At 42.7% G+C, this 224,140-nt stretch overlaps 2 protein-coding genes across 2 annotated transcripts; one reads left to right on the top strand and one right to left on the bottom strand.

Annotated features, from left to right (window-relative positions):
- Positions 1-59,965: 59,965 nt before the first annotated feature.
- Gtf2f2 (general transcription factor IIF subunit 2) lies at positions 59,966-188,119 on the top strand. Its single transcript, XM_041676801.1, has 8 exons — positions 59,966-60,186; positions 64,164-64,237; positions 78,736-78,754; positions 79,921-80,065; positions 136,682-136,763; positions 171,049-171,148; positions 177,316-177,459; positions 187,402-188,119. Exons 1-8 carry the CDS (start codon positions 60,121-60,123, stop codon positions 187,519-187,521), a joined length of 750 nt encoding a protein of 249 aa, XP_041532735.1. The 5' UTR covers positions 59,966-60,120; the 3' UTR covers positions 187,522-188,119.
- Positions 123,923-125,390, bottom strand: Kctd4 (potassium channel tetramerization domain containing 4). The gene has a single exon (XM_041676787.1). The coding sequence runs from the start codon at positions 125,295-125,297 to the stop codon at positions 124,518-124,520; it is 780 nt and encodes a 259-aa protein (XP_041532721.1). The 5' UTR covers positions 125,298-125,390; the 3' UTR covers positions 123,923-124,517.
- Positions 188,120-224,140: the final 36,021 nt, after the last annotated feature.

The following is a 224,140-nucleotide window of genomic DNA, read 5'->3' as shown; positions in this document are numbered from 1 at the left end:
AACCCAGGATACTACTGTTGCTATGGGTATTGGACCTGGGATACTACCGTTGCTATGGGTACTGATCCAGGGTTCTATCATCTAGACTCTGAATGTGGCCACAGCCAATGTCATCCCAAACACCAGAACAGGCTCAGCATGGTCCTTGGTTCTTCCAAGCACTTGCTTGCTTCTTACAGCCATGATGCGTGTGTGAGGATCCTGTATGCCCTTGCTCTGGTTCAAAGGCAGCCGTGAAAGCAAGGATCTGGCCCTTTGTGTCTAGATGATGGCAGAGACTGTGCTCAGATAGAGAAGGTTCAAAGGTCGCATGGTTAGTGTGAAGCGCATGCTCTCCTCTGCCCTGTGCCTGGATTGTTATCTTGCTAGAGTTGTCCCTCTGTGTCAGTCAGGCATTGGATCCAGGATCCTCTGGGGTTTTCCATATCGAGTGTTCATGTCATTTATATAAAATGGTGTGTTATTCCCCAGCAGCACAGACACTGAGAGAAACAATTAAAGTGGGACCTCTTGAAACTGAAAAGCTTCTGTAAAGCAAAGGACATGGTCAACAAGACAAAACAGCAGCCTACAGAATGGGAAAAGATCTTCATCAACCCCACATCAGAGAGCTGATCTCCAAAATGTACAAAGAACTCGAGAAATTGGTCATCAAAAGAACACATAATCCAATAAAAAAATGGAGTACAGATCTAAACAGAGAACTCTCAACAGAGGAATCTAAAATGGCTGAAAGACACTTAAAAAAATGTTCAACATCCTTAATCAGAGAAATGCAAATTAAAACAACTCTGAGATTCCATCTTACACCTGGAAAAATGGCCAAGATCAAAAACACTGATGACAACTTATGCTGGAAAGGTTGTGGGGTAAAGGGAACACTTCTGCATTGCTGGTGGGAGTGCAAGCTAGTACAGCCCCTTTGAATGTCAGTGTGGCGATTTCTCAGAAAATTAGAAAACAACCTTCCTCAAGACCCTGCAATACCACTTTTGGGTATATATCCAAAGGATGCTCAATCGTGCCACAAAGACATGTGCTCAACCATGTTCATAGCAGCATTGTTTGCCATATCCAGAACCTGGAAACAACCTAAATGCCCCTCGACTGAAGAATGGATAAGGAAAATGTGGTACACTTACACAATGGAATACTACACATCAGAAAAAAATAATGACAGCTTGAATTTTTCAGGAAAATGGATGGAGCTATAAAACATCAATTTGAATGAGGTAACCCAGACACAGAAAGATAGTTATCACATGTACTCACTCATAAGTTGTTTTTAAACATAAAGCAAAGAAAACCGCTCACAAATCACAATCCCAGAGAATTTAGACAACCATGAGAACCCTAAGAGAGACATACATAGATCTAATTTACATGTGAAGTAGAAAAAGACAAGATCTCCTGAGTAAATTGGGAGCATGGGGACCTTGGGAGAGAGTTGAAGGAGAGGGAGAGGCAAGGAAGGAAGTAGAAAAAACATACAAAAAAGGAAAAAAATGGTGTTATTTACATATAAACTACATACAGTTTCCCATATACCTGAAATCATCTTTATTTTACTTGTAACACCTAGTGCCAGGTAAATGCTATGTAAATAAATATATGTCATACTGTACTGCTAAGAGAATATTGACACCGTAATTATCATGTTTGGTACAGATGTGATTTTTTTTTTCCTGAGCAATTTCTGCCTCTCTACCAATTGAGCTCCAACCCAGACTCTTTTTCTTTTTGGTTTTCCAAGACACGGTTTCTCTGTAGCTTTTGGAGCCTATCCTGAACTAGCTCTTGTAGACCAGGTTGGCCTCAGACTCACAGAGATCCTCCTGCCTCTGCCTCCTGAGTGTTGTGGTTAAAGGTGTGTGCCACTACCGCCTGGCTCCAAACCAGACTCTTAAGGGCATTTTTCTATTCTGTTCTTCGCCAGGATCCCTTGTCGCAGGCCCCGTTTCCAAGCGTGTTAGAGATGCTGGCATGCAAGTTCTACATTCCTGATAGCGGCTGGACCCCCTGGTCCTGGGTTTGAGTGCCCTGCCCTAATGCTTATTCAGCCTTTCTCTCTGTTTTCTCCCACACCAAGTTTCCATCCCCATCACTCTGGTGCATGCCTAGAGCCATCCAAGGTGAAAGTTGTGCCCTTGAAAAGCCAAGGAGAGCAGCACATTAAAATTTAAAAACCGACTATCCAGATGTGATAGGAAAAGGGAGAATAGGCAGCACCTAAAGATCTGATGAATTTTTTATACCAGGCTCTCCAAATTCTAAGACCTCAAGTTTGCGATGACTCACACTTGCCAAGTGCCCTCACGGGAGGTGACACGGTAAAGTAATGAGACTGATTTTCACGTGCCTTGTATGGAAACGAGGCTCCATGACTCAGCGGTTTCTGCTGCTGTCGGCTCCCACGGCCCAGGTCAGGTCCATTACCTAATTGATTGTTGGTCTGCTCTTTCCATGCAAAACAGCAAACTGTTTGCAAAGCCACCCATCTCGATGTATTATTGGCAAAAAGTGACAGGACTGTTTCCTCAAGTCTTCTTATGACCACAAATGAGACAAAGGAGACACACAGTTTTGCCAAATTCTCATTACGCGACACACACACAAAGACTTATTCAAGCCTGGTCGGTCTTATGTGAGAAATCATTAGGCCTTCCCAAACCAGACCCAGCTTTCTCTGGGCTGCCAGAGAAATCACAGTGGGAGATTTCCAAGCCATAAAAAATAATTGGTGTCTTTCAGAGTTAGTGCACATGGTGGAAAGGGTTTCATTAGTCGGCCCCGAGTCTTTGGGAAGACTATTGATTTATGTTTCTAACTTTTAAGGAGATTCCCCAGGCATGCCTTTGTTCCTCCCCTCTCGGGTACTTTGTGCATTGCTTTTCTTCCTTGCCTTTGCTTCATCTTGTCAATTCCCTCTGCTCAAAACTGTGCCCTCTGGAAAAAGTTAACTCCGTGAACCTTGGTCTGGGTACACAACCAATCAGAGATCACATTTCCCAGCTTTCCTTGCAACTAAACAATCCAGAGGAACCCGCACCCCTAGCCAGAAGGGAGGTCTCTGACGTTCTGTGACCTTTGCTCTTGAAGTAGTGAAGAGAGGCTCATGGTGTTGAAAAGCCATGGTTATGGTGGTTCAGAGCTGGGTAGCGAGGAGAGCCTGGGGGCCAATCTGCATTCCTGAAATATGACTTCTTTGCTCAGCACAGATTCAGCACAATGACTTAAACAAAAGTGGTATAATTTCTATAGAAATATGCAGTGTGGATAATGAATAAGGGCTGGTTTGGTGGCTGGATGGTGTTAGATACCCAAGTTCCCTTTTTCTCCTTGGCCCTACCATCCATTCAGGAGTTTCACCATCACGTTCACTTTCCAGGATGCTGGGGCGGGGGAAATAGAAAAGGAGAAGATACTTTCCTTTTGTGTGTGTCTCTGTGTGTGTGTGTGTGTGGCAGAATTTATCCATGTATCCCTGGCTCTCAGAGAAATCACTCTCTTGACTAGGCTGGTCTGAACTCATAAAGATCTGCCTGCTTCCACCTCCTGAGTGTTAGAACTAAAGGTGTGAGCCACCACTGCCAGGTTCCTTTTGGTTTAAGGACTACTCTCAGGGGTTAAATCCCATTGTCCAGATTCCAATCATATGGCATTATTTAGCTGCAAAGAAGGCTGAGGAATATGGTCTCTGATTGTTGTGCACCCAGCTTAAAACTGCACTGTTAGAAAACAAAGACAGATAGACATTGATAGACCACGACCGAGAACCTTGATCGTTTTTAGAGATCAATATTGCTTAAGTCTGTTCCGAATGTCTCCTTTCTTCTACCAAGAATATGTGTCTAAGAAAGTACAAACAACAGAGCCTTGATCTGAAGAAGCAAGCCGGGTTTTGTTTTTGTTTTTTGGAGGATTATTTTCCATTTTAAAAATAGTTTATTTTTATTTTAAAGTGTGTGTGTGTGTGTGTAATGTGGAATTGTGTGTGTATGTGTAATTCACGTGGAATGTCTGTGATAGTGGAGACCAGGAGAGGGTATTGGATGCTCTGGAGCTAGTGCTACCTGATGTGAACCAAATTCTGGTCTTCTGCAAGAGCAGTATGCACCCTTAAGCATGGCATCATCTCTCCAGCCATTGTTTTTGTTTTTAACATAGCGTTTTAGCATTGTTTTGGGGGCTGAGTAATAGACCCCAGTAGACTCACATCTTTATGCAATGGCGCAGACGGAGCGCGGGGCTTCAGGCATGCTAGGCAAGCACTAACTAGCTGAGCAGCCTGGGATCGTGACATTTTACACGGGTGCATGCCTTATGCGCTTGCTGCTTGGGTTCAGTGCTTCGCTTTCCCCTTTTCCTTTCTTCTTTCTCCTGCCAGCAGCAGCCATCTCCTCACTGACACCCAAGGAGTGGCGCCAGCCCAGGGCTCTTTCTCTCATGGTTTTCTCCACGCTCACAAAGCTATGTAAGGGATTGGAAAGGTGATTTAGTGATTTTGGTCTTGGTTGGCTGTTTTTGGCCTTTACGATAGTGGCACATTGTACACATTTGCATACATGTTCTCGTGTCTTGCCTTCCTCACTTAACAACACCTCATGGGATTCTCTCCAAGTCAATTGGTTTCGATTTAATCTGTGCTTTTAAATGGATGGGTAATAATTCATGGTGTTGATATATCATAAAGTATTCAGCCAGGGGCTTTGTTTCACAGTGAATACTGTCTTAAAAGCATCTCTGTGCGTGTGTCTGTGCTAATTAATGGCTTTATTTCCTTGGGACAGACTCCCAAGAGTGAGCTTGCTGGGGCAGAAGCCACATGAATTTTTAATTTTAATAAATATTATCCCTGGAGTCATCCGTTTCTCTCTCCTTCCTACTACATCTTTTCCCTATTTTCCCAGTTTCTATAATTAAAAGGCTAAAAAGTTTTAAGTAAAATTTCATGAGCTTGTGTTGATCTGTAAAAGTATGATAAATGATAACACAAAGAAGTTGACATTGTCTTCAAAGGCTCACCTGGAGGAAGCCCTTTCTGTGAGTGACCAAAGGAAGACAGGGACCACAGGTGGGACAGACAATCCCGACTTTCCCAGTTTCTGTATTTAATCAAGATGCATGTTCAGAAACACCCCAGCACTATGGCAACTGAATATTATCACCAGCAAATTACAGAACCCTCTGCCAGTGCTTCCCAGGCAATTCATTACATGAGAACCGGCGTTCCTCGGGCATACTCTGTCCCCAAGCCCCACGCCAATGACCTTACCCATTTCACATTGTCTATAAGGCCACTGCCCTTGGTAGATACTGGACTGGATGGTGACCAGAAGGGCAGTGAATACGATCTACAAGGTCCCTCTCACTGAGCCGACCTTCTGGATGAAGGGTAAAATATTAAAGAACCAATTACACGTGTGTTTGCATATTTGTTTGTTTGCTGTGCTGAAAATCGAACTCGGAGTCTTGGGCACATGTTCTTCCATTATGGTACACCTCCATCCTCTATTTATATATTTTTGTTGTGCTAGACTATGTATGACATAACAGTTGCTTTCTTTGCCATTTTGTGTACTTAGCTCTAATAAACCCTATGGGCACTGCGCTAAGTGAAGTAAGCTAGTTACAACAACAAATGTAAGATTCCATTTATATGTTACCCAGAGGGTTTGGATTCAGAGATAGGAAGCAAAATGGTACTTGCCAAGAAGTAACTGAGGAGAGGGATTGGAGGGCTATATCATGGGTATAGACGGTCTCTTTTGTAGACCAGAAAAGTCTGGAGATGATTTCACATGTTGGTGGTTTCCCAATGAGCTGGATAGTTTTATTCAACTTGACAGGAGCTGAAGTCATCAGAGAGGAAGGAACCTCAATTGAGAAAATGCCTCCGTAAGACTGGGTTTTAGACAAGCCTGTGGGGCGTTTTCTTAATTCGTAACTGTTGTGAGAGGGCCTAGACATTGGGGGAGGGCACCTCTAGGGTGATGGTCCTGGGTAAACCAAGCTGAGCAAGCCATGCTCACGAAGAAAGCAGGCTGAGCAAACGGAGCAATGAGAAGCAAGCCAGTAATCAGCACCATCCATGGCCTCTGCATCAGCTCCTGCCTCCAGGATCCTGCCCTGTGGGAGTTCCTGTCTGACTTCCTTCGGTGATGAGCAGTGATGTGGAAGTATAGGTTGAATAAACCCTTTCCTCCCCAAATTGCTTTTGATCATGGTGTCTCATCACAGCAATAGGAACCCTAAGATGCACAATAATATGAATGTGCCGAATGCCATTAAACTTTACACATAAAAATAATGAAGAAGAGGCTGGGGAGATAGTTCAGTGGTCAGGAGCACTTGTTGCTCTTCCAGAGGACCTGGGTTCAATCCCCAGAACCCAAATGTCACCCCCAACCATCTGTAACTCCTGTTCCAGGATATCCGATGCCCTCTTCTGACCTCTGTGGGGGTCTCACAGATGTACATGCATGCAAAACACCCATGCACATAAAATAAAAATAAATAAATCTTTTTAACCTTTTAAAAATATAAAGGAACAAAGCAGCCATGCCTCATCTCTAATATTTCTAGCTCCCGATAACTCCATGTCTTCTCCTTCCCCAAATTTTTCTTACCATTGCTTCCTCACTTGAAACACTTGCCTATCCGATATTGTTGCAGGAATCCCAGGTTCCCAATTATTAGCATTGTTGAGATGCCCAAAGGTCCTGGCGGACATCACATTTTCCTTGGCACTTTGTCCTGAGAATTCCTGGAGTGCTTTAAGAGATGACCTCGTCTGCAGCGTATCTGCTAGCCCTCTGGGCATTCTCCACAGACACAACGACTTAGAAGCTTTTATCTCTCACCATGATCGTAATCAGCCCGAACCCTCCTTCTTTCTCTGTGAAGATCTATCGTGTTTCAAAGAAAACAAAGGGAAAATGTTTCTCCACCGCACTGATCGCTCCATTTTAAAGTGCAACAAGCACTTTCCCTGTTTTTTTTTTTTTTTTTTCCCCACTTGGACCAGCGACTTGCTTCCAGATGGGACTCCTGGGGGTTTGAGGAGCATTTGTTACCAGAATGGGCTTTGTTCTTTTACAAGAAAAATAAGTCTCAATTAAAGGCACACATTTCCACCAGTTACAACAGGCAAGAAACTTAGTGATTAATTTTTCAATTCGCACTAATGATTTTTTCAGTCATTGTAATTATAGTAAATTTTTATTGAAGTATGAGTAAATTCTAATTTAACTATTTAGAATCTAGTTTCTGAGCCTCAGACTCATGTGTTTGAGCTCCTACTGATGTTGCCTGTAAAAAAGCTTGTTATGGGTGTCTTAAAGTTACCTAAAACTGAATTCTTGGTGCATATGTTCCTAGAAACTGAATCTCTTGGACTTGGAAATTCTGTTGTTGTTGTTGTTGTATGAAATACGGTCTCACTCTGTAGACAACGATAGCCTCAGACTCATGGCTCAGCCTCTGAAGTGCTGGGATTGTAGGTCTGAGGCATCTTACCTGGCTCCAAAACAGAATTCATGATCTTTCTCTTCAAATCTGCTTTACCGCCTCCCAGATAAATACCCACCCAAACACATGTGCCACAGATGAACACATATGAACACACACACATACATAAAACTAACATCCTGACTCTCTTTCGTCTTTTTTTCATTACAATTATTGTGCTACCATTTGCGGATTATTGTCTCTCCCGTCATTGTGGACAGAAAACGAACAATCATTCAACACTGCCAAATACTCAGTGTTCAGATTTTATCAACAGAATCTGAGTCATAAAAGTTTAGATTTTAAAATCTTTAAAAGGATCGACTCCCCATCACACTCTCCTTATTACTCAATACTATTCATTGATTAAAAATCTGAATTATTTATCCGTTAACATTCCCCATATTATGCCTTTGCGTGATTGTATTCTTTTCTTAAAAACATGGCTTAGCCTGTTGGAGCAGACAACGTGATCCTCAGATTCTGGTTATTTACATGGTATTTCAGGACCTTGGATCCGCAAATAACAAGAGCAAACAAACCAGCTGTCTTAGTTTGAGTTTCTATAAAAACAAATTACTATAGTCTGGATGCTTTAAATAAGACACAACTATTCTCACAGTTTTGGAGTCTTAGAAGTGCAGAACCACAGATCTGACGGATTCCCAGCTGGTGAGGCCATGTCCTGCTTTGTAGAGGAGAGAAAGCCAGCCTTGCCCGGCCTCTTTTCATGAGGGCACTAATCCCAGAGTAAAACTGCACCCCGTGATCCCTCCAAAGGCTCCTGAAACTTGGTTTTAAATTCCATTATGACGGTTAAAATGTCACTAGATTTTTCAGTTCTGTTCCAGTTTTTATTCTTTGATTTCTGAGACAGAGTCCTAAGTAGCCCAGGCTGGCCTCAAATTCACTATTGTAGCCAAGGATGACTTTGAGTTCCTGTCCTGCCTCTATCTTCCAACTGCTAGGATTACAGGGACATGCCATGACACCCAGTTTCAGTTTTATTATAATCTTGTGGAGATGTGGTATAGGCAGTCCTTGTGCAGCACATGACCATATAGAAGGTTGCAAGATGAGTCAATTTCTGCAATGTGTGTATGTGCTTGTATGTGTATATGTGCGTGTTGTGTGTGTGGTATGTGTATTTTGTGTATGGTGTGTATGTGTTGTGTATATATGGTATATATGTGCTGTGTGTGTGTTGTGTGAATACAAGTGTGTTGTGTGTGTATATGAGTGTGTTGTGTCTGTTTGGTGTGTGTGCTCTGTGTGTATGGTATGTGTTGTGTGTGTTGTATGTATGGTGTATGTGTTGTGTCTGTATGGTGTGTGTGCATGCTGTGTTGTGTGTATTGTGTGTGTATGTGTGTGTTGAGTATATATGGGTGTGTGTGCTGTGTGTGTTGATGTGTGTTACGGGAGGTCCTCCCACTCCTCCAGCCTATCGCTGCTGAGAAACCAGCCCATTGGGGCGTGGTCTCTCTCCCTTTAAAAAAGCGGCCACTTCCCTCTCCTCTCTCTCTCCACTTCCTGCTCCGCCGGCAACTAGACTCCCTTCCTGGTTGCGCAGAGGGCTGACGGTGATCTGTAAGTTTTTTCCCCTTTAAATAAATACCACCCTATTAATCATAATTCCAAACTGGTGTGGCATTGTTTATGACTTACGCCTTCAGATGTGTGTGTATGGTATGTGTGCTGTGTATTTATGGCATGTTTATTGTTTGTGTATGTGTGTGCATATGTGTGTGTATAGTGTGTGTACATGTTTGTGGTGTATGTGTATATGTGTGTATTGTATTGTATGGTGTGTGTGTGGTGTGTGTATGGTGTGCATTGTGTATTGCTGTGTGTGTATGTGTTGTGTGTGTGGTAGGTGTATACGGTGTGTGTGTTTTGTGTGTGTTCTGTGTATATGGTGTGTATGGTGTGTGTGAGCTGTGTCTGTACGTGGCATGCTGTGTGTGTTGTGTGGGCTGTGTGTGTATGTGTTGTGTGTGTGTGTATCGTGTGTGTGACTGTGTGTATTGTATTGTGTTGTGTGTGCTGTGTATATGGTGTGTGTGTTGTGTGCAGTAATCCAACCCAAGGCTTCATGTATGCCAAACAAGCACACTACCACTTAACGACATTCCCAGCCCTATTTTTGGTTATTTTAAAGACATCCCTAGAAACAGATAAAATGCATAAGCAAAAAAAAAAAAAAAGAGTAAGACTATTTTAAAATGTATTGGTTTCATGTTGTGTGTAGATCTTTCTAGACATTCAGCACATAGCAGTGAATGGAATAGTTAAGATCCCTAGTGGGAGCCAGGTGGTGGTGGCACACACCTTTAATGTCAACACTCAGGAGGCAGAGGCAGGCAGATCTCTGTGAGTTCGAGGTCAGCCTGGTCTACAAGAGCTAGTTCCAGAAACCCTGTCTCAAAAAACAAAAACCAAACAAACAAAAATCCCTAGTGAGAACTAAGGTTACACTGTGGTAAAATGCTCACGCTCATATATGAAGTCTCGGGCTTGACTCCCAACCCCGGAAGAAGACCCCTTATTTTCCAAATGTGTAGAGACAGAAGCAGATTTGTGGTTTCGTAGGAGTGGAGTATAACAGAAATTAATGGTGCGGAGGCACAGGGGACGTGTTCTAAATATGATCAAAATGGAACAATCCGTCTCCTTTGCCAAAATTAAAGAGCTCACATTTTAATGGGGAAATAAGCAATTAGCATCAAGTAAAATGTATGTTATGTTTAATGGCGAATAATGTTACAGAGGAAACTAATCAGGGAGGCGACACAGGAGAGGGTGTGGCAGGTTTTAGTGGAGCAGAAAGGAAGGCAGGGCTGAGTAGGTGTCATTTAAAGGACATTTGGAAGCTACAGAGTGAGCTTCAGTGAGCTGTCCGTGGGAGAGCATTCCGAGCAGAAAAATACAAAAACAAACAGGCTAAAACCTAGCACTGGAAACAAATGAGCCTAGAACATCACAAAACTAATAGGCCACACTCCGAGGACTAGAAGAGAGAAACTGATAAAAAAATAAAGGCAGAAATTAAACAGAACACTGACAATAATTACGCACTAGGGACTATCAGAGAAACCACAGCTTTTCAAAAAACTTTTCATTTTAAAGAGTTGGCCAAACAAATCAAGAACACAATAGACCAAGAGGGAAGAGGGCAAGAAGCAAGGGAACTGCAGAGCAGACGGGAAAGCAAAGGGACAGCTCACAGCAGGGCTTCAAAGCGTGAACTAAGCAATGGTTTGACAACCGACATAAACACACATGCATACGTGAGGGGGCACACACGCGCGCGCACACACACACATATACACATATACACTCACACTTGTGGTATAGTTGTACACTGTGAAGATCTACTGCTGTGACTGGTTTAATAAAAGGCTGAATGGCCAATAGCTAGGCAGGAGAGATAGGAGGGACTTCCGGGCACAGAAAGAATGCTGGGAAGGAGGTGGGGTGGCCAGAAAGATGGAGAGGAAGCAGAATAGGCAGTACAGAGCAGAGGTAGCTGAGTCACAGGAAAAAATGGAGATGAAGAGATATGAAAACTTAAGTTATAAGAACTAGTTAGGAACAAGCCTAAACTTGTAGTTTTCTGTGAGCTGGCGGTCCAAAGAAAAATCCGTCTACGTGCACACATTTCTGGGAAAATATAAAAAACAAACTTAGTATAAAAAACGAAAAGACACTTGAAACTGATGATCTCTTTTTGTAATTGACAGGATTAGCAACTTTGACACCAACGAAAATGGCTCCAATGGTTTTGTTGTTGGGTTTTGACAAATATCAGAGACTAATAGATAAATTCCAGAAAAAAGAGGAAAATGGAATAGCCTCATTTTTTTAAGCCTTAATTTTCATTTTATGTTTATGTTTGCTTTGTCTGCTTGTATGTCTGTGCACTGTGTGAGTACAGTGTCTGCACTGGGCAGAAGAGGGTGTTGGATCGCCTGGAACTGGAGTTATCAATGGTCATGAACCATGTGGGTGCTGGGAATTGAACCTGGATCCTCTGGAAGAGTAGCCAATGCTCTTAATTACTTAGCCATCTCTACAACTCCTTCCCTTGTTTTTTGGAAGGTGGTACAACGTTGTTTTCAAATCCATTGTAAGGGTATGGAAAGAAAGCCATGGCCCTTTGCAGTTATGAGTACTGATGCATAAACCTTGAGAACTCAAGAACAATCGCAGTGGGTTTTTGATCCTACTGCACGTACTGGCTTTGGGGGAGCCTAGGCAGTTTGGATAGAGGTGGGCGGTCCTTGGGCTCCCCACAGGGCAGGGAACCCTGATTGCTCCTCGAGCAGATGAGGGAGGGGGACTTGATTGGGGGAGGGGGAGGGAAATGGGAAGCGGTTGCGGGGAGGAGGCAGAAATCCTTAATAAATAAATAAATAAATATTAAAAAAATAAACCTAGATAAAATATCAACCGTCTATTTGCATCTGATTATGAAATGTACTCCTCATGCTCACGTGTTAGGGACTTGGCTGCTGGGTGCTGGACTGTTGGTCAGAGAATGGAACCCAAGGATTCTGCCATAATAAACTGACTAATCCCTTGATGGATCTATAATACGATGGTTTTACCCAAACAGAGTGAGAGGTAGGAGCTGTTGGAGGAAGTGGGAGGCTGGAGGAGGGTCCTCGGTATCCCTGTTCCTCCTCCCATATCGTCTTTGCTTTGCATCCCCGCCACCATGAAGTAACTTACGCCACATGCTCCTGTCACCATGGTGTTTTGCTTCAATGAAGGCTCAGAAACAACCAATGGAGCCACAGACTACAGGCAGAGATCTCTAAAATCACAGCAACAAAACTAACACCCTATCTGAATCAAACACACGCACAGACACATTGCAAATAAAGAGCACCATGAGCAAGTAGTGTTTCCCCTAACATCTAAGGAGCCGCCAGCATAAGACTCCACCGGTGGGCGATGGCCTCGCTTGCTGTCAAGCGCTCAGTAAACACTGGCTGTTATTACTGATTACAAATGATGACCGTGGTAAAGCCACTGAAGACAGCTTTCACAGACAATGTGACACTAGCTCATTAAGCTGCCCCTTGCATCGTCTCCAAATCATCTGTGCTCCTGGAGGTGCGCCCTAAAATTATATGTTTATATGTAATAACTGTAGACATAGACAAAGATGTTCTCAGCAATTTTCCTTGAAAGATTGAAGCGAAGAAGTCCAAACATCCATCTTCAAGAACGTGGACATCTGACTTGCATTAGATCCACGCAGTCAGATGCTTTGCGGGGGAGTGGCAGGTAAGAAAACTGGGGTTGAGGAGCAAAGGAGAAAAATCATTAAAACCAAGAGGTAATTTGTATGATCCTATGAGCACAGTGTTCTGTAAACTACAAAAAAATTAAGGTCGAAGATTTATCAGAAGGGTACAATATTTTATAGACTCCAAAGATAGAGATGTAACCACGGAATTGAAATGAAGGCCTGGAAGCCCCATCTCTCATCTCAATTCGGCAGGGCTTTATTTGTTTATCCTCTCGCTGTGGGATTATTTCCTCGGCATCTCCTAAAGGTTCACAGCGAAAATGGATGCTTCACAGTTACTCAGTTTGTAAGCTGAAGTTCTAGCCATATAATGAGTATTACTTCATCTTTTCCTAAGCCCTGATAGAATACTTGAAAAGGGACTATCTCACTCAGGGATAGCCTCCAGAGTGTATGCCACAGAGCGTAGGCGGAGTTAGAGACACCATGTAGCCGCCGCCGGGAACAGACATGCCATAACCTTGCCAATAAGCCACGTGGCCATACACAGGTTAATAGAAATGGGTTAAATTAAGATCTAAGAGATATCCAATAAGAAGCTAGAGTTACTAGGCCAAGCAATGATTTAATACAGTTTCCATTTTTATGTGATTATTTCATGGTCTGAGCAGCCAGGAATGAATGAGTGGCCCTCCTTATAACACATGAGAAACAGAGTTCCATCTTGCAGAACATGTACACACACACATATACATACACACCTGAGTTAAGACATATAAGCAATGACAGCTGAGGTTGTACAACCTCCACACACATTTGCACACACATTCATATGAATATTGTGTCTACACACATGTTCACACATGAAGACTCTGGGGTTATCCAGGAGAGTTGACAGGGCAGTCTACATAGGAACAGCGACAGGACTAGGAGAAAGGATAAAATCGAACATCGTAAGTGAGGAGGCTGCAGCCTCGCTGTAGCCACTGCCCTGTGCAAATCCCAAATGCAGGGGTTAAAGGGTCAGAGTGGGAAAGGATTTATATGCCAGGCATCTGAACTTCATCTTGAAAATGAGGTTTAAAAACTGGGCATTCTGGAGCCAGGAAGTGTCACAAAAACACGTATGGTTTAGACATCTCAGCCCTTCAGCAATGTGGAGAAAACTTCGGTGCTGTCAATCACGGCAAACTCCCGAACCAGCCGCCCTTGGTGGTGGAAATTGTTTTTGAATTTATCATGGTCTCCGATTTCATTTGGATTTATTGACAAGCACTTCTTGAAGAAATAAATGAAAGAAGTTGTTGAGAAGTCATTGCCTCTGGCTGGTAAATGTGCAGCTGATTCCCAGAATCCTCCTCACCACCTGCAGCAAGATGGTAAACAGTACCCCTGTACCCCAGTGTTTTATAGCGCTCACAGAGAAGGCTCATTGGACCTCCTGGGGAAGTCAGCACATTGCCAGTCCAAAGACATTGACTCACCCATTGTGAATGGATGTGAACAAGCCAAGCTCTAAGCAAGAAGGTCTAAGGAAGCTGCGCTTACCTGTGAATGCCAGGATTTCATGCTGATCGGCTTATCAAAGTCCTGTTCAAAGACCTATCAAAGACCTGTTCGTCTCTATGCGCTTACAGAATCTACCAACATCTGCCTTCAGGAACCGACTTCTGACCAGCCGCTGACACACACTCAGGATGATAGTGCTTACTGTGCTTATGAGAACGCCTCTTAAGCCCTGATTCCACTCTAGCTACTGCAACAACGCACTGCAGACCGTGGTGGGAACAGAATTTGATACGTAAATGAAGCGCAGTGAAATGAAGCTCGCCAAGGAAAACGTAGCCAGAGTGAGGAGAGCACGTTCACGGTCAGTATTGAGAATTAAGTAATGCCGAAGAAAGTTCACAAGGCCTCAACCCTAGACAAAGAACTACAGGCAACGAAGGAAACACTGAGAGCAAGAGAAACAGTCTTCGCAAGGGAAGAGTACTCTGATTTGGTTATCCAACACAAAATGGTCAGACCTCAAACCATACATATAAGTAACATTATAAAGACTGAACAGGTTGTATTTAGGAATATACATCTGGCAAACAGATGTATTTTGAAAGATATATATATATATATATATACACACACACACATATATATGTAACAAATATATATATGCATATACACGTGTGTGTGTGTAAAAACAATTAATGAAAAAAGAAGCCAGGAATTTGAAGGGAGGTACATGGGAGGGTTTGGGTGGAGGAAAGGGAAGAGGGAAATGACGTAATTATAATCTCAAAAACTAAAAACATTATTTTAAAAAACAATTGCGCAGTTATCTGGCTGGGGGTGTAGCTCAGTGGTACAAAGCTTCCCAATGTGTTAGGGTTCGATCCCTAGTATCGTCCTCCTCCCTAACGATAATTAGGCAATTAGGATCCATTATGTCGGGCTTTGTCTCTCCTGAACACGGAAGACCAGAGCGCACGCTTCTGCTCTCTGTCCTCTGCTGTCTGTCCTGTCATAGGCGGAAGGACAGGTCATGTCCCTTTATACAGTGATGAGGGAAGAAAACAGAACAATATAATAAATCGCACCCACTCTGCTTTCCTGACTGTTTGAAGATCCAGTGAGAAGCATTTGGAATCCACTTCTAAACAGCAGAGAGAAGGCTGCTTCTGCCACAGCCTTGCCTAAAACCCACTCTCCTTAGGTGAAAGTCCAGACTTTATGGATACCTTACAGATGTGTCCTGATGTGCCCCACCCTGAGATGCGTCTGTCTCTCAGCCACTTCTCCTTGGGCTCCAGCAGCATCCCATGTTCTAGATTACCCACAACCACCAGCTTTCACTCACGCTTGCCCCTCCACTTACCCCTGACTTCCCTAATCTTCCTGTCACTCTCATCTCACACAACACCCTCGAAGCCCCCCCGGGCAACTCCTGCTTCACCTAGAACAGTATTCTTCATCAGCCGCATCGTGGACGTTCTGGAAAGGATAGTCCTGTCGTGACCAGCTGTTGTATTAGTTACGTTTGCACCGCTGGCCGAAGTAACTTCCGGAAAGCTGACGTCAGCTGGGAGTCTCAGAGGGCGTTCAGTCCATCTCGTCAGGAAAGGCGGGCTGAGGGCTAGGACCAGGGCATGAGCAACCTTCAAAGCCTGCTCCTAGTGACCCAGTTCCTCTAACCAGACCAGTTTCACCTGCTGTAAGGGCTTCTCAGCCTTCCAAATAGTACCACAAGCCCAACGGACATTTCTAAATAAAACCATTGTTGCCCTGGACATTGTATAGTGTCTACTAGTAGACATTAGCTGCCACGGACCACTAGATACCAATAGCAGGACTCAACTGTCTAAAGTATCTCCCATCATTGCCGTCTGCCCCCCTGGAAGCAAACCTGTACCACCTGAGAGATGCTATTTAAGGTACCATTCCCAGTGGGGCTGATTGTGTTCCATCAGCGGTCAGGTGCTCACAAAACCACAGACTAATAAAGTAAAGCACAGTTGTATTTGCTAATATTGGGGCTGATCTTGCTTTTAAACCACCAATCGCGTCACAAGAGAAAATGCTTCATTTGGCCCCTTAGAAGTATCTCACTCTCTGTTCTCAAATCATTTGTTGCATGAAATCTGAGGGATTCCCTCTAAAATTTGATGTCATGTTCGTTCCTGACTTGCACCGGCTCTTGAATGCTGTACCCTTTTGAGTAAATACAGGTTTGCTTCTGAGCACGTATGTATCCTCAAGGGCTATTCTGGCTTGTGTCTCAGCGGAAGTGGGGACTTAATAAGCTGTGTGTTTATAAGGTTACAGATTCAAATCTGGGCAGTGGGCCAGGAGGAGGACATATTTCTGACCATCTCGATTCTTTTGTAGTTTACTGTCAAGTAGTGGGTATTGTCTGTGTATTGTTTTTTGATTCAATACCTTTCAAAGGGCATTTGAAAAATTTCCCCAATGTTTATCCAAAGAACCCAGCAACAATAACGTCCGGACAAGAGCTTTGCAAAACTTTTCTGGCTTTCCTTTGGGGGTGAGGTTCAAGACAGGGTTACACTGTACAGATTTAGCTGTCCTAAAACTCTCTCTAATGGCCAGGCTGACTTCGAATTTACAGAGATCTGTCTGCCTCTGCCTCCCAAGTGTTGGGATTAAACGTGTGTGTCACCACCACCACCCCCTTTTATGGCTTTTCAAATCTCTCTTTGCCCAGATTTGAAGCTGAAAAGAGTTGGGGAGACAAGCAGGTTTTACTTCACTTCCTTCTCTACTCTCGTGAGACCCGCATGGCCTTGGTTTTCCTTTTTCTTGCTTTCCTGGAAGGGACTCCCCTGTATTTGACCTCTGAACCCTCCAGAGTGCAATCTGTTTCCCTTCCTGAAGCCACTGGGCAAGGAGGCTTCAGGGAAGGATCTAGGCTTGCTGTTGTAATGTCATTTTTATCACATAGTATGTAGTCAATTTTTGACTTGTCTGAGTCTCTGGTCTTCTAGATCCTCACACCCACAGCACTCGGCATGATGAGGCATCCCAAATTACCAGGAGTGCAGCAGCTTGGAAGGACAGACACCTACTATGTTACCGTTTCCATGAAGTCCAGGGTACGGACAACACAGGGTCCTCTGCTCAAACCTCACAGATCTGTAATCAAGGTGACACGCCAAAGAATGGGTTCTCACTTGAGACCCACATGGCTTACAAGGCAGTTGAAAGAATTCTTTTTTTAATTTTTTTCTCCTCTAGATAAGAGAACTTGCTACAAACTTTCATTGGCCAGGCATGTTCAATCTGCATTCTAGGATAGCTGTAACAACACATTTGTAGACCACAACGACATACCACAATGTCAACAACATGTCACTTCTACCTAGTAGATTTCAACCTAGCATGGTTTCTCTTAAATTCACTTGGTTAAAGCAGCTGTACCTTTCCGGTAATATCCAACTGAATCACAGAAATGGCAATCACCATTTTATAATTCCTGCCCACATCCAAAGGGCCATAGGTGAGCATACAAAGGTCCTAAGTCACTGGGGGTCAGTTTAGAGCTCTGCCTACTCCTAGTATGGTACACTCACTGAATGCACACACACACCTTTGTTCAAAGTATCTGTGAACTGGGGCACAAGTATCATATCCTCTACCACCAGGCTTAGGGAACATCACAGAAGAGGGTGTCAAAAAGTTGTAAGAGTCAAGGAGAATTGGGGTGAAACAGCGTCTCATAGACTGGACAGGACAATGCACTCATGAATCGACAGCAGCTGTAGCTGCCTGCACAGACCCACACGAGACCAAATCAGCCAACATTCCAGCATGGAAGGAGCACATCAGCCCTCACCCTTGGCTAAGGAGCTGTTCAGTTGGTGGGTGTTAGAGGAAAGAGCATGGAATTTCTTTAGGGCTCTTTTCTGGTAGGTTGGCTGTATTCCACACCCATAAGTGTATGAATAGCACTGATTGGACTCAGGGGATTATTTTTTTTTTTTAAAAAAAAGGACATAAAGTTGGGAAAGGGTTGGGTAGAATCCAGGAGAACTTGGAGGGTACAAGCTGGGAGTAAATGTGATCAAAATAAAACATTGTATGCACGTATAAAATTATCGAAGAATAAATTAAAATAAAGCATTGTATGCATGTATAAAATGATCAAAGACTAAATTAAAATAAAACATTGTATGTGTGTATAAAATGATTGAAGAATAAATTACAATATTTTATGCATATATAAAATGATCCAAGAATAAATTAAAACGTTGCATGCATGTATAAAATGGTTGAAGAATAAATTAAAACATTGCATGCATGTATAAAATGATCGAAGAATAATTAAAATACTCAGCTGTGTTTTGCTCAGTGATTAGATGAGAACCAAGATGAAAGGTGTGCAGCTCACGCGTCTCCACATGGCCTCTGAGGCATAAGAGGTCTTGTTTTAATGAGCAGAGAGAGAGACATTCCATCTCAGAACAGAAAATAATTTGCCTTTGTTCAAAGAGGTAGAGATTGTAGGAGGATGCTCCAGATGGAGTCCTCAGCCCTTTATCCGGGAAGATGCCCCTTCCTGGAACTCAGCCCACCATGCAGCCTCTAAGTGCCCTGATAGCTTCTACCACTCTGCTTCCCAGCCAAGGAAGGAATCTGGGGGAGAAAAAGCAACAGACTAGGCCTCTTCTGTCTGTTTCCCCCATGCCCCAAAAGTTATTCTCCATCTTCATTGTGTCTGACACTCAATGGCTACTTTGGCCTCCCTGCCTCCTAATCTCTCCTAGTTAATCCTAATCTTTAAAAAGCAAGACTCCTCTCATTTGCCTTTGTGTTGACACTTGCATTTCTTTTTTACTTATTTATTTTATTTTATTGGTGCTTTGCCTGTCTGTATATCTGTGTGAGAGTGCTGGATCCTGGTGTTAACAGACAGTGTGAGCTGCCATGTACTGGGAATTGAACCTGGGTCCTCTGGAAGAGCAGCCAGTGCTCTTAACCACTGAGCCATCTCTCCAGCCCTGACACTTTGATCTTTATCACTCCAAATTACCTATTCAAGTCCCCCTCCCTTATAGCATAACATGCATATTTCAGTCATATCCCCCACAACTTCACAGCAGGCCAGGCATAAATCCAAGGTGGGAGATAATTGTTTGTCTCTGTTCATAATCCACTTTAGGCCTTAATTGCAGCGAAGCAATAAAAGAAAATATAAAGACATTCATCTTGCGGCAGGCGCCCTTGTCATCTGCTCCATGTCGACTTTCCCCATTGAAATGAAGTCATTTCTCTCATCCCCTGCTGTTCCTCTGTCTTCTGAGAGAATCCGAAATAAGTTATCTGGAACCTTATGAATATCCAGCTCATTGTGTCCCGCTCCCATCTCCTGAACCGTGAAACAACAAAATCATCGGGCTATTTTTGCACCAGAGACACAACCTTTAGGACCAACAGCGTGTCGTGAGTAAAGATGACATAAAATTTTCAGAGGAACCTTTGATACATCCTACAAGGAAACATAACTGCTTCTGGCATAAGATCAGGTAGAATAGCAGAGTTCTCCAGGGTTTATCTAAATTGCCCCCAAAGAAGCTTTTATTCACTAACTGAACATTTGGCAAAGGAACATGTGTTTTCAAACACTAGCCACCCCAACAATCCCTGCATCCCATCACCCTCCCTTCCAGGACCTAACTTCATTAATACTGAAGATGGGGAGGAGCCAGTGGAATGAATCAGTGGTTAAAGATGCTTGCGGCCAAGCCAAAGATCTGAATCTGATTCCTGAGACCTAACTCCCACAAGCTGTCCTCTGACCTCCATGCTTGTGCCCTTTTATGCATATATCTGTTCGCCACACAAATAAATATGATAATATTGTTTAAAAATAATAAACCAGCCGGGCGGTGGTGGCACACGCCTTTAATCCCAGCACTTGGGAGGCAGAGGCAGGCGGATCTCTGTGAGTTCGAGGCCAGCCTGGTCTACAAGAGCTAGTTCCAGGACAGGCTCCAAAACCACAGAGAAACCCTGTCTCAAAAAAAAAATAATAATAATAAACCAAAAGGTACAACTAAAATCATAACACCAGCCCTCACATTCAAATCTCTTCCAGCCCCTGAATCTTGCTTACATGGTGATGTGAGGTTAAAAGAAGACTTGGGTTTGTTCCTTACCCGGGATCTAGAGCAGCACTTCTGATGCGTCTTCTTGCTCATTAGTGGCGGCCCCTCCCCCTCCCTGGCTCTCCAGGCTCGCCCTCACCCTGTGGAATCAGCTGCCTTCCTGGGAGGAAGGCCAGGCTCATCATCTCATGGACTCTCTAATAGGAGGTTAAGTTTAAATACACACGGGAGGCGTAGCTGACACAAACGGAGAATTCCAGACTGTAGAAAACTGCGTTCCATTGCAGATCCTTTTCCTTTCCCCGCGACCAGGGTCCCTCTAGGCTCGGTGGCATCAGCTTCCAGAACTCTCCTTCTTGAGTCCCCACGCCACCTGCCAACTCCTACTTTTCCCTTCTGCCATTCTGTCCCAGGACTTACCCCGAAGTGTAAGTGCAGGGAAGTGAGAATCCTGTCTTTCCTGGGCTATTCTGGTTTGGATGATCACAAACACACTGGCTGGTCAGTGATCTCCCAAAGACTTGTGTGCTGAGGGCTTAGTCCAGGTTTTGCACTATTGTGAGGTGTTGGACCTTTAGGGAGTGAGGACGACTTTGTGGGAAGTTAAACATCATTGGATGTCATGTCCTTGAAGGGACTAGCAGGACCCTGTCCATGTCCTCTTCTTCCCTTTGTTCCCAGCTAACCTCCTCCACCACGTGGCACTCACTTTCCCCTCGACCAGAGCAACGTATCTTCACTAAAGTCCCCAAAGCAACAGACCAAACCGACTCAGGACTTAAATTTCTCAAACTGCAATATGCCCCTAGACCTTAACACAACTGGTGCCATGATGGAGGTACCATTCCTCCCTAAAACTCAATGCGTACATAGCACCAACCGCCGAAACAAGAACAAAGACCTAATCCAGCAATGTCTGTGCTTCTGGAAAAGTCTCTAAACATACTAACCTTGCTTTTCGGTTTTGTTCCTTTTCATGATATAGACTTTGGCTTAAAACTCATCCTGAGGAAGCTGTGAGCTGCGCTGGGATCCAGAAGGCCCCGGTGTAGTCCCAGATCAGCTAATAAGAACTTTTTATTGGTTTAAAGCCATGTCTGAGTAGTCTTCTCTGGTGGATACCCCACAACAAAACTGTAAGCCAAAAGAAACCTTTCCTGTTTTGTTTTGTTTGTAAACATATGAGTGTTCTCTCTGCACAGGATGCCTGCATACCAGAAGAGGGCATTAGATCCCATTATAGATGGTTGTGAGCCACTATGTGGTTGCTGGGAATTTAACTCAGGTCCTCTGGAAGAGCAGCCAGTGCTCTTAACTGCTGAGCCATCTCTCCAGGCCCACCTTTCCTGTTTTTAAGTTGGTTGACTCCAGTATTTTGTCCCAGCAATGACAGGCTAACATGTCTAACCCTTTCCAGGTGATAATGACCCCTAGCCCAAGCTGCTCACACATGTATTGCACTGAAAAAAATAGTTCTTGCCTTGATAAGCCAAGGGAAAACACGTTTGTCCATCAGCTGAAATAAATTAGAAATTCTATTTAAAAAGTTTAAAAAATCTTGTTTTTTGAGATAGAGTCTTTTTATCTAGCTCTGACTGGCCTGGAATTCACACTATATAAACCAGGCTGTCTTGGAACTCACAGAGATCTGCCTGGCTCTGCCTCCCAAGTGCTGAGACTAAAGATATATGCCACCCTGCCCTGATATAAACATTTTTAAAACCAGACAGAAATACTTGAGGCTGCGATGTTGCCTAACTGCTGGTAGACATGTGTGTCCGAATGATCTTCTAAGAAGCGGGGTTTGTGAGTTTCTGTCTGCATTTAAAGATGTTTTCTCTTAGACCTGGAATTCAGTCTAGGGAAACAGTTCCTAGAAAGCTCTTTCCCAAGTGCTCGCAGATAAACACACAAGGTGCTGGCGTGGTAACAAGAGACCACTAGGTGACTGGCAATCAGTCAGCAAAGGGTGAACTTATAGCACACAAGAAACAGTGCAGGCATTGCAAAGCCTGCTCAGAGAACACACTGCCTGGCAGGACAAATGCTTACGACAGACTCTTGAATGTTACCTGTATCAGAATTGTAAGTTCTCTCACCCCACATTCAAACATATAATAGCATGATACTCTACTGGAAGCCAGTAGACCTTACCTGATGTACTCCCGTCACTTGAGATGGTAGGGACAGAACTTTACCCCCAAACCACGATCTCAACAGAATCCCATGATCTCAATAACCATTTTAATTACTGAAGTAGAAGAAGAGAAAAAACCAACGATTAGATACTGATTTATTGGTTTACTTAGTGATTTACTTAAAGCACTGCTTGTACTGCGGGTAGCCAAGCATGACTTCACTTTACTCCCTCGAGCAGCAAGACCTGGAGAAAAAGCTGAAACGGTAAGTCGTTGCCCATGGCAACCTGATCACAAAAGCTCCCACCTAACAACTGCAATATATACCTCAGAAAACAACAGCCCCCAAGCTAACTGCCAGGTATGCTTCTGGAAAAATTCCACTTGCTGGTTGTTCTCCCACCTAGTGGTTTTAAAGTCTAGGAGGAGAAAGCAAAGTGGACTGAAATCTTTCAGGAGCTGTCCTGGCTCCGGTCCACCTTTCCTATCTGTCACTGTCATTAGTGTCTGGGTAACTGGGAAGATATTCTAATCTCTCTCCAGAAAGGGTGTTGGATCCATGGGAAGGGGTGTGGTTTGGGAGACAGCCTGGTACTGGGGAAGAGGAGTTTGGACTCCTGACTGGACCTTACGTGCAGGCTGGAGAGTTTTAGAGTGTGGGGCATGCAGACCTAATCTCTGAGCCTCCGTTGTTATCAAGCCCTAACCCACTTCATCATACACACGGCACTCTGAATCCAGTCCAAGTGATCTTTCCAAAAGTGCAAATCTAAGCACATTTTTCCATTTGTCTAGCAAACATCCAGGGTGCTTTGCATGTACGTCGTCCATCATCACATCCCTACAACTGCTCCGCAGCCGGCGCTCGGTCCGTCCCCATCCCCCTTGCCCCAGCCTCCGCCCCGTTCCACAACCCCCCCCCTCCCTGTCCCATCCTGTATAACTACCTCACAGCCAGCGCTCGGACCCTTCCTGGGCTCCATGCGAGGATAAGTCTTTTAGACCCAACACACATCTGTGTGCTCCTCCCTTTATTAATTTCTATTATCTCTTCAGATCCAGCCCCAGGGTCCCCTTGTCTTATATTCTCGATGGTCTCAGGTCTCCCCATTGTGTACCACAATACTCTCTGCAAAGCCCTTACTCGAGGTGGGCAAGATGGCTCAGGAGGTGAAAACTCTCAATACGAAGTCTCACAGCTTTCGTGTATGATCCTCGGCACCCGCATGGTTATCTGTGTTACCCTCAGATGTCATACGTGTTCCAGGGCACACACATGGGGATACACAATACAATCTAAAATAAACAAATGCGTGTAAAAAGGCTGGGAAGATGACGCAGTCATTGAAAGTCCTTGCCGCTATTGCAGAGAACCCAGGTTCCAGTCCCAGCACCTACAAGGCAGCTCACACTCGCCTGTAACTCCATTCCAGAAGATCCACTTCCCCCTTCTAACCTCCATGGGCTTCTACATGCATGTAATGCCTATTCATACATACAGACACACACATATGTAAAATAAATTATATCGATTTAAATATAATAAATTATGTGATCATTTCCACTTTAATTATTTAAATCACTTAATTATAATTTAAATTATTTATAAATAAATATAAAATAATTTAAATATGCATTTGATAATTTATTAATAAAGCCCTTATCCAATTGTGGGTTTAAGTGTCTTTGTGACATATATAATAGAGAAATAGATGCTTGGTAAATATTAGTTTCTTTCTCCTTTTTGGCTTACCATTTAAGTCTAGATATCAGGCTTGTGCTCCCTCAGAGAATGCTTCTTATCTTGCGAGTTATTTTCCACAGTGCAGTAATAACAATAATTTAAAATTCAAGTTGATAAAGCAGTTAGAAAATGTTGGCTAAAATGAGTTAGCTCATTTTAGTCGCATGAGATTATGATGCAGTGTATTGGTTTCTGGGGGCTGCCAGAACAAATTGCCATGGTCAAAATAGATTATCATATGGTCAAAAATAAATTATCCTCTTTCAGTTTCAGAGGCCAGAAAATGTCTGGAACAATGGAAGAAACTGAATGTGGCCTGAGTTTGGATCTAGAATGTCCCCAGAGGCCGTGTGTTAAAAGCTTGGTCCCTGTGGTGGCATTTCTTGGTTGTCAACTTGACTGCATCTGGAATTAACTAAAACCATTTGAAACGGAAAGACCTAGTTTTAATCTGGATCTTTTGCATTAGGAAGATCCATCTTTAATCTGGGCCACCTCTTCTGGCGACAGAATATGCAAAGGACATGGAAGAAGGAATCTCTCTCTCTCTCTCTCTCTCTCTCTCATTGCTCTCACTCTACAGCTTTGGGATTCCTGCTTACACTGATGACCAGCTGGACAGCCATTGTTGGACTAGCTGGACCACCACCTGTAAGCCATTCTAATAAATTTCCTTTCTATATCTATACATAGATTCATTCTATCAGTTCTGCTTCTCTAGAGACCCTGACTGATACAGTCCCTAAGGGTTGTCACTACTGTGAGGTGGTAAGACCTTTAGGAATGATGCTTCCTGGGCGGTGTTCAGGTCACTGGGGACATGCCCTTGAGAGGGTTGTGAAACCCTGGTCCTCTCCACTTCTGTTTCTCGGCTCTTCAGAGAATGACTTAGCTCCTCCACCTTGCGCTCCCACCGCAGGCTCAAAGTCACACAGCCACCAACCACAGGCTGGAATCTCTAAAGCAATACACCCAAATAAACATTTTCTCAGTATCAATTGACTGAGCTTATTTGTTATAATGACAGAAAACTAATGCATACAGCATTAGAGAATGATTAACTTTAAGGTGATTATTTTAACCATGCAGGAAAAAGATTTAAAAATTTATCAGGGCAAATTAAAATAAAAACAAGATTTTTGAAAAGTGTTTTGCAGTTCTAAAGATTCAAATTGTTAGCAATCTTTTTATGGTGAAGGCGGTTGTAAGACACAATGTTTACCTGTCAGATGCCCGCTTCTCTATTGGGATTCTTCACAAAAGAAGTCAAAGTCGCATGCTTCTGTTTTTAATTTATCATGTTTTCATTTATGTGTAAGTGTGTGCATGTGTGCATGTATGTGCATACAGGTGTCAGTGGAGGCCAGAAAGGGTGTCGGATCCCCAGGAGCTGGAATTACAGGTAGTTGTAAGCCTGGGCAATGGGAACTAAACCTCTGCAAGAGCAGCAAGAAGTGCTCTTAAACTCTGTGTCATCTCTCCAGCCTGAAACATGCTCCTTTTGTCCTATTAGATTTGATTATGTATCTACATAAAAACATACTATATATATATGCATATGTGTATTTACATGGGTGCTTGGAATGATTATTGTCAGATAATTATAGGTAGGTGGATAGATAGATACATGGAGAGAGAGATAATAGAGAAATAGATAAATGACAGAGAATAAAGCAAGTGTGGTAAGATGTTTGCATTTGGAAACTATGGGCAAATAGCACCTAATAGTTCCTTGTACTATTACTGTAACTTTCCATTTAAAAAGCAGTTTCCATGCTGGTCAGTGGCCGTACATGCCCAGCAATTGGGGGGCAGAGAAATGTGGATCTCTGTGAGTTCTAGGCCAACTTGGCCTACAGAGTGAGTTTCAGGACAGACTTCAAAGCTACAGAGGCCCTGTCTTGAAAAACAAAACAAAACAAACAAACAAAACAAAACAACAGACACACAACACCCAGCAGTTTCCTCTGATCCCAGAGCTCTTCCCATCTTCTGAAGAGGTTATGAAAGTGGTTTCCTCAGTTTACTAAATGGAAATAAATAAAATGCCTGTCTCTAGGCCCTGCAGTGATTAAATCAGATAATGCAGGCAAGGGCTCACCATGTTACAAGATAAAAAAAACTATATTGGTCAGGTTGTAAATTACTGAAACTTACTAGTTTAAATAGGAGGTCACCTATTAAAGACCCATAAAGAATTCGCAGACGTTCAGAGAGTGCAAAGGCATGCAACAAAATCTAGGCTCACAAACAAAACCAAACTGTGCCAGCTAAAGAAAGGGCCTGCAAAACAGCAGCTGTCTCTGCCTGGGCTGCTGTGGCCAGGCTGCTCTCCCCGCCCCTGCAGAGACCTCATGTCAAATCAAAGTTCCACATGAGTTCATCTAAGAAGGGAAGCTTAAGGCCCCTCTCACCCCAATCAGGGGGAATAGGTTTTGGTAAGGGGCAGCCATGCCGGCGGGTGGTTGGATGGGGGTGGAGGGGCCCTACAGCTTCAACCGTCATAGCTCAGCTTCTAAGCTGCTTCTCGGACTTAAATCCCAAACCGAAAAACCCCATTCTTGCAATAAAACAAGCATCTTCTGTAGCAACAAAAACTTTCCCCATCTCCCTAAAATGGAAAGCCCAAAGTCACAGGAGTCCCCGGGTCCTTGCCTGCATCTGGTGACTGTTTACTCCTAGATTAGTCATATCTTATCTTGACATCTTGAAACCTGTGGCCTAAATTAAAAATCTAACCAAAAAACCACCACATAAAAAACTGTGGGGGTGGGAGTGGGAGGAAAGAAGAGGAGAGAGAGGGGAGAAATGTGTACCCAACAGATGGAAGCGACAGATGAAGATATTGGTGGAATGTTTATCAGCCAAGAGTTAAAACAACACTTTACAGGGGCAAGGTCAGAGCTAAACATTACCAGCATAGACTTTCGAGACTGTTAAGATGAATCAGAAGCACTACAAAATGCTTCAATTATAATCAACTTTGGCTGTGGATTTAACAGTTCTGAATAGTCTTGGCCCTCGAGTTGCCCCTGTGGTCATCCAAACTGCAAGTTAATGTTACTAAATTACTCAGCTGTCACCGTTCCACACAAAGGAGCAACGAGGGCCAGTGGCGGGGCTGTCCCCACCGAAGCACAGAGTTTTTCTCCCCCAGCTACTGCGGACCGAAGGAAAGGCTTGTTTCCAGTTCCCGGTCTTGAAAGCCAGTAGATCATGATAATGCAGTTTCACCAAAGCAATCTCACAAATGGAAGCACTGTGAACTGCTTGTAAGTGTGTTCTGCATATTTCCGAGACGTCAACTCCGGGCTGCTACAGTGATTTGTGCTCCTCCGTTCCTAACGTCTTCCCAGGCACTGGCAGCTTCACATACTCAGTTCACAAAATGCTGTCCTTACATCTGAGAGGTATAAATCTTGGGGCAGTCTGCTTGATTAGTAAGAGGGAAGATGTTTTGGATATTCGTGTTTTCCCTTCCAAGTTCTGTTCCTCATATATTTCTTATCCTTCATAACATATGGGTCATAAATGATGGCTGTGCTCCATGTGATTTGGGAGGGTCCCCCCCACCCTCTTGTAAAGATTTGAGTATCCATGTGGGAAGCACAGTCTTCTGTGGGGCCTGCTGTGGCAGGGCAATGTGACCTTGTAGCAAAGACTGGAGAGAGAGAGAGAGAAAGAGAGAGGGAGAGAGAGAGAGAGAGAGAGAGAGAGAGCACCTTGTGAGTTGGGCCTTCCTAGAGACTCAGGAATCTGCAAAGAATGAACAGGAGCAGAAAACAGGCCAAAGCCCTCCCCCGCCCCCATACCATTTGCTCTTGAATTCTTCCCCCTAGTTGCCTTTCATCCTGTTTCAAAATAAATCATTCTATAACCCGCCAATGCTGTCATCATTTTCTGGTGTTTTTTCTTTTGAGTGTGTGTATGGGGGGTGGGGGGCAAGGGTGGGGAAAGGAGGTGGGGGTGTCTCTATTTTCTGAGCCATGTTTTCCTCTTATATGCTTGTTACTAGACAATTTTGGAGCAAATTCTCCAAAACCTTCCTGGGAAAGTGTGCATATAAGGTTGATTTTGAGAATCTTATATGGTTGAAGGATAATTTCATCACTGAATCATGGTTGATAGTTAGGGTGGGGCTAGATCTCCAGGTTGGAAACTGCGTCTACAGAATGTCAAAAGCAATGGTCTGTTATCTCCTGCCCCCAATAGGTTGTTACAAATTAAAGGAACATTTTCCCCCTCATCCTTTTTTTATGGCCTGTTCCTCGACTGTGTCCTTCCCCAGAATGTTAGCATTTACTCGAGGTATATTTCTTTCTTTATTCATGGTGCTCTGTAAACTGACAAGAGTAATAAAGATACCCAAAGTTGTCTCTTGAATCCCCTCTGTTCTATTTATTTAGGTCTTTATCTTCATGCAGGAAGTTTGAGCAAACTACACAGCGACCCTCAGTTGTCCCTGCACATTACAGAGTGAGTGACTAAAGGTCTCTGTGGCTTCTTCCGACGGCATTTCAAAGATGGAACAGTGATCATACTTTCCCGTCTACCAAAACAAACACAACCCAAAGAAACAAAACAAGTGGAGGCAGCTCTGAGATAACGGTGTGTAGACCTTCATTCAGCACGGAAGCGCTAGGCAACCATCCCTGAGCACAGGGACAAGGGGGAGATGATGCACTACCAATGGTCCAGCTTGCTGGGGTCAGCAGTGGCTGCAGGGTACATGCTCAATGCTTTAAAAAATCATTTTATTCATACCAGCTGTGACCTGAATAAGAAATAAGTGTCAAAGTACAGTCAAGACTTGTATATCAAAAAATTGAAAGAAAGACATAAGTGAAAGGGTACATTCTGTTCATTGGCTGGAAGGCTCGGTATTATCAGGAAAGCAATTCCTTAAAAATTAATGCACAGAGTCAATGTAACTCTAAAATCTATGCAGGGTAGGGTTGTTTGGTTTGTTTGTTTTGAATTTTTTTTTGCAGAAATTAGCAAGTTGCTTCTAAAAGTCATATGAACTACAAAGAAGCTGAAGTGTCCAAAACCAATTTTACAAAAGAGCACAGTTGGAAGACATTTTTGATCTTAAACCTTATACTAGTTATCATAAAGTGAGGGAAAAAACATGTTTGTCCATGAAGCAGGTAGGTGTATTGGCTATCTATGTCATATGTGAGTCTTCATGTTAAGCAGTTCCTCTAACACTTGGTTTGGACACTCAACATTTTAAGCTTTTTTTTAAAATATTTATTTAAAATGTATACAATATTCTGTCTGTGTGCATGCCTGCAGGCCAGAAGAGGGCACCAGACCCCATTACAGATGGTTGTAAGCCACCATGTGGTTGCTGGGAATTGAACTCAGGACCTTAGGAAGAGCAGGCAATGCTTTTAACCTCTGAGCCATCTCTCCAGCCCCCCATTTTAAGCTTTTCCTGTAGGTGTGAAAGATACATCATTGTTTCTTCTTTGTTATGTTAGGATTTTGCTCCACAGCCCAGGCAGGCCTTGAATTCCTAATCCCCCTGCTTCTGCCTCCTGAGTGCTGGGTTGAAAGGCATGAACAACCACACCCAGATCATAGAAAATCTTAATGACCCTTGGTAGACACACAGTTAAGAGACAAAGTACAGGGTATAAGGTAAAGCTTGGGTAAAATTGATTTCACACAAATTAAAGACGCTTGGGTCTTCAGGCTTTTATTATATTTATTTATTTATTTTGTATATGGAGACGCAGCTTCAGGAATTGAGTCTCACAGTGAATTCAGGAAGTCAAAGGATTCAAACTCAGATTGCCAAGCATGGCAGCAAGCAGCTCTACACACTGAGCCATCTCACTGACCCAAGGACTTTTGATTCTCAAAAAGACCCTGGTAAGAAAATGAAAAGCAAGCTACAGACAGAAATAATATTCTTAGAGCCCATATCTGATAAGGATTTGTACCTAGACTGTATCAAAACAACGAAATTCTATACGAGGCAATCTAATGAAAAAGGGGGCAAAAGACTTGAAAAAGTGCTTCGTAAAACAAGAAATGTAAGTGGCAAATGAGACCTGAAAGCTTATTTAGCATTATTAGTTATTAGGAAAATGAACATTTATGTCAGTATACACTAGGAGTGGTGGCATAACTATAATTTCAGTTCTCAAGAGACCGAGATAGGAAAATCAGGAATTTGAGGCTCTCCTGGGCTACATAGCAAGATCTTGTCATAACAAGTGACAGACAAACAAATACAAACACTTATAAGAATACCTTAAAATGTTAGAGTCACCATATCCAGTATTAGAGGTATTGCTCATTGTAAAACAGGGTCTGTCTTGGCTTGCTCAAAACACAAGCCTTTGGCCAAGTTATTTCACCAAAACAAGTTTCCTTAAGACATAAAAATGACAGTGACCAACAGTGAGTCACTTGAATGTTCTCTTTTTTCCTGAAGGGAACCTTTCAGTCTCCTATCTGGATGGTATGCATGACTACCAATGAACTGAGGGATCCACACGGAGGAGTACCATTGTTCCCACAGGGAGTACCACTGTTCCCACAGGGAGTACCACTGTTCCCACAGGGAGTACCACTGTTCTCACAGGGAGTACCACTGTTCCCACAGGGAGTACCACTGTTCCCACAGGGAGTACCACTGTTCCCACAGGGAGTACCACTGTTCTCACAGGGAGTATCACTGTTCCCACAGGGAGTACCACTGTTCCCACATGGAACATCACTGTTCCAGAAGCAAGCTCCTGCATTCCAATCTGGATACTCGCTCCTGTCCTTTGTAGAATCTGATGTCCTCCATAGAGGGAGACAAGGCTAAGCTGGCGGGGTGGATTGGGAGACAAGGTAGTTAGTTAGCTACCTAGTGTAGTCACCAGGTGATTTGGTGACAGATTTGTATATATATACACATGCGCACACACACATACACCACACACACACACACACACATATATCCAACAGGCCTGTGGGGATGACTTTGTTGGTAAATTGTTCACCTTGAAAGCATAAGGACTAGAATTCAGTTTCCAGAATCCATGTTAAAAAAAAAAACAGACTTGTGTGGTTGTAATTCTAGCATTGGGGAGGCAGACACAGGTAGATGCTGAGACTCAGCGACTAGCTTGAGTCTCCTACTTGGAAAGCTCCAAGTTCAATGAGAGGCCCTGTCTCAAATAAGGGGAGGGGGCGGTGGCAGGATGATCAACACATAAGGACACACAAGGTTATCCTCTGGCCACCACGTACATGTTGACAATGCACACATACTCCACAAACATGCAAACACACACACACTTGAGCTGGGGTAGAGCTCAGTTAGTCGAGCACTTGTCTAATATGCTCGGTTGGGTTTGCTCTCCAGCACTGCCTGCATTGGACATAATAGTGCATGCTTGAAATTCCAGTTCCTAAGAAGTGGAGACAGAAGGACTGCAAGGTCAAGAACATGCTTGGCTGAGTAGCAAGTTCATGGCTGGCTTTGAGTCCTAAGACCCCGTCTCAAAAAGGAGACAGCCATAAGCTTCCCTTTTACTCATTGTTTCCTTGATGCAGATGAAATGGATGGTACACAGATCCACTTGTGACCACAAGACAGACAAAAGTCGCTAACACAAAGGTTCTTTACCTTCCTAATGCTGTGACCCTTTAATACGTTTCCTCAGGTCATGGTGACCCCCACCATAAAATTGGTTCGTTACTACTTCCTAACTGTAACTTTTCTACTGTTATGAATCATAACGTAAATATCCGATATACAGGATATCTGATATGAGACCCTAAAGGGGTAATGACTTCTGAGTAGAAAGGCAATCTTCTGCAATCTTCTGCAGAAGATGTCAGCAATCATGTTCTATTGCAATCAAAGCAGTGCATACGAGAGCCTCTGCTTGCTCCATTGCATTACTTGCTGATGAAGACATCTCTAATTGATGCATGCCTCCTTGTGCATGCACTGAAACTGTCCCCATCCTTTCCCCACTCTGTGCTTCTCATCCACCACCACAGGCTTTTGCTACCATAGCCCAAGGTCTTAGAAGCCAGGAACTCTGGACTGAGAGTTCTGAAACTGTGAACCAAAAAAAAAATCCCTCTAAGTTGGCTCTTGTTGGTTTTTCTTTCACTTCAGCCCCACATTGGAACACCAAAATATTTGTGGTGGCTGTTTTTCACTTTTCACTCTTTTAGGGGAGCCCGCCACCCAACTCCCAAATAAGAGACTTATTTTTACTTACAAATGCTAGCTTATTGCTAGCCTGCTTTTCTTAATTTAAATTATCCCATCTACCTTTTGCCTCCTGGTTTTTTCCTTTTTTTATTTCTGTACATCTTTCACTCTAACTTCATGGCTGGCCATGTGACTGGGCGGCTGGCCCCTAGCATCCTCCTCTCCTTGTTCTCTCTGACTCCTTCCTCTATCTTGCCCCTTCCTCCCAGATTTCTCCTTATGTTTATACTCTGCCTGTCAGCCCTGTCTATCCTTTGTCCTGCCTTGCTATTGGCCATTCAGTTCTTTATTAGACCATCAGGTGTTTTAGGCAGGCAAAGAATCACACAGCTGCACAGAGTTAAACAAATGCAACATAAAGGAATGCAACACATCTTTGCATCATTACAACAAATGTTCCACAGCATAAACAAATGTAACACACCTTAAAACAATACTCCAAAACAGTTATGTCAGATATCCTGTTCCAGTGACGAGAAAAGTCAGACAATATCCCAGGCAATACAGTGAGACTGGGTTTCAGAAGAAAGAAAGCCACAGAGAGAAAGCAGAGGAATGGACTTGGACTCTGCAGTTTCCGGTGCAATTTCAAAGGCATGACCCCTGTGACCTACTTCTTCCTGCTAAGCCTCCCTTCCTGATATTTTTACCACCTCAAAAAGTAGCATCAATAGCCGGGGAGCAAAGATTCAACCTAGCAGCCAAGGAGAGCATTTTGTGTTCAAACCATAACACTTAGGATGGTTTCAGACTCATGGGCAAGATTACGACTCAAGACACTGGAGTTCTGAGAACTCTGGACATGTGCCCACTCCCCAGGCTTCTGCTCTTCCATTACCAGATTCTAAAAGGACCCTGGACTCTTTCTTCACGTGCCGCCTCCTCTACTTTTCTCTTTGTGTTTCTCTGTATATGTGGAATCCTTCTGGTGGGGATTTGGAAGAGGAGGAAATAAGTACATAACAAATCTACCAGGCTTAACTGCCAATCCTTCCGTTGTCGCCCTGGGCTACACAGTCCCCTTTGAAGTGTATAAAAAGCTTATAAATTGCATACCATCGTAGTGCTCCTCGCCTGAAATGTGGTTTTGCTACAAAAGGGAAACAGGGCTCTCTAGGACTTGAAAGGAATCATCTTTCCATGGAATGGATGTGATCAAGGAAGCGCCCATTATTACCTTACCCCTTGCCGTTTCCCTGGGAACTCTGAGGGGCAGAGGTCATAAAGGCTGGTACAGCTGTACTGTAGTTCTGTGCATCTTGCACGTGAAAAGAGAATTAACCATTGTTTGAGGCTGGAGAGAAGGCTCAGTAAGAGCTGGGTTCAGATCCTTAGTAAATGCCAGCCATGGTGGCATGGATCTACGACCCCAGCACTAGGCAGAGAACAGAAACCAATGGATCCTAGGAGCTTGCTGGCTGGGCAGCTTAGACAAAAAAGGGTTCAGTGAGAGACTCTGTCTCAAAAAATCAGATGAAGCCGGGCGGTGGTGGCGCACGCCTTTAATCCCAGCACCCGGGAGGCAGAGGCAGGCGGATCTCTGAGTTCAAGACCAGCCTGGTCTACAAGAGCTAGTTCCAGGACAGGCTCCAAAGCCACAGAGAAACCCTGCCTCGAAAAACCAAAAAAAAAAAAAAAAATCAGATGAAGTTGTTGAGAAATCCATCCAGATATCAACCTCTGGCCTCTCATGCATCTGCATAGGTACACACACACACACACACACACACACACACACACACCACGGGCAGGAGACTGTTTGTAGGGGTTTGTGCAAAGAAGTGGGAAGAGGGATGGAATAAGTCAATAATGAGTGTGTTGAATAAGATGGACAGTTTTGTTTTATTGTTTGAGCTGGCAAAGATTCTGATCAACCCTGTGATATGTTACCCACCCATCGCCTTCAACCTACCAGGCTTTCCTGAGATAAAGATCACGTCCTTTCCTAGAGCAATACACACCTATTATTGGTGGGAGGGTTGTATCTTAGATCAGGGGCTGTGATAAAATACCACCAGGCCAGCTCTTTATACAACACTTACTTTCTCGTCGCTCTGGAAGATGAATTCCGAGGCCAGCATGCCAATGTGGTCAGCTTCTTTTCTTTAAAATGTGTCTGTGTGTTTGACCTTCACGTCTGTCTGTTCGTCAAGGTGTATGCAGCACCTGCGGAGGCCAGAGAGTGATGGATCCCCTGGAACTGAATGTTGGTGTTACAGATGTTCATGAGCCGCCATGTGTGTACTGGGAACAAAGCCCGGGTCCTCTGAAAGAGCAGCCATTGCTACAGTGCATGGTCAGAGTCTCAGTGTGGCTCTCTAGGAAAAACCTAAAAGGGTCCTTCCTCTCCTTGCGAGAACACTAGTCTCATCTTTCCTCATGGCCTCACCCTCATGACCTCATCATCTAAATCTACTTCCCAAAGTCTCATCTCCAAACACATTCTACTGGCATATAAGGAACCTCAATGGTGAATTATGGGGTTTGTTGAACCCCAATATTCAGTTGTAACAGCTAGAAAGGTCTGACCTACTCAAGACAACAGAAGGGACATTCTGACTTCAGAGTTCACCAGGAGGTTGCTTGAGGTCCTTGTATCCATTCACAGATCCATCTCTCCCTCTACTCCTCCAGCTTCCTTCTCTAGCCTTCCAGGAGGGCTGATCCTTGGAGACCCTTTAACAAATGTACCAGTTGCTATATTCCTTAAAGTCTGTCCCCTGGGGGAGCCAGATCAGAGACAATGCTGATTACCACCTTGCAGCTTAGAAGTTGCTTCTGACAGCTGTTTTCGTGATTTTATTCAATCCCGTGAACAACACTGTGAGGCATGCCTAGTTTTCTGCTTTCAGGATAAGAAAACCGGATTTGAGAGGATGTTTGCCCAGGGCCATACAGCTTGTTAGATGTAGTGACGTCATGCTATAAAAGTATCTCTTGCATTCAAAGAGACCGAAACTTTTGCTGGACCTCACAGGCAGTGTTATTAATACCTTGAGGTCACTTAAGACCGCTAGCCTACTGTGTACTCTGCCTTGAAGAGAATAATATGACAATGTTGCTTGCCTAGGTTTTCCCATGTAGCCAACATCTATAATCTAAGCTAATGCATATTGTGAGGTATCCAACCGAGAAGCCTATTCAGACATGGGTTTAAGCCAATAGAAAGCCTTTATTGGTTGGTTGGCAGCTACTTCGGATATTTGGGATCCCAATGTAACTCCAAATTTTTCTCAGGGTGAGGTTTTAAGCATGAAGACAATATCCTGGGGTGACATATTTCAATTAGCAAGAACAGTTAGCCAAAATCAGAACTACACAAGCCCCAAAGTAAGGTTAGTACATTTCGGGACTTTCCTATGGACTTTGATGAATTAGGTCTTTGTTCTTGTTTTGGCAGGAGGTGTTGTCTACATGCTGCATTTTATGGCTGAAATGGTACTTCCATCATGGCACCAATTGTGCTAAGTTCTGGATCCTACTAGTTACCATGCACAGCAGTAATCTGAAGTCAAATACTTTTCTATGCCTCTGATCTATGAGCAACATATGTGTGTTTGTGTGTTGTGATAATCAGTTATGGAAAACAGAACATCAGACAAAAACAACCTTATAAAAACAGCATCTTCTAGCCGTGTGATGGCACACCCCTTTATATTTTATTTTTTGGATTTTCGAGACAGGGTTTCTCTGTAGTTTTTGGTGCTTGTCCTGGAACTAGCTCTTGTAGACCAAGCTGTCCTCAAACTCACAGAGATCCGCCTGCCTCTGCCTCCCAAGTGCTGGGATTAAAGGCATGAGCCACCACCACCCGGCAGCACACCCCTTTAATCCATTCACCGGAGAGATGGTGATAGGCAGATCTCTGAGTTTGGGGCTACACTTGTCTACAGAGCAAGTTCCAGGACAGCCAGGGCTACACAGAGAAATTTTGTCTCAAAAAAAGAAATGTGAGCTGCACCATATGGCTTTTGCTTGATAGCATTATATTGTTTGTTATCTGGGTCAGTTGGAGTCAATGACTTCATCCCTTGTAAAGCACTATTCAAGATTCCTATAAAGTATTTCCCATTACTTCCCCCATGTGATGCTTCTATATTGTTCAGCAAAAGAGAGGGCAAAGCCCTTTGTTAGAGACACAGACACAGAGACACATTTCAGGCAGTCACAGGTTTAGAATCATACAACAGACAGGCAGGGGCAACAGAAGACAGAGGGGCAGGAGTAGAGAATTCAGATCGGGGCTCATTCTTGGTTAATGACATCAAGGAGAAGTGTTTTTTAATTTATTTTCTTAACTTGATACCAGCACACCATTGTTGGCTCTGAAAGAGAGAAGGCTGAGGGTTGAATCTTGGTCTGGATTCTGGATGTTAGGAGGTAGGGTTCCCTGACCAAAATAAAATAAAAAGAAGCGAATAACACAGCAGACCTGTGCCAAAAACTCCAGGTCAGAGAATCGGGTCCCCAGAGCTGGGTCCACTATGTTTTTCCTTTCTCTAACAAAGCTATGCTCCCTGTCAGTTCCAAAGGCACGCCAGCTTAGATGTCAATACACTCTAGAGTTACACCCCAAGGCCAGAAGCACTCGAAACAATAAAGAGACCAGCAGAATTTCAAAATGTTGGCTTCCCTAATGAGTTTCCAGGTTTTTCTTTCTGGGAGAGTAACGGGCAAAGCTGCTGCAAGTCTTTCTAAGCAATAGGGCACACAGGACACAGAGATGCCAATAGTCTCCTTAGCAACCATCCGAAATCGAGTTGCTCTAAGATGAAATCCTGATCTCTATTCATGCAGCAGATGACATGGGGTCAGGTACTGTTTATCTCGCTGGCAGAAACCACCAGGCACTGGGATTTTAATTGCATCCTTATCATCAGAAGGGGGAGGGAAAAAAAAACGGAGAGGGGAAGTGGGGGGAGAGGAGACAAACAGGAGAAAAGAGAGCAATTACTAATAAGCATGGGGGAACATAAAACATTTAGCTAGGTTCTTTGAAGCCTGGACTTTCGTATCGTAGGCTTCAGAAGTCATCACACACACACACACACACACACACACACACACACACACCCTTCAGGGCTTCAGACGCTGGCTGCTCTTCATTATAATTCAAAACTCACTAACCAAGCTCATTATGTGAGCATTGGTTTGGTTCGGAAGACTTTTAAGCCACGCAGTCATTTGACAATTACAGGTTTGCTGCCCTCGGCATTGCTCTTGGAGCGATCTTGTCTCAGAACGAATAATACTGAGCAGTCCGGGAAGCAAACTGGAAAGAAGGGCTGTAAACCATTGCTTGCCCTTTCCATTAAACAGCCTTGCTGGGGAAGCAGGTGGTGCCCGGCCATAGAACCAACTCCGGAGCCCTCAACAGATGGGGGCGGCTGGATGATGCTTTCTGAACATTATTTCGTTTATTAATTTGACAAACAGTTATTGATATGTTTGTGATATTTATTTGTAGCAGGCACTCATTAGGACTTAAAAGCACTGATACACGGTGGTGTATAATTCATGAATAAAATTTCTCTACCAACAAATAGTCTGACTATATTGTTGAACCACATCTATGGGCATTTACAAGATTTCAGAGGTTATTGGTAGAATAGCACCCCCCCCACCCTTTCTCATATGCATGAAGAGCAACATATTCTCAGTGGTCAATAAAGGAATAATTTTATAAAATTGATGAAGTTTCTTGTCTTATGAATCAATTTTTCCTCCAGTCTTTCTAAAGAGTTGTTTTGAAAATCTGCCCTCTGAGAGAGGAAACATTTTGACATTTTTTTAAGCAATAGCTTGGGCCGGGGAGATGACTTAGTGGGTAAGGGTGCTTGCTCTCTAAGCATGAGGACCTGAGAGGGAATCCTCAACACCCTTGTAAAATTGGAGCCTGTCCACATGTGCCTGTAAACCCAGCACTAGGGGGCAGAAGACGGAGGAATCGCCTGAGCTCACTAGCCAGTCAGCCAGCCTGGCCAAAATGGCAAACTTGTGGTTCAGTGAGAGACCCCGTCTTAAGGAAATAAGGTGGAGAGCAATAAAGGAAGATGCTTGATATCCTTTGCTGCGGTCTCCATATTCACATATGCCCTTATTGAACATTCGTAGGCATGCATCACACATGTATCACACACACACACACACACACACACACACACACACAATAACAAAAGCTTTAGCTTCTCCTTTCCTGCTTGCTAAATGAAGCTCTCCACCGAGACAGGCATCCAGAGGTAACGAGCCTCACCAACAAAGGACGGGGTCAGCCATGATGGCAATGCACTGTGTTCCATCTTCCCTCTTGCCTTAGCCTCCTGTCATTTTCTTCCCATTTTTCTCCCTTCATGCCCAAGGGCCTATTAGTGAAACTTTAAAAGATTAAAAGATTCTAGCTCCACGGCTGGTGGCAATCGGCAGTGAGTTTTGACTTCATCGTCGTGACTGGACGGCTGCCATCTTCCCCAGCGTGCCCCAAAGGTGACTGTCAGAGACATAACTGGGAAGATGCACAGTCTGTGCTTGACAAGCTGTCATCAGAGCTCTGTTTCTAAAGCGGTGTGAAATTTCCCGGTGCTTTGCGGAGTGTTTTGGAAAGAGAGCGGTGGCATCATCACGGAGGGGACGTGCGGCAGGGCTGTCAGCGGCAGCAGTGGGGGTTTGAGAAATGTGGACATCCTGCTACTCCGGTTTTAAGTAAATAGACTCCTGATGGGGAGATGACGTTCCCCCAGTTCTCCCTGGCATCTGTTTTTCTGAGCAAAGTTGCAGGATACTGTACTGGTGATTGTGAGAAGGTGCAGAAACCGTCAGTGGAAAACAACTCTACCTGTTGAGAAATCGGTTTAAAGAAATGTAAACCATTAGAATAGGGAGAAGGTAAAACATGATTTGCTTGTTTCCCTGCTCTGCCACCAGGGCAAAGAATGTCGACTCAAAATGAACCGGGCAAATGAATGTGTGAACCGACTCTCCCGCTTTGTCCCGTGTTATAGATGGGAAACTGAACCTGAAGGACGAATGTCAACCTCAAGTGTCACAGAAGTGGAGTTTAGGAAAGAGATTGACCTCTCCATGGGCAGAGGATTCATCTGGAGGTGGTACTTAGGTGTAGATTCTGATTCAGAAGCCAGGCTAGGCTCTAAATTCCACATTTCGAGCAAATCGCTGAGGTAACGTTACCATGTTAGTCCAACTCCGGTTTGTTTGGGGCTTTATTGTTATTATCATTATTATCATCATACTTTGATTCCTATTACTGTGACCATGACCAAGTGCGACTTGGAGATGAAAGAGTTTCTTTGGCTTATATGTCCAAATGACTGTCAATCTCTGGGAGAAGTCACAGCAGGAACAGTGGCAAAACCCAATGGTGTGGGAGGTCCTTTGGTCTAGTGTTGCTTTTATTGGTTAATGAATAAAGAAACTGCCTTGGCCTGTTGATAGGGAAGAGCTTAAGTAGACAGGAAAGATTGGACTGAATGCTGGGAGAAGATGGAGAGAGAGACACCATGGAGCTGCCTCCGGGGATAGATGTGCTGAAACTTTGCTAGTAGGCCACAGCTGTGTAGTGATGTACAGATTAATAGAAATGGGTTAAATTCAGATGTAAGAGTTAGTCAGTAAGAAGCTAGAGCTAATGGGCCAAGCAGTGATTTAATTAATACAGTTTCTGTGTGATTACTTCGGGGCTGAGCAGCCAGGAACTAACTAGTGCCCTCCTGCAACAACCTAAGGAAAACACTGCTTAATATCTTGCTCCTGTCTACTTTCTTAAATACAATTCAAGATCAACTGTCCAGGGTTGGTGCTGCCCACAGTTGCTGGGCCCTTCCGACATCATCAATAGAGAGAAAGCCCCAAAGATACGTCTGATGGCCAATCTAAGGGAGGCAGCTCTTCAATTAAGGTTCTCTCTTTCCAGGCATGTCAAGCTGACAACCAAGTTTAGCCACCAAAATCAATGTTTATTCATCATACAGAAGAATGGGTTTCATTATGACATCTACAGGCATGTATACAGCATTCTGGTCATACTCTCTGCCATCCCCTCTCTGATCTCCCTCTCACCTCAGCTGCTCCCCTTGTTCCCATATAGTCTTCCTCGTACTGTCCCTTCCTCCTCCTCTTCTTAATAGATTTTTGTTTTGTTTTGTTCTGTTTTTCTTTTTTTTTTTTTTCAGGACAGGGTTTCCCTGTGTGGCCTAGCTGTCCTGAAACTTTCTCTGTAGACTAGGCTGGCCTCAAACACACAAGATTGGTCTACCTCTGCCTCCTGAGTTCTGGGATTTAAGGTGCTACCATGACTGCCTGGCAATTTATTTTATTTGTGTGTGTGTGTGTGTGTGTGTGTGTGTTTCTGTGTTTCTGTGTTTGTGTGCATCTGAGTACAATGCACACAGTGGCCAATAGAGGGCATCAGATGGTTGTGAGGATCTGAACTCTGGTCTTCATAGAGCATAGCAAACACTGCTTATCTCTGAGTCAGCTCTCCAGCTCAGTTATGTTATGTTACGTTGTTTTGTTTTGTTTTTTTGAGACAGCGTTTCTCTGTCCTGACTGTCCTGGAACTCACTCTGTAGACCACGCTGGCCTCAAACTCACAGTGATCCGACTGCCTCTGCCTCTCAAGTGCTGGGATTAAAGGTGTGCACCACCCTTGTCCTGCTCATTTCTAACATAGCCTCAGTGCCTGATAATGTATATAGGAACAGAAAATGTGACTTATATAGAAGATGGAGTTTTATTCAGCCATAAAGACGAACAAAATTATACCTTTTTCAGGAAAATAGGTGAAACTGGAGATCATCAGATAAACAAATATTTTATGTTTTCCCTCATGTGTGGAATCTTGATTCCAAAAGAAGAAGGCCAGAGGGGCAGCTAAGTGGCCAAGAGCACGTACTGCTCTCACAGAGAACATGGGAGTCAGCGCCATGTAACAAGCTGGGTGTTCTGCACAACCCTGTAACCCCAGCCCTGAAGAGGCTGGAGAGAGGGGCATCATGGGGGATTATTGACTTCTATCTTAGCTAAAAAAAATTAATGGCATAGGTTCAAGGAGAAACCCTTCCATAAAGGAGTAAGTGGAGTGTGGTAGAGGACACCTGATGCCCTTCTCTGGCCCCCACACAGATGCATACACGTACATACATGTGCACATGTATGTACACACACACATGCACACACAGATTCTTAAAATAAAACCTAACAGAATGTTCCTATGGTAATAGCATATTTCATTTTATTACAGCAGGGATTATTGCATTACAATGATTGTTTGAGGACTTTATACTAAATGATCTGACTTATTTAGTTACTAAAATGCATTGTTAAAAGGAGTCTTAATCTGTTTGCATTTATCAATATGTCATTTTTTCCAAGCTCAGCCAAGTTTTGACTGAATAAGGTTCCTCTGGCCAGATAATCCTAAGGAGTGAGAATGTTTATTTTCTTACATGCAGCTGTTTTATGGGGGCCCAGAGTTTGAGGGGGAGGGGTGAAATTGTGGTGCCATATTTTAAATAAAAAAAATTTAAAAAACTTTTAAAAAGAGATTTTTGCAGTCAGAGGTGACGATAGGGACTCATAGCTGGTCAAACACAGAGGAGGAGGGACTGATGAATGCCCATCAACAAATGGGGGACATCTATGTCACCACCTCCAAAGCACAGGGAACATTGTGGTCAAAAGAGGAAGGAGCCAGGTGGTGGTGGCACACACCTTTATCCCCAGCACTCAGGAGGCAGAGGCAGGCTGATTTCTGAGTTCAAAGCCAGCCTGGTCTACATGAGAAGGAATGTAAGAGCCTAAGGAAGGTGCTGGGGGAGGGAGCGCTGTAAAATGCTGACTTCCACGCTGGGTGGATATGGCTGCCATTTTCTTGAACTCAAGTAGCTATAACTACCTACACAAGATCTCTACAAGTTTGGACCTGCCAAAACCCTACGACAGATGTGAAAAGGGATCCTGAGGTACCACTCCCCTAGGATTTATTTACAGGTCATGGTTGGAAGAGGGAGAGGTTTTCTACACTGGGGTAGACATTGGTGCCCCATGCTTCTGTAAGTAATCCTAATGAAACACAGCAGACTCCACACTCACAAACAGACATGAGAGTAGAATGTCAAGGTGGGTAAAGGAAAGGGATCTGCAGGAGTTTCAGGGGGAACAGGGTGGTGAAGGGGACCCTGCAGATCTCTAAGCAGGGAAGCAAACCTCAAAGAGGTGAGGATAAAAACTGAGCTCAGAATGACTTCATCAACCTGGATCGGGTTTGGGGAGTCTGATACCAGGTGGTTTCACTGTCAGCATTTTTAAAGCACAGTACAACTTGGGGAAAAGTTTCCAGGCAACCATCATTCCCAGTTCCAGGTTTCCAGGCAACAGTCATTCCAGTTCCAGGTTTCCAGGCAACAATCAGTCCAGCTCCAGGTGCCCAATAAAATCTAAAATACGACTACTCAGAAGCTTCTCTACAAAGTACAAGTGACCATGAGGGTTTGCCGAAAGGCCTAGAATCTAGTGTGGTCTCTGAGTTAGCAATAGAAAATTCAGCAAGCTATAAAGTATATGTCACCCCCCCCCCAAAGATGAGTTCTGTTAAATGGGAGCTGAAGATAACAGTCCAGGGAGGAAGAATCTAAGAAAAACAGTATGGGGAATTGGGGTGAGATCTTCCATATAGATAGTAAAAAGGTCATCATCAGGCCATTAGCAATATCCAGGCCCAGCCTTCTGGGAGGAAACCAGGTAATTCCTTATTCTAGGAGAGGACCCTGACTGTTTTAACATTCCTGATTTCCTAGTGCTCTGTGGGCACAAGGACCTCTGTGCCCCCAACAGGGAAGGTAAAGGAGGGGTGACTAGGGTAAAATACACACATAAATAAAAATGCCATCATGATACCCATATTATTATCTCTGATACATGTAAAAAAATCACTCAGGAATAACATTCTAGATGTCATGATATTCTCGAAACTCTGATATTCTGATATGAGAAACTATTTCTGATACATTAAGTGGAAATGGCGAATTATAAAATAGTGCTAACCCAATTTGAAAATGGAAATGTATTTATGTGGAAGACAGAAAAATGAGAAGTGATTCTGTGGGAGTGCAAGGAGGTGTTTCTACACACAGCAGTGCAGCCGCCACACTCATCGTGTGAGCTTACACAAGTGCAAGCAGGCTCCCGAGCAGCTAGGTGGGCTAATGGTTCAAAATTGAGCCCGACAGCCACTTGCTCAACGTCACATATATTCTTTGCACATACTAAACTTTGTGACGTCCCTGTCAGCCTCAGTTTGCTGCTTGGAATCTGACCACTCTGAACCATTATCTATAGTCCTAGGTCAGTGTCAACCCATCAGGAATGGGCACACTTGCATCTCACATTGGTGCAGGAGACAGATGGCAGGAGCATCCTCTATTACAGCTTTTAAAACTGGAGTTCATGATCCCATATGGCATCACATAACTCAATGTTCAGGTCACAGAGAAGCGGCAATAGCAAAGCTTCTGAACTTGCAACCAATCACGAAGCATTCGCAAGCTCAGACATGTAATGAACCTAGGGCGCGCATGCTCAGCAGTGCTGCACGGTTCAACTTCGCTGCAGCCTTGGTTCTGAGTACACAATGGACACACACTGTACGCGCCGTCACACCACAGTGCTGGCAAACGCTGCTGAAACACTTCGGCTCGGGGTCAAGGCTCCTGTGTGTTAACAAGTCCGATGGTTTTTCAAATTTTTTTTTTTACCACCCGTACAAGTTTCTGTTCTTAGAGAAATATAACGGTTTAATAACAAAAGCCAAAGTCTTAATATCTCCCTACCATCATTCCTCAGGATGTAAATATTAAAATAGTGTTGCTTTGGGTTGTATTGTGTTAGCATGTTTGGTTAGAAAAGTTGTTGTTTCAATTTCTGACTTGAGTTTCATTAAAAAAAAAAAATAGAACCATTGAATGAACTTGGTCTTGGGGTTAGGACAGTTTCCAAGCTTCAGAGATAGCCCTAAACATACTCCTGTTATTTCACGCTATATATTTGTGTGAAGTTGTGTTCCTCTGTCTTGATGGTTATAAAAATCAAACGTTGATCAACTCGGAAAAATTCTTGACGTATTCTACATCTTGCAGTATCAAATATTCAGCCAAGATGCGATCCTTCATGTAAAAATAAACAGGTTCATTTATCTCAGTGTGAAGATTCCCTTTCCACTTTGACACATGGTGAAATCATTTGCATATCGAAGAATTGTCTCAAACTAAGCGTCTTACAATTTACTATCGGTGACCGCTTGCTCTGTGCACCTGTATCATGCGTCTATAGATCTGGGGTCACAAGAAAATTTCTTAGGCTTGGCTCAGCGGGGTGAACACCTGCTGCACCTTTAGAGGACCCCAGGTTGGTCCCCATGAAGGCATTGCAGCTAGGATAGACAGGGATCCTGGCAGTCGGGAGCCAAGGAGTACCATAAAGTCCCTGTAGACGTAGCAGCATACACCCCTGCTTCAGGGAAAGGTTTCCTCAATGCAACACCTCTGCTCCACTAGGGGAAGGGTTTCCTCAGCGAACATGGTACAACTCTGCTGTGCTCTGCTCCTGTTCTTCCAGTGAAAGTTGCTAATTCTCTGCTCCAACGCTGGCGAAAGAAGGTTGTTGTACAAACCTCATCCAAGAGATTGGGAAGGAGGAATCCAGAAGGGTGACTGCCTCTGCCGGGGTAGAAAAAGGCAGTGCCCAACTGATTTTCAGGAAGCGAATTGGTCGAATTTCAATCCCCGAGTTTGGACAAATTCAGAGATTGGCTGGATTTCTTGGTCAGGGATTGGTTGGATTTCTTGGTCAGGGATTGGTTGGCCTTTCTACTCAGAGATTAGTTGGTTTTGGTACTAAGTTGTTCAGGGGCAGAGTATGTTTCATTGGCTCTGGTTTCAGGGTCAGGGTGTGTTTCTTTCACTGGCCCTTTTTAACCTTTTGACTCTGGTCTCAGTGCCAGGATATGTTTCTTTGGCCGTGGTTTCTGGACCAAAGTGTGTTTCTTTGCTCTGCTTTTAGGGTCAGGGTGTGTTTCTTTCATTGGCCCTTTTATCCTACACCAATTACCCTTGTGAGTTGTTCATAACGGCCCATAACTCCAGCCCTGGAGGATCTGACACTCTCTTCTGGCCTCCACAGATCCCCAAATACATACACATACTATACTTAGTAAAAATAAAAAATACATTAAAACAAAAATATTGAGAATAAGAAAAGTTTAAGAAGGCATGTCCTAAAGGCAGGACTTGTAATTTCAGCACTTGAGGGGCTGAGGTGAGAGGATTGCCATGAATTCAATGTCAACCTGGGCTACATGGTCAGTTCCAGGTCGGTCTGGGGTAAAGTTTGAAACTCTGTCTCATGAAACCAAACCAAATCTCAAAAAGCCTTGCTTTATCTGAGCTAGCCTTTCTCTTGGCTCCTACAAATGGTGCATTTTCACTTAGTACTGAAGGCTGTCTGCATCTCTCTGCTGCTGTACTGAATGTTTTATGGCTGTTTTTAAATAAAGGCTCCCTATGTCATACTTTTTTTTTCTGGTGAATTTTTGTTGACAGTTGCTGATTGCTGCTGGCTTCTGCTCTGGGCTTCAGTGGGAGGATACTAAGCCTGGTGGATGAACTCTGAGGTCTTGACTTGAGGTACAAGGAGCTACTTCCAAAGATGCTTACTCACCTAGCTGACTCCTGAGAGGTAAACAGTAAACTCCTTTCTGCTGGATCTTTTTTTTTTCCTTTTTGATTTTTCTAGATAGGGTTTCTCTGTGTAGCCCTGGACATTGTGGAACTCGCTCTGTAGACCAGGCTGCCCTCAAACTCAGTTCTGCCTGCCTGTGCCTCCCGAGTGCTGGGATTAGAGATGTGAGCCACAGCTGCCTGGCTTTCCACCTTGGTTTCTTAAACAAGTAGCCTCCAAGTAAGGATGTGTCGGGCTGTGGGAGTGCCGGAATGGTGGTTGGCTTCTCTGATAAACAGACCTTTCTCCTTTACTCAAGCTGCTGACAGGGCAGACCTCACCAACAGAGTCCTCCAACTCCATGATTTTCATCTGGTTAGTACTGTCTGTCCTCTTGGAATAAGCCATCCACAGAGACAAACCTTTTATCCTCAGAGCTGACAAACACACATATAACCTCAAACCCTAAATCTTTCAATCTGCAATCTATTTATCCACCAAGAAGAGTTCCAAGATCAAATCACCGTACTGGGACACCCATCTTCAGAGCTGGGGTCTTCCTCCCACTGTAAGAGGACCCTCCCCCCAAAAAAATGACCTGAGAGAGAATCTGGCAGAAAGCCACCCTTTTATGACCTAGTCGTGGAAGTCACATGACATCACTTTCACTGCATTCTGTTTGAAGGGAATCGCTAGGCAGAGGGAATCTGCCCCTTCATATTTTGAAGAAAGAGCTTAAGACATATTTTAAGACTACCTGATAACCTGCAGCTGTAACTCAGTTGGCAGAGGGCTTGCCGAGCTTGCACCACGTGAAGCAGACTCATGGGCATGCCTGTAATTGCAGCATCCAGGATGCAGGGAGAAGGGAATCAGGGGAGTTCAAAGTCAACCTGAGTTCCACATTGAGTTGGAGGTCAACCTGGGCTACTCTGTCAATGAATAAAAGGTGATCAATCAAGGCACCCAGAGCATCAGGAGTCACCTGCAAAATTCATAATAATGGGAGGATCTAACTGTGTGTGTCCATTCTCCCGGCACAAATGCAGTTTTGTAGTCTTCAGTTTGTCGTGCTTGGTGGAATTAAAAATAACATCGGGAGAGGTTCATCTCATTCGAACAGTGCTATGGCAGGTGCAATCTATTTGCTCTGTCTGCCTCCTCCCCCCAAGAGATCCTACATAAATCCATCCGGATAGAAAAGGGAATTTTAATCTTCACAGCTGTCTCTCTAGCGCCTGCCAACCTCTGCACAGAAGTTGGGACCATCAGGCGACCTTGGAAAAGCCTCGGTGATTTACCCTTTATGTTCAAAGGTGGCAGGGATTTGTGTTTTCACTTCTACGAGATTCCGGGAAGGACGCTTCAAGCCCACGATGATAATGAATACGTTGCGCCAAGATATTCACAGCCATTATTTCCTTCAGGACATGTTAAGAGATGAGAAAAAAAATCGATTGAAAACAAATTTGCATTAGAGTTAAATGTTTCAGAAGCTCAATTATACCTCTTGTAAGACCGACTGTCAATTCTTCCTCTGGGCTTTCAGTGGCTCCTGGATGCGTGGTTTACGAGGAAGATGCTTGACCCCAGGGAAAGCAATTAGCATTGCTTTCACAGCACAGTGTTGGTTGCTCAAGGTCCGAGGAGACTGGGAAGGATTGGAAAAGACTCACTAAAACAAAACCGATTTTTCAGGTATGGTGTATGTATGCTCTCTAGACTTAGGTAACTTCTGAGTATCTTAGAGAGGAGAACAGAAGAATATAAAGTGATAACTGCTAAGGGCTTTCGCTCCTGCCATAGTTGAATCTCAGCCTCGAAACCAGAAAAAAAAAATTGCAGTGGACAGAAATATTGCTAATGGCTGTCTCTTCCTGGGAGTCCTTCCATCCAGATCACTTCAGTTCTCCCAAGAGTAATGTGCATGTCCTGGTCCTGAGAGATTGCAAGGATGCGTCCAGATGGGCAATGAACTAAAGAACAGAGACTTTTTAGCCCAGCCCCGCTAGTGACTGGCCACCAGTGAGCTGTCTGTGTCTGCAGAATTAAATGTATAGTCTGACTACAAGAATCTGGCATTCGATGGTCTCTGTTTACAATCCCAGAAGAAAGATGACTCCTTTCCGTCCAGAGACTTGCCAGGCGAACACCACAGAAATCCATTGTCTCTCAGCATAGAGAGAGTTTGACAATCAATCAAATGAGGTTTCTGGGGCTTCAATTGAGAAGGGGTTGGGAGGCTTTTCCTCATGGATGATCAAGAAATGTTGTGGGGGCGGGGAAGAAACTAAATAAAACAAAATAAAATAAAATAAAATAAAAAGACTGACCTTGTGATGGAGAGAAAGAAAGAAGGTCCAGGGAGTCAGAGATTCAGACTGGACCTCTTGTGGTTCTCTCTAGCATTCAGTATGCCGTGTGTGTGTGTGTGTGTGTGTGTGTGTGTGTGTGTATGTGTGTGTGTGTATGTGTGTGTGTGTGTGATGTGGTATACTTTAAACATATTTTTGCATACATTAATCACTCATATTTATGGTTTTTATTATGCCATTCACAAAAATATTTCAATCAGTTGTTCCCATCCACATTACCCTCTCCTGACCCTTCCCCCTCCCACTAATCAAGATAAATTTTAAAAATATTTGTTTTGGGCTGGAGAGATAGCTTAGAGTTAAGAGCACTGACTGTTCTTCCAGAAGACCCAGGTTCAATTCCCAGCACCCACATGGCGACTCACAACCGACTGTAACTCCAGTTCTAGGGGACCCAACACCTTCACACAGACATACATGAAGGCAAAACACTAATGCACATAAAAATTGAAAAATGTTTACATTGCATGTATAGATGTATGTACACTAGAAAGGGTACTGGAACCAGTGACTGCATGTATATATGTATGTATACTAGAAAGGGTCCTGGAACCAGTGACTGCATGTATATATGTATGTACACTAGAAAGGGTCCTGGAACCAGTGACTGCATGTATATATGTATGTACACTAGAAAGGGTACTGGAACCAGTGACTGCATGTATATATGTATGTACACTAGAAAGGGTCCTGGAACCAGTGACCTATATTCACCAGCTAAGCCCCACTCGCTAAAGGTCCCACAGCATCCCAAACAGCATTCAAAAGATGAGAGTAGAGGACATTTCTGATTCAAGCCATTACAGCTACCACATTGCAAAGGAATGAAACCCAAAGGTTATGTTCCTCGTGCTGGGAGTGCTGAGGACCACAAGTGAAGTACATTGTCTTTCTATCCCAGTCCACCAAAGTCAAAGCTGAACCCGATCACACTTGGAGATGTAGTGATCATTTCCCCAGAAACACAAGAAACAGGATGCCCTAGAGATACAATTGGAAAAATCCAGAATATAGACAAATGCACGATACAAGTAAACCAGACAAGAGCAATGGGCATAAAGAAGACGGGGAGTGGGTTAGAGGGGGTAAGGGAAGAAAGGGAAGAGGAATGGAGGTGAGGAAGATGGGAAAGGAAGAGATTCAATGTCTGGAATTTGTTTAAAACACAGTCCAACATCCTGTAAAAACAATTGTTTTTAGGGATGGAGAGATTGCTCGGTGGTTAAGAGCATTTGCTGCACAATCACAAAGGCTGCAGTTCAGATCCCGGGATGCACACACCAGGTGTCCCAGACACACCTACGGCCACAGTCCCCAGTAGGAAGAGAAAGGAGGATTGCTGGAGCTTTCTGGCCTCCAGCCTAGCTCAGGAACTATGAAGTCCAAGTTTAGGAAGAGATGCCACCTCAAAGAAATAACAGAGTATGGGAAAGGATACCGGATGCCTCTCCTGGCTTCCCCGGGCACATATGTATGCGTATCTGTACTCACGTGAGGTGAGCGGGCACACGTGCACCAATACACAGATAAGGAAACATGTCTCCTAAAAGAGAGCCTTAACCAAGGTGTCGAATGACCTTTTCTCTTTTACCTTTTCCTGCTGGCTGGAAAATGCACACATCAGTGATCTACCATGCAGCCACAACAACACACTGGGGCTGGTATACCAGGAAGCTGGAAGTTCCCCAGGTCCCCAACAGCCTCTGTGGCAGTCACCGTGACAGCTCAGTTGTTTACACCAGAGAGGTGCGTACGCTATGCCTGTACAGTGAAGGCAAGGGCTCTTCCCACAAGGGCGGAGCAGAGCAGACGTCACTCATTCATCTCTGCCCTTCACCTGGATGAGACACCCTCCTGCCCCGCCCCTGCGTTTGTGTATTTGGTAGGAAGTTGGGTAGGAAGCCTGGGTTTTAAAAATGGGAAGTCCTCATTTTTTGCTCTTAGGGAAATGTGGACATGATTCCTCATTGATATTCAGCACGCACGGCTTCCCTGGCTGGGAAAACTGAACGTCAATGAGGCTCCATCTGTTTAATATGGTATTTTAGGACTTACTGTTATTTGTAATTTCTATCTGGGCACTTTGATCAAGTGTTTCAGGACTGTTTCCTAACTCTAATTTCATTTTACGTAGAAAGTATGATTTAAATGTTTTGATAAATTATATATAGAAATAAATCGTATTTTATTACAGCAGTGACAAATTAAATTTTCTCATGCTTTATTTAACACTGTATTCCCACAGTAATCCCTAGCGGACAATTAAATTGACTTGCTGAGAAGGAAGGCTTCTTGCAGGCCACAGTGGCCATATGTTACCTCAGACGCAGGCATTTACCAGGAGTAATTCAATGGACTCCTGTCATACATCAGGCAAAATACATGCAGGGTCCTGTTTGATCTTCCAGAAGAAGTGTGTTTCAATTTGTTTTTTGTACTGAGTTATCACTTGGTAGATGGTCTTATTTGGTACACAACTAAGAATCACAAAGACTTAATCCACTTTACCCCTAGTCTATCCCCACTTTGTTTCGGACTCATCTATTTCTTAATCCAAGTTATTATCTTTTCCCACTTATACCAGGACAATAATGTCCCTCAGGCTGGTCGGATAGCCTAGTGGGTAACGACATTTGCTGTCAACTCTGAAGACCACATGGTGAAGGGCAGAACCCACCTGCTAGTTGTCCTCTGACGTCCACATATGTTCCATGGCACTAGTAACCACACATGCACACACACAGAGACACAGAGACATACACACACACACACACACACAGAGACACACACACACACCATAAACAGATGCACAAAACATAAACCCGGAACTAGGCATGGTGGCACATTCCTTTAATACCAGTACAATGGAGGCTGAGGCAGGAAATTGTGAGTTTGAGGCCAGCTTAGGCAATACAGGAAGACCCTGTTTCAAAAACCAAATCTTTAAAAAAAAAAGTAAATCTAATTATTTAATACTCAAACTTTAAATTCTCCTTCCTGTTAACCTGTTCTTTGAACAAGACCTCCGAGGGCTTGCCTGTTTTGGCTGCCCCTTCCTCTCCTGCCAGTGGTCTGTTCTGACTTCACCTCCAGCTCCTCATGTCCTTCCAATGACATTTGCTGTGTGCCACAGACACAAACACACAGGGATTTGCAGGATGCTCCTTTCCCCCAGAATATTCACCATTAAATAAATCATGTTAAACACAAACTCAACCCATCAGTCCCTAATTATTGTTCTCTATCTTACTATTATCTATGCACTGGATATCTAAAATATCTATGTAAAAACACTATACTGTGTACACCAGTGTTGCAAAAGTATACAATGTATGCGCTATCTGGGGCATAATGCTTCTCTTCCATCCTTACTTTCAGTAATGTCTTCAGGTAGCTTGGCATCAAGTATACTAGAAGTATTAGCATCATGGATACCGGCAAGCACTACAAATCAGTCTTTCTGTTTTGGAGGGGATGAAGAAGCCCTATTCTCATAGGTATTAAATACAGAACACACACACATTGGTTATATATCAATTAATGCAGTTACCAAATAGTTTGTACATCATACTATTAAGTTTTTAATGTTTTCTCATTTAATCGTGCAATGATAATAGTCCTGGATTGTTATTCGTTTTTTGTGGGTTTTTCTTTTCTTTTTTTTTTTTTTTTTGAGACAGAGTTTCTTTGTGTAACTTTGGAGCCTGTCCTGAAACTCATTCTGTAGTCTAGGCTGCAGCCTGTGGCCATGTGGTTGTGACTGCGCTGCCCCTGGGACCATGGTGTTATCTGGGCCAGGCAGTTCTGTTGCCGAGGGCCATGTTTGGGTCCATGGCCCTACTGCAGTTAAGACCTGTGTTGACATCTGTGGCTCCTGATAACATCGAAGGCAATGCCAATGCCAGGGATCTGAGCTGTCACCTGTGACCATCTTGGTGTCCGAGGGCTTCGCTACCACATGGATGAGGCCAATATGAGTGACCTGTGTAGCCACAGGGGGCTGGGCCCAGGCTGCTGCCTTAGACCATGTCTGGGTCCATGGTCCATCAGCAGTCAGGGATGGGGCTGATGTTCACGGCTCGTGTTGCCACAGGGGGTCATAGGAACAAAGCATAGAAACCCAAGGGCCATGCTGAGCCAGCCCTGTACTTCACTGATCCAGGGGTAGCTGGCCACTCTAATGGGAGATTTGGCATCCCCTCCGGCACCATAGGAGAGTTGACCCCAGCGCTTGGGAGAGATGGCCCCACCCTGCTCCACAGGCTTAGGAGAGTTGGCTCTGTCCCTCACCTGAGGTGGTAATCCCAAGAACCTAAACTCACCAGTTCAACTATCACCCAGACCCACATTCTGGGCCTTGGGTTGGCTCACCATAACTGCTGCCCCATCTATGTATGACCTGCTGGAGTTTGCAAAGGAACTGGTCCAGCAGACTGATAATCGCAGAATTTCCATGACTCAGGTCAACAGCAAGGTGTCTGAGAGCAGTTTGGATAAGGGCCTGGCCCAGTGATGATGGCGTACCAGAAACCAGAGGCCTGGAACCAGACTGATGACTCATTGCAACGAACATTTTACAAGGGGACAGATTGGACAATAGGGGTACACTCTGTGTGACACACGGCAGCTCCCAACGCCACTGTGATGAATGAAGAGGTGATGGAAAGATGGAGGAGCTAGGTTGTTTTTTGGGGGGTTATTTTAGTTAATTGGGGGATGTACTGCATGGAAGAGGAGCAGATATGGAAGTACTGGGAGGTGAGCAGGATTGGGGTGCATGATGTGAAATTTCCAAAGAATCATTAAGAATTATGTTTAAAATGAGAGAGAGAGACACAGAGAGAGAAGGGTTTAGCAGGGCAAACCTTTAATCCCAGCCTTCAGGAGGTAGAGCCAAGCAGATCTCTGTGAGTTTTAGGCCAGCCAGGGTTACATGGTAAGACTCTGTCTCAAAAAAGTCTAATTAAAAAAAAAACCTTATAATGGACTTTGGGAAGGAGGGAGGGAAGGAGGGAAATTCAGAGATGTGAGTTTCTCTCTAAGTGATGATCCTTTAGCTAGAGTGTGCTTGAGAGAGTGTGAACAAAGAACACGTCCCTCCTGAAAAGGCATCAGGACTGTGGGTGACAGCCAAGCACATAATTTGAGAGTGGGCTCAGCCACCTGTTAATGGCATTCTGATTTCCTCAACTCACTTATAAAGTCTTTATTAAAGGCTCTGCTGCATGCGCTGCAACGGCTACCTGTAGACCTGCGCCAGTCTGAATTTACAAGGCACAGGGGATCTCGGTTGTATGTCAAACACGGAAAGAAAAGCTCCTGGTGGCTTTCTGTCACGCTTCAGACCTTGCACCCGGCCCCAGCTCTAATGAATCCTCGCCGTGTGGGATTAGAAGAATTATTCTCAGTAATGCAAGCTTGCTTAAAATGTCAGCTCCCAGACTCGTCCCCGGAATTTCGGGATTTGCTCACCTCAGTTGTAGTCCAGCTGTTGGCATGTTCAGAATGTGGTTCTTCAGGGAACCACACTGCAGCAGTGTGTCTGAGCACTAGATACTGAGAGCCCTGCTCTAGAATGAAGCTTGTTTGAGAGTGGGTGCGGCGGTTGAGATTTTTTTCCTGCTCCATCCCATCTGCAAGAATCAGGAAGATCGGAATCCCCCTTGTAAGCAGGGTTGACTAAAGGCCTGACCCAGAATCTAAGCCCTATCAGGTATGCCCAGCACTCAGACCTTCTTCACTTTAGGAACTATAAATCTGCTCTGATACGAAATTGTAAATATAAGTAAAACATCGTGAGGATTTTTGTGTGTGTGATTTTCCCCCCTATAAATTGATTGTGATGTCCTGAAGTGTGAACTTTGTAGATGACAACGTCATGTTTCAATGTCAAAGACTGGACATGCTTGATGGGGGTCACAGTTTAGTGGAAATACTCTTAAGAGTTCTTGGAAGAATTGCAGCCAGAGTGTGTCTTGGGCTTCCCTCCTGTAATCATATTTTCATCTTAAAAGATTTGATAAGAATTTCACTGATTAATTATCTGGTGAAAGAAAGAATTTTGGAGTTACCTATTTTTGTTAATTGACCTTTGTATTGGAATGCTTCTTTGGCGTGGGGGCAGGTCACAACTGGGACATGGTCTCAGCTCTGAGTTAGACTTTAATGATTATGGAATCATAGCAAAGAATAAAGCACTTACTTGTGAGCCGGGCGATGGTGGCGCACGCCTTTAATCCCAGCACTCGGGAGGCAGAGGTAGGCGGATCTCTGTGAGTTCGAGACCAGCCTGGTCTACAGAGCTAGTTCCAGGAAGGACAGGCTCCAAAGCCACAGAGAAACCCTGTCTCGAAAAACCAAAAAAAAAAAAAAAAAAGGACTTACTTGTGGGATCCTCACCCCTTATTCTCTAAGGAACAAGAAGAAATTTCCTAGTAGAATGTTTTTCCAGGAAGATAGTGGCCTTCCCCTCTCCCACCCAGGAGATTCCGAGCACAAGCTCACTTAGCTCAGCCCAGCCAGGCACCTGGTACAGGCTGATAAAGATGGCCTAACTCAAGAACAGTGGCCTTGCTCTAAAAACAAGGAAAAAGCTGACTTAACAGAATGGGAGGGAGCAAAAGTACTGGTACTCATGCTAAAACATCTTTAAAGATTCTCTTTGTCGTTATGCCTTTAAAAGCTCACCCCACAGAGGAGATACAACTCCTCTCTACTTTGTTGTAACAGAGATGGAGATGAGTTCCAAACGTTTGTATTATGCTGATTAAACCTTGCTTATTACAGTCTGGGCCTCTCTGGTGGTCTCTGTCTGGGGGTCGTAATCTGATGCAGATTCTCATGAGGATTCAGTAGGACGACACACACGTACCCAGCCAAGCATTGAGCTGCAATGTCTATCATTTTGTGATCTCCAGGGAAGATCTGTAAGAAAGAGGTGCTGGATAATTTGTTCCACTTTCCCCTATACAATCATTTTCAAATATTTATTTTCTCCTTTTTCTGTAGCCTTTTCTTTAGCCATTTGTAATCTCCTACTATGTAAATCCCCCCCTCAGTTTTTCCCCTCTTTCTTTCCAAAACCTACAAATCAATGCTAAATTCCTATTTTTCAACTTTTTTTTTTTTTTTTTTTTTTTTTTTTTTTTTTGGTTTTTCGAGACAGGGTTTCTCTGTGGTTTTTGGAGCCTGTCCTGGAACTAGCTCTTGTAGACCAGGCTGGTCTCGAACTCACAGAGATCCGCCTGCCTCTGCCTCCCGAGTGCTGGGATTAAAGGCGTGCGCCACCACCGCCCGGCCCTATTTTTCAACTTTTTAAAAATTTTTATTGATTTTTTTTATTGAGCTCTACATTAAATTTGAATTGCCAGTACTTTATTTAGTATTTTTGCATCAATGTTCATGAGTGAGATTGGTCTGGATTTCTCTTAGTAATGTCTTTATGTGGTTTGGGTATCAGGGTAATTGTAGCCTCATAAAAAGGGTTTGGCAATGTTCCCTCTGTTTTTATTGTGTGGAATAATTTGAGGAGTATTGGTATTAGTTCTTCTTTGAAAATCTTGTTGTTCTAAAGTTTTCAAATGTTCTGTTAATTCACTAGTGTGAAAAATTTCCAGCTTCTTTATGTAGGCATTTAGTGCTATAAACTTAACACTGCTTTCATTGTGTCCCATAATTTGGGTATGTTGTGTGGTCATTTTCGTTGATTTGTAGGAAGTCTTTAATTTCTCCCTTTATTTCTTCCTTGACCCATCGATGATTCAGGTGAGCATTGTTTAATTGCCATGTGTTTGTGGGCTTTCTGGAATTAGTATTGCTGTTGAATTCTAGTTTTAAGCCATAATGATCTGATAAGATACATGGGTTATTCCATTTTTTTTGTATTTGTTGAGGTTTGTTTTGTTACCAAGTATGTAGTCAATTTTTGAGAAGGTTCCATGAGGTGTAGAGAAGAAGGCATATTCTTTTCTGTTTGGATGGAATACTCTATAGATGTCTGTTAAGTTCATTTGAATCATAACATCTGTTAGTCCCCTTATTTCTCTGTTAGTTTTTTGTCAGACTCACCTACCTGTCCAGTGGTGAGAGTGGAGTGTTGAAGTCTCCCACTATTAGTGTGTGGGGTTTAATGTCTGATTTAAGCTTTAGAAGTGTTTCTTTTACATATGAGGATACCCTTGTATTGGGAGCATAGATGTTCAGTATTGAGATTTCCTCTTGATGATTTTTTTTTCTGTGACTAATATGAAATGTCCTTCTTTGTCTCTTTTGTTTGATTCTAGTTTGAAGTCTATTTTGCTAGATATTAAGATAGCTACACTAGCTTGTTTCTTAGGTCCATTTGATTGGAATTTTTTCCCAACCCTTTTCTCTGAAATGATGTCTGTCTTTGAGGTTGAGATGTGTTTCTTGTATGCAGCAGAAAGATGGATTCTGTTTTAGTATCAAGTCTGCTAGCCTGTGTCTTTTTATAAGTGAGTTAAGCTCATTTATATTAAGGGATATTAATAATCAGTGATTGCTATCTCCTGTTAATTTAGTTTTCTTTCTTGGTTATGTTAATTTGTGCATATTTCCCTCTTTGGGATTTGCTGCCATGAGACCATCAATTGTCTGTGTTTTTGTTGATGTAGCCAACTTTCTTGGGTTGGAGTTTTCCTTCTGGTATTTTGTGTAGGGCTGAGTTTGTGGCTAAGTATTGGTTAAATCTCATGGAATATCTTGTTTTGTCCTCCTATGGTGATTGAAAGTTTTGCTGGGTATAGTAGTATGGGCTGGCATCTGTGGTCTCTTAATGTCTGCATAAAACTTGACCAGGACCTTTTGGCTTTCATTGTTTCCATTGAGAAGTCAGGTGTAATTCTGATAGGTTTACCTTATATGTTACTTGGTCTTTTTCCTTTGCAGCTCTTAATATTCTTTCTTTATTCTGTATGTTTAGTGTTTTGATTATTATGTGGAGAGGGGACTTTTCTTTTTGATCCAGTCTGTTTGATGTTCTCTAAGCTTTTTGTATCTTCATAGGCATATCTTTCTTTAGGTTGGAAAAGTTTTTCTCTAAGATTTTGTTAAATATATTTTCTGTGCTTTTGAGTTGAACTTCTTCTATACCTATTATTCTTAGGTTTGGTCTTTTCATGGTGTCCCATATTTCTTGGATATTTTGGGTTAAGCTTTTGTTAGACTTAATGTTTTCTTTAATTGATGAGTCTATTTCCTCTATTGTATCTTTAGCGCTTGAGATTCTCTCTTCCATCTTTTGTATTCTGCTGTTAATGCTTGCATTTGTGGTTCTTGATTGTTTTCTCAAGATTTCTGCTTTTATAATCCCCTCAGCTTGTGTTTTATTTATTGTCTCTATTTCAGTTTTCAAATCTTGAATAATATGTTTGATTGTTTTTTTCTTGGTTTTCTTTAAGGGATTTGCTGATGTCTTCCAATTTTTTGTTTGTCTTTTCCTCCATTTCTTTGAGGAAGTTTCTCATTTCCTCTTTAAGAGTTTCAAACATTCTCCTGAAGTTATTTTTTAGGTCATTTCTTCTGCTTCATCTATATTTGGTTTTACAGTTCTAGAAGGTTAGAATCCATAATGGTGGGGACAGCAGGTGGCAGACATTGTGTCTGGAGCTGGAAGTTGAGAGCTGAGGGCTCACATCTCAAACTGCAAGCAGGAAGTTGAAAAGGTACACTCAAAATGCTGTGAGTCTTTTGAAACCTCAACATCTGTCCCAAGTGACATACTTACTCCAGCAATGGCACTCTTTCTAAGCCTCTCCAAACAGCCCCCAACTGGGGACCAAGCATTCAAATGCCTGGTCTGTGACATCTTAGTCATCTTATTCGAAGCACCATACCTAGCTGTGAGCTCTGTAAGTTGGGCAGTGCATTAGTGCTTCGTTCACCTGGGTCAATGCAAGTGCCTACACCTAATCTTTAAACCCATCCCTGGGGCATGCCAGAGTCCTTTATTTTCTTTCTTTTACAGTCTCCTATTTGTATTTATTCCTTCTACTTGCACCAAGCCTAAAGCAGTTCTCATATGCTTGCCTTTTATACACTTTAGGCCTGTTCCCAAGCTGTTATAAGAGAAGGCAACCTCCCTTTTCAGTGCGTGCCTGGTCTTTCCCATCACATTAGTTTTGCCAGCAGATCTCAGAAACCTGACAGTTTCCCCGGACCTTATGCTGCACAGATATAGACTTTCTGCAATTTTGCACATCGTTCTGGTGTGTGATTCAATAAATCACTTGCCATTCTCCCAGTACCTTACTGTTTGCTTCTCTTCAGCAAATGTTCATTCAACCAAAGCCTGCTGACAGCCCACAGGATGTCAAACACTGCGCTGGCTGTTGTGCATAGAAAATGGATAAGGCACCATTTCGTATTCACCCATTATGCTTCAGTAAATCTGGGGGGAAAGCATATTTTTGTGTAGGAGCGGTGTCGTTAGCAGTCTAGGAAACAAAGGCAGGCATGGAAGCATGCATCTCATGGAACAGTGTTTAAGTATCACACACTGCGGAATTGAGAAACAGAGCTTCGGGGGGGGGGCTCTCTCAGGAAGTAACATTTCCATTAGTTTTTGTTCATAAGAAGTTTGCCAACCAGAGGACAGGGGCAGAGCAAAGTAAAGGGAAAATAGGGTATCCAAGGCAACAGAACTGGCTTCAAAGAGGCTCTGAAATGGGACGGGGAAGGTCCTAGAGTCTTCAAGCAGGTAGACGGGAGTGGTGTGGTAGGTGTATGGAATACTGAGTTGCAGAATGATCAAAATTCAACTGGGAGAGAGCCTGTTGAAGCAGGCAGCAAAATTTCATTCCAAAGGCAAGCGGGAGAGGAAAACTGTGGAAGCAGGGCAATTAAATAATCACATTTCTTTCTTATGTGTTGGGTCTTACGAATCCACTTGGCTGGCATTTTGGTTTTGGCGTCTGAAAGAGGGTATTCTGTTTGCACAATGAGAAGATTTTGATTTTCTGGTCTCGACATGACATGTGTCCGGTATATTCATTTCTACTTTAGTGCCCACTTGTGCCAACGATGTTGGGCCAAGAACGTGACTTTACATTCCTGAGCCTGTCCTTAAAACCTGTTGCCTCTTCAGTTGGGTAAATACATACAGCTTTTGTCTGTCTAAACCATAGTTTTTCCAATTCTGTACTTTTTCTTCAGTTATTTGAGGCTCGTCCTTTAATGCCCTGCTCGGGATTTAAGTCTTCCTTTCCCGCACTTCCATCACTAGGATACACCCGGCCAGAAGTCACGCCCACCTAAGAAGTTGCCGAAGCAGGGAATTTGTCCCTTGCGGCGCGCCGTCCTGACGTTGCCGTGCGCAGGCGCAGTTCCGGGCTCAGCGGCGTGCTCCTTTCCTCAAGTTCCTGGTATCCCAGCCGGTGAGTGACGCCGGCTCTTCCCGGTCCGCCTGCTACTGTCGTCGGCTCTGCTCCGTCGCTCTCCGCCCTGCTGCTCGGGGACCACCGCTCGTGCGCGCACGCCCCCGCACGCGACGAACTCATGGCTGAGCGCGGGGAACTCGATCTGACCGGCGCCAAGCAGAACACCGGCGTGTGGCTGGTGAAGGTAAGCAGCCCCGCTGGGCGCTTCCGCCCTCCGCTCCCCCGTCTCCGAAAGTTCTGGGTCCGCCCCGAGAAGACGGTCGCTGTCGCGTCCGTTTCCAGGTTAGAAAAGTTACTTTAGGGACGCGGGGCGTCTTTCCGCCAGTGTCTTAATTCCATCCGCCCGGCGCGGAGTTCTCCTTTACCGCCCAGATGCTCCCAGAGAGGGAGGTCCACTGAACCCCAGGCCGGAGGCGTCTTCTTTTGGGTAAAGTTGACTTTAGTCACGGGGCTGTATAAATTAGTTGAGTAGATGTTCGTACAGTTTTCTGGGTCACAAAGTGGAATTGGACCCTGGGTACTTTGTTTTTTGAAAGAGAATCCCACTATGTAGCCCTAGCTGGCCTGGAACTCGCGAGTAGACCCCTGCCCTGGTACTCGGTGATAGTGTTCCCTGGGCTGGTAATACAGATGGAGCTCTTGTAAATCCTGGAAGCTCTGAATTTAGGAAGGCGCAGCGGTTGGACTTAGTCTTTTTTGTTTTTTGGTTTGCTTTTTGTTTGTTCATTTTGGTTTTTAGAGACAGGGTTTCTCTGTGTAACAGCCTTGGCTGCCCTGGAACTGTAGACCAGGCTGGCCCCGAACTCACAGAGATCCGCCTGTTTCTGCCTCTGAGTGCTGGGATTAAAGGCGTGGCCACCACCGCTATTCAGACTTAGTATTTTTAAAGAGCAAGTTTAGGCCTCATGAAGCTAAACATCAGAAAATATTTTTTTTATGGTCATGATAGGCTTTGTTTGCCCTAGTGGGCATCATTTCTTTGGGTTACTTTTGCACACGGGGAGGGAGGTACTCTTTGGGGGAATTCATTTTAAAAAGCTGTATCTAAATAATCATGAAAGTTTCCCAAATTCAAAGGAACTTTTGGGTTGTAAATGTTGTATCTTTATAATGAATGTCAATGTTTTAATTACATGGCTGAGTTCTCATTAAGTCAGAAGTGTTCCTTTCTGTCCACATCTCTGAAACAACTCATTATTTGCCAGAGCATCAGACTGTTAAATTCTTCAAAGCACTTAGCACAGTTTCTCGTGATTCTTTGTACCTGTGTTCAGTGTTGATTGCCACTTCCAGAAAGTCACTTTCTTTACACTCGGATTGGTTTTTGGCTTTTCCAGTATGTCATACTGAATACAAGATCTCTCGTTCTTCAGCCTTCATTTTCGCTCTCATTTGTTCTATGTTCCCGCTGTGAAGACATAACTTCAACACTCGGAGAGAATGGGCTTTTCTCTCTCCAGCTGTTTGTTAAGACGAGAGACTGTCATTACGGAGATCTCCCTGGTACACAGAAGGGAAGAGCTTGCAAAGATGATGGGACTTGAGGCGGTGCCTTTGTATCTGGAGTATGGCAAATACTCAATAAAGGTTTGCCTTACAGGGTTTGGATGGGTGTGCAGTAGTGTGACAGCAGGAACAGAAATGGCAATTTGAAAATGCATGCCCCGTCGTGAGTCCTGGAAAGTGAACGGGAGATTGTAGAGCAGAGGGTGGTATAAGTAAAGATTGAAGTCAGAGTTTGAGATTGTCATTTCATGAAATGAAGATGTCCTGGTTTTGTTTAAGGTAGGGTTGCAAAACTATCCAGAAAATAGTAGGCTTGACCTCCTGCAGAATGACTTAGAGGAAGTGGTATCTGGAAACAGAAACGGGACGATCATAGGTATGTGCTGATGAAGCCTGCAGAATTAGGGAAACCTGTTCTGTAAAAGTGGCCAGAATTTTGGTGAGAGACACCCCTCTCCCCGCCCGCCACCTTCCCCTGTAAATGTGTGCCTGCTCTCTGTTAGAGGAGGTGGGAATCATCCTCCGTGCATGGTTGTCCTTCGTTCAGCTGCACCAAGTGAGCCATGAGCAAGGACCTGGGCACTGATAGCCACAATATAAAAAATCAAAAAGACTGTCAGAAAGACACACACTAAAATGAGTGGGTGGTAGTCTCGTCAGTTTCATTGGATTAAGAACCTGAGAAGTTAGCGAAGCACACCTCTGGGTGTGTTTGTAGAGATAAGTAGGTCATGAGGGCTGTGATCTAATTAATGGGTTAATTACTCCTTTGATGGATTCATAGTTTGACTCCTCTGGAAGTGGTGAAACGTAGTAAAGTGGTGGCCTAGCTGGAAGAAGAAGATACTGGCGGTCTGTTCTCTGGGCTGTTCTCTGTCCTGGCCCTTCCAAGATCCTTGGCCATCATGGTGTGAGTGGCATTGCTTTTCCTTGCTTTTCCCACCACGATAGCACAAAAAATCACTTTAAAATTTTATCTGTCAGGTATTTGGTCACAGAACCCAAAAATCTGATTAATGCAGGTACTAGAGCAAAGTATTGTTAAGTAACAGGAGAAAAGAACCTATTCTTTTCCTTCCTCCTTTTCTCCTTCCCTCCCTTCACCTCTCCTTCGCTCCCTCTCTTTCCTTTCTGTAGTCCAGACTGGTCTGGAACTCAGTGTGTAGCCCAAGCTGGCCTTAAAGGCATGGTAACGCTCCCACCTCAGTGTGAGCTGGAATAGCGCAAAGCTACCAGAACGCTGTGGTGGTGCACACCTTTAATCTGAGACCTTGAGAGGCCAGCCTCATTTACATAATGAGTTCCAGGCTGGCCAGGATCATAGTAAGACCCAGAAAGAGGCCAGGCGAGGTATTGGATCCCCTGGGACTCCAGTTGTAGTCGGTCGTGAGCCACCATGTAGGTGCTGAGAATTGAACCTAGGACATCTGGAAGAGCAGCCAGTGCTTTTAATGCTGAGCCATCTCTCCAGCCCCTGACAAACTTTAAAAATCCATATGGTTTTTGAGATACAGTGTACACAGTCTCACCTAGTTTTATTGCTGAGTTGTCTCACTAACCCTAGTGAATCACTTGGGTCAGTTTTCACGTCTCTCGACTAGGGAGAGTGCTTGTGAGTTTGCAGAGTGATTGAGAAGATGAATGGATGATGGGTATAGAATTTCTTTCTTTCTTTTTTTTTTTTTTTCTTTTGGTTTTTCAAGACAGGGTTTATCTGTGTAGCTTTGAAAGCTGTCCTGGAACTCTCTCTGTAGACCAGGCTGGCCTCAAACTCACAGAGATCCACCTGTCTCTGTCACCAGAGTGCTGGCATTAAAGGCGTGTGCCCTCACTGCCAGCTGGCTGTAGAATTTCTAGCATGGTGTCTTAGAGTTGTCTTCTCGCCTAGGCATACTGTCTGGTGCATATTTGTAGTTCAGTAAGTTATTAATGTGATGAACATACACAGAATTGAATAAGCACAGTCAGTCTTTTTGCCCCTTTGATTTTTTTTTTTTTTTTTTTTTTTGGTTTTTCGAGACAGGGTTTCTCTGTGGTTTTGGAGCCTGTCCTGGAACTAGCTCTTGTAGACCAGGCTGGTCTCGAACTCACAGAGATCCGCCTGCCTCTGCCTCCCGAGTGCTGGGATTAAAGGCGTGCACCACCACCGCCCGGCCGCCCCTTTGATTTTTAACCTTAACTGTAGCCAAGGTATTGTCCCCAATAATGAAATCTTGCTAGATTTTTTTCCTCCCTTTCCAGCCCTGACACCTATATCTTAGTTGTGATTTGTTCATGATATTATTCCAAGATTGCTATGAGAAATAGTGACGGCAGCTGGTGCTCCTTGAGTGTTTACTCCACACAGCACGTTAGCCTTTCCTTTGCCTCTCAGAGGAGGAGAGCCTTAAAGGTGTGTACTGAGAGTCAAATTATATAGTAGATAATTAATATATCATTCTACTCTTCCTTCTTAGAATTTAACCTCTGGTGACTTCTTTATCTAGCTTTAGACACAGTATTTGTATAGTTGAGAACACGATGCTTGGTATGTAGTCTCTGGAAATGGCTTGACCTTGAATCCTATCTCTATCATTTCCTAAGTATGTAACCTATGGGAAGGTGTATGAGCCTTGGGTGCCCTAGTCAGCTGTGAAATGTTTTGCTTTATTTCAGGTTCCTAAATATTTGTCGCAGCAATGGGCTAAAGCCCCTGGAAGAGGTGAAGTTGGGAAACTGAGGATCGCTAAGTAAGTTATTTATATTCATACATAGTGCATATACTGTCAAAGTTTAAAAGTCGTTGTTTTTGAAAATGTTTATGATTGCTTTTGAATGTGATGACATTAGAGAATTTATTTAGAGGGTGAGAGTTACTGGGCTTGTTAAAGCAGGTCATGGGATAGTTATATGTTCTGTGAGGACATAGGCTACACGTGTGTGTGACTATGAAGTCAAGGTTATTGGTGAAACTTGCTGGCAGTGAAGGAGCAAGTAGCGCTATCTTCCCAGCTCCATCTGTTCCTGGTGTGCAGGGGTGTGCTCGTGTTAGGGATCCTCAGGAAGTACTCTGATGGGAGGACTTCACTATTGAAATCGTGCCTGAGTATAGGGCTCTAGAAGGAGATCGAGAGCATCTAGTAAACACCGTCCCAGACAAGTCCCAGAAGCTGAGTTGGTGTCTCCTGAGCTTTGTGTTCCATTTTCTCCATTTGTTCATATTTGTCACCCTCTTCTGTGAGGTGGTTGAATCCAGGTCCTTCATGTTAGGAAACATTTTGTCACTGAGCTTCATGCCCAGCCTGTCCATTCACTTTATTTATCTATCTGTCTGTGTATCTGTTTTTTTTTTTTTTTTTAAAGACAGGGTTTCTCTGTGTAGCTCTGGCTGTCCTGGAACTCCCTCTGTAGACCAAGTTGGCCCTGAACTCAAGAGATCTGCCTGTCTCTGCCTCCCGAGTGCTGGGATTAAAGGTGTGCACTATGGTGCCTGACTTCATCCATTCATTAAATAAATATTATCTTATAAATGTGTGGGTTTTGCCTGTATGTATGTCTGTGTACTGCATTCTTGCCTGATGCTTGAAGAGGCCAGAAGAGGGCATCAGATCCCTTGGAACTGGAGGTACAGTCTGTTGTAAACCACCATGAGGATGCTGGGAATTGAGTCCTTTCCTCTGGAAGAGTAGACTGCTCTTGACTGTTAAACCATCTCTCCAGCCGCTCTTCCATTCACTTTTAATCCAACTCCAGTGAGATCCCATGCCTACTGTTTCATCGAAACAAATTCCAGAAGAAAGCTAACAAATCTAACCCCAGAGCAATGTGGCTTTCTTGAGGAAACTTTAAAATGGCCCCTGAAAAATTAAATTTTCACAAATACTGGGTATTTGGGGAATAGGAGACATAAACTCCATACTTCAGGAGAACAAGCAGGAAGAATTTAAGCCCTAAAATGTTTATTCTTATTTACTAGCTATCAGCTCTGGAGTTAGATTTGCTAGCTTTCTTCTGGGATTTGCTCTTTGGTATGACTTGTTTTGAAGAAACAACACTTTGTCGTACTTGTTTTGTTTCTTAGTTCCTTGTTTTTTGTGTGTGCTTGTGCACATGTATGTTTAAGTGTGTTCAGGTAAGAGTGTGTGTGTGCGCGTGCGTGTATGGTGTGTGTGTGTGTGTGTGTGTGTGTGTGTGTGTGTGTGTGTAGGCCAGAGGTAAATCTCAGGTGTTCCCTAGGAGCTGTCTACTATTTTTGTTTTGAGACAGGGTCTGTTACTGAGGCTTAGGGTTCACCAGTTTTGCTAGGCTGGCTTGCCAGAGAGCACCAGGTGTCTATCTCCCTGTGACTCCCCAGCAAGCTACCATGCCTGGCTTTTTATCTAGACTCTTGGGTCAGGTTCTCATGCTTTGGTGGCAGCCACTTTACTGACCGCTCTATTGCCCAGTCTTAAGTTCTTCCTATTATAAAACAATATTTTGCTTGAAAACAGGTCAGAGATCTAAAGCTAGATAGGAACAAACATGATCGCCTCTTTGTCTCAGGGAATGCTCACGTCTGATAATTTTTATATATGTTATGCTGGGGAACCCAGGACATCACATATGCTGACATACCTTACCACCAGCTCCCTTGCCTTACTCCAGATATTTAGTTAATGAGCCAGCTTTGAATTCAGGCCGTTGCGTGGTAAGAAAATTCCAACTGGTTCCAGTTCCATTTGGATTTCTAGACTGTGCAAAGGTCACTGAAACTTTCTAAAGTTATCTTGAAGTTGTCTGTTCAGGGCTGGTGTGGTTGCTGAGGAAAGGCCTTTTTGCCAAGCCTGACAGCTTGAACTCAGTTCCTGGGACCTACTATTTGGAAGACATGTCAGAAGACAACCCCCACAGGTTATCCTCTGAGCTCTACAGGCTCTCCCACCATAAACTATAAATATATTAATTTAAAAAATTAAGTTGCCTGTTTTATGGTGCTGTCGTAGGAATCTAGTGAGATAATGTGGAAATAGTTGCTTATATAAATACGCATAGCACAAGCATATTCCTTGAAAGCTGTAAATAATATTTTCCTGAATCATCATACATTGATTGGTTTTGGGGTGCTGAGGGTGGGCCTTGTGGATGGTAGGAAGCCTATTACCACTGAAACACTGCAGTACCAGCCACACTTGCTGACAGAAGAAAGAATGCACACCTTCAGTTAAACTTGCAGTGACTCTTTCCTTCTCAAGTGGGATACTTTGTAATGTAAACAATTATCTTTTTTTTTTTTTGGAGGACTCAAAGAAGTGTCAGAAGGGCTTAATTTTTTATGTTAGCCATGTATGTCATTGAAGAAAGTCAAGGCACATGCAGAAGGCTTCATTTATACACTGAGCCCCTTGTCATATGGTGTGTATGACTTCACTGGACTCAGGATCTGGCGTCTCCTCAATCGTACATAGTTGTTGGCTTTGGGAATTACTCTTCTAAGCATTAGCATCCTTGTTTGTGAAGTGTAAATCTTAATATTAATGCTTCCCAACCCACATGTCAATGTTACAAGACAGAAGCTTGGAGTTGGTTAGATGGCTTTGTAAGCTCAGATATGTCCTTACCATGGACATTTCTAACCCTGTACAAAGACCGTGCCTAGTGGAGGAATGTCAGATCTCTCTTGATGTGAGAGACTGAGACATAGAGGAACAAGCTTCAGAGAAGTCATGCAAGCCCCAAGTACTGCAGTAAGATGATATTAAAGGCAAAAGCAGGGATGGCTGTGCTTCTATTCTTTTTCATTGGCGTAAGCACCAGTGCTTACTTATAAATAAAGCCAGGGTTATGACTGGTTTAAGGGGATGTCAATCAGGCTGGGTCAGAGGGTTCTCATCAAGACTGAGGCTGAGAAGTTTATTTCAAGCAGTCAAACTTTTTACACACTTACTGAAACAAAATATACTGGTGGTTGACAGGATACAATGATGGTTGCAAGCTAGGTGTGGTACACAAGATTTCTGTCTAAGACTAATTGTTCAGCCAAGCTTCTATATCATAGGTTCTACCCTTTGGGTTGAATTACCCTTTCACAGGAGTCACTTAAGACCATCGGAAAACACCGATACTTACATTATGGTTCATAACAGTAGTAAAATTAGTTATGAAGTAGCAACGAAAATAATTAAATTTTATGGTTGGGGGTCACCACAACAGGAACTGTATTAAAGGGTCACAGTATTAGGAAGATTGGGAACCACTGTTCTGAATGCTTCACTGACTGCTAGGGAATTAAGGATATACTAGCGATCTGAATCCTTCATTGCCCGAGGGAATGCCTTGTCTCTCAGGAACTGAAAGGCACACAGTGCCCCAGGAGCCATGGACTCTACCTTGAAAGACTTATGATGCATGCTTCTCAAGACAGCTAGGCCATGCCAACTCAGTGATTCCCAGCACAAGTTCCCTTTCCCCCTTATTGTAAAGACCTATGATGCATGCTTCTCAAGACAGCTAGGCCATGCCAACTCAGTGATTCCCAGCACAAGTTCCCTTTCCCCCTTATTGTAAAGCAGATGGCTTTCATAGTTGCATCTAGTAGTCCAGGTTTGCTTGGATTTGTCCTAGTTGACAGGTTTCCCTGGGTAGTTATTAAAGTGTCCAGTTTCATTCCCCTGAATATCCTAGCTTTGACTATAAACTGGTTTCCCAAATGTTAATTATGTGCATGTGTGTGGTATGGGAGAATTGTCTGTATTCTGTCAATCATGTTTTAAATAAACGCTGATTGGTCAATAGCCAGGCAGGAAGTATAGGTGGGGAAAATTAGACAGAAAGTAGAGGCAGGTCAAGGAGAACAGGAGAATTCTGGGAAGCAGAAAGCTCCCTCGCGAGTCCTGTCGCAATCTCCTAAGAAGCAAGATGTGACCTGCCCCACTGAAAAAAGTACTGAGCCGTGTGGCTAACATAGATAAGAATAATGGGCTATGTAAGTTATAAAAGTTAACAAGAAGCCTGAGCTAATGGGCCAATCAGTTTATATTTAATGCAGATTCTCTCTGTGATTATTTCAGGGCTAAGCTAGCTGGGTGGCTGGGACAGAATAAAGGGCCACCCTCCTCATGCTACGTGTGTGTGTGCGCTGTGCATTTATAAAATGGTATCATAGACCCCTGATCACCCTAAGTCCTGTAGAAATAATGTGTCTATGTGTTTTCTTACATAAGGAATATAGTCCCTTTAAATTTTTTTCTTTATTTTTTTTTTAAATCACCTTTATACAAATTAAGAAGTCATCTGTATTTCCCATTCACTCCTTGGAGGTGATGACAGTTTGGTGTGTAAGCCTCTAGATTGCATCTTGATTATTTTGGATGTGCAGCATATGGATGCAGTTTTAAAGCATCTTTGTTTATTCCACTGAATTGTCAGACTCCTTTAGGCTCAGTGTTGCTATTTCAGAACTTAGCACAGAGAACTCTGGTTGTGTTCTTGTCATTCACTGTTCTATGGGGGCTTACGGGTTTGGTTTATATATTGCTCTGTTTTCTTTTTTCTCCTTTGGGAGTGCGTGGCTAGTACCCCCATTCCTTGGGTCTTTTTAGGAAGAAAATTTTTAGGAGAAGCGACTTGAAATTACTTTAATCAGTTACAGTGAAGAAAAAGTAAACATGCCAGAATTCCCTTTAAAAGAATGTGATCTTGTGGTTGGTGAGGAGTAGTTTCTGTGCCAGTATACAATACAGAGAGCAGGTGTGTGTGTGTCTACCCAAAATGACACAGTCTTGCCTCTTTAATAATAGCACGCCTTTAGTAATTAGTTCACTGAGACTGCAAGAGATGCTTGAAAACAGCTTGTCCCTAGGAGGTCTTTGGCCGCATCTCCTCATTGACTGGGTTTTTATTGCTGTGGCTGAAGTACTAAGCTCACTGTTGGTAACGTAGAATGGGTGAGGAGTGGCTTAGCCGTGCTGTGACTAAGTTATCAGAATTTGAGTTGATACCTTACATAATGGAGTCATCAGACTTTATGGCTGTAAACTGAAGTCTCCATTAATAGATGTTTGTTTAGAATGAAATGCAATGATGGTCTCATTCCCTCCCCCCCCCCCCCTTTTTTTTTTTTTGCCAGTTAGCTCACAATGCAGACATATGTTCCATTCTTAATGTTGCTCTTAGAGAGGAGTGGATGGGGACAAGGAATGGTGAGGAGAGCTTCAGTCAATGCCTTATGAGGAGCATGGAACATTTGAAGGATTTGGGACTATTAAGAGACTTAGGGCACTACAAGTAAACTACTCTTCAAATATTTTTGTAACTAGAAGATGCATGATCACTTAACTGATTCTAAGGGGAAAAGTAGCTGGTTTATAATTAGTTTTCTGTGTGTTTGTGTTGTAGAGGGGACTGTGGTGTTGAGTTTAAAAAAGAATAAAGGGTTTAGGAAGACAGTGTGGTACACTAATTAGATGCATGAATCCAGAAGTCAGGTTGAAGGTGTCACAAACTAGCTGTGTACTTGTGGTAAGTTCTCTACCCTCTGTCTTCTCATCTGTTAAAAGGGCACGTGTCAATGCCTCATGTTGACGGTATGTGTATAAAGTGCATAGCTGGTTACTCATGGCACAAATCACATACATACATCACATACAGCAGGCACCGTGAGATGTAGGTAGACTTCCCTCCCTATACCAGATCTCCCAAGGTCAAGGAGCAGGCTGCACAGCATAGACCATAAGCCAGGAAGGTCTGCACAGTGTGCTGGTTCATCTCTGCACGGGGAGGGCTGTGGGCTGGAGAGACAGAGGACAGGAAAGAACATGCAGCTGGGGAAGCAGCTCTCCTCAAATTTTGGCTCCCATTTAGTACCTGAGAAATGGAGAGTCTGGCTGTGAGCGTGCTAAGAGTGACGCCCTATTTAGACAGTTGGAAATGAGATGTCCTGATCCTCTGTACTTTTTATTTTGTGCCTTTGAGCATCCCGCATGTATCCTACCTGAATTTATACTGCTTTAACTTCTTTAATTCTACATTGCTGCTGAGTCTCAGTGTTCAGTGTTCTGTGTTTGGTTTTTGCTGCGTTTTGCCTATAATCCTGAGTACTATACTTATATATCTTTTTCAGAGACACTTAATTTCTAGCTTTTTTGTTTAATAGATTTAACATCCTAGGTCATTTGGGGGTTCATCTGCAAATAAGAAATCAATGAAATAAAACTGGATGAATCCAGAACAAATATACACTGCCAACAAGCATTTATATTAGCACAAACTGTTTGAAAGACAGTGTATATATGTATCTATACATTACATGCAGTATACGTATGTGTATCTATACATTACATTATATAGTATTGCTGGTCACAACAAAATGGAGTTGGAAACCACTATTCCTGCTAGGTACTTTCCATCTTGGGCATTGTTATTCTTGTTGCTGCCATCACAGACACAGGCACACAGAAAGAGACAGAGACAAACCTTGACTCGGCCAAAAGAGAATTGGGATGAGGAGAATGAAAGGTAAATAATCCAATAGACTTGTCTTGTTCCCAGCAGTCTCATCAGCTTTTAGGAATATATACCATGGACCAACTTAGTGATGCAAAAATTGTTAAACAAGAATAAGTTTTATTCCTTAGTAAGGATTACTTAAATATGCTGAGTACAATTTTTAATTATTGGATGACTTTATTTTAAAACAGTCTTAAGGTTGGGGGTGTAGCTCAATTGTTAGAATGTTTGCCTAGCCTGTACAAATCCCTGGTTCAGTCTCCAGCACTAGATATGGTGGTGCATGCCTCAATCCTAGCACTCAGGAGGTAGAGGCCAGATCAGAAGTTCAGGGTTATTCTCAACTATGTAGTGAATTTATGGCCAGCCTGGGCTATAGAAGACTGTCTCAAGTTTTCTTAAGCCACAGGACAGTTAGAGAAGAATTCTAAAAAGTATTTTTCCCTTGAACCATTTAAGACCACAGTGCTGAAATATGCCTGGTCACTCTGAAATACTCTTCGTGTGTGTTTCCTACAAAGATGTCCTCTACATAGTCACATAGACCGCCACATCAGCAGGTTACAGTGATGTGGGATGCCCTTCTGTATATAAATGAATGGGGTCTTGCTTTTATTGGTTGATGAATAAAGCTGCTTTGGCCTATGGCAGGGCAGAATATACCTAGGTGGGAAAGCCAAACTGAATGCTGGGAGAAAGAAGGTGAGGTCAAGAGCTGCTGGAGAAGAAAGATATCAGAGCATCTATGGTAAGCCATGGGCCTTGTGGCAGTGCATAGGTTAATAGAAATGGGTTAATTTATATGTAAGAGCTGTTTAGTAATAAGCCTGAGCCATCAGCCAAACAATATAATTAATCCTCTGAGTGATTATTTTATAAGCGACTACAGAACCGGGTGGGATGCAGAAAAGCCTCGGGCTACAGTTCAGCACTAGGTTGGGCACCAGGTGAAGTGAGAACCCCCAAAAGTCTATTTAATAATTTCTTAAGAAGTGCAGTGCTGATCTGGCTGCCGTCATCCTGCTGTTCTACCCAAGGGTGAAAAGGACCAACCGCAAGCTGCTTCTGTGTCGCCTGCTCTGGCTCTGCTGACCCAAGGGAGAGAGCAAGAGACCTCTTCCTCAGTTTTATCTGGTTGTATATTCAGAGAAAACCACACCAATAGGGCTCGTCACCCAAAATGCCATTGCCTAAGCGGATTGAACTCCTACAATATTACTGTCCATAGTACTACCCGTTTTGCGTAGATTTCATTCAGGTTTTCTAGTCATGTCAGTATTATTTTATAAAAATGATCCAGTTTAGAATCTCAGATTGCATTCGGTTGTATATTTTTAAAATGTCCTTTATTTGATCTAGAGCATTCTGAACTCTTCCCTGGACCTTCCTAATGTGTAAGCTTCGACATTGCTGATATTTACAAGGCAGTGATTTTACTGGATGTGCATCTCTGATGGTTCTTCATGATGATTAGATTTAAGTTATGTCTTTTTGGCAAGAATATAACAAATTACAGCCAGGTATTTTCTGACCCTCTAGAGGGATTTGCATGCTTGCACTTTGTCCTGTTTCATGTGATAGTGACTTGATCATTTGATTACAGGTTATCTTCTTTCTAGTTTCTTGATTCTAAAGTTACCCTTTAATTTTTTGTAGTAACATATCCTGTGGGGTGGTACTATGTAAATTAGCTGTACTTCATCAACATTTTAGTTGATTCATTTATTTTAGGGATTCTAGTTTGTTCACTGAATCACAGCTTACTGCTCTGCCCTTATTCTGATGTGGGAATTCCTTCTCACCCTTTGTTGGCTTCTTCCCTGCAGCAGGCTCCATTTGCTCTGCTCACAAGGATGCTGTCCTCATTCTGCTAGGTTTCCTCCAGAGAGATGCTTTCTTGCACTGCGAGGAGTGTAGCAGAATGTTTCAGGTGCCTTCCTATATAGATGTCCTTACTTGTGCACACACTCCCTGCCAAGCTGTTCCTTAAAGGAAAAAGCCCCTCTTTATCCAGCTTTGCTTTAACAACTTGCCCCAGGCTGTCGCTCAACCCTAAGCGCGTCTTTGTCACTCCATTTGGACTATGACTTTGATATCCAGCCTACCTCATATTCTCTCTTACTTGGTATTACCTAATGGCTTTTGAGCTTTAATTCTTCAGGCAGCAGAGACCCTCCAGTGTAGTTGATGATTTTATATTATTTGGTTGCTTTTTCTTAACTGGAAAAAGAAAGAAGTTTATTGTCCATCAGTGGTAATAAGAACTTGTGGCTTTTTGGTGTCAGATCCAAGAAATACTAAAAAGTGAAGAACAAAGACTTGATTTTTATTTTTATTATAGAGAAGAGGAATGAGTGGAGCTTGAAGAAGTGCCGTGGGTGTTGAGAAATGGCTCAGAGTAGTGAGTGAGTGAGAAGATACATAGTGTTTTGATGAACTCTGAAGGATGGGCCAGATACTTGGCCTCATTGCTTTCTAGAGATATTGTTTACAGAACTAATTGATGTTGGCCATTTTGGCCACAGATCATTAGGCAAAAGATATGTGATAGTTTTAATGTGGAACAGTAAAGTCTTGTGTACTTCATACACTGATACACACCAAGGCAAAGGTGGATAGATGTATCCGCATTTTTTAAAAGGTTACTATTTTTCAAAGATGAGCTTTTGTTTCCTATGAAGTTAACCTGTCAGAGCTCATTAATCTGTCCTCATTCCAGCTAAGTTGCTGCTGTAATTATGTAAAAAGGAAGCTATCCTCCCCTCCTGTGTTCCCTAATTGCATCTGGGTGATTTTCTAGTTATCCAGACTGGAAATGTCAATGTGATCTTTAATTCATCCTTTTTCGTTTGCTGCCCACTTGCAGCCATTTCCTCTCCTGTCGGTTCTGACAGCTCAGCAGCCCACTGTGAACTTCTTCCTGCATCGCACCACCACCTGGTTCAATCCTTCGTTCCCTCTTCTGTGACTCGTGTTCACCTCCATTGGATCCAGTAAACAGGGTGGGCTTCTGCAGCTCTGCCCTTCTCTGTCTGCATCCCTGTATCTTAAAGGTAGCTAAACCATACGCCTCAAGAAGTAAGTTCGGAAGTGATGGAAAGGGACCATGGCCAGTTCAGTGTGGGTTGTTGTCAGGTGGAATTTGAGGCCATTGATGCCAGATCTTCAGGTCTTGTAAAAGAAGATGGAAATTCTTTTACTTTCTGTGAAATCTTAAGTTTTTCCTGTTTTTCTGTAATATTTTCTCTATGTAAAGAGAAACTGAGAAATTGGTAATAATTAGTTTTAAGGATTTAGACTACTAGGGGCTGGAGAGATAACTCAGCAGTTAAGAACACTGACTGCTCTGCTGTAGAACCCAGGTTCAATTCCCAGAACCTATATGGCAATTCACAATTGTCTGTAACTTCTATTCCAGGTGATCCAACACCCTCTCTGGTCTCTAAGGATCCTGCACACATGTGGTACATTTATATGCACATGGCAAAACACCCATACATGTAAAATAAAATAATTTAGACTCCCTACTTTGATCAAATCCCTTTACTACTTAATTCCAGGCTGTTCTTCTTGTGTTAGAGGATGTGCTACTTTCTCATTTTGATGTTTAATTGGGATAGTCTATTAGCCTGAAATTCTTCGATTTTTTTCATTCACATCTTTTATCGATTTTCTCTCTTCCTGGCTGTCTAATCTGCACTTCTTGACAATATATTGTATTGTGTGTGTGGGGGGGGGGGGGATCCTCTGTAAACAGAGACCAGCAGAGTAACAATCCACATGAGGCAAGAAGAAAATTTGGTTCAGCATAACTCAGTAGCTGGTGTTGCCTCAAACTTCTAGAGTCTGACACTGGGCATTTATTTTAGGCATTTTTTTAAGTACAGCACAATTTTTGAAAAACAGTTTCCTGATAACGACTCAGTGCTGTGTACATTGATAGCACTTAAAGTGTGACTACATTGAAACCCTTTTGCAAAGTACATGTGACCTCTTTAATAAACATGGGTTCTGTAGCTTAAGGGCTTAGGGAAGGATCTGGTGTGGTCTCAGTCATACAGATAGTGCAGAGTGCACCAAGCACATGTGACATCTCCCATAAAGATTGTGTCTTTGTCAGTATTCTATTGCTGTGAAGAGATACCGTATGTTGTAAAATGGCGGGAGAGAGATCTTGGTTGGCCAAGGGAACACGCAATGAGCAAGAGCCCATGCTAGGTGAGGTACAGGCACACATGCAGGCAGAGTTTATGTGGGAGTTTTATTGAGATAAAAGGAGTGGGGGAGGGAAGAGAGGAAGAGGAAGAAGAGGCAAGGACCAACTTGTCTCTTCAGAAGAGCTGGGAGGAGGGGGAGAAGAGCAGGAATGGCAGAGCATGTCTCTTAAAGGAACCTTTTGCACTTGCGTACATGCATAGTGATGTAGCAGCTGTAGGACTCTGGGCTGGCCAGGGTACTGACTGTGTTCTTCCTGCCAGATGACATGGGCCGGTTTAATGCCTGAATTCTAATACTGTAACCATGGCAACTCTTAACAGGAAAACATTTAGTTGGGACTGTCTTACAGTTTCATAGGTTTAGTCCATTGTCATCGTGGTGGGGAGCATGGTAGCATGGTGTTGAAGAAGTAGCTGGGAGTTCTACATTTGTATCTGCAGGCAACAGGAGAGAGACTCTGGACTTAGAATGGGTTTTTTGAAACCTCATAGTGGTGACAACTTCCTCCGAGGCCACACCTACTCATCCTTTCAAATAGTGCTACTCCTTGGTGACCCAAGTATTCAAATCTATGAACCTATGCGGGCCGTGCTCATTCCAGTCCCCGCAGCTGGGTTCTAGTGACTGAGAAACAGTGCTCAGGGTAAAGGGCCCGGGGCCTTCTATATGCACCTCTGTTGGGTTGGTTTGACAAGATACCAGTTACTTGTTTGTGCTTCTTTTCAGCTCTTTTCATTAGCCTGTGTCTTAAAAAAAAAACTATAGAAATCTTTGATAATTTCATATATGTATAACATGCATTCTGGTCATTGGTCCCTCACCTTTGTAATCACCCACCCATAATACTCCTCCCTTCCCACATTCATGATTTTGTTATTGTTTTGTTCTTTGAGAGCCACTGAGTTGAACCAGGATCATCTGTGTGACCATGGGTGTTAACTGTCCCCAGGAGCCTCGCAGCTCCTCAGTGAATATACAACTCAAGAGTGCCTCTCCCCTAGAATGTGTCAGGAGTGTTCATCAGGGAAGGGAGTGGCCCTGGCGTGACCTACTGTAGACAGCCACAGTTGCTCTGAGGGCATGACTGCATTGGTTGCGCCGTATCAGAAAATAGCATTTCACCACCCTCTGTCTTCCTGCCTCCTCTTTCTCCCAGTTTCCTCTGTCTCAGAGGCAGTGATAACAAATGTTCTGTTCCAGGATGAGCACTCAGCCATCACTTTTCTCGGTGCTTCCCCACCCCCAGCTGTGGCCCTCTGCCCTCACCACTGTTTACTGCAAAGAGAAGCTTCTTTGATTGAGGCTGGGAGTATCTTTATGAATATAAACATATAAAAATATAAACACACCATAGCGTTTTAGCCAAATAATAGTACTAAGTTTACTACTCTGCTATGGTTATTTTTTATTTTTTATTTTGTGTGTATGATTTTTTTTTTTTTTGGCCTGCATGTAATTTAAACAGAAGAGGGTTTGGATCACCTGAACTAGAGATAGGATATTTGTGAGCCAGTGCTAGGATATAGACGTGAGTCCTCTGCAAGAACAAGTAGCCGGGCGGTGGTGGCGCACGCCTTTAATCCCAGCACTCGGGAGGCAGAGGCAGGCGGATCTCTGTGAGTTCGAGACCAGCCTGGTCTACAGAGCTAGTTCCAGGACAGGCTCCAAAACCACAGAGAAACCCTGTTTCGAAAAACCAAAAAAAAAAAAAAAAAAAAAAAAAGAACAAGTAGTCTTTACCCTGGAGCCATCTCTCCAGCTCCCATCAGCCATGTTTTTGGATTTTTGAGACAGGGTTTCTCTGTAGGTTTTGGAGCCTGTCCTGAAACTTGCTTTGTAGACCAGGCTGGCCTCAAACTCAAAGAGATCTGCCTGTCTCTGCCTCCCGGAGACTGGGATTAAAGGCGTCCGCCACCACCGCCCAATTTAGCCACAGGTTTTTTGACCGGGTTTACAGTATTAGGTATGAATTCCGCTCTTGTGGAGCAGGCCTCAATCCAATCAAAGAGCAGTTGCTATCCATGAAACAGACAAGCCACTGTTAAACCAGTGGGCACATCTTTCCTGGCGGGTTGATGTTGTATACTGCTCTGTGACTTTTTAGGACAAGGGCTGGTGCTTCTTCTCAGTGCCTAATGGATATAGAAGACTATGTGTTGAGGGAGCGGCGGGGCTGCGTCCCCGGCACCTGGCCGCCCACATGGCTTATGCCCCGAAATAATTACACAGAAACTGTATTCTTTTAAACACTGCCTGGCCCATTAGTTCCAGCCTCTTATTGGCTAGCTCTTACATATTGATCTAACCCATTTCTAATAATCTGTGTAGCCCACTAGGTGACTTACCAGGGAAGAGCTTAACCTGCGTCTGTCTGGAGTGGGAGAATCATGGCGACTCACTGACTCAGCTTTCTTTCTCCCAGCATTCTGTTCTGTTTACTCCACCCACCTAAGGGTTGGCCTATCAAATGGGCCTAGGCAGTTTCTTTATTAATTAACCAATGAAAGCAACAGATTAGAAAGAAATCACTCCCACATCAGTAATGATAGAATGAATGAGGGATTTAATGAAGGCGGGTTAGAACCAAGCTGAGTGTTGAGGAGAAACAGTGGTTTCTACTTGGTCTTTGCACCTCGATCTTCTAATCCATTTATATAGTTTGTGGTACAAGTCAGGTATGCTGGATCATCTTTGAATTTGTTTTTGTTATTTCTTTTATTCAAATAATATCTGCAGATATTTGTCGCCTAAAGAATAAAGTCTACATTTTGAGCTGTGATATTTGAGGTCTTCCACAGTTGAGCCTTAACTCTCCTTTTTATTTATTTCCTCTCTTCTTCCTCCCTACTCCCTCCCTCCATCTTTTTATTCTTCCCCTTTTGTTTTGGAGTAGGAGGTCCTAGGATTAAACCCAGTGCTCTTACACTAGCTATACCTTAGCCTGACTCTTCCCACTATAGCTGATCACTCATTTGTGATGATTTTAAGATTTTCTTAGCTAGAAAGATGACTCAGCAGTCCAGAGTGCTTGACCCAGGTTTGGTTCCCAACACTCATATGGGGATTCACAGTCATCTTTAACTCCATTTCCAAGGGATTTTTGACAACCTGTTTGTTCTCTGGGCACTAGGTATGTGTATGGCAGTATACATACTTACATGCAGGCAAGATACTCATCTACCTGAGTTCAGTCTTTAAAAAACAAGACTTGGTTAGATAAATGAAATCTTTACAGACAGACAAAGGAAATAGTGAGATACCTATTCATTCTCTGCTAAAGGCTAAAAGTTCTTACCAATAATAATTAGAAGATCATTATTTAGTTAATATAGTTAGGAGAGGTTATAGTAGTGTTATAAACTAAACATGTGGGGTTCCTCTGACAATCTTTTCTTACAGGATTACAAATAGGAGCAAAAGATAAGCAGTTGAATGAATTTAATGTTTTATGCAACAAAAATGGGCATGTCTTTAGATTTTTACTTTAGATTTTTATCTGAAAGTAATATGCAATCTAAGTAATTTTAAATATTTTTTTCTCTCTTAGGAATCAAGGAAGGACTGAGGTGAGATTATTTATATGAAAATTTTATTGAAATTGTGAGCTGGGCATGGTGGTACACTTGGAAGGAAGGGGTGGGTGGATCAGGAGTTCAGGGACATCCTCTGCTACTTAGCAAGCTCCAGGCCAACCTGAACTACCTGGGATCCTTTTTCACAAAGAATCAGCAGCAACAACAAACCACAGTGAAAATATTTAATCACCAGTAATAGTCATTTGCATTCTGGAAAATTCTATTTAAAATGGATGTCTGGTGATCAGGAATACATAAAGGTATAAATGCTACTTGGATGAATGAATAGACTCTTCTAATTCAGTCTGAGCATTTTTCTTCTTTGACCTAACTATCCCTCTTAGCATTGTAAAACAGAATATGGTTTTACTAATACTTTAGCATTACTTCTGTGGGACAAAGACATTTGATGTGGATTTTTCAGGATGTTAGATTTGAAACTGTTGAGTCTAGTTTGTACTGTGTATATGACACCTATTATAATAGTAGCTTTATAGCTAATAATTCTTGATCATCCTGTCTAGTTAAAAAAAATCAGTGATTTTATAAATATTTTTAATATAAAATTTGTTCTTTCAGGAGAGATGGCATATAGTATAAATCATTTGGAAAGAATACTTTTCTATACATATGACTAATTATTCTTCAAAATAGCATATTTTAAGTATTTAAAAAATAAGATAGTACTATATATTTATGCAATTAGTTGTTAAGCCTATAAATGACATTTATGCTGTGCATAGAGAGTTTAAGCTTTTTCGAGTAACTATTTCTTCTTTACCCTTTTTAGATACAGTTGATTTTTCAGTATTAAAATACTCATTCAGCAAACGTTGTTTTTCTTCTGTTGCCAAGCACATCTAGGTCTTAGGGAATGCGTCAGTAAAAGAGTAACTTCAGTCTTGTTCTGAAAAGACTGCATCAGCCACAAACCAGAGAAGACATTGGTAGACAAACTCCATCATTCTGCCACATGGGGATAGTCTTTTGTTTATGACTCCAGAGTTAAGGATTTCATGGTGACATTTAAGAAATAAATGTTTAAGAGACTCACATCTTTAAAAAGTTTTAAAAAGTAATTTGCAAGCAAAATGTTTATATAGATAGTTTGAATATGAATGTCTATTTTAATAAACTTTGGTTAACTTGTCCACTAGGTATCATTTACTTTGAATGAGGATCTTGCAAATATTCACGATATTGGTGGAAAACCAGCTTCAGTCAGTGCTCCTAGAGAGCACCCATTTGTCTTGCAAAGTGTTGGAGGACAGACGCTAACAGTGTTTACTGAGAGCTCCTCAGGTAAGGGGGAACAGAATTCTGTACAATGGGCTTTCTGTCTCATCCTGCATCCAGTTGTTTTGTGTAAGGTCCATCACCACCTATTGTTTTGTCTACTTGTCTGTCTCATTCTGCTCTTGTATTTTTCTTGTGATGAATGAAATTTTGGCCATTACCCAGGAAGAGTGTGATGTTGAGCTGCTCTCAAGATTCTGAATTTTGCCGAGCTAAGGCAGCCCTGGCTTGCTTTGTTGAATTTATATAAAGCAAATATAAATTACGCTTTATACAGTGCTTACAATTAGGAAAAGGGTTAGTTTGTATTTGTGTGCTTTGTGCTTTGAGAAGCCTTTATATTTTATAAAGATTAACTTTTAGTGGTATTAGCTTCCAGAATGAATGAAGTATATTTTTAAATTGTGTGTGATAGCAATGTGACATTTAAGCATTTGTTTCAGTTTGTGAATTAAATGTGGGGGGAAAACTTGCTGGCTTGTTTTTTATCTTTCTCTTTCACTGAATTTAGGCCATTGCTGTTAAAGCAGCACTTGCTCTCCGTTCAATAGAATTTTATCCTAATTCAAAAAGTTACTGGTTATGTAAAAGAAGAAAATGAATTTTGTTGTATTTCAAGCATTTTAAAGCAGACTGTAAGATATGTATGTCAAGAATGTTGTTGCTTTAAGAAGCCTCATGAATCATTTTTGTCATAGCTTGAATTTTCGTAACAGTGTGAACTGATTAGCTTTCTAGTATCTGCAACTTGTCTGCTGGGTTTCCAGTAATTGTTTAAACTGATCGAGTCTTTTCTTTTTCCCCTTGATAGAGAATCTAAAACAGTGATGAGTATAACTTTAGGGATATGAAACCAGGGCTAAAGGATTGATTTTACTTTTTACTATTTTGATACTGCATTAATTTGTTGTGTAGTGCTCAGGGAGGTAGAAGATACGCTGTTATGTTAGGGAAGATTCAGCCAGTCAATAGTCATTTATGTGTTCCCTTGTTCAGAGCGCAGTGCAGGTACAAACAAGTTAGTCCTTAGAATGATAGGATTGAAGACTGTTGACCCTGTGAGACTTCTCTATTGAGCAAGACTTGCTCGGGAGAGGCTCAAACTTGCCTAGCAGAAAAAGTATCTTTTTTCTTTTTTTTTTTTTTTAAATAACTATGTGACTAGTCTTTCCAAAGAATGCTTCAGCTCTGATTGTGATTCAGAAAACTAACATGTGTTGTTCTCAAAAATTGTTCTTTAGTTTTCATCTCTAAAATTCTTCAATGTACTCTGTGAACATTTTGTGTTCCCGTTTCTGGTAACAAGCGTGCTCCCAGTGATGTGGCTTCAGGCTTCTCTTGGCAGTTTTAGAAAGAACGCAGATTGTCCTCCTACTGTTGGGTCTGCTTGTGTGTCTCATGTCATGCAGTCTTTCTGCTCTTGTATTTTTCTCGTGGTGAATGAAAATTTGACCATTACCTAAGAAGAACTTAATTCCCATTTGGTTATGAACGTATAGAACAAAAAGAGTGTTTGGACTAGAGTCGGTACAGTGTGTTCTCGCTTTGTAGAATTGAAGGAACTTTTTGTAGCACATCAACTACTTTGTACATGAGAATTTTTTTTGCTTCCTTTCCTGGTTATTTTCTTTTACAAGTCATTGCCCTTGACTTTGTACGTTTCTGTCCTTCAAGTTCTTCCGTTGTGAAATCTGGATAATTATCTACACTTGCATTTTGAATTTATTCAAAATAAATAGAATGGTGCTTGTCGCCACTGGAAAGGAGAGACAGGCGGACCCTTGGAGCTTGTTGACCGGCCAGGTTAGCTGACTGTGAGCTCCAGCTTTGGTGAGACCTGTCTCAAAAAACAAACTGTAGGATGATTAAGTAAGATGCTTCACATCAACCTCCAGTCTCCACACGGTGGAAAAGTAATTGTGGAAGATAACCCGTGTTGACCTCTACCTTCTGAACAACCTACATATATGCAAACACATGGACAGATAAATGCTTAAAAGTAAATATTTAAACTCTGTTTTAGATAATATACCACTTTATAAAATGTTGACTTTTATAAAAAAAAATTAGTGTTAAGTTCGAGATGTATAGAGTTTTAGTTTTAATAACTTTACTCCTTCTGTTAATGTAATTTTGTTGGTTTTTGAGAGACTTTCTTTGAGCCATCTTTGAGTTTTATATATTTGAATGTCTGGGAGATGGAATTAGAGGGGACTAATAGTGTACTTTATAATGATGTTGTTTAATCAGTCAAAACTACCTTCATAGCATTAGTATTTTATCAACCAAAATAATTTGTTCCTGGTTGATTGTTTGACCTTTTTTTGGCTTAGCTCCTCTACCTCTGAATTTCTATGGGAACTTCTAGAAGATTCATTTCCCAATTCAGTGTTTTGTGGGGGTCTCTATCTTTTATCTATGTCTTTTATCTCTCTCTGGAAATGCCTCATATACTTTCCCTTTATAACCCTGCATTTTGGGTGTTCAGTTTACTAGTTTTCCATAAATTTTAAATTATATTTATGTTTTGTATCTATGTGTGTAGGCATGCAAAAATGCATGTACTATAGTGTGTGTGTGTGTGTGTGTGTGTGTGTGTGTGTGTGTGTCTAGGTCAGAGGACAGCTTGTGGGAGTTGGCTCTCTGTTTCTACCATGTGAGTCCCAGATTGAAGCTGAGGTGGCCATGATTGGAGCGAGTGCCCTCACCCACTGAACCATCCTTTGCCTAAGTTTTCTTTATAACTACCAATTCTGGACAAAGTCTTCGTTTATCTGTTGCACAGATTTTCCAGTGCCAGGTCCTGTGCTAGTACAGGACGAAATTCCTGTCCACTGGGGCAGCTAATGTTGGGAACAATTGCTACAGTTAGTTCTTGAATGATTCAGTACCGAAAGAAGAGTGTGTACTTTGCCAGAAGGTATTGGGAAGGTCTTCAGAAGTGCTGAGATTTGGACTAGACCTTGGAATATATGAGCAGTTGCATGAATAGGAGAAAAGGAAACAAAGATAACATTCATTTTTTTGAATGTTGAGTTGTTGCTGACTGGTCTTCATTTTGCCTTCATTTTACCTGTTTACCATTTTGCTCTACCTGAACAATCCAGAAGAGTGTTCCAGTTAAAGTAAAGCAGAAAAGCTCAGTTGTAAGATGTTTGAGTTGGGGTGCAGTGGGAATAGAAAGGGGGATCATGTTCTAGAGATAGCAGAGATCATGCTGACAGCCTCTGGTGATGTGAGGGGATTGGAGCCTAAGAGGTTAAAGTGGTTTCCAGGTCTTGGGTATGAGCATCCGGATAGGTGAAAACTGAAGGAGATACTAAAAGTGACAGGCAGGACTTCTTTGCTCTGATTTACTTCTCTCTCTCTCTCTCTCTCTCTCTCTCCCCCCCCCCTCCCTCTCCCTCTCTCTCCCCCCCCTCCCTCCCTCTCCCTCTCTCTCTCCCCCTCCCTCCCTCCCTCTCTCTCCCTCTCTCTCTCTCTTTGTATCTCTTGGTAGCAGTTCATTAATTCAGCAGGTTGATGTTTCTGCCTACTTTGTGCATGTCCTCTTTTAATCGTCGAAAACCTAAGTGAGCAAAGTCTCACCCTTTGTAGTGCTTGCTCCTCCTGTAGAGGAGACAGCAATGAATAGTGAACAAGTGAACTATGTCTCAGACTGCAGGTTGTCTGGGGACATGAGATGAGGTGTATACACTGGATGTTTTTTGTCAACTTGACATAAACTACAGTTCCCAGGCAAGAGGGAACTTCAGTTGTGGGATTGTCTTCATCAGATTGGCCTCTGGGCATGCCTATGGGGCATTTTCTTGATTACTGTTTAATGTATGCAGGCTCAGTCCACTGGGCGGTGCCACCCCTGTGCAGGTGTTCCTTGACTGCAGAAAGAAGCAAGCTGAGCAGAACTAGGAAGCCAGTATGGAGTGTGCCTTCATGGATCCTTCCCTGACTTTTCTCAGTGATGGACTGGTGGTGTAGGAGGTCCTTCTTTCTATGTGTTGCTTGTATTGGTTAGTGAATAAAGAAACTGCCTTGGCCTGATAGGGCAGAACTTAGGTAGGCAGGGAAGACAGAACTGAATGCTGGGAGAAAGAAGAGCAAAGGCAGAGAGATGCCATGGATCCGCCAGAGACAGACACTGGGAATTTTACCTGGCAAGCCACTGCCACATGGCAATACACAGATTAATAGAAATGGGTTAAGTTAAGATGTAAGAGTTAGCCTATAAGAAGTTAGAGCTAATGGGCCAAGCAGTGATTTAATACAGTTTCTGTGTGGTTATTTCGGGGCTAAGCTAGCCGGGTGGCCAGGATGAACAAGCAGCCCCTCCTTGCAACAGACTGGGATTGTGAAGTGTAAGCCAGATAAGCCCTTTCCTCCCTAACTTGCTTTCTGGTTATGGTGTTTATCATAGAAACAAAGCAAACTAGAACCAGAGAGTGGGACATGGCTGTGACAGACAAGATCATATTCTTTTGGGAGAATTGTGGAGGCTTTAGGAACTTTGGGCTGGAAAAGCTGTTGAGTGCTTAGACTTTAAAGCGCAGTTTGGGGAGCTTTGAAGGAAGAACGTTGAGAGTAGTGCGTGTGAGGGAGGCCTAGCTTGGGAAGTTTCAGAGGGAAGCCGCACTCTATCAGACAGACTCTTTTTGTGTGGTATTTTGCATTAAGAATCTGGAAATGAAGCCTTTGCTTAACTGGGGCTGAAGAATCAGCTGTGATTAATAAGGGACTCACATCACTCATCACTGAGTGGAATCTTCTGGGATGTGTCTCCTCAGGGTCAGCACAGAGAGACTGTGAGAGGGCCAAGCTGCACATCAAGCAGGCAGCAGAACTTGGTAATTAATGTGCGAGAGTCTTCCATGTGGTGCTAGTTTTAGTGACGTGAAAGCTGCAAAATCGAAGCAGTCATGAGAGAAGCTGGAGGCAGCTCTGCCAGTCTGCTGTTAGCCTGCCTAATGCTTCCAGGTCAGGGAAGAACATTTACCCCAAATGTCCTAGGGTGAGAGCAGTGGGAAGGAGGACCAGGAGTGGATGAGGCTAAGGGAAGAGTCTGAGAGGGTTCTTCATCTGCTGAGCAGGGGTTCAGAAGCCGTTATGAAGATTTGGGGTGTACTTGGAGAGAGATGCTGTAGGATGCATCAGGTGAGCCTTGTAAAGGCTCATTCTGACTGGTGGCTTGAGCAGAGGCCATGACAGGTATGATACAGTGTGGCGGCAGTGGCAGAGGTCTAGTCTCGTACCTAATGTCCAGCCCTGTGGCAGTAAATCATGCGATCATGTAAATCATCTAAGATCCAGAAGAAATTGAATCAATGAATGAATGAAATTTATGTCATGTGGTTGCTGTGAATTGAACTCAGGACCTTTGGAAGAGCAGGCAGTGATCTTAACTGCTGAGCCATCTCTCCAGACAGGAAACAAATTCCCTTTTTCCATTCCATATTGTCTATCAAGTCAAGCTCTTTATTCTCTTGGCTATAATAGTTATTAGATTGTTTCTCTTGTGCTTAGCCACAATTCTCACCTGGTTATTTCTTGTAGAAATCACATAGGAACATTTGTGACAATTACTTAACTCACTCAGCCTCTGGAGACTTTGCTATCTCTCCTCTCTGAACTAGTCCCAGTTGCTGCATCCCTTCTCTCTGTGACAGCTTTCTGCAGAGCAGTGTCTGCTTTTCACTCTTGCACATTCTGTCAGGTTTGTAGCTGTAACCTTTGTGGAGCTAGCTTTTTTATTGAACCTTTATGTCATGGTGTGAATGAGAATGACTCCCAGAGGCTCTTAGATTTGCATACTGGGTCTCCAGTTGATGGAATTGTTTGGGAAGGATTCGGTGTGGCCTTGTTGGAGGAGTTGTGTCACTGAGGGTGGGCTTTGAGGTTTCAAAAGATCCTCAGCATTTTTAGTGTGTCTTTCTGCCATCTATCTGTGGATCAAGATGTGAGCTCTCATCTTTTATGCCTTTGCTCCACCACCATGGACTCTAACCTCTGCAATTGTAAGCCAAATTAAATTATAAGTCATTTTGGTTGGGTGTTTTGTCAAAGCAATTGAAAAGGAATTAAGATACTTACCTCACTTAGATTCACCTGGCAGTAAGATTTCTGTGATTTATTTTGTTCCTTAATTAAACATTTTGGTCTGAGGATAGGTCTCAGGGTTATGCCTACAATACCCAGAAGAAAAGAATTGAGCAGATTGAATGCTGTGAAATCTTTGTTACCTGCTAAGAATCACACATACTACAGAGATACTTTTCAGAACTTTAAAATGAAACAGCTTATTAGCAACTTGCATAGACAGCCTTTCTGCTCTGGAAGTTAACAGCTTTTTGTCTGTAGACACTTGAGGTTCAGAATTGAATACAAAGTTCTGCTTTTGCTTATTACAGTTTTGGATAGACTTTTTTCTTTGCTAATCAACCTAGTTTAGCAACGTGTGCAGTGAGGCTTGGTTAGCTCTCTACACATTTTCAAAAACCTATTCCCTAGATAAAGAGCAGCCAAGATAATTGGTCCTGCAACATTTACTTTGATACTGTACAGCAGCCCAATATGGCTTAGAATACAAGTTTGAAGAAAATACTTAAAAATTCTCCTCAAGAATGCTCATTTGAAATTTGTACTGAGAGGAACTTTGAATCTAGTATGAATGGATCTGCCTTACAAGGGAGGGAGCGAAGCTTGAAGTAAGGTGTGCTTTCATTTTAAGTTGAGGTTTTGAGTGCTTGTGGGGCAACATAACTGCTGCATTTTACCCTGTTGTGGGGAATGGAATATCTGATACTTGATTTTGAGAGGTTTGAATTTCAGCTCTTTGTGTGTGCCTATTAGCACTCAGAACACATTCTCATTAGGTTGTTTTTCCATTGGTTCGGAGCATGGTCTCTCCTGTTACTAAAGTTCTGGATGTGCGTCACTACTCTCCTAGGGCAGGGCTCCTGGAGGTTTTTTACTTAGCCTCGTTCTAAAAAGTTAGCAGAAGCTGGGAAACAGCCATATTGTTGACCCAGTTTTGTTTGTGTGTGTGTTTTAGTTTTGTTTTGTATTTGGAGACAGGGTTTCTCTGTATAACAGCCCTGGCTGTCTTGGAACTCATTCTGTAGACCAGTCCCACCTCGAATTCAGGGATCCACCTGCCTCTGCCTCCTCCAGAGTCATGGGATTTTGCTGTGTGCCATCACTGCCCACCTCTGGCCCGAATTTGTGACAGATTAAAATCCTTATCAAAGGCCCAGCAGAAGGAGTAGGATCTTTGTGAGTTCAAGGCCAACCTGGTCTTCTTGGACAGCCAGAGCTACATCGAGACCCTGACTCACCTCTCCTTCCCTCAAAAAACCATATCCACAAATCCAAACAAACAAATGCGGTGCTCTTCATTTCTCTTGGGGTAAATCTTTCGCTCCAAGCTGGAAACTTCGTTCCTGGACTTGAACTGAACTGTTTTTTGCAGTGCTACCTGTTTGGTTAAGTTCACGGGAATGTTTGTGTTCATTAGTAGCATTGCTGATTTTCTCAGATGAGAATTTTAGTATTGGATATTGCTGAGCTTAAAATACTGGGCACAAGCTCTTCAGACTAAAATTCTAGAGAAGCTGTTGGTGAAGTGTGGTTGAGGTGTCATCTTGAAAAGATGAGTGTTTCTCGTTCTGTTTTGAAGAAGAGTACTGTCCATATACTGAATGTTAATAACCAGCTCTCTGTCAATTGATGTTTTTTTAAAGTTAATGATTTTTCCCTGAAGAAAAGTAGGCAGACTTACTCGCACCCAGTATGTCCATTTGCTAAGGCAGACATATCACCCAGTAGCAGCAGAAGAGCTCTGTGTGTCTTACATTAGCCTTTACAGAATGTTCAAGTGTGTATACTTGAGGGAGACATTCTCAAGTGAAACCAACTTTACAAAAAGCCTTTAGTATGAGGTAGTGAAGCAGTTGACATTCAGTTTGTTGTCACTGCTTAATCTGTGGTGGCACCACCGGTTTATCCATTGTTGCTTTAGAATCTCTTGATTGCAGAATCAAAAAGAGCAGTAGAAAGGCAATTACATATTTTAATAAAAGTAGTTTGGGCCTTGTGAATACCCAGAAGATCTTGAGGATCCCCTAGAGGCCGTTGGTCCCAGTTCTGGGGAATGCTAACTTAGTGTGCTTTGATTTGATGAGCAGAGGTATTGCTCCTCCCTGCACTGGTGCAGCTCATCTGCAGCAGTCTTACAGCAACAACATGTGTGTGAGGTTGCTGCGGATGGTGGTGGTACACACCTTAATCCCAGCACTCAGAAGGCAGAGGCAAGTGGATCTCTGTAAATTTGAGGCCGGCATGGTCTACAGAGTGAGTTCCAGGACAGCCAGGGCTACACAAAGAAACCTTGTCTCAATGAATGAATGAATGAATGACAGTGCATATGTTTAAACTGGACTTGACTCATAGTCTGTTTCTTTGAAGTGTTGTATTTCTCCTGACAATTGACTTGCCTTTCCATGTACTGTCGATTTAATTCTCCCTAAAACCCCTGTGGGCAGGAACCCCAGAGGACTCCACCATGCTGATGAAAAACTAAAGTTTTTAAACATTCTGTGATTAGCCTTCTTAATTGCTTCTGTTGAAATATCATTTTAAAGTTTACCCAGTGATGAAGAGATGACTCTTTTGGTAAATTGCTTTCCAATCATTAGGACCTGAGTTCAGATCCCCAGTGCTCTTGTAAAAAGTCAGTCATGGTGGCATGTCTATAATCCCAGTAATGGGTTGGCAGACCCAGGTAGATCCCTGAAGCTTAATGGCTGTCTTAGTGAGGGTTTCCTTTTTTCTTTTCTTTTCTCCTCCCCCCACCCCCACCCCAAGACAGGGTTTCTCTCTGTAGCCCTGACTGTTCTAGAACTTGCTCTGTAGACGAGGCTGGCCTTGAACTCACAGAGATGCACCTGTCTCCCAAGTGCTAGGATTAAAAGGCATGAGCCACCATCACCTGGCTTAATTTCTATTACTATGAAGAGACACCATGACCACAGCAACTCTTATAAAGGAAAACATTTAATTGGGGCTGACTTAAAATTTAGAGGTTAGTCCATTATCATGGAGGGAAGCATGGCAGTTTGAGGCCGACGTGGTGCTGGAGAGGAGCTGAGAGTTCTGTGTCCTGATTGGCAGACAGCAGGAGAAGACTGGCTTGAGCTTTTGAAACCTCAGAGCTCACCCCTTAGTGACACGCTTCCTCTAGTAAAGCCACACCTTCTAATATTGCCACTCCCTATGGACCAAGTATTCACACAGGAGTCTGTGGTGGTCATGCCTGCTCAAGTCACCGTGGCTAATCAACTTAGTCTGTCAGGTGAGCTCCTGGTTTGGTGCAAGACCCTGTCAAGTAAGATGGATCCTTTTGAAGTAGGTAATGGAAATGCTGCTACAGTGACCTATGTTCATGCTTGCTTCTGAGCTCCGTGGACATTCTCACTTGTCTCTTTGCTGTGTCCTTGCACAGCCCAGGGATTGACCAGCCTGGGACAGTGAAAGAATGAAGAAAAGACAAACACTAAGTCACATGAAAAAGCTGGGATTGGGTAGCCAGGGCTCTGGTGGAGAGGCCTCAGCACCTAGGAAGCTCAGCATGCTTCATCTATAGTTGAACAGAGAGACAGGGTTATTACATACAGGTGAATCAAGGATGCAGGGTTTATGGTATACAGCTGAATGAGGAGGAAGGTTTAGCTAATCTTGGTGGTATAGCACAGTCTTCATAGAGAAGTAGCCTTCGGGGACTATGGTGGACATTTTCTACACACAGTATCATCATCTGCAATGGTCTAGAGGGAGGCTTTGCCATCTCCCTGAGCCTCCTCCTGGTGGGGGGTCTGTGGATCTAAGGTTTATGGTCCTTAACATGGCCGTGCCCCTGTCAACAACATACACCACTCAGACCTTCCTCCGCTCCCCACATCCCTTCTTCCTACATGCCACTTCTCAGTCGTCTCCAAGCCCTATCTACCTTAGCAACTGTATTGGGCTTTCTTGTCTCCCAGGTGATTAAGTGACAAAGGCTCCCACAGGAGGAGGGAAGCGCCCACTGCCTCCTTCATCGGCTGACTCCTTCCCAGTGGGGAGAACAAAGTGGGATGGAAACGATGTGTTGGTGGTGTGTGGACTTCCTGAGCTGCCACCGAGGTTTGTGGTTGGCCTCACTGTCTGATGTGGTTTCCAACTGCCTGAACTGTGTCTGCTCTGGAACACTGAGCCTAATAGTAGAAATGTTCCTTTATTCAGTGGTTGGAAGAGAGGAAAAGGGTAAAAGGGGTGTCTGTGCAGTTCATATTCAAGTTTGTGGTTGGAAATTCCGGAGCTGGTTTATGTGGTACCTGTTTACCAAGGGCAGGGTGAGAGGGATTAAAAGAAACTGGGGTATAAATAATGCTAAGAAATAATATTGGAAATGACAAATTCACTAAAATTTAATGGCTTACTCTTGTTTTTTTTTTTATTTATTGAAAATAGTTTTGTCATGCAATATATTCTGATATGGTTTCCCTCCCTCACCTCCTCCCAGATCTTCCCACCTCCCTAGCCACCCAACTCCATGCCTTCTTTCTTTCACTTTTTAGAAAACAAATAAGAAAAAAGAAAAAAAAATAGACCAAAATAAACAAAAAAAGAAAACAACAGCAAAAACGCATATATACACACACAGAAAACTCATAAAAACACAGATTGAAAAGCATAATATATAATACATGTCTTTACAGTTTAACCAGAGAAAACCAATACAGTTTTAGGAGCTGCATTAAGTAGTTCTTTATATATCTAGCAATGATGGAAGTTCAGTGCTTAGATGCTAGAGCTATTTTAGAAGTATAAAGTATACACTCACAAGATTAGTTTTTCAGAACTTAGTGTGATTTGGATAGGCATTTGTGATATAAGTTACACCACTGAGAAACTAACAGTCCAGTGTTTCCAGTGAAACTGGGACTGCTCAGCAGAGTAGGGTGGAAGATGGCTTGCATTCTATTTAGCCAGGACACCCATGCATTTTTGTAATTTGGTAATGTAGCCTCCTCTTCATCATCTGTATTGTCATAATCATACTGACAATGTTTTCTTTGTGAATCAGTTAACATTTAGAATATTGTTCCTCAGAAGGCTCCATCTATAATTTCTGGCCCATTTTTATTTTCCTAGTTAGATAAAAAGATTGCTTTTTTTACTTTTATGTGTATGGATATTTTGCCTCCCTGTATGTCTTTGCACTGTGCATATGCCGTGCGTGCTCTTAACCACTGAGCCGTCTCTCCAGCCCCACTTTTCCTATATTTTCATCATTGCTGTAAATTTGTTAATGTGCCTGAATGTTCCATTCTAATGTTGATGAATTTCGCTTATACTTGAACCAGTGTTTTCTGGATATGATTTCTATTAAATAAGTAACTTCATTGTGGATCTCTATTTTCTGTATGTCCTTGATATGTTTTTGTTAAAGTCAAATAGCATTAACACGTTTCTACATTTTATTGTATGTCATACTCCTATTTTTTTAATTTATTTTTATTATGTATAGGTGGGTTCTGGTGCCCATCAGGAGCTTGAGACATTGGATTCCCCAGAGCTGGATAGTTGAGCCATCCAACAAGGTGCTGGGAACTGAACTGGGGTCCTCTGGAAGAGCAGCAAGTGCTCTTAAATGCTGAATCATCTCTCCCACCTCATACTACCTTTTCTTGAAGTCTTTGATACCTACCTTTGACCAAACATGGCCATTTCCAGTTTGGTAAAAGAGTTCTGAGAAACTTGAGAATTTGCCACACCCAGAGAGACAGGCAGGGGATACAGAGATGCTTGTCTTCTCTCCTGTCGTTTTGCTGTGGCTTCCAGTTCAAGCAGTGATTTCTCTGCTTAGACCCTGAATATCCAAGTTCTTAGGGAGAACGCAGCGTCTTTACAAACCAAGTCATCATGGAAAAACTAGTTTCAAAATATAAGTTATTTCTTTGAGGTTTTGAAACTAAGTCATTGGCAGAATTTAATTTTAAAGCATTTAATTTTTTAAAACATTATTCTATCTTGATTCTTTGAGAATTTCACACCATGTACCCCAATTCTGCTCACCCCAGTTCCTCCATAATCACCCCTCACCTTGCAGCATACCTCTTGAAAGAACCTCCAAATTAATTAAAAACTAAACAAAAAAATCCAATTTTCTCCTCGTTTTTCCAACACCTCTTTATTCATCCTAGTTGCATCAGGAACTGTAGTGTTTGAAACATTTAATTTTTCTTTTTTTACAGTTGTCTTTTTACTTTTTAGATTTAATTTTACATTATCTGTATGGGTTTTGTTTTTGTTTTGGTGCATGTATGTACAGTGTGTGTACAGTGCTGGAGGAAGCCAGAGAAGGCCTCACATCTCCTGGGACTGGAGTACACGTGGTGTGAGCTGCCAAGTGTGTGTTGGGGATTCAACCCAGGTCTTCTGCAAAGAGCAGCCAGTGCTCTTAACTATTGAGCCATCTCTCCAGCCCCTGTTTATTTTTAAAGCCTCCCTTAGGGGTGGTATTAAAATGTTATTATTGGTATTATTTTTCAAACATCAAGGTTTTTGTTACAGGCAGGGCTAGGGCTCTTCCCCAGTTCTTCGAATAGCTGTGGTCTCTTTTATTGCTTTTCTTCTGCTTTTTGAGGCAGCGTCTCACTCCATAACAGGCTGTTCTGGAACTCTCTACATAGTTCAGGCTGGCCTCAGACTTGTGGCAGTCTTCCTGCTTGAGCCCGCTTAGTGCCGCTATTACGGATTTGAGCTAGTATACCTAGCTTTCTGTGCCTTAGCATCTTTATTGTTTGTTGGAGAAGGGGCCTCGTGCAGTTCAGACTGTCTTCCGGCTGTGTGGTAGAAAGTGTTCTTCATCTTCTGATGGCCTTCCTTTCTCTTCCATGTGCTGGGTTACAGGTCTGTGCTATCACCGCTACTTTCCCCGTGCATCCTTATATTAGAATCTAGACAGAAAAATACCACTTGGCTAGCTTTGTATTTGTATTACAAAAAGAAAAGATGGTTTATTTGGTTACTTCATATTGTTACCATTTAGAGCTGTCTTCTGATGGTGTTAGTATAGTAATTCCTTTGAAAGAGAAGTTTGGCTTATATTTAATTGAAAAGTCTGCCTAAAATGTTGAGAGCTTTCAAGTAGATAAATAAAAATTTAAAAAGTAGCAGCTCTTTGTGGCCTAACCACACTGGTCCCACGTTTATGTGCCCAGTGCTGGTCAGAGGTGGTGTGGTTAAGAAAGTCACAGCACAGCAGGGTTGGAAAAGGCTGTGCTTTCCTGTTCTTGACTTCAGTGGCTGTGCATTTCATCTTTTCTTCACTGTTCGGTTTGAAAATAACAGAAGGGGTGGTATTGTTTTATTTACTCTTTTGACTTCTTTACTCTTTGCTCATTTGGCTCTTTTGAGGGGCCCACCCCCAGCTCCTAAATAATCAATCAATCTCTCTCTCTCTCTCTCTCTCTCTCTCTCACACACACACACACACACAGAGAGAGAGAGAGAGAGAGAGAGAGAGAGAGAGAGAGAGAGAGAGACCTTACTTAAAAACACCTAATGTCTGGCTTTAACTTGGCTTGTTTATAACCATCTTTAAAAAAAAAAAGATTTATTTATTATTTATACAGTGTTCTGGCATGTATGCCTGCAGGCCAGAAGAGGGCGCCAGATCTCATTACAGATGGTTGTGAGCCACCATGTGGTTGCTGGGAATTGAACTCAGGACCTCTGGAAGAGCAGTCAAATGCTCTTAACCTCTGAGCCATCTATTCTTAAATAATCCAGTCTACCTTCTGTCTCTGGGCTTTCTCTTTGTCTCACTTCTGTAGATCTTACTTTCACTCTGACTCCATGGCTGGCTGGGTGGCTGGGTGGCTGACCCCTAGCCTCTTCTCAGTTGCCTTGTTCTCTTGCTTCTTCCCCCCCCCCCTTTTCCAGATTTCTCCTGTTTATCCTCTCTGCCTGCCAGCCCCACCTATCCTTGCTCCTGCCTCACTGCTGGCCGTTCAGCTCTTTATTAGACCATCAGGTGTTTTAGACAGACAAAGAATCACAGCTTCACAGAGTTAAACAAATACAGCATAAGCAAAAGCAACACATTTTTACATCATTAAACACATGTTTTACAGCATAAAAGTAACACACTTTAAAATAATATTCTACAACAAAGGGGTTTTTATTGTGCTATATAATTAAGTACTTAATTTATTATTAAACAACCTTATGAATAGAAAAAATGCATAACTTGTTAAAGTCTTATTTTGTTCACTGCAGTGGATATACATGAATGGCTTTATTTACTCTGTTCAGTAAACCTACCACCATGCAGTGGTAGTATGTTATTTTATCGATGAGAGAGATGATTCTACATGGTCCAAATCATGCAGCCTATAGGCCTGAATAATGTAAGTAGATTTTAGGGTAGATGTAAAGTCAGTTTTGTGAAAAATAGGCAGCATTTTAAAAAAGAGAAATACATGGGAAGTATTTAACTTTTGTTTTAGACCATTTTATATACATACTAAAGCAAACAAGCCAACCGTGATATCCGTACCCAGCTCCACGATTTAATGGTAGATTTTTTTTAATGTGGCATAGGTAATTATAAACCAATTAATTTGGCTTGGTTTTCTTGTCTTTTTTTTATTTTTTTTCACAAATAGATTCTTACTCTATTGCCCTAGACACCCTCAGCCTTGCTATTCTTCTACCTTGACTTTATTTTATTGGGTTTTCTTTTTTTTATTTATATTTTTTTATGTACCCTGCATGTATACCTGCAGGCCAGAAGAGGTCATCAGATCCTAATACAGATGGTTGTAGCCACCATGTGGTTGCTGGGACTTGAACAGGGCTCTTAATCTCTAAGCCATCTCTCCAGCCCTTATTTTTTTATTTTTTATTTTTTGGATTTTCGAGACAGGGTTTCTCTGTAGTTTTTGGTGCCTGTCTTGGAACTAGCTCTCATAGACCAGGCTGGCCTCGAACTCATAGAGATCCGCCTGCCTCTGCCTCCTGAGTGCTGGGATTAAAGGTGTGTGCCACCGCTAAGTCCAGTTGGGCAAATCAATTTTGAGAAGACGTATAATTATACCTTTTATATTTTGCCATTTCCTCCTCATTTCTGGTAAATTGTACTGCCTAGACCGTATGGGGCTGTATGTATCACTTTGATGTATAATATAGTTTCTTTTCTTCCTATAAACTTCAGTTCTTGCAGAAACTACCCATGTAGTTTGCAAGGAAGCAGACATGATGGATCTAACCATTGTCTGCAGATTATGAAATTTGCACTTGGTATAAATTATATTACTCATTAGTGCCTTGGGTGACTTCTGGCAATGCCTGGAGCTGGTTTTGATTGCTGCAGCTAGATGTATACTACTGATATCTAGAGCACTCTCCTTGATGGCCAGGGAGGCTCTTAAACAGCTCATACTGTATAGGACATATCCATGATGAAGAATTATCCAGTTAAAATCATCATAGCGTTAAGGTAAAAAAAAAAATCCTTAATCTAATGGAGGCACATCAGGGTGTTTGATGGATAAGCTGTTGGTTGTAACACCTTGAGGGCAGTAATTATATATAGTAGGTAATGTGTTAAAGGAGCCAAGAGAAGTGATTGAACCCATTCACTTTCTTGGCAGTTCTTTCTCCTAGTGTTTCTATTACTATGAAGAGACACCATGACTATGGCAACCTTTATAAAGGAAAAGATTTAATTATGGTGGCTTGTTTAACAGTTTGAGAGGTTTAGTCCTACGTCTGGATGGGCAGGTAGCAGGAACTGAATGTCACGATGCACCTGGCTTGAGCATTTGAGAAGAACTTCACCAGGCTCGGTACGGTACAGCAAAGGGAAGCATGCAAACACATTGAAATGTGCTAGCTTCTCACTTGTGTATTTCGGAGGATTATTTTATAGGATTTTTCAAGGAAAGAAAATAAGCTTGGGTTTTTCCACCCTCTAACCCTACTTTTTGAGTGCTTTGGGGAGCGTCTGTCTCCTTTTCGTGGAGTGTCAGGTCCTATTTAGTATACCAAAGTGTCTTCTTGGTCTCAGAGTCTCAGTACCTGTGGTCCTTCACAGCATTTCTCACCCCACCCCAACCTAAACCTCTGCTTCCCTCCCCCCAGCTTCTGCTGCCTATGTGATCCAGGCACTTCAGCCCCATGCTCTCTTGGTTCCCTCTCTCACTCTCCTCTTCCGACTCACTTCTCATGGCCCGGTTCAGTCTGGACCCTTCCAGATGCCTCCGGCTGTTCTCACTCATAGCTACAATAAAAACTTCTCTTCAACCATACCATGCAGTGGTCATGTCCTTATTTTCATCCAAGGAGACCAGGTCTTGCTAGTGTTGTGATGGTATAGCAAAGCAGAATTATGTTAATTAACTTCAGTATATCATTCTACCCTTAAGTTTCTCTGTATGGATTCCTTTTTTTTTTTTTTTTTTTAATACATAACTATCAGACAGCGGTGGCACATGCCTTTAATGCCATCACTTGGGAGGCAGAAGCAGGTAAAGCTCTGTGAGTTTGAGGCCAGCCTGGTTTACAGAGCAAGTTCCAGGACAGGCTTCAAAGCTAAACAAAAGAAATCCTGTCTTTAAACAAGTAAGCAAGTAAGTAAGTAAGTAAATAGATAAATAAATATTTATGTGAATAATATTATATACTTAATGTCTTGTATATGCTATTTATATTATAAATATAGAAATAATATTTGTATGGATGATATAATATAAATTATATATCTAAAACCACAAACTACTGTGATAGGTGCAAGAATACATAAATCCCAAAATGTGTTCATAAGTATAGTTAGTGGGAGCTGTTAATGCTCAAATTCCACTGGTTTCTTTAATCTTTAATTTTCTCTTTTTAAATACATTTCATTTTCTTTTCTTTTCTTTTTTTTTTTTTTTTGAAGTAGCCATGGTTCATATTGCGGCATCACTTGGAAAGATGCAGTTCATGCTTTGGTGGCATGATCTTTTGACAGACTAAAGAATTTGTGTGATGGGCTGGAGAGATGGCTCAGAGGTTAAGAGCACTGCCTGCTCTTCCAAAGGTCCTGAGTTCAATCCCCAGCAACCACATGGTGGCTCACAACCATCTGTAATGAAGTCTGGTGCCCTCTTCTGGCCTGCAGGCATACACACAACAGAATATTGTATACATAATAAATAAATAAATATTAAAAAAAAGAATTTGTGTGATGAAAACACTTAAGAGTAGAAAATTGTTTTCTAGAGCAGATCCAAGGCACTGGTGTCACACTTGAGATCATGCTGAAGGAGATGCTGTTCACTGAACACTGGGTTATTTTTACTTTGTTAAAGTCAGCAACAGATATGTTTTGAAATGCTAAGTATTGCTAATCTAGTATGACCACAATCTCAGAAGCAGAGGACTTTCAAAGTAGAGGTTAACAACCAAATATTCTGTGAGACTTTATATAATGAGTAGAATAAAAAGTATTAATTTTCAAGTGTGTCTCAAGGAGGGACATTGTTTATAACTTATGTAAACTCCAGTTTACAGTGTCAGTTTATTACTTGGGATATGAAAGATTGATCAAAAGAAGAGAGAGACCAGTTTCCCTAGCTTAAATTTAAAATAAATTTCTTTTGGTCATTTTATACATCATTATACAAAAATCACTCAGTAAGCAACTTCAAGTTCTGAAATGAAACCACAGTCCTGTGTTTGGCTACTATCTAGTAGGTTGGAGAGCTGTGTGTGGCCTGGCCAGGGAGGAATGTTGATGGGGAGCCAGTGTGTTCTGAAAGACTGCTGTGTTTGAAGAGAAATTAATGCGGCTGAGGTCTGTTCTGGTTGCTGTTTAAAAGCACATGTGTATTAGTGCTGGGATTGTTTCTTACAGATATTCTCACTAGCTGTTCCAAAAGACGCCTGCTGGCGTGTGCCCCCCCCATACTGCTCTCCCACCCCCACCCTCACCCCTTCATTCTGAAGAGCCTTTCTTGAGAATGTTTTAGGTGTGGAAGTAGTTGTCTCTCTTGATGTAGAAGAAAACCTTTCCTACCCAGGGTTGTTTACTGCTTTAGTAGCTTACATAGAACTGTAGAAGTCAATTATTGTGGTGATGTAATAGATTTTTTCCTTATTGTGAACTTGTTACATACTGTAATTTGAACGTTTATTCAGATGAATACCTATACTGTTGAACAAAGGAAAAACGTGGTTTAAAGCAGTTCTCCTGCTTTCTCTGCTATGTCTTGGTGAACACTGAGTTTGTTGTATGCACAAATGAAAGGCTCCTGTTGTTTGGGACTGGCATAAATGATGTCTGTGCCCACCCATGCATGTCCTTTGGTTCTAATATTTCTGTATACCTAGACCAACTTCTACAGTGTGGCATCTCTGTCTCTGTCTAAGAGCTGTTTCTTGTGCCAGCTAGAGCGCCCACAGGGAGGCAGGGACAGAATGCCAGACTAGTAACCCCTAATCCTCTGGACAGCCTGTCTAACCTGCCAAGTGCCATTCCACTAACATTTAGTTGGGATTTACTGAGGGTATGTTCACTGCTGCCTTCCAGAGTTCTGCAGCTGGATTAAGCTACAGTTTCCTACAGTGGGTTAGCTATCCCTGGTTTTCTAGACTAGTCTCTCCATTGACTTCTTTTCCTGCTCCCCAGTCTCTCCAGTGTTTCCTGACAGTCACCTTTCTCACAAGTACTGTGTCTCACAGTTGGCTTCTGCAGGGATAAAGACTTGGAGCATGTGTTTATCCATTAGCTGGTTCTCTCTCTCTCTCTCTCTCTCTCTCTCTCTCTCTCCCCCTCTCTCTCCCCCTCTCTCTCCTCCTTTTCTCTTCCCTTCCACCTTCTTCCCTTTGTGTCTATGAGGGGGCAGGTCAGAAGATAGCTCTCAAGAGAGCCATCTCTCTCCTTCTTCATGTGGGTCCTTAGGATGGAGCCATTTCCAGTACTGTGTTGATGATGTTTTGTTTCTTTTTTGACCCAGAGTCTTACTCTGTAGCCTTAGCTGGCTTGGCACTTATTATATTAGACCTGGCTGGCCTCAAGCCCACAGGGATATATCTTCCTCTGCCTCCCAAATGCTGGGACTAAAGGTGTAGGCCACCACACCTAGCTCCTACTTTGATTTTTTAATTCATAGATCTACCATTGAATTTTCTAGACTAGTACTTTACACATATTCAGCAACTTTGTCTCCTTTCTAATATACATTACTTTTTACATTTTCAAGCATAGGTTTTACATGGATACAAATATTGTCTAGAAATAGTATAATACTTTAAAATGCCAAGCTTCAGAAGCACTGTGTGTTAAGGCAGACCAGAGAGTTGTGCTACCAACATATATTTTCCTTTTCTTTTTAAGTAAATAAGAAATGAGTTAGCTCTTTGAGACACATAGACTGGTAAATTTATCATTCAATTTGAGGCTCCAATTAATGTTTCTTTCTCTAACTTTACAACTTTTAATTTTTTTCTTCTGACATGCATGACTTAGAAGCAAGTGAAAGCATTTGTGGAAAGTGAATGTCAGTTGAATCAGTGATGCAGGTAATTTATTTGAATACTTTTGAGGTTTTTTTTCCTTGAAATGAAATTATTTCCACCAAATGACATTTTTCTAAGCTAATGAGGTGCTTTGTACATGGAGTATTTCCCCCTTGCAACTGCCTTTTTGCGTGAATTATATTCTAATAGATTCTGTAGCTTTGAAGTTGTTATTTCTGGAAGCAGAAGATAACGTCTAAGTACATGAAAGCCTGGGAGTTGGTATTCCAGAACTTATCCAAGATGACATCTAAGACTCATTGAGATTAGAGTGACAGCTTACGGAAGAAGAGTTAAGAGGGTGGGAATAAAAGGACGTGGCTAGCACTGAAAGAAACCATGAAGAGACATGGTTTCTGTTTCAAGGGTTTGAATGTAGGAGATGGGTGGGAAAGGAAGGAGTTTTGTGGAAGCAAAAGTGAAGGGGGAAAAAAGACAAAAACCAAGCAGAATTATATTGGATGAGTGAGAAAAGTTTCTGTGAGCATCTAGCATCTCAGTTAAGTACTGCACACCAGCAAGTAAAGCCTCTTGCCCACTGAAGTGGTATTTACAACGTGTGAGAGACAGTGAAGAACTTGGAACCTGCCAGAGTGAACGGGCTGGTGCGTGGAGGATGAGACCTAGGGCTAGAGGTCATACGGGTCATTCGCAGGAATGAGTCCAGCTGCTCTGCTTCCTGCTCTCCCTTCTGAAAAGTCTGTGAATTTCCTGAAAATGCATGGGAGTGTAGACTGTTGGCACTTCTCGCAGATTAGGAGGTTGGTGCTATGGTGTCAGCATCTTTGAATATGGGGAAGTGCTACTGTAGTAAAGGTTTGCGGAAAAGAAAAATAGCATTCAGCACTTGATTCCAACCATAATTTAGGGCTACCACTTTCTTATAAAAGACCAGCCCAGTGTGTTACACAGCTGCAGATACCATCCTGTGTAATATAGTTCCTGTTGTTATTCCTTCTGGAGATCGAGGAGTGTTTCTCTCATCTGTGGGCATATTGTGCAAGAGTCAACCATTGTCTGGACAGTGGAGAATCTGTTTACAAGATTATATCTTAGCTTCTATTCAGGCAGTGCACAGTACCTTAGTTATGTTAGCTCAGGATTTTGTGATTCTAAAATTACTTTAAATTCTTTTGTAAGAACATTTGCATTTATGATAATTGTTCATAGTTATTCTCCAGTGGGAATAATAGCTTTAAGTATTTATAATTTAGTTTAGGTCTTTTCAGTTATAATTGCTAGCCTTCATTTTAGTTGGTATATTGGTATATTGTCTGACTGCTGTTTAGGGTTACTTGGCTATAGTGACATTTTATAAGTAGTAACAGTCCCACTCAATCAGCTTTATACATGAAACAGATCATGTATAAGTGGTGAAACTTTGATTTTTAAAGAACTCTGCTTTGTTTTGGTGTCTACTTAAATGCTATGTAAGCTTTTCAGCCACTCAGATTTATTTGAAAATCATTGACTGTATCATTTTTGTAGGAACACAGGTAGCTTTGTAAAACTAATTTCATAATACTATTAATATTTTGTAAGTTTGCTGTGAATGGTTTTATTTTCCTTTTTACATAGAAAATTTAAATATGGTGTAGAGAATATTTATAAACTCCATGTTCTGACATTACTCACTTTCACACACTAGTAATAATGGCTCACCATTTAACAACGGGTTACCTCTTTCATTCTGCCTTACCTGGATTATGTGAAGGAAATCCAGGTTCTGTCAGCTTGTAGTAATCTCTTTAGTTTTGGGTTCTCCCTCTGGGATTCTCCTCCTCGAGCCATTCCAAATAGTGATATTTAGGGATAATTAGCTCTAGAGTGAAAGTCTCCTTGTTTTTGAATTTCTCAGTTCTTCATAATTCCAATCTTATCTATAAGTAAGTTTGACATTAGTGGGTTTTGTTGTTGTTGTTGTTGTTTTGTTTTTGTTTTTGTATTTCAAGACAGGGTTTCTCTGTAGCTTTGGAGCCTGTCCTGGAACTAGCTCAGGTAGACCAGGCTGGCCTTGAACTCAAAGAGATCTGCCTACCTCTGCCTCCTGAGTGCTGGGATTAAAGGCCTGTGCCACCAATGCCCAGCTGACATTAGTGGTTTTATAAAGAAAAGGTATATTTATTTTATGTTACTTTTTATAGTATAGTTTTATTCGACTATAATTCACATTTTACTCTTTTACTGGGTACAATTACTAGTTTTAGTATATTTATAGTGGGATACATCTATCACAACATCCCATTTTGGACCATTTTCATTTTATTAAAAACAATCTTATTAGCAGTCACCTATTAATCCCATTCCAACCTCTACTGATGCTGTCTGTATACTGTAGTTATCCATTCTGGAAGCTTCGTATAGATAGAATCGAAGTGTTTGGTCTTTTGTAATTGACAGTTGTCTTAGTTATTCTTCTGATTCTCTGATAGAATACCATGACTAGAAGCAATTTAAGGATGAGTTCATGTTGGTTTATGGTTTCAGATGGACGGAGTCCTTCACCAGCTCCAGAATAGGGACGGTTCTTAACATAGAATGCATTTTTTAAAAGAAGGCTCTTGGGATTTATCTTTGATATTTTGATAATTTGATTTTTATAATTTGATAAATTTAATCTTTGATATTTGTGTGTGTGAGTGAGTGAGTGAGTGGGTGGGTGGGTGGGGGAAGGTTACATCTTTAAGTTGCTGCCCCTTAGGATTCATTGAGCTTTGTGCGTATTGGTTGCTGTTTTTCTTCGATCATAGGACACTTTCAGACATTCCTTCAAGTGTTGTCTCTGCTGTCTACTTTTCTTCCTCCCTCTGAAATCCTGACTTTACAAGTTTTTGAACATATGCTTAGTTGTTTCATTATGTCTTCTGCATATCTATTCTGCTTTTTTCTTTCCCCATGCCATGTACCCTGCAAATTTTATTTTCCATGTTCCAGTTTACTGGTTTTTTTACTTATGTCTAGTCAGATACTAAACATATCCAGTAACATTTAAATTCTATCTATTGTATTTTTAGGGTTTCTAGATGTCCTAGATGATTATTACTGTGTTCCTCACAGCATAGTTGTTTCATAGTCTATATTACAGAATTCTGATCTCTGACGTCAGAGTTCTTCCCTTCAGATAGGACTTGCCTTGTTCCACCAGGTACTTGGGATCATTACCAGTTCTTGTCACCATTTCAGCAGTTTATTGCTGGATCAAAAACACACCAAAATGGAGCTTAAAATAAATGAGGCAGCGTTCCTATGGATGTGTGGGCATCTGAGTTAGGCTGGGAGGTCTTTTGTACAGCTGATAGCAGTGGGCTGTTCACACATCTGCATTCAGCCGTGAGTTGGCTACCATGCTGCTTCTGATTTCCTCCCCTAGAGTCGGATGCAGTGTTACAGAGGTGCCTCGGTCCTCCTCCCTCCTGCCTGCAGTACTCTCTGTGTTTAGTGTCTAACTCAGCATCAGTACCTGGTATTATAGCACAGGTAGGACTCTTTAGCTGCAGTTGATTAGCCACATCTAGTCACAAGGCCAGCTCAGTTCAAGAAGGAAATAACCACCCACTGCTTCCCCCTTCTTCCTTTCTGTTTTTCCCCTTTTTGCGTGTGGCTACAGAATATTTATTGTAATCCCCTCTCATTTTTATTATTCAAAATTCAGCAGTTAATTATCCTATTGTCTTAATGCCTTTGAATTTGGGGAGTGGAGCAGGTAGGTCTGTTGTACTTTGAATTGGTAGGCAGCTTCCTGGAAAATTGCATCAGAAGTAGAATGTGTTAAATTTAATCCACTACAGTTTTGGTGCACATAAGTGTTTATTATTCTTAGTGTTTTTCTGAAGTTTAAATTTTAAAACTAAAAGAGGGGGAAATGCTCAAGGGGATTCGTTAAATTATTTTGTTTAGCAAATAATTATTTTCTAAATTCATGCCAAAATGATTTTTTAATACAGGCCCTTCAAGAAACAGACATTATTAAGCAAGATGAGATTCACTGTACAGGGAAATCCTGTACAGTCGTACAGTCCACTTTCTTAGGAAAGTGAATTGATCCTACTTTTTTCTTGTTTATTTGGTGTGTTTGTTTGCATGTAGAGGTGGAGCTGTGTATGTGTGCATGTGGAGACCAGAGGTCAGTACTGGCTGTCCTCCTTATATCTGTCCTCAGTTTTTGAAGACAAGAACTGAGCTACCCAGTTTCAAAGGATATCTGCCTTGCCATCCCTGGCTTTACATTTGCATGCTGCTGGGTGTGGCTTTGTACACGTGTCCTGCAGATTTGAACTTGGGTTCTGTGGCTTGCTGTGCCCATTGAGCATCCGTCTAGCCCTGGAAGGGATTATTATTATTGACCATAATCTTCAGAGACAGCCTACCACAGTCACCTGCATCACACATGAAGCTTAATGGTTTTTTGATAAGAGCCATAAAGAGCCATTGAAGCTAGGTAATCATTCATATTACTGTGTAACTTGACATCCAGTCTGAAGTATTTTTAGTCTATACTTTAAACTTGTTTCTGTTTTCTGCTGTATTAGATAGATAGTTAAACACACACACACCTTTTGCTGTGCAAGCAGAATTACATCTGGTCACAAATGTTTATTTTTCCAAACTGTCAGTGTACTCTAGACACTTTGTTGAAAAATCGACTGGCTTACTGAACTATACTGATCTTTTTCTTTTCTCATATTTACTGTTTTTATTTCCTTTGATGTTAAAATCCAATTTTTAATGTGTACATTTTTTCTTAATTATGAGCTCTGTAATATTTGGTCTGTATTATTTAGAACATATGTAATGATTGCTTTTATTTTTTTCAAGTTTTGTTTCAAATGTATTGTGCTGTTAATTATTTCTATAGGGTTCTTATACTTGGTAACTGTCATATAAATTAATCTATTGCATTAATTAATTTTATCTGTTTAGTGTTTTTTTTAGAAGGTGATTTGAAGAAGCCATGTTTTTGTGGGTTTTTTTTTTTTTTTTTTTTTTTTTTTTTTTGCTGTTACACTACATTGAGAGAGAGCATATGAATGAATGAGTAAATTGAGTTGCCAGACACCTTGCATTGTCACACATAGCCGTCAGACCCCATGTCATAAACCATGGCATCAGCTGTGGTCACATGTAGGGATAAGAACACGCCTTAGGGGGCGTGTTCGCCTCGGGCTAATGTCTGCCTATAAATTTGGCGAGCAAGCTCCGAGCGCTTGCTTCTGCTTTCCTGGTCTCCGCGGGAACGGTGGTTCTGTAAGTCTATTTCTACATTAAAGCTATATATATATTTTTACACTCTGTCTGCATTCATTTACGCCGTTACATTTTGGCGTCCAACGTCGGGCTATTTTGCCCCCGACTCAAGCGGGTAGCCCGCTAGCTAACACAGTACCCTCCCGGGTGCTGTTTTTCAGTTCGTGACTCCGGCCCCAGTGCCGAGTCCGAGACACACTCGGTGACACAGGCCCATTCTGCCTGCCTTGGCTAAGTTTTGCAGCGGAACCCCACTGCCTGAATTAGCAGAAGCTCAAGTAATTGCGGTTTTGCAACAAAAGCTGCCACAGCGTCAGATTTGGTCTGTTACAAAGTTACTTGGCCGGTTGTGGTGGCCCACGCCGGTAGGATTTGCTGAAGGAGGCAGAGGCAGGAGGATCACAAGTTTGAGGCCGGCCAGGCAGTGGTAGAGCACGCCTTTAATCCCAGCACTTGGGAAGCAGAGGCAGGCAGATCTCTGTGAGTTTGAGGCCTGGAAGGCCTTGGTAGTGCACGCCTTCAATCCCGGCACTTGGGAGGCAGAGACAGGCGGATCTCTGTGAGTTCAAGGCCAGCCTGGTCTACAAGAGCTAGTTCTAGGACAGGCTCCAAAAACACAGAGACCACCACAGGCAGGAACCGATCATTGCAGGTAAAAAAATTTTCTTTTATAAATAAAATGTCTGAACACATTACTGTTCAAGAATTTAATGATTTTTTTAATTGTACCATGTGGGAGATTTTACAAGAGGTGTCTATCACCCCACATATATGGATCCTTCTGGGATTCGTAGTTTTCATTGGCACCAAATGGTTTGATAATAGAAATATGATAAAGTCTTTACGAGACGAATCCAGGATTCTTAAGGTAGAGATTGAACGCTTAAAAACCATTGAGAATGACAACAATCTTCTCAAGAATCAGTTTGAAGTTCTCCAGGCTGATAACGATCTTCTCAAGAATCAGGTTGAAGTTCTCCAGACTGATAACAATCTTTTCGAGAATCGGTTTGAAGTTCTCCAGGCTGATAACAATATTCTCAAGAATCAGGTTGAAGTTCTTCAGGCTGATGTTAAGGAGAAATTCATTACTATGGAAGAGGGAACAGCTGATCTGGACCATAAGATTCAGTCCCTTTCTGTAGGAAATGAAACATTAACTGAGAGAATCAAAACTGCTGAATGTGACAATCGGATTTTGTCTAAAGCTTATGACAGATTGACGGAAAGATTGTCAATACAAGAAGGCACGGTTTATGCCATAAAAATTATGTCCAAAGATGAGATGTTATCTCTAACGGACAAACTTCATAATTTAGAATCCTCAATGAAGGCTTTGGAACATAATTCTGGACAGGAGATTCAGACATTGCAGAAGGCAATGGTGAATAGAATTGAAAAGATTGAGGAATTTCTAAATTCTGATGAGGAAGAGCAAAGGGTAGAAAGGAAAATTTTAACTACATCTGTGGGTAAGTCTCTCCGGGACAATTTCCACAAAGCTCTACCTACAGCTCTACCTGCCTTTCCAGTAATAACAACAGAGAAGGTGATTGGTTCCAAAAACCCTAGGGTCATCAAGGAGGATACATGGGAACCTGTGCGTATGAATGATCTCAAGGAAATAAAACAGGCTGTCATGACTTTTGGGATGCAAGCCTCTTTTGTTAAAGAGATGCTAAGATCTTGGGCCACGACAAGCAGAGCAACCCCCTCAGACTGGCTCCAGCTGAGCTCTGCGGTACTCGAGAGTGGACCGCAATTGAAATGGAAATGCTTATTCAGGCAAGAGGCTAGACTCTTAGAACAGCAGGAAAAAGCGAAGGGAATTGACATTTCCCTAGATCAAATTCTAGGTGAAGGGCTCTTTTCTGATCCTCAGGAACAAGCTAATTTGGATGAAAACACACTCTCCATGTGTACTACAGCAGCCTTAAGGGCTTGGGACAGGGTACAAGACCCAGGACAGAGAATGGAATCATTTGTCAGAGTTAAACAGGGTCAGAGAGAACCCTTTAGTGACTTTTTACAAAGATTAACTAAGGCTGTACAAATAGGAATATCTGACCCAGAAGCAAGACGTATAATGATTGAGTCTTTGGCTTATGAAAATGCAAATGTGGAATGCAAAAGGATTTTGGGTCCTTTAAAGCTCAGATCAGCACCGTTGGAAGAATGGGTCTTGCATACACTCAATGTTGATACATTTGATTATGGCACTGAAGCATGGGTAGAAGAAGCAATTTCCAATGGTAAAAGGAGACACCAGAATACCAAATGTTTTAATTGTGGAAAAATGGGTCATATTAAAAGGAATTGTAAACAACGGATTTTCAGAAATAATAATAATAATAATAATAATAATAATAATGCATCTTTCAGAAATAATAATAATAATGCATCTTCTAGAAATAACAGAAATAGGAGGACTCAGCCTTCAGGTTTATGTAGAAGATGTGGAAAGGGCAGACATTGGACGAATGAATGCAGGTCTACAAGAGATAGACAAGGCAACCTGATACAGCCGGGAAACGTGAGAGGGGGGGCCTCACAGGCCCCCATGGCAAACATGGTTCAGTCATATCCAGTTTCTGCAGAGAACGTGCCTCATCAGGACAATTAGGAAGCCCCATGCCTACTGTTACAAGCAATAATGATCAGAAAGATAAGTTACGTGTGTTTTGGCAAACTTCTATAAATGATCAAAGACCTAAACTGAGAGTGTGTGTAAATGGCATTTTTATTACTGGCCTGCTGGACACAGGTGCTGATGTAAGTATCATTACCCCAGAATCTTGGCATCCGTATTGGCCTCTTCAGAATGTAAATGTTCAGCTCTTGGGAATTGGAACCCTATCTCGAGTAAGGCAGAGCACGAGATGGGTTGAATGTATAGGGCCAGAGGGACAAATAGGAAAATTAAAGCCATATGTAGCCAATATCGCAATGAATTTATGGGGTCGTGACCTATTACAACAATGGAATACTGAAATTAACATTCCTGCTAAATCTAGAGCCTATATTTCTGAGAATAATATTAAAAGATATTACAAACGGAGAAAACCAGCCATTCGGGCTGTACAAGAACAAGCAATTGATGTCCCTTCAGAGATACCAACAGCCTTGCCTCTAAAATGGTTGACTGAGAAACCAATATGGACAAAGCAATGGCCTTTAGCTGAGGAAAAGTTACAGGCTTTAGAACAGCTGGTACAAGAACAATTAGATGCTGGACATATAGAAGAATCTACCAGCCCTTGGAATTCTCCTGTATTTGTGGTTAAGAAAAAATCAGGTAAATGGAGAATGGTGACAGATCTCAGGGCCATCAACAAGGTTATTCAACCTATGGGCCCTCTGCAATCTGGAATTCCTTTGCCCTCTTTATTACCAAAAGGATGGCCTCTCATAGTTATTGATTTAAAGGATTGTTTTTTCACTATACCTTTGCAAAAAGAAGATAGAGAAAAATTTGCCTTCACAGTGCCTAGTTATAACAATTCTCAACCTTCGAGGAGGTACCACTGGACCGTTCTCCCCCAGGGTATGTTAAATAGCCCCTCCCTGTGCCAATATTTTGTGAACCAACCATTGCAAATAATACGCAAGAAATTTCCCAAATCTATAGTATACCATTACATGGACGACATCTTGTTATCCGATTCAAACATGGATACCTTGAACAGACTGTTTGAAGAAATAAAGATACTTTTACCTAAATGGGGATTGCAAATAGCTCCTGAAAAGATTCAGAAGGGAGATTCTGTTAATTATTTAGGTTATAAAATAGGTTTGCAAAAAATTAAGACACAAAAAGCACAAATTAGGAGAGATCGCCTACGGACTCTTAATGACTTTCAAAGACTGTTAGGAGACATTTCCAGTCTACGACCAGCTATTGGAATAACACCTGATCTAATAATTCATTTGAACAAAACCTTGGATGGTGATAAGGATTTAAACAGTCCCAGAGAATTAACAGCTGAAGCAGAAAAGGAACTGACAATGATTGAGGAAAAATTACAACAGGCACATGTGGACAGGGTGAATCCAGAGCTCGATTGTATTCTCGTCATACTACCATCAAAAATTTCTCCTACAGGAATTTTAATGCAGAGAGATGATATTATTTTGGAATGGATCTTTTTACCACATAAACCAAGTAAGAAACTGAAAACTTATGTGGAAAAAGTCTCTGAGTTAATTATAAAAGGCAAGCTGAGACTTCGTCAACTAGCAGGCATAGACCCAGCAGAAATTATAGTGCCTTTCACTGCTGATGAACTAAAGAAATTATGGGAAGATAATGAACCATGGCAAAGAGCTTGTGCTAATTTTTTGGGAGACATTAATAACAACTATCCAAAAAGCAAGCGGCTTAACTTCATAAAGAGAACCTCTTGGATTCTTCCTCGAATCGTCCGTGATGCTCCAATAACTGGAGCCCGTACATTCTATACTGATGCCAATAAATCAGGGAAGGCAGGTTACAAATCAGAAGACTTGGATAAGGTGGAACAAAGTCCGTATAATTCTGTCCAGAAGGCGGAATTATATGCCATTCTTATGGTGCTAAGGGATTTTAAAGAACCTATTAATATAGTTACAGATTCACAATACGCAGAAAGAGTTATTTTACATATTGAAACTGCTGAATTTATACCTGATGATACTGAACTAACCTCATTGTTCCTCCAGGTTCAAGATTTGATCAGGAACAGGCTTTGCCCTATGTACATAACACACATCCGATCCCATACGGGTCTGCCAGGTCCTCTAGCACAAGGTAATGCAGAAATTGATCAATTATTGATTGGTAGTGTGCTACAAGCCTCTGAATTTCATAAAAAACATCATGTTAATAGCAAAGGTTTGAAGAAAGAGTTTTCAATTACATGGCAACAAGCTAAGGAGATTGTAAAGAAATGCCCTACTTGCTCTTTCTATAACCAAACGCCACTGCCTGCAGGGGCTAATCCAAAGGGCACCCAAAGGAATGAAATCTGGCAGATGGATGTGTTCCACTTTGCAGAATTTGGCAAATTAAAATATGTACACCACACCATAGACACGTATTCAGGTTTTCAATGGGCTACTGCCCTGAGCTCAGAAAAGGCTGATTCAGTAATCACACATTTATTGGAAGTTATGGCCATCATGGGTATACCTGCGCAAATAAAGACAGATAATGGTCCAGCATATGTATCTAAGAAAATGAAATGCTTTTTTGAATATTATAATATAAAACACATTACAGGTATACCAAATAATCCTACAGGTCAGGCAGTTATAGAAAGATCAAATCGTACTATAAAGGATATGCTGAACAAACAGAAAGGGACCGAAAATACCCCCAGAAATAGATTACATAATGCTTTATTAACCTTGAATTTTCTTAACGCTAATGAGAAAGGAACGACAGCAGCAGAAAGACATTGGATAATGGAAAAGTCTGCTGAACTAAATCAACCGATTTATTTCAAAGATGTGCTGACCTCTCAGTGGAAGCCAGGAGATGTGCTACGTTGGGGAAGGGGTTTTGCTCTTGTTTCCACAGGAGAAGAAAAATTGTGGATACCATCAAAATTAATAAAGTTTCGATTTGAAGAGGAGAAACCTCTTGGAAAGGAGAAATGACAACTCATCCACAACGATGATATTCATACAGGTGGTAAGAAAAACATATAGAATGGGGGCAGGGTTCTGTTCTTATCTCCACAGGAAAACACTCATCTTTGAGAAATTCAAGGGACCCTGGATGTTTGGATACTGACAGATGGAAAAATACCTGCCCAATAGGAAATATCAAGACAACTGAATGGGTTGTGTAAGTAATATTAAACCATATTTCTAAATTTATAAAGCTGGTTTTGAAGTTGGACTCTGGCTCAGTCCCTCTCCAATTCCAAGCCTGTTAGTAAGAGAAATACCCAGAGTTTCTGGAGTTTCTGTCTCATGTCAAGAGCCATGATATGGGACAGAAAGAAATACGAGTTTAGAAAACATCTTTGCTTTTCTTCATATCTATCATACTTTTCATTGAATATATCTATCATGTCTTTCATTGAATATATATATATGTCTATATATGTCTATATGATTAATGTTTAAGTTTTTCACAATGAACAATGAGTTTTTCCTGAAGTGACATTTGAAGTTTCCAGGAAGAAGATGGGGCCCCATAACAACAACTCCACCTGGTTGATATGACGTCATGATACTGATAGCGCTACTACAAGACCTGCTTTGGGTACCAGCTGCACAAGACAGTTCCAACTTGGTTAGCTGAAATGGTGCACATCTTATACAACAGTTTGGCCAGACCTTCACGAAAATACTCAGAGACTATTTGCAATTTTAAAAGACATCTTGAAATTTAACCATCATTTTACTTTCACAGGATCCCCCAGAAAGAACGTCGCCCCTATGACAGCAGGAAGTAATTCTAGAGAACGACGTCCCCTCTCCCAGTAAAGTTTGCCCTTGGGTTTAGGGACATCATTTAGGGGTTGATTATAATTAGTATATGATTGAGGGTTGGGAGAGGAATTTTATAAGCTCAAGGATCATTTTGAAAAAAAAAAAAAAAAAAGAGGGAATGATGGGATAATAGATTTATAATTGTGAGTTACTGCTTTTAGACAAATATATTGGTATCAATTCTTGTATAATGAAACAAAGTTAAATTATATGGACTATTGTACGCATGCATGTTTCTACCTCTGTTTAAAACATTTTTATGTATTGACATATATTGTATTGATATATATATTGTATATATTTACCATATTGCAGTGTACATTTCTACTTCTGATTAAGATACTTATATAATATTTGTGTATTGATATATATTTACCTACTGCAATGTATATTTGTACATTGTTTATATTTGGAGGTCATTGTCCTCATTTGTTTCACAGTCGTTTATTGTCTTAGTCTTTAAGTTAGATAGATATTGAGAATTATATAGACTAATTGTCATCTAAGTTTGTCATTTATAATTAGACTAATCAGGTTCTTTAGATATATAGAGATTATACTCAGTATAGATAGATAATCTTCAACCTCTTCAAAGAGCTGTAGAATATGGCCTTTAATCTAACTCAGAGTTTCGTGATAGTGAGACACAATTGCTCCTGGCAACACCGCTCTATTCCCGAGAGAATGTTGAGCACCAAAATCACTCCACCTGGAGCCTTTCTATTTTGGCAGAACTGGCCTTTGGGCAAAGAAATGCCCATACCTCAACCACTGACACAGATACAGAGCGTGCATCAATGGATAAAACAGGACTGTCATATCCTGCCAAGACAGGGTAAGATAGTTTTGAAAAGTTCCTTGCCTTTAATAATGGTATGTCAGTTATGTTAGGCCTTAGCCAAAATTGGTTGACTCAACGTTGCAAACGAGACTTTGGGTGACTGCCCAGGTAGTCAGTTGTCTCTGTCAATTGTTGCACATTTTGGATATATCTCGTTTGTTGAGTAGTGTTTATTCCCTTCTCAGATCTTTGACTGAGTTGAAGATTATATAATTGTAGTTACTCTTTACATTATTTGGATTCCTTGAGATAGAATGTTTAGCAAAGCTTTTGTTCTCAATATTGTTTGTTATATTTATTATTTGTTGTTATTGTATGTAGTTGTATTTGGTTTAGTTCTGTCTTATTTAGACAAAAAGGGGAGATGTAGGGATAAGAACACGCCTTAGGGGGCGTGTTCGCCTCGGGCTAATGTCTGCCTATAAATTTGGCGAGCAAGCTCCGAGCGCTTGCTTCTGCTTTCCTGGTCTCCGCGGGAACGGTGGTTCTGTAAGTCTATTTCTACATTAAAGCTATATATATATTTTTACACTCTGTCTGCATTCATTTACGCCGTTACAGTCACACGCCTCCTTTTCTCCTCACTGGCCGCCATAAGCGCAGGACTGGGGGTTACTTGTATCAACTCATGGAGCTCGAGCTACTCAGCCTCTTCACAGTAGCTTTCTTGCTTTCTTTTCCTATCTTTGTGACAAAATACTCTCAACAAAATCGACTTGAAGAAGAAAGGATTTATTTTAGGTGATAGTTCACTGTGGATACTCCATCGTGGTGAAGAAGTCAAGCCAGCATCAAATCTGCAATCAGGAACCAGAGAGTGATAAATGCATGCCGCTGTTCTGTTGCCTTTCTCCATTTACACAGTCTGGGATCCCAGCCAAGGAATGGTGCCACCTACAGTGGGCAGTTCTCCCCGCCTCAGTATAATGAAAATAATGCTCTGCAGGTACAGCCAGGGGCCCGTCTCCCAGGTGATTTTAAATTCTGTCAAGTTGATAACCCTGACCATCAGACAGTAAATCAGAGTGAAAAAAAAAAAAAACTTAAGAATTTTTGACTTGGGAATTCTCTGAATGAATAATAATGCTTTAAATGTGTCTACTACTCATGTGACCTTCTTTTCCTCTTAAAAAACAATTATTAGGTGGACTGCTTTAGTTCTGACTTATATTACTGATAAATACTGCTTCAGAAGTGGAGTTGGGGTGGGGGTGAGAAACAACTTTCCACTTTTAAAAGTGGGGGGAGAGACTGTAGGTGGGGAGAATGTATTGTAGTAGATAGTACACTTGAACACTGCTGAGTCAGAGCTGCCTTACTCATGGATCTGCAGTGAAACTTGAGTTTCGCCATCTGTAAACTGAAGGTAGAATTTAGCAAGTGTTTACCAAAGTGCATGGTAGGAGTTCATGAAGAGTAGATGTCAGTGGCATTTTTCTCCTGCTTTCAAAAATTCTTTTATTTCAAAAATCCTTATATTCTTATGTCATTCTTCTACATATGTAATAGTAGCCCATGGTGATGTGGGCTAGAGTTTTGGACAGGCAAGAGTCTTGGGCTGTGAAAACCATTTTAAATAAGTGTCTATTATAGCTGATTTTAAAACATGGATCTAAAAATGAGTTTCTTTGGAATGTATTAAATGACAACAAAACATGGTAGTGATCTACTGTTACTTGTAATGGAAGGCAGCACTGGAGGCTTTGTGTGTGGCTAGTTGGTGCTTCCATTGTCTTAAGATTGATAAGTATTAGGCTGCTAAGCCTCTTCCTTGAGCCCTTCAGAATGACAGCATTGTTCAGTTTTTATTGTGACTTGTTCATTTAATAAACTCAAGGTGGTTAGAAAATAAAGGGTGTCTGGGTTGGAGGCCGTACCCCAGCTTTTATTGGTCTTTGCTCATATCTTCCATTTCTTAGTTTCCCTAATTTCAAAATGCTTTCTGTTTCTAGTGGTCTCTTTTCATGCATCTTTCTGTTTGGGCCTTCAAATAATTTTTAGTTACTTTTCTTTTGGGTGGCTTTAAAATAAGGTTTTTAAAATAGCAAGTTTTATATTTTATTTTATAATTAATTAGTATATATTTAGAACTTAAAAGAGAATCCACTACCCTATAGATGTGACTCCTTTTGGTGCATTGTGCTAAGTCCTAAACACATTCCAACCATTTTTTCTACACCCCCTCTGCTCCCACCCTCTGCTCCTTTCCCCTTACTCTCTTCCCTTTCCTCCTCCACTCTCTTTCTTTCCTTTGCCTACATTTTGAAAAGCACTACCTGTTTCTTCTGTAAAATCAGAGTGCTGACTGTACTAGCCAACATCTCGAGGCATCAGAGACTTAGATACATTTGCCCACACTGGTGGAAATTCTAATATGATAAGTACTTTCTGTCCTGGTTCTGTCATCAGCTACCCCTTACCGTTGTAACTTCCGTCCTCATGGCTTCTAGTCCGAGTGCAGTACTTAACCATCATGTCTGCATCTTGTTAGTAAAATAAGGCGAGAGGCAAAAGACTCAGCCACCTTTCTCCTCTGTAAGGAGCATATTACAAGTCACATATGCCTATATGTTGTTGGTCAAAACATGAGACTGTGGCCATAACTCCCAGCCCTAGAACAGCAGGGAATACAGGTTTAACCTGGTACAGTTAAACCAAAGGAAGAGAAGATGGTTCTAGGAAGTAATGAACAGTCTCTTCCTTAGGAACTCCAGAGACTGTCATGTTCAGTGCTTTGAAAAAGACAATGCTTTTATGAAAAAATGGAAAAGGGAGTTTGGTTGTCTGGGACAGGAAGTTGCAGCATGTTTAATACACTTTAAAACCTTTTGTGCATGGTGACTCTGTTGGGAGTTGTTTTAATTTTTGACAGTATGCATATTTTAGGAAGAATATTAAAACATATTTATTAGTTTTTGTAAGATATATGTATGTGTATGAGTGCTCTATTTGCATGACAGAAAAGGGTATCAGATTCCATAATAGGTTGTTGTGAGCCACCATGTGGGTGCTGAGAATTGAACTTTGGAAGAGCTCTTATTTCCTGAGCTTTCTTTCCAGCCCCATATTTGTCATTTTTAAGGAATGAAAGCTTATACTATTAAGTGATTATAAATATTTTGTCTTTCAAAGAAAGTTGGTATTTGCTGTCTTGCTTCTATAAAGAATCAAATTACGACATATATTGCAAAGGAGTATATGAAAAATTATTCGATTCCAGTGGAATTGGAAGGTTGCACCTCTTTTGAATTAAAATTTCTTGTATTATATATTTTAAAATAAAAAATTAGCACAAATATTAACAATTTTTGTGACATTAGTAAACTAAATATTTTTCTAAAATTGTTTTGTCTGTAAAATGACACTTTAGCCTCTTTTTCTTAGTTTTCTTTTTTTTTTCTTTTTAAAAGTATAATTTGTTACCCACTTGCCAAAGAATAAAAAAAAAAGCATTTGCCTTGTGGACAAGAAAGACAATGCTTATAAATATTTACTGGTTTGCGTTATACTGCACTCAGTGATATCATGCCTTTCAATGCCCCTCTCTTAGGGAGTCACATTCCCAGCGCTTCCTGCTTTTTCTGACCTGTTTGTATTAATTCACGTGCGTTCTTGTAATGTACCCGGTACCACATGCTGCTGTACTGCCGTGACACTGGAGACAACCAGGCATGATCTCTGCAGGAGAGAGTGAGGTGGTCATGGTTCTCCTGCTGGAAATCCACTAGCTTCTGAGAGGGTTTTAGCTTTTGGCATGATTGGTAGTTCCTACTTGGATTTTGAAATCCTCAACTTCCTTCTGTTTCTACCTTGAACTTATCATAAAAAAAATACTGCCTTTTAATATACATACTTTAAAAAACAAAATGAAGAGGCTGGAAAGGTTATGCAGGAGTTAAGAACACTTGTAGTTGTTTTGTTTGTTCTCTCTCTCTCTCTCTCTCTCTCTCTCTCTCTCTCTCTCTCTCTGCTTTTTGAGAGCCTGACATGCAGTTTCCAAATAAATCACAGGGAAGCTTATTCTTTCTTATGGAAATGTCCAGCCTTAGCTTGGCTTCTTTCCAGCCAGCTTTTCTTAAATTATCCCATCTACCTTTTGCCTCTAGACTTTTACCTTTCTTTTTTTCTGCATATCTTTTCTTTTTTTTCCCTTTTCAATTTTTTATTTAAAAGTTTTTTTTTTCATTTTACATACCAACCACAGTTCCCCCTCCCTCCCCTATTCCTGCTCTCCCCTTACAACCCTCCCCAACCCCCCATCCACTCCTCTGAAAGGGTAAGGCCTCCCTTGGGGAGTCAACAAAGACTGGCTTATTAACTTGAGACAGGACCAAGCCCATCCTCCATGTATCAAGGCTAAGCAGGGTATCCCACCATAGGGAATGGGCTCCAAAAAGCCATTTCATGCACTGGGGATAAATCCTGGTCCCACTGCTGGTGACCCCCACAGACTACCCAAGCCACAGAATTGTCACCCACATTTAGAGGGCCTAGTTCTGTCCTATACAGGTCCCTCAGCTATCAGTTCCGAGCCAGTGAGCTCCCACTAAGCTCTGGTCAGCTGTCTCTGTGGATTTTCCCATCAGGATCTTGACCCCTTTGCTCTTATAATCCCTCCTTCCTCTCTTTGACTACAAGCTTGGCCCAGTACTTAGCCGCATCTGCTTCCATCAGTTAGTGGATGAAGGTTCTGTGAGGACAATTAGGGTAATCATCGGTCTGATTACAGGGGATGGCTAGTTCAGGCACCCTCTCCACTATTATTAGGAGTCTTAGCTGGGGTCATCCTTGTGGATTCCTGGGAGTTTCCCTAGCACTAGCTTTCTTCCTAACCCCCGTAACAGCTCCCTCTATCAAAATACCTCTTCTCTCTCTCTTTCCTTCCCCCCTTCTCTCCCTACCCCCAACTCAATCATCCATTCCCCCTTGTTCTCTTCCTCTTCTCCTTTCCCTCCCAATTTACTCAGGAGATCTTTTCTATTTCCCCTCCCCAAACGACAGCCTACAGAATGGAAAGATCTTCACCAACCCCACATCTGACAGAGAGCTAATCTCCAAAATATATAAAGAACTCGAGAAACTAGGCATCAAAATACCAAATAATCCAATTTAAAAATGGGGTACAGATCTAAACAGAGAAATCAGTATGGTGGTTTATTAGGAAATTGGGGAATCAATCTACACTCTTGGGCATATACCCAAAGGATGAACATTCACACCACAAGGACATTTGCTCAGCTATGTTCATAGCAGCACTATTCATAATATCCAGAACCTGGAAACAACCTAGATGTCCCTCATGCAAAGAATGGATAAAGAAAATGGTAGGTTTACACAAGGGAGTATTACATAGCAGTAAAAAAAAAAATGACATCTTGAAATTTGTGGGCTAAAGGATGGAACTAGGGATAAAAAAAAAAAAACATCCTGAGTGAGGTAACCCAGACCTAGAAAGACAAACACAATATGTACTCACTCATAAGTGAATATTAGATGTAAAGAAAAGGATAACCAGGATACAATCCACAATCCCTGAGAAGCTAGGTAACAAGGAGAACCCTAAGAGAGACGGGCATGTATATCTTTTCATTCCTTCTTATTCCGTGTCTGGTTGTCCGACCCCTTCTCTTCTCTGATCTCCTGCTTCGCGATCCTCCTCCCATTTATACTCTCTGCCTGCTAGCCCCGCTTGTTCTTTTTCTGCCCAGCTGTCGGCCTTTCAGTTCTTCATTAGACCAATCCGGTGTTTTAAGACAGGCAGAGTTATCACAGCTTCACAGAGTTAAACAAATGTAACATAAAAGAATGCAACACATCTTTGCATCATTAAAACAAATGTTCCATAGCAAAACAATTGTAACACATCTTAAAATAATATTCTACAACAAATACTTCTTGCTCTTCAGAGGATCCAAGTCAGAGTTCACAACCACCTGTGACTGCAGCTCCAGAGGATTTGACACTCTTTTCTGGCTTCTATGTGCGTGCGTGCATGCGTGCGCGCGTGCATGCGTGCGCGCGTGCACGCACACACACACACACGTAAAAATATAAACTACTTTTTAAAATAAAATGAATTAAAAATAATTATGCTTGAATTTTTTAAAATTATATCCTGTGATTAAAAAAGACAGTATGGTGCCAAACCATTAGCGTGGATGGTGCAGTCTTGAATGTACATGTCTTCCAGAATGAACATTAGGAGTGGTTTTATTTCATATATAGATAGTCTTTGAGTTCACCAAACATCTCATTGTCTACTGCCAAAGCCGTACATAGCAATTTGTTATTTCAATGTCCACTGTTAGTGACTTTACTTCTCATATACACACTAACGCTTTTGTTCGCAAAAGTTAGAACCTCCTTTTTCTTACTCTTAATGAGTAAGAAAGTGTATTTAATGTACATTCTGCCAGCAATCAGGCCATCTTATACTCGGAGACCAAAATGATGTTTTAAGTGTACCCTCATAGTTCTCAGTGTAACTGAATTTTATATACTAATCTCAGCGTGGTGTTTTCTGATTGTATTATAATAAGCACACATATGTCATAAATTCCTGTGGTTGTGTTTTTTCTGATTTGTAAACTAACCCTACTATTTTTAAACTATTTTGCAACTATGTTTACTATGTTTGTTTGTTTGTTTTTGTTTTTTTGAGACGGGTTTCTCTGTGGCTTTGGAGCCTGTCCTGGAACTAGCTCTTGTAGACCAGGCCGGCTTCAAACTCACAGAGATCCACCTGCCTCTGCCTCCTGAGTGCTGGAGTTAAAGGCGTGCGCCACCACCACCCTTACTATGTTAAGTGTAATTAATAATGTACACTTTAAAATGTTTTCACAGCAAAAAGATTGGTGAGGTAATACATACATTAATTAATTCTGTTGGCCATTCAACAGTGCCCACATACTCATAGTGCTCAAAACACCATGTCATATACCATATATATTTTTATCCACTAAAAATAGAAGAATTTGTTTTGAAATATTCACATGTATATGGAAAAATACACAAAAATCAAAATGTAAGATCACAGTGTATTCAGTCATACTTAATTTTTAAAAATTAATTAAACGGTATACCTAAAGTGAATGCAAAAATCATTTAGTTATTGGTAAAACTAAATTAAATGATGAAAGATTCAAATTCAAGGAAATATTGAGATTAAAATTAGTTATTCAGCATTTCTTAAGAATTCTAACAGGAGAGTTAATGAACATCTGTTATAAGGAAGTAAAATCAATGGGTGTAATTAAGACTAAATCAATAGGCTAGCTCAGTTTCACATCTTCAGTTTCACACAGGGTAGAAGAATTTGTGCTTAGTGTCCTAAAGGATATTAATCAAAATTACTTGTATAAAGTTGAGCCTAGCATCAAAAAGGAATTTATAAAAATCAAGTAGGTCTTTGTAGATAATTATTAAAAACTGTTTTGAGATGTGACCAGATGCTGGGATCCTGCACTTGGAAGTCTGTCATAGTGTTGTAAAGGAATATAGTAGAGTTGCCTCCTTCTTTGATATCTAATAGACTTCCTTTTTTACTTTTGTCATTCTTTAATGTCTTAATTCAGTATTTCACATACATAATGCCTAAGTCTGTCTGTCTGTCTCTCTCTCTCTCTCTCTCTCTCTCTCTCTCTCTCTCACACACACACACACACACACACACACACACACACACACTATGCCCAGTGCTAGAGGTCAAACCCAGGGCCTTGCCAAGATAAACACATTTAACATTGGTAGAGGAGTTTAGTTAAATATAGTTAGCATAATAGTATGCAAGATACATTTAAGTGACTTACTTTATAGAAAAACTTTAACCAATTATGTGTTTTTGTCAAGAAAAGATAAATGTTGTTACCTCTTTACAAATTATTTCAGGTAAATTTAGATCTTAGATATATCAGTGCCCAAAAATGTGCTTATTTAATACTTCCCCTTCTGTTTGTTGACAGAGCAAATGAATTTTAATAGTAGCTTATACAAAATATGATTAAGAAGCCAGCTATAGAAGTCATGTGTTTCGGGGCTGTACACATACATTCTCTGAGTTACAAGCTGTGTGGATGTCCATGTTACGTCTCTGCTTACGAGCAGTGCTATGACTCAGACACTAATTTTAACCTCAACTAATACCTTTGCGTTGTGAGGTATTTACTCATAACTCATTAAATAGGCATAGCTTTTAGATTGCTTTATCATCTACATTGTTCCCACTGAATTTAAAAATTCTAGTAAGATATTTATTTATATAGGGGTAGAAAGTCAGTCTGAAGAAAAAAATTTTAATTCATCTTTTTGTTGTTGTTGTTTTTTGTTTTAACCTCCTGACCTCAGCCTCCCCTCCCATCTTCCCCTCCCAGTTCCTCTTCCCCATTACCCCTTTCCTTCAACTTTGTCGTCTTCTGTTTCCATCCAAGAATCGTGTTTTTAATAATAAAATGAAGTCTCTTTCCTATGTTTTTGTCTTAAAATTTCACTTCTTTGAGCAAGCAAGCATATGTTCATTGAAAGTTCTGTGTTCCATTTATGTCTGATAGAAAGCCTAACTTAACGACCTTTCTGTCTCCATGGCTGATATTTGTGATTAGAAAGACTCCCCTGCACTGGCTAAGATTATAAATGCTTTGCCTGGAAGCATTTGAAACTTCACAGTTGAAACTTCACTGTGTGGACATTAAAAGTTTGAAAGAATTAAGTGTTGACTTAACTGTCCTCTATGTTAGTTTGTAGAAGTTAATACGGTATGATTCTAGAACTCATGAGAATTTCATTTGAGCATATTTTTCTCATAATAAAAATATTTTCATAATACAGTTAATGTGGGTTCTAAAAGACTTAACCTTTTCAGCAAACTTGATCTGCAAAAAATTCAAATTCATAAATAGACAAATTTGGGATATTCTTTAGTCTTGTGAGATGGATGATTCACCTCATGTTCTTTAAACGACACGAAATGACATTAAAAATGCTATTCCAAAAATTCAGTTTTTCACTTAACATTTTTAGAATACTTGTATTGTGAACTTGTACAAGTAAGACAGACTGTATCTGATATTCTTTATTCACATGGAGTTCATAAATCTGTTTTGTGCTGGGTTCTAGGTTAGGTCCTGGGGCCCTGAGTGGCCTGGTTCACATGTGCGTTCTCTGCTGCATCTGGAACCACTAACCCTGGGCTCTGGACATCAGTTCTTGATGGCTGTGTGTGAAATAGGAGGAGATTCTTAACCCTTCTTTCTCATCTGTGAGGAAATGAATGTGTGGGAGTAATTGAAATGCATAGCATGATATTTACATACCAGCAAAACACTTAAAGGCAACCCTGATTACTCACACCTGTAACCCAGCACTAACAAGCTTACTTAATACAGGAGGGTCAGCAAGAGCCCTGTCTCAAAACAAAAGACTGACAGCAAGAACTTAATGAATGTTACCTTTTTGTTAGTAGTCCTTCAAAAGTGGTGCTTAATACTACACCAGAAACACGGGAACAGGTTCATTCGGTATTTTCATCTTTAGGCTGGGACAATAAGTCAGCTTGTGTTTCATTTATTCTTCATGCTGCACAGGCACATTTTAAAATACAGCAGAAAGCCGTAAGTACAGTTTTGTTTGCCATAATTTAAAGTTGGGTGCTAGAATCAATATGTGGGCTAGCTTCAAATACAGGAGAATGCGTGCTTGGAACCTGGGAACTGCAGTAAACACCCTTTGCCACCTTTTTAAAAAAGACATAGATGCTGATCAGTTCTGTATAAGCTTTGCTTCGAGAGAGAAATTACACATTCACTGAAACAGATCTGCCAGAGAAGCTTTGCTCTTGGCATCAACATTTTGTAAGGTACCTTGAGTGAAGATCCTTGTAAATGTCGCTAGAAAATTAAAGTGTAAAACTAGATACTTTGTATACCCACAGTTCAATCTGTAAATACAGTTGTTGGATTTGCAAAGGTACATTTCTAAAGAGGTGTACATCATGTTCTCTTGTAGACTGTTGATTGATGCAATTACTGTTAGGCCTCAGAGTTCGAGGAGTTCACTCCAGCTATGCATATTCACCTAAAGAGCTACACAACTATGCGTCTGATTCCTTTGGTTCATAACAACAGCAGGAACGTCGTTGTGAAAGCTAAATTCTCTCGTGAAGTCATGGGGAGCCTTTGCGTTTCTGAGATTTATTCAGCTGCATCTCCTCTAACAGATTATGTCAGTGTCTTTATTATCTGGAGTGAGATCTTGATAGAGAAAACCTGACTCAGACATGAAATCACTACCAGTTTTTTTCATTACCAATCCAAATGGCAAGGAAAAGTCAGCTCATATTCTGAGGAGGTAAAAATACAGCTGAGTAGCAGCTGCTGACCAATCATACAGTTTTGGGTTTTTTTCTCCTTTACTGTTTTAATAGTCCCTTTATGTCCTGATTAAGCCATTTGTAGTTCATTAAGAAAATTTGATACTTTTAAGAAAAGCCTTTTTTCCTTAGTGTATCATCAGAGAAAATGATGTAGTTTACATTGAGTATTCTAGTGTGAATCTTTGAAGGACTTTGTTTGCACAGTTCCTCTCAAAAGGTTTCTTTTATAGTCTGTAAGGCAATTTTATATTATCTTAGATCTTGTAAGTCAAAGTTAGTTATAGTTGATAATGATTAATTAATATTGAGGTTTATTCTAAACTATATATGTAATCAAAATGTTGGGATGTCTGCTTAACTATTTAAGCTCAGCCAGGATAATCAGCAGTTTTTGTTGGTTTATTATAATTAAGGCAGAATTATAGTTGTTACTTTAATGATTGCTTCCCCACCCCCTTTTTCTTTTCTTTTTCTTTTTTTCCTTCATCTTTTTTGAGAATCTCACCTAGTAACCCTGGCTGGCCTCAAACTTGTGGTAATCCTCCTGCCTCAGCTTCTCAACTACTGGGATTCAAGCATGAGTTACCACTCCCAGCTTGTTTATTTTAAATGTAAGAGTTTATTCTTAGACACCATAGGAGTGAAACCACAGGAGTGAAGAAGGTGCTTTCTGTAGAGTAAGTGAACAAGGCGCTTTCTGTAGAGTAAGTGAACAAGGCACGCACACTCACATTCAGAGTTCAGCTGAAAGATTAGTTCTTAAAACATTCATAAACTAATGTTTAAAATTTCTTTAGAAATGAACATGAAATAGAAAAAAATAGCACAACTCTGTGACTTTGATTTTAGCATAGATTTTTTTTTTTAGTATAATATAACAGAAATTGGGTAGTAGTTGGTGTTGACCTTGTTGGATTTTAGTACGAGTTTCTGAAGGACTATTTTAGATAGTTGATTTTTTTAAAGGACCAATAAAGTTGTTTTGTAATAGTGTTGTTGAGTAATGTTCATTTAATATTTTGAACTTGAAAAATGAGAAGCTAGAGTGATTGTGGAAATGGATTCCTCAATTCTAACACCATGTACTCAGCTGGGAGCAAGCTACCCATGCCGTGCTGGAGCTCAGTGTGCCGGGAAGTGCAGTTGTTAATTTCTGCCGCGCTGGACCTGTAAGGTGTTAGAGCCTGACAGTTGCTCGCATCGGTGCAGAGTGTTGTGCATAATCATCAAGTAGCACTATTTATTTTTAAAGTGACATACGTAACTTTTATTACAATCATTAATACAAGCAAAGAAGCTAGCAGCGATTTTATTTATCTTTTATTGTTATCAAGCAGTTAGTTTCCTAGGAATTTTCAGCGAAGTATCAGTTTATTTGTAAATCTGGTTTGAAATACAGGAACTGTAATAAAGGTTTTGGTGCCTGCTATTTAAAGTCAAATCAGTAGCTCGAATATGTTTACAATCCCATTTTGATTCACTGTCACTCTGCTTTAAGTAGCTCTGTACATTTATTTTGCTCTCCATGTTTATTTTACCAGTTCAGCGTCTTTGTAGATTTTTGCTATAAGTAAAAGGATTTTTGAACCTTATGTTGCTAACATTTGCTATAGTGAATGATAGATGCAAGTACCCAAGACATTCTCATTGAAAGACAGCTTAAGGGAAAAAAATAAATAGCAAAAGCATTGTCTTTATTTACAGTGTAGAAGGACCACAGCTTCACCGTAGGTAGAAGTGTGATGGCAGAACACCCCAGAGAAGGACATCTTTAGTGATAGATTTACATACCGTTAGCTCACAGTACTTGATTAGCAGCCGGGCTCTGGGACAAGCTAGCTGGGCACATTGTTTGGGTCGCCTTTGATTCTGTGGCTTCCGAAGCTTGCTGGCTGCATGCTTGTTGCCTTTGTTCGTGAGACAGGTAATTACTTGATAAAATGAAGTGCATCACTGTGAACAATTGACCCTTTGGAGCAGTCCAGGCTGGTCAGCAGTCTAAAACCACACTTTAAAGCCATCATTATGGCCTCAAACTTAAGAGTTTCCAAGGTACAGACAAAGGTGTTGTCTTCCTTTAGTACGAGTCGAGTGCCGTTCTCAGACTTGATGAAGTATTTAAATTGGATGATATTTGACGACACAGAAAACTCTTCCGGAAACCCATCCAGCCTGCTTTTGGACACCAGGACAATGCGAGATTTTATTTTTGATATGAAATCAGGAGCATTACAGAAGATTCTCAGTCCTTGAGAGCGATCGTGGTTATCTGTTATTTCCAAGAAAGTAGTCTCTCGGGGTGTCAGCTGTTCTTTTTCCCACCTGGATTTCACTTCTTCTGCCAGCCCCTTGAGCTGAAAGAATTCTGCTTCTTGAGCAAGAAGTTGATTTTCTCGAAACCCTTCAGGCAATAGGAGTTCTCCATTTCGTAGGAAGTTTAGTACATGCCTGAAGAGGAGCCCGTCCCTGTCTATGAAGTAATGGCCATCAGCATCAAAAGGACAGAGGATTTTCCCATTTACGATACCTTCAAGGAAAGTGTCTGGGTACTTGGTCAGGGTTTGCTTTTGAGTAATGTATAAATATCCACCAACGTTGAGAGTCATCAGTGTGGATTTGCAGTTCTTGCCTTGCTCGGCGTCTTCCAGGCTGTTGTGCCTCCCTTCATACTCCCTTTCTTTTTCTCTTCTGATTATTTTACGCTCCATTTTCAAGATGCTATTTCAGCTTGTTCTTCTTGGCTTGGAGATTTTTTTCTTTCCTTTTAAAAAAGAAACACTACCACACACAAGCACGCCTTTATTCCGTCCCAGCCTAGCGATGCAATGAAATGCTGGCAGCACCGCCTGCGCTGGCAGCTGGGTTTTGCAGTAGGTGGCGTGTCAGCTATGCATGCAGGAGCTTTCTGGAGTAAGAGGAAAAGAGAATTTGCATTTAACTGTATCAGGGAAGGCATTTGTTGCAAAAGGATTTCTGTGTCTATTCTTAAAGGAAGTGAGACTTACTCAGGGTAAATTTTCTTTCCTTTGCCAGTTAATTGCCTTTCTGCTGTAATTCCCAGGTGAATGAGAATTGCTGTCCATTTCTAAAGTTCTAAGTCATAGCTTAGTCAGGAAAGGCTAATACTGAGTTATATTGTCACCATTTGGAAAGTGCCATGTGTTGAGACCTAAGGTAAAAGAAACTAGGCATATAGAATTTTCTCCTATAAAAGTCCTGTGTTGGCGGTGATGTAGACCCAGACAAAAATATTTAGGCTTACTGTTGTGACATTGCATTTGAATTTAGTTGAATTTGTATGTGTTTTGGATTTGGGTCTCTTTGTTGAATGAAAAGAAATTTGCATAGCTTTTCACAAAAGGATTTTTTTTATTTTTTTACTTCAAGGTTTAAAAAATCACATAGGCTGTCTTTGTCACATTTTGTTGGTTATGGTCTCCAATGCAAATCCATGAGCTTGCTTCACCCTAAGCCTGCTTCAGTGTTGACTAGTCTTGGGCTACTCCAGAAGATACTATAGCCTTAGCGTGTGCATGTGCTGGGAACACGGGGGAAGGTGACTGTATGCCTGCTCAATAGTAGTAGTGCTGTGGACAAGCTAGGCTTGTGTCTTTCACACAGAGCGATAGGTAGTGTAGTGCAATGCCTCCCTGTCCCGCTGTCCCTGAAATTGCCTTCCAAAGCATTTCAGAATTCTGAGCTTACAGTACTAGAATCAAGGGGCTGGTGATAAGAAATCTAGATGCATTTCCCAGTGTGTATTGTGAGCAGCTTGTCCACTTAAAATTACCCTGAGGAGCTCTGTTCTTAGAGTAAGACTTAGGCTTTTATATGAAAGTCACTTATTTTCATTGCATTGATGATTATTTTTAAATTATCTGTGTCTTGTTACAGGTATTAGAATAGGTTGTCATTTGAAAATGCTCAACTTTTACTTTCTATAAACAGGGTTAATTTTTATTAGATATGTTTAAAAATTATATATCCTTATAGCAGGTAATGAATTTAGCATTTAATACTAAGGTTATCAAAAGCTAATTGAAATTGGACTAGAAATCTAAGGCATAATCATTTTTTGGCTGAATATTGAAATTTAGCTTCTCTGCTTTACCAAAGATGAAATTGCTTTCCAGAGAGCTTTTAGTTTTTTCCTGGGATTTTGCACCTTGTTTTGTGGAAAGCTGTAAACTAATACGTCCTTCTTAGCCCTGCAACATTTAGAAAGAGTGCTCCTACTGTCTGACAGAGGAAGAGGGTGTGTGTGTTTGTGTTTTAGAACCAAATCTTTTCTATGGTATTACTTATTTTAAAAACTGAGTAGTTGGGTGTGGGTACAAGTTTGGAAACCATGGGTTTTTGTTATTATAAGTGTATAACGTCAGCAAGAGTATACTAGTTTCATTAGATAGGTGCAGTTCTTTTTTATGAGCTAACAGAGCACCAGAATCGATACAGTATGGTCATACTTCAGGGATAGGTTTCCTGGTGTAACTGTGCTTCCTTAGCCCGGCTGTAGATGCCTTTACTGGGCAGGCTTGATTCTGTTGCTGCTAGGAAATGGGTTTCTGTAGGGTGGTGAGCAGGTAGGAGCACAGGCAGGTCTGCTGTCTTCTGCCTGAAAGTTCACTTAATAGTTTCTGCTGCCATAATTTCAACAGCACTGATGAACACTGCTTCTTCATCTTGCCTTCTGTGTTGTGTTATTTTATTGGTTTGTTTTTGAGACAGAGTCTCACTTTAACCCACCCAGTCCTCAGAGTCTTAGTAGTCCCCTTCTTCAGCCTCTGCAGTGTTGGGGTTGCAGGTGTGAGGCACCATACCTAGCTTACAGGTTTGCTGTGATAGCACAGTCCAAGGACTCATCCGCCATGTGCCTCTTAACTTCACTGTGGTATACTTTGCTTCTGCAAACCTGCCTTGCATGATGTCTTTGCCAGCATGGCTGCTTGTGATTGAAGCCTTCTCCTGAGATATAAATCAACAGGACTTTGATTTGTGTCTTGTCTGCCATCTTGATATTTTAAAAAAGGAAACTGGTATTCAGTAGATGCCACCTCATTCATATTACCACCATTTCAGCCAGATGATTATATTCATGGAATTACAGCGTTCCTTTGATCATTACTGCCTGTTGTGGTACACTTGGCTGCTTGGCTTCTTGTAGACTCTTCTAACTGTATTATTTGTGATCGATGCTCATAGTAGGTAGTCAGTCAGTAATAGACTATAAAATAATTCTTGTGTAACAATAGCAGAGATAGCCCCTATTTATGTAGCTCTTTCTCTGCCTCACTACAGTCCAGCAATTCTAACACAAGAGCCTAAACCATACATCAAAGATTGGCTCCTAGGTGCCTTTGATGACCACCTTAGAGGATTTCATATAACTTTGTAGGCAGGAAGACATCTTTGTGAAGAGTAGAGGCCTGCCTGCCTTTTGTTACAACCTGAATTTTTTTATAAGAGTTGGATTGGATCAATATGGTAGTACCTGCCCTTATTTATCTCTAGCACTCAGAAGATCCTGAGTTCAAGGCCAATCAGGGCTACATAGTAAGGTAAGAGAGAGAGAGAGACAGAGACAGAGAGAGAGACAGAGAGAGAGAGAACAATATAGAGAGATAACCTCTTAAACACTGTGATCACAAATCTTACAAAAAGAACCCTTCAGCAACTTCGAGACTGTTAAATGGGTTGTTGGTTTAAGCATTTCCTGTGGTTAAATAGGCCCAGTGCTTAAACAGATTCTGGCATGACTTTCCATTTGAAGTAATACTCATCTACTGTCTGTAGAGAGCAGAATTTATTCTAGGTTAATAATGGGGGGAATTCACATCTTTTCTACTAACTTTTAATGGGAGTGATTAACACAGGACATGATTGTAATATGTTGCTTGACAGATATAAGGAGAGACCAGTTTCCCCAGACTCAGCAGCTCCCTCTTCTGTGAGATCCAGACACTGCCTTTAAGGAAGCAGGATTGTCTTAGGACCTTCTATTAATAGAAAGACACCCTGCCCCCACAGATCTCTGCCAGATCTTTTGGCTGTTTTTACACATTTGCTTGTATTCCTTATTCTTTGGAATGGTTGGTTCCTGTGACCTTAGAAAGAAAAGTGAAAACAGCCACCGCTGTCAGTTTGTACTCGATCTACTTGGTACTCTCTGCCTGGACTCCCACTCTGTTTCCACTTCATTGATCTGCGCTTTCACTTCACTCTGCTGTCAGAAGCTGAGTTTCTCTTTCTGACACGTGGCTTGTTTCTTCATAGCCTCCTGTTAAAGCATTGCCTGTGAGAGGCATTCATATTGCTATTCCCTATGAATATTTTATGTTAGCCTCTCTTGTATTAAAAAATGAAACACCACTAAATCAAGGGGTTTTTTTCCATGTGAGTCTAGTTCTGTTTGCATGTCAAAGTTTAGCTGCGTTTGAAATAAAAAATTCATCTGAATTGTGTATTTCTGGAATTCGACTCTTACTGACACAAGTACAGAGTCAGCTAACTGGCCACAGCATCACACAAGCTATGCGAAGACCAGAACCTTCCTAAAACTCGCTGGACATCACTCTGGCCAGAAGAGCACATGAATGTACCATACATGTCGCTTGAACATGTGCACATGCCTTTGCAGTGTTTCTGCTCCACGGAAGGCAAGGGTGCGGTTGCTTTGGCACATTTTTTTAACCGCCTTTTAAGAGTACAGAAAACAGAAATGTTTTACCAAAGAACAAATAAAAATAACAGACTAGCTAAGAAGTTCAGGTAAAATTCTGTTCCACATTTTTGCTTTTTGCTTACAGAAACAATCATGACAACTTTTAAATCCTGTTTATTCCTACTGTGTATACTTTGTAGATGAATTGTTCAATAACATTTATGTCTTATAAGTAGAAGTTGAGCTTTAAAATTATTTTTAATGAAGATTTTGCTTGTTTGTTTGGTGTGTGATATGTGCGGACATACTGGCCATAGCACCCTTCCAGATCAGGGGACAAGTTGAGAGTTGGTTCTCTCTATCCTGTAGATTCTGGGAACTGAACTCAGCTCATCAAGCTTAGTGGCAAACACTGTTGCCGATGAGCCAACTTAAGTGTGGCCACTTGAAATTTTGTTCTACCAAGAACAGCAAAGCCTCTCTGTTAGCCTTCAGGTCGGTATAGAGTTAGAACATTGTACAAAACTCATCTTTGTGGTTTTCTGTGGCAAAGTCAAGTCTCCATGTGTCTTTGAAAAGTAGTTATTTTATGTTAATAACCACATCTACAATTTCTAAATGAATGGTGTGATTTTGAACACTTTCATAAAGTCTGTGTGTAGTGGATTAGGGATGGAGAAGTCTCACTTTTTTTCACACTTAACATTTCTAAAATTGTCATAAAGTCATTGACTTGCCAAAATTTCCAGCATTTTGTTTCCATAGTGGTACATTACATAATGATGACTATTAAAAATGATGTCATTTTTTAAGCAACTCTGAGATACTCCCTTCATATCTCAGGAAAATAAAGGAGGAGAAAGAATGTTTGGGGATGGGAATGAGAGTGAAAGAGGAGAGGGATACTGGAAGACTCGGAAAGAGGCTGCTAAATACTGAACAGCAAGCTCTGTGAGAGCACCTCTCCCTCCACACACCACAGCCTGAGCACCCCGCCCTTCCACACACCAGAGCCAGAGCGCCCCCTCCCTCCCACACACCACAGCCTGAACACCCCTCCCTTCCACACACCACAGCCAGAGCGCCCCCTGCCTCCCACACACCACAGCCTGAACAGTCACTTGGGAGTGAGTCCAACAGGCTTTCAAAACTCTCCAGGGCGGAGGGGACTGATGATCAGCCAGAAGAGCCAGCAGTTAAAGAATTGTGCCCTGAGGAGGGTCTTAAACTCAGGGGTCTGCTGGGGTTAAAGGCATGTGCCACCACTCCCTGCCTAAGAAGGGCTTCTAACTTAAAGGAGCTTTGCTTTTTGTTTGCATAGTTGTTTAAGAAAGGGGAGAGTTTTTTTTGCTCATAGTTGCAGGGGTTTCAGCCTGTGTTTGGTTAGCTCTGCTGCTTTGGGCCAGTGTGAGGTGGAGAGCATGTGGTGGATGGTGCTTACCTCATGGTGACCGAGAGCCAGGGCTCTCTCTCATAGGAGGTCTAACCCCTGTAGTTGGAAGAACTCTAAATACTATCTTGAAAAGCATAAAGAACTCCACTACTGTTGCTAATTGCACATGGTAAGGAGAACAGGAGTTATTTGGGGCTAGTGAGATGGCTCAGCAGTTAGAGCTCTGGCTACTCGCTACTCTTCCAGAGGAACCAAGTTCGATTTTCAGCAACCACACGATGAGTAACAACTCCAGTCCCAGGGAATTCAGTTCCCTCTTTGGTCCTCTGAGGGCACTGCATGTATGTGGTTCACAAATCTAGACACAGACTAAACATAAAGAAATACAATTTCTTAAAAAGAGAGAGAATAAGAGTTTAAAAAGGTGAAATTAACAGGACCTGAATCCGATTTTGCTGAGTTAATCTCTAACTTCAAATATAGTTGCTACAGCTAGATAGCTTCCTTTAATCAGGCCTAATACAAACCAGAGGTTGAATGTTCATGAAACTTGGATCTGAAATCCAAAGTGGATTTTAAAGTTTGCATTATGGACTTTAAATTAGGAATTATGTGGAGCACAGGACCACCTCAGATGTCAGAGCCCTTGCTTTCTACCTTGTTTTAAATAGTTTGTTGTTGTTGTTTGCCACTGTGTACAGAAGCTAGTGATGGGATCCTCCTATCACTGCCTCCCATCCTGCATAGGACCTTTGGGATCATAGATGTGCACTACCTCATCCAGCTTTACAGAGGCCTCTGCGTTTAAACTTGGCTCTTTGTGCTCACATGGGGCAAGTGCTTCCCCACTGAGCCATCTCCCCAGCCTGTTTTCCTTTCTTGAAAGCAACTATGGGAGTAGAAATTGTGCTAGCGTAGCTTTATAGAAGAAGTTAAATAATACAACTATGGGAGTAGAAATTGTGCTAGCTTAGCTTTATAGAAGAAGTTAAATGATACAAATGTGGGAGTGTACAACATTGGTGCACTGTTATTCTTTGACCAAAAAAAAGAAAAATAAAAATCTGTTTAGTGGCTATAGAATGACAGGGTTGTCCAAACTTCTTCACACATTTGATATTGTCTTTCATACCCTTAACCAGCCACTTTCCTTTCTGCTGCTAGACACCAGCTTGTCACCAGCAGGGGCTTTTAGGCGGGGTCCCAGCATCTGCGTGCTTGCCTGTCTCCCTACCCCTCTTTCTTCCCATCCATGAGGAAAAGGAGCAGTACATAGGACTGAGGAAGTGAGTTCTTCTCTAGATCCTGGGCCTAGTTCTCAGTTACAGTTTTAGATTTTTATTTTAAATTGGGAATTCTCAACACATGATTTGAATGACATTATAAGAAAGCATGTATCATCTCAAATTCTGAAGGTCAGGTAAGATCAAAATACCAACTCACAAATTAATGATGATTACCTCTCACCTTTTAATAAAAAGGGAATACTGATTTCACTTAACTGATTTGTTAAGGTGCCAAGTAGTCACACTCAGATGTCTCTAGGGAGGGAAGCTGCTGGGAAACTTTACCAAATGTGGAGAAAGGAGACTACTGGGAATATTAAAAATTATTTACCTTTTTACCCTGTCTCGAAAAACCAAAAAAAAAAAATTATTTACCTTTTAGATGAGCAGGATTGGTAGAAGTACTTCTGTTCTCTCCGAAGATGATAGGCACAGGAGTGATTGGTGAGAGTCACTTTAAAAGTCTAGAAGATCGGCTTGAAGTCTTAGTAACTCGCTACTGATCTGTGTAGCTGGAGTTGGAAGTGTTCTCAAGGATGTCCACACACAGATGGATCCTGAGTAGTCTTGTGGAAATGAATAGCTAACTTCTGGATGCCTGAGGACTTCCTGACCTAGGTGATCTCATTGCTCACCTCATCGCCAGCCCTAGCACGAACCCTTCCTGCTTACTTACTAATCTAACTTGCTGAAGCTCGAGGTGACTTTAACTATTCACTTCCCTTCCATTCTTCAAAATGGCACTGGGAGCCTGCAAATCTGTATTTAGGGTATGTTTTGTTTATTTACTGTTAATTTTTTCTCTCTGCTCTCATTATACTTATTAGAGGGTTTTTTGGTTGTTGGTTTTTTGGTTTTTTTTTTTTTTTTTTACTATAAAACAAGAACAGAAATGAATAAGGCAATCTGACTAAAGAATTGGGTAGGTTAGAAAAGATCTTAAGTGTTGAGACAGGATTTCTCGGTGTAACCACCCTGGCTGTCCTTGAACTCACTTTGTAGACAAGGCTGGTCTTGAACTCAGAGCTCCACCCACTTCTGCCTCCCTGAGTTTTGGATTAAAGGTGTGCACCACCACACCAGTTAAGTGCTTTACTCCCATCAACCATAGAAAAGTTGAACAAATGCCCAGACCTAGCAAAGGGAAGGGAGGAACTGAGTGTCTCAAGACTCTCAGTAGAATGAGCTTGTGTGTCTTCTTTGCAGATTGCAGTCATAACCATATGGTCTTAGGTCTCAGTGGTTGGAGTTCCTGAGCTGAAAATTCCCAGTACAAGAGAGTGTCTGGGCTGTTCCCTTATCATCCCCACTCCTACCTTTTCATCTTCCCAGTTGTCAGGGTTTCTAGCGAAGCTGTTATTGACCCCCAGTTGGACATAATTTCTCTCTGGGTTTAACTCTGTGTGTGTCTGCGTGTCCGCTGTGTAGCACTTGTAGTCCTAGTACAGGAGAATCCCATGGGTGATATAGAAGGGCCATGTTCAGTTCATTAGATGGTAGGAAATGATTTCATTAGCAAGTTTCAGGGTCTGCAAACAAACAAATGTGATGCATATGTATTCCTGTGGTTTATCTTAGTACTTTAAAAAATGTCTAGCTGCTTATTAATAGTGTAAGATAAGCTTTGCTTTGAGTATGGGATGGGTGTCGTTTGGTCATCTGCTTTTTCTTTCTTGTGGAAGCTAAACCTGTAATCAGTTTTCATTTCTTCAGTCACAAAGTAAGAACTTAGATACAGCAGTAACATTAGTCAAATCCGTATAGATATACACTTATCTTCTGTCTCCAGATTCACAACAAATTTTAAAGTGTGTTTTAAAAGCAATTTACACTCGCAAGTCTTTGACATAAGACTTACATAGAAACAGCCCATGTGCCACATCTCTTCTCTTAATAAGCTTATCTGATCCATAATCAAATTATATAATTACTTAAACTAGCATCAACAAGTTTGAACAGAAGTATGTGGGAGTGCTTGAGATTAACCTACTACCCACCAGTGTGTATGGCGCGCTGTAGGCATCTGTCACTGTATTTAATAGTGGGTAAAGGAGTGCCTGTGGAAATGTATAAATAAATTAAAGAGGTGTGTCCAGTGCTTCCATTATATTGACTTTGCTTGTGTAACTTTTTCCCATCCTAGTAGACCTGAATATGAGGAGAGTCATGTGAGCTCAGTTCTTTTCCCTAACGTTGTCCAAAAATGTCTTGTTTCCAGTGCTTTCCTTACCTATAAGTAAGTCACATCAGGGCCTGGAGTGCTGGCCTGGCAGGACAGAGCACTGATGTTCATCTCTCGGCACCATATCTAGTTCTCATGACCACCTAGAACTCCAGTTTGCAGGCATTAAATACCCCTCCAACCCCCCGGCCTGTCTGGGCACTGCACACATGTTTCATGTACATATGTATGCATGTTTTTCTAGTTACTCTCCCAGAAGACCATCATTCTGTTCCCACTTACAGTGTCAGGTGGCTCACAACCGCCTGTAGCTCCTGCCCCAGAGGATCTGAGGCCTCCAATCACCAGCAATGGCATGCACGTGGGTGCTTTAAGCTAGGATTTCATGTTTCATTTGCTTCCCTTGAACTATATGTAAGAAAAGATGCATGGTTCAGTGGGGAAAATACAAGTGCATGTTCCCATGAGGCTTTGAGAAGTATGTTAGCTATAAACAAGGCGCAGGCAAATCATGCTTGGGGAGGAGGGGGCATACCCAAAGTAAGTTGGTGTCTAAATTTAAGAGAGGGAATAAGGGAAGCAGAACACTCACTAATACCAGCCGGTAGATGGGAAAATTCATTGTTATTATTAAGGCTTTCCCTTTAACTTTAGAAGCATTTAAGAGCAGTTTTAGGTCTGAAAGGATGGTATGGTAAGAAGAGAATGTTACTGCTCTGCCTGAGTAACCTTGACTGAAGAATTGAAAGTGTTGGTCAAGTTAAAATGAGCATGGGCCTTGAACTTGCTCCCACCCTTTAAGAATTAAGTGCAGTGTATCCTTTTGAAGTAGGTAGTGCTAAATAGGTGGGGAGCATTGACAAATAGTGGTAAAGGTAGCCTTTTTTTTAGCATTCAGTGTTAGTAAGTACTTGGATTTGTGGTTGACTTACTATCAGAAGTCTCATCTAGACTTACTTTGTTTCAGAAAAAGTATCTTTTACTATGCAGTGTTGGACTTTTCGTCATATACTTAGGATACAAATACATCAGAATTTTCCAGATTTTATTACTGTGAGGCTGGAACACATTCTGGTTTTGAACTCTTAGTTTCATCTGAGAGATCAGCCGTGATATAAGACTTGTGTTTACTTTGAGAAAATTTAAAGTTTAGTCTTACTAACTTCACTTGCAACAGGGACTTCAGGTTTAAAATGTAAATAATTGATTATATAGTATTTCTTTCCTTGCACACTGTAGTGTGAAGTCAGTATGGGTCTTGTCATTTTGCTTTCTAGGTACTTCTTAGCCTCTGCTGAAAATTTTTTTGTATTGAGGTATTCTGGGAATATTTAATTCAGATGGTGTGTTTCATAATTGGTATTTAGGACCCCAGGATATAACTCCTTGAATCTTGGAGACAAAAATCTAGGAAAGTCACTAGAAGATTTTCTAGTATAAATGTGGTATAAATAAATTTGTATAAATGGGGTTCCGTGTGAGTCCGCCCACACACGTACGGTGTGTCACTCACTGTTTGCATAGCTTACGTGTGCTGCTTGAAGACAGTGCTGTATCGTAATCGTCTTTGATTCTACATGCTGCCTTTACACGGTAGTCACTTACATTAGTGGAATGAGCGGAGTAAGTCATCCTTCAGAGACGAATCAGCATATTTCTCCTTAGTCAGAGGATTTTCTTACTCTCTGCTCAGGGGTCAGGTGAATTCTCATGGAAATAACTGACCAGGAGCTGTTCCTAACCATAGTCTTAGATTTTCAAGTTGTCATAAAGCCGCTGTCTGTGAGAGGCTTACGTCATAGGCCGCGCCTATCAATTGCACTCTGCCACAGTGCCTGATGCCAGGGAGCTTGCAAGGCCCACGTTTATTTGCTCTTTCTGTTCCTCTTGGTTTTAAGTCAGGGCACTATACGAAAGAAAATTGCATTTCTATTTAGACAAATATTCATAGTAGATTCACTGTTTACTTATAATAGTCTTGTTGTGTAGCCCAGGCTGACCCTAAATATGTATTCGTCCTTATCTTCCTCCCCAGTTTTATGACCGCAGACATGTGCCTTCCTCCGTTTACAGATTCATGTTGACACACTGTTTATCATTTATGATTCAGAGTACATAGTATAACCAGATAATGAGTTGCCGAGTTTCACAGTATTTTCTTAGCTGACTGTTCTCCCCACAGGGTGTTCTAGAACCTCATTTGTGTTTTTATATAGGGATCTTTGATTTAGTGCTTTAGTCTTACTGTATATTTAGAAGTTACTTATGTTACAGATGAAATCCACCTTTTTATTTGATTGTATGCCCTTTAGGCTGGTTTAGTCTGAGTGTGTTCTTAAAGTTGCTGTTGACAAGGGGCGGTGCAGCTCAAGAAACAAGCCAGAAAGTCTCCAGTTTGCAGCTCACCAAGAATGAGTTTTCTGTATTCTGATAAGTGAAGTTGCTATCAACTTAATAGTGTCCTTTTGTTTCCTTGGATTCTATGAATCATGTTTTAGTTATGTGTCAAAATGCCATCTTGGAAACGATGAATGTTATCTCTGAATACAGTTTTTCTCTTTCCATTCAAGATAAACTGTCATTGGAAGGAATAGTGGTACAGAGAGCGGAATGCCGACCTGCTGCCAGTGAAAACTACATGAGATTGAAGAGGTTGGTGTTTTGTAACTTTAAACTGATTCTTGATATTTTTCTTGGCGCTTAGGATACTTACATTAGATTGCTTATTGGCTGCATGCAAACCGTGGTTCTGTTTGTAATGTTTGCTTCCAGCTCTTCGAGTTCTAAACCAAGTAGTAAATTCCGTGTGATGGTACACACTCTTAATCCCAACAGATCTCTGTGAGTGAGGCTAGCTGGTCTACATAGTGAGTTCCAAGCCATCCAGGGCTACACATTGAGACCCTGTCTGAAAAACAACAAAGAAACAAGTAGCAAGAGTGTTTTTAGAGAACTGTCAGGACCTGGCTGTTGAAACTACCTTAACCTAGTGTACTAATGCATTCTGCAAGCAAACTTTAAGATATTTTTTCCTGCTTGTACTTACATTATGTAAGTTCGGGTCCATGCACTCATACATGTGTGTGGACATTTGTTTATATGTTATGTGGGTCAAAGGTCATCCTTGAATAGTGTTCTTGGGTACCTTCCATTTTGTCTTTTTTTTTTTTTTTTGGTAGAGATGACTTGGTTTGGTTTTACAGACCAAACCAAAGCAAGTTTTTGTGACATGGCACTCACTTGCTGTGGAGCTTGCTGCTTTTAACTGAGTATCTGGGGTTTATTTCCACATTCTCACCTCCCAGCACTGGGATAGTTTCACACCCTTGCTGGGGTTCGAGAGAGCAAACTCAAGTCCTCATACTTGGCAGATGCTTTTCCAAGGAAGCCGTCCTCCCCACCATGAATCTTGATTCTCTAATGGGATGTTTCAGAGGTCTTTGTACTACTGCTTTATTTTCAAAGGCTTTAATTTTCCTTCAGTGAATGTGTATCAGACTACTGTCTGAAGAAGCAAGTATAGCTGTCAAAGTATCATCTTGCTTTTGATCGTTTGAGAATTTTATAAGGTTGCGTATTATTAAATACTTCAGCTCCCCCAGCTTTAATATGCATTAACTTTTTTAAATTACTATTAAAGACAATGACTTTGAGTCAGCAATTTTTTTCAAAACCCTTAAATGTTATATACCTGTTTCATGATTAGTATTTGATAGATTTCAGCACTTATGAGAAGTGCTCTTCCATCCATTCATCTATCTACCCATTCATTCATTCCGTACTATCTACCAGGTGCATTTTAGGTCCCAGAGAAACCATCGTACCTGGGATAGACACTGTTGCTAAGCAACTTTCCCACGGGCTGGTTGTAACCATGCAGTGCTGCACCTTGAGAAAGTTCTGTACAAGAAGTTGCCTCCTGGCTGTCCAGCATTCTTACCTGGGAGGCCATAGTTGAACTTAGAATCTCTAAGTTTACATTGTATTATAAATTTCCCCCCTTTTCTTGATTGCATTGGATGCTTTTTCCTGATGCAAAAGGCTGGATGTGGTTTTGTTCTTTTGTCTAATTATTCCCCTAATTCACATGCCTCCCTGGGGTAAGTAAAAGAATGTCAGTCAAAATGAAAATTACCTTTGTAAAACTGTCAGAAGATAGTTCACTCTTTCTTTGCAGCCTATAAAGTTTATGCTATAATAAAAGGCTTTTTGAAAAATGATCTTCAGATAACTGGAAATGTTGAAAAATACAAAATTAGGATTGGACTACTTGTTGAGACCTCTTTTGTGGCCTTATTTTTACTTAAAGGACTTAAATCTGTGGATGAGAGCAGACGGGCCATCTGCTGTGTTTGCAAAATGTCTGCCTTATTTTTACCAAAATGAAAATTATATAGCTTTAAAAATATACTATATGGCTAAGTATTCATATTTTAGCCTTAAGTGACTGAAGGAAAGAGGCAGAGTGATTCAGGAAGTGCTGATCATGTAGTCACAGAGTAAATGGCATCAGTTTTGAAAGCTGAGATTATTTTGACTAAATAGCGAAAGATAAGAGTAGGAAGAACCTTCAGAATAGAGGGCCTGACATAAAGACAAGAATTGTATAGTCTCTAAACCTAGATGTGGAACTTACGTACAATGACAGCTACCTTTGTGTCATGAGCACTGCACACACTCATGCATTATCTACTATTTGTTCAATATGTTATCAACAACTCCAGATCTCTCCCTTAGAACCTCAGAATCAGCCGGGCGGTGGTGGTACACACCTTTAATCCCAGCACTCGGGAGGCAGAGGCTGGTGGATCTCTGAGTTTGAGGCCAGTCTGGTCTACAAGAGCTAGTTCCAAGACAGGCTTCAAAGCTACAGAGAAACCTTGTCTCGAAAAAACAAAAAACAAAAACAATGAAAAGGACCTCAGAATCACCAGCGTTCCAAAAACCTTCCACCCCACAGCCAATGTCTCAGAAAGTCTTACAGATTGTATCTTCAGAATCCTTGTTTCTGTATTCCAGCTGTGCCTTCAGCGAGCTTGCCTTAAACAAACCACGGAAGCGGCCACATTTTCTCACCTCCATTATTGCATTCGCTTGCCATCCACCAGAGTCCAGCTTCCCACCCTCGTCTCCTCGGCACAGTAGCCAGTTCTCTGCAGGTTCCTTTGCTCCTGATGTCTCAGCTACTTCCTGTCTTACTCAGAATCAAATTCAAGTCTTTGTAACGGTCAGTAGAAGCCTCCATGGTCACTGCCTTATTTCCATCCTTGTCTTGGCCCCTCCCGTCCCATTTTGCATCAGTTACCCAATCCCCTTAATGGTCAGTGAGAACTCTCTCTGGGCCCTCAGTGCAGTGGTTTTCAGCCTCCAGCAGCCTTTCTCTTTCAAATGTCCTCTCACATACACCTTTCATTAAGGCCCACCTTGACCACCCTACCATAATTCTCTACGCCTGTTCTCTTCGTTGCATTTCTTCTTTCATATCTCCCCTCCTGGACTGTAACATTACCTAGCTTTACCCTAACTTCTCCCTACGGCAGTTAAAGCTCTCATGAGAACAGGGGTTTTACTAGTTTTTTGACTTTAGATTTGGTGCGTGTCTGTTTAATTTTTTTCTCACACATTTAGAATATTTCATGCCACACAGTAAACAGTCAGTAAATACTTGGTAAGAAAGACAAAAAAAATGGGCTTGAAAGTTTTTTTGCATGTCATTTTGGAAGGTACCAAAAAGTTTGTCTTTTTTACTGGTTAGAACTTGAAGAGATTTGTATCTTAACCAGATCATTCTGTCCATAGGCTAAAGACAAGAAAAAGGGAAGGAAACTAGAGGCTGAAGAGATGCCCAGACACAGAGTCTGCTTCAGCAGGGAGGCGAAAAGCTATGTTTGGGGGCTATTCTGAGGCAGAGTCTGGGACTGAGTGCACTCAAACTTGAGGGGTTGTGAGATGACTGATTTCTCTAGCTGGAGATGGCTCTGTGGCCTGGATGTGTGTGTGTCCCACCATCACTGTCAGATCGGCTCCATTCCGTCATGTGGATCACACAGGAAGTAACAGGCCCATGGAAGAGGAGAGACTGGAGGATTTGTAATTTCCATACCCATCTTAATGTAAGTCCTAGTTGACAGTTTACCAAAAAGATTTAAAGCAAAAGTACTTAGCGATGCAAGGGCAGTACCAGTGATTAAACTATGAAAACAGAAAGAATATATAGATTGTAAGCTGTGTTTCTTATATTACAGTGACTTAGTGTTGGGTGTGTGCTTTGATCACCAAGGTACTTGTTGGGTCCTTGGGGCGAGGGTGGGAGGGGGTCGCACAAAGACTGGGACAGACCACCGAAATCTAATAAAGCAGAATCAAGCTTTATTCCAGAAAAAAATTAAAAATTAAACAAATAAATCCCCATGGGGCACAAAAAGCTTATCAGCTAGCAGAGAGCACAGCCAGAGATGAACTTGTAAGGCTGGCAAAGGACAGCTTTCGAACTCTCCCTTTTTACAGGAAGGATTAGGCGATAACAAACGAATTTTCACAATCTTGAGGTGCCCTTCTTTGCAGTTGCCATTGGCAGGGTTTTCTCAGATAAACTAGTGTTCGTATTTAGCCTATTGTTTCTCTCTGGTATTTGCTGATGGTGTTTATGGGGCAATATAAAACCAAAACGTCAAAAGTCATGTACACCCCATCATTTGAAAGTTAGCTCACTTCGATTGCTGGTCATGAGTGGCCAAGCGGGGTGTCTGAAAGCTGACCCTCAGTTTACAGAGCCAGCCTAAGTTTGCAGAGAGCCGATTCAGCCTCGCAGACAGAGCTATGGGTTATACAGCAGAGTAACGCACTGTTAATAGTTAATCCTTAAGCTGCTGAGAAAGCTGTTGATAGACTACTCTCATTCTCTTAGGTTTACAGCTTTATATTTCTTTATTTCTACATTCTTATTTCTGGAATCTGCATTTCTGTGTTCTTATTCTTGGACTCTTAAAAGCTCGGTGTGTCCTTAACTCAAAAGATGCTGTTCTTGCTCCAGAGTTTACAGTCTTTGAATCTGAAAACACACATGCACCTGCTTCTGTAAGAATATGGCTATGACGTTGTAGCAGTGAGAAGGGAAGTGTGCTGGTGCTTTGAAAGGAGAAATGGAAAGACAGATACAGGCGACATTGAAGCAGAAGTTTTTGGGAGCTGAATTGGCAAGTGGATATCCCACAGCTCAATATCACACATAGGATCGGGTTTCTTCAGGCATCCTTGAGTACACTCTCCTTAGTGCCATTCCCGTGTTTTGATGATCTGGCTCTTGTCTCACTTTCTGGCTTCGTTGTCAGCTGTTCCTCTATATAGACATGCTTGGATAACATTTGAGATTGATATTCCAGATATGCCCAGGGTTCTCCTATCTTATGCCTTTGTTACATACATGCCACACTCTCTACCTACAGTGTCTTTGCCTCTGCACCTTTACAACCAGCCCATGTGTTGCACTCTTCAGCAAAATCTCTTCACAGTTTCCGTTGCCACATACTTATTTTATGATGTGTGTAAGTGTCTGTCTATGCCTTGTTTTCTCTTGTCCTCAGAAGTTTCATCTTCTGTAACATTCTGGTAATCGTGATAGCAGGGACTGCATTATCCTTTCCTTGCTTGCTCCCTATTTTCTTTTCTATTTTTGTATTTGTGGTTTGTTGAATAGTGTATTCTGAATAACAAATAGCCAAACATATGTGTAGGCGTAAAGTGGATTAAAGTGGAAAAATTGTCAAAATGACATACAGAAACATGGGAATCATTGACACCCAGCTTTTCCTTTGCTCCATGCCGTTCTTAAAGTCTGGACTTTTTCAGTTTTAGACATATGTATATGTGTGTATTAAGTGTGTGCGTGTACACACACACTGTTGAACAGGAGCATGTGATTGCAAATTATATTGGGGCTGGAGAGATGGCTCAGTGGTTAAGAGCACTGGCTGCTCTTCCAGAGGTCCTGAGTTTGATTCCCAGCAACCACATGGTGGCTCACAACCATCTGTAATGAGATCTGGCGCCCTCTTCTGGCGTGCGGGCATACATAGAGGCAGAATGTTGTATACATAATAAATAAATAAATATTAAAAAATTATATAAACACTTTAAGAATTTTATTTTAGTAATAAGTTCTTGTTATAGCTTTATGAAATTTTGATTGATAAGTTTTCAATTATGACGATTATATATCCATCAAATAATAAGCTAATAAGGTTGTGCTGTTTATTTAGATAAAGGTAGAAGTTAAGTTTGTAATGCTTGAAAATAAAAGATTGACTGAAGAGATGCCTTAGTGGTTAAGAGCGTCTACTGCTCCCCCAGAGAACCTGCGTTTGGCTCCACCTGCACTCATGTGCACACACACACACACACACACACACACACATGCCCATATTTTTTAATTAAAAAACAGGATTAGAGTACTTACTTACTTAGCATGTGAATCCAGTTTTTCACTCCCTAATGCTACTGTGTGCATGTATAGTTTACAAAAAAAAAAGTTAGTTTTCGATTTGTAGAAAATACACCCTGTTGGGGAATAGAATTATTTTAAGGTATGTTGCTTTTGCTTATGCTGCATTTGTTTAGCTCTGTGAACCTGTGATTCTCTGCCTGTGTAAAACACCTGATGGTCTAATAAAGAGCTGAACAGCCAATAGCGAGGCAGGAGCAAGGATAGACAGGGCTGGCAGGCAGAGAAGATAAATAGAAGGAGAAATGAGGAAGAGAAGGAACAAAAGAACAAAGAGAGGAGAATATCAGGGGTCAGCCACCCAGCTACACAGCAAGCCATGGAGAAAGAAGTAAAAAAGGTATACAGAAATAGAAAGATAAAAGCCCAGAGGCAAAAGGTAGTTGGGATAATTTAAAGTTAAGAAAAGCTGGCAAGAAACAAGCCAAGCTAAGACCAGGCATTCATAACTTAGAATAAGCTTTCATGTGTTATTTGTTTGGGAGCTGGGTGGTAGGCCTCCCAAAAAAAGACAAAGAATTCAAAGATCATAACATCATATCACAACACCCACACACACACCACACCTCAAACGCCTGTCTTCCTTCCTTCCTTCTTTCTTTCTTTCTCTCTTTATTTCTTCAAAGACAGGATCTTAAGACAGGATCTTGCTGCATAGTTCAGGCATCTCAGTTCTGCCTCTACCAGTGCTAGGATTACAGGCATGTGTCACCACCATGGCTAGCTGACTAAACTTTTTATCAAAGACCTTTCTTTCTTTGATGTAAATCAGTAATTTTAAAATCTAGTTAGTGAGTTTTTACTGTATTATGTTTTAGTGAACAGTGCTTGAGCTACATGCTCTTAGTAGCATAAGTGGCTATATTACAAAGTGTTTTATAAATGATGTATTTATAAACAGTGTTCTTTAAGGGTACTCAGTTGTATTTTAAGAGAATTTGATTTTAGGAATCAGTTCTTATTATTATAGCTCTTTGTTATTGAATTTTGACTGATAAATTGGTCAGTTATGAAAATTACATATTCATTAAATATAAATTAGTAAGATCCTGTCATTTATTTAGATAAAGATAGAGGTTGAAATGGGACTAGTATTATGTAAACCTTAGGAATATTGAAACCCTTTAACAAATGAAATTCAAGCCAAGAGAGACGAGCCTGCTGTCATTTCCTTTCATCTGATTCCACCACACAGAAAACTTGTGCATGAATCTGGATGGGCACTCGACAGTGTAGAAAGTAGACACCACCTGTTACTAGCTTTGTTTGCTGGCCTTAAAACCTGAGACTCTGAGCCAGGCGATGGTGGCGCACGCCTTTAATCCCAGCACTTGGGATGCAGAGGCAGGCGGATCTTTGTGAGTTCGAGACCAGCCTGGTCTACAGAGCTAGTTCCAGGAACAGGCTCCAAAGCCACAGAGAAACCCTGTCTCGAAAAAACAAACAAACAAAAAAAAAAAACCTGAGACTCTGATTTTCACATGGAGGGAAGACCTTCCATGCTTCTGTGTTTCACTGTGTCTGATGTTGATTTGAGTTGATCTCAGTATTTCAGTAGGAAGAGACTTATTTTGAGTTGGTGAACATATTTAACATCATTTCATAGTGATATGTTAGTTAAGGTTGATTTGATTTTGCTTCATTGAGTATAACTTATTTTCACCCGTTGAATTCTTCATCTTTAATACTGTTAAAGAATATGATTGGCATATTTATAGTTTGTAGCCAGATTTTTCTCTGGGCTGCCAGCTCACAAAAAACACCACGGAGACTTAATAATTATGAAAGCTTAGCCCATAGCTGGGGCCTGTTTCTAACCAGCTCCTATAACTTCACTTAACTCATTTCTGTCCATCTACATGCTGCTGGGTGGCTTGTGACGTCTACCTTTCTTGCATAACTTGCTCCCTTTACGTTTAACTGGCAGCTCTGCCTTTCTTTTCCAGAGCTCTCTGTGTCCACAAGTCCCTGCTATACCTCCTGCCTAGCTATTGGCTGTTTAGCTTATTATTAAACAATCACAGTGACATATCTTTACACAGTGTAATCAGACACCTGCCTTCCTAATGTGTTTTCTTACAGGGAAGTCACTCCAGTAGGAGAGGATATGGTACTGGGACCTTTTACATGCTTCTGTCAGCACTTCATCTGAAAATACTTGCTCCCATGGTTTTTGCTTTCAGGGATTGACAAGATGTCTCAGTGGTTAAAGTAAAGGTGCTTGCCTGAATTTGGGTCCCAAGAACATGGTTAAAGAAGAGGACAGATTTCTTTTAAAGTTGGTTTTTAATTCTGCCAACATTTGTGGGTTTTCTTCAGAGAAACTTAAGGAAACCCTTCTTCTGCAGGAACCTGTGAAGGATGGAGAAGGGGAAAAAAATGAGCCTCATTTTGTGTTAAGACCCTAGATGGGGGCCAGGTGGTGGCAGCATACATCTTTAATCCTAGCTTTTAGGAGGCAGGGGCAAGTGGAACTCTGTGAGTTCGAGGCCAACCTGGTCTACAGAGCGAGTTCAGGACAGCCAAAACTACACAGAGAAACCCTGTTCCGGGAAACCAAAATAAAATAAAATAAAAATATCTTTGACCATCTTGCTGCAAATAACTACAGTTCCAGGCGATCTTGTGGTGCCTTCTTTAGGCCTACACAGGTGCCTACATGTTTATACACTTTAGCGTACATATATAAAATAAATAAATAAATCTTAAGGTATTTATATACTTTTGATTTATGGTTTTATTTAGAATGATGATCATACATATGTACACGTACGTGCAAGGTGAATTTAAGTTTGCCATATAATTTATCATTCAAAACATTTTTTTAAAAAAATTTAACTTTATCATGTGTGAAAAGTGGGACAGTCACATATTTTTTTGGTGTGAATATTCTGTAATTGCAAGGTTCACTACTAACCTTATGGTTCTTAACCATGCAAGAATGGCTATCCTCGCTCTGAAAGATGCTCCATCCCCATCCCCAGGGGCTGCTTTTTAAATAACTACTTTTTAAAATTTGCCGCGCCAGCACGGCAACTGTCGTTCTTCTGAGCGAGGGACGTCGGGATTAACACGCAGCACAACTTCAGGTTCTGCAGACAAGCCTTTTATTCCAATTTCTCACAAGTATATATAGCCCTCAGCAGGGGAGGCCAAACCAGCAATAGCAGGAAGCTCATCACCTTAACTCAATGGCTTAGGGGTAAACATCCTTAGAAACATTGCTGATAACAACAGACTGTTCCTGTTTTCAACCAACCTCAAGAGTGCAAGGCAGATCAAGTCAGGGTGCGAAGGCCTGTCCTCTAGGGATCCAACAAAAATTCTTTTGTATGTATGGGTATTTTTCATGCATAAATATATGTTCACCACATGTGTGCCTGGTGCCCATAGAGACCAGAAGAGGACATCAATTTCCCCACAACTGGAGTTGTGGAGATGGTTGTGAGCTACCTTCTGGCTGCTAGGAATTAAACCCAGGTTTTCTGGAAAACCATCCAGTGCTCTTAACCACTGAATTATCTCTCAGCCCCAGCTTTCTAGGTATTGCTTAGCTAATGTAATCAAGTTGACTTTAGTACATAGAGAATAAGTGCTAAGAGAGTGTCTTAGGGTTTCTCTTGCTGTGAAGAGACACTATGACCTTGGCAACTACTATAAAAGAACAGCATTTAACTGGGGCTTGCTTACAGTTTCAGAGGGTTAGTCCGTTATCATCAGGTGGGACATGGCAGCATGCAGGCAGACATGGTGCTGGAGAAGGAGCTGAGTGATCTTCCAGCAATAGACGGAGACCGTGTGCCACCTTGAGCATACCTTGAGCATATGAGACCCCAAAGCCCCTCCCCACAAGTGGCACACTTCCTCCAATCAGGCCACACCTAATAGTGCCACTCCCTCAGGCACATGAGTCTGTGGGGGTCATTCCTATTCAACCACCATAGAGAAGAAATATGAAGATTTGGCAGTGGACTTCTAAGGTAGTAATCCTCTCTTCAAAAGAGAAATTCAAAGGGGACAGAACTGCCTGGCTCGTCTCCAGCTGATTCTGGAGCTACCTCTCACTCTCATCTCGTCACCCTGCTCTGTCTACCCACGGATTTGTTGTTATACTTACTGCCTATGGGTAGATCGCAGACAACTGGGGAGTTTTGAACATACCTTCTGCTGATAGATGCCTAGAGCGTCTCTCAGAAGTCTCAAGAATCTTAATGGTTTTCCTGAGTCATGTTTGGAAATGGTCTTGTCATTCTCCAAGCTGTGATAAACTGCCCACTTCTTTACTTCTTTAAAATGTGAAGCTATAAATCTCTATGATTAAAGATTTTTTTTAAGTTTCATTTATTAGGTATACAGTGTTCTGTCTGCATGTATGCCTGCAGGCCAGAAGAGGGCACCAGATATCATAGATGGCTGTGAGCCACCATGGGGTTGCTGGGAATTGAACTCAGAACCTCTGGAAGAACAGCCAGTGCTCTTAACCTCTGAGCCATCTCTCCAGCCCGATTAAAGGTTTTTTGAGGCTGGAAACTTTTGTTCTTTTGAAGCACTAACAGGAAATAATGGCAGCTAAATCTTTCTGCCATAAGGTTGCTTCTGTTCCTGCATTCTCTTCCCTTCAACTACTGCTTTCTAATTGTCTATTTGCAAGTGAAGAATGATGTAAAGAAGCCGGTCAGCTTCTTTTTTATTGTAGTTTTTCTATTTTTTGAGATTATAATTACAATGTTTACCCAAACAGCAGGTGTGGTGTTATATACCTTTAATCCAGATGTGGGTGGCAGAGACTGTGGGTTCAAGGCTAGCCTCTATCTACATGGTGAGTCCCAGAACAGCCAGAGCTATGTAGAGAGAGCCTCTCACCCACCCCACCCCAACAAAGGACTAAAACGGACCCTTTCAGGGCACGCTGTTGAGGGCAACGAAGACATATTTGAGAGCTTGAGGGCAGTACCTACCACTGCTTCAGCTTCAGGGAACAGCCCTGGCAGTGCCCACCAGTTCACTGCTGCAGACTGCTCCGGGAGATTTGCTTCTGTTATAAGGTGACAGCTTCCAAGTGAGTGTAGACACTACTAGGAAAATATCTTAAAACGTGAGCTCATGACCTAAACAACAGACTGGGGTTTTACATAAGTGATTATCTTTCGAGTCATCGGTGTCTTTTTGCATGTGAGCGCTGTTTCACCCTGAGCATCTCTGGTCTTTTAAACTCCCACACTCGGGTATTTTTTTGGTGTTGTTTTGTTTTCTTTTGTTTGTTTTGTTTTGTTTTGTTCCTCTTCTGGTACCAAATGTGTTTCCTCTCTTGTGGAACCCAGATGTGTGGTTTTGGGTTTGGGGTTTTGTTGTTGTTGTTGTTGTTGTTTTAATGTGGGAGTACAAGTCTTTTAGAATCAAAGGTTTTTTTAAACGCCAGAGAACAGAAAGAGCCTCTGTGTTCTGGCCCCTTCTTGCTGCCATTCTGGCCAAGTGTGTGCTGGATCAAGACCAGTCTCCCATATGCATCGTGTACTTTCCTGACCTGCTCTCCGGGGTCCTCAGTTGTTTTCTGCTTACCAGACTCTGTTCCTTCACATGCAGCACAGAGGTCAGAGTTGCTTGACAACTGCCCCACACAGAGCAAACACCACCTTCCCAGTTCTTGCTGCGTGTCCCCTAATTAGCTCTTAGCCACATTTTGCTTTTTATTTTACTTCTGTTACTGTTGTCTCTCTCAGACTCGGAGCTCTTTGTGTTCAGGAGCTGTTTCTCATTCATCTGGTGAACACTAGCAAAGGTTTTGAAAGTGAAAAGTTTCTAGTTGTACATTGACTGACGAATATACAGAATGGTATGTTTAAAGGCCTTTGTCTGCATTTTCAGTAAAAGTTCTAAATTCTGGGCAGCGTCGTTCCATGTGGTGGTTTCCCAGAGCCTCACAGCTTTGCTGAATGAAAACCCCTTCGTATAAGTCTGTCTTTGTTCACCGCAGCTGAAAGGCAATGGGACTAAGCTGAGGCAAAACTCAGTAGAATGATTGTCTTTACTATCTGGCCATCTCCTTCTTCGCCTTCCTTCTTAGCAATATCTATATTTAGACATTGACTTTTTATCTTGTTCTGATCTTTTTATTCTGTCAATTCTGAATGCATCCAGTCAAACTGAGCACTTGATTTTAAACCTCCTATTACTGAGTGTTGAAATTCCTTCTCAAGGAATTTGAGTGGGCAGTTTTCCCTGGAAGGAAGAGAAGTCACCGGAGTTTCACCATTTATATATAGTTTGGCCCCAGGCAAAAACCTAATTGGTTTTAGTTTGCTGGAAGATTTGTCACCAGGACAACCATCTCTGCCTCTGAACTGTTGAGCAGTGCTGGCCCTGATGTATTTGTTGGAAATCTATTCTAAAGACTTAAAACTGAAGGTGGCCTCCAGAGGTGACCACATTCCCATAGGTGGAACTGTACTGTTTGTAACCAGTCCAGCTGGTGTTGCTACAGATCAGAATAAGGAGTTTATCCCTGGAAAGTTGTTGTTTTTGTGTTAGAGAATTGTGGTTATTTGCAGGTGTATTTAAAGAAGGAAATGGTCACAGGAATTAGTGTGAATATGGCTTCCATGTGGCACCTCACTGCAAAATGGGCAAACCCGGGAAGGAGCTACACTGCAGACCTATGGTATGTGTCCTGCTTTCTTTGTGGATTACATAAAGTCTAGTGTGCTTCTCCTGGTCCTTGTAGGCACTAATATTTTCATCCTTTGGACTATAATTCCCCGAAACTTTTCAGACTAAGAAAAGATGTCATGTGCTCCTTTGTGAATTAGTGGGGATCCTAGTTACTAAGGTGAGTCAGGAACACCAATGTTGTCAGTCAAGTCTTTAACTTACCAGTGGGATGAAGTTAATTTATACTTTGAGATGATCAGAGCTCAGTCTTTGCACTTTGTTATTCCCCAATGACTTAAGCAGAAAGAAGGTCGGCCTGCATGGCAGATCACTCATAAATGGCTGCCTGTTGCCTGAATCCGTTCTTTTCATTTACTGCCCTCTTAGAAAACTTGTTTCCACTTTCGCAAGTGAGAAAACTGAGTTGCGGAGAAGTTAGGCTCACAATCTGTAAATGGCAAGGCTGAATTTGAACCAGTATCAAATGGGATCCAGGACTGTTGACTGACAGATTACCTCTCTAGATCTGATGGTTTTGAAATACTGTCTAGTATGCTAGGAAAAAAGAAGGAAGCTTGCACACTCCTTCCTCTCTAAAGTCCTCAGAACTTAAAACCAATAACATTAGTACAATGACTGATAGATTACCAAGTAAATATAGTAAAAATAGTAATATAAGATATATAATTATTTCCATTTGGAATTTTTACTCAGTTTCTGATCTTGCAACTTTAAATGAAGTTTGATATCATAACTGAAGTTAGAGCTATATTTATTATCAGGAGAGAAGTAGAACAAGTCATTTTATGCATTGTTTTATCGTTGTCAAATCTGGAATGCTTTAGTGATTTTGATGAAATAGCCATCATTGTGAAGATACTCATTGTTGTATTTCTAGTAAAGATAGTCATCAGAAATGTGTCTGACAGCTAATAGTAAAGATAGTCATCAGAAGTGTGTCTGACAGCTAATAGGTCTAAAGGATTTGCTGAATAGAAGAAGGGATAAAAGTCACGAGGCTTGGGTTTAACTAATTAGAATCTCCTGGGTGTCCCAGGACTTTGGTCATTATGAGTCATTCCTTCTTATGTTATGGCATGTCACATTGACTTACATACTTCTATTACTTCCCCATACTTCATAGTTCCCAAGCATCATTTATTACTCATTGGTCAACAGGTATTTGCTAAGTATTTAAGAATACTAAGCCATGGGACATTTAAAAACCAACCAGAGATACTGCTTTTGGAGAATAGGTTAAACTGATGTAGTGTCCTGCTTTATGCTGTATAAGAGGTTGGCATAGGCAGTAAAGAGTAGAATTCATAAATCCACTGATGCAGTTAAGTCGGAGCGGAAAGCTGTCGGGGGGGGGGGGGGGGGTCCAGGCAGGGCACAGTCAGGCAAAGCAGTAGGAGTGGTACTTTGTAAACCATCCTGAGACAATGAAGGAACACATAAAGGCAGCCCGTGAGTAAATCTGACTGTAGAATATGTCGGTGCAGGCTGAAGGCTAGATTCCATCTGATGGTAGTCCCTGGTGAGCGTCCTTTACTATACAGGAATTTTCTAGACTCTTCTAGTGCTTTATCCTTGGCATGCCCCCCTCATTCAGTTACTAACTTGAGTCTTTTTTAATATATATATATATTTAATGGGTGGTGTGTGTGTGTGTGTGTGTGTGTGTGTGTGTGTGTGTGTTTGTGTACCATGTCCTGTGAAAACCAGAAGAGAGCATTGGATCTCCTGGAACTGGGGATGGTTGTAAGCTACCATGGAAGCTGGGAGTTGAACCCAGGTGCTCTGTAAGAGCAACAAGTACTCTTAATCAAAATCTTTTTTAAGATTTAGTTTTATTTAATGTGTTTGCCTGCACCACGTGCATGCAGTGCCCTTAGAGTGCCATCAGATCCCCTGGAACTGTAGTTTACAGACAGTCGTGACAGACAGTGGTTGCTAGGAATAGGACCGCAGTCCTCTGGAAGAGAAACCAATACTCTTAACCATTCACTATTTCTCTAGACACTTTAGTCTTCCTTTTGGGGGTCTACTTATCTCTGTAACTCTTTACATCCTACATTTTATCCATTTAAAATATATCAGTATATAGATACATATGTATGTAGTAATAAGGGCAGCGGGGCTGTCTTCCCAGCACCCCAGCCGCCTGCTCGGCTAGCTTATGCCCCAAAATAATTACACGGACACTGTATTCTTTTTTTTTTTTTTTTTTTTTTTTTTGATTTTTTGAGACAGGGTTTCTCCGTAGCTTTTGGTTCCTGTCCTGGAACTAGCTCTTGTAGACCAGGCTGGCCTCGAACTCACAGAGATCCACCTGCCTCTGCCTCCCGAGTGCTGGGATTAAGACACTGTATTCTTTTAATCACTGCTTGGCCCATTTCTAGCTAGCCTCTTCTAGGCTAACTCTCGCACCTGGACTAGCCCATTTCTAATATTCCATGTAGCACAGCTAGGTGCGCTTACCAGGAAGATTCTAGCCTAAGTCCATCCTGGGTCGGAGCTTCATCGCGTGCATCTTCCCGGGAGAGTGGAGCATGGCGTCTGCTCCCGAGAGGAGAGCTGTGGAGTCTGAGCTCACTTCCTCTTCCTCCCAGCGTTCTGTTCTGTTTACTCCTCCCACCTATCTTCTAACCAATGAGGGCCAAGCAGTTTCTTTTTATTTAACCAATGACCTTCCTCCATCATATGTATATATGTATGTATACATGTGTGTATTATATACATGTGTAGAAACTCCAACATGTTTGTGTCCTCTCCTCCTGAGACTAGTCTCCTGAGTTTCATGTGTGTAGCGTTCCCCTTGACCAGTGGTTCTCAACTGCATATCAGATACCCTGCATATCAGATATTCACATTACAGTTATGAATAGCAACAAAATAGTATTAGGGGTCACCACAACACAAGAAACTGTATTAAAGGCTCTTAGCATTAGGAAGGTTGAGGACAGCCCTTGAACTGTCCTATTTGGATGGATGCCTGTCATTTTAGCATACTTAAACCCACCCTAGAATCCTTCTGTAATACTAAGCTATAGTTTTTGTTTCTAAGTACAGACTCAGGAACAACTACATAATTCACAGAGCTAGTTATACAATGATAATATATGGGCATTTGCTTGTAAATTAATCTATAATTGTGACAGCAGTACAACAGATCAAGCATTGGGCTCTTGTATATAGAAGCCAGTATGATGCACTGTGTGTATGTATGTATGTACGTATGTATATAGAGCCGTGAGTATGACGACAACCTGGGCTACATAGCAAGATTCTTGCATTAAGTAAATTGATTTATCTTTAATTTTAAGAATTTGCAAGGTCATACATGATCCAACCCTCAGAACTTTGTGGTCAGATCATGAGGCTTCTTCAGCCTCCTCCTCTCACTCATTGGCAGCAGCCCAGGAGACCGCCTTTTGTCCCGTCTCTGATTCCTTCTGCGTGTGAACGAGCCTTTTGCCAGATCTTCAAGTGGCAGCCTCCTTCCTATCATGCGTTCTCAGTTCACATAGCCCTCCCTGGTCCTCCAGGGTGAAATAATGTGGCCTTCCTCCCAGTGCTACCTCATAGTCACCAGCTGTCTTAGTCACTGTCCTGTTGCTGTGGAGAGATAACAATGGCCAAGGCAATTCCTATAAAAGAAAGCATCAGCCGGGCAGGTGTGGCGCACGCCTTTAATCCCAGCACTCGGGAGGCAGAGGCAGGCGGATCTCTGTGAGTTCGAGGCCAGCCTGGTCTACAGAGCTAGTTCCAGGAAAGCATCTAGCTGGGGCTTGCTTACAATTATGGAGACTTATCTCATTATCATCATGGCAGAGAGCATGGTGTTGAAACAATACCTGAGAGCTACATCCTGATCCACAGGTAGAGAGAGGGAGAGATATTGCTCAGTCAGGTGTGGGATTTGAACTTCAAAAGTTCACCCCACCCCCACCCTTGTGACTCACTTCCTCCTAATCCTCAAATACTGCCTCTCCCTGATGGCCAAGCATTCAAATATATGAGCCTTGGGGGCCATTGTCATTCAGAGCATCTCACCTGCCATGATATTTCTCAATGTTATTCTTCACACTTAAACTATCGTTATTAATTATGACTAACTATTGCATTGCCTCTGTGCTCATCACATAGCACGTGATGGTGCATAAATATACATGTTACATGAATAAATGTTGCTTATAATCTTGTTTTTACGTGGTGTGTGTGTGTGCGCGCCTTGTCTGTTCTGTGATTATGTGAATGTGTGTGCAAGTGCCTTTGGAAGTCTGAGTTCTATCCCCTGGAGCTGGAGTTAGCTACTTCAGGTGGGTGCTGGGAACTGAACCCTGGTCCCTTGGAAGAGCAGTCCATGCTCTTAAAAACTGAACCATCTCCAGCCCCTTAGCTGATGTTTCTTAAGATTTTTCTTTTAGGTGTGTGGGGCGGGAGTGCTCCATGTGTGTAGGCGCTTGTGGAGGGTCAGACCTGCTTAGAGCTGGAGCAGCAGGTGATTGTAGCTGTCCATTGTAGAACCTGGGATCCTCTGCTGAGCTGCCTCTCCAGGCCTCTTTATAATTTAAAGTTCTTAGTATTTGGTTTGCTTTTTAAGGTCTCTGTGTCCCAGCCTGGCCTAACACTTGAGATCCTCTTGCCTCTGTCACTCCAGTGTTCAGATTATTATAGATGTGTACTGCATGTCCAACTTACTCTCTCTGATTGATAATGTTCTCTTATTAAATCCTAGCAGTTTTACCCTCCTGAGCCATTTCTTCACCCTTCCTTCAAAATCGATTCTTCAGTCTTAATAAAAATGTATTTTTATAATAACATATTTGGTGTGTTATTTTATATGATATACACATGTACTATCAAGTTGTAGTTGTAACCTTAAAGTGTCCCCCAAAGGCTCGTGTTTAAGGATTGACTCCCCAGTGGTGTTTGTGAGGTGGGAGAAACTTAAGTGCTGCTCATAAAAAGGAGGTCTTTTGCCAAGATGTCTCTCAAAGGAGATAAGGGTGACAGCTTTCTTCCTCCCCTTTGTTGCATTGCAGCCATGAAGTGAATGGTTCTGGGCTTCACTCACTCCTTATGATGCTCTGCAAGCTAGTATCGGACTAAAACCTAGAATCATGACTCAGACATTTTCTCTTTGTAAGTTGAATGTGTCATGTATTTCTTACAGTAATGGAAAACTAGCATGGTTTGACAAGAAATTAAAGATGTCCATACCTGTTGAAACCAAAGTTAACACTATACAGAGCAGAATTCCCCCCAACACAGAATCAGTGTTTTATATTGTTAATAATATGGAGCACAGTTCCCCCATTATATCAGTATTATATCCAATAAAATCAATGGTTTCATAGCCAAGCATCACAAGTTCATGAAACCCTCTGAGTAAACTTTGAGCATCTCTTATGTAACAGCAGTCAGGGATAACAGGAAGAAGATACTCATCTTAGAGTTGCTCACTATAGATAATTGTTTTTGATATTCAGTGTACTATTTAATTAAATATACTTATATAATCCATCTGCATCGTGGACTACACCTATATCATTAGCCTTTAACACTTCATGCCATAGTCCAGCATGATGCAGATGTATAGAGAAAACTTACTGCACACATGTGCACACACGCACACCCCCCTCAGAAACACTTTTATTTGTGAGTCTGTTGTTTACCAGTACTGTCTGCTACACTCAGCAGTTTTGGAGGAGGTGAATGTGGTGAGGGACGGGCAAATGCTATTCACAGAATTTTCCGTCCTTATTATATAATTACGTTAAGTGCCATCTGGCTTTTTCCTGTAGCGTGTTAATTACTCGTGGTTCTTCTGTTTCTGTTATTAGTGCACTTTGGCTTTGCTGCTTTTTAAGTATAAAACTTTTTTTGATAAAAATTTTTTTTTTGATAAAATGTTTTGTTTTTTTGATAAAATGTTATCCTTCGGGGTGAAATGGAGTCCAGCCTGTGTAGGCTCTAAATAGTGAATAGATGGTGGCAGTGTGTGTGTGTGTGTAATAACTACTGGTAATCATGTTAAATAATTGACTTTTTCATGAATATTTTGTTCTATAAGTTATGTTTTTCTGTTACTATGGGTTTTTTCCTTAGAGAAATACGTTGTTTATATTGGTTTATATTATGTTTTTTATTTTTATCTTTGGAAGATTGAAGGCATTTGTCCATTATGATATACAATTAAATAAGCTCAAATAGCTGCCAAGAAAAACACAAATAAGGATAATTATCATTACTTTCTAGATATTTGAAAAAGGGTCTCATACTGTAGACCCGATTGGCCTGAAACTTACTATGTAGCCAAGACTAGCCTCAAATTCATGGCAGTTCTCTCATCACTTACTAGCTATTATTGTCTCCAGAAAAGGTTACCTATATACTCATAAGTTAGCTAGTGAAAATAACTGTAATGAGTCTTAACAGTGTTCCTATTACATCTGTGCACACCTTATATCAGACTTGATTGAGAATCACGTTTAGCCTTCTCTTTAGCTCACATTTTCTTACGAGCACCTGTGTTTGAATTGTGCTCTGGGTGTTTTCGAGTACTGTCAGGAACAGGGTATGGTCTTTCCCAAGTGGGTCTCAGACATTAACAGCTCTCAGGTTCTTTTCCTTGTCTTCTGCAGTTTATCTCTAAGAGCTGCCATTTTGTAATGTTAACGGTGTCTCCTTTTTTGGTGGGGAGAGGGTTCAAGACAGGGTTTCTCTGTTTAGTCCTGGCTATCCTGGAACTCACTCTCCTTGAATTCACAGCGATCCACCTGCCTCTGCCTCTCAAGTACTGGGATTAAAGGCGTGTGCCACCACTGTTGGCTGCTCTCCTTCTCTGACTTACTCTGTTTAATTCCCGGGAGCTAGGAATCCAGTGTGTGTTAAAGAGGATTGCATAGACTCTGAGTTGAACGCTCAGAGCTGCCATACTTGGCCTTGTGACATCTGTTTGTGGTTGTTGAGATGGTTTCTGAAGTTCTTTTTAGTTCTGGTGAAGGCACATGTCATTCATCGTATCTAATAAGTCACAAAATGAAAGTAGGTTATCTCAGCTGAAGACCCTTCGTTAGGGTAACGTGGTCTTTGTGAGAATGATATGCTTATGCCATCTTTCTGATACTCGGCTATATAATAAAGTATTGCTAATTAAATTTCCTGATGTCTTTCCCAGTGCTTTCCCAGTGCTAGGAAACTGAACCGTGCAGGCAAACAAGCTCTTAATATTAAGCTGCTGATTTCCACAGCCGATTTCTCTGCTAATCATTAAAATTTCTATCATGACTAAAGTAGGCAGCTTCAAAATCTGGTTTGGTTTGGTTTTGCAAACCCTGCGCCTCCTGTATGCTACAGGCAGATGTTCCACTGTTGCATTGCTCTGGCTTCCCCGTATCAGGGTACTTTATAGTTGGTCCAGTACACACTTCTTCACCATCAGCTGCATGGAGAGCCACCTTCTTTTGTAGGCACTGTCAGTGGTTGTATCTACAAAGCATAAGGAAGATAAAATTTCTCTTTAAAGGCTTGCATAGTACAGGCTTTTTCAAGCTTTTGTGTGAGTATGCAAATCAGCTCAGGTTTTCACAGAGAAATGTCTATCCCAGAACCAGCAGCAGAGGTCTGAGCTGGAAGTACACACAGTGGTTCACAGGCAATCTGAAGAGTTTGATATAGGTGGCCCTTAGAATGTGAAGAGCTACTGACATATAAAGTCTAAAATGTAAAACCCTTTTAGCAGGGGGTATAGTTTTAAATAATATGCAGACAAGAATAAAGCAGCGCTCTGTGTAACCCAAATTCTGTTTTATCTGTAAGCTAAACTGCAGTCTTGTGCTACATAATTTATTTTTTATAGCAAGGGACCATAAAATTATCATCATCCCTTAAAATTATTGCTTCATTAAATTGTAGCTCTCTTAGCTGGTGAGCTACACTGATGTTCACACAATGACAAAATAAGCTGATAATACACTTCTCAGATGTGCCCCCGCATCATTAAGTGTTGCAGGCCCTGTGTCAATTCTGTATGGGGATAAGGTTGATACAGGGTCCAGACTGCCATTGAACTCTTCCACCTGCTTAAGCCTTCGAAATGTTTGGAGAGTAGGTGTACACTATCTTGTCCAGCCCAAAATTTTTTTTAACTACCTCACCACAGTTAATCTTTGCCCTAAGAACAGCATTGGCCTCTTAACATGCTTCCTCCCAAAGACAGCAGTGAATCAACAGTTAGAGCAAAGACAGAACATTCAGGGACTTACAAGTGTAGTGTCAGAATGTATCTTGAAAGGTACACTGCCAGAGATTGTATTATTTCTTCCGCAGAGTTATCTAAGTAGTTAGCAGAGACTTGGTTGTAATTATGATCTTTTTGTACTCTACAAATTCTATCCCAAGTGGCTGAGCTGCCCTTCCAGAACTACATGTGAGGCCATATATCATGCGTCACTCAAAAGCAGCCATGGGCTCCGCCACCTGTTTGCTCACACAGCACCCCCCAGGGGTGGAGCTTTCCTCCCTGTAGGCACTGCCCTTGAGCAGCTTCCCTTCAGAAGCTCATGCCACTTGCTGTTAGGAGAAGCGAACAGAAAACAAATACCGAAGAGCCGACTAAGGGAAGAGTGGGGTGTGGGTGCAGTGAACGGACGTGCAACACTACCTAAGAACTGTCGGGCAGAACTGCAAGAGACCACAGCAGAAGGCCTTGGCATGATACACAGGGGAAGGCAAGGCAGACTAGCACCCCAAAGAAACCTTCTGGAACTTCTAAGGATGTCCGTTCTGGAAGCCTTTTGTGTCTCTCATGGTAATGCCTTCCTTCTTGGGCTGCATCCCCCCCAGGGAAGCTGTCCCTCCATCTACAGTGTCCCATTTCCCCAGGTACTTTAGTCATCTCTCTATTGCAGCAGTGATCACTAGAGACCCAATGTCCCCCAGCTACTTACAAACTGAGCATAAATGGCAGCGATCCACCATGTTATTCAGTTACACTCCACTTAATCCATTCAGAGTCCAGTACCCATCAGGTCACAGACTACTGACCTACAGTCCATTTAAAGTGCATTAGCAAAACTTCCAGAGAACTCCCCAAGGCGGGGCCCTGGAGAGGAAGCCCACTGCACAGATGGTGTCATCACCTTTGTAGCAATGCATCACAGGAATGAAACAAACTGCAGGTGGCTGTGCCTGGAAATGTGTTCATACACATATCAACCTGTGGGTTCACGGATCTGTTTTAGAAAACTGGTTCTTACAGCTGCAGTTCTGCGGTACTTAACTGTGTTTTTCTTAAAAATCAGTAAGCTGAAAATTCAAAAACAAGTTCTTGTCTATATCTCATCAATAGTCAATTTGATTTTACATTTTTATTTAATAACTATGAGGATATATGTCAAACTTGGCTATAATAGGTTTCATATGCCAGTGAGATTTAAAAAAAAAAAGAATCAATACACATTTGTAGGTTAACAGTGATATATGCCTTAAGAAAAGAGAAACAACTGGAAAATTATTAAGTACCAATAGTGTAAAGTATCCCAAAGTAGCTTTTCTATAGCCTGGCTGTGCCATATTTGTTAAAAGAAAAGCAATTACAATAGGCACTTCTTAGCAAAAATGCTCAACTTTCTATGAAGGAGTTTACAGGAAGACATAAAAGAAGGCTTGGATCTGGCAGCTATATTTCTGCATGATTAAGATGAAACAGAAAAACAGCAAATTCTTCTCAGTGTCCTGCCTTGAAAACAAAAGTTTTTACTGGAGCTTTATCAATTTGGTAAAAATTGTTTTTAAATCGATATGGAAAACCAAACAAGTAATTAAAAAAAAAACTGAGAAAAGAAAATGAGTAATACTGGGAACTGTAATAGTCATTTTCCTTACTGCTTCCTGCTGGATGTGACCTTCATGTTAAGACGAGTCCCTTGCTACAGCCCCTTCAGTTTAAGCAGCTGCCTCCCAGTAGCTTAGCTTGGCATGCGGTACTTCTGTCTCACTGTCCTTCTGTCTGTTCCTTTCTCTTCTCCCACTCTCTTGTTTCTTACCTCTCTCTTAGAACTTCTAAAATGTCCTCAACTGTTCATGGAATTGGCCACCTTCCCGTGTCCCCATTCTCTCGCTGCTTTTTACACAGTAAATGCCTACTACAGACATCCTCCTCCTAAAGCAAGCCTCTCCTTAGTCCTCCAGTCGCTCCGCCGTCTCTATGGCTCTGTTCACTTCTTAATCGCAGTCCTCCTGCATGGTCTTGTTTGGTGGCGCTCTGGACTTGCCTGTGACGGTCTGTTGGGAGATGGTAGACTGTGGAGTTAATTTGAAAGTAGGGGCTTTTATTAGAAGAGCATGATTGATAAGAACGCATAAATGCATATTTCAAAGAAATTACAGAGAGTATTTGATGTGGGAGTCTTTCAGGTGTGAAGCTAGCCGTGTGGGAGCAGGGCAGGACAAAAAGCAGGCCTGCTCGCAGCTCCTTCTACAAGTATTGATAGACTGTATTGTGCTTCAAGTGCCTGAGTGTGGTAGAGAGGCAACTCCAGTGTGTGTATTGGGAACTGTGGATGATTGATGGAAAAGTGAGGGGTGGAAGATTGAGAGAAGACTCTCTCGTAAGGTTGTGTGCGCTAGCCTGGGATGAATAGAATAGAGTTTATAAGAACTAACGAAAAATTTAGAAAGATAAGCCAAAGAACTAATAAGCTAAAAAAAAAAAAAAGTATAAGCTGACACACCGAAGAAGAGATTAAAAACAAGAGTAACATGGTGGAAGTCAGTAAGCTTTGTTTACTGGCAGTCTTCATAGTCCTGATGGTTTGGGGGAAGTCTCACTAAAGCAAGTACTAGCGATGTGTCTGTCTGGTATGAGGTGTTCTTAGCAGTGCATTCCATGTAATTATTAGACAGTGCTTCACTTGGAACTAGGATTTTGTATTTGTGGTGTTAAAGCATCAAAAGATCATAATACAGCATTGAATGAAATAGAAACTTGTTACGTATAAGGGTTCTATGAAGAATGGCAATATGAAATCATAAGAAAATGACAGAAAAAAAACTTGGATTTTCTTGGTTTTTGCAACTTTCATATGGAACAAACTATTTGGTATGGAAGTTTGTTGAACAGTGGGTAATGTAACTGCTTCAGGTCAGACCCAAAGCTAGCTTGTCTTTTGAAACTGTTTCTCAGGTGTTCATCGCCGGCTTTTATTTTCATTGTTTAACTTATTAAAGTTTGCTTTCTTTTAATAAGAAAAAAATGTGCAAAAGTCCTCCTATAGCCTTCTGCGTATCTCCTCAATGAAGAGAGAGACAGAGACCAAATGGCTGAAGACTGTGGTCCTTTGCCTATTTACAGTCGTGTTTGGCAATCTTGGAGGTTTTCCCTATGTAATATCAGTATCGGTGTCTCAGCAACTGGTTCTAAATAGAGCTCTCCCCCTTGAAAGCTACTTCCTTCTCTAATTTTTTTCTCCCTGACTTGATTAGGTTTTAGCACAAAAATTTCTTTTAATTTTTTAAACAGCATGCTAAAATTTGTTTTCTTTAAAGAAATTCTTTATGAATCTCGGCCCACATTAGTGGCTATACACTGCCAGATATTTCTCATCTATTCCAGCATTTATATTTTCATGGAGTCACTAATAAATTAGCCTCTTGCTATATTTGCTTAGTCACCATAGCAACAGTATCTTGGTTAATATACACCTGGGTAGCTTCCTGCAGTTTGTCATGATGCATAGCAGTAATTCTAATTTCTACTCATAGGCAACTGGAATTTTGTAGGTGGTACTTTTTAATTTACTGAAGAGAAGTTGTTTGATTCCACTGCTATATTGTGTTGGCACATAGGCATAGCGTGTAGAAATTTTACTTTAGAAAAACAATTCAGACCTGTGTAGCTACTTAGAGAAACAGTACTTCCCTCACTGTAAACACCTTATGTGATCTCTAGCCTTAATATTTTTAGGAGTCAGAGAAATTGAGGGTTACGAATTGAGACTGGTTAATAATCCTAGGCATTTAACTTTAAGAACTTCAAATAAGTCTGGTTATATGCCTTTGGTATCTTTGTTGTTTGTTTGTTTTGAGACAAGGTCTCATTCTATAGCTCAGGCAGTCCTCACTCCCACTGTGTGATCCAGACTAGCTAGGAACCCTCATTCATCTGCCTCAGGTGTGTACCACCACACACAAAAACCTTTGGGTTGTTTGATTTTATATGTATGAGTATGTTGCCTGCGTATATGTATGTATGCCCATGTAGACCAGAAGAGGGCATCAGATCCCCTAGAAATAGAGTCAGATGTTTCTGAGCCATGCTATGGGTGCTCAGAATAGAATCCTGGTCCTCTGCAAGAGCATCAAGTGCTCTTAACCACTGAGCCATCCTCTCCAGCCCCCGAGCCTTCAGTTTTTAATATAATAAAAGATGAAAACTGAAGGTACTTCTCATCATAGTGATGTTTTCCATCTTTCTGCTGTCACGTTTCTGTTAGATTGGCCTCTTTGAATCTCATTTTATCTCCTTTCTTACACACTTCCTATTTTATTTAGGATCTATACAGCCCCAGTTGGCCTGGAGCCCAAAGAGGTCCAACTGCCTCTGTCTCTCAGGTGCTGGGATTACAGGCTGTGCCATCTTGCCTGGTAGGCTATATGCTCACTGTAGCTACTGCTTAAATCCATACTTTTCCTCAGTGTTTCCACGATGTAAATGTGATTCCTTCAGATTACATCTCTTCAAGCCTCTGTTTCATTTTTCTTGATAGGATTTTTCTTTGGTACCTGGCTTAGGAAAACTGACTTGACTTAACCACCATTACACCCTTAGGGAACTGAAACTTGAATGTGCATTCAGGTGTGCACGGTCCTGCCATGATAGTGGGGTGCATTCAGGTGTGCACGGTCCTGCCATGATAGTGGGGTGTGGTTTTTTACTCTAAAGTATTGTACATTGTGTTTAAGATGATTGTTTGTGCCAGAAATTTTCTCCCTCTCTCTCTGTTATATATGATGTGTACATGTGTGCAGGTACACTCATCTTTAAGTCTATGAGAAAGTATGTCTGACTTGAACTAAGGAAGGAAATAACTGCCATGGATAAGTTGAAAATTGCCAAATTTTCTAATTAGTTGAACAAAATCTTCAGTCAGTGTGAAGATAAGACACCCTGTAGCTCCCAGCTTCCTAAGAACTGTTGTTAAGTATATCCAATTGCTCCCAAAGTGTGCCACCTTCCTCTTTGACCCCTCCCCTGTTGAGAGAGAGAGAGAGAGAGAGAGAGAGAGAGAGAGAGAGACTGAGACTAAGTGTCATTTATTTCACCTTACTCTACCCGTACTGAAAACTGTGGGTGGATGTTGTTTCTAACAGAAATCTAGAGAAAGCAAAGTCCAGTGTGATTCATCATTTCCACAGCTGGTTATAGGCCCCTCTCAACACCTGGCTAGCTCATAGACTAGATTCTATGGGATATGAGTATTTAAAATGAAGATAGTATGTTTGCCAAACTTGAGAAACCATCTCAATTTCTTTATTTTATTTGTAATGGATTGTGATATGGGTGATTATCTCTGCACAAGGAATCCTGATTGATTTTTTAAAATGGAGTCTTATTGTCTTATTGTGTTACCCAGACTGGACTCAGACATCCTACCTTAGTCCATGCCCGGTACCTACAACTGCAGTGTTGCCTCTGCCCTCTGCATAGAACTGTGCCACATCCTGTGACCACTCCCTCTGACAGCCAAGGCTACACTGGATGCAGGGGCTTGAGTTGCTTTATATTTACACAGAACTCACTTCGGATTGAATCATATGAAAAGTTTCTGGTTTTAGAATCCAAAAATTATCACATTTCTGTGTTCTATAGAGTGAGGTTTGTTTTGTTTTGTTTTTCCCTAGCCTGACTACAGCTGTAATGTGCTCCACTAAGAGCAATCTAGGTGAGTCCTTCAGCCAGTTTCTGGATTCTCCGTGGCAATGGGATGTGAGAATTGGGTGGAAGGAATTCCTGCTCCTTTGGAGAAGCCGTTCTTGCTGCTGGGTGGTGATTCTTATTGGCTTCATGACTGCTGCTCTAGTAATGTTTGCTGCTGCTGTACAGGAAAAACAAACATCAAAAACACTTTGGGATACAAATACAAATAGATCAGAGGGCTGCTAATTAATAGCTTGGTATAGATAGTCTATGTGGGGTTATTTCTTTGGGGGGGTTTATTTTCAAGGTTTTGTTTTGGTTGGTCGGTTTTGGGTAAGTTGAGTGGGGTTTGTTTGTTTGTTTTTCCAACTGAACTAGTTGGCAACATTTGGTAAGTGATGTCTTAAGGGTTTTTTGTATAGTTAGGCCTGGCAGCACCATCACTACATTCCTTAGAGTGACAGTCAGTGGAGTGGAGGACTGTCAGCCCCTGGGTGAAGCACTTTCTCCTTCTGGTTCACCATTTACCTCGCGGGGCTTATAAAAGTACAGCATTGTGGTTGTTTGAATGAGAATGGCCTTCATAGGCTCATATGTTCAAATACTTTGTCCGTTCCCTATTGAACGAACTATTTGGGGAGGTCTAGAAGGTGTGGCCTGTTGGAAGAGGTGTGTCACTGGCCAAATTCCATACTGTGCTGCCTTATGATTTAGCTTCCAAACCAATGCCTGTTGTGATAAGAGCTGCAGGCCTGTGTCCCCGGCACCCCGCTGCCCACATGGCTAGCTTATGCCCCGAAATAATTACATGGAAACTGTATTCTTTTAAACACTGATTGGCCCATTAGTTTTAACCTCTTATTGGCTAGCTCTTACATAATTGATCTAACCCATTTCTAATATTCTGTGTAGCAGCACGAGCTGGTTTACCAGGAAAGATCTTAACCCGTGTCTGTCTGGAGTGGGAGAATCATGGCGACTCACTGACTCTGCTTCTTTCTCCCAGCATTCTGTTCTGTTTACTCCATCCACCTAAGGGTTGGCCTATCAAATGGGTCTAGGAAGTTTCTTTATTAATTAACCAATGAAAGCAACAGATTAGAAAGAAATCACTCCCACATCAAATGCCTCTGACTAAATGCAGCCTAAAACTTTTCTTCCCCTAATTTACTCAGCTCGTTAATAACAGATGCCTGTTCTCGGCCCAGCATGTTAACGGGATCCCTAGAGACAGCTGTTGAGGTCATCTTGCTGTTTGCTCTCTGTGGTTCCTCTAACAGTCCTGCCACATCAGGAGACAGTTCATTTCCTTAGATGAAGCCCTCAACTTTCTCCGTGGTCCCTCAGCTCTCCATGCTAGTAGATGGACATGCACTTACTGTTGCAAGTCCCTGAAGAAGCTCACCTTAAGCTGTTCCCCTGATACTCAAGTGTCTCGGAGCTGGCTGCTTCAAAACCCTTCCATACCAAACAGACCTCTCAACCTGACCCTGGTTATTTTATTACTTTTCTCCCAGCCTTCTGTCACCAGTGCTCAAGCTGTAGTTCTTCAAGAACTTCCTCTCCTGTGGCCTGATCTAGGAGGCTGTGCACTCCTGCCCACAGACAGCTCCAATAATGCGGTGCATTCCGTGCTTCTCTCTCACGTTGTGAATGCCAGCCTCCAACTCTCCCTTCAGAAATGGCATCTGAGGTTTAAAAAAGTAAATAGTCCTTTGTGAAGCTTGTCATTTTAAGAATAACATGAGTTGTAATCAAGTACAGCTGTAGCACAAGCGAGAAATGAAGGCTGCAATTGTGTTTACATTATGAACTGATGACCACATTGGCAGTTGTTGCTGAGAACACTTGTTGCTCAGCGATTGTTCAGCTCTTGTTGATAGCCACACTGAAAAGGCTTGATGGTGAACAAGCCGTCTACATGGGCGCTGTGGTATATTCGCTCATGTGCAGTTCTGCTGCTTCCTTTGTGATCTAATTGTCCAACAAAAGCGTTATTTTCTTACGTGCTCAACAAACATTTATTTGGGCACTATTATATGAAAAACACTGTATTAACCAATGAGTTAACTGGGGCTTATTAGCTAAAATCTGTAGCCAACAGCTTAAGGCATGATTGCCATTTTGAGTAGATTTTTTTTAAATATTTGAAGGATATATATATATATATATATATATTACTGTTTTTAACATGAACTTTACATTTTTAAAGTATACTTGCTAATTTAATCTGGAAGTTGGATTTATATCAAATAACTCTTCATAAAAGCATAATAATAAAGACCTTTAAGTGATTTTGGTATTGTGATCTAATGACTAGTGATACTGGCTTAATGGGAATCATTTGGTGTGGAAGGGTATCGTACAGAAGACAGTATTCCATGTTTTCATAGACTTGGATTAGTTATAGGCAGACTGATGACGGGCAAAAAGAATTGCTGGACTAGAGAGATGGCCCCGTTAGATCTGCAGCCCCGCATTAACCAGCCATAGCAGTGCACGCCTATGATGCAGGATAAAGGTCAGTCTAGGCTGCATGAGACCTATGTCATGAGAAAAAGAAATGTTTGCTTGTTTCTTTGTGCTAAATTCTGTGGGATTTTAGTAGTCTATGTTCTGTCACATGGCCTTATGTGAACCATGTAGTAGTAGATGATCTAGTTTTACATACTTGAGGGAAAGTACAGCCGGGGGTGTAGGTACTGGTCTTTCCAGTTACTCATGGAGTAAGAACTTTACATGTCTGCCATGTTGGTTCCCCTTGTCGTTCTGTGGGTACTCTTAGGTCACATAGACTGAGCATTTTCTTTCTGGGAAGAAATGTTCCACATAGGACCTCATTAATCTTAGGAAGACCCCTAATTAGTGAGATGATGGTGACTGTTTCCATTAAGTAGTAGCAAGGTGAAATAATTTTATGTAGCCTAAGCTACATGGTGATAGTAGTTGTTGTCGTCTAGAGAAATAGGTTGTTCCTCATATGAGGTGCTTGTTTCCTGTTCTGAGAGTTCAAAGTTAAAAGTTTCAGTTTTTCAGTTCTCTGAACTTTCAACTAGAGTGGTTTTTTTTCTTTTTTTTTATTATTATTATTTATTTATTTATTATATACACAGTGTTCAGCCTCCATGTATGCCTGCAGGCCAGAAGAGGGCACCAGATCTCATTACAGATGGTTGTGAGCCACCATGTGGTTGCTGGGATTTGAACTCAGGACCTCTGGAAGAGCAGTCAGTGCTCTTAAACACTGAGCCATCTCTCCAGCCCCTAGAGTGGTTTTTTTCAAGGTTAGAATTTAAAGATCTTACGGTTCTAGTAAAATACAGTGACTCCTTGGGAGTGTTTTACAGTAACGTGGTTGTAGTTACTCAAGTCTGAGTTCTGTGATCTTAGTGGTGGAACTCTTCCTCTTATGTGCCCCGATTCAGTTATGTTCCAGTTTCTGTTAAATGTGTCTCCAAAATAAGTTTTTAAATTTGGCTGTCATTAGAGCCTAATGCAGACCATGTACCTTCCTGTGCATTGTACAGTAGCCTCCTCCATCACCGTCACCCACCTGATGCAGACCATGTACCTTCCTGTTCATTGTACAGTAGCCTCCTCCGTCTCCATCACCCACCTGATGCAGACCGTGTACCTTCCTGTTCATTGTACAGTAGCCTCCTCCGTCTCCATCACCCACCTGATGCAGACCGTGTACCTTCCTGTTCATTGTACAGTAGCCTCCTCCATCTCCTATCACCCACCCACCCCTGTGAATGGGCCTGTGGTCTTAGGGTTCCTTTAGAAACTAAAGGTCTTGCACAGGATCCCCAATTCAGTTCCATATGCCTACTCCTGTCTTTTGTCAGAAATTGGAACTCTGCTAAAGGCAAAACAGATTTTTCTCTTCTGGCTTTGGCCAAAACTGTAACTAAGTTGACTTTTCCATTTCAGTATACATGTAGGTGAATTGCTGGACCAGGGAGCTAGGCTATGGAGGCTGTCTTTGTCAGTGTTCTATTTCTGAGAAGAGACACTATGACCACTACTGCTCTTGAAAAGCAAAGCATTTAATCGGGGGCTGACTCACAGGTCAGAGGTTTAGTCCATTTTTGTCATGATGGGAAGCATGGTGGAACAAGCACACACATATGTGGTGCTGGACAGGGGCTGAGAGAGTTCTATGTCTGGATTCTCAGGCAGCAGGAAGGAAGAGAGACATACTGGGCTTGACTTGGGTATCTGAAACCTCAAGGCCACACCTCCTAATAGTACTACTTCTAGTACTACTTCCTCTGAGCCTATGGGGACCATTTTCAATCTACCACAGTGGCCAAGAACTGGAATGATAACACTGTTGTGGAAATAGCAGTCAAAGAAACAGGTTTTGTTGTTATTTGGGGTTTTGTTCTGATTTAGGTGTAGTACCAGTATGTGGGTGTGTGTACATTAGTACAAGTACCAGTGGTGGCCAGAGGGTTTCAGAGTCACTAGAGTGACGTCACAGGTGGTTTTTAGCTGCCTATGGGCGCTAGTAACCAGAGCTGGGTTCTCGGCAAGCATAGTATGCTCAGTACGCTAAGCCGTCTCTCCCGCCTGCGGAGCACTGATTTAAAGCACATGTGTGTTCACTGCTTTGTTTTAACTTTCTGACTTTCCAGTCTGGAGAGATTGCTCAACATTTAATAGAACATACTACTCTTCCTCAAGACCAGAGGTCATTTCTCAGTGTCCACTTGGGGCAGCCTAGACTTGCCTTTAACATCAGCTCCAGGGGATCCAACCTGGCCTCCACCCACACAAAGACACACATATGCATAATTATAAATTTAAAAATTAAAAGTTTGACTACATAAAAGTCATATCCTGTGACAAACAAGCTTGATTCGTAGCTACCATAGCATTATAAACATGTTTTCAAATGCTTTCTTTGTGATTAGAGAAATTATTGGTTTCTCCTAACCTTTTAAGGTGCAGGTTTTTCTGAATTAATTGTCCTGTGGTGGCATTAGGAATTTGTACCAAGTATCTTAGGTGGTTTATAACAGAGGTGCTCAGTAATACTGTATTTCTTAGCCAAGCATGGTGACACACACCTTGAATCCCAGCTCTTGAGAAGCAAATCAGGTGGATCTCTGTGAGTTTGAGGCCAGGCAAGTCTACAAAAAAAGCAAAACAAAGAACATTATATTCCTGATTACAGTTTCTTGGAAATAACACTGTGGTTTTTAGTGTTCTGAAAAAGGTAAGACCTAGTCTTAGGCACATCAGGACACTGAAGCATTTATCTTTCTCCTCATTCAGCCTAACACCTGTCTGTAGTTGGCTGTATGAAGTGAGTATTTTCAAATTATATTCTATTGAAAAACCCAGATAGTCCTTATTTTGATGTTGAAAGTGTGGTGGAGCCAGCAGTGTTTAATTTAGAGCATTGTTGATAATAAAATAGAGTTGCAAATTGCTCTGGCACATCATGAGATAATGCTAAATGAATTATTTAGTGTTAAATAAAAAAGCCTGTTAAACTATTTTAAACTATTCATGGTTAATGAAAATATTTTAAGATGAAGTTCTTTTGAAATGTGTTGTGTTTTCAGTCCATAGATTAACCTTTTGAATTTTGAGTCACAGGATGTCCTCTTTTAATTAAAACAAAACTCTGGGAATTGACTTTTTTAGTATATAATAGAAAGGTTAAATGTTTGTGTGAGCTCTTGATTTAAAAGAAAACGGCGGTGTGTTCCTTTATTTAAAATATTTGATGCTTTGAGAATAAACGTCACACAACTCTCTGATGATGAAATTGACTTTCAGAGTTGAAAGGAAAGTGTGCCTCGTGACCATGAGGCAGGGTGCAGAGGCCACAGATAAATACAGGGTGAGCTCACTAAACTCACTGAAACTGGACTTCAGATGTGGGGTGATGGGAGCCACTGATGGGGGCAAGAGAAGGGGCTGTTGCTGGCGCCTCCTCCTCGATGTCTCCAGAAGAGTCGTGGAGGGAGGTGCTTGAAGCAGGGAAGCTGATGTAATGGCAGCACTGGGATTTCCACCTGGAGAGGCCAGTCAGCCCCCTGAGGGCGGAGGGTGGAGGGCTGCAGTCCAACACACGGGACTGCCAGTTAATCGTGCCTGTTTTATTTCGCCAAGGTTAGACATGGCTAGTTCCTACACTTTGTGAACATTTCTGGTCTGTCTCCATCACTTTGCTCTGCTCTTCTGAGAGGTCTGTTCCCCAGTCCCTTCAAGACTGCTTTGCTTAGACCTTCACTCTGACCCTGAGCAGCAGTGTGCCAGCTCACCCTCGTACACCTTGTAGCCGCCGCCCCTCCATGTCACTGTGAGCTGACTGAAGGCTGCCTGCCTTGTCCTCAGGACTAACTAACTGACTAGACAGCATTAACTTAGTGATTGAGCCTTTGTGTTGTACCCCAACCTCTAACCAAAGGGGGTACTTGCTTTCCATTTTCCTTCTGATTATAAAAGTCATAGGTGTTTATTGTAAAGATTTGAGAAAGCTCAACAACAACAACAAATCTTCGGATGTACTACTTTTGATCTATTCCCATCTTCCGTGTACTTGCACATTTAAAAAGTAAATAACGGAGACTGGACAAATGGCTCAGCAGTTACAAAAATACTGCTCTTCCAGGGCACCTAGTTCAGTTCCCAGCACCATGTTGTGCTGCTCACAACCACTTCAGACTCAGCCCCATATAATCTAGTCCCTCCTTCGGCTTCCTTGGGCCCCGTTATACCTGTCACACACAGGGGTGGGGGAGAGGAGGGAGCGTGCATACATAAATATAAAATTTTAAAATAAAACCTACAACAGTCAAACTTTTCTAGCCCGGTTCTCTTTTTCTTGGTGGTATCCACTGCATCCATGGATTCCTTAAAGGCTTCACTGCGTTCCATTCTTCAGTGGCTATCTCAGTGGAATTCATAAGGGACAAGCCCAGGTATTTTTCCAAAAATACTTTTATTCCGTGCTTATTCTTCAATTCTAAGCTAGCCAGACCCAGTCGGTGGTTTTCTGAAGTGTGTTACATTTTGTGTTCTGATGCCCTCATGATGAGAAGTCTGAAGGCCCCATGATACCTTTGTGTCTTTAAAAACAGTCACTTTGTGAGCTGTGCTTTTCCCCATCTTAAACCAGGTTTTTGGGGGGGGTGGGGGTGGGGAACAGGTTTTTGGATTTACTGTGCTTAGAAACCAAATTAATTCATTTTTAAGGAACAAATTTAGTATGCAAATGAGGACACAATACAAATCCTAAAGTTACTGCTTAAAAAGATAGAGGCACCCATCAAGTAGTATCTTCCTGATACATGCGGGATCGTGTGTGTGGTTTTTTTCCTAAAGGCGGTATTTCAAGTTACCTTTAATTCAGATAGAGTTCTGCAGCACTTTAGACCAGTGCTGTCTAGTAGAGGCTTCTGTGGGGACCAAAATGTTTTGAGCCTCGGTGGCTACTGATCAGGAAGTCACTAGTCACTGGACAGTGAGTGCCTTTTTTTGGTTTGGTGTTTGTTTGTTTGTTTTACTCACCTTTATTTCTTGTCAGGATAACGGAAGCTTTGGATTAATCACTTGATGAATTTTTAGACAGTCATTTAAGACAGTATGTTTTGCTTAAAGAGTTCGGTTTACCCGTGCATCACAGTTTCAGAACTACATTCAGGACTGTATGACATCCGTAACTTGTGTGTTTAGCTTATGGTACTAGGTTTTACACTGGAGTTGTCTGTGTTACTGTGTGTTGTGGGAAAGCTGCTGTGAAATTCTGACTTACTTGCTTACCTGTTATTAGTAGTTGGCATGACTCTACAGGACCCACTCTTCTAAGCAGTGTGTTAATGGTGCCTTCTCTTTTTCAGATTGCAAATAGAAGAGTCCTCCAAACCTGTAAGGCTGTCCCAACAGCTGGACAAAGTCGTAACTACCAATTACAAGCCTGTCGCTAACCATCAGTACAATGTAAGTTCTTTGTGACTTTCATCAGTGTCCTTGTTGTTCTGAGGGTCACACATTCTTAGACTCTGGACCTTCAGAGCCGTGCAGCTTACTGTGACCTGGGCTAAGCATAGAAAGGTGCTTATTCTGTATCCGGAGCTACATGGCAGAAGGGAGCTGCTGTCTAAATTGTTCTTGATTGGGTTTTACAGACAGATAATACTTTATTCTCAATGTTTCTAATGACAACATACTTCATAAATATAAATGTACTAATTTTGTTTTCTATATCTATATGGTTTACCATACCAGTTTTGATACGCTGACAAATTTTCAAAGATCATACATAACTGTGCACAACTATCTGTCATTTTTTTTAAATTATTTAACAATCTTAAAGATGCTGGAGCAGTGATAGTTGTCATTGTTATTTATTCAGTTCGCTTTGCTTCATTTCAGGTGCCACAGGCATTTTTATGGTCCTTCACTCCTATGCAAAGTGAGGACTGCCAGTGTTCTTAAACCTTTCTATTGAAGTGTATGTATAGAACAATGTCTGCTAGAGATGTAAATTGTCTTTTACCTAACCTAGCACATTATATGTCTGTTACTTTTGTGAGTTCTTCTTAAAAAATGGCTTGTCATCTTCATTACTATTATCTTTTGAAGTGTAACTACTATTACATGCATGAGTGAAACTGACCAGTCGAAATAACCAACCCAAGCAGTCTGGCTTAGGAGCTGTGCTGGCTAATTTTATGTCAACTGCATACAAGCTAGGGTCTGTTGGGAAGCAGGAGCTTCATTTGAGAAAATGCCTCCCCTAGATTTTGCAAGTCTGTGGTACATTTTCTTGATTGCTAATTGATATATGGGAGGGCCCAGCCAATTGTGGGCAGTGCCATCCCTTTGCTCGTGGTCCTGAGTGCTATAAGAAGGCCTGCTGAGCGGGGAATGGGGGGGGGGGGCACATACCAGCCTGGGCTACAGAGTGAGTTCCAGGACAGCCAAGGCTACACTGAGAAACCCTGCCTCAAAAAAAAAAAAAAAAAAGAAGAAGAAGAAGAAAAAGAAGGCAAGCTGAGCAAGGCAGTAAGTACTATTCCTCCATGGCCTCCTCATCAGTTCTCACCTCCAGATGCCTGCCCTGAGATCCTTGAAAGATGCACTGCACATTCTAAGAGGAAATAAACCTTCTTCCTCCTTCAAGTTGCTTAGGATCATGGTATTTTGACACAGCAATAGAAACCCTGTGGGCTCCTAAAGAACTGTCCTCTGCTCTCTGTGTGGTGGTTCTTGGTGTGCCTTTAGTGCTAGAATCACCCAGAAGGATGCTTTCCTGAAGATGAGAAATGCCTCCAACTCTGTTGATCAAATGTGGATTGTGTTTTAAGCTCCTGGGTTATTCTGGTTTGCAGCCACCAATCCAAAGACAGAAACTTTTTATAGTTGCCTACCATCTGTTGAGAGGGGAATGGGGTTCTGTAATGGCACCAGGAGACAGTCTTCTAACTTAAGATGTATCTGCCTTCTCACCTTTGTTTCCATCCTGACCCTCTTGTTCTGAGTTTAATAAAGGACTTTTTATCTAACTTTTGGTGCTAGAGGAACTAAGAAAAGCTAATTGGAAAACACTGAAATACCAAAAGTTTATTACATAAAACCTCAGGTGACATCCTCCTCCCTGGAACTAGGAAGACATTTCATGTTTATGCATAGTCCTTTCCCTTCTGTGAGACAGCCAACTGCCAGTCTCCAGAACTAAGGTTGTTGAGCTTTGAGTTTTTCAGTTAGGTGCATAAAATGGATGCCCATGGGACTATATCCTAAGGGCTTCTCAGCAGTATTTCCCTGGCATGGTTTAATAGGAGAATGCTATATGCCTTGTCCTTTTGAATTTGCACACCAAGGACTGACCTGCTCTAACGAATTGCTTTTTTCCCAAGCGATGATGACACACCAATCAGAAATAGAAGCATTGACAGAGGGGAGAAGAAAGTAATCTTTCACAGGATTTAAAATCCAGAGCCATGAGAATCAAGGCTGTCACGATCACTTCGGAAGTTAGAATAAAAGCCTCACAGAGACTGCCTTGACAAAGCAGTCAAGAGAATTTCTGCAAACAACAGTCTAGAAATTTACAGACATCTGAATTAAAATATCTTAATTGGTAGTGGGCGGCATTTATAATTTTAGTTAGTGATTAAGGTTTCAGTAATAACGATTGAGCATGTCTATACCACATCCACAGTCAGTTTTCAACATGAGGTTACATTTTAATCTTGAATAATTTGTTCTCTTGAGAAAATGAAATTAATTTCATCTGATAAATTTGGGGAATATAAAACATTTATAACTGGAGACTTAAGCTTAAAGTGCTTTCTGAGTTAACATTTATCTCTAACAGTTGGCTCTGTAGTGATGTGGTCAGTGGAGGCGGATAAAATATCAGCAAGTAAAATTCACATGACACAACAATTACTTCTGTTCCAGTAACTATCTTAGTAATTTATACATTGTCCTGGCTGCTAATGAGCTGACTGGCTGGCTGCTTTGCATATTGTTCCCTGCAGTTCCAACGGGCATCAGTGAGAAACAAAATGCCCAGTGGGAAAAGAAGCAACATGACATGGTAGTCTTCTTCTGAGTACAGTAGTTGATAGTATTAATAGTTTATTTGTGTGGCCTTGTTTGTAGTGTTAATTGAGTACAGTACTAAGAAGGGCACTGTTTTTATGCTGTGGAGCATGAAAACGGACTTCAACTCCTTAGCTTTGTTCTAAGTACAACGTTTGGTATTAGTGAGGCTCGAGAGATGGCTCTGCGTTTAAGAGCCCTGGCTGCTCTCTCACAGGACTTGGGTTTGATTCCCAGCACCCCTGTAGTGGGCTCACAACCCCCTAGAACTTCAGTCCCAGGGGATCCATTGCCCTCTTCTGACCTTTATGGGTACACACATAAATGTCTCACCATTGCCAAGTAGAATGTGTGCCTTCAAGGGAGCCATCTTGCTTTACTGGCAAGATTATGAAATCATTTTCCTACTGAACTTCTAGCTTCTCCAGTCATTTCAAACAAAGACCTTGCTAATACACCAATACTCCTCCTTTTCCTGAGCTCAGTCTCTCCTGTATTTTTTCAGCATAAGTTAAAGGTGGGAGGTAGGATGTTGCGATGCTTGGATTTGTGAGTTTGGTCCTGGTTACTCGTGTTTTCTTACTACCCAATATGATCATTCTCTTAGTTTTGTCTTTTTGGACCCAGAGAAAGCATGTATTCTTCTAAATCTAATGTAATCTTCTAAAATAGCACGTAGGTGCACTATTTTATGCTATTTTCAAGACACCCCTTTTCCATTTGTGCTTTTTTTTTTTTTCTTTTGCTACTGAGGCAAGCATTCTGCCATTGATCTCTGTCCTCAGCCTTTTGTCTTATGTTCTGATTTGAGATAGTCTTGCTAAGTTGTCGGGGGTGGCCTTGAATTTGTTCTGTAGCCCATGCAGCCTTAAACTTTTGGTCTTTTCTCGGCCTCCGAAGTAGCTGGAATCACAGGCCTCCACTAATAGGCCTGTCTCACCGAGAGAATCCTAAACCTGGCTTGAGCTTTGTTCTTCCCAGCCATTCCATCTGCAGCATGCATTTGAGATTTTTTTCCTCTGTTACGATCTTGTCCTAAGAACGTCCATGCTGGCCTACCACTATGCTTAAAATAGAGAACATAAGCTTAAGTGTCTCGGGGAATTTACACCATAGTTCAGTTGTTAGCTCTGAGTGCTTGTGCTGTTTGTTCTGAAGCTGGTCCCCACACTACAGTAACCTCAGCGTGCAGGGTCACCTCTCTGCTGCCCTCTTCCAGCCCACCAAAGCTTTAGTCACCCAGTGAGCTTCAAGACTGACCTTACCTCTCTCCAGCACGTTACTCTGCCTTTTCATGAAGAAGAAATTAAGCTTAACCAACTGACATAAATGAGTAAAGCGGTATATTTTCTGTGTGTGCGCGCACATGAGCACACATATTTGTGAAGCCCACGGAACCGTCAGCTTTTTTTTTTCCTTTGAGACAAGGTTTCTCACTGGCACAGAACTCTTCTTGAACCTCAGCCTCAGGTATCTGTCTATCTCTGCCTGCCCAGCACTGGGATTACAAGCACTTAGCATTATACCTGGCTTTTTACCTGGATTTTGGGCATGGAACTCAGGTCCTTGTGCATTTACTAACTGAGCTATCTTCCCAATGGATTAAATGCAAAGATGAGTTTCCATAAATAGTTAGTACTGGTATAACAGTGAGAGAGAACTACTGGTTTAGCTTTATTGACATTCATACAACTGTACAAAATACTGGATTTCATTACATTTCATACTTGTCAATTACACTTTGATCATTTTCAAGCCCCTGTTATCATATCCTGCTCCCTCTCTCACTGCTCCCATTTCTCTACCTTCAAGCTATCCTGCTTTCATGTATTATCTCTATAGTTGTCATCATTATTATTAAAATAAGTTGTCTTAGTTGGGTTATTGTTGCTGTTATGAAACACCATGACCAAAGCAAACTGTGGAAAAAGGGGTTTATTTGGCATACATTTTCACATTGCAGTCCATCATTGAAGGAAGTCAGGACAGGAACTCAAACAGGGCAGGAACCTGGAGGCAGAGGCTATAGAGGGGTGCTGCTTCCTGGCTTGCTCCTCCTGGCTTAATCAGCCTGCTTCTGATTAAGAACCCAGGACCATTACAATGGGCTACGACATCCCCCATCAATAACTAATTATCTTATAGCCAGATCTTATGGATACATTTTTCTCAGTTGATGTTCCCTTTTAGTTAACTCTTAATTTATGTCAAGTTGACATAAAACTAGCCTGTGTGTGCTCATATGCATACACACTTACAAACAACCTGCTGGGTCCATCTAGTGTTGCTCATATGTATACTTTTTTTTTTCCAGATGTATACACTGACCACTTGTTACTGGATAACCAGTTAGGTTGTTCATCCCTGGAAAAGACTTGATTCTCTTTCAACAGTCATCAATTACTTGTGGCTCTTTGTGTAGGCGTGGGGCTTTCTGAGACTTCCCACATTCAAGTTGCATGTCAATTGGTGTCATTGTTCAGGTCTTATTTAGGTGACCATGGTGTTGCAATTTCATGGGTGCAGCTTATCTTTCTCATACAGAAAATACTGTAACAGATATCCTGGTTCCCTGGCTTTTAATAATTTTTCACTCCCTCTTTTGGTGTGTTCCCTGGGTTGTGTTGTAGATATATCTATTGGCAGTGGGCACCCTACGTCAGTGGTTCTTTGCTTTTGACCATTTGTAGCTTCCATCTACAGTGGTCTCCATCCACTGCAAAGAGAAGCTTTGATGAGGGGTGAGAGTTGCGTCCAGTGTTGGTATGTGTAAAGATGTGCAGCCCTGTGGTGTGCACAAAGCATGGCCCTAGTGTCTTGGTTTTATTTGACTAAGAGGTGTATTATATAGGTAAATTTGGAGGACACTAGTAAGATAAAGATTCAGAAAAATAGTCTGCTGATGTCGTTGCTGAGGGCATTTACCTACCTCAGTGTGTAGAAGTAAGGCAGCAGCTGGGGGTCAGAGAGAACAGCCTTTCTGCCTAGTGCTTCCCTTACTTCTCAGGTGCTAGAGAACCTGCCCTGTAACAAGCCTGTGCCTATGGACTCCGAACTGTTGCCTACCAACTACAGCTTGTGTCATAAAATTATCTTGCTGTATTATGATTAATCAAAAATAAAGGAATTGCAAGTTAGCTTCTGGCTAGTCCAGCTTAACCAGGAAGAAAACCTTTTTGGAGGAAATGAATGTGGTGGTGCACGCCTTTAATCCCAGCACTCGGGAGGCAGAGGCAGGCGGATCTCTGTGAGTTCGAGACCAGCCAGGTCTACAGAGCTAGTTCCAGGACAGGATCCAAAGCCACAGAGAAACCCTGTCTCGAAAAACCAAAAAAAGAAAAAAAAACTTCTAGAGAGACTGAAAATGGTTTATAGAGCAGTGTGATAGCTGTCCTAGAGTCTGAAGGGTACTGGGAATGCTGGGGCAACAAGACCCCAATTCTGAGTCCTTGACAGAGGCCTTGGAGCTTTAAATGTGGTTCTCAGATGACTAGGGCAGAAGTGCCTGTTTCCAGAAGGTTAAGTTGATGCCTTTCTTCTGTTTTTGTCTGTAGATTGAATATGAAAGGAAGAAAAAAGAAGATGGAAAGCGGGCCCGGGCAGACAAACAACACGTCCTAGACATGCTGTTTTCAGCCTTTGAGAAACATCAGTACTATAATCTTAAGGATTTAGTGGACATCACAAAGCAGCCTGTGGTATGTATATGTTTATACTGATCTTAAGTGTACCCTCCTTCATTAACATAGTATTAGTGAGGAGAAGCATGATTAAGTTTGCATCCACTCTGCTAATGGCAGCTTATGTGACACTCAGAAAAGAAGTCGTAATTAATACAGCTATGTCTTTCCAACATCTACTTCATTACTTTAGATTTAAAATACATTTAAGAGCCTCTGCAATGGCTCACTCTGTAAAGGCATTCATACGCATGCCTGATGATCCCAGAACCCACTTTGGGAGGAGAGAGCCCCCTGCTGAAAGTTGTCTTCTGTTATACACACACCAATGCCCTCATGTGTGTGAGTGTGTGTGCACACACACAATAAAATGTTATGGCTGGGGAGATAGCTCAGTAGTTAAGAGATTAGCTGCTCTTCTACTAAAGATGCAGGTTTGACTCCTTACACCCACATGGTGGCTTGCAGCCATCTATAACTCCACGTCAGGAGATCTGACACTCCTCTCGGCTCTGCAGGCACCAGGCGTACACACAGTGCACAGAATACATGCAGGCAGAACACCATACACATAAAATTAAGAGTAGTAATAAGATTATAGATAAATTTAGTGGAAATAATTTTATATGAAGAAAAGGAATCTATATTTTTAACATTAATCTGAGCTCTGTTAGATGGTTCCCATTCCTTTTCATTTCGTTAGAGTGTTCCTGCTGCTCTGTTAGCAGCTCCGCTAATGCTTTCTCTCCCTTCGGCTTCACAGCATGGGAAACAGCACCCAAACGAGAGTGAAATGTTTTTTAAAAGAATAGTTTATTAGCAAGCTGTGTTTCTTCTGGGTTTAATGATGTTTATCTTCATTTTATATGTAAATATGCCTACATTAAAAAGGCCATTCCAGACACTGACAGCAGATAAGCTATTCATAAAGAATAAAACATGCATACAGTTAGACATGAGGAAGTAAGCTGAGCGGAGGGGCATTCTAGTAATGCTAGGGAAAGCAAGTTCGTGTTTTAACGTGGTGTCATGGTTATTTATTCTACACGTCTGTCTGCATGGGTGTGGTGGTGCCCCTTGATAATCTTAGTACCCAGAGGCTTCAGCAGGAAGAGCCCAAGCTCAAGACCAATCTCCAGTACATAATCCACGTGTACCCTGTCTCCACAGACTCTTTCCGTTCAGGTGTTTGTTTTGTTTTGTTTTTGCATTTATTCTTTGTGTATGGGTTCTTTGTCTCCATGTATGTCTATACCTGGTAAGACCAAAAAAGGAAATTGGGTGCTAGGAATTGAGCCAGGTTCTCTAAAAGAGCAGTTAGTGCTCTTAACCACTGAGCCAGCTCCCCACCCTGGTCAGATAATTGTTATGTGGTGGTATTTAGTCTCTGGCACTAGATCTCTTCACTAGTGACCTGGGTGGACCTCAGGAGATCCACCAGCCTAAGGCATGTATGTGAACATAGTTACATCCCCAAGAATGGGTGAGTAGCTTGTGTCGGATTCTCACAGTGGACCTCTGGTGTGAGAAGGTCTGCTCACAGTCATTCAGATGCTGAGCCACCTCAGCACCCGATCATTTTGGAGAGGGGCAAGTCTTGCCATGTACTTGCTGAAACTTAGCTAGTGTTGCCCAGACTAGCCTCAAGTTCCTGGTTCTTCTGCCTCAGCCTTCTGAGGGCAGGTTTGTACCATCTCTGACTCTTAACTTTTGGTCGATACCAAGTCTCCAACCATGAAGTCTGGCCTTCAACAAATCTTCTGCAGTATTGGTGTAGCACGAATTCTGATTGTTCTTAAGAAAAACCTGGAGTCAGGTATTAAGGGGTGAAAAATGAGATATCAGAGAAGCAGTGCAGCCAGCCACTAGAGAGACCTTTTACCTCTACCAGTGCCGGACCAAAGGGGTGATCTGTCCTTAGACTGCGTCCTCTGACTGACTGCTTGAGACTGCAATTAGCTCCTGTTTCCTCCCACCTTATATTCCTCTCTCCGCTTAGCCATATCACTCCTGTCTCCACCTCCCCAGTGCTGGGATTAAAGGCATGTGATCCCAAGTGCTGGAAGCACTTTTGTGTGAGCTGTTTCCCTTTTAGACAGATTCAATCTCATAGAGCCCACGGTGACTTTGAAACTTTGAACTAACAGAGATCCCTCTGCCTCTGTCTACCAAGGGCTGAGATTAAAGGTGTGTGCCACCACTCCATGACCTCTAGTGGCTTAGCTCTGCACTTTGATCTTCAAGCAAGATTTATTTGTTAAAACACAAACTAAATATCACATATTGGCATATCAATACTATTTGCATGCTGACCCTTTCAGTGCCATGGTGCGCTCTCTCTCTCTCTCTCTCTCTCTCTCTCTCTCTCTCTCACACACACACACACACACACACACACACATCTCCTGCCTTCCCCTCTCTTCTCCCTTATCTGTTTCTCATGTCCCATCCCCTACTCCCACCCCCACTTTTTCTTGTTGCCTCACTTATATAGCCTAGACTGACCTCAGACTCAAAATTCTCCTGCCTCAGCTACCATAGTTATGGAATTAAAAGCACATGCCATCATACTTACCTCTAGTTTTTTTTTCTCTCTATTATTTTTTTCTTCCTAAAAACTTTCATTTCTACAAGCAAACTTATTATGGCAGAAACTACACTAGAGTAAAGTAATCTTTATGTCATTCACTAGTATATAGCTTATATAGGCAGCCCAAACAATAGCACCTTCTCAAAGACAAGCCAGTTTGAAAGGGCCAAGCTTTGGTACCTGACATAAAGTCAGCAATATGATCTCTATTTAACAGAGCGTTTGTGATTCAGCTTTTAACTTTTTCTTCTCTCTCTAAAATATGAAACATTGTGGGCTGAAGAGATGCCCAATGTTTACAGCACACCCTTCCAGGCCAACTTTTTCACAAGGCTTCTAGGGAATCACTCCTTGGACATCATGCTAGTTTAGCAAATGCTTTACCGACTCAGCCATCCCTGCAGTTCCAGAATGGAACTTGATTTCCATACCTTCCCAAGCCTTTTGTAAGTAACACTGACACCAGAGAGAAATTCCTGTTTCTTCTTCATGCTGTGGGCTACAAATCCTGGTCTGTGGGGCTCCTACTTGGGTCCTTAAAAGGTAGCATAGAGACTCCCTTTTTTTTTAAGATTCTTATTTTATGTGCATTGGTCTTACTGAACCCAGATTTTAACCACTGAGCCATCTCTCCAGACCCAAGACTGATTTTCTGATAGGTCCTGGGTGTGGCTGGGGCTTGGACACGGTTGTCCTGACTTCAGCTGAGGATGTCATTATTGTGTCCTCTGAGATTTAATCTGGCACACAGATCTGTGGACCAGCCTTTTTAATGATGCGGGAATGTGTTTTCCTCACAGGAAGGTTCTTTGCTTTTCCTGTGGTCAGGAGTGCAGAAAGTGGAACACAAGCTTGATACTTGCTTATCAGTTCCTAATCCCAGGGTGAAAGTGGGTACCTGTAGTATTTGGAGCTCGTCCCAGTTTGTGCGGTCAGATCATCGCTGTTTGTTATGCTGCTGTGTTCTGAAGCTCCCTTCCCCCGACTCCTCTGTCTCTGTTTTCAGTAATTTTTAGGTCGCATCCCTCAATTCTTGATTTGGTATCAATGATATTAAATGTTCCAAGAGAGTATATTAATTAATGACGGTCCTTTTTGAGAATAATTACTTGTGGTGCAAAAAGTGGAGTCTTAATCAAGGTTTAAAATAGGAAATATTGCACTAAGATAAATGACTGCAAAATATAAGTAGATAAAATTGAAATGCTTACAAAATTTTAATGTTTCTATTGATGAGAGGTTTGGGTCTCATTTTGTATGTTACCATCATCAGTATTATTGGGTAGAAATATAGACATTTTATTAAGGAAGAGTGAGCAGCTAGAGTGCCAAGGTGGATAGGAGACTTGAGGCCAGCATCTGAATGTTGTTTAGGCAGGATCCCACGGCCCAGGTTGGTCAAGCACTGGATGGGACAGAACTGACCTCAAACTCCTGATTCTGGGGGTTGGGCCCCTCAGCTCTGTCTGGCCCTGTTTTGATTTTTTTGTTTGGAGGTGGGGTCACCTGCGGTTTCCCAGACTGGCTTTGACCTGAAGCTGTAGTTCGGCCACCCTTGACCTGATGCCCTCTTGTCTGTTCTTCCTGAGTCAGAGTTTACAGGCTTGTACCGGCAGGCCCAGCTTCTCATCATTTCTGGTTTGTTTTGGTTTTGGTTTTCCATACCTCATTTATGAGGTCATTTTTAAGATGAACTTAGTAACATGTCCAAATAACTTAAGCTTATACAGAAGGTGCTGCACGAGGTCCAGAGATCAAAGTTGTGTGTGCAAAGTGAAAATGGAATGTTCCTGTGAACGGTAACCCAGAAAGTTTGTCTTTAATATGAAGAAATGCCATGAGTTGGGTGAGTATAAGAGGAATATAATATGCCTTGTGTGTGCCCATACCCTTGGAGACAACAAGAGGCATCCAGTTCCTTTAACCTAGAGTGACAGATGGGTTGTAAGCTGCCCAGTGTAGGTGCTGGGAACTGAACTTGTAGCCTCTGGAAAAGCAGGCAATGTTCTTCCTCCCGAGCCATCTCTCCAGCTTCTCCATTCAGTTTTACAGAGAGGTAAAGTGAAAATGAGAGGTTGTTAACTGCCCTCTGCTGTGTTTGTTTGTTTGTTTGTAACAAGCTAGAGGGCTATGTTTTTAGTCTTACCATCCATATGGAAACAGTTTTCTTCAAGAAAAGATCTTGTCTATATTGAACTCTCTCATCAAGCATTAGCAACAAAAAGAAAGAACACCTGGAACTTCTTTGCCTGGGGCCTCCCGTTCTCACTGTAGCTGCCTGGACAAGTCTATTTCTGCATCAGACAGTCCACCCTTATTTCCAGAATGGAACTCTCAGTAATCTCAATTATGAATAACATGTCGAGCTATGTTAATAGATATGTTACTTTAACTGTATGACTGGAAAAAAAATTGTTTTCAACGTGTAGCCTAGGCCAGCCTTGAACTCAGTGGGTAGTCTAACTGGTCTCATAGAGTGCTTCCTCCTGCCGACTCAAGCCTACTAAGTGCTGAGAGTATAGCTGTTTGCCATCACATGCAGTTTCATTTTGAAATCATTCTTCGCTATTGAAAAACCTTTGTTTGCAGAATAAACTATATTGAACTGCACCGATCCATGCATTTTAATATATTCAAAGTCACAAAATGATCACTACAATCAGCTTTAGAACGTGCACCCCAAAGAAATCCCATATCCATTAGCAGTCACCCACCCCCAAATCCTAGACATCTACAGGTCTGACTTCTGTCCTGACAGCTTATCCTGAGTAAGAATTCATACTCATTTCTTCAGTGGTGGCACACACCTTTAATCCCAGCACTCGGGAGCCAGGGCAGGCAATGAGTTTGAGGCCAGCATGAAACAGCCAGAGCTACATACTGAGACGTTCGTTGTTTTAAGAATTAAAAAGAAAGTAAACTATCTGAACCCTTCAGACCTATAAGGCATTCGCCACTGCCAGACAAATAAGGCTTTTTAGCACACAAATATTAATGCAATTTTTAGCTGGTTTTTCAAGGTTTGAATAAAATATAAAGTAAGATAAAGCAGGGTTTTATCCTTTGGCCATTTTATTACCCATCTGTAAGCTGCTCAAGAGAAAAAGAGGACAATACAACCAGTGGGAACCCAGAGAAGACACAGGATGTGGCAGGGCAACTGGTGAGGAGAAAGGAGAAAAATGCAGGCCCGGCGCACAGTTTATTCTGTCTGAAGTAGCGGGAGCATCTGCTGCCTTCTTCACTGTTTACTCCTAATGTGTAGTTTGCTTCTTAATGAGCAGTTCTGTGCCTTGGAGTCACTAACAGCCTCATTAGTAAGTCCTTTGTTCTGTTGACATCTCTGAAAGCATCACTTACTCACACCAAAAATTCTGTTTATGACATCCTTCCTCCTGTGGCAACCTCTTATAAGACACACAATTCACATATGCCACCTGTGGCACACAGATCTGCATACTGGGCACTTGATGTAAACTTGTGGGGCCAGCTTTGTGACTAGAAGTCACACAGGGTCTGTGATTTACTTAGGGAAAGTGTCAGCTGTAATCTGCTCCCTGTCAGAGCTGTTTTTAATCACATCAGCTGATTTAAATATTGCTTATCACTGAAATGTCTGATGAAATGAAATGCAGATCAGGCCTCTGAGGTTGGCAGAGCTGGAGAAGGAAAGACCTGGGTAGAGTGGGGTGGCAGGAAACAGAGAAAGCCATGAGTTACTTGCACCTCGTCCTAGGTTTGAGGGAAGTCTGGAAGTCCGCTGGCCGATCTGACGTGTTAGTCACCACAAATAGAAAGCCGTTGTCCTGACCCTCTAGCTCCTGTGGTCAGGTGTACTGCACTAATGAGAAACAGCCTGCTCCCATGTGACACACGAAGCTCTACCTGCTTCTGGCGTCCTTTTGGAAATGGAGGCATTGAGGTGAGGAAAGGAAATTGGAAAGTCACTCAGGTTTTAAGTGTGTACTTCTTTCTGCAACAGAATTACTGTCAGTTAAAATGATCCAGTCCCCAACCTCAAAGACCTTAACCACTACACAGGTAGGGCAGCAGCAGCCCTTCCCAGCGCTCTCTTACTGTGCTTGCCTGTATTGCCGTGAGACATCTTTGAAACACCTCACCGTTGTCTGTGGTGCTGCCTAGTTTTATATCAACTTGGCAGAAGCTGGAGTCTTCTGAAAGGTTTGCCCGAGAGAGGGGAAGAGAGAGAGAGGGGGGGGGGGGGGAGAGCGAACTCCGGGTACGGCGTCTTCCTAGCGGGTCGAGGTAGAGACGCGGCACTCAATTGAGAAAGTCTCTGTAAGATCCAGCTGTAGGGCATTTTCTTAATTAGTGCTTGATGTGTTTAGGTAGAGTTTTTTGTCATGGCCTCTGGCTCCCCAATAAACACACAGAGACTTAATTCTAAATGCTCAGCCTATATCTTAAACTTGTTCTAACTGGCTCTTACAACTTAAATTAACCCATATTTTTTATCTTAAAAGTTCTACATGTTTGTTTGGCTCATGGTTAGTTATCTCATTTTCCATACATCCTACTTGCTCTGTTGGGCTCCCAACTCCTCTGACTCCGCCCTTCTTCATCCCAGCATTCTGTCTGCCCCAAAAATTGATCCACAGCAAATGTAGGAAGGCCCAGCCCATTGTGGGTGGTGCCATCCCTGGACTGGTTGGTCCTGGGCTTTGTAAGAGAACAGGCTGAGCAAGCTATGGGGAGCAAGCCAGTAAGCAGTACCCCTCGACGGCCTCTGCATTGGCTCCTGTCTCCAGGTTCCTGCCCCTTCTGAATTTCTGTCCTTACTTCCTTTGGTGATGGACTAAGATGCGGAAGGGTAAGTCACATAAACCCTTTCCTCCCCGAGTTGCTTTGGTCATGTTTCATCACAGCAATAATAACTAGTTAGAATCTCTAGCTACATCTCCCTTTGGGATTTTCCTGAACATGCTTTTCCCTGTCCCTACTATTTCCTCACCAAACGCTTGCCTACTCCCTTGCCAAGCCCTTTCGTTTGGTTGGAGTAAAGTGTCTTGTGATTTGAAACATCCTAAAGACAAAGGAGATCTGAAAGCACCACCCTGCAGAGTTGTAGTCTGGTTCAGTGTCATGGTTCTGATTCTGCTTTGTTACTGACCAGGTCGGTAGGCAGTGCTGTCTTGTCCCCTTATTGTCACAATAAGTTCATGTACGGCTGCATTGCCAAATGAAGGGGACAGCGTGAGAACAACCGGTTTGTCGTTTTGGTTGTGAGCCTCTCACGGCTGAGCCAGCTCTCCGTCCCTGTGCAGACATCCTTACCGTTCCATGCTGGACCCTTCCCTGGTTTTCTGTCTTCTTGGCCTAGGTTATAGGTAGGTGCACAACCTGCAGTCAAGAGCTGCTTTCCTCTGCCGCTGAACCGCTCCTGGTGCTTGCTGTTTGCGTGTGACCCCACTGTGCTGCATCTCCAATGGCGCCATTGTTTGTGCAACAGCAGCATCCTAGCAGCCTCACAATAAACCATTCTCTGGAATCCTACAAAGATGTCATTCTTGGCACCTAAACTCAGATCATTTGTGCCTAACCCTTCATTCTCCATTTATGAATCCAGTTAATTAGAAAGTAGTTTATGAACAGTGTCCCATTTTTCAAGTGTAATTTGAAACAGCAGATGGCAGACGTGCACATCACCTGCATGCCCAAGCCTTTATGCTTATTCATGCACACTCAATTCCTTTAGCAAAGCCAACTATAGAAGGTGTGGGAAGCAGGCAAACCGCCTGGGGGAACCCAGAACTCGGTTGGTTCATTGCTGCCCCCTGCTGGGGCCTGTTTGCTGGGCTGGGAAGGCTGTCCAGGAGACAGATGCTAGCCTTCTGAGGACCTTCACAAACTCTAGTTTTCTGCTGTTAAATTTCCTACCCCTGACTTAATGAATTGTGCTGCCTTATTCCAAATCAGCCTGGATAGGAATTCGACTGTTTGGTAACCTGCAGTGCCCTGCACTGGTTCAGAAAACAAAGGCTAACTAAGATCCCGGAGTGCCAGAGCGGCAGCAGCCTTAAAGCGGATAGGGTGGAGCTTCTGAGTAGTTGGACGAATCCGCTAGGGGCTGTGCCAAAGGTAGACTTCTCTTGCTTGTCATGGTGGAACATGTCTCTAAAACCACCACTCTCAGGAAAACAGAGGAAGGAAGACGGGAGATTTGAGGGTCAGCCTACACAGCTTAATGAGATCTTGCTCCAAAAAGCAAGGACGAGTCTGGGTGTGGTGACACTCTGGAAACTGAGACAGGCAGATCTCTCCTAGTTTAGGGCCAGCCTTGTAAGGGGAGGGGGCATAGTGGCATATACCTTTAATCCCAGTACTCTGAAAGCAGAAATTGGTGGGTTTCTGTGAGTTTGAAGCTAGCTGAGCATACACACACACTGGGGCTTGCTAAAGATCCACACACAGTGTGGTTTGGGTAGTATTGTACACAGTGCAAATATTATCTAGGCAGGAGCCCCTCAGCCATTAGTGATTGGTTTTTCTGTAGCAGAACACATCACTTGTGAATAATTAACTTCTTTCTCTTCTTAGGAACTACTGTAATTTGTATTGGTCAGTTTATAGTGGGTGCTTCAGTGGGCTTTGACAAACAGGCTGGGTTTTGTAGTACACTTAGCACAGTCATAATTTCCATGACTCCAGTAATCATTCAGTAAGCAGTTCTCAGAGATATAAATAGTAAGCCGAGCATAAGGAGCCTGGGCCCTCATAGCTTCAGTAGTCTCCTTGTTAGTTCTTCGTCCTCTCCCTGCTTTAGCAGTCTCGGGCAGCGCACAGATCATACCTGTCCTTACTCTACAGGAAACAATGTTCTGGAACTCAGAGTTTAGAGCCATCTCAGTTGGATGGGTGTGGCTCTCAGTTTTAATCCCAGCACTCAGGAAGCTCATGGAACTCTGGGAGTTGAGACCTGTCTGGCTTACCTATGGGGTCTGGACCAGTCAAGACTGCATGATGAGATCCAGTCTTTAAAAGAAGAAGTGGGAATTTTAGATGCTTGTCATCTGCTTGTTTCCTGACTGTGACGTCCCATCCCTACAGTATGTGTCATTTGTGCGTGTGCTCCTAAACCGCTGAATGCAATCTGGACTGAGTCCTTTAAGCCCCTGAAGTCACCACTTATGTGTGTTTCCTCTAACTCATTTTCTTTATTCAGGATTCCCAGGCTTTGATACACATGATTGTGTGCATGGGGTGTGCCTTACAGAGCTATTGAACCTCTTCATAGGAAACCCCACTTGGGTTTAAGAAGCATAATTTCTGTTTCTTGTATTTAGTGTATTTCATTTTAAGTTTTATTTTCTGCCTTGATGATCTCCTCTGTGACACTTTTTGTTTTTTAGGGATACCTGAAAGAAATATTAAAAGAAATTGGCATTCAGAATGTAAAAGGGATTCACAAGAATACATGGGAGCTGAAGCCAGAATACAGGCATTACCAAGCAGAAGAGAAGAGTGACTGAGGAGCTGGCACAGTTAAGGGTTGCCATAGGCCAGCGGCTCACACCACGTGCTGACCGCCTGCAGCGACAACTCGGAGACAACAGTCCTGCAGCTCCTCAATAAACTGTTAAAACTGGAAGTCCATAGCGTTTATTAAGTGCTTTTTGAAGAGAAAGATGTTATTGATAGACTAAACTTGTGTTAACTATAGTATTCAGCTGGGCATGCTAGCGCATGCATGTGTCCAACACCCAGGAGGCTGAGACAGGAAGATGATGCTGGAATACACAGCAAGACCTTCCCCCACAAAAGAAAAATGTTTTCATGGTATGGATAGGGGTTTGGGAATTAAAACTGCTTTTGTTTTTAGGGTTAACTTTTCAAGAATAAGTAGGATATTTCCTCAATGAAAATTGTATCTCTGCAGAACTAACCTAACGTAAGATCCAAAAGGAAGGAGAAAAGATTGGTTGGGGTGGGGGGACAATCAACTACAGAAACTGTTCAAGGACCACAGAATCCAAGTTCCTTTTTCTGAAACTGAAGAGAGAATTTGTCTCCTCAGAAGTAATGTTCACCTTCAAGCACACATTAATAAAGGGACCTGTTCACTTTGTACTGAATGGCAACTTTTATCACTGGCTTATTTTACCCTTATGATAGTGGAAAGAGAAACAGTCAAAACTGGATGTTAATGTTCCTTTTGTTTACTTTTAGAATAAGAAAATCTGGGCTGAGAGTGGTTATGGGCGCACACTGATCTTGCAGAGGACGGGAGGTTGATTGTCAGGACTCTAATCTTAGAGTGGCTCACAGCTGCCTTTAACCCCAGCTCCAAAGGATCTGTGATCCTCAGGCATCAACACATACATTCTCACAGACACATAAATGAAAAACATTGTTTTAAAGATTTATTTATTTATTTATTTATTATGCGGTATTCTGGCATGGAGGGTACCAGATCTCATTACAGGTGGTTGTGAGCCACCATGTGGTTGCTGGGAATTGAACTCAGGACCTCTGGAAGAACAGCCTGTGCTCTTAACCTCTGAGCCATCTCTCCAGCCCATAAAAAATTAGGGCTGGAGAGATGGCTCAGCACTGGCTGCTCTTCCAGAGGACCCAGGTTCAATTTCCAGCACCCACAGGGCAGCTCACAACTGTCTGTAACTCCAGCTCAAGGAATTCCAGTGTACATAAAATAAAAATAAATAATTTTAAAAAGAAAAAAATTTAAATCTCTTAATAATAATTGAAAATTAAATACCTTTCTGTTTCAAGATAATTTTCTCTAATCAGATATAAGCTCCTTGGAGCCTGGCTCTGATCTGAGAAATTTTTTTTAATTTATTTATTATGTACACAACATTCCTTCTATGTATGCTTGCATGCCAGAAGAGGGCACCAGATCTCATTATAGATGGCTGTGAGCCACCATGTGGTTGCTGGGAATTGAACTCAGGACCTCTGGAAGAGCAGTCAGTACTCCCAACCTCTGAGCTATCTCTCCAGCCCCTGGTCTGAGAATTTTACTTCCCATTTTGCAGACAAGGGCTGACCCTTGGCTTTCATATTCCATTGCCAACAGTTGGGGCCAGAGGGTGGGGCAGCTGAGGTAGGCACTGTTTCCTAGAGCAGCAAATGCCCTGCTCTCGTCATCTTTGATTGTGGATGGAGCAGTCCATGCACACTGCGAGTTCCTTCTGGACAGAATGCCATGTGTTGAAGCAGCTCAAAGTGACACCTGCAAACCAGCAAAGTAAACACCCGGAAAAGTCACTTAGCACCTGTGTGCATTTTATCCTTCACTCTGGATGGCTGCAGCCAAGCCGTACAAATGTCGGGAATGGAAGAATGACTAGAGCAAGCACATAATTTATTAAAAGAGAGAACTTAGCTGGTGGTGGTGGCACATACCTTTAATCCCAGCACTCAGGAGGCAGAGGCAGGTGGATGGATCTCTGTGAGTTCAAAAAACAAAAAGGAGGAAGAAAGAAAAGAGAAAAAGAACATATATTATTCGCTTTTAGGGGCATATCACCAGAATGCTGAGGTTGGTGCCACTGTCCTCTGCACTGTAAGACACAAGCCTGCTAAGGAAGGCCATCTTAGTGCCCACCCATCCTCAGCTGTCTTACCTGTCTGATTCTGATGCAGGAGCCAGTGTGCTCTGCCCTGTCTCTGCTTTTAAAAGCCTTCATGCCTGTATCCATTGATCACATCCATGCAGACTTGCACTCCACCACCTCTGGGTGGTCCAGAAGCCTGTGGTGATGGCATCGTAACAGCAGAACTTGTGTGCTGTGTAGGTTTTAGAGTGTGTGCCTTCCTCAGAATGTGCTGGTTTTGCTCTATGCTACTTCCCTGAAACACGAGGCTGCCCTCCTCAGCTTGGTCTGCTTTTGCAGATGTTGGTATTGCCACGAGCTCACGAATAGAAGACTGAGTTGGAAATTACACTGGACAGGAGGGCCTCTGCCGTCTCATCTCTGGCTACCATTTCAGATGTTCTGTACCAGCCTCAGCCTGTTAGCTGCTCTGCCAGTCATCCCAGTCAGTGGGATGTTCAGAAGCCTGACTTGACCTCCATGAGTACTCTGGGGTAGGAGAACTTCCCAGAGACATCATAGCCCCGGAGGGAGCAGAGCCCTTCCTTCTGGTGCTGTTGGGCAGGCCTTGTTAACTGGATGGGAAGAGCGAAGGTGAGTTCCAGGAGGACACACAAGATGGACCGGCAGCAAACAACCATACAGGTTCTAGACCACCAGGGATGCCATCCCCAGGACACAGCAATGACGTCAGTAAGCCCTCACTCAGGTGTGGACCTCCAAAGAGAGCACTGTGGCCTGAATTTCAAAAATCAGTACTGCTCTTTGCACAGTGATGCTAAAGGGGGGCTCTTCCAGTTGTGTGTTTTACCAGTATGTTCATCACATAAAAACATTGGCATCAAAACTACAAAAAGACCGCTCAGATTCAGTAACAAACTACATAGTTTAAAATGGGCAATAGAGGTAAGCATGAATTTCTTGAAGGGTTGGGTCAGTAGCACATGAAAAGCTGCCCAACAATCAGTGGTAACTCGAGAAACAAAATTAAGAGACACACACACACCCCCGAAAACATGCCACAAGCCTGCTGGGTAGGTAAAAACTTCCCTGTGGAACCCTGGCAGTATCAGGTGCTAGTGAACAAAAAGAGTGGCCAGAACTCAAGGCCCTGGTCCTGCAGGATGATGCGGCTCTGGAAAAGAATTTGGAATTTGGAAGCTTCTAACAGATGAACATGGCAACCCTGAAGTCCTGCTACTAGGAAGTGAAGATGCATGTGTTTAGAAACCTGTAGGTTTAACTTCAATCACCAAACCCTGGAAGCCACTCAGATATGCACCAGACAGTAGATCAGACTGCAGAATAGTCAGGCAGTGGGTCTCTTCCCAGAGTGAAGATGAAGGACTCCTGCAGCTGGAGGGGTCTCTGCCTCATTTGATGTGACCACCCACTGTGTGCTTCCATCTATCATCTGCAAGAGCAGAATAGGAGGGAAAAAAGTAGGCCAGTATTTCTGTGGAGTACAAAACAACAACAAAAAATAAATAAAATTAAAATGCTCATTGCCTTTGTGATTATATGATGTGTATAAAAGTTTGATCTGTGTGTTTAAAAGGTGCCTTATTACAAATAAGCCTTGTCAGCTGTGATAACATATGCCTGTAATCCCCACAGAGGGTTAACTGAGGCAAAAGGACTGCACTTCGAGCCCAAGCCACATAGCAAGACCCTGCCAACAGATAGTTTTAAAGGGAGGGAGAAACATGGTTTTGACCTACTTTATTTAATGTGTGTGAGAGAGACTAGGGAGTTAGCCCCGGCCTGGGCACACTAATCATGCTCTCCACAGTGCACTCAGTATCCCAGACAGATCTGGAGCTTTGGATCATCTCATCGCAGCTTCCTGGCTAGCTAGGGTTGTAGGCCTGTACCACAAGGCCCTGGTCAAACAGCTTTCTGTCCTGCCCAGTTCCCACAGTCATTAAGTCCCAAAGAAATCACACAGAGGTCTACATTAGTCTACATTATTTACAAACTGATTGGCCTAGTATCTCAGGTTTATTAACTCTTACAACTTATATTACCATTATTCTTATCTGTGTTAGCCATGTGGCTTGGTACCTTATTTGGTGGGGCAGTTGCATCTTTCTGCTTCTGTGGCTGGGACAGGATTGCAGAATCTGCTTCCTTCTTCCCAGAATTCTCCTGTTCTCATTAACCCGCCTCTACTTCCTGTCTGATTGTCCCACCTATACTTCCTGCCTAGCTACTGACCAATAGCATTTATTTAAAATATAATTGACAAAATATAGACCATTGTCCCACACCAACTGACTTTCAAAATTAAATCAAGTGAAAACTGGAACAAACGTCCATTAACACGGAAGGTTAAAAGTGGTCTATGTAATGGACTGTCTGTAGCAGTCTAAAGAATGTGGTATATTGTTATGAACTGACAGAATTTCCTGTATTTAAATAGAACAATGTTAAGGGCTAGAGAGATGACTCAAAGGTTAGGAGCACTTGTTGCTCTTACAGAGGACCCAGGTTTGGTTCACAACACCTAACCATAACCCCAATTCCAGAGGACCGGATATGATGCCTTATGACTACCAGACACGTGTAAGCAAAAAGGCAAAACACTCATACGTATAAAATAAGTAAATAGGTAAATTTAACAAATGTAAATTGTGGGTGATTGAAATTCTGCATAATGTAAACAGGATAAACTTTAAAAACACTTTTTGTAAGATGTTGGTTATGGTAATAAAAATAAAACTAGCTATTTTTATGATGTGAGCGTAGATGTTTGTGAACACACAAGAAAATGCCAAGGGAAACATACCTAACTTCTAGTACTACCTTTGGGGGAGACAGGAACAGAGAGCAAAACAGGGTGCTTTTCTTGCTGAGTATTGTAGAAGACCGCTTGTTTCCCAGCTGCCTGGCAGCTCAAACCAAAATAATCAAAATACAGCTCAGAAACTGTATTATTTAAAACACTGCTTGGCCCATTGGCTCTAGCTTCTTATTGGCTAACTGTTATATCTTAATTTAAACCATTTCTAGTAATCTGTATCACTACAAGGCTGTGGCTTACCAGGTAAATTTCTGGCATCTGTGTCTGGAAGGGTTACATGGCTTCTCTCTGACTCTGCCTTCTTTCTCCTAGCATTCAGTTTAGTTTTCCCTGCCTAGCTCTACTCTACCCTATCAGGCCAACCCAGTTTCTTTATTAACCAGTGGTATTCACAGCACACAGAGGAGAATCCCACATCAAAGTCTGTGCCTTGAAACTATTGTGTGTTTGTGTGCGTGTGTCTCCAAACTCAAAGGGAGACTTGCCTCTAAAAGTTAATTAGATCAAGGCTAGTCCAAGAAATGCATGATGTTCCATTTCTCCCTTTCTGGACTTACAGTGAGAAGATACCTCAAATCCTACCATCAAGCAAGACCCTCCAGAGGACTGAGCATAGGGGAAGAGGATAGACGTGATTCACTGGACTTTCAGGAAGTTTCACATGTGTGTTTTGAGCTTCACACAAACCAGGACCCAACAGATGGAGTCTCTATGTTTCCACTCTGCACTGGTTTGCCTGTTGCCCTGGTATATTTTCCTAGGGTTAATATTGATAAATTCCACCCTTTCCAAAAGGAAGACCGTGCCTGGACATAGTTTTAATTCCATTTAAAGAACAGCCACAAAAGGCCCACAGTGGAGTGGAGCGTTTATGTGTCACTTTGGTCAAACCAGGAGAAACCCAGTTCTGCCTTGATTTGCCAGGTATTTGAGAAAAATAATCCCAAGTAAACAGGAAGCAACTGGAATAGAGAAAAACTGAGGACACGAACACTGGAGTAGAGAGACCCAGGACACGGACACTGGAGTAGAGACCCAGGACACGGACACTGGAGTAGAGACCCAGGACACGGACACTGGAGTAGAGACCCAGGACACGGACACTGAGTAGAGAGACCCAGGACACGGACACTGGAGTAGACTTAGAGAGAGGCTGAGAACACCGAGACAGTGAAGTGGGATAAGGGAAAGGGCTGTATCTAAGCAACAGACAGTAAAATAACGTCTTGCCTGATGATGCATGCCTCTAACCACTGTACTCTGGATGCAGAAACAAGTGAATCTCTGTTTTGGATGCCAGCCTGGTCTACATAGCATGTTTCAGGCTAGCCAGGGCTACCATAATGAGATTCATTTCAAAAGGTTGGGATAGGGCTGTCAAGGGCAGCAGTGACAGAAAGTGGAATGGCTGTTCACAGAGAAAAGGGCCACAGAGTGGCTACAAGAGGTGTATTCTGTTCCAGTGTAGCCATGGAGGGAGGGAAGGAGAGAGTCATTACTCACCGGCTTTTCTACCCTGTTCGAAAGGAAAGCTTCAACGCTCTCAGACAGCGTTGGCAGGTGGAACCTTAACAGCGTCAAACGGCCAGCTCTGCAATCACATTCTGTTAAACCACCTACACAGATCCATCGGAAAGTCAAGCAAGCCTTAGCTCGCAAGCTTAATAAGTTGAAATGAAACACTCCTACGTGTGAGTTCGAGTTGCACATGCTTGTGTTGCCAATGGGCGCCAGGGAGTCGACCGGGCAGGGACAGCAAAGAAAACCGTGATAGTTTTGTTTGTTCTTTGAGACCATCTTGCTGTAGTGCCCAGGTAGCCCTGAACTCCCGTGCCCATGTCAAACTCAACCTTCAGAAGTGGGAGTACGTGGAATTGAACCGCGGGCTTCACACAGGCCAAGCGTGCACTCCACCACTGGTCTGCATTCCCTGCCCTCAGGGTCACATGAAATAATAGTTCAAATGGCTCCTTTCAGTCAGTTTCAGCTGGATCCTCCTGAGGGGAAGCACAGGTGTTGATCAAGGTTAGGATATCATGTACACCAGAAAAGAAGCCAGGACATCACAGCCAGCATTGCACAGGCTCCAAGCAAACAGATGGATGTCTGTACCGAATGTTTCCCGTGGCATTGCTGCCGGTCACAGAAGATGGAGAGGCTCCAGCCTGAGGGAAGCGGTTAGGTGGAGGCTGAGCAAAGGTGGAGAGTGTCTTAGTTACTGTCCTGCTGCTGTGAAGAGACACTGTGACCATGACCACGAAAGCATGTAGTTGGGGCTTGCTTACAGTTTGAGAGGTTTAATTGGTTATCACTGCAGAAGCATGGCAACACTCATTGTGCCATGAGCTACATGCCGGTATGTCTGCCAGCTGAGAGAGAACTGGGCCTAGCATGGGCTTTTGAGATCTCAAAGCCCACCCCGAGTGGCACACCTCCTCCAACAAGGCCATATCTCCCAATCATTTTCATAGTTAGTTCCACTCCCTGGCAACCAAGCATTCAACTACATACACCTGTGGGGATCATTCTCCTGCCACCACAGGGACATTAATAAAGTTAGTTTCTAAGGTCCTCTTCGTTTTATAACTGGTTCAAACCTGACCTGCAGAAGGCTTTGCTGTGTGCTCTCGACCAAAGACGGCACATGGTCAAGGTCCTGCTCTAAACATATCTGCATCCCACTGAGATCAGAAAGCCAGAACCGGACAGGCACTTGAGTGCTAGGGAATGGCCACTCCCCACGTGGCTCGCAGCATCGCGTGTCCCCTCCTGCTTCTGCACCATTTCACATGTGCCCCCAAATGTTTGTCTCTGTCACACAGTAGCCTCTTGGTCCCATCCGGCTCAAGGATCCTCCAAGTTTTGTTTGTTTGTTTGTTGAGGGTGGAGAAGAGAGGAAAATAACCATCAAGTTGGCTTAAAGGTATTCATCTCAGAAGCTGGGCGTGGTGGTGCATGATTTAACCCCAGCACTCACTAAGCAGAGAAATAGGTTATCTGTGAGTTACAAGACAGCCAGAGGGACATTGTGAGACCCTGTCCTGGGGCAGGCCACCCTCTCAGGCCATGTAGCTGATCACACCCAAGACTCAAAACAGCTGAGCTTGTTCATCGTCAACCAGACTACTAAGTGCCGGTCGTTCATCGTCAACCAGACTACTAAGTGTCGGTCATTCATCATCAGCTAGACTACTAAGTGTCAGTTGTTCATCATCAACCAGACTACTAAGTGTCGGTTGTTCATCGTCAGCTAGACTACTAAGTGTCAGTCATTCATCGTCAGCTAGACTACTAAGTGTCAGTCATTCATCGTCAGCCAGACTACTAAGTGTCGGTTGTTCATCGTCAACCAGACTACTAAGTGTCGGTTGTTCATCGTCAGCCAGACTACTAAGTGTCGGTTGTTCATCGTCAGCTAGACTACTAAGTGTCGGTTGTTCATCGTCAACCAGACTACTAAGTGTCGGTTGTTCATCGTCAGCCAGACTACTAAGTGTCGGTTGTTCATCATCAGCTAGACTACTAAGTGTCAGTTGTTCATCGTCAACCAGACTACTAAGTGTCGGTTGTTCATCGTCAGCTAGACTACTAAGTGTCGGTTGTTCATCGTCAACCAGACTACTAAGTGTCGGTTGTTCATTGTCAGCTAGACTAAGTGTCGGTTGATGGAGGCTTTTATGGTTGTGGACAGCTCAAGGTTTTCCTGGAGCAACTCAGTGGCGCTTCCACGACCCCACATCCCTCAAGCGGGAACCCACACTGACAGTGCGAACCTTGACAGCTTAGCAAGTCTTCCTTGACTGATGAAAGAAAGGACACACCTTTGGTCCAGCGTTAGGGAAGCAGAAGCGAGTGGATCTCTGAGTTTGAGGTCAGCCTGGTCTGCAGCGTGAGTTCCAGGACAGCCAAGACTATAACAGAAAAACCAAGCCAAAGCCAATGAGAAAAGAAAGAAAGGAGACAAGTGTTCCAGGGCTACACCAAGAAGTTGCATCCTGACGAGTTTGTCACAATTTGAAAAGAGCTCTAATTCAGCCCGGCCCAGCAACAGTGTTGACTAAAGTGTGGCGTTTCCCTCATGCTGGGGTGGCTGCCTGGATGTCGCCATTCCATATCAAATTGCACATCCCTGGCCAGGGAACAGATCCAAAGCCAAAACTCAGTACAGTTTCTGCGGAGTGTGAAGCATGTTCACACCCCCCCCCCAACATCAAAACATTGATGTTCGCAACAGCGCCAGAAGGGGAGAGGAGGATGTGAGAGGCTTGGCTCAGTGCCTGCCATGGAGTGGACGGCCAGGAAACGTCCGGCGTGGAAGCTGCTTCCCGAGCTGGGTAACCTGCCGCTCACAGGTCACATTTAATCATTTCACGGGAAATGGCTGAAAATCCACTCACAGATGGCAAAGCAAGACCAAGGAAACCAGTACTGGCATAAAATATACATATAAACATATGCATATATGTACACACACACGTATGTGAAGATCAAACAGACCTAATAGTAACTCCAGCTTGGGATGGAACAGATACTCAAAAGCTTAAAGCCCCAGCTCACTGTTTTAGAGTCCTGTGAGTTCAGGTACCTCTGTGATTGGGTCCCCTAGCCCTACACCCAATGCCCCCAGAGCCACCAGAGCCACCAAACACATCCTGTCAGTCTCTTCTAGCCAGCCCTGCAGTTCCCACCTCTTGACTGTCTCTTTCCCAGATTGTAGCTGGAGGTAATTTCCTGTGGAAGAAAGAAATGGAGCGCTTGCCCCGTGTGTGTCTCTTCAGTTAGTCGGGTTCCTTCTCCGACTGCATCTACTCCAGTCCACTCAACCCCCAAGGTGTGTTGTCTATCTCTGAGGAGACAAGAGAAGCCCCGTGCACACCCGGATCCATCCGTTAAAAGGTAGAGGGCGGGGCCAGTCAGATGGCTCAGTGGGTAAAAGTGCTTGTCTGGTGACCTGAGTGTGAATCTCAGGACCCACACGGTGGAGAGAAAGAACCAGCTCCATGGGTTGTTCTATGGCCTTCACTTATGTGCCATGGCTCAGGTATGAACATATGCACACATAAAATGTCATTCTTAAAAAAAAAATAGAAGGGTGTTTGATGCCGGGTTCCTGCCAAGTATGCACCTTAGTGTCCACAGCAATCAAGGGGAAGTCTCTGAACTAGCGAGACCTACAAGGAACAGGGACATTCTGTTTTGCTGCAACAGCTGGTGTTCTGGTCCACTCAGCATTTATGTATATTTTTTAAAAAGCACCATAAAATGAGTAGCCTGTTAAGCAACAGAAATCTGGTCTTGCGGCATGGCTTGTCAGGTGAAGGCATTTAAACCACCAAGCCTGCAAACTTGAATTCCATCTCAGGGTCCCATATGGTGGGAGGAGAGGACCAACTCCCAAAAGTTTGTCATCTGACCTGCACACATGTGCCATGGCATACACGTGCACACACGCACACGCACACACACACACACACACACAAATATATAAGTAAATGGACGTAATTTCCAATGGAGGCCTAAAGTCCATGGCCAGAGCTCTGGTGAGGGACTTCCGGTCTGCAGCCTGAGCACTTGCTATCCTTACTGGGTGGAAAGTCAGCCACGAGGGGCGCTCATCCTGATCCTGAGGGCTGCAACCCCACGACTTCATCTTCCAAAGCCCCTCCTAACACCATCACCTTTGGGGAGAGAACTCCGGCACCATGTCCTGGGCTCCCTAGACATTCGCTCCATCGGTCCGTTGTTCATACACCGTGTGCAACTCCATTACTTGGGTTTTTTTTAGTTTTTTTTTTTTAGTTTTTCGAGACAGGGTTTCTCTGTAGCTTTGGAGTCTGTCCTGGAACTAGCTCTTGTAGACCAGGCTGGCCTCGAACTCACAGAGATCCGCCTGCCTCTACCTCCCGAGTGCTGGGATTAAAGGCGTGCACCACCACCGCCCGGCATAACTTGTTCTTTTTAAAGATGAATAAAGTTTATTTTGAAAACAGCTGTTGGCTGCCTTCAATCCTCAGCTAAAATGACCGCGCAGCTCTGATTTTTGTTTTTTGGTTGTTTTGCTTTTCTTTTCTTTTCTTTTTTTTTTTTTTAAGTAGAGGCTACACCTACACAGGATCTACTTTTGGGCTTGGATGAGGGTGGTTAATGCCACAGCTCATGAAGACTGACTTGCCAATTTAAATTGGGTTGAATAGCAATCCTGGAATGAGAGCTAAACCATGCACACTGACTTCGATCTTGGATGGTACAACAATAGTGTCATGCAGCCGAGCAAGGAAGGGTAGCGAGGGGCTGCCTTCCTAAGGACATTGGAAGCTGTGTCCGCCTGGCCCACAGCAGCTTTGTGTGGGTCTCTGGTACCTGGCACTGCCTCTCACTTGACTTCAGGGAGACTTGTGGGTCAAGAGAGCATCCTAGATTCCAAAGGGGAGGGAAAGAGGGTATGCTGGGCCAGCCAAAACCAGCTCAAAATAGGTCAGGCCCCATTTAGAGCAAATAAGGAGAATCAAAGAAATAGAGTCAGAAATAACCAGTTTCATGATTATTGTAAACTTACCTCCTAATTACACTTCTTCAGTTCATCATATATAAAAAATGCAAGCCATACCGAGTCTCAAAAATTAAGATTTGGGGGCTGGAGAGATGGCTCAGTGGTTAAGAGCATTGCCTGCTCTTCCAAAGGTCCTGAGTTCGATTCCCAGCAACCACATGGTGGCTCACAACCATCTGTAATGAGGTCTGGTGCCCTCTTCTGGCCTGCAGACATACACACAGACAGAACATTGTATACATAATAAATAAATAAATATTTTTTAAAAAAAAGGAAAAAAAATTAAGATTATAAGGCTGGAGAGATGACCCATTGGTTGAGAGCATACACTGCTCTTCCAGAGGAGCACAGCTGGGGTCCCACCACTCACATCGGGTGGCTCACATCTGCCTGAACTCTGCCTCCAGGAGTTCCAGCACTGTCTTCTGGCCTCTGAGAGCACCTGCACACACACACACACACACACACACACACACACACACACTAAGAAATAAAAATACAGAGAGACATACATGGATCTAATCTACATGGGAAGTAGAAAAAGACAAGATCTCCTGAGTAAATTGGGAGCATGGGGATCATGGGTGAGGGTAGAAGGGGAAGGGGGAGGAAGGAGAGGGGGTAGAGAAAAATATACAGCTCAATAAAAACAATTTTAAAATAAAACTACAATTCATTTTCTAGAAAATAGACGGTGTTGGGGCTGGAGAAATGGCTCAGTGGTTAAGAGCACTGGTTGCTCTTGTTGAGAACCTAGGTTCAGTTCCCAGCGAACACATGGCAGCTCATAACCATCTGTAACTCCAGTTGCAGGGGATCTCATGCTCCAGGGCACCAGGCATGCCTGTGGGGCACAGACATACATATAGGAAGACACCCATACACAGAAATACATTTAAAAAACTTTTTTCTTTGTTTTTTATTTTTATTTATTTATTTGTTTATTGAGACTGGGTTTCTCTGTGAGTTCGAGGCCAGCCTGGTCTACAGAGCGAGTTCCAGGACAGCCAGGACTATGTAGAGAGAATATATCTCAAAGGGGAGAAAGAAGACATATCTTGAAAGTGGAAGTGGTGGTTTTGGGTGGAGGAACTACTGAGAGGAGAGAGTTAGGGGTGAGGGAGGACAGCGGTGGGCAAATATCAACAATATACAATGATGCATACATTAAAATGCCATAGAAAACAGCTTGAAACAGTAAGCCTTTAATGTCAGCATCTCAGAAAGCTGAATCAGAAGGAATATGAATTCAAGGTCAGCCTGGGCTGAATAGTAAGACTGGGATGTTGGTAGAGTGCTTGCCTAGCGTAAGAACTCCTGTATTTGATCTTGAGTACTGCTTAAAACACGGTGGTCCATGCCTGCAATCATAGCACTTGGGAGGAGGAGAGTCAGTCCAGTCGTCCGCCGTGAAGAGGGTTCAAGGTCAGGCCAGGTGACAGGGGACCCTGTCTCAAAGGAAGGAGGGGATGTGTATCTATTTTAATTCTTTTTTTTTATTTCTGTAACAAAGTACCTGATGCCCAGTAATTTGTGAATAATAGAAATTTGCTTCTCAGTGTTGGAAGCTTGATGTACAAGATGAAGCTACCAGCAGAGTGGATGCCTGGCAAGGACCCTGTCTCCTCAAGATGGCACCCTGCTAGTGTCCTCACCTGGCACCAGACTAGCAGGTCAGAAGCAGTCTAAACTAGTTCCTTTCCGCCCTCTGCCTTTCCAACAGTCGCTTCCCGAGAGCCCCACTCCTTACAGTGGGGGTGGGGGGCGTGGGACAAGGCTCAGTGGTTAAGAGCACTGGTTGCTCTTCCAGAGAGGACCCAGGTTCAATTCCCAGCACCTACATGGTATCTAACGGCTGTTATGTGTAACTCCAGACCCAGAGTTCTTGACATCCTCCTCTGTAATGGTTTAGATAAAACGGTGCCGTTCCCTGAGGGGCAGCAGTGGGCCATGAGCGGCAGCCGGATCCCACCACCCGAGGCCTCTGTGGGTCCCAGGCAAGAGGAAGGTGGCAGGTGAGAGATCTCGGTGGGTCTGCAGGGCAGCCGGTCCCACGAGGAGCCGCTGCGGGTGAGATGGATAGATGTCATACAGAGAAAATGGGCATAGTTTATTTAGTGGATTATGGGAGGGAAGGGGAAGGGTATCATTTCGTTCCACATTTGCAACTATCTGTTATGTCCAGATCCACGACCCCCCAAAACCAACAAGGAGACCAAGTCCCATATGTAAAAGCAAAGAGCCTTTATTTTATACAAGTCCGCAAACTTGGTTTCTCTGTGAGTCCAATGTATTGGAATAATCGGAAAATCCCGAGCTCAGTTAGAGTTGGGTTTTTATAGTAGAAAAGATGGGGGTGAGGGATTTCTAAGATTCAAGACCCCTGATTGGCTGGCATTTGTCTAGGAGCAAGCTGGTGAGTGTGTGCTGGCAGGTGATCCTATCTACAATAGTTGGAACGTTAGGGATTTCTTTTGGATGGTCTGTTCCTGGGTGGTGGTCGAGTAATCTCAGTTTGTGGTCCTTTCTGCAACCAGGTATTGCTTCAGGGTAAACTACTGAGACTCAGACCTCCATTAAACTGATTCCCACACTGGCAGGTGATGTGGGTGGAAGTTAAGAACGTCCTTCGGGTGGTCTGATCCTATTAAGCTTATGCCGGCTGAGTCTTACACTATCTTCTCCTCACAGCCAGTGTGCCCTTCTAAAAGGGGCGCAAGCAACAGCACAGGGAAATCCCCGCGACACTGGCCACTGCAGCTTTGTAGAAGGCAAAGCAGAACACGACCAACACGGAGCCTGCAAACACTTTGGTGTCGGTCTGCAGGGGAACGCTGAGAGAAGTCAGGGCACATCCGCACCCTCGCTCTGTAACGGCAGGTAAAAAAAGGGGGCGGAGCAATGGCTCGGTGTGTAAAGCCCTGGGGGCGGAGCAATGACTCGGTGTGTAAAGCCCTGGGCCTCAGGCTCGCCCACCCCATCCCTGGGACACTCCGGAGCCACCATTGGTCAGGACTGACTTCATCAGTCCTAATCCCTTTCCATTTTCTCCTTTGCCTTTTAAAAATTTATGTCCTAAGAGGTTTTTTTCTCCTTCGTTGTAATCCTTTTCCCTAAAAATTTTTAATTAAATGTTTTCCTTTCCAGGCATTTTTGTTCTTTTGTTTCCCTTGCTCCTAGATGCCTTCCTCTGTGGCTCTCCCTGACAATGCTCATGAGATAGAGGCCGTTCTTTCCTTCTATCCCTGAATAACGTCGATTTTCTGTTTGTTCATCTCAGCCCTTGCATTTTGTGCTAAAGGCTTTGTTGATGATTCTTGCCGATTTGTTCACAATTTCTTTGAAACAAGGAAATGAGATGTTTAATGATGAGTTCTGTCTGGAGGGAAGGATTTGTCATCAACAGACTTTGCCTTGGGGTCAACAGTGGGAACTTGGCCATGGTTCAGGGGATCCTGAAATGCCAGCATATGGAGGACCTAAATTTGGGACATCACACTTTCTCACTGCCCCTATTTTTCCTCCAAAGAGTTTACTCAACTTCTTTAAGCAGAAAACTATGCCAGGATGGTGGTGGTGCACACCTTTAATCCCAGCACTTGGGAGGCAGAGGTAGGAGGATCTCTGTGAGTTCAAGAGTAGCCAGGTCTATAAGAGCTAGTTCCAGGACAGGCTCCAAAGCTACAGAGAAACCCTCTGTCTTAGGGGCGGGGAAAACAGAAAACTATTACCGTCATGTTTTATATTTTTTGGCCTGAAGATAAACACCTGGGTGAAGCCACCACTGCAGGTCAGTGCTATGTCATATCTGTTTCTGGGCCACCTAAATGGGGTCAGGCACCCGCTTGGGACTAGTGGCTAATGTCCCAGCTCTACAGTTGGCAGATAGATCGACCGCCTCACAACTGGCCCTGCGAGTACTGCTCACGCTATATTCCAAAGCATTTGAGACAGTCATGCAGCCAAAGGGAAGGAAGAGGAGAGAACTCTGAGGCTCGGGGATCTGCAGCTAAAACCGTATGCTCTTAGCCGCAGTGATCAGCTGCCCTGCCTGGCCCTGTGCTGAGCAGCTTCGCTCACCTCACCCCTGCCTTCAGTGCTCACAGGAGGGGCTTGGGTGCTAGTCTTCCATGGGAGGGGGAAGGCATGTTCATACGACAAGGTTTACATGTATCTGTGAGTACATAGTACACGTGGAGACCAACTCTGGGTGCCATTGCACGGGCTCTGTCCCCCTTGCTTTTCTTCTTTTTTTAGCCAAAGTCTCACTATGTGGGCCTGCTTGGCCTGGCCTGGAACTCACTACAAAGCTCAGGCTGGTCTTAAGCTCAGAGGTCTACCTGCCTCTGCCCCTTGGCGCCTGAGAGTCAAGTTGTGCGCTGCCAGGCCCACACTCTTGCTTTCAGAAATGGAATCTCCCACCCAGAGTTTCCCAATTAGACCGGGCTGGCTGGAAAAGCCCAGTGGTCTTCCTGTGTCTGCCTCTCCGCACGGGGATTGCGAGCATGCACCACCACACCCTGCTTTTTAACATGGCTCTGGAGAGGGAATTCAGGTCCCCATGCCTGCACGGAAAGGACTTTACCACCTAAACCATCTCCCCAGCCCCATTACCGGCCACACACAAAAGCTGTAACATCTTGGTTTTAGAGGAGGTCACTTTGCTATATTAGCTGCTATTGAGTTATTCTGATTCTTCATCCTTGAAAACAACCAGATTCCTCCGTGATATTAAGTTTGACAGACACTTTTATCTATGAAGTAATTACAAATTTGTATGTCATGTTTGTGCAGGGCCCCTGCTAATCTCTGTGAGGTTCCCCTTTTAGTACATCCTGCCAGAGCAAGCACAAGCTTGACTTTCTTGAAGCTTGACACAGAACGTTCAGCTGGCAGACACTTTCTACTGAAGGTCATTGCGTTCCCGAAACCAGTCTCCTCTCTCTCTCTCTCTCTCTCTCTCTCTCTATCTCTCTATCTCTCTATCTCTATCTCTCTCTGTTGCTGCAGTTGGTATCATGCTGGAATCAATGGCTCCTGAGCACGACCACAGCTGCTGACTGAAGTCAAGGCTCTCCCCTGAGTGACAGTCAGAAACCTTCTCTTTGCTTTTTAATATCATCCAAGGTCACTCAGGTTAGAACTCTGAGTTCATAGCCATCCCCCAGTTCTGGGGTGGCTTAAACCCTTTGTCTTGATCTCCTGGGGAAAAAAAAATAATCTAAGAATTACCCCAGCTACCCTTCAGAGTTGGCCAGCATCGGGTCACGCAAGGGAAGTCTTGGGTTGTTCATTATAGAGCGAGGTGACTCAGAAGCTGACTTCTGTTGGTTTTTATTGGCTAGGAGAGGCCAGCGTGCAGAAAGAAACGGGAAATGTTCCCACCCAGAGGGAGGTGACTGGTTCTCCCTATCACATTGCTGTCGTGATTCTGAAGGATAGATGACCTTAATAATGTGTGTTCTGCTAAAGTCAGGACGGAACGGGACTTTAAAGAGCACTTGCTGTTCTTGTAAAGGACCCAGGTTTAATTCCCAGCACCCACATGGTGACTCACAACTGTGTGTAATTCTGGTTCTAGGGGATCCGGTGCCTCCTTCTGACCTCCAAGGGTACCAGACACGCATGTGGTGCACATGCAGACAAAACACACTTAAGATAAAATAAAATTTAGTTAATTATTTTTTTTAATTTAATTTTTTAAAAAAAGATAGGACATGCCCTCAACACACATCTCAAAAGATTGCTTGCTAGTCCTCTGAGTAACTGTACTCATAGGAACTAAAATGTTGGCATGCTTTCTTCTCTTTCTAGTGTTTTGCTTTGTTTTTAGAATGCACCATGTAGCCCAGGCTGACCTCAAACTCAGCAATCCTGCTTCGGCTTCCCAAGAGCTAGGATTCTCCTGGAAGCGGCTGCTGCAGCCCAGACGGCCAGATGATGACAGGTGCAGCTGCTCGTCCTTGAAACTTCCTGAAAGAAAAACCTGAGCTGACACCGCTGGCTGACATCGCCACTGGCGGGCACCACCCCAGATCGGGACCCACAAAACCTCAAATGATGTTTGTTGTTTTAAAACAAGGGTTATTTTGTAACACTAGCATATAATTAATACAGTGAGTCATGGTAAACAAGATGCAAGCAATTAGCATATACTTCAAAATAAAAACTACTTTGAATGCTTTTTACTTTATTGCTCATATAGACGTGTGTATGTGTGTCTGTGTGTGTTTATTGGGGGTGCAATTTGTCACAGTGTGTGTGTATGTTTAGGTCAGAGACATCTTTCCACTAAAAGTTCTCTCCCCGTGGGTTCAGAATGTCAAACTGAAGTTGTCAGGCTTGGTAGCAAGCACTTTTGCCTGAAGAGTGATCTCACCACCAGCCCCAGAATTTACATATATGTATGTGTGTATATACATATATGTATATAAAGTGTGTGTGTGCATGCGTGTGCAGGTGCAGATATTGAGATGGCACAGGTGTGGAGGTTAGAGGCCACTCTCTCAAGGATCCAGGAACGGAGCTCAGGTAGGCAGGCCTGTATGCTAGCCTATATCCACTGTGTCCTCTCTCTGCCCCTATGCAGAACTTTTTACCTTATAATACATGATTAATAGGGGCTAATTTCACTCACCACCCTCCTCATGGGTATACACCTCCACACTTCATTCATGATTCCATGGGTTGTAACTGGCCATTGCTTAAGAGCCCCAGGGAGCAGAACAAATTGAGAGGCAACAGCAAACTACACCTTAAAAACAAGGTGTGGTGGTGCACACCTTTAATCCCAGCACTCGGGGCAGAGGCGGGCAGATCTCTGTAAGTTCGAGACCAGCCTGGTCTACAAGAGCTAGTTCCAGTACAGGCTCCAAAGCCACAGAGAAACCCTGTCTCGAAAAAAAAAACAAACCAAGTCAAGAATTTAGAATCCAACTGTGAGCACTGGGCCTGCCATCCTCCAATTCCTACCAGTGAACCTCAGGTTCTCAGTATCTTAGTGTCGTCGTGCCCGTCCGTCCGTCCGTTCGTCTGTCCGCGCGCGCATGTATGTGTGTGTGTGATGTGTGTCCTTTCCAGCCTCCAGGCCCCCAAAAAATCCTCCTGTCCAAGCCCTTTTGTGCTCGGCTTCTTCAGGCAGCAAGCTTGAGCTCCCTCTGCTGGCCTTCTGGTGAAGAACATCACCCAAACCGACAGGGCCCCGCCCTTTTAAAGAGGGGAGGCACACACAGAGTTAATGTCATGAAATGGTTTTTCCTTACACACGCGGTACATGCAGAAGCTGGAAGTATGGTGTCCAAAAATGAAGAAACAGCCACCTGTGCGCTCATTTCCTTCCCGCATTTATCTGGAGGTTGATAGAGAACAAACCATAGGTTATTATTGGCTGTTCAAATTTCAATAAGATTACAGTCTCATCACCCAGTTTAATTCCCCTGGGAAGGCTCAGAAAATAGATTGCAAAGCTCGTTAAATTTTGCTTGAGGGCTAGAGTACCAGAATTGATGCATCTCTTCTCACGTTTGTCTGTTGCTCTTGTCAGAACCCTGGGACGTGATTTCAGGTCGCAAGTCTCGATTTGTTCACCCTCTCTCATCTAGAAACCCCGCTGTTCCACCATGGCTGACTTTCCCCTTCCTTTGGGGTAGGAAAGAGCAGCAACAATAGAAACAGTGTAACAGCCACGGGAGACAATTTAGACACACTGCAGACGCGTAGACGAGGAGTCTCAGCTAAAGAAAGTTCTGGGGTGGCGCCTCTGTGACTCACACCGTGGCATCTTACGTCTCTACAGAGAACAAACGCCTGTGAAACCCTTCCTAACTGCTTTGGCTATCTTGAATAAAATAATAACAGACTTGGACCAAACATAAAGGTTCCAACAGAGCCACTTCACAAAAGAATATTCGGTTCTTTTCTGCTTTTAGCAGCGAGACTTCCTTCCCCTCCACTTAAGCGTTTCAACGATGATATGCAGGCAGAATTCATTTACTTTGTACCACCTGCCTTTGATTGCAGATTTCACCTGGATGGATTTTAGCAACATCAAGTTACATTGCTAAGCAACATGCTAGACCTGGGCTCCTCCAGCAGGAATGGGTCGGGCTCCTGTTTCACAAGGAAACATCACTGGACCAAGAAGATGCTCTTTCGGCTTCCCTTCGCCTCTTCTTTTTCTGAGCCGCTCCCAGTGTGGACCCACTGACACCTTCATCCGTCTCAGGGCCACTCGGCTCAACTGGCGCCCCCTCCAGGCGACTCTCCATCACTGAACACCAGGAGAGGCAAAAGAAGGTCATAAAGCTGAGAACCACATAGCGCCTTTTAGGGTCCATTTCTCTCTCTCCACCAGACCAAAGTCAGCTTGTTTATGAAACAGCTGCTACTGCAGTGGCCCACACTCTGTCATCAGGCAGTACCGCCTCTTGTCATCCCCGGAAGGACCGTGGTGGAGGAGGATGAGACGGATAATGTCACTTCAATGAGTTGCCTTCCCCACCCACACCTGGCTCCAGTGAGCGCCTCAGTAGGAAAAGGAAGCTTAAAAGGATGGAGCGGGCTCCGGAGCATTCGCCTTGGGTTTTTGAAAGCCGCTTGCAGCTCTGTTTCCAAGACCAGGCAGGGCACCAGAGCCACCTCCCGGTGTGTCCCAGCTGCGGGCCTGCCTCACTGCTCTACACAGCTGGGCAGAGTTCCTGAAGACCAGACAACTGGAGCCAGGGGCACCGGGGCCTCCACACAATAACCTTCCTTCTCCCCCTAGCTAGGGAGGCTCAGTGGTGATCTGAGATTTCTCTAGATCGGCCAAACCCCAGTCACCTCCTAGCCCATGGGAGCTCAGCGTGTTTCCCAGCAGCTGTGACACAGGACCAAAAAGCAGACTGGGAACATCTTTCATGTTAGAACTCTGGTTCGTTGCAATTATTTTTAACAATTGCTATGATAAAGCCCATGACCGAAAGTCGCTCATGGGGTAAGGGTTCATTTCATCCTGCAACTCTCAGCGAAGGTAGGGCAGAACTTGCTATGGAGGCTGTGGAAGCATGTTGTTTACTGGCTTGCTCAGCCTGAATTTGTTTGTTTATTTATTTATTTACTTACTTACTTATTGGTTTTTTGAGACAGGGTTTCTCTGTAGCTTTGGAGCCTGTCCTGGAACTCACTCTGTAGACCAGGCTGGCCTTGAACTCACAAAGATCCGCCTGCCTCTGCCTCCCAAGTGCTGGGATTAAAGGCGTGTGCCACCACCGCCTGGCCAGAACTTTTTATTTTTTCAGGACCACATACTCAGCCCCCACAGTGGAATGACCCTCCCACATCAGTCACTGATCAAGAAAATGCCCCATAGCCAATCTGATGGAGGCATTCTTCTCAGCTGAGGTTCTCTCTTCCCAGCTGACCCTGGTTTGTGTCACATTGACAATAAACTAGCCAGCATGGGAGGTGAGGGGTGGACCTTTTAGGGGGCTGGTTTAGTTGGAGAATTAAGTCCTGGGTGGGTGTCCTCAAAGGGGGTATTGGTACCCTAACTCCTTTTCCTCTTTGCTTCCTGGCCACCATGAAGTGGGCATCTTTTTCTGCCACATGCCCTCGCCTTAACAGGTTGCCTTGCTACAGTCCCCCATACAGTAGGCCTGGCATGAACAAAACCCCCCGGAGCTGTGGCCCACAATAGCCCTCTCCTCTTTGTGAAGTGGTTCTCTCGGGGTTCTGCACAGGGATGGGAAACTGAGCAACACACCCGAGGCTTTCTCTCAGTCATTTTCAGTCCACCGACTCCTGTCCTTCCCCTCAGCTACACAGTGCCAGCTCTGCTTTTGTATCTGGAGTTGGCACCATCCCTGCTCCCAACGCAGCACCCTGCTGTACCAATCCCCTCGTGGCAATTACTTGCTGGCTCGAATCTGCTTTACTGTTTCAAGAAAAGAGACATGGCTAAGCTTCTCCTTGGCACCTCTCCCACACACTTCCTCTGTCACTGTTAGGGTGTCAGATGTTCCGCTCCCCCCACACACCTCTGGTGGTGTGGGAGGTCCTTCTGTCTATGTGTTGCTTTTATCGGTTAATGAATAAAGAACTGCTTTGAGTCTGTGGCAAGGGCAGAGCAGAACTAGGTGGAAAAAACTAAGCTGAATGCTGGGAGGAAGAGGGGCGGAGTCAGGGAGGAGTCCTGGAGCCTCCAGAGACATTGGGAACTTTAGCTGGTAAACCACAGCCTCATGGAGATACACAGATTACTAGAAATGGGTTAAACTAGATGTAAGAGTTAACCAATAAGAAGCTAGAGCGAATGGGCCAAGCAGTGATTTAAATAATGCAGTTTCTGTGTGATTATTTCAGGTCTAAGCTAGCCAGGCAGCTGGGACGAACAAGCAGCTCCTCCCTCTCGCCTCTGGTGAGCTCTTCCCAGTCTCTTCTACCCGTACTTACACTTGTGCTGGCCCTGAGCACTCGTCCATGCCACTACCTTCTCCATTCCTCCTCAGTTCTGTGTGGAATTGAATACAGAACCCTTCACTCCTGTGCCTTCACTCCCCTGTCTCTTAGGAGAGGTCTTTCCCAACCAACCCCCGAAAACTGGAATGCCCTTTCTCTGTCTACCGTGCCAGGCCCTCCTGAGAGCATATGCATGAGCCTGCTATTGTAATCCACAGCCTCTGTGCACGTATTTACAATGCATATATTCCGTAGGTTGGGGGTGTGGCTTTGTGTTGGAGCGCTTGCCTAGCGTGTATGAGGCCCTAGGTTTGCTCTCCAGCTCTGAAAACCAAAACCAAGACAATTAAAACACAGGTAAGTTTTGTGATCGCTTTAGCTTCTGCAACCTAGAACACAGTTGGAGGCTTTGGCTTATAGGTACTCTGTAAGAAGCTGCTGAACTGAGAGTGGGGCTAAGTGAAGGGCTGCTGTGGTGTCTCGTGATTGACACGCCCAGTGGCTAAATTTGTCTTTGTAGAAAGATACCAAGCATTGCGATGTACATGCTGCACACAGTAGTGATGGCAGTGCCTGCCACATTGTCACTAATGGGTGTTCTGTCGTCTGGATATCTCTGGATGTAAGTAACAGACTTCATCCCTTTAATGTCTTTGTGGTTATCGGGCCTGCCGTGTGTCTTCTTATTTAACATCACACATTTGTATCTCCACTATTATAATTCTATTTCATAGATATATTTTCATAATTGATTTATTTTTAAAATTCTATGAACTTGTTTTACATTTCTTTTTTGTTGTTGTTGTTGTTGTTTGTTTTTCAAGACAGGATTTCTCTGCAGCTTTTGGTGGTTTTACATTTCTTTGTTTGGGTATTTGTTTGTTTGAGACAGGTCTCTCTCTATGTAGTTCTGGCTGTCCTGGAACTTGTTATGTAGACCAGGCTGGCCTCAAACTCACGGAGATCTGCTGCCACTGCCTCCTGACTGCTGAGATTAAAGGTGTGCCCTACCATGCCCAACTATTTTATAAATCTTACAGAATATTTTGGAACAGGAGAGATGGTTCGATCTCTCCAACTCTGCAGAATTCAATTGCAGAATTCAATCCCCAACACTCAAATGGACAGCTCATAACCCCCTGTAACTCCAGCTCCGGGGAACCTGGCATCCTCTTCTATCCTTGGAGGGTTTCCACGCTCATATGTTTCATAAAAGTAAAAAATAAAACATGACTCACGGAAGAAAACTAAAGCCATTTGCTTTGTCTCACACCTGCAATCCCAGCATTTGAGAGCTTGAGGCAGGAGGCTCACCACAAATTCAAGCCCAGCCAGTATTTCAATTTGAGATTCCATCTTAGGAGACTAAACCTGTAAAAACCACAGGCAGCGAGCAGAGCCAGCCTGCAAATAAGCCATATGGGCTACAGCTGGCAACACCCACCCCAGATACTAGGAATGCAGACAGGATTACTGTTGACCTTGCGGACATTGGTCTTGTTCTCATCCCGTTTGTGCTGGTCAGTTCTTTCTGTCAACGTGATGCAAACGAGGGTCCTCTGGGAAGAGAACCTTAACGGAGAGACTGTCTCCATCCGATTGCCTGTGGGCATGTCTGTGGGCCGTTTTCTGGACTGATGGTTGATGGGGGAAGACCCAGCCCGCTGTAGGTGGTGCCACCCCTGGGCAGATGGTCCTGGGCTGTGTAATAAAAAGCAAGGTAAGGGGCTGGAGAGATGGCTCAGAGGTTAGGAGCATTGCCTGCTCTTCCAAAGGTCCTGAGTTCAATTCCCAGCAACCACATGGTGGCTCACAACCATCTATAATGGGGTCTGGTGCCTTATTCTGGCCTGCAGGCATACACACAGAATATTGTATACATAATAAATAAATAAATAAATATTTAAAAAATGACAAACTCTTCATTTAAAAAAAATAAAAAAATAAAAAAATAAAAAGCAAGGTAAGCAATTCAGGAGGTGCGAGCCAACAGCATTCTTCTTCCATAGTCTCTGTTTTTTTTTTTTTTTTTTTTTTGGTTTTTCGAGACAGGGTTTCTCTGTGGCTTTGGAGCCTGTCCTGGAACTAGCTCTGTAGACCAGGCTGGTCTCGAACTCACAGAGATCCGCCTACCTCTGCCTCCCGCATAGTCTCTGTTTTAGTGCCTGCCTCCAGGTTCCTGCTTGAGTGCCTGCCCCGACTTCCTCTAACGATGGACTGTGAAATGGAAGCGTAAGCCAAGTCAGCCCTTGCCTCCCCAAGTTGCTTCTGATCATATACACTAGCATGGCAACAGAAACCCCACAAAGACACTGACACATTCCAAAAAATATCATAAACTTTTTATGAATTATCTGCCATTATCTCAACATTTTCTCTAATAATTAACAAATATAACAAACTATAATAAAATAATAATAATAACAAACTATTGATCACCTCTTCATGCTCTGGATATTTACAAAAGCGTATAAGCATATAAGCTTCTCTTAAAGTTAAAAAGGACGGTTGTGGTGGCGTACGCCAGTAGGATTTGCTGAAGAAGGCAGAGGTAGGAGGATCACGAGTTCGAGGCCAGCCTGGGCTACCCATTTAAAAAAAAAAGTTGAAAAGATCTGCCATTCTGAGCTTCCATCCTAATATCCCAATGAAGCAACTTTGTAGCACCATTTCCGGTGCAGCTTCGCTCCTGTGAAGCCCTGGATTTTTCTGCACGCTGGCTTCTGGCCACGCATACTTTGTAACTTGTTTCCCACCGTCATTTGTGACCTTCCTTTACTCTGCACCAGAAATTGACCTTGTCAGTCATAAATCACAGCTCTAGATGAATTGCCCAGGTGAGCAGGAGAGTTTCTGGGAGTCCGTCTGTCAATCATGATGATTACTGAAAACAGTGGAACCAGGTTCCGTTAAACGCAGAGACGGGAGACCTGGCTCCGCAGTTAAGAGCACTTGCAGTTCTTCAGAGCTCAGAGTTGGGTTTCCAGCACCCACGTGGGGGTGGTTTGTGGCTCCAGGAGCCGGGTGCCCTCTTCTGGCCTCCGTGGGCAGCTGCACACATGCGTAGTGAGATTTTGTTTGTGATCTAACAAATAGCTTGCCTGGAGATCAGAGTGCACAGCTAAGCCAATAATTAGCCAGAGAAGCCAGGCGCTGGTGGCACACATTTTAATCCCAGCACTCGGGAGACAGAGGCAGACGCGTCTCTGTGAGTTCAAGGCCAGCCTGGGCTACATGAGATTGAATCTGTCTAAAGGAGAAACACAGCTCACACAAAGTGCTCCTGGCATTTGAGATCACATGCCTTTAATCCCAGCACTAGGGAGGCAGAGACAGGGCAGAAAGAGGAATATAGGGAGGAGACAGGAGTTCAAATGCAGTCTGAGGATTCAGTCTGAGCAGGCAGTCTGGGGTTTTGTACAGACAACATTTGAGTCTGAGGATTTGTAGAGACAGGAGTGCCCCTTCTGTCTGAGCATTGGTAGAGGTAAGAACTCTCTAGTGGTTCGTTGTTCTGCTTCTCTGAACCTTCACCCCTGATAGCTGACTCTGGGTTTTTATTATTAAGAACAATTAGAATTCATGCTACATGTGTGCACATACATACACGAGATACATGAATAAAAAGTAAGTCAAACACAAGCAAAATGTACCCCAACCCTTTATTAGAGTCTGGGAATACCTGTGCCACCCACTCCCAGAAGGAAAACGACACTATCAGAGAGGAAGTCAGAGTAAAATGATGAAGCAATCACCAACGACAGATATAATATTCTCCCTTTGTAGAAGGAACACAAACATTTGGCCCAGGAAGGACCCAGGCAAGATACTTGGTTTTTCTTGAAAAACCAGAGGAGCTGATGGCGTTGGGATTCACTGCCCCCCAGGACACAGTCGCCTGGAGCTGGCTCGGCACACCCTTCTTCCCCGGCACTGGTCCTCTGCTGTACCCATAGCAGCTGGGTTTGAAGCCCTGCGGCCAATCCAGACTGCAGGCGGCGGACGGCTCTGGTCAAAGGACAGATTTTACCCGTGCTTTCGAGCGACAGTTGTCCATCTCTTGTGGAGATTACAACGGAGAGAACTGTGTCGACGCAATTAGTTCATCCACCAAAATAGTCTTCTTAACTGAAGCTGGAGAAGCCCCCAGACTACTCATTAAAACCCAGCGCGGCGAAGTGGAAGACCGGCGGGGGGGGGGGGGGGGGGGGTGGGGGGGGGGTGGGGGTGGGGGTGTTGGCGGAGGAGGATGAGGGCGCCCTCTACTGGAAGCTGCTGTTTCTCCTCCCCTTTCAAGGCGAGTAAGGTAAGGTTTGGAGAAGGGCTGCTTGTAACTCAAGCAAAATGGCCTGGGGAGCAAGGAAAACATTCGGGAAAGGGGTGTGTGTGCGGTAAGCTGAGGTGGGGAGAGGCGGGGTTCCGAGAGGGAGACCCTTCTCTCAGGCACTGGGAACCAGCAAGCGCTGAAGTATTAATGATTAATTAGGTATGGTAAGTCACTGGCAATGCTAACAAGTCTTCTAAGAAAGCGTCTTGGAACTTAAAAGTCGGTCCAGAGCAGTCATTTTTACTTTATAATTACGGAAAATTTCAATACATAATGTGCCCCCATCTACTCATCCTCCAGCTTTTAACAGTAATCAGCCCAAAGCCAGTCTGCCATCCGCTGTCCCTGCTCCCTTTCCACACTGTTGGAAAATGAGTCCCTGAGAAAATATCCTCTGAAAGATGGAGCCCCCCCCCCCCCAGCTCTTCTGATACCACCAGCACCACCAGTTTATTTTGTATCATTCATTTCAATCAGCAAATGTGTGTGAGCCTTGCACTTTATCTGCATGTCCGTTTGCAAACCATCCCTTTGCATACCCAAAGAGGCCATTGGATCCCATCGTAGATGGTTGTGAGCTGCCGTGTAGGTGCTGGGAATTGAACTCAGGACCCCTAGAAGAGCCAGTGCTCTTAACCTCTGCACCATCTCTCCAGGCCCTGTCTCTTAAGTTGCTTAAGATGTAGTTTTCCTCCGTTTTTATTTTTTCTTTCATTTTCCCCCCCATCCAAATCATTAGTTCTTTCAAATTCTCTAGTTCCTTAGCGATACAGAGGTCAAAGTAACTTCCCTCGGTAGTTGCTGGAATTTGGTATTTGGATGTTGCCTGGGTTCTGGTTCCAGTTTTTTCTAGGCAAAGTTTTTCTAGGCACTGCTACAAAGTCGTCTTTTAAACGGGAAGCGTTTCTTGCATCTTTAAAAAAGCCACATCCAAGCCTGACGGTGGTGGTGGTGCACGCCTTTAATCCCAGCACTCGGGAGACAGAGGCAGGCGGGATCTCTGTGAGTTTGAGACCAGCCTGGTCTACAGAGGAGTTTCAGAACAGGCTCCAAAGCTACGTAGAGAAACCCTGCCTCTAACAAACAAACAAACAAACAAAAATCCAGCATTTTGTATGAAACTAAGTAACAATAAGAATTGATAACTTGCCGGATTGGCGGTGGTGGCGCACGCCTTTAATCCCAGCACTCGCGAAGCAGAGGCAGGTGGATCTTTGTGAGTTCAAGGCCAGCCTGGTCTACAAGAGCTAGTTCCAGGACAGGAAGCAAAAGCTGCGGAGAAACCCTGTCTTGAAAAATCCAAAAAAAAAAAAAAAAAAAAAATTGATAACTTAATGTTGATTGTTTATGACTTGTGTTACCTTGTTGTGTTACCTTGTCAACTTTCAAATCCAGTTACTCCGTGGATTTTCTTTTTTTTTTTTTTTCTGAGATGGGGTTTCTCACTGTGTGGCACCAGCTACCCTGGAACTCTGTGAGTTCAAGGACAGACCTGTCCTGTCCTTGAACTCACAGAGATCTGCCTGCCTCTGAGCTGGAATTAAAGGTGTTGTCACCGCGCGGCTTCAATGCTCCTCCTCTGTCATCCGCTCTGGTGCAGTGTTTCCCTGGTTGGTGGACAATGCTGTGGTGAGACAACCCTTAGGCTCAGTTGTCACAGGGATTGAGGGAGGAATTGGTGTCTCTGGTTCCTGGTGTTTTTAAACCTTATCGCTGTGCACTTGCCCCAGGGCCCGGAAGCTGAAGCAAGGACCAGTGCCCTGTCCTAATCCCCAGCTAGTTCAGTGCACAGCGCAGCTGCCTCGCCTCCCAAACTAACCTTTAAAAAGCAAGTAGAGCCGGGCGGTGGTGGTGCACGCCTTTAATCCCAGCACTCGGGAGGCAGAGGCAGGCGGATCTCTGTGAGTTCGAGACCAGCCTGGTCTACAAGAGCTAGTTCTGCAAATTTTTGAAAAGGGAGGTGACATGTTTGGGTCCAAGAGTCAAAAGTCAAAACAGGGTAAAGTTCAGGCCAGAGTTGGCCAAAGCAAGTTTACCAATTCGCGTGCAGTCCACAATTCCAGGGCAGAGATGTGGGCAGTCTGAAAGATTTGAAAGATCATTTCACAGAATAGTTCAGTGGTCTCTAAACATAAAAAAAAAAACCCTGAAGTATCAAATACTAGATATTTTGAACATACCTTGTATGTTTTAGTTTGCAAATAACATTTCCAAAATTGTCTCAAAAACAAAAAATTTAAAAATTAAATAAAAAAGGAAAAAGCAAATAACATATCCAGGGGCTTGGTATGTACATCAGCTGGTAGGGTACTTGCCCAGCCAGCACAAAACTCTTGAGTTAGAGCCCCTTTACGGCATAAACCTGGATGGTGGTACATGCCTGTAATTCCAACCCCTCATGAGAGGCGAAGGCAGCAGAATCAAAAGCTCCGCATCATTCTTGGCCACAGTTTGAGGTAAACCTGGGATACATGAGATCCAGCCTCAAAAACCAGGCTAAATAGAAACAGCAATCTAATAATGCATTTTGTTATATATATCATACATTTTATAATATGTAGTCTATATTTTATTATATAATATAGTACTATTTTATCATATCAGCTCAGTAGCTAAGAGAACGGCTGTGCAAGGCACGAGGACCTGAGTTCGAATACTGAGCACCCAGGTAAAAGGTGGATGTGGCTACAGCCATGCCTATAACCGTGGCGCTGTAAGGACAGAGTCGCCAGAGCTCGCTGGCTGCCAGCCTCGCTCCTGATTCAGTCAGAGCCCCTGTCTCAAGGGACCAGGTGGAATGTACAGGACCACACCTGATGTCCTCTGCTTCTGCGCACTGGTGGCATTGGTGTGAGGGACTAGGAGTTAGAGAGACATCCTGATAGGCAGACAGATACTGAGAGAGGATAAAGGTAGTCAATCGCCAAGATGGTCAGCGTCCTTCCTCACCCTCCTGACCTGACACACATGCCTGGTGCAGTGGACTGAAGAAAAGTTAGCAGTGAGGAACCTGGAGTATTGCCCACAGAGCGGGAATATGGAGGGAGTGTCAGCAGCCAGGATGAGTGGCTTCAAGCGGCCCTGGAATGACAGCATGATTGGGTTTGGATTCCTGCAGGGCTCCCAGAAGTTTGAACTACATTAGGCTGCTGTTAGACAATGCCAAACAAGAGAATTCCTTGCAGATCTTTTATCAGGAGTTATTTTCCCAAAAAAGGAAAGGCTTCAAAGGGATGTAAAAAGCAAGTCAAATGTTACAAACCAATTTGGGGAAATGTCACTGTGTGAGAACGAGGTGGGTGACAGGTGCTGGGCGTGGTGCCCGATGATGGTTCAGGTTGGTTATGTAACAACGCAAACTCACCCCGCGCCTCCACAACATGGCACGGCTCATAGGGTGGTACGGGGCACACTGAGAAAGGGGGATGCAGGCAAATTCTCCAGACAGAAAGACAGGCAGAAAGAAAGTAGCCTGTTAGCACAGGGGCCGATTATCTTTTCTCCGCAGCTTGGGATAGAGTTTCCCTGATGGCCTAGTCCAGTCTCTCTGCCCTGTGATGCAATCCAGGATCCTGTGTAGAGATTTTGATGGACATGAGATAAATGAAGCCAAACCGTGTTTCAGCTTAGGAGACAGGGCACAAGCATGATGAAGCTTTTCTGGGCTTCCTTCATCCCAGAAGATTTTCAGGGGTGAAAAGGGTCAGCGGGGCTTCATAGTTATTTTGAGATTTTTTTTTTTAAAAAAATTATGTATCTGTGTACCCACAGGAATATAAGTGAATTGTTTGCATTCAGGGGCCTTTGGGGGGCCAGAATGGGCGTGTGATTCCCCAGAGCTGCCGATACAGGCTGTTGTAAATCACCGTGCAGGCCATGGATGGCACTTGGGTCTCCTACCAGAGCACCGGGGAGTGCTCTTAGCTGGCGAGCCTTCTCTCCAGCCTGGAGTGGTCAGACTTTAACCAACCTTCCCACTGCACTGTTTGTCCTCCTCATGTCCCCTCCCACAATCCGAAATTATGACCTTTGTTTTCGTTTTTATTTGTGTTTATTGAGACTGCGTTTCTCTGTCAGCCCTGGTTTGTCCTAGAGTTTACGGGGTAAATCAGACTGGCCTTGACCTCAGAGAGCCGCCTACCTCTGTCTCCAGAGTGTTGCAGTAAAGGTGTGTGCCACCACCAACCCAGAACTGAAATTATGACTTATAAACAAACAAACAAACAAACAAACAACAACAACAACAACAAAAGGGTTTATGAAACTCTTGGGCCAGTGAGATGGATCAGTAAGCAATGGTATTTGCCATTAACCCTGATGCCCTCAGCTCAGTCCCTGGTACCCATCTGGGGGAGGGAAGACATTGCCCCCCACAAGTTGTCCTCTGACCTCCACACAGGTGCCTCCCCACGAGCACCCTCAAATAAATAAATAAATAAATAAAAACGGGGATGGGTCAGAGGTTAAGTGTGCTTTCTCTTGCAGAGAACCAGAATTTGGTTCCCAGCACCTATGTCCTGCGACTCACTACGGCCTATAACTCCGGTTTTGGGGTTTTGGGTGATCCATCCTCTTTTGGCTTCTGGGACATGTCATGCATGCAACACACACAGTACACACATGCACACACTAAAAAAATTCTGCTAAAATAACACAAGGAGATAATCTCTTTATTCTAGTTGATCTAAAATAGAATTTCAAGGGGAAGAATGAGTGAATTAAACAGGGGAAATGTCTGTAGCACAGAGCTGATGCCAAAACAGCTGGTGTGCAAAGTGAGGCGGAGGCGTCACAGCGTGAGTTCCTGAGCAAGCCCCAAATCCAGCAGCACCAGCGTGTGGAAAGCACAGACCACACCTACCCTGCAGTGCCAGAGCTGGTGGGCGAGCAGGGTGGCCTGATAGAAAACAAATATATGCTCAGGCTGCCTGATAGCATTGTTTTAGGCCCAGGTGTGTGCCATGTGCTTGTATCCCAAACTGAGGCTGAGGCAAAAAGACTCAGGGCCAGCCTGGGCTAGAAAGAGAATTTGAAGCTAGCCCGGACCTTGTAACAAGACCTTCTCGCAAAACACACACACACACACACACACACACACACACACACGCACACACACACAAAATAGAAAATTGAAAATGAATATTGCTTTAACAGAGCATGTGTAAAATGCAGCCAAGTCACACCTAGGGAGGCAATGGGAGTGGAGGGCCAAGCTCCCTTAGTTGGTCTTGTTATATTACTATCTCTCTAATGTTCACACTGTTTCCAGCGGGAGGGAGGGAGGGAGGGAGGAGGAGGCTAGGATGTTGGCTGCCTTCCAGCCAGCTATTTGCCAATCCATTTCCTTCCCTGCCTCCTGCCAGGACAGAGATTTCTTTGGAGCCTGTCCTGGAGCTAGCTCGGTAGACCAGGCTGGTCTCGAACTCACAGAGATCCGCCTGCCTCTGCCTCCCGAGTGCTGGGATTAAAGGCGTGCGCCACCATCGCCCGGCTCAGGACAGAGATTTCTTTAGTCCTCGCTGTTCACCAGTCCTCAGAGGAACTTTTATAATGCCAGGCATTCTGACCCAGGCTTGAGGATCGACACTGGTTGTCCCAGCTGCCCCCGAGGCTGAGGCAGGAGGAGCTTGGAGCTCTGGCCGTTAGGGCCAGCTTGGTCAACATTATCATACTTTGTCTCTTTAAAAGGTACTGGCTATTCTGGTGTGGTTATTGCTTTTTTTGTGTCCTTATTCCTGTGATTAAAGTACATGATAAAATACGACTTTTTTTTTTCCTTTTTGAGACAGGGTCTAAAATCACATGGGGCATGGATACCCGGTGGAGGGAGGATCTTGATCACGGTAACTGAGATAGGAAGACCCATGCCCTGTAGAGACTACGAGCAGATTCAGGGGTACCTCAGAGGTCAGTCTGCCCCCGCTGACCCACCACCACCAGCCTGGACCCTTGCACAACTTCCCTAAACTATGCCATCACTCTTATGTTTCCAAAGTGGAAAACATCTAAAATTCAAAGCAGAATTGTAGGTGTGGTGTTTCTATGTTAACCACTGTGGAGAAACACATGCGATAAAGATTAACTTACAAAGATTAACTTACGATTTACTTTGCCTTGTGACTCTGAAGAATGCAGGCCGTGATCCTCACTGCCTTGGCCTCTGAAAGCCAGGCATGGAGGTGAGAGTGCGCGAGAGAATGGAGCCATTCATTCGCCTTGCGAGAGGAAGCAAAGGGGAAAAAAGAGAGAGCAGGTCCCAAACTTCCCCCCACCCAAGGTGTTTCAAGACAGGGTTTCTCTGTGTAGTCCCAGCTATCCCAGAACTCACTTTGTAGACCAGGCTGACCTCAAACTCAGAGATCCACCTGCCTCTGCTGGGACTTCAAGATCCCCTTTCAAGGACATGCCTCCAGTTAGGGAAGGACATCCTGCTAGGACCCAGCTCATAAATGGTCCATAGCGCCACCTTCAGGATCAGGCTTCTAACGCGGCGCCTCTGGGGAATACTTACCAACACTGTAGAGGATATGGTGAGACTCAGTATTTTATTTCATTTGCTTGTTTGTAGTTATTTTATTATTTGTATGTATGATTGCCTGCGTGTAAGTCTGTTCACCATATGTGTGCCTGGTACCTTTGGAGGCCACCATGTCGGTGCTGGTAATCAAGCCCTGTAACCCAATGCCTGCTCTAAGCACTATGGTACAGTTTGCGAGTCAGGCAGGGGCCTGGAGATTGAAACACACAGAGACACGGTAACACCAAGAGTGCCCCCTTTTTTGTGATCCAGAGCAGCTTCTGTAGCTTTGACTAAATGGCCACACCCTAACTCTCAGCTGCAAACCCACCAGAAACCACTCCCCTGCCATCAGGAACTCCTGAGGGTCTCGTGCAGAGCAGCTGCAAGCATAGGAAAACAAGTTGTTTACTCTGGCAGGCAGGGGGTCACAGGAAATTCAGTGTCTGGGGGTCCACAGTCCCCAACAAAACCCAAGTCCTCTGGAAGAGCAACCAGTCCTCTCAACCACTAAGATATCCCTTCTCCCCCAACCCTGGGACTCGGTATTTTTTTAAATGGAGTTTATTTAGTAAATAGCTAGCCAGGCAGAAGGCAGAGGCAAGCAGATGTCTGTGAGTTTGAGGCCAGTCTGGTCTACAGAGCGACTTCCAGGGCAGACTCCAAAGCAACACAGAGAAACCTTGTCTCAAACAAAACAAAACGAAACAAAAACAAGGGGCTGAAGAGATGGCTCAGCAGTTAAGAGCACTGACTGTTCTTCCAGAGGTCCTGAGTTCAATTCCCAGCAAACTCGTAATGGCTCACAACCATCTGTAATGAAATCTGGTGCCCTCTTCTGGCATGCAGGAATACACACAGACATATGTGCAGATAGAACACTGTATACATAATAAGAAAATTAAAGGGAGCTGGAGAGATGGCTCAGAGGTTAAGAGCATTGCCTGCTCTTCCAAAGGTCCTGAGTTCAATTTCCAGCAACCACATGGTGGCTCACAACCATCTATAATGAGATCTGGTGCCCTCTTCTGGCATGTAAACATACATGGAAGGAATGTTGTATACATAATAAATAAATAAATCTTTAAAAAAAAAAGACCACAGAAAGATCCTGGAGCCAGGTGGTGGTGGCACATGCTTTTAATCCCAGCACTCAGGAGGCAGAGGCAGGCAGATCTCTGTGAGTTCGAGGCCAGCCTGGTCTATAAGAGCTAGTTCCAGGACAGGTTCCAAAGCTACAGAAAAATCCTGTCTTGGGAAAAAACCAAACCAAAACAAACAACAACAACAACAAACACACACACACAAAACCAACAAGCAAAACAAATAGCTAATGTACTCATGTGATTTAAAAATTCTAAAAGGGGCTGGAGAGATGGCTCAGTAGTTAAGAGCTTTGCCTGCTCTTCCAAAGGTCCTGAGTTCAATTCCCAGCAACCACATGTGCTCACAACCATCTGTAATGAGATTTGGTGACCTCTTCTGACCTGCAGGGATACATGCAGGCAGAACACTGAATACATAATAAATAAATCTTTTTTTAAAAAAAAAAAGTAAAAGGTGCAGACAAGGACCATCAAGCTGGCTCAGTGGGTAAACATATGTGGATAACAAACTTGACATCTGATCCCCAGGACCCACATGGTGGAAGGAAAGAACCAGTTCCTGCAAGTTGTCTTTTGACTTCCACACACATGCAGTGGCGCGCATGGACACGCTATACAGTACATCAAAGAATACATTTTGGACTGGAGAGATGGCTTAGAGATTAAGAGCACTGACTGCTCTCCCAGAGGTCCTGGGTTCAATTCCGAGCAACCACATGGTGATTCCCAACCATCTCTAGTGGGATCTGATGCCCTCTTCTGGCATAAAGGCGTACATGCAGATAGAGCACTCATATAAAATAAATAAACAAATCTTAAAATCAGTTCATCCACAGTGACCCCTGGAGAATAAATCACTAGGAATAACAGGGGGCCGAAGGCTTGCTTGTGTTAGTTCTGCCTTCTGCAAGGGCCCCTCTCACAGTCTCGAGCCTCACATCTGGGGAGCACGTTCTCTGCAGCATCTGCAGAAGGGGATTTTTTTTTTTTTTTTTTTTTTTTTTTTAGCTTAGACTGGCCTCAAATCACTGTTTCTTCTGCCTTGGTTCTCCACAGAGGTGACAGGCATGCCATACTGTGATAGCTGGTTTTAATGATCAAATTGACACAGTCTAGGATCAACTGGGAAGAGGGGTCTCAATGAGGAGTTATTTAGACCAGGTTGTTCCATGGGCATTTCTGTTGGGGAATATCTTGATTACTTTAGGGTAGGAAGACCTGTCTCCCGCAGGTGGTACCATTCCCTATGCCAGGATCCTGAACTGGGCAAGACGGGAGCAAGCAGACTGAATGTGTGCGTGCATGTGTTCAGTGCTCTTTGCTTCCTGAGTATGGATGCAATGTCATCAGATGTTATGAGTTCCCACCTCTGTGATGTCCCCAAAATGATGGGCTATAATCTGGAACTGTGAACTAAAATCCTTTCTGGGATTATAGGGATGACTTCATGGTTAACAGTGGATACTGCTCTTGCAGAGAACCTGGGTCTGGTTCCCAGCACCCACAGTGAGTCACCTGCCTGCTACAAAATGGATTACTATCTCTGCAATTTCATTTTTTATTTTTTTTTCCAAACAGGGTGTCTTAGAGTTTCTATTGCTGTAAAGAGACACCATAACCATAGCAACTCATATAAAGGAATTTAATTGAGGTGGCAGCTTACAGTCCAGAAGCTAGTGTATCCTTCTGAAGAAGTTTGGAGGTGGCCTTCCCAAAAGAAGTCAGTCACCTTACCCTCTCTCCAAAAGGTAAGTCCCCATTCATTCCAGGGTGATGAGCGGTGTCTCTTGGACATCAGGTGACATCAGAGACAAAGGTGCCAACTGCCCTATAAATCTCGGTCTTCTGGTTTGGGGGAGCTCTTCTGCAGTGCACCCCTCTGCCTATGCGGTAGCATCCGGCCTTTACGTCACTGCTGAGGGACAGGGTGTGGGGACTGCTTCGAGGTGCTCCCCAGCTGCTGTCTCTGTGTCAGTGATAAGCTGTAGTTTTGACACATAAGTTTGGTGTCTCCTGTCAAAACATATATGTGAAACTCCAGTAACGTGTTAGCTTGCAAACGGCAAAATCTCAGGCCGGTTACAGACTCTGACAGAAGTAGGCCAAGGGATTAAAAGGAAAGAACAGTCAGCAAAATTATCAAAGAACCTGGTAGGGAAGCTAAGCAATGTTTGGCAGGTGTCTGGTGTAATTCCCAAGTCCAACAGAGCCAGCCTCCACGGGTTTCTTGGAATGTTAATGACGAGGTTAAAGGTCTGATACCCTCAAAGATTCTACCTTGGCAGTGAGAAAATGAATGGCAGAGAGGCCACCCTCATTTTCTCCCCACCCTCTTTCCCTGAAACAGATCACAGGGCCTCTCTCTGAGAGAACGGCCCCCCTCAGACACACCGAGAAAGGGAACCTCCCCGTCATTAGGACAGAGGAGAATCTGAATGAATTTGGCTTTGCAAATTTCCCACAATTTGTTACCATTCTATCAAACCTCTTTGTTCAGGCTAGTTTTACGCCAACGTACCTGAGAGGAACCGCAGTTAAGGAGATGCCTCCAGAAGACTGGGCTATAAGCAAGCAAATCTGTAAGCCATTTTCCTTCCTTCCTTCTTTCCTTCCTCCCCTGTCTCTCTCTCCTTTCTCTCTGTCTCTCTCCTTTCTCTCTGTCTCTCTTTTTTAAAAAATATTTATTTATTATGTATACAATATTCTGTCTTTTTTTAATATTTATTTATTTATTATGTATACAATATTCTGTCTGTGTGTATGCCTGCAGGCCAGAAGAGGGCACCAGACC

Source organism: Microtus oregoni, unplaced genomic scaffold (genome assembly GCF_018167655.1).
Source record: "Microtus oregoni isolate MIOR12 unplaced genomic scaffold, Mior012 000001F_ref0000356, whole genome shotgun sequence".
Taxonomy (NCBI): domain Eukaryota; kingdom Metazoa; phylum Chordata; class Mammalia; order Rodentia; family Cricetidae; genus Microtus; species Microtus oregoni.
The sequence above is the reverse complement of the archived record's forward strand: the minus strand, read 5'-3'. Positions and strand labels throughout refer to the sequence as shown.

Coding starts and splice junctions, on each gene's coding strand:
- Kctd4 (XM_041676787.1), bottom strand. CDS start 125,297: ATGGAGCGTAAAATAATCAGAAGAGAAAAAGAAAGGGAGTATGAAGGG.
- Gtf2f2 (XM_041676801.1), top strand. CDS start 60,121: ATGGCTGAGCGCGGGGAACTCGATCTGACCGGCGCCAAGCAGAACACC. Junction 60,187..64,163: donor CCGGCGTGTGGCTGGTGAAG/GTAAGCAGCCCC, acceptor GCTTTATTTCAG/GTTCCTAAATATTTGTCGCA. Junction 177,460..187,401: donor ACATCACAAAGCAGCCTGTG/GTATGTATATGT, acceptor TTTGTTTTTTAG/GGATACCTGAAAGAAATATT.